At 46.2% G+C, this 281,341-nt stretch overlaps 15 protein-coding genes and 2 long non-coding RNA genes across 35 annotated transcripts in view; 12 read left to right on the top strand and 5 right to left on the bottom strand.

Moving 5' to 3' along the window:
• The window catches only part of LOC310851685 (uncharacterized protein), a 36,342-nt gene extending 23,873 nt beyond the window's left edge, over window positions 1–12,469 (top strand). For 3 of the 4 annotated variants that reach the window (XM_083754320.1, XM_083754317.1, XM_083754318.1), the window contains 7 exons: window positions 2,548–2,667; window positions 3,161–3,433; window positions 6,008–6,112; window positions 7,342–7,457; window positions 9,204–9,245; window positions 11,607–11,650; window positions 12,158–12,469. In XM_083754320.1, the coding sequence (XP_083610446.1) occupies window positions 2,577–2,667; window positions 3,161–3,433; window positions 6,008–6,112; window positions 7,342–7,457; window positions 9,204–9,245; window positions 11,607–11,650; window positions 12,158–12,161 (675 nt within the window). In that variant the 5' untranslated portion in view covers window positions 2,548–2,576 and the 3' untranslated portion in view covers window positions 12,162–12,469. Of the gene's footprint in view, window positions 1–1,671; window positions 2,296–2,547; window positions 2,668–3,160; window positions 3,434–6,007; window positions 6,113–7,341; window positions 7,458–9,203; window positions 9,246–11,606; window positions 11,651–12,157 lie in introns of those variants that run through there. The other variant, XM_083754319.1, reaches the window with a different exon arrangement.
• Window positions 12,470–14,652: 2,183 nt separating this feature from the next.
• On the bottom strand, window positions 14,653–24,128 carry LOC310851327 (cell adhesion molecule CEACAM21-like). 2 transcript variants are annotated; one of them, XR_014567710.1, is made up of 5 exons: window positions 23,882–24,128; window positions 21,760–22,131; window positions 15,874–16,003; window positions 15,161–15,266; window positions 14,653–14,919 (listed from the first exon to the last, which is right to left on the bottom strand). XR_014567710.1 is itself a non-coding variant. In XM_083753549.1 (4 exons), exons 1-4 carry the CDS (start codon window positions 23,952–23,954, stop codon window positions 15,230–15,232), a joined length of 612 nt encoding a protein of 203 aa, XP_083609675.1. In that variant the 5' UTR covers window positions 23,955–24,128; the 3' UTR covers window positions 14,915–15,229. The 2 variants fall into 2 exon arrangements, 1 of the variants encoding a protein (XP_083609675.1); XM_083753549.1 differs by having other exon boundaries at window positions 14,915–15,266.
• A 5,263-nt stretch (window positions 24,129–29,391) lies between these two features.
• LOC310850666 (cell adhesion molecule CEACAM3-like) lies at window positions 29,392–34,944 on the bottom strand. 3 transcript variants are annotated; one of them, XM_083752319.1, is made up of 4 exons: window positions 34,758–34,944; window positions 33,783–34,151; window positions 31,786–31,918; window positions 29,392–29,645 (listed from the first exon to the last, which is right to left on the bottom strand). In XM_083752319.1, exons 1-4 carry the CDS (start codon window positions 34,795–34,797, stop codon window positions 29,642–29,644), a joined length of 546 nt encoding a protein of 181 aa, XP_083608445.1. In that variant the 5' UTR covers window positions 34,798–34,944; the 3' UTR covers window positions 29,392–29,641. The 3 variants fall into 3 exon arrangements, with proteins under 3 accessions (XP_083608445.1, XP_083608444.1, XP_083608443.1); XM_083752318.1 differs by having other exon boundaries at window positions 31,796–31,918; XM_083752317.1 differs by having other exon boundaries at window positions 31,827–31,918.
• Window positions 34,945–44,738: 9,794 nt separating this feature from the next.
• LOC310851679 (uncharacterized protein) lies at window positions 44,739–53,320 on the bottom strand. Its single transcript, XM_083754309.1, has 5 exons — window positions 52,773–53,320; window positions 50,454–50,601; window positions 48,381–48,434; window positions 46,029–46,112; window positions 44,739–44,979 (listed from the first exon to the last, which is right to left on the bottom strand). Exons 1-5 carry the CDS (start codon window positions 53,167–53,169, stop codon window positions 44,976–44,978), a joined length of 687 nt encoding a protein of 228 aa, XP_083610435.1. The 5' UTR covers window positions 53,170–53,320; the 3' UTR covers window positions 44,739–44,975.
• On the top strand, window positions 53,129–55,608 carry LOC310851800. Of its 4 annotated transcripts, none has more exons than XR_014567818.1 (4): window positions 53,129–53,267; window positions 53,688–53,804; window positions 53,853–54,045; window positions 55,481–55,608. It is a non-coding gene; the product is annotated as an uncharacterized lncRNA (long non-coding RNA). The 4 variants fall into 4 exon arrangements; XR_014567819.1 differs by lacking the exon at window positions 53,129–53,267 and adding an exon at window positions 53,564–53,591 and having other exon boundaries at window positions 53,700–53,804; XR_014567820.1 differs by lacking the exon at window positions 53,129–53,267 and adding an exon at window positions 53,632–53,648.
• A 1,457-nt stretch (window positions 55,609–57,065) lies between these two features.
• Window positions 57,066–68,221, bottom strand: LOC310851483 (uncharacterized protein). Of its 2 annotated transcripts, XM_083753967.1 has the most exons (8): window positions 67,941–68,220; window positions 65,680–66,191; window positions 64,953–65,597; window positions 63,860–63,989; window positions 62,171–62,215; window positions 59,467–59,493; window positions 58,119–58,163; window positions 57,066–57,302 (listed from the first exon to the last, which is right to left on the bottom strand). In XM_083753967.1, coding segments are annotated over exons 2-8 (909 nt in total). In that variant the 5' UTR covers window positions 65,681–66,191; window positions 67,941–68,220; the 3' UTR covers window positions 57,066–57,286. The 2 variants fall into 2 exon arrangements, with proteins under 2 accessions (XP_083610093.1, XP_083610092.1); XM_083753966.1 differs by having other exon boundaries at window positions 64,953–66,191; window positions 67,941–68,221.
• Window positions 68,222–74,427: 6,206 nt separating this feature from the next.
• On the bottom strand, window positions 74,428–84,239 carry LOC310851650 (uncharacterized protein; the record flags this gene model as incomplete). Of its 2 annotated transcripts, XM_083754257.1 has the most annotated exons (7): window positions 83,976–84,239; window positions 82,131–82,499; window positions 81,198–81,336; window positions 78,850–78,897; window positions 77,750–77,782; window positions 76,865–76,909; window positions 74,428–74,644 (listed from the first exon to the last, which is right to left on the bottom strand). In XM_083754257.1, the coding sequence occupies exons 1-7, from the start codon at window positions 84,085–84,087 to the stop codon at window positions 74,641–74,643; spliced, it is 750 nt and encodes a 249-aa protein (XP_083610383.1). In that variant the 5' UTR covers window positions 84,088–84,239. The 2 variants fall into 2 exon arrangements, with proteins under 2 accessions (XP_083610383.1, XP_083610384.1); XM_083754258.1 differs by lacking the exon at window positions 74,428–74,644 and having other exon boundaries at window positions 76,861–76,909; window positions 83,976–84,189.
• Window positions 84,240–108,332: 24,093 nt separating this feature from the next.
• On the top strand, window positions 108,333–116,093 carry LOC310851578 (cell adhesion molecule CEACAM16-like). 4 transcript variants are annotated; one of them, XM_083754135.1, is made up of 7 exons: window positions 108,333–108,545; window positions 110,347–110,718; window positions 111,660–111,932; window positions 112,639–112,758; window positions 113,547–113,629; window positions 114,225–114,266; window positions 115,879–116,093. In XM_083754135.1, the coding sequence occupies exons 1-7, from the start codon at window positions 108,485–108,487 to the stop codon at window positions 115,999–116,001; spliced, it is 1,074 nt and encodes a 357-aa protein (XP_083610261.1). In that variant the 5' UTR covers window positions 108,333–108,484; the 3' UTR covers window positions 116,002–116,093. The 4 variants fall into 4 exon arrangements, with proteins under 4 accessions (XP_083610261.1, XP_083610262.1, XP_083610264.1 ...); XM_083754136.1 differs by having other exon boundaries at window positions 115,744–115,998; XM_083754138.1 differs by lacking the exon at window positions 111,660–111,932.
• A 2,544-nt stretch (window positions 116,094–118,637) lies between these two features.
• LOC310851541 (cell adhesion molecule CEACAM16-like) lies at window positions 118,638–146,849 on the top strand. 3 transcript variants are annotated; one of them, XM_083754071.1, is made up of 8 exons: window positions 118,638–118,844; window positions 120,588–120,959; window positions 126,836–127,108; window positions 140,035–140,124; window positions 141,526–141,645; window positions 142,434–142,516; window positions 143,253–143,294; window positions 146,450–146,722. In XM_083754071.1, the coding sequence occupies exons 1-8, from the start codon at window positions 118,784–118,786 to the stop codon at window positions 146,495–146,497; spliced, it is 1,089 nt and encodes a 362-aa protein (XP_083610197.1). In that variant the 5' UTR covers window positions 118,638–118,783; the 3' UTR covers window positions 146,498–146,722. The 3 variants fall into 3 exon arrangements, with proteins under 3 accessions (XP_083610197.1, XP_083610198.1, XP_083610199.1); XM_083754073.1 differs by lacking the exons at window positions 118,638–118,844; window positions 120,588–120,959; window positions 126,836–127,108 and adding an exon at window positions 137,878–138,009 and having other exon boundaries at window positions 139,753–140,124; window positions 146,585–146,849; XM_083754072.1 differs by lacking the exons at window positions 141,526–141,645; window positions 142,434–142,516; window positions 143,253–143,294; window positions 146,450–146,722 and adding an exon at window positions 140,547–141,046.
• Window positions 146,850–148,263: 1,414 nt separating this feature from the next.
• LOC310851659 (uncharacterized protein) lies at window positions 148,264–157,499 on the top strand. 3 transcript variants are annotated; one of them, XM_083754278.1, is made up of 6 exons: window positions 148,264–148,526; window positions 149,644–150,012; window positions 151,766–151,873; window positions 155,336–155,439; window positions 155,743–155,784; window positions 156,920–157,499. In XM_083754278.1, exons 1-6 carry the CDS (start codon window positions 148,490–148,492, stop codon window positions 156,965–156,967), a joined length of 708 nt encoding a protein of 235 aa, XP_083610404.1. In that variant the 5' UTR covers window positions 148,264–148,489; the 3' UTR covers window positions 156,968–157,499. The 3 variants fall into 3 exon arrangements, with proteins under 3 accessions (XP_083610404.1, XP_083610403.1, XP_083610405.1); XM_083754277.1 differs by having other exon boundaries at window positions 151,733–151,873; XM_083754279.1 differs by lacking the exon at window positions 149,644–150,012.
• Window positions 157,500–162,084: 4,585 nt separating this feature from the next.
• Window positions 162,085–169,704, top strand: LOC310851598 (cell adhesion molecule CEACAM7-like). The gene is made up of 7 exons (XM_083754169.1): window positions 162,085–162,211; window positions 163,536–163,898; window positions 165,164–165,436; window positions 166,276–166,377; window positions 167,198–167,292; window positions 168,172–168,213; window positions 169,243–169,704. Exons 1-7 carry the CDS (start codon window positions 162,166–162,168, stop codon window positions 169,288–169,290), a joined length of 969 nt encoding a protein of 322 aa, XP_083610295.1. The 5' UTR covers window positions 162,085–162,165; the 3' UTR covers window positions 169,291–169,704.
• Window positions 169,705–172,049: 2,345 nt separating this feature from the next.
• LOC310851718 (uncharacterized protein) lies at window positions 172,050–182,179 on the top strand. The gene is made up of 7 exons (XM_083754381.1): window positions 172,050–172,199; window positions 174,216–174,329; window positions 176,607–176,726; window positions 176,887–176,985; window positions 178,161–178,243; window positions 179,430–179,471; window positions 179,696–182,179. The coding sequence occupies exons 1-7, from the start codon at window positions 172,139–172,141 to the stop codon at window positions 179,783–179,785; spliced, it is 609 nt and encodes a 202-aa protein (XP_083610507.1). The 5' UTR covers window positions 172,050–172,138; the 3' UTR covers window positions 179,786–182,179.
• A 3,963-nt stretch (window positions 182,180–186,142) lies between these two features.
• Window positions 186,143–194,101, top strand: LOC310850494 (cell adhesion molecule CEACAM8-like; the record flags this gene model as incomplete). Its single annotated transcript, XM_083752015.1, has 5 exons — window positions 186,143–186,515; window positions 188,261–188,673; window positions 192,211–192,242; window positions 192,594–192,640; window positions 193,801–194,101. The coding sequence occupies 5 exons, from the start codon at window positions 186,143–186,145 to the stop codon at window positions 193,803–193,805; spliced, it is 870 nt and encodes a 289-aa protein (XP_083608141.1). The 3' UTR covers window positions 193,806–194,101.
• A 765-nt stretch (window positions 194,102–194,866) lies between these two features.
• Window positions 194,867–204,311, top strand: LOC310851666 (uncharacterized protein). The gene is made up of 6 exons (XM_083754286.1): window positions 194,867–195,213; window positions 197,715–198,086; window positions 200,288–200,383; window positions 201,762–201,844; window positions 202,826–202,867; window positions 204,081–204,311. The coding sequence occupies exons 1-6, from the start codon at window positions 195,135–195,137 to the stop codon at window positions 204,126–204,128; spliced, it is 720 nt and encodes a 239-aa protein (XP_083610412.1). The 5' UTR covers window positions 194,867–195,134; the 3' UTR covers window positions 204,129–204,311.
• A 9,555-nt stretch (window positions 204,312–213,866) lies between these two features.
• Window positions 213,867–256,939, top strand: LOC310850493 (hemicentin-1-like). The gene is made up of 20 exons (XM_083752014.1): window positions 213,867–215,344; window positions 220,540–220,794; window positions 221,557–221,829; window positions 223,271–223,531; window positions 224,428–224,806; window positions 225,733–226,040; window positions 229,451–229,696; window positions 230,825–231,085; window positions 231,960–232,205; window positions 233,118–233,378; window positions 234,501–234,770; window positions 237,074–237,334; window positions 238,191–238,463; window positions 238,641–238,895; window positions 244,329–244,601; window positions 245,470–245,736; window positions 248,824–248,947; window positions 250,473–250,525; window positions 252,531–252,562; window positions 254,470–256,939. Exons 1-20 carry the CDS (start codon window positions 215,212–215,214, stop codon window positions 254,590–254,592), a joined length of 4,554 nt encoding a protein of 1,517 aa, XP_083608140.1. The 5' UTR covers window positions 213,867–215,211; the 3' UTR covers window positions 254,593–256,939.
• On the top strand, window positions 226,454–228,562 carry LOC310851739 (cell adhesion molecule CEACAM6-like; the record flags this gene model as incomplete). Its single annotated transcript, XM_083754407.1, has 2 exons — window positions 226,454–227,210; window positions 228,294–228,562. Exons 1-2 carry the CDS (start codon window positions 226,904–226,906, stop codon window positions 228,560–228,562), a joined length of 576 nt encoding a protein of 191 aa, XP_083610533.1. The 5' UTR covers window positions 226,454–226,903.
• Window positions 239,618–243,757, top strand: LOC310851849. The gene is made up of 2 exons (XR_014567879.1): window positions 239,618–242,648; window positions 243,183–243,757. It is a non-coding gene; the product is annotated as an uncharacterized lncRNA (long non-coding RNA).
• Window positions 256,940–281,341: the final 24,402 nt, after the last annotated feature.

Here is a 281,341-nt window from a genome sequence, read left to right as displayed (position 1 = left end):
TGTTCCTTAATTCTGTAAGCAAATCCACCAGCTCAGTGGATTTCTGTTCCTATATTATGTCATTGTTTGGAAAGGGAACTTTCAGGTTGATTTGCAAACCTTACGCCATCCCAAGAAGCAGGGCTGTGAAAAGACCCTTTGTTGGACCCTGGACAGCACCATCAGGACAGCCCAAGCTGACACCACTACACTAGATGGACCAAATGGTCTGACCAAAAAACAGCTACACATATGTTCTGCCTGATTTTGCTGGAGTCAGGAACACAGGCAGAGCCCAGGTGAAGAAACTTGGAACATTCCGTGACATCACCTCGCCTCACCCAATCATCACCAGAGGCCTCACTGCTGCAGTTGCTATGCAGATGCAGGTTTTCATGGAAAACACACACACGCACGCACACACACACACACACACACAAATATCAGCGTACACTTTCTCTGTGCTTAATTTCTTGAGACACAACGTGTTTGGCAACAAACTTCATCTTGATGTTTGGCTCCTTATTTACAGAAGTGTAGAGCGGTGCCTATTGTTCTTCCACAGTGATGGTAACACACACACCGCACCTGTTCAGAAATTCTGGCTGCTTTGCAGTTAATAGGGTTGCCATATTTCAAAATATATTTTGCAGCAAAGTTGTTGTGCTTCTTCTTCTTTTCCTCATTTGCCAAAGTAGTTGTTGAGCTCTTTTTGCAAAAGAGACATAGGTTGCCATGGGCCTGGGTCTTCCTGGACATTTTAAACGATTCCACCCAGATGCTGTTTCCGACAGACAAATCCCGGACATGTCCAGGAAATTCTGGACTTATAGCAGCCCTAAATTACAACAAAGCCTTTGTGACGTTCCCTTGCATGTTCAAAATGGGCCTCGAGGGCTAGTGGTTGCCAAGCCTGCTCTCGAACGGAAACTTTGTCACCCGAGATACTTGATGCCTCCAGTATGCAAATAAGGCATGGTAAACAAATGCTTCATGGGAGCTCAGTTTTGTTGAGAGATGAAAGAGACCCATCTGACTTTTCTCTGCTGCCCGCATTCCTTGAAACAGTGTCCGATGAGGTGTGTCTTCACCCTTGCACCATGCAAGCCTTCGTTGGACAGAAGTCTTCATTGTTCCCTCTCTTTGCATAACAGGTATCGGCTGGGATTAACTTGTTTGTGACACTGAATGGGTTGAAAGGGAGGGACCACAGCACATCTTATTCTGGCACCTCTGTCCTCCCAGACCCCGGCTGTCACCCCCTCCCTCGTGGATACATCTCTCAGCAAAATAGGCAAAGCATAGGTGGGATTTGGCAAAATAGACAACTGAAACCCCATTGCGTGCTAATGTCCCAAACAGGGATCTGATGCAACAGACATCAGCCACACACTGGAGTCTTCTCTTGCTTGGGAGAAGAAGCAGGGAAAGAGGAAGATTTAGGGAGAGAGGTTTTTTGCAAGGGGTCAAAAAATAGGGTAAGGTTTGCAAATCAGCCTGAAAGTCCTCTTGACGTTGCACAAACTGTGCATTTGCTCCAGCTCTGAGAGTGTGAGGAAAGCCAATGGAACATCTATTTGCCAGCCCAAGGTCAAAGCTTTGGTCAATATTTCTTCTTGCAGGTAAGGAAGATCCAAATGGGCAAAGGAATTGGCCACAGTAATTCGGGTCAGAACCATAGAACAGTGGTCAGAGGAGCTTGCAAAGATGGAATGAATGACTTTCCCTGCCTTTATGCAAATGTTGATGCTGAATTTCCACTTGATGTTGTGGATATTCGCAACGTTCCCGAGATTCGTCAAGTATTTGTTGTTTTTGTGGTTGACCTGGAATGGTATGTCGGCTTTTTGTCTTTGCCAGAATATGGTTGTTGACATGCAGTGGTGTTATCTAATACCAACAGTATATCATAAACGAAGTGAAACAGTAAAAATACCAGGTGTTCTGGAAGTTTATGTATGACACCTGACAAAATCTAATCGAGAGACGACAACAAGTTGTGGTTGAAGTTTCGCATTTAGAATTTTGAGCAGGGGAATGGAATGCAACATTTTGGCATGTTTCAAATGTTGGGAAATGTTTAGTTCCAGTTTCAGCAGATTGCACCCGGAAAGCCTTCAACAGCTGATGAGGAACAGAGTTACACCTTACGGGTGCATAGTTGCCCGGCTATTGGCTATTTCCTGTGTCTGCAGGTGAAATGTCTTAGTGCAAAATTTGAGATCCGGGGTGCTAATGAAATAAGTTGCTGGACAAAGCACTTGTCATCATCTGCCTAACCCTTCAACAGCTATGGGGCAGGTAGAAATTCAACAGGTAGGGGCATTTCCCATTAGTGCATCACCTTCTTGGGAACCATCAGTTTAAATTTCTGCTTGTTATACTGCTGTTAAAAACACAGGAGCTTTGCAAGAAAGAAAAAAGGGCAACTTTATTAGGGATATGTCGTGCATGATTTGGAGTGGAAAGATGAGCTATCTGAGGAAAGAACTGGAAAAACTGCTGGTTCAAGAAGGGAAAGATCCATCAGTATAAGATTTTGCATTTACTTTGATTTTATTCTTGCAGAATCAATCATCCTGAGCTCCTTCGTCCCGATGGCCCTGGGAGAAACAGAGAGGGCGATTTCTGCCACGGACCAGAGTGGGATCTTCACCACAGAGGAAACGTCACCAGTCTCCCAGTTTTGTCAGTGATCACTGAGATCACAACCACCACCCTTGTTTCCTTACCGCTTAATTATTGGGTGGGGGGGGGTAGATCCTCAGGAAAAAGGGTTGGGACCAAACTCTCTTTCCCCAGTGACATTGCTTCAGCCAAAGTTTGAGTCCCACACAGCTTCTTTGAAGTGTGAAAATAAAAACAGCGGGGGATCCCATTGTGGATCCTTCACATCGCATGGAGTTTGGCCCCTCATAACTAGGCCTCAAGCCTGTTTCTGGAATGTTCTGGAATGTGAATAGAATGTTCTAGAACGTTGAGAGAACATGATGTTGGGAACGAGGTTTTGAGTTCTGTGGTGGGGAAAAGGACATAAATGTTCTGTTGAGGGAGAAAAGTGGATTATAAATAAAGACACACACACCCCAAGCGCTGAAGCAGACCTTATTTTAGGGATTGCACCTTTCATCCTGACATCACTGTTGATTTCTGTTCTTTTTTTTTTAAAAAAAAATTGTAGACAGGCCAAAATCTGCCACAATAAGCCCCTCTGGAAACATCAGCCAGCTGTTGGGTTCCAGTCTGACTCTCATCTGTCGTGCTGCGGATTCGAATCCTGATATACGGTATAGATGGTATTTCAACAACACCGATGCAAACGTGACAAGCAGCAATCTGACCATTGAATCAATCTCCTGGAAAAACGAGGGGACCTATGTCTGCTGCATATCCTACCCTCAGACAAATGCCACAGCCTATGCGACTGTATCTCTGAGGATAAAAACAGACAATGGTGATTTTCTTGGCTGTTCTGCCTGCGGGGGAGTTCATTCTGAGTTCAGCCTAACCATGTTTTCTCAGAAGTAAATCCCACTTGGTTGTGTCCAATTAGGTTTTCCTCAGAGTAGTCCCACTGAAGTAGGGCACAAAAGTTGTCTAGCTTTTTTTGGGGGGGGAGGGCAAAGTTGTTGAGCTTTCTATGCAAAATCTCCACGGAAATGAAGTTTTTGAGCTATTTCTAAGGACATTTGCCCCAAAGTCAACACTTCTGGCGTGGGGGGGGGGTTGCCACACACCTGGGTGTTCCCTGACATTTTTTTACAGACTTTTGGAAATTCAGCAATTTCCGATGGATGAATCCTGGATATGTCCAGATGTACGGCAGCCCTACACTGAAGTGACTGAGCCCAACTTGGGGTTCATCTTTGCCGTTCCCCCACAAGGAAAACCCACAGTTTATGGCTGAATTGGAACAAACAGAAACTGGGTCTTTTTTGGCACATATTGTCATTTGTTCTGAATTAGCACTAAACAGTGGGTTTTCCCAGAGAAAGTCAAAAGAATTCTGGGAGTTGTAGATTTTTAAGGGTTCTGAGAGCTGTTAGGAGACCCCCCAAAAAATTTCCCTCCCAGAGCTACAATTCCCAGAGCAGTTTAACAACCAATCCTTCTTAAATCCAACAGTTTTAAGGTAGAGCATATATAGTATTAATATATATTGTTAATATTTGGGCTGTCATTCTCAAGAAATGAACTATTTTAAAAACATGTAAATAATTGGCTGTAGGCCAATATTATTTTGATAGTGCACTATAAAGCTAAAGATTTATTTTTACAAATTTCAGGGTTTCAGATGTTATATATTAAGCCTTTACAGATTAACAGAGCTTATTGCACAGGAATCTAAAAGCTGCTGCTTTAAATTTATCTAGATTCTTGGACCAACTTTAAGTATTAAATCAATTGCATGATTGTGATATTAAGCTAGGCAGTTTGGCTGTTAGTGTACTTTTGTAATTGTGATTTTAAGAAAAGGAAATTCAATTTATAATAGTACATTTGAATTTATTTGATGGTGAACAAGTCACCTCTCAAAGCAATGAAAGGTGTAATTTTGATATTCTAAAACTATACATCTTTTCATTAGGAATTTCATACTGTTTTTTACACAAGGTTTAAAATAAATTGAGCAAATTTAAAAAACAAAACAAAAAACAACCAATCCTTCTTACCAGGGGAATTCTAGGACACCTTTGGAAGGACACTTTGATTGGGTAAAAACGACAACTTTCCGTGCATTTGTATTTTAATCTCTATACTTTTGTGGGACGGGGTGTGGGGAGGAAGGAGAAGGGGGTTCTGAGCTGTTCGACAGTGGAACAGCCCCCCTCAGGAGATGGTGGACCTTCCTTCCTTGGGGTCTTCAAGCAGAGGTTGGGTGGCCATCTGCCATGGATGCCTTAGCTGAGATTCGGGCATTGCTTTAGCTGAGATTCGGGCATCTCAGAGGAACTGAGAGAGAATTGAGAGCCTCGGATGTAAGGTCTCCAGGCTGAGAGCAGATAGACTGATAAATATTGGGGATTGAAACCGGGAAAGGGGGGGGGGAGTTTGGGAATCCAAAGGGTGTATAACTATATTTTGATTACTTCTTCTTTTTATTTTGTTCTGTTATGAGTACAAAAATGGGGAAATCGTGGAAGAGAACAGGGGTCGATCTTAGAAAAAGATTTTAATGTATAAAGACTGAGGATTATAAGGTAGAATTGGTTATATAAAATGAACTAAATATAATAATGAACTAAATATAATAAGGTCAAAAATTGGGGATAAGAACTTGTTGAATCAAATAAATGGAACTGGAATACAAGAAGGGGAGGTGTGGGGAAGTCATGGAAATATGTCATTGAAAATAAGGCTTAAAAGGTGAAATTTTTTTTTCTTCTTTTTTAATTTTTCCTCTCTTTTTTCTTTGTTCGCTCTTTTCTTTTCTTTTTCTGTATTTCTTGAAAATTTCAATAAATATGTTGTTTTTGGTTTCTAAAAAAAAGAGATTCGGGCATTGGAGGGTAATTGGCCTAGATGACCCTTTCAGCTCTACGATTCTGCGATTTATTTTGTTTTTCTTCTGCATTAAAAAATAACTTTTTAGAAAAGAGAAGAAACTGCAACTCCCTCCATCGCTGACCCTGCTTGCTGGGTCCAGCAACTTCTTAAGGGTTTCCTCATGCCAGTCTGGCAGGGTGGTACTGCTGCAGCAGCAAAAAAGGGCGAATGCAGCCCACAGGATATGAAAGCAGCTTCCCCTTTGTGACGACAAACAGTGTGTCCTGTGCTGGGTTGTGATATCTGTTTCTGACACATGCGCCGGGATTGGGCAAAGAATGCACAATGAGACATCTTGCTTAGCCTCTCAAAGCTAGAACATGAGAAAAGTCTGGCCAAAGACCTATCTAGTCCGGCATCCTGTTTTCACAACAGCCACACAGAAATAATAATAATAATAATGCATGAGAGAACAAGAAGTAAAATCCTGGGGGTAAAAAAAGGGGGGAATGTTCACGCCACTTTTGCTTTTCTGTTCCAGAAACTTCTTCAGCTCAACTGCAGCTGCCTCTGACGGTGTCTGTCGGCATCGTGTTTGGGTTGGTGGCTGGGATTACTTTGGTTGGTGCCTTCGTATGCTGTTTCTGTGAGTAAAGCCCTTGAACTGGGAAGGCTTGGACTCCTGGGTTCTGTTTCCAAGGGATGAGTGTTAGGAATGTCAAATGGGCTCTCGGCTTACTCTGTATTTTAACACAAACCTACCTAATCTGCAGTCCGTGAAACTACCCTTCAAAGTTAGCCTATCATCCTTGATACATTATGATACGATACAATAATCTTTATTGTCATTGTCCCATACAGAACAACGAAACTGAAAAAGTCTACATCAGACATTCAAAACCGACAAGCCTGCTATCCCAGCTATCCCAGCCTGGTTAGCCCCCTAAAAACTCTGATACCCCATAATTAAATACAATATACTCCCATAGAGACTGCCATACACTGCATTTAAAACCAAAATCGCATTTGGATAGAAACTGTTTCTCAGGCGGCTAGTCCTAGTCTTTATAACCCTGTAGCTTCTTCCAGAAGGCAGAAGCTGAAAGAGACCGTTTCCGGGGTGCGCACTATCCTGCGCTATCTCTGCAGCTTTCTTATGGCCCCTGGAAGCATAGATTGGTGAATCAACGAAAAATCTTCAAGACCTGGTCTTTGTGAAATATTATTCATTTATAAAAAATAGTTACATGTCACTATTCTTCTTTGTGTCCCTCCTCCACGTGATGTCCAGAGGGTGGCAACACGAGAACAGGCCTTTTCTGCAGCGGCTTCCCACTTGTGGAATGTTCTCTCCAGGGAGGCTTGCCTGACCCCATCATTGCATTCCTTTAGACACCAAGGGAAAACTTTCCTCTTCAATGTTCCTTTGACTGATTGACATCCGATGCCCTTTTAAATCTATTGTGGGAGGAGGGGTTGGTTTTGTCCTGTTCTTAACTTTATCATGTATTTTGTGTTTTTATATTCTGACTTTATGTTGTGAACTACCTCGGATGAAGGGCGGTATATAAATTTAAATTAGAAGAATAAAAAATATTCATTTAAAAATCAGAGTGGTTTACAGCAACTGAACATGAAACTGTACAATAAAAACCATATTAAAAAGTTTTAAAATCTCTATAAGCGGTGTAACCCAGAATACTGAGCCAATGGTTCCTTGTTGTTGTCTATCAGACCTTTGTCAACTTGAGGAGAGATCAGTGACACTCCTGTACATTGTCTCGGTAATCAAGCTGGGCTATAATTATAAAAGGACCTTGAATCTGGCTCACTAGACAGAAGAAGTGCTTTTCTCCATTCTTACCTTGTCCCCAGGTGTCCACATTTGGAGGAAGAACCTGCAGCCGCCGCCACCACCACCCATTTCGACAATCCCGTCCTTACCTAAGGACTTCTCTCGATCCAAAATGCTTGGTAGCAGAGATAAAGAAGTGAGTGATGATTGAGACACATTGCAGCTAGAACGACCACTTTCACCCCGGCACAACAGAGATAGATAGATAGATAGATAGATAGATAGATAGATAGATAGATAGATAGATAGATAGATAGATTCTTTATTGTCATTACACAAGTGCAACATTGCACAAGTGCAACGAAATTGGATGCTGGTGCTGAACTTTGGGGCTCAAACCCAGGGCTGTGGGTTAAACCACAGAGCCTAGGACTTGCCGATCAGAAGGTCAGCGGTTCGAATCCCCGTGACGGGGTGAGCTCCTGTTGCTCGGTCCCTGCTCCTGCCAACCTAGCAGTTCGAAAGCACGTCAAAGTGCAAGTAGATAAATAGGTACTGCTCCGGGGGAAGGTAAACAGCATTTCCGTGTGCTGCTCTGGTTCGCCAGAAGTGGCTTAGTCATGCTGGCCACATGACCCGGAAGCTGTACTTGGCCAGTAAAGCGAGATGAGCACTGCAACCCCAGAGTCGGTCACGACTGGACCTAATGGTCAGGGGTCCCTTTACCTTTAAGCTACTGAAGGTTATGGGGCCCTTTATATAGCAGGCGGGGCCCATGAATTACATCATCACAAAACACTGTTGCTGTATGTAGGTTTTATTTTATTTTATTTTATTAGTTTTTTATCTCATATTTTGGAAATGTACATCCAGTTCTTTTTTCCTTTAATTTTTTTTGGGGGGCCCCAAGAGCAGTGGCGCAGTGTGGGTTGTCAGCACCCGGGGCAAGGCAAATAATTTGCACCCCCTAACCCGTGGATTTGCACCCCCTAACCCTAACCCCCAGATGTTGCGCCCGGTGCAGCCGGCCCCCCTTCACCCCCCACGCTACGCCACTGCCCAAGAAGGTGGGGCCCTAAGCTATAGCTTGTTTAGCTTATACGTAAATCTGGCACTGCTCAAACCCAGAGCTCAGCCACCCACTCCTGCCCCATGACAACCCAGGGAATGGCAGCTGTTAGGGGCAGTGGCAGTCTTGACACTGAGAGACGAGAGAGGTTTTTGTTTCATTTGATTGTAGCACAAACCAAGCTCGTTTGCACTCCCTGAACTAATATCTGCACCCTGAATTATTCTGTGCAGTTCTTCAAGCAAAAACACTGTGCGCCAAAGGGCATTTATTAGATAAAACATACACGCTATGTGTAAAGGTAAAGGGACCCCTGACCATTAGGTCAGTTGTGACCGACTCTGGGGTTGTGGCATTCATCTCGCTTTATTGGCTGAGGGAGCCAGAGTACAGCTTCCGGGTCATGGGGCCAGCATGACTAAGCCACTTCTGGCGAACCAGAGCAGCGCACGGAAACACCGTTTACCTTCTTGCCGGAGCGGTACCTATTTATCTACTTGCGCTTTGACGTGCTTTCGAACTGCTAGGTTGGCAGGAGCAGGGATTGAGCAACGGGAGCTCACCCCGTCGCAGGGATTCAAACCGCCGACTTTCTGATCAGCAAGTCCTAGGCTCTGTGGTTTAACCCACAGTGCCACCTGCATCCCACACACGCTATATGTATGAAGACTTAATTCTGTGGTTTTTGGGGGGAGGGGGAGGGGAATGCATTTATGTGTTAAAGTAAACCACACACAAACCCAGAGTGAAGTTTTTTGTTTCTTCATACAAAAATTCAGACTTAAAAAAAGGACAAAAGAGCAGGGGCACTTCCAGCCCTCCACAGAATTGCTTCAGCAACTTAGAAAGCTTTCCTGTTTGTCTTTGTTCCAGACCAAGCCTGAGAACCCTGCCAAGCCTAGCACCATCTACCAGGTAAGTGTACAGCTTCTGGCACTGCAGGGGGTTGGACTGAATGACAATTGTCCCTTCTGACAATTTATGACTCCATTGATACCTCCAGAGTGAAGATTAGACCCGGGAAGGAAGAGACCAAGGGAAAAAGAATGAAATAGAGCCTTCCGCTCTTTTTGGCAAGCCAGCCGCGAGTCTGTTCTGGACTGTCTAGTCTGCTAGACTTTACGTGAGACAAAACCCACCACCACCCACTGCTGTCTGTGGCTTTTGGGGGCACAAAGGTTGCGCAGCCGCCCTGTTGTGTAGGCAAATAATTACGATAGCGGTGGTTGTGTTGTTGTTGTTTTTATGTTCCTCTAGCAAGGCTGGCTCGTTACTCATACTACTCTGTGACGCAGGGTTTGCTCATTGCATGACTCAGCGGATGGCTCAGAGCCTAACTGGCCGTCATTCTGTGGGTGGGGGAAGAATCCTGCCCATGCCGACTGCCCTGTGCAGGATCCTGCCTCGTTTTGAGTCAGCATTGCCCACTCAAGTCTTGCCGCCATTACCCACAAAACACCTGGTGCCCTGCGAATGTTCTTGGACCACAGTCCTAAACTGGACAGCTCCGGCGCAATATGATTTCGGGCTGCCTTTGGAGACAGTTTGGAAACTGCAGATGGTGCAGAATTTGGCGGACAGATTGATGTCGGCCTTGCAGAAGTCAGCAGAAGGCTGAGGAAAGGCTGGCTTGCAGCTGTTTTCTCATGCTCTGAAGGGTAGGGCCCAATAGCTTCAATTTACAAGGAACTACCAAAATGATTAAGGTTTTAAATGACAATTTTAGGTTATATTTTCGTGATCAAGATTTAATATATATATTTAACTGCCACTATATCTGAATTACGTGAGTGGTACTGTGGGTTAAACCACAGAGCCTAGGACTTGCCAATCAGAAGGTCGGCGGTTCGAATCCCCGCGATGGGGATAAATAGGTACTGCTCCGGGGGAAGGTAAACAGCATTTCCGTGCGCTGCTCTGGTTCGCCAGAAGCGGCTTAGTCATGCTGGCCACATGACCCGGAAGCTGTACGCCGGCTCCCTCAGCCAGTAAAGCGAGATGAGTGCCGCAACCCCAGAGTCGGTCACAACTGGATCTAATGGTCAGGGGTCCCTTTACCTTTACACATAGCGTGTATGTTTTATCTAATTGCAATTAGGTATAACAGAGAATTGTCTCTGTTATACCTAATTGCAATTCAGTGTATTACTGTTGTGTTTTATGATTTTCCTGATATTGTAAGTGAGCCGGAACTGGTCTGTGACCGTAATAATAAAATTCATTCATTCAATTTACAAGGAAGGGGATTCTGAGTGAAAAAAAACTCTCTGACAGTAAGAGCTGTTCGACAGGGGAATGGTCTCCCTCAGGAGCTTGTGAACTCTCTGTTATGTACTGAACTTCTCACCCTTGGCCAGCAGGCGGATACTGTAGATAGTTCAGTTCCACATATGCAAATAAGGGATCGAAAGTGACGTTCAGTGATTGGCTAGTTAATGAAAGTTGTTACAATTACGTTGTTCTGGAGCTCTATATAAGCAGGCTGGCTGAACCCTTCAGTTCAGTTCTGTTCTGGCCTGTGAATAAACAAGAGCTGTTGAAGAATCGCTGTGTCATCTGATATGCTCACCCACAACTTAACACTCTCCTTCACTGGAATTTTTTAAGCTGAGGTTGGATGGTCAATCGTCAGGGATGCTCCAGCTGAGATGAACCTCAGGGTCCCTTCCAACTGTACAATTCTATCATTTCACGATTGTACTCTGACACACAGCAGCTTGCTCAGGCCCCAATTCTATGGCAGAATGGTTGGCTAGGCCTACTGTCTTAAGATCCCTTTACAGTGGTGCCTCGCAAGATGAAAAGAATCCGTTCCGCGAGTCTCTTCGTCTTGCGGTTTTTTCGTCTTGCGAAGCAAGCCCATTAGCGGCTTAGCGGATTAGCGCTATTAGTGGCTTAGCGGGCTTAGCGGATCAGCTGATTAGCGGCTTAGCGGATCAGCTGATAAGCGGCTTAGCAGCTTGGGAAAAAAGGGGGGGGAAAGGAAAAAAACCCCGCAGGAACTCGCAAGACATTTTCGTCTTGCGAAGCAAGCCCATAGGAAATTCGTTTTGCAAAGCACCTCCAAAACGGAAAACCCTTTCGTCTAGCGGGTTTTCCGTCTTGCGAGGCATTCGTCTTGCGGGGCACCACTGTAACAGGAGAGAGATGAACCTAGGCGTCAGGTGTGGAGTGCAACGGTGGTCTATGGACACCCCTCCCCCCAAAAAATTGGTTAAGAGTGCAAGGCAGGCAGATCAGACCCACAGCTGAACTCTTTCCACGTTTTGTCTTCAGGAGGTGCTGTGTGATGACGGGGCTGTGTATCAAGAACTGGAAGGGTAAGTCTTCCCTTCATTTCTGTGACTTCTCCTGGCTTTGGAAAGGAGGCGGGAGGACTCTAGGACTCTGCCAGAGCTCTCACATCTCCTCCCTAAAGCCCGGGGCCTCACTTACCCAGTTCTGAGATGGCACCCCCATGGCCCAGAGCCCCGTGCCCAGCCCTAAACCTGTCCCTGCCACCTTTCCATATACAGAAGGTGACTGGACCAGCAGTTGAAAATTTAACTTCTAGTGAACTTTAGTGAAGGTGCAATGCCTTCCCCTGCCCCTTGGGGGCAGCAGGCTAACTTAGGGGGCACCGGGCACACACAGTTCTGCCCTGCCCCACAGCAGCTCACTGCAGCTCATTGCCTGCCCAGCCCCACATTTCCTGCACGTGCATTTCCTCAAATCCCACCGCTGAGTTTTTGGCATTGGAAATAAATTCTGGGCCAGATCCTGCGCCCTTCACACACATTCTCTCTCTCTCTCTCTCTCTCTCTCTCTCTCTCTCTCTCTCTCTCCAGGTGATTTCTGAGTGCAGCATCTCCTGTGTAGCAATAAGGACTTACGATAGCTTCTGTCTAGATGCCTGTCAGCTGCAGACCCCCAGCCAGGCCCTCTTTGATATACCTGCCTTAAAAACCCAGACTCTTCTCTGAATATAGTGCTTTAAATATATGGCATGAATGTGGCCTTAATGTGCATCCCTGCAGATCATTCTGAGGTAGAACTCTGAAGGGTTTCATCTTCAATGTGTTGTTGTTGTTTTTACTTTAAAAGAAAAACGCATTAGACTCTTTGTGCTTGTTTGCTTAAATATCAAAACGGTTGGAGAAAATGCATTAAACAATTCACATTTCACTGTTTTCCTACTGTCTTATGTCTCTTTTTGACGGCAACCTGAAACAATCCGAACGTTGGGTAGTTGGGTTAAATTACCGAGGATTGTCTGCCATAAACTTGAATTGATCTGTGAACTGAGCGTGAACCGAACTAGGCAGTTTTATACAGGATCGAGCATGAACTGAAGTTAGTTCCTTTCTGGATGTGTCAAGCAGGAGCTAGTTCCTTTTTAAAATGATCTTTCTGAGATGTGGGCCCCACCTAGGACCCCTGGAGCCCCCTGGCTCGGCCACCACTGTTCACACTTCCTGTCTAAGCAAGTAAAGAATGTATTGGATTTGTGTCCCACCGCCTCTCCAAGGAGCTCAAGATGGCAGCATACATGGTCCCTCCCCCTCATTTTATCCTCACAACATCCCTGTGAGGTAGGTTAGGCAGAGGGCTCATCTAGGCTTCCCACCGCTTCCCCCTCTTTTGTGCTGAATCCGAGCAAATGTCAATCAGCTTTCCCAGGGACTGACATTTGTTCCGATTCAGAGCTAAAGAGTGGGTTTTCCTGGGGCAAGTTGTGGGGCAAAAAGAAGAAGAAGAAGAAGAAGAAGAAGAAGAAGAAGAAGAAGAAGAAGAGGAGTTTGGATTTGATATCCCACTTTATCACTACCCTAAGGAGTCTCAAAGCGGCTAACATTCTCCTTTTCCCTTCCTTCCCCGCAACAAGCATTCTGCTAGGTGAGTGAGGCTGAGAGACTTGAGAGAAGTGTGACTAGCCCAAGGTCACCCAGCAGCTGCATGCGGAGGAACAGGGAATCGAACCCAGTTCACCAGATTACGAGTCCACTGCTCTTAACCACTACACCAGAGGACCACTTGGATCCATGCTTCCTAGGCACATGACAGGCAGAAGCATGGATGAGCCCTAAGAACCAGGCAGAGGGCCTTCTTGGTGGAGGTGCCCGCCCTGTGGAACGCCCTCCCATCAGATGTCAAAGAAATAAACAACTATATGACATTTAGAAGGCACCTGAAGGCAGCCCTGTTTAGGGAAGTTTTTAATGACTGATGTTTTAATGTATTTTTAATTTTTGGTTGGAAGCCACCCAGAGTGGCTGGGGAAACCCAGCCAGATGGGCGGGGTAGAAATAATAAATTATGATGACGACGATGATGATAAAAATAAATAAATATTTATTTATACCCCACCTGCCCCAGCCAGAGCCAGGCTCAGGGCGGCCAACACCAATAAAATTACAGTAAAAATATAATGGGGCGGGGGGACCAATTTAAAATACAAGTTAAAATGCAAATTAAATGCAGCCTCATTTTAAAAGTAGCCCATAGATCAAAACCCTAAGGGGAGAGGGAAACATAAGGGTCAGACTGAGTCCTAACCAAAGGCCAGGCGGAACAGCTCTGTCTTGCAGGCCCGGTGGAAAGATGTCAAATCCTGCAGGGCCCTGGTCTCTTGTGACAGAGCGTTCCACCAAGTCGGGGCCAGTACTGAAAAGGCCCTGGCCCTAGTTGAGACCAATCTAACCACCTTGCGACTTGGGACCTCCAAAATGTTGTCATTTGTGGACCTTAAGGTTCTCCACAGGGCATACTGGGAGAGGCGGTCCCATAGGTACGTGGGTCCTAGGCCACATAGGGCTTTAAAGGTCAAACCAGCACCTTAAATCTGACCCTGCACTCCACTGGGAGCCAGTGTAATTGGTAAAGCACTGGATGAATGTGATCCCGCAGCAAGGATGATTAGAGACATTAACTGGTCACCCAATGAGCTTCATGACTGAGTGGGAATTTGAACCCTGGCCTCCCAAGCTCCTAGTCCAATGTTCTAACCATTGCACCACATTGCCAGGAGTTTGGCAAAAGAGCACCAAGCCTGTACTTGCTTAGGAAATAAATAACTATCTGACTTTTAGAAGACATCTGAAGGCAGCCCTGTTTAGGTAAATTTTTAATGTCTGATCTTTTATTGTATTTTTTATATTTTGTTGGGAGCCGCCCCGAGTGGCTGGGGAAACCCAGCTAGATGGGCTGGGTATAAATATTATCATAGCCATCCAAGGAGCCAGCTGAAGGCATCTTGTCCAAGGATCTCCCCTCCCCAAAAATCCCTGGAGCCAACACTGCCCATCGCAACACTTAATGGAACAAGGGAGAATGGGTGCCACTAAAACAGGCACTGGAGGCTTTTATTTCACAGGTGTATATATGATGTTATTTTCTGCCTCTGGGGTTCCGGTTGGCTGTATGGGTTGGTGCTCAAGACGCCGCCAGACGACTGTCCTCGATTATTTCATTCACGATTTCCAGATAGATGGAGCTCCTCCTCTTGCTGTGGGGAAGGCAGTGACTCATACAGTCTTTGGGGTTGGCTGTTGCTGCTCCAAACGCCACCGCTGTACTGGAGAACGATGATCTCTTCTGCTTCCCCCCCCCCCTCTAAAAGAGAGCTTGTTGAGAATCAGAGAAGGGAAACCAGAAGGATCTGTATCCTACTCCCTTTGGGACTAGAAGGGTAATCTCCAACCCACTAGGTGCCACATCCGCCCAAGTTCAAGGCCAGGTCTAGCCCCAGCCCCCTCCTGCTGTGCACACAGCTACCCTAACTGAAGTCGCCATGCTCTCGTTGACATCTGGAGGTGGAAATGGACCCTCAGAAAGAAACCGTGACTACCAACCTCTGTGATTTAAGGCAGGGGTGCAGAATCTTTGGCCCTCCAGATGTTTCTGGACTCCTGGCTTTTGCTTCAGATCAGAATTGAATTGGCTCGTTCAGGATCAATTCTACCCAAGGAAAGAGGGAAAGGAACAACGATTTCTGGGGTGAGAAGCTGGTTCTATTTCATATTATTTGAAACATCCCTATGCCGCCTTTGAGAGTAAAGGCGGCTTACCACAAAACACAGAAATACAATTTATTAAAAAAATTTTTTAAAAAAATCTATACCGCTTTATATTTTAAAGAAAAACCCCAAAGCGGTTTACAGCATATTAAGTCAGTAAAACAATACAATGCAAGTTCAATGCCATGGATGCGAAAAATTACGGGGAAAATGAAATATTAGGAAAGGGCCGCCAATAAGACAGGAGCAAACCCTACACTGCAGGGTCCGGCCTAAGATGGTTGGACAGCACATTGTATACACCTCCTTCACTTTTTGGTCAAAGAATATAAACAACACCCATATTTAATTGGGTACAATAGAGTTAAATATAGTCTCCCGTTGTTCTGGGTTGGGGCAAAGGCTCCATTTTTAGCCTGTCTTGCTGGTTGCTTTCATTCTCCTGTGTGGTTGTGTATTGGCCTGCTCATCCGTAAAGCAGCCTCTCGTTCCAGACCTGCCTTATATTATACTTAACCAAAATGAAATCAAAAACAAGCAAGCGTTACCTTGCATAGTTGTTCAATGTGTAGTAGGAAGCGACGCCTACCAAGAACAGGGACAGCGAAATACACCCGATGACAAGCCCCGCGGTGACTTTGGCAGGTGGAATATGCACCTTCTTTTTTCCTCCCAGGTCTCCACATGCAGGCAGCAAGAAAAAAACGTGCATATAATAGGAATAATAGTACAGCGGTGTGACGTTTGCCCTCCTAGGTGTGTGACATCATACTGGGTCATAAGGAAAGGGTTAACTAAGTGTAAAATAATAACCAATAGGAACCCAAGGGGAGGACTTAGAGTTAGAGTTAGAGTTGTTAAGAAGTCAGTCTGGAGTTAGAGAAGGGAGAGGGAGGATAAATCTGTGGGTTGGGCTAGTCTGATGTGAGGGAGTGAGAGCATCTGTTAAGACGAGTCAGTCAAAGAGTTGAGATAATCAGTCAGAAGGTATTCGGAAGGTATAGGCCGGTAAAGAAACGAAGGTTATGAAACTGACAAGAAAAATTGTCTGAAACCATAAGCTTGTTAATGCTTATAAAATAAACTTGTTTATTTGGTTTAATGTTAACAACTGTCTGGACTCGGTGTGTAGCCGAGAGAAATGGGTTGGTGGCAGCGGGGAAGGGAGCACAGTGGTGGCACAGGGATCAATAGACCGTCAAACGTCCAGGGACCCTGTGTGATCGCCACAAGCGGTACCTCGGAAGTCGAACGGAATCCATTCCGGAAGCCCATTTGATTTCCAAAACGTTCGGAAACCAAGGCGCGGCTTTCGATTGGCTGCAGGAGCTCCTGCAGCCAATTGGAAGCCACAGAAACTGTGTGGGACATTCGGGTTCCAAAGAACGTTTGCAAACCGGAACATTCACTTCCAGGTTTGAAGCATTTGGGAGCCAAAAAATTTGACTCGCAAGGTGTTAGGGATCCGAAGTATGAGTGTAATAGCAGCAGCAGCAGCAGCAGCAGCAGCAGCAGCAGCAATTTATTGCTTATACTCTGTCCATCTGGCTGGGCCTCCTCAGCCACTCTGGGCAGCTCCCAACAGAATATTAAAAACACAATAAAACATCAGACATTAAAAACTTCCCTAAACAGGGCTGCTTTCAGGTGTTTTCTAAAAATCAGATAGTTGTTTATTTTCCTTAGCTCGTCCTCAGGTACGCTGAGCATCCCTGTCCTCTGCATTAGTTACAGGTAAGGGTGAGGGAGAAAATTGATTCAGTTCACAAGGAAAGGTGAACCCACATCTTTCACATTTTCCAAAATAATACAAGTACAGGGGTACCTCAGGTTACAGATGCATCAGATTACAGACGCTTCAGGTTACAGACTCTGCTAACCCAGAAATAGTACCTCAGGTTAAGAACTTTACCTCAAGATGAGAACAGAAATCGCATGGCGGCAGCAGGAGGCCCCATTAGCTAAAGTGGTACCTCAGGTTAAGAACAGTTTCAGGTTAAGAATGGACCTCCAGAATGAATTAAATTCTTAACCTGAGGTACCACTGTATGAGGGCCGGACCATCCATGAAGCAAGGTGAGAAGACTGCCTCAGGTGGCAGGATCCATAGGGGCAGCAGTCCTGATGTAGATCTTTACTCCCACCTTGTTCCTTCATGTTCACCCCTTCTTCCCTAGCAGGGAAAAGGGACATCATTTTGTGGTTCACCCCAGGTGCCAAAATGCCTTGGACTGCCCCTGGCAAGAACTGAAACACAGCTCTGCAAATGCGCTGCTCTGAATTTTGCATGGCAGTTCACTAGCCAAGGGTTTTGTACAGAAATACCTATACAGTGGTAGCTTGGTTTGCTACAGCTTTGGGTTACAACCATTTTGGATTACAACTACATCAAACCCGGAAGTGCGTGTCCCTTTTTTTGGATTACAACCAATTTTGGGGGGGAGGCCCCATTGGCGAAAGCGCGCCTTGGGTTACAACCTGTTTTGGTTTACAAGTGGACCTCTGGAACAGATTATGATTGTTAACCAAGGTACCACTGTACTAGATCAAAGTGTGCATAAAAGTAAAATATTGGTGAAAATATTTTGCGGAAGCGCACTATATTTAGGGAAATTGCCTTGCAAAAAAAGTCACAGTTGCATATATATATGTATATATGTGTCTTCCCGTGTAAAAGTTGGGGTGTCTAGGCGACGTTTCGACGAGGTCTCACTCGTCATCTTCAGGCTGGTGCTTTCGGCTTCTTGTTACTGGAACAGAGCGGGATCTCAATGTTTGAGTTCCTATAAATACTGTAGAGGGGGTGTGGTGTCTAGCCTCCAATGTTCTGGGCAGAGAGGAAGTTCCCAGGCTAGTGTGCCTTTTCTTCTTTTGTTCCTTAATTACTTGAGAGATACCTTGAGTGATTTCTTGAGTGATATCCTGAGTACCACTTAGGTGGGTCATTAGGTGTGGATTAGTTGCTAAAGTCTTTGTGTCTTGACCTCTTGAACTTTGTGAAGAGTTTTCCTGAGAAGATGGCTGTATTGCACTTAGTTGTGCTTTGGCTTGGCTTCGTGTATAGGGGCGAGCTGTGGTTTTGTGGCTTGTGTCAGCCAGATCTGTGTAGGGATTGCAGGGGGGTGCAGCATCCGGAGGTGCCACCATGGATTGGCTACTGGATGGTGTCAGTAATTCATCTGTGGAGAGGGTCTGGGTTTGGGTCTGGTGTGGTTGATTGGTGTTGGCGTTCTGTGTGCCTCTGGATCTGGTGTCAGTTTTTGTGGGGAGGGCTAATTTCCAGATGTCTGGCAAGCGGGATGTGTACCTTACCTCTACGGGGAGGAAACCTTCCAGCTGACAAGAACCTACGAGAAACTAGAAGTCCGAAGAGCCACCATCTTATGTGATCTCTTGTTCCTACGCAACTGCCGAGACAACAAATTAATTCCCACATGCTTCCAACTTAAATTCCATTCTAAAACCCCAGCCACCGAAAGGATCCTGAAACGAACTGAACTATCCCTAATCAGAAACGAACTACACAAGAAAAGATACCTACTAGACCAAACCAACAAAGATCTACTCACTCTTCACCTCAAACTCTGTAACAAAATCCACCCTGCACTCTGGGACAAATGCAAACAACTAGCCGTCTGGAGAGCTGAAACGGAGACCTCACATAAGACAGACACACACACCAACAAACTCCACAAACTAGAGAAACGCCAGAAGCCCGGCCACCCTCCACAGCAACCCATGAAACAAACAGTACATAACATATCAGACAGGATCCTCACCACAACTGAAACCAAAGTACTCTCCAAAGGTTTCAACTTTGCAGTCGCCCCGAGACGCATCCCCACGGAAAACATCATATGCGGAGTCGAAGCTAGCCTAACCAAATTCAACCCAGATGAAGCCAATAAAATCAGACTTGAAGTCACCAACATCCTCTGCTCCAGCAAACCACCCAGAAGCAATTTACACAAAGAAGAACAGAAAGCACTCACCAACCTGAGGAAAGACAACAACATAATCATTCTCCCAGCAGACAAAGGTAATGCCACAGTGGTGATGAACACATCGGACTACCAAGCAAAACTATCAAAGCTACTCCAAGATCCTGCCTACAAACCTATAAAAACAGATCCCACCACCTATCTGGAAAAAACCACCAAATCCAAAATAAAAGCCTCTCCTATCAGTGAAGAAATCCAGCTAAGAATCATCCCCAGAGAAAAATCATCCAGATGCCCCAAACTCTACGGCCTCCCCAAGATACACAAAGAAGGAACACCACTCAGACCAATAGTCAGCTCCATAGGCTCACCTCTACAAAATCTCGCTAAATTTCTCGCCAAGCAACTTCAGCCCTATGCAGAATCCATCTCTTCACACGTACCAAACTCCTTCCAGTTCATAGAAACAATAAAGAAGCAAAACCTACATCCTAATGACCTACTTGTGAGCTTCGATGTTGTATCTCTCTTCACACAAGTGCCCATTAATGAAGCCTTGACAGCTATTCAAAACAAATACAATCCCCCCGAATACATCTTGGACCTGACCAACCACTGCCTAACCAACACGTACTTCATCCACAATGGACAAAGATACAAACAGATAGAAGGAGCACCTATGGGATCACCCCTCTCACCGGTCATCGCAAACCTGTACATGGAACACTTTGAAACCAATGCTTTAGACAAGTCAGAACACAAACCCAAACTTTGGCTCAGATATGTTGACGACACCTTTGTAATTTGGCCACACGGGAAGGAAAAACTGGATAGCTTCCTCACACATCTCAACAACTTACACCCCAAAATACAATTCACTATGGAAATAGAAGCCAACAACCAACTTCCCTTCCTTGACGTCCTAATCTACAAAAAACCTGATGGCTCCCTAGGACACACTATCTACCAGAAAAAAACACACACCAACCGCTACTTACATGCACAATCACACCACCACCCTGCACAAATAAACTCCGTAGCCAAGACTCTCATCTCCAGAACCAAACGCCTGGCTGACAAAGACCACTTGACAACTGAGTTACAGAATCTCTCAAATGTGTTAATTGCCAATGGATACCAGCAAAACAGGATTACGAAGCTAATCCAAAAGGAAACACCCCCCAAAAACCAAGACACAGAAGAAAACAATGGCATGGCCCTCCTTCCTTATATCAAGGGCACTACAGATAAAATTAGCAAAATCCTCCATAAACACAATATCAAAACAGCCTTTTGCACCAACCAAAAAATAGCCAATATCCTCAGAAACCCCAAGGATAAAATCCAGTTGGAAAACCAAGGGATCTATGAAATACCCTGCAAAGTCTGCCCAGCCACGTACATTGGACAAACAAACAGACGAATAAATGCACGTATCGCAGAACACAAGAATGCCGTCAAAAAAGAAGAAAAAACTTCCTCTCTTTTCCAACACATGAAAGAAACAGGACACGAAATTAATTTTGCAGATTCCAAATTGCTCTTTAACACGGAACATCACCACAAGAGAATAATCATGGAAGCCATCGAGATAGAGAAACACCCTCACAACATGAACAAGCGTGACGACACATCCCGCTTGCCAGACATCTGGAAATTAGCCCTCCCCACAAAAACTGACACCAGATCCAGAGGCACACAGAACGCCAACACCAATCAACCACACCAGACCCAAACCCAGACCCTCTCCACAGATGAATTACTGACACCATCCAGTAGCCAATCCATGGTGGCACCTCCGGATGCTGCACCCCCCTGCAATCCCTACACAGATCTGGCTGACACAAGCCACAAAACCACAGCTCGCCCCTATACACGAAGCCAAGCCAAAGCACAACTAAGTGCAATACAGCCATCTTCTCAGGAAAACTCTTCACAAAGTTCAAGAGGTCAAGACACAAAGACTTTAGCAACTAATCCACACCTAATGACCCACCTAAGTGGTACTCAGGATATCACTCAAGAAATCACTCAAGGTATCTCTCAAGTAATTAAGGAACAAAAGAAGAAAAGGCACACTAGCCTGGGAACTTCCTCTCTGCCCAGAACATTGGAGGCTAGACACCACACCCCCTCTACAGTATTTATAGGAACTCAAACATTGAGATCCCGCTCTGTTCCAGTAACAAGAAGCCGAAAGCACCAGCCTGAAGATGACGAGTGAGACCTCGTCGAAACGTCGCCTAGACACCCCAACTTTTACACGGGAAGACACCCGAGGACACCAAAACCTGCATTCCTGTACCCGTGAAAATCTACGAAAGCAAATATATATATATATATATATATATATATATATATAGTTTCCATTCAAATGCTGATGAATTGTCATGATGACCTTTTTTAAAAAAATAAATAAATTGCAAACTGGTGTAAAAATGTGAAGAACTGCACCTAAGACTGGAAAAATGAGAAACCGAGAAATATACTCACCTTTGACCGCCAGGTATATCCTCCCCACTTCAGATGAGTCCGGCAGAACTTTTTTCTTTTGTAGCATGTAGTAGCCGCTGTCCAGGAAGGTTAAATTAGTGATGTGTAGGGAGCAATGTGGATTGATGTCCACCCGCCCAGTGTAGGCCCAGCTGATATTGAATATGGAGACTGGCTGAGGTTGGTAGGTCACAATATTACTTGCCTCTGATATTTTCCCTCGGAACCAGCCGCAGAATGAGACCCTCTCCATGCTACTGACTGGGACCAGTGTTACATCATTTCCCAGTGATGGGCGCCACGGATCCAAGATGATGGGAATTCTAATGTTCTCAGCTTGCACCAGTGCAAAGCACGAATTCAGAATGTGGGCTAGAAGAGCAGGAGTTGGGCGGAAGGGGAAATAAGCAAAAGTTAAGTACAAGGAAGAGGTCGGCAGCAAACCAGAGACATCAGCGCTTGCGATGTATTTATCGAATTCATTTATCAAATTCCTGCCCTGTGCAATTTCGAAACAAAAGCAAGCAGATCGCAACATTCTGGAAATTCGGAATCAGCTACGGTTTGAAATGTTCTGAAACCAATAACAACTAAAAACATGCTTCTGTTATAGACCAAGAATCAAGAGGGTTTTTCAGTGTTATGTCTTGGAGAAAAAGGGAGAAAATTTGGGAGGCATGACTTATATCGAGGCTGCAGCAGAGCTCATTGCAAGTGCCTTAAGAACAGACTCCCTGCCCAAGCCAAAGTTTTAGACCCCAGCCCTGAATCCTGTTACCAACTGGGGAAGGGGTTTTCTGAAAATCCTGTGCTCCATCTGCACTTAAAGCAGCACCATAGCACTGCAAAGAATTCTGGGGACTGTAGTTTGTTGCTAGGAGACTTCTTTAACAGTTTATTATTATTATTATTATTATTATTATTATTATTATTATTATGCCGCCCATCTGATCGGGTTACCCCAACCACTATGGGCAGCTTCCAACAAACCACAGTGTTATTATTATGATGATTTATTACATTTCTTAGTAGCTTTATCTTGTCCAGTGCAGCCCAAAGTAACATACAACCAAAGTAACATACGAACCAAACTCCCCACATAAAGACATTAAAACCAAGGGGGGGGGGGAAAGAAATATATTTAAAACATCCCACCTCCTTCTCAGGTCCATAAATTACCGTATAGCATATATTCAACACACAAAAAACAGCAACAATTTGTTGTTGACAAAGGACAGCTGGACATTTAAAGGGTCCCATTACCTTCAGTTGTTTAGGGCCTCATCAAATCTAAATCTGGCTCTGTTTGTGAGGCACATCAAGGAGGACCTCAAAGAATGGTCAGTTCATATGGGGAGAGGCAGTTCTTGAGGTATTGAGGCCCTGAGCCTTTACATTTGAATTGGGCCTGGAAACTACCGTATTTTTCGCTCCATAGGGCGCACCGGATCATAGGGCGCATCTAGTTTTTAGGGGGGGAAATCAAGGAAAAAAATCTTATTTCCCCCCCAGCCCCAAAGAGCAGTGTACAGGTTAAAGAAGCCATAGCCCCATGCAGCTTCTCCCTGCGGGAGGGGTTGCGGCGGCTATGAAACAAGCCAAGGCTGGCTGTTTTGGCTTCCTCTTTAGCCCCACGCAACCTCTCCCTGCCAGGAGACACTGTGCGGGGCTAAAGAAGCCATAGCCACTTGCAGCCTCTCCCTGCTGGAGGGGCTGCACGGGGCTATCCCTGAAGCCTGGAGAGTGAGAGGGGTCGATGCGCACTGACGCCTCTTGCTCTCCAGGCTCCAGCGAAAGCAACACAAAGCCTCCAGAGCGTGGAGGGAGCGCTCCCTCTGCGCTTCGGAGGCTTCGCGTTGCTATCGCTGAAGCCAAGGAGCCTGCATTCGCTCCATAGGACGCACACACATTTCCCCTCAATTTTGGGAGGGGAAAAAGTGCATCCTATAGAGCGAAAAATACGGTAATTGGCAGCCAGTGCAGTCGGGTCAGGATTGGTGCAATATGCTCAAACCGTCTTGCTCCGGTGAGCAACTTGGCCGCCAAATTTTGCACCGGTCAAAGCTTCTGAACCGTCTTCCGAGGCAGCCCCACGGATGACGCATTTGCCACAGTCTCTCACCTGCTAGAAGCAGCATCGGCCAAGGTCTTCCACGGCCAGAGGGGGCCCCAGCTACTGGGTGGGCTCTCTGCATGGTGTTGGTGACACTCTTGTAGGTGAGAGGGCTTGGGGCATCTTGGGAGGATGATTTTGTGCCCAGCCATAGACATGGGTTCCTCCCCTGTCCGTAACCACAGATGCCCAGGAACACCCAGCCTAGGCCACCTGTTCCCACCCCTGCAAGATCTCCTCAGCTTTAGCCTAGGATACCTCACTACAGCCTCCCTCACCTGTTAGCTCCCAGGTAACCATAGGAGGTCATAAAGCTGGAGTGTGAGCCTTGGTGAGTTGGGTGGGGAAGACCCCATTTGGGGGACCCATCTGAGAAAGTCGCATCAGTCCAGGGTTTAAACCACAGCGAGCTGGCAGGGTTTATAATGAGCATAAATAATGAAAAGACTTTTTAAAAGTCATATTTCTTGGTTTCCAAAGATGTGTAGCAGGCTATAACTATGTGGCTAAATACACCAATCCTGGCCTGACTGCACTGCCTACCAATTAGTTTCCGGGCCCAATTCAAAGTGCTGGTTTTGACCTATAAAGCTTTAAACAACCCAGGACTACAATACCTCAAGGACAGTCTCTTTCCATATGAACCTACCCAGACCCTGAGATCATCTCCCAAGGCCCTCCTTTGTGTGCCTCCTCCTAGAGAGGTCCAAAGGGTGGCAACACGAGAACAGGGCCTTCTCTGCAGTGGCTCCCTGTCTGTGGAATGCTCTCCCCAGGGAAGTTCGCCTGGCGCCTTCATTATATACACCTTTAGGCTCCAGGCAAGAATGTTCCTTTTTAAGCAGGCCTTTGGTTGATCTTACTGACATCCAACACCCTTTTAGAATGTGGCTTGGGGGGGGGGTGTTATTGGGTCACTGCTTTTGGTATGATTTTATATGTTGTGGTCTTCTTTGTGAACTGCCCTGAGACCTCTGGGTATAGGGCAGTGTATAGACTGAATAAATCACCACCACCACCACCTTAATCAAACCCCTTTCGCCCCCACTTCAATCTCAGCAACAACCAGGTACATACCGTACTTTTCTGTGTATAAGATGAGGTTTTATCCTGATAATATTATGTATTAAATTGGGGCTCATCTTATACACGGATAGTGCAGAGTGGGGATGGGGGATTGGTTTTTGTCACAAGCTGATTGGTGGTTGTGGCAAGGGCTGCTGTCAATTGGCTGTTGTGTCAATTGGGCGGGCAATTGGTGGCTTCTGGTGGTGATCAGGCAGACGATTGGTGCCCTCTGTGCCGTGTGCTAATGGCAGCATTGTTGGGGTGGGTGAGCGATTTGTTGCAACCTCTCCCCCAAGAAAGCTGAAAAACTGTAGGAATAACGGAGATGACAGGAAGTTGGATGGAGGTGAGCTGTGCAGGAGCGAGCTGGCAAGCATGTTCCAAACAAGCTGCCGGCTAGCTCTGCTGAGGCTTCTTTTATTAGCAGGTCAACAATTAGAAACAGTAGTGAAATCACCCTGAATTTAACATATTTCATCTAAGTGCATTTCCAGCGTTAGCAAATACACATGTCAGCAGGTGTTTCCCGAATATGTTCCTCCTGATACTTGATTACGTCTGCGTCCCCTGTCATGCTTCAGCCAAGCGAAATGTCTAAGCAAACGAATTGTGAAAGGACGAAAGGTCAGGGGGGAAACCCTGTTTTCTAGCCAAGAAGGCAAAAGGTCAGGGAGAGCAGGCACAACACTCCTTGACACACTGTTGCATGTCTGGTGCGAGGTTTGCCTTCACAAAGAGGAGCGTTACCTCCACAAACATCTCTGGGCAATCTCCCCCCATTTTCTTAATTTTGAGTCCCCCAAAATAGGGTGCGTCTTATACATGGGGGCGTGTTATACATGGAAAAATATGGTATTCATGTCTGTAGAATATTCTTTTTTAAAAAAAGATATTTATTAAGATTTTATAGACAGAAAAAGTTACAGAATAAAAAAGAGAAAAAATAAGAATAAAAAAAATACAAAAATACAGATTAACAAATATAAAATACACAGAAAAAATATATAGATGAAAAATAAAAAAACATTAAAAACAAATCAATCTTTTCATATCTTATGTATCCTTAACTTATTTTCCTGACTTCCTCACGCCTCCCTTTTTTGTATTCCAATTCACATGGTTAATTCAGCAAATCCTTACCCTCTTTGTTTTTATCTTAATTTTGTATCTTAACATATTAAGCTTCATATTGTCATCTAATTATCAATCCATTTTACATATTCTTTTAATTTTGTTGCTAAAGCCATCTCATTTCAATCCTACATCATTTTAACATTCATTAATTTTACAATGTTTCTGCAAATAGTCTTTGAATTTCTTCCAATCTTCTTCTCCCTGGTCTCGGATTCTGCCAGTCATTTCCGCCAGTTCCATATAGTCTATCACTTTCATCTGCCATTCTTCCAAGGTGGGTAGATCTTGTGTCTTCCAATACTTTGCGATAAGTATTCTTGCTGCTGTTGTTGCATACATAAAGAAAGTTCTATCCTTCTTTGGCACCGATTGGCCGACCATGCCCAGGAAAAAGGCCTCTGGTTTCTTCAGGAAGGTATATTTAAATACCTTTTTCATTTCATTATAGATCATCTCCCAGAAAGCCTTAATCCTTGGGCACATCCACCAAAGGTGAAAGAATGTACCCTCATTTTCTTTACATTTCCAACACTTATTATCGGGCAAATGATATATTTTTGCAAGCTTGACTGGTGTCATGTACCACCTGTATATCATTTTCATAATATTCTCTCTTAAGGCACTACATGCCGTGAATTTCATACCTGTGGTCCACAACTGTTCCCAGTCAGCAAACATGTTATGTCCAACATCTTGTGCCCATTTAATCATAGCAGATTTGACCGTTTCATCCTGAGTATTCCATTTCAACAGCAAATTATACATTCTTGATAATGTCTTAGTTTTGGGATCTAACAATTCTGTTTCCAATTTTGATTTTTCCACCTGGAAACCATTTTTTTTTGTCCAAGTTATAAACCTCCCTTATTTGATAATAATGAAGCCAGTCTCGCACTTTATCTTTTAATTTCTCAAAACTCTGCAATTTCTGTTTATCACCCTCCTATTCCAAAATCTCCCAATATTTTGGGCATTTGGCCTCCATATTGAGCTTTTTCTGAGCCTTCGCTTCCATCGGTGATAGCCACCTTGGGGTTTTATTTTCAAGTAAGTCTTTATATCTTATCCAGACATTAAACAGTGCTCTTCTGACAATATGGTTTTTAATGTCTGTATTCTCAAGAAGCAGCCATTCTTTCAGCCAGCAAAATGCTGCTGATTCATAATAGAGTTTAAGGTCTGGCAGGGCAAATCCACCTCTATCCTTTGCATCAGTTAATATTTTAAATTTTATTCTGGGCTTCTTGCCCTGCCAGACAAATCTAGAAATGTCTCTCTGCCACTTCTTGAAACAGTCCATTTTGTCCAAAATTTGCAATGATTGAAATAAAAATAACATTATTGGCAATACATGTTGTGACGTGGGGTTTGTGATTTCAGCTCTCTTGACATAATATGCTGGAGACAGTTCTCTAGTAACACTTCTTTATTAAAGCAAACAAGACTGAGGCCTGAGGAGGGGAGAGCTACATTTATAGGGACAGGGAACAAGCTAGAAAGGATACATTTTGGAGGGAACAATATCCGGCAATCGCAGTCCTGCCTTTTGGAGGAAACCAATAAGACAGAGGATCCAAATACAGCAGCTTAAATGAACCAATAGTAGCTGTACCCTCTGGAACCAAAAGGCAGTTACTTTACCCTAATGCAAATACAGACAATAATAATGCAGATATAAAATCCTTTGACTCAATACACAACAATACATTCATCTTTATTACAGCAATTTGACCAAACAAGGAAAGCTTCAAATTTGACCATATTTCAAGATCCTTTTTCACTTCTGACCAACATTTCTCATAGTTATCTTTGAATAAATTTAGGTTCTTAGCGGTCATATTAACCCCCAGGTATTTTACTTTCTTAACCAGTGCATGTCTGTAGAATATTCATTCCTCTTCCCATCGACAGGATTATCATGTGTTTTTCTGCCAGGGTGGTGCAGGGAGCATCCCAGCCTCACAAAGCAGCTCAGAGCTGGTGTTGATCTGGTGGTGAGGGCTTGGCTAGCACACAGCCCTCTGTACGCGCAGCCGGGGTACCATGAAACCATGCTCCTCCACTGCAACTGCTCTGTCTGCATGCCTGTTTTATAGTTAATTTTTCACCTTTCCATTTCGTCTGTTGCTATAATTGTTCTCTCTGTTTTATATACATTATAAGATGAAATAATAAAGAACTGTCTTCGACCAATTGCCAGAGGGTTGTTTGCAACACAAGGATTGAGCGAGACATCGAGAGCCAGTGTGGTGTAGTGGTTAAGAGCGGTAGACTCGTAATCTGGTGAACCGGGTTTGCGTCTCTGCTCCTCCACATGCAGCTGCTGGGTGACCTTGGGCCAGTCATACTTCTCTGAAGTCTCTCAGCCCCACTCACCTCACAGAGTGTTTGTTGTGGGGGAGGAAGGGAAAGGAGAATGTGAGCTGCTTTGAGACTCCTTAAAGGGAGTGAAAGGCGGGATATCAAATCCAAACTCTTCTTCTCTTCTTCTTACACCAAACATTGTATTGTAGTTATTTGTTGGGTCCAACGTGATGCATGGTTACTTCCGTCTGTTAATGTAAGCACCCTGTTTGGTGCAGCCTTGCCAACAATTTTTAAATAAGAATGAAGAGAGAGGTTTTACACCTCAATTTCATTTTGCAAACTGACACTCTTCTTATGCTGTAGGATACAAAACTGGGGCCACATCCACACCGCAAAACTAAAGCACTACAGTGCCACTTTAAACAACCATGGCTCCCCCCAAAGAATTATGGGAGATGTAGTTTGTTAAAGGTGCTGAGGGACCCTCATTCCCCTCAAAGAGATGCAATTTGTAGTTTGGTTTAACAGTTAGCCTTTCTTTCCAAGGAACTCTGGAGTTTTGTAGCTCTGCGTGGGGGATGGAAATAGAGGTTTCCTAACAACCTGGATCCTTGGGTATCATCTTCCCTTCCAGCTAAGTACCAATAGTCAGATAGAACTGGGAAGGGACAAATTATCATGATAGGCACATGAAAAAGCCAACTCATCAATTCCATTCTTGGATCATGAGGAGTTTCTGGCGTAATTACCCCTCCTGACCAGAAGGGTGAGCAGAGGTACTGGAAGGACCAGTGAGAACAGTGGAGGTTGAGCATTTATAAGCCCAGAATTCATAACCTAGTTTACTTCCTCCTTCAATGGTTCTCATCATTGATGTCCTACAGAACTATTCGTGGTGACTTACAATAATTTTATATATTATAATATAACACAATGCACGGCTCTGGAATATGGTGAGTCCCATCTCCACAATCTCTGGCCCAAAGTACGAATATAGCCAAAACTAAGCATTGGAGGGTTTCCTTGTTTTGTTTTTAATTTCATCAGTGGACATGATGGTGTGCTTTCCCCCTGCCCTGTTGGGTTTGGGCTAGGTACAAAGGCCGATGCTTATCAAGGGGCTCTTGATTCTTCCATCATCATTTTCAAATAAATGGAGTTTCTCTTCTTGGGGAGATGGGCAACATAAAATCCGTGGAACTCATGGAAGCTCTTGTGGACTTGGCTCCAAAGAGTTTTCTGCACTATTGGCTATTTTTTTTACCTGGAAGAGAACCAATCATAGGCTGAAAACCAGAACCAGAACCGCCACACCATTATTATTTCACCCTCACCAGCCCACACTCTCACCCTAAGGTTCCAGAGCAGCTTACAATTAAAATACAATGTACAATAAGAGAAATAAGGTGGGTTGTACATGTGCATCTCAGGCATCAAAAGGCAGGTTTGGGGAGGAAGTTCCACGACTTAGGAGCTGCCACAGAGACTGCCCTTTCTTGGGCCAACCTTCCCGAGTTTCTGAGGGTGATGGAGCAACCAGGAGGGCTCCCTCGGACAATTTTAACACCCAAGGGAATCTGTAAGGCAGGTAGAGGACTAAGCATTGGGGGTCTGTGTCGTTTAAGGCTTCAAACACTAATGTGAGCACTTTGAGCTGGGCCCAGAAATAAACTGGCAGCCAATGTCAACATCCAGTCTTGGTTTTCTCAGAGGGAGAACTTCTGGATATACATGCTGGAACCCTGGACTTCACATGGCCTCCTCCCGGAGGATAGTCTCAGCATCACTTAAAGGTAAAGGGACCCCTGACCGTTAGGTCCAGTTGTGACCGACTCTGGGGTTGCGGCACTCATCTCGCTTTATTGGCCGAGGGAGCCGGCGTACAGCTTCCGGGTCATGTGGCCAGCAGGACTAAGCCGCTTCTGGGGAACCAGAGCAGTGGACAGAAATGCCGTTTACCTTCCCCCTGGAGCGGTACCTATTTATCTACTTGCACTTTGACGTGCTTTCGAACTGCTAGGTTGGCAGGAGCAGGGACCGAGCAATGGGAGCTCACCCCATCGCGGGGATTCGAACCGCTGACCTTCTGATCAGCAAGCCCTAGGCTCTGTGGTTTAACCCACAGCGCTTCAGCAAATGAAGGTCTTCTGAGCACCCCATCCCATACCCTCCAACATTTCTCCTATGAAAATAAGAACGCCCTATTCCATAACAACACAGCAACAAAAGCAGCAACAATTTTACTATTTATACGCCACCCATCTGATTAGATTGCCCCAGCCAACTTCCAACATATTTAAAAATATAATAAAACAGTAACCTTTTTTTTAAAAAAAAAAAAAAATTGCGATGTAGGCCTGCCTTCAGATGTCTTCTAAAGGTTGTATGGTTACTTATCACCTTGGCTCAGGGGTCTCATAACTCTTACCCTCCAACATTTCTCCGATGAAAATAGGGCCATCCTGAGGTAAAACGGGACATTCCAGGATCAAATCAGAAACCAGGATGGCTTCTGTAAATCTGGGACTGTCCCTGGAAAATAGGGACACTTGGAAGGTCTGCCATTCTCATAGCTTTATAGCCAGTGCTTTTTTCCTCAAAAATGTTTAGGGGTATTCTCATTTTGGCTCAAGAACATCACCATTTTATAGTTCGAATCGGGAAAGATGAATACAGTAAATGGCCAAAAGGCCGCCATCGGGGCTAGAAACCGAACTGACAATTCACCGTGCTAGAGAAGAAACTAATTTTTATTTATTTTTTTTGTTTCTTCTCCTATTAGTTTCACAAAATGTTTAGGAATATGCATACTGCTGCATCCCCCCATGGGGGAAAAAGCACTGTTTATAGCTATCACCTTGGAAACAGCAACTTTTTAAAAGTCAGAGCAACCAATGAAGGTTATGTTGGTCACTGTAATAAATACACGGTTTAAGTGATTAACAGCATCCTCCCACTCAGGGCCGGCCCAAGAGATTTCGGCACCTGAGGCATGCCACGAAATGGTGCGCGCACCCTGCCAGGGAAGAAGGGGACAGCGAAAATCTACAGTGGAAATGGGGGGTGGGATAAAGATTGACGTGGGGAACTAGGGCGGGGGAAGACCGGCGGTGCCTCCTATTGGCCAAAAGGCTGTTGTAAAGGCAGCCTGAGGGGGGGCTGTTGCTGAGGCATCAGCAGATCCAGCCTCCAAGGAACGTCCCAGACCATGAATTCCTTTGAGGCTGCATCTGCTGCCCCTTCGGATCTTGCCACCTGAGGCAGTTGCCTCGCCTTGCATCCCGTGTGAGCCGGCCTGGATCCTACCTGCATCCAAGACAAATTTGCCAGAAGTACTGTCTGATATTCTTTCTTTCTCTCTCTCTTTTTCTCCCTCTCCCTTTCTGTTAAATTATCTACATTACCGTACAAAACCTTGTGTGACTGTGTAGGAAATCAGGCCTACAAGAAAGACAGCCCCGATTATGCAAGCCACAAAAATCCCGGCGACGGCTCCTCCAGAGACGGTCGTTGCTTTTTTCGTGTCGGATCGCTTTTCTGGAGAGACAGAGAAAGGCCAGGTGAGAAGTAAGAAGGAGAACCGTAAATCCTTGTTTCTTGTTTATCTCAGGTACCAAGGGCATTTCCCCGCCATCCTCTCCATCGGTCCTGGAGACCAAACAGGGCCACTGAGGAAGAGCAAGATGGTTTCTGAAAAGATTGTTCCCCTCCCATTTCTCCCATGCTTGCTGTGGCAACCCCCCCCCTTTTCTCACTACGTGGTACGGTCTCAAGGCTAAAAGTGTGAGCAGAGAAAGTTCCATGTCTAGGTTGGAGGGGTGAGCAGGTTGCGTCCCTCCAAGCTTCTCTTCTTGGTCCTCAGGCCACACCTCCTCTCTTGGCTGTAACCCTCGCCAACGCACTTCTCCATCCTTGCCCTTTGAACCCTTGCTTCCTTGGAGGAGGATGGAGACATGCTATTTGCCCTGGGCTAGATGAACAAGGACCGCCAGTTTCCTATGGTCCTACACAGATTCAGTTGCTTAAATTATATCTTGCTCCTGCTTACAGTTCTCCATATTCTTTTCGTTCAACTGAACCCAAGCACACCATCCTCTCCAAGAAACAAAAGAGGCTGCCTTCTGTTGAAATGGCTCAGTTGGCTAGAGTGTGGTACTGAGGAGACAAAGGTCGCGGGTTTGATCCCCATACAGGCCACCTACATTACAGGGGGTTGGAGAAAATGAACCTTGGGGTCCCTTCTGACTCTGTCATTCTATGAGTCAGTCCAACTAACTCAACACTGACTCAACAAGATAGCTCAGTTGGTAGACTATGAGGTGCTTAATCTTAGGGTTGTGGATTCAAGCTCCATGTTGGGCAAAAAGATTCCTAGACTAGGTGACCCTCAGGATCTCTCCCACCTCTACAACTATATGAGTCTATGAATTCTTCAGGGTTCCAGCCAGGTCTTCCCCAGCCCTACCTGGAGAAGCCAGGATTGAACCTAGGACCTTCTGCATGCCAAGTGGTAGCTCTACCCATTGAGCTACCACCTGTCCCCTAATAAATAGTAAACCTAATACATGCAGAACCTAATAATAATAATAATAATAATAATAATAATAATAATAATAATAATAATTTATTTATTACTACTCTGGGCAGCTCCCAACAGAATACTAAAAACACAATCAAACATCAAACATTAAAACCTTCCCTAAACCGGGCTACCTTCAGATGTATTCTAAAAGTCAGATAGTTGTTCATTTCCTTGACATTTGATGGAAGGGCGTTCCACAGGGTGGGTGCCACCACCGAGAAGGCCCTCTGCCTGGCTCCCTGTAACCTCACTTCTCACAGTGAGGGAACCGCCAGAAGGCCCTCGGGGCTGGACCTCAGTGTCCGGGCTGAATGATGAGGGTGGAGACGCTCCTTCAGGTATACTGGGCCGAGGCCATTTAGGGCTTTAAAGGTCAGCACCAACACTTTGAACTGTGCTCAGAAACGTACTGGGAGCCAATGTAGGTCTTTCAAGACCGGTGTTATATGGTCTTGGTGGCCACTCCCAGTCACAAGTCTAGCTGCTGCATTCTGGATTAGTTGAAGTTTCCGGGTCACTTTCAAAGGTAGCCCCACATAGTGCGCGTTGCAGTAGTCCAAGTGGGAGATAACCAGAGCATGCACCACTCTGGCGAGATAGTCTGCAGGCAGGTATGGTCTCAGCCTGCGTACCAGATAGATACACTGAGTTGCAGCCCAACTGCTAAATATATGAAACCAAAATATCTATTCAGATTCAAGACACAATAAACATCATTGACACACCAGATGATATCATCCTGCGGTGCGTGTCTGTAGAGAGATATCAAGAGGGGAAGAAAGATTGTGTAGGTTAAGAAGGGGCATGTGAAACATTTACCTATGACCACTAAGAATATCTGCCCCACTTCTGATTCCTTAGTAGTGTTTCTTTGCATTATATAGTAAGTGATATCTGAGACTGATACGTTCTTGATCTGCAAGGAGCAATCCGTGTTCACAGACTCCCGCCCAGTATATGAGGCTTTGTATTGAACATCTTTCACTGGAGGCGGTTGATAAACCAAGATCTGATTCTTCTCAGCCGTATCCCACCGGAACCAGCTGCAGGTGTCCACCTTCTCCTTGATCTCTTCCGGAATCAGCAAGACCTCCCCTCCTACCTGGGGGAACCAGGGCTGGACGGTGATGAGGAGGGTAAAGTTCTGATCCGCTTCCAGAAACACAAAGGAAGAAAACAAAACATGGGCTGAGGGAGGTGAGGGGGAGAGAAGAGGAAAAAGATTCGGGTCAAGGAACGAGCCAATAACACACAGTAACCCTTTTCACCCCAATCAGAGACATTTGCAACTGTGCAATGTGTAGGTCGCAGGTGGCGCTGTGGGTTAAACCACAGAGCCTAGGACTTGCCGATCAGAAGGTCGGCGGTTCGAATCCCCGCGACGGGGTGAGCTCCCATTGCTCGGTCCCTGCTCCTGCCCACCTAGCAGTTCGAAAGCACACCAGTGCAAGTAGATAAATAGGTACCGCTCTGGCGGGAAGGTAAACAGCGTTTCCATGCGCTGCTCTGGTTTGCCAGAAATGGCTTAGTCATGCTGGCCACACGACCCGGAGGCTGTATGCCAGCCCCCTTGGCCAATAAAGTGAGATGAATAAAGTGGCCACAACCCCAGAGTCGGCCACGACTGGACCTAACGGTCAGGGGTCCCTTTACCTCTACCTTAATGTGGAGGTCAAGACAGCCTTCTGCTTCCCAAACCACAATTTTAGAGCACAGCTGATCTGGGTCTCTCTCCTCCCCACACCATCACTATGCTAACCCCCACTGCTCCATAGGGAGCCCCCAATCTTTCACCTGCTAGAAGGAGCACTGGAGGTGTGAAGGTCTTTGGCATCGTGGGAGATACACTTTATGCCCGGCCGGATGCCTGGGTTCCTTTTGTCTTCTTTGCTCCCTGTGCAGGGGGCATCAGCTGAACCCACCTGCTCACAACCCACCCTAGGCTTTCCCCTACTGGAGCTCAGGAGGCCTCACAGTCAGCAGCCCCCTTCCCCATTGCGATCTCCTAGGCAACCAGAGGAGGTCACAAAGCAGCCTGAACTATGTTGAACCAGAAGTGGGGAGCCCTTTATAGGGTCCCACTCAGATAGCTGGACTACAAATTTATATATCAATCTAAGGCTGTGATTGTTAGGCAGTTGAATGTGCATGCGTACTCTGGCTGTTTCCCACTCACTCTTCACAGCCCCGGGCACTGGCAACCCACGGTATGCCACTGGGTGGGGTAGGGACTTTATAGACTTGTCCCTTCAGGTATATTCCAGGCACTTTCAAATTTCACATTCTACCAATTAGGTGATTGTATTTTCACATTTGTAGCCCATGCTTTCTCCAAGGAGTTCAAGGCACGTGGTTCCTTGCTTGGAGGTTTCTAAGCAGAGGTTGGATGGCAGTCTGTCATGGATACTTTAGCTGAGATTACTTCACTCTAGGGGGTTGGACTAGATGGCCCCTGGGGTCCCTTAAAAGTTAAAGGGACCCCTGACCATTAGGTCCAGTCATGACCGACTCTGGGGTTGCGGCGCTCATCTCGCTTTACTGGCCGAGGGAGCCGGCGTACAGCTTCCGGGTCATGTGGCCAGCATGACTAAGCCGCTTCTGGAGAACCAGAGCAGCGCACGGAAACGCCATTTACCTTCCCGCCGGAGCGGTACCTATTTATCTACTTGCACTTTGACGTGCTTTTGAACTGCTAGGTGGGCAGGAGCAGGGACCGAGCAACGGGAGCTCACCCCGTCGCGGGGATTCAAACCGCCGACCTTCTGATTGGCAAGTCCTAGGCTCTGTGGTTTAACCCACAACACCACCCACGTTGGGGTCCCTTACATAACCATAAAAACCCATCAATTTCATTGTTTGATCATGGTGAGTTCCTGGTATCACTACCCCTCCTGACCAGAAGGGGGAGCGGAGGCACTAGAAGGATCAGTGTAAACAAGTGGTTTTGTTTACATTTTTCATTTTCAGGTTTTCTCATTTTACAAAACATATCAGAAAATTGTTTTATCCATCTAAATATACTATGGTCTACCCTCCTCTCCTTTCTGTGGTTACATAAGTTATATCTTCTTTTTTCTGCATTTGCAACATTAAAACCTAAATATAATGAATCACTTGTACTCGAAATTTTAATATCACCATCTGCATGTGTTTATATCAATCCTGCTAATGTTTTAAGTCATTTATAATCATTCTTTAGATATTCAACAAACAATCCCCACTTTTGCTTAAAGATTCAAGCTTCTTAGGTCTTAATCTTCCAGTAAGTTTTGCTGTTTCTGCATACTCCAGTAACTTTAGCTGCCAGTTCTCTTTATTTGGGGCATATTCGTCTTTCCACCTTTGGGCACACGCCATTTGGGCTGCTGAGGTCATATACATAAATCCCCCCCCCCCGTTCTTTAGGTATCTCAGATCCAATTATCCCTGAAAGAAAGGCTTCTGGTTTCTTGACAAATGTCACCTTAAACATTTTTAAAAATTCATTATATATCATTTCCCAGAAGGTTTTTTGAGGATGCCCAGAGCTTACAGAGTTAACAGCTCAAGGGAAATGACATCCTGTCACGGGGTATGTGTCTGTTCACATACGGGTTTCATACTTTGTTATGTGAACGCTTTTACTTTCTGTTTTGGCTACGACAGGAGAAGCATCATGTCTCCCCTGGCTGAAATGTTTGTTTTGCTGCTGTAAAATAAAGCTTCGTAGAAAAGAAGAAGCTGTTGTACGAGTTTTACTTCATGGCTGAGATTCCTTTCACACAGACACACCGCTGCTCAAGATACTCTGCTGTAGCTGGGAGAAGCAGACGGGCGCAGTGGAAGCGGACTGGACGCCACAACAGTGCCGCTGTTCGCAGCCTTGTTGAATGCTCAACGGAACAGGCTTTCTCCTTTTACAGGCCCACCACCAGTGTGAACAATTGAAGCTGAACATCTATAAGCATGGAATGCATAGCCTGGTGTGCTTGCCTGCTTGCCCATTCAGGAATGAGACTTGGGCTGCAGCAGATCCATGCATTATCCCTTGGAATACTAAGCAGGGGCAGACCTTGGCATCTCAAATGTCAGTGGTGCCCTGTCTGATGCCAAAATTTGCTCCCCTGCCTTTTGCCTTCCATTGAAATAATAGTGGTGGGGTGGCCCCTTCTCCAGCGCCCCAGCAGCTCTGCGCCCGGTGCAACTGTACCAGTCACGCTCCCCTCGAGCCGTCTCTGTACCCAGTTACAGTCGGACTTGCGTTCGACCAAGCAACTCCTCCGGTCGAGTCCTCCGATGTGATTAACGACCTGAGCCTTTGATAAGGCTCCAGGCATGCTCCCTCATTACGCAGAGCATCCAGCAGCAGGGAAGGACGAGAAATATGAGCTACATTGCAAAGAGGTTTATTTTCTAACTACGCAGACAGAAAAGAAAAATACATCCTCTCTCTGTGAGAGCAGAGAGGTGACTGGAACAAAGGAACAGGAAACCAGTAATATCAACATCTGTCTCCCGTCTCCCGTGAGACTTCCAACAGTCTGGAATCCCTGGAATGTAAACAGAGTCCTATGACTCTAAGCACTGCACCAGTGGCACAAACAGAAACCTAACAGTTACCTTCAGCACTGCTAAGCAGGACACGAGCATTTGTGGGATGTTCCATCTGCCCATCATGTGACTCTGGGAGCTTAGCCAAGGGCAGTCAAAATTTTCAAGGGGCTGAAGCAATTCCCCCGAGGAAAGGCTGAAGCATTTGGTGTTTTTTAGTCTAGAGAAAAGTTAAAGTGCCACATGTGGTGGCCCTGTGGAAATGGGGGGGGGGGGGTTTCGACCGTCTCCATTGACGAACATTTCAGTTTTTGAATGCTGTAAACCCGGAAGTGAATGCTTCAGTTTTTGAAACCTCGGAAATTGAACATGCCATGTGGCTTCCCCTGAGTACAAGATCCTGAGACCTAGCTATTGGCTATTGAATTTTCGGTTTTCGAATGTTTCGGAACTCGGATGGTCTTGAAAACCAAGGTACCATTGTTTTAACATTTAAACAATGTTTAAATTTAGAATCCCTATAATCACAAAAAAGCCCGAAGCCTTTTTACTAGTGTCAGGGAACTGCCATCGGAAGGACAGGTGGTGGACAGGCTCCAGGAGAATAGGAGAGACTCTGCAGCAGAAGAAGGAACCAGCAGGGGGAGTGCAGGAGTTACAGCAGAGGGGAGGCTCTGGGATACTTCTAGTGAGAATAGTGAAGAGGAAACAAGACCCCCCTTAGGAACTCCCACCCTTCGCCGGAAACTGTCACGCAGAGAGTCACGAAGGCGCATGTCCGTCAAACAGCTTTTATGTTGGCGTAAGTTCCGTAGACGCCCACTGTCAGATTCTACCAGCGACTGACGGAGCCATGCTTTGGGGGCTCCGTTAGTGCCTCGGTTTGGATGACCAGCCAAACCCCAGAGGGATCAAGCTTTTACGCACAAGCAGCTCATTATCCCATCACAGCAATCTGACAGTCTCTGAAAGCAGCTTGTGCAAGCAGAGGGCATCATGAGTGAACCAGCAGGAACCGGAGCAGCTGGAGCGGGAGCAGGTCCAAGCCTGGAAGAAAGGTACAGGGCGTTGGAGGTCCAGCTCGCGCTGCAAACGGCGAGGCTCGAGGAAAGGAGGGCTCAAGATGCGGATAAGGGGAAAACCACCCCACTTGCCAGAAGGGTGCCTGGATTGGTGCAGAAATTTGGGGGGGATCCCAGGAACTATCAAGCCTTTAGGACAGAGATGCAATATGCTCTCAATCTACTGTTTGATGACTTCCCCGATGAGAACTCTAGAGTGGCGTACGTGATTGGCCATCTAGAGGGAGGGACTATCCCATTAAGTAAGCCTTTGCAGGTTACCACAATTGATGGGAGGGAGCTGTTGGGAGGAGAAGTGAGCCAACAGACTGTACCAATGATAATGAGGGTGGCACGACACACAGAACTGATAGCGTTTAACGTAGCCACCTTGGGAGGAGCTCCTATTATCTTGGGAATGAGCTGGCTGGCACTACACGATCCGCTAGTAGGCTGGCATCAGAGAGTGGTTTCCTTTGGATCAGCACATTGCCTAGAACACTGCAAGGAGGGAGAGGGTCAGGCAGGCGCCAGGGCCACTCTAGCAGGGATGGAAGTGATGGACAAGGGGAAGGTGCCACCACAATACGCTGACTTGATTGACGTATTCAGCAAAAAAGAAGCAGATAAACTGCCCCCGCACAGACCCTTTGACTGTCAAATTACCTTACTCCCAGGAGCACAATTGCCAGTGGGCAAGCTGTATGCAATGTCAGACAGTGAGATGCAGGAGTTAAGGGAGTTCATTGACAAGAATCTCAAGCGAGGTTTCATCAGAGAGTCACGAGCGGTGGGGGGCAGCCCAGTGTTCTTTGTGGACAAAAAAAACACGGGTAAACCCAGGCTTGTATGTGATTTCAGGGCCCTAAATGCAGTGTCAGAACCAGTGACTTTCCCTATGCCTAGAATTGATGACATTCTGACACGGGTGAGAAAAGGGAAAATTTTTACCAAGCTGGACCTTAGGGGGGCATATAACTTGATACGTGTGAGAAAGGGGGATGAGTGGAAGACCACTATGTTCACCCCCTTGGGGGCTTTTGAGTACCTGGTTATGCCTTTCGGATTACAAGCGGGCTCCGCCTGTTTTCAATCATTCATGAATCACGTCCTGGGGCCATTGCTCTACAAGAACTGCGTAGCGTTCTTAGATGACGTCCTGGTGTACTCAGAGAATGAGGAGCAGCATGTGCGAGATGTAAGAGAGGTACTGAGCAAACTGCGAAAAAACCGGCTGTGGGTGAAACTGGAGAAGTGTCAGTTTCATACCAGGGAGGTGGAATTCCTGGGGTACCGGTTGTCTGACAAGGGATTGGCCATGGATCCCAGCAAGGTTCAAGCGGTACTGGAATGGAAAACACCAAAGACCAAGAAGGACGTGCAAAGGTTCCTGGGCTTCGGAAACTTCTATAGGAAGTTCATCAAAAACTTTGCCCATTTAACAGCGCCCATCACGGATTGTCTTAGTAGCAAAAAGAAATTTGTTTGGACGGAAGAAGCGCAGCGGGCGTTCGAACGCCTAAAGCAGGCGTTTGCGTCGGAAGAGCAACTTCTGCACGTGGATCTACAACAACCAATGAGAGTGGAGACTGACGCGTCAGACCGAGCGGTGGGGGCCGTGCTTCTCCAGCCGGGAAAAGATACGTCTGAATGGAGACCGTGTGCATTCTTCTCGCGGAAGTTGAACAAATCCGAGAGGAACTACACAGTATACGACCGAGAACTGCTCGCCATTCATGAAGCATTCCGGAAATGGCGGCACTTGCTGATTGGGGCGCAGCACAAGGTTCAAGTCCGAACTGACCACAAAAATCTGGAATACTGGAGAACAGCCCGAGTGCTGAACCAGAGACAAGTGCGATGGGCCCAGGAGTTCTCCAAGTTCCACTTTGAGATTCGTTACGTGCCAGGCTCCGAGAACGTGAGGGTGGATGCTCTTTCCAGGAAACCTGAGTACTTAGAGGGGGAGGGAGCGCCTGAGGCAAGGCATGTAATCCCTGAAGAACGCTGGGTGTGTGGGGCGGCATTGGTGGGGCAGAGGGAACTGATAGAGGGTACTGAGAACGATGAATACGCCCAAGAGAAACTCAGAGAACTCAGGAGGACAGAGGAGAACACAGGGGGGTTTGAAGAAAAGAACGGGGCGTTGTATTACAAAGGGGCACTGTACATACCCGATGGGGAACTGAGGGGCAGAGTACTCAAGCAGTTGCATGACAGCCCCACAGCGGGACATTTTGGACAGCACAAAACCATGTGGTTGGTTACCAGGGAGTTGGTTACCAGGAGAGAGGGTAGCGCCAGCGGGGCTATTACAACCCTTACCCACGCCAGAAAGGCCATGGGAGGCAGTATCCATAGATTTTATGACGGACCTGCCAAAATCCAAAGGCAAAACAGATGTCATGGTGGTGGTAGATCTATTAACCAAAATGTGTCATTTTATAGCTTGTTCACATGCGGTCACAGCGGAGGAAACCGCCAAGTTGTTTGTAGAACATATTTTCAGGTTGCATGGCGCCCCCTTGAGGGTGGTCAGCGACAGAGGGAAACAATTTACTTCCAGGTTCTGGAGGAAACTTATGAGCTTACTGCACGTAGAACTCAATTTCTCTACTGCCCGGCACCCAGAAACAAATGGGCAAGCGGAAAGGGCAAACGGGATTTTACAACAATACCTGAGGTGTTATGTAAAAGACAGAGAAAATGATTGGGTAGATAAGTTACCTCTAGCAGAATTTGCCTACAACAACGCGGAGAACGTGTCCACAGGGATGAGTCCTTTTCTGGCAAATTATGGGTGTCATCCCCGGGCATTCCCCGGAGAGGGAGGGGAGAGGTGGAGCGTGCCGGCGGCGGAACATTTTTTTGAAGAGATGGAAGCGATCCACCGTCAGCTTCAACTTAACTTAGAGAAAGCCAAGGAAGAATATAAGAAGCAAGCAGACAGAAATAGGAGGGAAGGTGAAACTATAAGGGTGGGAGACCGGGTGTGGTTGTCCACCCAAGGACTACCGTTCAAGGGCGGGAGTAAGAAATTGAGACCCAAAAGATTGGGACCCTTTGAGGTCATACAGCAGGTCAACCCAGTAGCATTCAAACTCAGACTGCCCAGTCACATGAAATTACACCCAGTATTTCACAGGTCATTACTGTCGCCGTACCGAGAGGGACGTGAGTGGGGGGAGCGTGAGAGAGAGGCCACCCAAACGCCCGTGATAGAAGAGAGAGAACGCGACATGAACGTGGCAGGAATCATTGATTCCAGGTGGAAGGGGAATCAGGTGGAATATCTGGTAGAATGGGAGGGGGAAGTAGAGTCGGAAAACACTTGGGTACCAGCAGAGGTAGTCAATGACGAGGTTTTAATAGAAACATTTCATCAGCGTTTCCCAAAAAAACCGCAACCCGTGGCACGATTTAGAAGGGAACACTTTGGGACCACCGATGAGGAAGGAGAGTTTGAAGGGTTCCCAGAGTCAGGGGTGGGTGAGGAAGCCGTCTCCGACGAAGAAGAGGAAGACGGGGAGAGAGACGGTACGCCGTGGCTAGAAGTGTTTGAATCCTCGGACGACGAGGAGAGCTCCTTCAGGGGCTTTCCGCCCTCACCGCTAGTGGGAGAGGAGGCGGGGGGGTGAAGGGGGCCCTGGGGGGGAGGTGGATGTCAGGGAACTGCCATCGGAAGGACAGGTGGTGGACAGGCTCCAGGAGAATAGGAGAGACTCTGCAGCAGAAGAAGGAACCAGCAGGGGGAGTGCAGGAGTTACAGCGGAGGGGAGGCTCTGGGATACTTCTAGTGAGAATAGTGAAGAGGGAACAAGACCCCCCTTAGGAACTCCCACCCTTCGCCGGAAACTGTCACGCAGAGAGTCACGAAGGCGCATGTCCGTCAAACAGCTTTTATGTTGGCGTAAGTTCCGTAGACGCCCACTGTCAGATTCTACCAGCGACTGACGGAGCCATGCTTTGGGGGCTCCGTTAGTGCCTCGGTTTGGATGACCAGCCAAACCCCAGAGGGATCAAGCTTTTACGCACAAGCAGCTCATTATCCCATCACAACTAGGAATAATGGGTGTCAGAGAACTGCCATCAGAGCCAGAGGCGGAGGGAAGGCTCCAGAGGGATGCCGGAGAGGGTCCCAGTAGGGAGAGAGGCAGCTCCATCTGCTGGGGAAGGAAATCAGCGTAACACCGGTGGAGAAGGGGGGCAGATGGGGGAATCGGAGAGGAGGCTCCAGGACTCTTCGCCGGAGACCAGCGGGGAGAGCACGGGTACTCCGCTGCCCACACCCTCCCTGCGCAGAAGACTTCCGCACAGGGAGAGTAGGAGGAGACTTGGCGTCAAAGAACTTCTTTGCTGGAAGAAGTTCAAGAAATGGCCACTATTGGATTCTGCCAGCGACTGAGACAGCCACGGTGTGAGGCTGTCCAGACAGAAAGGGTTCAACCAGGTAACCTGGCCAGGAGTGGCAGCAACTTACGCACAAGCAACCCCTAGAACCATTACAATGGGGATAGAGATCTCAAGAAAGCAGACTAGTTTATTTATGTACATGACAACAGCAGTTAGAACTTTATGTGCACCTTTTTTTGGACAAAGAAGTTTTAAAGGTGTGTTGTTGTTTTTAGAAAACACTTCAAATATGGGCTACCATATGCCTGGCTTTTCCCAGACTTTTTTTTTTTTTTTTTAGCAATTTCCAAAAATTCTGCCTGAACACAATTTTCGACAGATGAATCCCGGTTATGTCCAGGATTTTCCGGGTGTATAGCAGCCCTGGTGGAAAGAGAATGGATTACCAACGGAGGAGAAATGGGTTATGAAACTGCTGGACTATGCTGAAATGGCACAATTAACTGCCAAATTAAGACATAATGACGAGGTGCTTAGGGAGGAAAGGAGACCACTGTTGGATGATCTATCAAGTTATCACCCATATATTTATATAGTTATCACAGGCAGGATTTGAGATATAAGCAGCAGATTACTGAAAGATTTAACTGGTAGCGGGGTTTAGATAATAAAAATATGTGTGTTATAAAACAACTAATAAAAAGGAGTAAAAAACAAACAAGCATCAGGAAAGGGTGGGAAGTCTAGAAGAAACTTTGGGTGTTAAAAAACAATTGTACATGTTTTTGGAGGCTTTGTAAAAAAATGATATGGGAAAAAGAGAAAAGGTAAAGTAAGAAATGATGTGTTAGAAGTTTATAAAAGTTTTTCCTCCCTCTCTCATAAAGTTAGAGCTTGTGAACATCTACTGGAGCAGAACGTTGGAGAATTCAGAACAGAAAAAAGAAAGTACAGTGGTACCTCGGGTTAAGAACTTAATTTGTTCCAGAGGTCCGTTCTTAACCTGAAACTGTTCTTAACCTGAGGTACCACTTTAGCTAATGGGGCCTCCTGCTGCCGCCACACGATTTCTGTTCTCATCCTGAAGCAAAGTTCTCAACCCGAGGTACTATTTCTGGGTTAGCGGAGTCTGTAACCTGAAGCGTCTGTAACCTGAAGCATCTATAACTCAAGGTACCACTGTACCTCTATAAGCAGTGCATTGTTAAACTATGGAACTATCTCCCACAGGAGGAAGTGATGACCACCAAGTTGATGGTCTTCTTATTTTACAGTATGGAACCACTTCTGGAATTTCATTCTATTCACTTTTGAGGACGCATTTGCCTACTTCACAGCTCCCAAGACAAAAGACAGGCAGCCTTTGAAATTTGCACTTTCCTGAATTTTGCAACACAGTTCTCCGGCTGAGAGCTGTGTACAAAAATGCACATATTGAGACAAAGTGTGCATAAAAATGAAGATGTTAGTGACAACAATGTGCAAAAAGGGCAGGCCTTGCTTTGCTAAAACGGTGAGTGCTGCACACATAAATGTGCATATGAGGATAAATTTGTGCTAAAACGCTGTTGGGTTTTCAGGATGACTTTTTAGAAACAACTCACAAAATGATGTGGAAATGGGAGAAATGAACATAAGAATGGAAGAAACAGAGGAACACTGAAACTGATATATTGCCCAGTTCCTCACAATCACTGAGTTTCACTTCCCGCCAGGACCCACCGCAGCCCCCTACCAAAACCAATACTGCCATAATATTATGTGTTACAGGGGAATATGGAGAGAGCCATCCCATCAGACCCTGGCAAAGGAATATGGGCACAGCAGAAGCGGGTATTGGAGGCTTTTATTGCCTCAGGGGACATAATGTTCTATCTGCCCCAGGTGCTGTGAGTGAATCACAAGGGCCTTAAATCATTTCATCGTGATTTTTCAAGTAGATTTCAAGTAGATATTTCAAGCGGAGCTTCTCTTCTTGGCAGAGTGGGGGAAATAGTCGATGCTGCTCCAGTCTGGAAGGCTGACAAAATTGTTGACCAGGACGATCTCTCTCTTACTCTTTTTGCTTTTACCTGGAAGAGAATCAGTCTAGAATCAGAGGATGGAGAGCAGAAATAAGGTAAGACAAAAGTAAAGGACCTCTGGACGGTTAAGTCCAATTGGATTCAACTATGGGGTATGGCACTCAACTCCACTTTCAGGCCGAGGGAGCCGGCGTTTGTCTGCAGACAGCTTTCTGGGTCATGTCGCCAGCATGACTAAATCGCTTCTGGTACAACGCAACACCACGACAAGAATTAAATCATTATGCTGGATAGTAGGGTTTAGTGAGGTCAGGGCTGAGGCTGGGTTTGGCAAGAGAGGCTGTTTCACCATTTTGGAGATAATATCAAAGACCCTGCTCCAAAATATATAAACAATTTTGCATGAAAGAAGAGAAGAAGAGTTTGGATTTGATATCCCGCTTTATCACTACCCTAAGGAGTCTCAAAGCGGCTAACATTCTCCTTTCCCTTCCTCCCCCACAACAAACACTCTGTGAGGTGAGTGGGGCTGGGAGACTTCAGAGAAGTGTGACTAGCCCAAGGTCACCCAGCAGCTGCAGGTGGAGGAGCGAAGATGCGAACTTGGTTACCCAGATTATGAGTCTACCGCTCTTAACCACTACACCACACTGGCTCTATGTTCCAAAGTTCCCACAGCCTCTCCAGCAAAGTTGGGGGATAGGGGTTTGTTGATTTTGGCTAGATGAACTGGAGTCCTGAAAAAAACCTCTTAGGCAACCACCCGATCTGAAATCCTTAAGTCCCACGAATGTTGACGCCACTGAGCTGGATAACAACAACAACAACAACAACAACTAATTATTTATACCCTGCCCATCTGGCTGGGTTTCCCCAGTCTCTCTGGGCGGCTTCCAACAAAAGATTAAAAGTAAATTAAAACACCAGTCATTAAAAATTTTCCTAAACAGGGCTGTCTTCAGATGTCTTCTAAACGTCAATGTCTTGACTCTGCATAAGGCTGCTTCCTATGTTTTTGCGGACGAGCGGTGCAAAAGAGCGGGCGCCACACAGATCTACTGCTGTGGTCCTCCCATGTAGGGCTGGCAGGTACTTACTTCTGGGCTTTGGGTGCTCCTTTCTTTGGACCTTTTTTCTTCTCGCCCCCCTTTTTCTCCCGAGCCTTCTGGCCTTCTTTATTCCTAAGGAAACAAAGAAACCCTTGCTGTTGTTCCCTGGCAACCGGCACTCAAGTGGCACATGGCCAGCATTTGCCCTCTCATCCTTCCTGGTTCTTTCCCCAGCACTTTCCCACTGTCTGTCACGGCATCCATCGACTCATGGAGTACTGCAGTGGCATGGCTACTTGTTCATCAGAATAAGAGCCCTGGCGGGACTTCCAGGCAAGGAACGTGGCGGACTGAACATCTACTGTCAACAGCTAAGCCGGCAGAGATAATTGTATGGGGATTAATGATAGCCAAGCCATAGATCTTGGTTATCGAATTCGCTCTGAATAGAGTCAGTGCTTTCCCCCCCTAGAAAAAGTGTTGTCTACAGGTTCTATGGGGGAAGCCATGACTGCATGAAGTGGCATCATAGTGCTTTAAATGCATGGTGGGCATGCATATACGTGGCTTGGGTTTGGTTTAAAGACACAGTAAGGGAGACAGGGGATATTGCATCTGCTCGCCCAGAGTTATGATCTGGACAGTATGCCTGGTCATGAAATTAGTATGGAGACATGTACTGCAATTCAATTAAAATTATGGTAGCTCTCTTTAATGGTGCATCTATACATACAGTGGTATCTTGTTTCTCGAACAGCCTAGTTCACGAACAACTTGGAACCCGAGTGTAGCAAACCCAGAAGTGAGCATTCCGGTTTCTCTTTTTTTTTGGGGGGGGGGGAGTCGAATGTGCTTTGTTTTGAGTTGCACTGCTTATTAGCGTCCTACCATTTTAATCAAAGAGTTCCGCTTCCGTTTTTAGTGTTGTGCTGCTAATTAGTATCCTATCTATGTGCAGACCAGTGCGAGAGATCGCGCTGATTCGGGAGGTGGGGGAGAAGTGTTCTTGCAGTGCTCTGCAGCCCAGCTGCTTTGACATGAGAGAGAGAAAGAGATCTCAAAAGATCACACTGATTAGGGGAGTGCAGAGAAGCGCCATGGCAGCTCTGCAGCCCAGCTGTTTTGACAGGAGAAAGAGGGAGAGATCTCAAAAGACAGAGCTGATGGGGTGGAGGGGAGAAGCGTTTTAGGGGTAGTTTTTCAACAGCCTGGAACGGATTAATCGTTTTTGCATTACTTTCTATGGGAAAGTGCGCCTTGGTTTTGGAATGTTTCGGTTTTGGAACGGACTTCTGGAATGGATTAAGTTTGAGAACCAAGGTACCTCTGTATAGCACAGCACGTGCCCATTCTATGCAAATCCCCTTCATTCCCTTTGGTCCAGGGCCAGCCCAAGGCATTTTTCTGCCTGAGGAGGAGGTTATGCTCCCAACACCATTCCATGCACAGAAACCAACTGGAAAGGGAAGGTGAAACATTGGCCAATCAATAGTGTCCTTCATGACACATGATACCAGCAGGTTAGTTATGGGGGTTCAGGATAGGCTGCGTGACAGACACAGCTCTGTCATCCAACAGAAGGCAAGTAAGAAGTGTGCCATGATAGAAGTTTATAAAAAATTATGCACGACCTGGGAGAAAGTGTATAGAGAAAACCTCCCCCTGCCAAAAAACCCCCTCTAGAATGTTAGAAGATTCAGAACAGATAAAATAAATTCCTTCTTCAGGCAGCGCATCGTTGAACCATGGAACTCACACCTGCAGTAGGCGGGGATGACTATTGACTTAAAGGTAAAGGGACCCCTGACCATTAGGCCAGTCGTGGCTGACTCTGGGGTTGCGGCACTCATTGCGCTTTACTGGCCGAGGGAGCTGGCGTACAGCTTCCAGGTCGTGTGGCCAGCATGACTAAGCCACTTCTGGTGAACCAGAGCAGCGCACAGAAACGGCGTTTACCTTCCCGCCGGAGCGGTACCTATTTATCTACTTGCACTGTGTGCTTTCGAACTGCTAGGTTGGTAGGAGCTGGGACCGAGCAACAGGAGCTCACCCCGTCATGGGGATTCGAACCGCCGACCTTCTGATCGGCAAGTCCTAGGCTCTGTGGTTTAATCCACAGTGCCACCTGCGTCCCATGACTATTGACTATTGACTATTGACTTAGGTGGCTTCAAAAGAGGATTGGACAAATTAATTGGGGGGAAGGCTACTACTAGCTATGTTCTGCCTCCACAGTAGGAGGCAACAACTGGTCTGAAGACCAGTTGCTGGAAAGCACAGGAGTGGAGAAGTGCTCTTCTGCTCAAGTCCTGCCTGTGGTTTCCCCGCTGTGACACGCATGAGCTGAAAATGGGAGGTTCAAGCTCCATTCACACACCATCCTGACGCCCTGACACTTACGGTAGTTGGGACTGGCTGGGTACCGGTGGTGGTGCCTCTGCAACTGGTGGCGCACTAAGGAAACAGGAAAAAAAGGGAGCAAAGAGTTTAGAAGTGAGAAGCAGGCTTTGGCCCCTTGCAACCACGCCAGAGATAGCAGCTTATTTACTTCCTCCCCAACTGTTGCGTGGCGACTTCCTGTCACCCCCCCCAGTGGAAAAAAAGACTCATAACACAATTTTTAAGGTTAATGGGCAAAATAAGCCCACAACATTATTGGTCACAGGTGGTGAGCGGTATTGGCTTAGGCATTGGTCCTAACCAACTATATCCGGCTTCAGCAAGTCTGGAAAGGGTTAACCGCCAGTAGGGGGACTCCTGCTGATGCACATCAACTAGGAACTCCCCCAGGGTCACCGATAGGGGGCCTTAGTGTTGGAAAACAAGCCTTCTTTAGGAGAAGCTGGCAACTCTCCCAAGCTCCCGGCTTGGTCTCTGGTGACCTCCCTGGCTGCAATCCCTGCAGGATCCAGGCTAGGTCTCGATAGGCGATACTTCCCAGCGTGGGAAGTACACACCCACTCCCTCCTGCTTCCCTAGCAGGGAAAGGAGATAGACAGAAACGTCTATTTACATGCTTTTATTTTGACTTTTCAGCACTACAGAAAACATGTCCATTCACTTCAGACTCCTTCCAGCAAGTGGCAAAGACTTCCTGTACATACACAAGAGGAAGGTCTCAAATTACACTCTGAGCAAATTCCGGTGAATTGCCCTGTGAACTGACTGTCCCACTGTTTCCCACAGTCAGTCCCATCATGCCCATCATGTGATGTTTTCAAGCTATCAGTTTGCAGCTGCGTTGCTTTCATATCGTAACACTTAGGCCCTCACCTCCATAGGCTTTGGACAGGGCCACGCCCCCCAGAATCCTTTATCGGACTACCCTTCAATATGTGGGGCAGGTGATGGCACTTCCTCCCCTCTTCCATCTACAGAACAATACCAATTCCTAACTGCCAATACCGAGAAAGTTGTGGCGATTTGCTACGAGGTCAGTGAAAACCAAGTGGCTGGTGCCAATTTTCCGAGTAGAAAAATTCCTACCAGGCCCCTCAACGGCGATCAACCAAGGTCCATAGCAAGGTCATGGAACGAAAACCTTGTAGGGCGCGAGGGTGGGAAACAGGAGTAGCTGGAGGCAGCAAAAGAGGGAGCTCCCCGGCTGCGCCCCCTTTAAATAGGTCATGCCACGCCTCCAGAGCCAGCCAATTGGCTGGCCAGGGGGTGATGCGGCTGGGGATTCCCCCAATCATGCGGGGCTGGGCTCCAGCCACCATGCGCGTGGTGGGAGCGTGCAGCCCGCAACCCCACCTCCTCTGGAGGGCGGAAGTGGCTTTCCCATTTAACAGAGATAGTCCCTGTTTTCTGCCAGTTGTTGGCCTGTTGTGTCCTTACAGATCCAAACCTAGACCAAGGAGTATAAAATGACAGCTAATTAAAATTACAGCTAGTTGCTCTCCTCTGCCCCTCACTCTTGCTGTCTTATAGTTCAGTCCTACACCTGATGGTTCAGAGGTGCTTCCAAGCACTGGTGGAGAAAGGGGGGTGCGGTGGGTGCTGCCCACCCCGGGGGGGGGGGGGAGTCAGCCCTGAGGGGGGGGTGGCACTGCTGTGGGTGGCACCCCACTGGGATGCTCGCCGGCGCATCCCCTGGGCAGCTAGCCCTGCCCCCCCCCCAGTGCACAGCATGGAGCTGTGCTTCCAAGTCTCTTTCTCATAAGTAACTGAAGACAGGTACAAATTGCTTGTACCCAGGAACACCCCTCTAAGTGCACTGCTCAGCTGCTGGGTCACCAACTACATAGACTGTAAACTCATTGAATGCTACCTGTGCATACCCTATTTGTGCCCCAGGTCCACAGACTGTGCACTCCTTGAATGCAATGTGTGAACCCACCTCCCGTTCAGTGTATACAAGGTAGCACTCAAGTCTTTTTGTTACCCCACCCCCATTCAGTTTGATGAAAGATTAAAGCAAAGTGCCTTATAAAGAAGTAAATAAACTAAACAACAAATGATAAATATAATTACACTTTGCTCCTTTTGACTTGGTAAGTTATCAGGCCTCCAGCTAAGATGATCCCAAAAAGACTTCCAATAGCAATCACTGCGATGATCCCCAGAGGAAGGCCTTTGGCTTTTGCCGCTTCGTCGCTGTCCTCCTCTGAAGGTTTAGACTCTAAAAAAACCCGAATAGACATGTGAGATCTAGGAAAATGGCTCCCAATGCCTCCTTGCTCCAGCTTGTCCCATGTAGTGGCCTTCCTTATCCTTGCCACCATTGGAACGTAGGGATGGGAGAGTTGTTGGCTGGCATCCGTCTGTCTCGAGAGACAATGGAGTGTGCTTCCGTGGGTGAAGCCAAACCGCTGCAGTAGCAGCCCCAAAGTGAATCCTGGGCAGCGTGTATGGAGGTTCTGGGCTGCCCAGGCGACAGGACTCCTGATGTGGCCTTGCTGATGTGGTCTAAGGAGATAGATCAGAGGGGCTTGGAAATTACTCATCAACACAGTGAGCTCCTAGATAGCAGACTGAGGAGAAGAAGAAGAGGAGGAGGAGGAGGAGGAGGAGGAGGAGGAGGAGTTTGGATTTGATATCCCACTTTATCACTACCCGAAGGAGTCTCAAAGCAGCTAACATTCTCCTTTCCCTTCCTGCCCCACAACAAACACTCTGCGAGGCGAGTGGGGCTAAGAGACTTCAGAGAAGTGTGACTAGCCCTAGGTCACCCAACAGCTGCATGTGGAGGAGCGGGGAAGCGAACCCGGTTCACCAGATTACAAGTCTACCGCTCTTAACCACTACACCACACTGGCTGTCATGCAGGTCACTATGGTGAGGGGTAGCGTAGAATTGTAGAGTTGGAAGGATCATCTAATCCATCCCCCTGCAATGCAGGAATCTCAAGTGTATTACTATTTATCTGTACCAGTGAAGTACCGTATTTTTCACTCCATAAGATGCACTTCTTTCTTCCTAAAAGGTAAGGGGAAATGTCTGTGCGTCTTATGGAGTGAATGTGTGGTCCCTGGAGCCGAATTGCCCAGGGGCAAAAAGCAGATCATGCTCTCTTTTTTTTGAAAGTGGGAAGGGGGTGTTGAAACAAAGCCGCTAATCGGCAAGTGATTGGGAGGGAGATAAGGGACGCTAGCAGTGAAGGAGGCTGCCTGGGAGCGGGGAGGTAAAGACAGTGAACTTGCAAGGAGAGAAGACAGGAAGACTAAAGCAATAAGGAGAAAAATTAGAAGAAAAGGAGGAGCAAAAAACTGCTCCAGCTAATGAAAAGACACTAAGGCAAACAAGAGGGAAGGGAGTGATGAAAGGAAACAGCTGATCGGTGGGATCGGAAGAGAGATAAAGGACACTAGCTGAGGCTGCTTGGGAGGGGGGAGGTAAAAGCCCATGGATCCTCAGGATTTTTACATTGGGTCACCCCAAATTCACCATCAGATCACATAGTATTTCCATGACTACAGCCTGCACCAAAAAAAACATACACCCACTGTTGCATGGGGCCACAATGGCGCAAAAACGTGGTTACAAAGCATGGATCCACATGGATCCTCAGGATTTTTGCATTGGGGCACCCCAAATTCACCATCAGATCACACATCTGTGGCCACAGCATGAACCACAAAAATCATGCATCCACTGTTTTGTTTCGTTCAGAATATATATATTTTTTTCTTGTTTTCCTCCTCTAAAAACTAGGTGCGTTTTATGGTCAGGTGCATCTTATGGAGCGAAAAATATGATACACACACACACACACACACACACACACACACACACACACAGGTCTCTCTTGTATCCTCCTTTTTCAGGCTGCAATTCCTCTTTATTGGCAAAGCCTCAGTGGCCACGGTCCTACTAAGATCTCTAGTGGATGCTCGACTCTGCATGAAGGCTAGTCTTACCATTTGGCCATGAGGCAGATACCTCAGGCAGCAGGTTCTAGGGGTCACAGAAGGGCATCAAGTCGGTATTTAATTTGCTAACGTATTTCCTTACCACAGTTATTGAGTTTATTATGATCCATGCTTGGGAGAAGGAGAGGCGTTTGTGGGATTTTCTGCCTCAGGTGCTAAAACAATTTGCTGTGCATCTTGATTTGGAGGGGTGATGGTGGAACAGACACTTGTCTTGCTGACTCAAGCAACAATGTGTCTGGGGACACCCCTGTCTCGCATCTCAAAGGTAGGTTGGTGTGCCAGAAAGGGGCTGCAGCTCAGCAGAAGAGCACTGGCAAAACCAAAACTGGTGCCAATTTGAACCAAAATAAACAATTAGTGGTTTGATTCCCTGCCCCCCAGACCTAGGCTAAGGTTCTATAGGATGTAAAATGTTTACCTTTGAACACCACAGCTTTTTCTCCCTCTTTCATCTCTTTACCACCAACTCCTTGTACTTCCACCTGCAGCAGATATAAGATGGCATCTTCAGGAGTTAGCTTCGTTATGTGGAGGGCACATTCTGCATTTACAGATTCCCTGCCAGTATAGGCAAAATGGTACTCCAGTGAGGAATTGGGTGGTGGTATGTAGGTCAAGATTTGCTTGGACTTTGCCTTACTCCCCCGAAACCAAGTGCAGGAGGCGTAGCTGCCTATCCCTTTTGGGATTAGGGTGACGTCCATTCCTATCTCTGGAGTAACTGGTTCCAAATCGATAGTAATTTCACCACCAGGACTCTCGGGTTCATCAGGCCCCCCAGGAAAATCAGGACCCTCAGTTTGCATAGTTTGCATGGTTTCCGAACCAGTAACTGTGGCACCCGTAGTTTCTGACCCAGGAGGAACAGTAGGAACCTTTGTTGTTGCTGCAGGAGGAAGAGGAGGAGGAGGCGGTGGTGGAGGTGGTGGAGGAGGAGGAACAGTAGCCTTAGGTGTCACTACAGGAGGTGGTCGTGGTGGAGGAGGTGGAGGAGGTGGAGGAGGTGGAGGAGGAGGAGGAGGTGCAACAGTAGCCTTAGGTGTCACTACAGGAGGTGGTCGTGGTGGAGGAGGTGGAGGAGGTGGAGGAGGAGGAGGAGGTGCAACAGTAGCCTTAGGTGTCACTGCAGGAGGTGGAGGTGGTGGTGGTGGAGGAGGAGGTGGAGGTGGTGGTGGAACAGTAGCCTTAGATGTCACTGCAGGAGGTGGAGGTGGTGGTGGTGGAGGAGGAGGTGGAGGTGGTGGTGGAACAGTAGCCTTAGGTGTCACTGGAGGAGGAGGTGGAGGAGGTGGAGGTGGTGGAAGAGTAGCCTTAGGTGTCACTGGAGGAGGAGGTGGAGGTGGAGGTGGTGGAAGAGTAGCCTTAGGTGTCACTGGAGGTGGTGGTGGAGGAGGAGGAGGAGGTGGAGGTGGAGGTGGTGGAAGAGTAGCCTTAGGTGTCACTGGAGGTGGTGGTGGTGGTGGAGGAGGAGGTGGAGGTGGTGGAAGAGTAGCCTTAGGTGTCACTGGAGGTGGTGGAAGAGTAGCCTTAGAGGTTACTGCAGGAGGAGCCCCAGTTGTTGCAGGTGGAGCACCAGCTGTTGTTGCAGGAGCCCCAGCTGTGGTGGCAGGAGGAGCGACAGCCACGGTTGTTGCTGCTGCCGTCATCACAGGAGCAAACAGGAAGCAAGAGCTCAAGATGTAGGCTGTGGAGTGAGGAAGAGAGACAGTCATTCAGTTCAGGAGGCCAACAGCAGTCAGGAATAACAGAGATAGCAACCCTCTTGATTTTATTTCTAGATCACCAAGCCAGACTGAAGGCCTGGATGATGCCTTCGTAGAGCAGATTACCAAACATATTTTTTTAAAAAGGAAAGATATAGCAGTCATGGGAGACGCCAACTACCCCAATATCTGTTGGAACACAGACTTCCCAGGAGGTAGAAGAAGCAACAAGGGAATCTTCTATATTGGACCTGGTCCTCACCAACAGGGAATAACTAATTGACAAAGTGGAAGTACTTGGAAAGTTTGGAGGAAGATGAATGTAGTTGGACATGAACTCTGGATTTTAAGGAGGCCAATTTCAAAAAGCTCAAGGAGCTAGTGGATGAGATCCCATGGTCAGAAACATGAAAAGAGAAGGGAGTCCAAGATGGATGGGAGCTTCTTAAAGGTGAAATATTGAAGGCCCCAAAGCAGACATTTTCAACAGGAAAGAAAAAGTAGGAGGCATATAAAGAAACAGATGTGTCTGCTTAAGGAGCTTACAGGTGAGCTGGGATTTAAGAAAGACACATTTTTAAAAAAATGGGAGAAATGGGAAATCACAAAGGAGGAACCAACACACGAGTAGAAAACAGTTGCAGAGTGAAGGTCGGGCTGGCTAAAGCTCAGAATGAGCTCAGACTTGCAAGAGAGGTTAAAAATAGTAATAAATGTATTTCTGGCTTTGTCATGAGTCATTGGTGGTCACTCCTCGCCGCCCTCTGCGAGAAGCAAGGGGGTTGAGGTGAGGGAAAGCCAGGATTCATGAGGCAAAAATAATATGCAGTTGAAAGGGTTGACAATAGGACCCATGAAGGGGAGGATGGGAAGTCCAGAGATTCGGAGGAATCTTTAAATATGGATGAGTATGATTGTACAGTGGTACCTTGGGTTACATATGCTTCAGGTTACAGACACTTCAGGTTACAGACTCCACTAACCCAGAAATAGTACCTCGGGTTAAGTACTTTGCTTCAGGATGAGAACAGAAATCGTGCTCTGGCAGCATGGCAGCAGCAGGAGGCCCCATTAGCTAAAGTTGTGCTTCAGGTTAAGAACAGTTTCAGGTTAAGTACGGACCTCCAAAATGAATTAAGTACTTAACCCGAGGTACCACTGTATTGTCATATTCTTATCCTTGTAAAATCAAATAAAAATTATTTCCAAAAAGGAAGAAGAAGCTAACGCTGTTCTATGCAGCCTTGACCGAAGCATAAGGTCCAAGGGAAGTCATAGCCTTGGTCAGACCACTAACTGGAGTCGTGTGTTCTAGGTGCCACCGTTTAAGAAATATATTGAGAGGTTTGGAATGCTGATTCTTCTCCCCAGGCCAGAACCTCTGTTCCCCAGAGACACCCCCCCATGTCTTACCTGCTAGAAGTAGAACCAGGCAGGACCTTGCAAACCCAGAAGGTCCACAAGCTGTTGGGCGGCGTCTGCATGTTGTTTGAGTTGCTCTTGCAGGTGGGAGGGTTTGGGGCATCCTGGGAGGTTCTCTTTGTGCCCAGGTTGGTGCCTGGGTTCCCCCCGTGTTCTTTGATGCCGGTGACTGGGATCCCCAGCTGAGCCTAGACACCCATCCTAGGTTCTCTTCTCCCACCCTAGGCCCAGGGTGCTTCAGTGCCAAGAGCCTGCTCAGCCCCAGTGTAAACTCCCGGGTAACAAGAGAAAGAGGTCATAAAGCAGAGACATGAGTCATGAGCTGAGGGAGACCCCATGGCTTTCCTTCTGCCCTGCTATGAAATAATAATAGTAATTATTATTATTATTATTATTTATACCCCACCCATCTGGCTGCTTTTCCCCAACCACTCTGGGCAGCTCCCAACAGTATATTAAAAACACGATAAAACATCCAACATTTCAAACTCCCCTAAACAGGGCTGCCTTCAGATGTCTTCTAAAAGTCAAGTAGTTGTTTATTTCCTTGACATCTGATGGGAGGGCGTTCCTCAGGGCGGGCGCCACCACCGAGAAGGTCCTCTGCCTGGTTCCCTGTAACCTGACTTCTCGCAGGGTGGGAACCACCAGAAGGCCCTCAGAGCTGGACCTCAGTGTCCGGGCAGAATGATGGGGGTGGAGACACTCCTTCAGGTCTACTGGGCTGAGGCCGTTTAGGGCTTTAAAGGTCACCACCAACCCTTTGAATTGTGCCCAGAAACGTACTGGGAGTCAATATAGGTCTTTCAGGACCGGTGTTATGTGGTCTCAGTGGCCACTCCCAGTCACCAGTCTAGCTGTCGCATTCTGGATTAGTTGTAGTTTCCAGGTCACCTTCAAAGGTAGCCCAACGAACAGGCAGGCAATCAACTCTTACATCCTCCTAGTGTCACAGTAGCTTCTGCAGTGTGTGGAGACTGGCCCCTTCCTTGGAGACATCTGAGGCACTTTATCTGATTTCTTTAGCATGAAGCTAGGTTTAGGGGGAGAAATTTGACTTGGTGGGCATGTGAACCCTCCTATACCTCACTTTCCAAAGCAATTAGAATCATAGCATCGTCGAGCTGGAAGGGACCACAAGGGTCATCAAGACAAATGCCCCCCGCAATGAAAGGAATCACTTCTTTGTGATTGGCAACCCAGTTCTCTGGCCAAGGAAAGTGTGCAGAAATCCATGCGCTAGGCATTACGTCGGGCAAAATTGCACTGCAAAAAAAAAAAAAAAAGGTGTATATCTCTGCTTGGCAAGAAATGTGCATGTTAAGAGAAAATCCGTGCTTTCACGAGGTCTTAAAAAAACCCAACTTACTGCACACTAATGTGTAGTTGAACTTGCAATTGCAAAATATGAGAAATGGGGAGAAACAGAAATGGACTTATTTGCCTACTGTTACTCACTGATGAGACAACAGCAACACCACCAATAACCCAATAACAATATGCACATTACAGAATACTATGGCAGATACTGGAACATAAACCCATTCCAGCAGTCCTTTGCAAAGCAGTGCCAATACAGTCAGAAGTAACCACTTGAGGCTTTTATTTCATCAGCAGATATGATGTGTGTGGTTTTTCTTTTTCTGCCTGGGGGCCTGGATAGACCTAAGAGATGGTGCTTAAGATGATCCACCACGATCTCCATGCATACGATATTCCTCTTCGGGGGGGTGTGTGTTGGAGGTTCCTTGGAGTTTGCTGGTGCTGCTGCATACTTGAATGATGGCAATATTCTGGACTAGAATGATCACTCTGTCTTTAACCTGGAAGAAAGCCAGTCTAGAATCAGAGGACGGTCACCACAACTGGAAGCAACCCCACCGTCTTTATCTCTGAGACCCTGGAAGGTTATACTTCTAACGCATGAAATTTATTGAATTGTTGCAATTATATCGTCCCCTGTTCCCCTCCAAGGAGCTTGAGGAGGCATACGTGGTTCTCTGTCTTTTCATTTGAGCCTCAAAACAGGCTAGCTAGGGCGTCCGCTGCCAATCGGTGTTGATGATACAGAGATAAATGAACCAATGGCCTGGCTCATTATAGAGTGATTTCCTGTGCTGAACAGGATGTGATTAGATGCTAGAAGAGGATATGATATTTGTCGCATATGATCCTTCCTTCCTTACGTTTGTGAGTTGAGCAGAGGGAACCCCCCTCCCCCAATAACAATACAAATTTTGTGCAACATCTGTCTTCATTTGAGTAACTGGACCCCCACCCCAAACCACTTTCTCCCCAAAGGTGGAAATGGAATTCCAGAAGTCTGCCCTCCCTCTCTGCCTCCTGCCAGATGTTGTTTAATCATCATCATCATCTTCATTTTATTATTTATACCCTGCCAATCTGGCTGGGTTTCCCCAGCCATTCTGGGCAGATTTCAGAATATATAAAACATAATAAGGCATCAAACGTTAAAAACGTCCTGATACAGGGTTGCCTTCAGATGTCTTCTTAAAGTTACATTGTTCTTAACTTTCAGAAGACATCTTAACTTACGCAGTTTGTGGTTTTTGGAGAGAAAATCCAGTTTTCTCGAAAAAGAGTGGTTTCAGGCTCCATCGTCTAGGTTTGTTACTTACCGTGCTGCAGAAGACGTGGTTACCGTGGACGGGTCCAATTCATTGCTAAAGAAACACGGGAAAGGATCAAAGAGTTTAGGAGGGAGAATTTGGTGCCTCACCGTTGTGTCAAATATAGTTGCTTCTTTAGAAAACCTCCATGTCCCTTATTTGACTGGGGCTCTATTTTCTGCTGTTCACTGAGCCTCTCTGGTGCTTAATTTGCCTTCTGGGGACACCTCATTCAATGTTTTGGTGTGAGATGCTACTGTTGTCATTCAACTCCCCTCCCCAGGGTCTATTCATGTCTCAGTGGGCTGATGCAGTGCCAGATTTACGTATAAGCTAAACAAGCTATAGCTTAGGGCCCCACTCTCTTGGGGGCCCCCAAAAAAACAAATTAAAGGGGGGAAAGCCTGGATGTACATTTCCAAAATATAAGATGAAAAACTAATAAAATAAAACCTACCTACAGCAACAGTGTTTTGTGTTGTGTAGGCTCCTGTGATGTGCATATTTTGTTATGTGCAAATGGCTTTAGATACCTATTAGGTCCATAAATTACCATAGAACATGAAAAACAGCGACAATTTGTTGTTGACAAAGGACAGCTATACATATAAAGGGCCTTATCAAACCTAAATCCGGCCCTGGGGCTTCCCCTTTGCAGTTTAAAAGAAACCTGGGTTGCTTAAACTTGTTGTTGTTTAGACGTTTAGTCGTGTCCGACTCTTTGTGACCCCATGGACCAGAGCACGCCAGGCACTCCTGTCTTCCACTGCCTCCCGCAGTTTGGTCAGACTCATGTTTGTAGCTTCGAAGACACTATCCAACCATTTCGTCCTCTGTCGTCCCCTTCTCCTGGTGCCCTCCATCTTTCCCAACATCAGGGTCTTTTCCAGGGAGTCTTCTCTTCTCATGAGGTGGCCAAAGTATTGGAGCCTCAGCTTCAGGATCTGTCCTTCCAGTGAGCACTCAGGGCTGATTTCCTTCAGAATGGATAGATTTGATCTTCTTGCAGTCCATGGGACTCTCAAGAGTCCCATGCTTAAACTAAGAGGCTCAAACTAGCCTATCCAAGGTCCCTCAACACCTGAGCCCAAGCACTGTGTCATTTAACCCTTGGTTCACATTACACCAACAAGAAGAACTTGCAGTAGAGCTGGTGTGCAGAACCTCTGGCCCTCCAGATGCTGCTTTCATCTTCCCTGAGCATTGGTCGCGCTTGCTGGGCCTGAGGAAGGGGGGTTGTGGGGCAGCAACATCTGGAAGTCCACAAATTCCCTTCACCTGCCATGGAGGCAGGCTGAGGAACTTGCACCCCACACACCCAGCACTCACTGCCCCATTCTGTAGGGTTGGTACTTACATAGGTGCCTTGCTCTGACTGCCCACCCTAGGGAAACAAAGGAAATTTCAGAGGTAGGCATTAGACTTGCATTGTTCCCCTCAGTGGTCCAGAGTCTCCCTTTGTGATGGCCTGGGACTCGGGCTCGGACTCATAGCCAGAGGAATCTCAGTCCGCACCGGATCCTTTGCCTCAGGCAGCATCTGAAGCGAGTCTGGGGCCTGATTCTGAAGAGCCCCAATCTGCACAGGTTCCCTTGCAGCAAGCACCAGCTGAGCTGAGTCAGGGGCCTGAGCCTGCCCTGGCTCCAGATGCGGGGATTACCTCGTTGCCTTCAGCTGGGCCATCACTTACAGCTGCCTCACTACCAGTTGGGTCAGGAGAGGCTGAGGCGGCCTCTGGGTCTAGTAACCCACCAACATCTCCTGAGCTGCAGAGACTGAGGTCCGAGAGAAGGAGAGACCTGAGTACTTGCAGGAGGAGTGTTCGCCTTGGGGCGAGACAGGGAGGTGAGTCACTGGGGGATCAGGACTGGCTGTTACCCAGACAGAGATAAAAGGCTGCTGGACCCCGCCCCAGGTTGCGGGAGCAACATTGCTGCTGTTTGCCAGAACCTGCCTGTGATCCTGTGCCTGACCTTGCCTGGTTTCCTGCCTTGGCCCTGTCAGACTGACTCCTCACAGAACCCTTGGATTTGGGACCGGACCTGGACCACGTTACTCGGGTTACCCCTGGGCCAAGCACACCCCTCTTTTGAAGGCATCCACCTCATCCTCTCATCCACCCCTGAGACTGGGTTGGTAGAGCAGCCCTGTGGGAATGCCGCAGCCATAGATCTCTCCCAACCTCACTGCTGTCTTGCCCTGGTGAGTGCAACCCTAGTGGTACCAGGTACCAGGGGAAAGTGCCACTTTTCCCACCAACAAACTACCCAGGGGTGTGTTTTTTTTCCAGCATATAAATGTTAAACAGAAATCTACTCAACAGTTACAATAATATCTAAACTATAATCAATAAAACAACGGCAAGCCACAGTACATAAAACAATGCAATACACGTTGAGAAGCAGAGAGTGGAGCAAGGCAGGTGGAAGGAGGCCTTGCCTGATGGACACACCCAATCCCTGAGCCAAAAACACACCTATACCTGTAATCAATGAAATTGTGACCATTTCTAATCCAGATTGTTGTCTGCTTGAGTTTATTAATCACACCTTACATTTAGCCTGGGGAGGAGCTGTCTGCACTGTGACTGGGTCCGCAACAAACAAACAAACTTTGTGGTGAGTTCCCCCATTCCCTGCTCCAGAAAAAAAAGCACTGGAGGTACCACTGCTCAGGGGAGTAGCTGAATGACTGATCTAGGGATCTACAGGGTCCAAGGCATTGTAGGGCAAAGGTGGAGTCATTTTTTTTTTTTACTAGGACCCCAGGAATTTGTGATCTGTATCCAGAACCAAGCTCACAAGTCCCTCCACACAAAAGCCTGCTTCCTTCTGCATGCTAGACCATTACAAAGTCACAAACCGTTGTTGATCCACTGCAAATCAGCCAAAGATCTATCAGTTCCTCCCGTTCGACCTTCTGCCCTCCTGTTCCAGGGGACCCCAAGAAAGTTCCATTTCCCTGAGGAAGTCTGGCCTGATCCACGACAAACGTCTAAAGCACAGCCAACACACCTTGAAAGCACATGGTTTCCCTCAAAGAATTCCAGGGGCTGTAGTTTTCCAGTCACAAGAGTTGCAGTCCCTGGCACCCTTAGCAAAATACAGTTCCCAGCATCCTCTGGGGGAAGCCACGAGCTTCAAATGTGCATTGGTTGTGCTTTAAATGCCTGGTGTAGCTCTTTCTGTAGTCACAGTGGGTTTCCCCAGCTGTTCCCCAGACTGAAGGTTGTTTAGTTTGTCCCATTGGTTGGAGCCAATGAGAACCAACCAGACCCTATTTGAATAGCTCCACCCCCTTTATCTCTGTAGCCCTGCCTTGAACTAGAAACCCACCGACTTCACTGTTCTTAAGTGCAGAACTTAGTGCTGGTTCTTACTAGTCTCTAAGGACAGGCTTAGACATAATTATTTGGTTTACGTCTTCCTTAACAGAGGGTGGAGTCAGAAGTGGAAACTCTTGGGGCTGAAGCTTCTTCTCAGAATTTAAGCCATAGGTATCTTTCCCCTCCAGAACAGAGTTGTACAAATCCCAGTTCTGCATGTCTGCTGCAGAAATTGACTAAGGATGGATAGCACCAATTGGCTGGTTCCTGTGATGTCAGGAATCTTCAACCTTCCCTGGACACATCATTGGAGAAGTTTTGCAGTTCTTTTAAATTGTTTGGGAGGGGGGGAGATCACATTCAAATGAACAGGAGTAAATGTACATGCTATGCTTAAAAATAAAATATAATTCAGACAAGCAGTCTGAAGAAGCACTGTGAGGATATGAATGTCAGATTGTTGAAGTAGTGTTCAGTTTGCTGACATGCATGCTTGCCATTTCAGGTAGGAAGCCTGGAGAAGCCAGACTCCTGCTATGGCTGAGGGACACTCTATAAGTTCTCTTATTTTCTGTTACCTGAATCCCTGCACTTTTCATAGAACCCCAAATATGGAAATGGAATCTTGGAGCTCAGAGACACTCCTATAACTCCCAAAAGCTGTTTGTTTTTTCCCAAGAAGGAGGAGGAGGAGAAAATGAAGAAGAAGAGCATCCAGGATTTGCCTGCTGCTTACCTTGAAGGTTTGTTGCTTGCTATTGCAGGTTCTGGTTCAGCACTCCTAAAATAAGCAAAAGGACAAAGAGTTCAGGAGCAACCGGGTTGTTCTGGTCCCTCTCAACTGCGTCACAGAAGGTCCTGAGATATTTGAGGCCTAAGTGCTTTAAACACTAGTCTGAACATCTTGAATTTCACCCAGAAATGAACCAGCAGCCCAATGGAGCCATTTGTGTGAGGAATAAGGTGAGGAGGCACCTAACTAACAGCCTGGTTTTCCTGACCAAAATTCTGTGCCACCCGAGGCTATTTGAGTTTCCTCTGCACGAGAATGACCAAGATGGTCTAGATAGGGAAAGCACTGCTGCATGAACTGGGAACAGCCCTCCCCAATGCCACAACTCATCACCAAAAGCAGGGTTGTGTTATGAAATGCCTGCCCAACAAGACCTGACCAGCACCCACCACACACCATCTTCAGACACCAGGCAGCAGAAACCTGGTTGTTCTAGAAGGCTTTTGGGGTCTCGCTGTTCATTGCTTCCCCTGTTGCTATAGAAACGGTTATTGATTTCTGTTTTAAACATTTTGATTTAGCCCTCAGTAGAATTATGTATCTTATAGTAATGGAGCTCCGGAGTTGTGGGCAATGCCTAGCAGGTGTCCACACTAAGTTTGGCATAGTTTCTCTCTTAATGAAAAAGATTGCCACAGAGTGTTAGGCCCAGCCCTCCAACATTTCTATGATTATTTTTTTAAAAAAATCTTTTACCAACAACCAAAACACAAACATTGAAACCCCCTAGGCAGCTGATACATTGGGTATACATACTCAATAACATACATATTCAATAATATACTTATTCAATAATATACATATTCAATAATAACATGTTCACATCAACCATATGTACACTTCTATATACCTTAACACTCCTCCCTCCACAAGGTTTATTTAACTTTTAACATTTTAATTGCCCCAAATTGTTCAAAATTACCCAAATAATTCAATATCTTCTCAAAGCAATCCTCCTCTTTCTCACTGACCTTAAACCCTTTCATTCTATGTATCTTCACAGTTAGGTATTCCAAAATTATAATATCATTCAGTTTTTTCCTCCATTGGTTCACCCCTAGCTCTTCTGCATTTTTCCAATTACTCGCTATAACCTGTCTGGCTGCAATTACCATGAATTTTACCCATTTACATTCCTCTTTTGTTTTTAACTCAGGCTATTCAGAACTGAGTAGCTCCAACATTTCTATGATGAAGATATGGACATCCCTATCTATACCCTCCAACATTTCTCCGATTAATTTAGGGATGCCCAGTGCTATTTTTCTGGAAAAAGAGGTGCCAGAACTCATAAGGAACACCTCTCTCGAATGGCAATGGTACCCACCAGACAGGTGCCAGAACTGAATTCCAGCGAGTTCCGGCTGACAGAGAGCCCTGAGGACTTCCTATTCCATACCCTACAACATTTCTCTGATGAAAATAGGGACATCCTAAGGAAAAGCGGGACATTCTGGGATCAGATCAGAAACCAGGATGGCCTCTGTAAATCTGGGACAGTCCCTGGAAAACAGGGACACTTGGAGGGTCTGGGTTGGACCCTTTCAGGTTCCTGAAAGATTAAATCAGAATCTATCCTTCTAAGATACAAGGAAAAACAACAAAATAATAAGTGACAAAGATATTTGTTACCTTCGAGTTGATTTGGTTTGGTAGCTAATCAGACCCACGGCCAATATGACCCCCAGGAGACACCCAAGAACAATGGCTGTGATGGCTCCTCCTGAGAGGCCTCCGGCCCTTTCTATCTCTGTCTCATCTCCTGGAGGTAAGGGAAAAGTCATGTGAAAACAGCGATGGGAACCCAAATCTGCCTGTGGCATTGGCACCGTGTGGTTTCCAGAAATGCAAAGAACACTTGCCTCTCTATGGACTCTGACCGTTAGCCTTCTATTTCTGTGTCGGAAATTATGCTTTATTATACAGTGGTGCCTCACAAGACGAAAAGAATGCGTTCCGCGAATCTCTTCATCTTGCGGTTTTTTCGTCTTGCGAAGAAAGCCCATTAGCGGCTTAGCGGATTAGCGCTATTAGTGGCTTAGCAGGCTTAGCGGATCAGCTGATAAGTGGCTTAGCGGCTTGGGGAAAAGGGGGGGGAGGGAAAAAACCCCGCAGGAACTCGCAAGACATTGTCGTCTTGCGAAGCAAGCTCATAGGAAATTTGTTTTGTGAAGCACCTCCAAAACGGAAAACCCTTTCGTCTAGCGGGTTTTCCGTCTTGCGAGGCATTCGTCTTGCGGGGCACCACTGTACTAAACCAGGGTTGTGAGACATGAAAGAAAGTTGTTGAACTTCCTTTTGCAAAATCTCGCCACAAAATGAGGGGGTTTGGTGATTTTAAAGGAAATTCTTGGACATTTCTACGGATTTTTGTAAATTCCGTCAGGACACTATTTTCGACGGGCAAATCCCAGATATATTCGGGAAATGATGGACAAATGGCAGCCCTTGCTTTGGCCGTTTGCCACCTGACACCAGAAACAGCTGATAACTCTTCCTATCATCTGTTTCTGGTGTCAGGTGGCAAACGGCCGCAGCGACAGTTCAACAACTCTGTCTACGGCTCAGCCATGTGCAGCTGAGGGCCTTTTTATGCAGGCAGATTTTTATAGATTGGATTGAGGTTTTTGCCTTGATGGAGGTGCTCCTAAACCAAGCATTCCATTTAAGCTTGGTCGTCCTTCGCACCTGTTCTATAGGAAAGAAGGGCCGAAATAGGAGTTACCTGTAACCTCCAAATATTTTCGCCCAACGAGAGAGTATTCTGTCCCATTCCTCCACACTTCTATCTCCACCTCATATACAGCAGTGTCTTCAGAGGTGATTTTGGTGAGGAGGAGAGAGCAATCCTGATTAAGAATTTCCCGACCGGTATGGCCAAACATGTATTGCAGCGTGACATTGGGCTGCGTATAATAGAGCACAATGGTCCTCGATACAGGGCCCACCCCTCGCTTCCAAAGGCAGCCCACAAAGCCTTTGATATCTCCATCCAGGGTGAGTAGGATGTCCTCATCTATGACCGGAATCGATGGGTAAAAACTGATAATGATATCCCCCCTGGGTGGTTCCACGGGTTCCTCGGGCTTAGGACGCTTCGAAGTAGGAACACCAGGACCACCAGGAACGGTTGGTCCTGGACTACTGGGAGCTCCAGGAGAGGCAGGAGAGATTTCAGGAGGAGGAGGACTCAGGGAAGGAGGGTGGGGAGGAAGAGAGGCTGGAGAGAGAGGAGGAGACTTAGTTGTCACTGAAGGAGGAGGGGGAGGGGGAGGAGGGGGAGGGGGAGGTGGAGACTTAGTTGTCACTGAAGGAGGAGGGGGAGGGGGAGGAGGGGGAGGGGGAGGGGGAGGTGGAGACTTAGTTGTCACTGAAGGAGGAGGGGGAGGGGGAGGAGGTGGAGGTGGAGGTGGAGGTGGAGGTGGAGGTGGAGGTGGAGACTTAGTTGTCACTGAAGGAGGAGGGGGAGGGGGACGGGGCGGACCGGGAGGTGGTGGAGGGGCAGGAGGACGGGGAGGAGGACGGGGACGAGGACTCTTAGCTGTCACTGCAGGAGGAATGGAAGAAGCCCTAGTTGTTGTTGCAGGGAGAGTCCCGTTTGTCACTGCAGGGAGAGTCCCATTTGTCATTGCAGGAGAAGTCCCGTTTGTCGTTGCAGGAGAAGTCCCGTTCGTTGTTGCAGGAGAAGTCCCGTTCGTTGTTGTGAGGGGAGTCCCGTTCCTTGTTGTGAGGGGAGTCCCCTTTGTCATTGCAGGGAGACTCCCTGTGGTTGTTTCAGCAGCTGCAGCTGCTGTTGCGGGGGGAGCCCCGGTTGTTGCTGGAGGAAGAACAGAAGCATTCGTCGTGGCAGCCTCCTGAGGCAAACGAGGAGGCTTGGGAGCAGACATTTTCTTCACATGAGGGCGACGAGCTTTAACCCTTCTGGCAGCTTGAGTCAACAGGAAGCAAGAGCTCAAGATGTAGGCTGTGGAATGGGGAGGAGAAAGTCACTCCGTTCAACAGGCCAAGAACAGGCAGGAGTAATGGAGACAGAAACCCTTGTAATTTCATTTATTCTTTCTCCTACATTTAAATCCTGCCTTTCTTCTGTCATGGTACCCAAAGTGCCATACATTCAGCTCTCAGGTGGTCAACAATACAGTCACAGACCAGACTGAGACCTACTAGGCCTCAGCAAGTTAGTGGTGGCCTCACCTGCCTTCAGACCATACCCTGCAATTTTACAACCAGAAGGGGCTTCCCAGCTTACAGCCCTGAGAACAAATAAAGGGGGATTTTCGATCAACTTAATATTAAAAAAATATACGATTGTAATCTCAGAATTTGGGAGGCATGGCTTTTTATACTGAGGTGGCCGTAGAACTTACAAAACAGCTCTCTCAGTATGAGATCTCAGCTGTACTTCACTGTTAGGATATTGGTTGAGATCATTTCTTCTAAATGCACAAATGAAAAATGAAGCTACAAGGAAACTAGCAGAATATGAAAAGAAGCTGACAAGAGATCATATAATGGCTAAGGGATGAAATTCCCTTTTATACGAAACCCTTTTCGTGAACCCATTTTGCTCCCAGCAAAATCTAAAAAGCTGGTGTGAATGAAATTGGGATATGAGCATTGAAGAGGATAAATTGAGCAATTTATGGACAAAAGCACCATATAAATATTTGTCAGCAACTACCAGAGAATGTTTATTAAAAATTGTGCATGGATAGTATTTAACACTGAAGTATCTATGGATGCCAAATTATAGGTACACACCAACTTATGTGGTGGAACTGTTCACAAACGGAACAATTTTGGAATGAAGTTTTAAAAGAGATTGTAGCTCAGACAATCCCAATAACCCCAGTAAAAGCCTTACTTCATTACTACAGATAAGGACCAATTAAGGAGTAATGAATTAATAACACATTTATTGACAGCAACTAGAATGGCAATAGCCAGAAATGGGGAAACTTTGCAGTTAATGAATATTGATTACTGGTATAATATAGTCTGGCAGGCAGCCATAATGGAAAAGCTGTTTGGGGGAAAAGGTGCTATGGTGGAGAGAAAGAAAACAGATATTTCTACACAATGTGTTGTGATTTTATTAAATATACAAACAAAGCAACACACGGACGAGAAATACCTGCAACCTATATTGCAATATCGCATAGATAAGCAGGAACTCCTCATTCGCTCCATCCTATTACTCTGTGTTTTCTAAGTTGAACTGCTGAAGAACTCATTTTACAGGTTTACTGTAATTATCTCATTATTATGTATATACAGTCGGACCTTGATTCTCAAACGCCTTATGACTCGAATGTTTTGGCTCCCAAATGCCACAAATCCGGAAGTGAGTGTTTTGGTTTGGAACATTTTTTGGAAGCTGAACGTCTACAGCCAATCGGAAGCCGTGCCTTGGTTTTCGAACATTTTCAGAAGTTGAATGGACTTCCGGAATGGATTCCGTTCGAAAACCAAGGTACGACTGTACTGTAAAACAAAATATTTGGTATTTTTCGTCCCCATCCAGTAACCCATATTTTGTTAGTCCTGTTATGTTTAGGATGTATGTGTGTACAATTTTGTAAAAGAATATTATATATGTATTTTTTAAAAAATAAATAGATCTCAGTCCTTCTGGATCTCTTCTCCCCAGACCACCATCATGCCAGGATCTCTGTTCCCCAGAAACACCACCCCCCCAAAAAAAATCTCTTACCCGCTAGAAGCAGAACCAGGCAGGATCTTGCAAATCTGGAGGGGCCCCAAGCCATAGAATGGTGTCTGCATGATGTCCGTGTTGTTCTTTCAGGTGGGAGGCTTACAGGCATCCTGGGTGGTTCTCCGTGCCCAGATTGGGGTCTGGGTTCCTCCCAAGTTCTTTGATGGTGGTGACTGGGATCCCCAGCTGAGCCCAGACATCCATCCCTGCTTTTCCTCTCCCCCTCAGCCCAAGATGTTTCACTGCTTGGGAGCCTTCTTAACCCCTAGTTCAAACTCCCAGGTAACAGGAGAAAGAGGTCATAAAGCAGAGATATGAGTCATGAGATGAGGGAGACCCCATGAGTTTTCTCCTGTTTGAAACAGGCAAACTAGAGACTCATATATCACTCCGATAGCTCCTGGAGTCTCTGTGTTGTGGAAGTTGGACCCCATAGATATCCGAAGTGCTGGGTTTGATTTAAAAACAAAAACACGTATGTAGCCTCGTCCTGCAGGCCGCACAAAAAGCCCTGTTCCCAATCCCCGGAGCTCTGCCAGCTTAGAGCTAGCATATCGAGGAAACAATCCATCATTCCGCCATCTGTCCTGACTCCTGTCTAATGTCCTCCTCAGACTCAGATTATGACTTCCAGCAGAAACGTCAATGATCAGATCAGTACAACACGTAGGCCAATCGGAGACCTAAAGACACGGCATGGGCTAGAAATCTGGACACTGTAGTTGTGAGCAGAATAGGAGTCTCCTAAAAACTCTCAGCACCTTTAACAAACTACAGTTCCCAGAATTATTTAAGGGGAGCTATGGCTATTTAAGGGATGCGGGTGGCGCTGTGGGTTAAACCACAGAGCCTAGGGCTTGCCGATCAGAAAGTCGCGGTTCAAATCCTCGCGACAGGGTGAGCTCCCGTCGCTCGGTCCCTGCTCCTGCCCACCTAGCAGTTTGAAAGCACATCAAAGTGCAAGTAGATAAATAGGTACCGCTCCGGCGGGAAGGTAAATGGCATTTCTGTGTGCTGCTCTGGTTCTCCAGAAGCGGCTTAGTCATGCTGTCCCCATGACCCGGAAGCTATACGCCGGCTCCCTCGGCCAATAAAGCAAGATGAGTGCTGCAGCCCCAAAGTCGGCCACGACTGGACCTAATGTTCAGGGGTCCCTTTACCTTTAACTTTTAGGGCTGTTTAAAGTGGTGCAACGTTGCTTTAAATGTATAGCGCAGAGGGGACGGACCACGTTTCACATTGGAGGCCTTGTTTTGAAAATGGATCCCATACCCACTGATGAAAATAAAGACGTCCCATTCCATAATGATAATTTTACCATTTACACTCCACACATCTTACTGGGTTGCCCCAGCCGCTCTGGGGAGCTTCCAACATATATATAAAAACATTAAACTTTTTTTTAAAAAGAAACTTCTCTATACAGGATTGCCTTCAGACGGCTTGAGGGCTGGATAACTCCATACCTTCCAACATTTCTCCAATGATAATAGGGATATCCAGACTTGAATCACTCCGAGAAAATGTACAGTCTCTCCACAAAGGAGAGTTAAAAAACAAAATAAAAAGGAGTTCAATGTCCACCTGAAGTGTCTGACAATCAAGTCTCCTTTCATCCAGTTTAGCAGATGTGGCATTTTTTTTCTTTAATATAATTTTTATTAGTTCTTCCCTTTTTGAAAACACCACATATCCAGCATTATAATAACAAACAATATCCAGGTTCCAGAACCTCTGCTGGTGAGGTAAGTGCCCCCCTGACAATGTGGGTTTGGGGCTGCTGTGCCAGCTCCGCAATATTGTCCTTCTAGCCTTGTATGCATGTGTGTGTCTAACAACTGTTTTCTTTTACAGAGCAGCACACGCCTCTCAGCTAGCTTGGAACTCCTGGGACTGCAGGAAGCATTTTGTTGTTGCGTGTGTGCTACATATCCAACATTATAATAACTGTTATGTACTGAAGTTCTCACCCTGGGTCAGCAGGGGGATACTGTAGATAGTTTTCACTCAGGTCCACATATGCAAATAAGGGAGAAAAGTGACGTTCAGGGATTGGATGGTTACACAAAGTGGTTACTGTTGTGTTGTAGTGGAGCTCTCTATAAGCAGGCTGGCTGAACCGTTCAGTTCAGTTCTGTTCTGGCCTGTGAATAAACAAGAGCTGTTTGAAGAATCGCTGTGTCGTCTGATATGTTCATCCACAACTTAACAATAACAAACAAATATAATCTTTGCTCTGCTGAGCTTATGACTTCGCTCCATCCCTTCAGCTGGTTTTTTTGTTTTCAAGTCTTTGTATCACACTTTAAAACATCAATTTCCGACCTTTATACCTTTAAAAGCAGTTCTATCTCAATTGTTCTAGAAATTTTTAAAGTTTATCATCACCAGATTTATTCCAATCCTGCTAGTGTTTTCACATTTTTACAATAATTAGTCATATACCAAATAAATTTACTCCAGTCTCTCTGAAATTTTTGGTCATCTTGGTTCTGGATTCTACCGGTCAGCTTGGCTAGTTCTGTATTGTCCCTCATCTTTGTCTGCCACTCCTCAATTGTTGGTAACGCCTGCAATTTCCATCTTTGGGCTAATAAAGTTCTTGCTGCCGTCGTGGCATAGATAAATAATCTTTGGTCTACCTTTGAAATTTCTTCTCCCATCAATCCCAGCAAAAATGCTTCTGGTCTTTTGAGGAAAGTATATCTAAACATCTTTTTTAACTCATTGTAGAGCAATTCGCAAAATGCTTTTACTTTATTGCAAGTCCACTACATATGATAAAAATTTCCATTTTTCTCTTTGCATTTCCAGCACAATTTGTTTCTCATCCTGTACATTTTGGCCAATTTCACCAGTGTCAAATACCACCTATGCATCATTTTCATTACGTTCTCTTTTAAGGACATACATGCGGTAAATTTTAAACTTTGATTCCACAATTTTGACCAATCTTCAAACTCAATATTATACCCAAAGTCAATAGCCCATTTTATAATAACTTTTTTGGTCTCTTCATCTTTTGTATACCATTCTAACAACAAATTATAGATCTTTGTAAGCAATTTAATTTTGCCTTCCAACAATTCGGTGGCATCTTAGGCAGTTGTACACATGCCTTAGAGGGAACCAACATGGCACCCTGCAGGTGTTGTAAGACTCCAACTCCCATCAGCCCCTGCTACCGTGGCCAATGGTCAAGGGTGATGGGAACTGTAGTCTAACAACACCTGAAGAGCACCGTGCTGGCTACCCCCACAAGACGTCTCCAACAATCAAAAGGACCCATTTATCCAACCTGTGTGCAACTGGACTTCCTGGTGCAACTGGACTTCTCCGCAACCCTTCCCCTCCACAGGGAGGTGGGACCGATTTGGATGGTCCGCCCCTGCCACTTAATGGATCCAATTGGCTTCCAGAGAGTGGTAGGGGATGCTTTATCCCAAGTTGATGGCCTTTCAGCTGATTCCCTGGTGGCACGCTGGAATGCGGAGTTAACCAGGGCTATTGACTGTCTGGCTCCGAAGCGCCCTCTCCGATTGCATAGAGCCCGGACAGCCCCGTGGTTTTCCCCGGAGCTGAGGGTGATGAAACAATCGTTGAGACGGCTAGAGTGCCGGTGGCGGAAAACTCATTCTGAATCAGACCGGACACGGGTTAGAGCTCAACGTCGAGCCTACCAAGTGGCAATGGCGATGGCAAAGAGGGCCTTCTTCGCCGCCTCCATTGCATCTGCAGAAAACAACAGCAGGAGACTTTTTCAGGTGGTTCGCAGTTTATCGGAACCACCTGTACCACCGGGGCCTGGTAGGGACCCCAAGATCTCCTGCAATGCTTTTGCAAAGTTTTTTGCAGATAAAATCGCTCAGATTCAGAAGGAGGTAGACTCCACAGTGGGAGCAGGGCCAGGGTGGGAGAGTGCTAGAGTTCTGTCTGGTCCTGTTATATGGGATCAATTCTAATCTGTTACCTCTGAGGATGTGGACAGGCTGCTTGGGCGAGTGAAACCGACCACCTGTCTCCTTGATCCTTGCCCATCCTGGCTGATAAAAGCGAGCCGGGAAGGGCTGGGCAATGGGCTTTGCGGGGTGGTGAATGCTTCCCTCTGTGAGGGAGCCTTCCCAGACCCGCTTAAAGAGGCGGTCATTAAACCGCTTCTTAAAAAAACATCTTTAGACCCGGCCAATTTGGCCAACTATCGCCCAGTCTCAAATCTGCCATTCTTGGGCAAGGTGACTGAGCGGGTGGTTGCTGAACAACTCCAAGCACGCCTGGAGGAAACGGACCATTTGGATCCCTTCCAGTCGGGATTCAGGCCTCACCATGGGACTGAAACTGCCTTGGTCGCGCTGGTTGATTATCTCTGGCGGGCTAGGGACAAAGGTGAGAGCTGTTTCCTAGTTCTGCTGGATCTCTCAGCGGCCTTTGACACCATCGACCATAACATCCTTCTGGACCGTCTAGAGGGGCTGGGAGCTGGGGGAAGTGTCATACAGTGGTTCCGCTCCTTCCTCCTGGGCCGTGTCCAGAAAGTGGTGGTGGGGGGGTGAGTGTTCAGACCCCTGGGCTCTCATTTGTGGGGTGCCTCAGGGTTCTGTCCTCTCCCCCATGCTTTTTAATATCTATATGAAGCCGCTGGGAGAGATCATCAGGGGGTTTGGACTGGGTGTTCATCAGTATGCAGATGACACCCAGCTCTACCTCTCCTTTAAATCAGAACCAGTGAAGGCGGTGAAGGTCCTGTGTGAGTGCCTGGAGGCGGTTGGAGGTTGGATGGCGGCTAACAGATTGAGGTTGAATCCTGACAAGACGGAAGTACTGTTTTTGGGGGACAGGAGGCGGGCAGGTGTGGAGGATTCCCTGGTCCTGAATGGGGTAACTGTGCCCCTGAAGGACCAGGTGCGCAGCCTGGGAGTCATTTTGGACTCACAGCTGTCCATGGAGGCGCAGGTTAATTCTGTGTCCAGGGCAGCTGTCTACCAGCTCCACCTGGTACGCAGGCTAAGACCCTACCTCCCCGCGGACTGTCTCGCCAGAGTGGTGCATGCTCTGGTTATCTCACGCTTGGACTACTGCAACGCGCTCTACATGGGGCTACCTTTGAAGGTGACCCGGAAACTGCAATTAATAAAGAATGCGGCAGCTAGACTGGTGACTGGGAGTGGCCGCCGGGACCACATAACACCGGTTCTGAGAGATCTGCACTGGCTCCCAGTACGTTTCTGAGCACGATTCAAAGTGTTGGTGCTGACCTTTAAAGCCCTAAACGGCCTCGGTCCTGTATACCTGAAGGAGCGTCTCCACCCCCATCGTTCAGCCCGGACACTGAGATCCAGCGCCGAGGGCCTTCTGGCGGTTCCCTCATTGCGAGAAGTGAGGCTACAGGGAACCAGACAGAGGGCCTTCTCGGTAGTGGCGCCCGCCCTGTGGAACGCCCTCCCATCAGATGTCAAAGAGATAAAGAATTACCTGACATTCAGAAGACATCTTAAGGCAGCCCTGTTCAGGGAAGTTTCTAATATGTACTGTTTTTAACACTGATTGGGAGCCGCCCAGAGTGGCTGGGGAAACTCAGCCAGATGGGCGGGGTATAAATAAGAAATTATTATTATTATTATTATTATTATTATTATTATTATTATTGGGCAGACAGATTGGATAAATGCCAATTATAGTAGACATGCCGTGTAGCACTCATGCCATGGAAAACAACAAAGTTACAGGCAGCAGATGGGGTGTGTGTCCCCCCCCCCCCTTGAAATCAGTTCAAAAATGGAGGCAAAACTAAAATGATACAAAAGTAAATTGAAAACAAGGTCCATGGAAATAAACAAAACAAAGGCATCTTTCAAAATGAAAATTAAATGGAAGGCTAAATCTATTCCCGTCCAAGTGCCTATCCTTAATTCAAGGCGATTCACCATGATATTATCAATTTTAATATATACATTATGTAATACCATGGAAGTTAATGGAGTATACAGCCATCCCAACCTAGTCCTGGGCAAAGGATTATGTCAGGGGACTGCCATCGGAACAGGGAAGGGAAGCTGAGGGGCAGTTGGGTTACAGGGAACCTCTGAAAATCTTGTGATGCAGTTCCTCTTCCTGTGGTGGGAAAAGCCACACCTCCAGTGGGGAAGAGGGGAAGGGACCGGAGGATGCTGCTGGGAGCCTCAGCACCGCTCCTGGTCAAGCCGGCCAGGAGGGAAGCGCATCTCTTCTGTCGCCCACCCTGCGCAGATGTGTCAAACGCAAAGAAGGAAGGAAAAGCTGGGGGTGACTAAACTACTATGTTGGGGGAGGACCTGGAAACGACCACTCCCGGATTCTGCTAGCGATTGAGGCAGACATGAACTTGTGGTACTGCACTGTAAATAGTTTTGCACCAAAATAAAACCTGTAAAAGACAGGTCGGAGTCCTGACTGGTTACTCACGAGCAACCACCATTCCCATCTGACAGATTACAATGCCGACAGAAGCGGGTTCTGGAGGCTTTTATTTCATCAGGGGCCATGTTGTCTTTCTGCCCCTGAAGGCTTGGGTGGGCGTTGGTGTTTAGGGTGTTGATTATTTCGTCATGATTTCCAAGGATATGGTCTCCTCTTCTGGTGGTGGTTGGGGGTCCATGGGCTTGGCTGATGCCGTCCAAGACTTGAATGCTGACTAAATTCTGGACTAGAACGATCTCTGCTTTCACCTGGAAGAAAACCAGCCTAGAATCAGAGGAAGGAAACCAGAAGTGGAAGCCGCCACATCCCCCAACAGCTTCCTCTTTGAGGACTTTGAAGGCTACAGGTCTAATCCCATTCCACAATGTGAGTCTGAGCCAAGCTGGACATAGAAATGGAATCTAGGAGCTTTGATCTCTGTAATGATCTCAGGCAGGCAGGCAAGCTCTGATAAGAATTAAAACGGCAGTTTTATGGCACGTTTATTTACAATTAACACCCAGCCTGCCGTTCTTCGCTATGAGTTGGTCACTCTGAGTCTCCTCCCCTTTTGCAGCACAAAGGGCGCCAAAGTCCAGTCCTTCCCCTCTTGTACTTCCGTTGCATTTTCACCCTTTCAGTTCTTCTGGTTCAGGAAGAAGGTGGGTGGCCTCCCCTCCCCAAACGAAGAGTCCTCTGAATGCTGCCTTCCTCCTGTTTGCTTAGCAACCCCCTCAATGCCATCTATCTCCTCCCCTCCCTTAGCCTGCGAGCTTTCCGAGTCTGTAGCTCTATCTGAGCCTGGGAACTCTTGATGAAAGGGGCCCAAACTAACCCACTCCTGCTCTGTCTGTGATTGCATCCCCTCATCTCCAGACTCTGGCTCCCTCTGTACTGGCATTCCATCTCCAGAGTCAGGCTCTTCCCAGGCGTTCAATTCAGCCACGTCCCTGACAATCTCCAACTTCTGTGGTCTCAGACAACACGGGGCAGAATGAGGTGGAAAAGTCCTAAGTCCACGTCCCTTCTAAGCTTATACAGTGGTGCCTCGGGTTAAGTACTTAATTTGTTCTGGAGGTCCATTCTTAACCTGAAACTGTTCTTAACCTGAAGCACCACTTTAGCTAATGGGGCCTTCTGCTGCCGCCGCGCTGTCAGAGCACAATTTCTGTTCTCATCCTGAAGCAAAGTTCTTAACCCGAGGTATTATTTCTGGGTTAGCGGAGTCTGTAACGTGAAGCGTATGTAACCTGAAGCGTATGTAACCCGAGGTACCACTGTACAGCCTTCTCTAAGTTTATACAATAATCTTACAGTGATGCAATAATAATAATAGTTAGGGATGAATTGCAATGACCAGTGGAGATCTCCTTGTTTTGTCTTTCTTCTAGATCTACTCATTTCTGCTTCAGTATCTTGTTTCCCAGTTACTTGTGTTTTACGTGAAGTCCCATTCTACACAACTGTCAGGGACTGTAGTGTGGAGGCTCTTTTTCTGAACCTTCCCAAGGGCAGGAGGACAGTATTGATTTAGAACAGTGGTTTGAAGAAGGGCATAGTCCAGAGTGGAAAAGCTGGGAAATACTAGGTAAGGAACAGCTAGAAGAGGAAACGGCAAGAGAGAGACAGCTGGCAGATTCAGGGTCCTTGGACAGCATTCCTGACACACACACACCCTTCGCCTAAGACTAGAAGGGCTTGGAAAGCGTTAGAACAGAAAGCACAATGACAACAAGCTCAGATTACCCAACGTAGGAGTGATGTAAATTAATAGGGATGGAGGGGGTAAACCTTTACTGGGAGCAACGCCGTTTTTTAGAGGGATATGCATTCCTTTGTCTCTCACTGTGATCATTAAAGAACTTATCTAGTAAGAACACTCCTTTTCTTTGATCTACTTATTTACTGCCACCGGGGGAAGGGATCTGATTCCCCGAAATCTGACAGTAACAGAACTTTCATGGCATTCTCTTGAAATGGAAGCACTTTGGGTTTCCAGAGTTCTTAAATGCTTAGCTTCAGAGCACACAGAACAACTCCTCCTTGGGGTTCCTCCCATGCACCTTCTCCAGAATGACCCTAGGAGCCAATCCTCAATGGCCGACTCGCCCCCCTTTCACTCCGATTGGCTCCAATCAGCACAAAGAAGGCTCCTTCTCAGTGGCTTAAAGCACTCCCCTTTCATGCTGATTGGGCAGCTCCTGGATGTTGGAGACAGAGTTCCTGCTGGGACCCTGCTGCAGAAATAGTAGCGGGTCTTTGACCCCACCCTGACCCTGGACCACTACACCACTGCAGATGGGGGTTGAGAGAGAACCAAGGGACAAGCCATAGGTAAGAGCTCAGGAAGAAGGAGGAATCAGAACCATGAGACAGGCCAGGTTGGGGTCTGAAACTGGGGGGGAAAGGATGGCACTATTTTCCGATTCTCTTTTTAATTACCCACATGTGGGCCCCACAAATCTTATTTTCCTCCCACCGGTACTTACCCAGGTCGGACATTGTGGCTGCTTAATATCAGCTGATTCTCCATCCTAAGGAAACAAACAGCATCTCAGAGGTGGGCTTGGGACTCACAGGGTTCCCAACAGAGGGCCAGCATCTCCCCACTTTTCCAGCTCCTCTCCGCAATGCCGCCCCCCAGAATACAGCTAAGAACCTGATTAAAGGACATGCCAGCATCCTACACATCTGGATAGACTTGCCTAAACAAAAATGCTTTTAGCAGGTAAAGAGTACATGCCTTAGGCTTAGGGGACAGCGAAAGGAACCTGCCTGGTGTCAAAAGGCAGAGAGTTGCAAAGTTTTGCAATCTTTACCAGAACCAAGAAAAATACAGATTGACAAATTTGCCAATTTTGGTTCTCTAAGTTCCTTGTTTTCCCAGCATTTGAGTGCGAATTTCTCATCATGAACTCATTTTTGTACATAGTTTTGTCTAATCAACCCCCCCCCCCCTAAAATAAACCAATCATTTTTGGTACGGTTGTTTTCTCGAACATGCATTTATATGCACATTTTAGTATGTGCATTTCTGAACATATATTTTTGCCTGGAGAACTGCATGGCGACGTTTAGGGAAATGTGGATTTTGAAGGATAACTACCGTATGCTTCAGTTCACATTAGGCAAGCTCACTTTTAAACGAGAACAGAATCCTTTCCCATAGGAAAACTGGAGAGTCCAGGTTCGTTCTCTGGCTGAGGGACCCTTCACAAGTCCCCTCAATTTGCATTCACTGAATCATTGGACCCTCATTTAACCCCCAAAGGTGGACATGCAGTCCCGGAGCTCTGAGACCAGCCCAGCTTCCAAAAAGAGTATCTTCTTCCAAAAACAGTATCTGGGCTGTATCCTAAAGGCCTGTGACTTACCTTGCGTGAGAAGGTCTATTGCCTCCCATAGAGCTGAGGAAAGAGGAAAAACAGCAAAGAATTCATGTGTGAGAAGTTTATTTCTGGCAGCTCTCAGCTACCTCCCACAAGACCAGCTTCCATTCTTTGACATCCATGGAAAAGTTTTGCATCAGTTTTAAACTGTTGAAGGGCATTTTGAACATATGGGAGGAATTGTATGTGCAATGGTTTTAAAATAAAATAAAATCTTCAGACAGTGTATATTTTTAGGACCTATCTGATTTCTATAACTGTAAGTTGTTTTAAACCATTTTAAATGTTTTCATGTTCTAACCTGCCCTGGGACCTTAGGGTTAAGGGCAATGAATGAATGAATGATATAAATCACTGTGAGGTAGACCACGCCTGACTGTTGAAGTCATGTTCAGTTTTCTGCTCTGCATACCTGCAATTTCAGGGTCATATTATGGCTGAGGGAACCCCCCTCCCCCAATAACAATACAAATTTTGTGCAACATCTGTTTCCATTTGAATAACTGGACCCCCCCATCCCAAACTACTTTATGCCCAAAGGTGGAAATGGAATTCCAAAAGTCTGCCCTCCCTCCCTCCCTGCCTGCCTGCCTGCCTCCTGGCCAGATGTTGTTTAATCATCAGCACCATCATTTTATTATTTATACCCCGCCGATCTAGCTGGGTTTCCCAGCCATTCTGGGCAGCTATCAGAATATATAAAACATAATACAGTGGTACCTCAGGTTAAGTACTTATTTCGTTCCGGAGGTCCGTACTTAACCTGAAACTGTTCTTAACCTGAAGCACCACTTTAGCTAATGGGACCTCCCACTGCTGCCGCGTGCTGGAGCCCGATTTCTGTTCTTATCCTGAAGCAAAGTTCTTAACCTGAAGCACTATTTCTGGGTTAGCGGAGTCTTTAACCTGAAGCGTATGTAACCTGAGGTACCACTGTAAAGCATCAAACATTTAAAAAAACATCCTCATACAGGGCTGCCTTCAGATGTCTTCTAAAAGTTTTGTCGTTCTTAACTTTTAGAAGACATCTTATGTAGTTTGCAGGTTTGGGAAAGAAAATCTGGTTTTCTCCATCCTGTACTTACCGTGCTGTAGAAGGCATGATGGTTACCACGGTGGGGTCCAAGTCATCGCTAAAGAAACGGGAAAAAGGATCAAAGAGTTTAGGAAGAAGTTTGGCGCCACTCCATTGTGTCAAAGATGGTTGCTTCTTTAGAAAACCTCCATGTCCCTTATTTGACTGGGGCTCTGTTTTCTGCTGTTCACTGAGTCTCTCTGGTGCTTAATTTGCCTTCTGGGGACACCTCATTCAATGTTTTGGTGTGAGATGCTACTGTTGTCATTCAACTCCCCTCTCCAGGGTCTATTCAACATTGGTGGGTTGATAAGATACATCTTCAGGACATGGGAACGTCCAAGGAGGCTGCTGGATGAGGCCAATGGCTCATCTAGTCCACCTTTTCTCACACCCAGATGCCTGTGGGAAACCCACGAGCAGGATCCGAGCACAAGAACAACTCTCCCCTCCTGTGGTTTCTGGAAACTGGTATTCAGAATCATTGCTGCCTCTGACCATGAAGACAGAGAGCCATGATGGCTGGTAGCCATTGATAACCTCCATGAATTTGTCTAAACCTCTTTGAAAGCCAGAAAGCTGGTGGTTTCTCATGTGGAGACAACCCATGAGAATGCAAGTGCATGAGCAATTGGGCTTTCTCCCAGTTTCTCACCCCCCCCCCATATTTCCATATCAGTTTGTGATTTGTTTATTTTTAAATCCTCATGAGAATTCATCAGCATTATTGCGACTTTCTCCTAATACAGACATTTCGTACAGAAATTCACAGAATCACAGATTTGCAGAGCTGGAAGAGACCACGGGGGTCAACTAGTCCAACCCCTTGAAATGCAGGAATCTTTCACCCAACCTGGGACTCGAACCCACAACCCTAAGATTAAGAGACACATGCTCTACTGACTGAGCTATGGGATTTTTCCACATTGTGGAAAAGCAATGCCTCTTGTGTAGGCACCAGCTCTTTAGGATGACCCAGTGCCCACATGGGCCATTCGTATGCTGGTCAAAAACTTGGCTCTTCAGGAAGGCTTTTGGGATCAGCTGATCTATTGGATCTCCTACTACTGCTGCTGCTCAGGCCGTATTCAATATCTGACCCTGCTATCCCTCTGATTCTCCTTCCATTTCAATTTTTTTAGTCATTTTGCATACAACTTTTACATTTTTGGTTAGCCCCCTCAAGACTTATGCAAGATCAAACGAAGAGGAGGAGGAGGAGGAGGAGAAGGAGAAGGAGGAGAGGAGAAGGAGAAAGAGAAGGAGAGGAAAAGGAGAAGGAGAGGAGAAGGAGAAAGAGAAGAGGAGGAGAAGGAGAAGAAGGAGAAGGAGAGAAGGAGAGAAGAGGAGGAGGAGAAGGAGAAGGAGAGGAGAAGGAGGAGAAGGAGGAGAGGAGGAGAAGGAGAAGAGGAAAAGAAGGAGAAAGAGAAGGAGGAGGAGGAGGAGGAGGAGGAGGAGGAGGAGGAGGAGGAGAAGGAGAAGGAGAAGGAGAAGGAGAAGGAGGAGGAGGAGAAGGAGAAGGGGAAGGAGAAGGAGGAGGAGGAGAAGGAGGGGAGAAGGAGAAAGAGAAGAGGAGGAGAAGGAGGTGGAGGAGGAGAAGAGGAGGAGAAAGAGGAGGAGAGGGGAAGGAGAGGAGAAGGAGAAAGAGAAGGAGATGGAGAGGAGAAGGGGAAGGAGGAGGAGGAGGAGGAGGAGGAGGAGGAGTAGAGGAGAAGGAGAGGAGAAGGAGAGGAGATGGAGAGGAGAAGGAGAAGGGGAAGGAGGAGGAGGAGGAGGAGGAGGAGGAGGAGGAGGAGAAAGAGGAGGAGGAGAGGAGAAGGAGAAAGAGAAGGAGAGGAGAAGGAGAAGGAGAGGAGAAGGAGAAAGAGAAGAGGAGGAGAAGGAGGAGAAGGAGAAGAGGAGGAGAAAGAGGAGAAGGAGAGGAGAAGGAGAAAGAGAAGGAGAGGAGATGGAGAGAAGGAGAAGGGGAAGGAAGAGGAGGAGAAGGAGAGGAGGAGGAGGAGGAAGAGGAGAAGGAGAGGAGAAGGAGAGGAGAAGGAGAAAGAGAAGGGAAGGATAGGAGAAGGAGAGGAGAAGGAGAAAGAGAAGAGGAGGAGAAGGAGGAGAAGGAGAAGAGGAGGAGAAAGAGAAGGAGAGGAGATGGAGAGGAGAAGAAGAAGGGAATGAAGAGGAGGAGGAGGAGGAGAAGGAGAGGAGAAGGAGAGGAGAAGGAGATGAGAAGGAGAAAGAGAAGGAGAGGAGATGGAGAGGAGAAGGAGAAAGAGAAGGAGAGGAGGAGAGGAGAAAGAGATGGAGAGGAGAAGGGAAGGGAAGGAAAGGGGGAGGGGGAAGAGGGGAAGGAGGGGGAGGAAGCATCACCTTGTAGAAGTTAACATAGTCAGGAGAGCTATCAGCATAACCCCCAAAAGAATCGCTCCCACAATGCAGCCAAAAGCGAGCCCTGCGATAACTCCAGGAGTTAGACTTCTAGGCTTTCTCAGCTCTGGAGTCTTTTCTTCTGTGGAGACAAGGAAAGGCAAACGTGAGAATGAGGAAAAGGAAGGATCACAAACTCCTTGCTCCAAATAGTCAAAGCTACTTTGCTTTGGCAAGTGAGAATCAGGTTACGTTTGCATGGAATCGTAGAGTTGGGAGGGACCACCAAGGGTTATCCAGTCCAACCCCCTGCAATGCAGAAATATCAGCTGAAGCATCCATGACAGGTGGACACCCAACCTTTGCTTAAAAACCTCCAAGGGAGGAGAGCCAACAACCTCCAGTGGGAGACCATTCCATTGTCAAACAGCTCTTACTGCCAGGAAGTTCTCCCTGATGTTTAGTCGGAATCTTCTTTCTTGTAACTTGAAGCTCTTGGTTTAAGTCCTACCCTCCGGAGCAGGAGAAAACAAGCTCACTCCACCTTCCAGGTTAAACACAGAGCCTAGGACTTGCCGATCAGAAGGTCAGCAGTTCGAATCCCCGCAACGGGGTGAGCTCCCGTTGCTCGGTCCCTGCTCCTGCCAACCTAGCAGTTCGAAAGCACGTCAAAGTGCAAGTAGATAAATAGGTACCACTCCGGCAGGAAGGTAAACAGCATTTCCGTGCGCTGCTCTGGTTTGCCAGAAGCGGCTTAGTCATGCTGGCCACATGACCCGGAAGCTGTACGCCGGCTCCCTTGGCCAATAAAGTGAGATGAGCGCCACAACCCCAGAGTCGGTCACGACTAGACCTAATGGTCAGAGGTCCCTTTACCTTTATTTTATCATAAATGTGAGCTGAGTCAGATTTCCTCCCCCGGTTCCCAGTCCTTACCTGTGACCAGTAAGAAGGCCTCACCCACTTCGTTGGCAATCTTTCTAGTCTTGAATATTTCGTAGAGACCAATGTCATCAAATGTTACATTCCGGATGTGCATGGAGCAATCGAAGCTTGGCGTCTGGCGTCCGTCATAGGCTGCTTTAGGGTAGAATGCAGCTTTTGGGGGTGGGTGATAGAGGAAGATGGGGAAAGATTCATCCTTTTCCCCTTTTGTCCACAGGCAGGAGATGACGTCTATCATAAGCCCTTTGGGGACAAAGGTGACATCCTGTCCTACCAGGGGGAATTCTGGGTCCACGCTGACATCAATGGTAATGTTCTGAACAGCTTGCGTCAACAGGAAACATGAACTCAAGATATGACCTAGAGGTGAAGGGGCAGAGAAGTGACAGGGCACAGCTACACTTGACAATTATATCGTTATAACTGCAAAAAAATACCCTCTGGGCAATCTCCCCCCATTTTCTTAAATTGGAGTCCCAAAAAATAGGGGCTGTGTTATACACGGGGGCGTGTTATATACGGAAAAATACTGTAAGTCCTGCCCCACATAGTCAATCATATGACGCAGCACACACAAAACTTTTGAATGGCAGTACCCATCAGTTTTTTGGGGGGAAGCCCCCTCAAATATTTTATGGCAAAGCCCCCATGTCTGCTATGACTAGCCCACAATGGCAGGTCCATCTGCTCTATGAGGGGTTGTATCATTGAGAACATGCCTCCCATGGGGGGGGGTCTGATGAGACTGTAGCCCCTTCTTTGGTGGGTTTGAGAAGGACGTTCCCCGACTCCCCCACTCCCAGCACCAATATGGTCAGCATTGGCTATGGTACAGTCACTTCCGAGAAAATGGTTGGTTGGGAGCTAACCAATCATTTAACTCAGGATCAGCACCGGAGTTTGTTCTTTTCCTCCACCCTCCCAATGGCCTTTCCTTTCATGCCATGTATTTTGGATTGTAACATTTAAGGGCAGGGACTACAGAGGCTGTACTGGGAGCACTTTTCCACCGAAGTGCAGGGTGTAATGAGGAGGAGGAGGGAAAGGTAAGCACCAAGGGAAGAACAAGAATCAGGTGGGGTTGGACTAGATGATCCTCAGGTCCCGTTCCAACTATGAGTTCCATGAGGAAGGTCTGACAAAGTTGTACCCCTGGGAAAAGGGATTAGTAAGGGGAACATGTCAGAGACATCACCTTGCCAACAAAGGTCCGTATAGTTAAAACTATGGTTTTCCAGTGGTGAGGTGTGGAAGTGAGAGCTGGACCATAAAGAAGGCTGATCGCCAAATAATTGATCCTTTTGAATTATGGTGCTGGAGGAGACTCTTGAGAGTCCCATGGACTGCAAGAAGATCAAACCTCTCCATTCTGAAGGAAATCAGCCCTGAGTGCTCACTGGAAGGACAGATCCTGAAGCTGAGGCTCCAATACTTTGGCCACCTCAAAGAATCCCTGGAGAAGACCCTGATGTTGGGAAGATTGAGGGCACAAGGAGAAGGGGACAACAGAGGACGAGATGGTTGGACAGTGTTCTCGAAGCTACCAGCCTGAGTTTGACCAAACTGCGGGAGGCCGTGGAAGACAGGAGTGCCTGGCGTGCTCTGGTCCATGGGGTCACGAAGAGTCGGACACGACTAAACGACTCAACAACAAAGGGGGACATTATATCCTCTTTACATATTTCAAAGAACAGTTGTATTGTTGCACCGTGATGTCAGGATTTTGAGGTTGGGTGGGGCATGGCTTGTATCAAGACAGCCAAAGAGTTACATCACCTCGAAAGGGCAATTTTTGGATCTAAGTGCCTCCCCACGGAGTCCCAAATAAACTCTCACCTGCTAGAAGCACCAGGGCCCAGGATCTCCCATGGCCACTGGAGGCGCCACCTTTTGGGCACTGTCCACATGATGTTCCCGCCCCTCTTGGAGATGGGAGGGGCTTGGACATCCTGGGAGGACGGCCTTTGTGCCCAGCTGGTTGCCTAGGTTCCTCCCGTGCTCCTTGCCGCCAGTGGCTGGGACCCCCAGCTGAGCCCACCCACCCCAGGCTGTCCTCCTAGGCCCAGGGTGCCTCATCCATAGCTCCCCTCTTCTCCCTCCAGCACACCTCCCCACCCTGCAGCAGTGTGAAGCTCCCTGGTAACCGGAAGAGGTCACAAAGCAGAGGACTGAGCCACAGGGAGCAGTGTGTGACTGGGGTAGAGTGGTCCTGTCTGGGGAGGTTCTTCTGAAAGGCAGGCTATACATTTCTACACCAAGCCAGAACTTTTTGCCGTTTTGGAGGTGGTTTTGGTCAGCGACAAGGAGATTCCTCCCCCCCCCCCAATAATTTTTATTAAATTTTATACAATTATAACACACTCTACAACAAAAAAGAAAAAAAGAAAAGACAAAAAAGAAGAAAACGATAAAAGATACATCTATAATAGATAACAACCAACACATAAACCACAAAAACAATCTTAGTTATTTAAAAATCCAATCTTATAAACATATTAATTGACTTCCTCAAATCCCTCCCTTCTGAATTTCCTTGTGTCCGAATGTAACAGTTTTCCAATATCATTATTAAGACACAATATTCCAGTTATAATCAAATTTCTTCACTTTTCTTAATGTTCTAAATCCCATTTATTTAAATAAATCGTAGGCCTATTTGGTACTTTCACGTAACTTCTAATTTTTAATATTACAATATTAATTCAAATAGTCTTTAAATTTCCTCCAATCTTCTTGGTATTCCTCTTCTTTCTGGTCACGGATTCTTCCAGTAAGGTCCGCTAGCTCCATGAAGTCCATCATCTTCATCTGCCATTCTTCCACAGTTGGTAGTTCTTGTGTTTTCCACTTCTTGCCTAGTAAAATTATTGTGATTCGGGATTGAAATGTCTGTCATTGATCCTACAGACCACAAGGAATGTCTTGGTGGCTTGCATCCAGAGCTTTGGGGGGTAATATCACAAATGATATTTAAAAATTGGATTTAAATGCTGGAGGCGGGGCAAGGCTAGTTGGCATTTTGATGCCGCTGGCATTGGGCAGAAATTGTCAAAGATTTGCATGCATGAGCAGCGCCCAGCCGATGGGAACTTAAAGTTTGCAAGGCACTCCAGGGACATCAGGTCCAAGGCAGGTTTAAAGGAGAGAGAGAGAGAGAGAGAGAGAGAGAGAGAGAGAGAGAGAGAGAGAGAGAGGGACATTATTTACAATGAATAATAATAAAAAAAATATAACTTTAGCAAAAAAAAACCAGAGGCATTCTTATTAGGGCTAATTGATGAAGAAATTAATAAAAAAGATGTAAATTTATTTATGTATGCCACAACGGCAGTGAGAATCCTCTTGGATCAAAGGTGGAAGTAGCAAGAACTCCCTACATTGGAAGACTGGAGAATAAAAATGATAGAATTTGTGGAGTTGGCAAAGCTGACGGGGAGAATCAGGAATCAGCCCGAAGAAAAATATCAAAAGGACTGGAGCAAATTTATTTATTATTTGAAAGAAAACTGTGCTCATTTAAAAACGTTTGTAGCATTAACGTGAAATGTTTTGTAACGTGAAATTATGGTGCCGATTTATAAATCAGAATGTGATTTCTTTAGGTGATTATAGATAAAGAAGTGATTATGGGAATGTGAAAGATATGTTATAGGCTATAGGGGTGTCAGAAACAGAGGTAGAAGGAAGTCAGAGCTCACTTTGAGCAAATAAGATGTTGTGAATATGTGTATTGAATTAAAATGAAATATGGAAAAATCCAATAAAAATTGTGTGTGTGTGTGTGTGTGTGAGAGAGAGAGAGAGAGAGAGAGAGAGAGAGAGAGAGAGAGAGAGAGAGAGATGTGAATTTCAGGACATTGGACAGCTCTGGGAAGGGGAGAAAGCCTAAGACAGCTAAGGCATTTGCAATTTCTCCCCATCTGTACATTATCTCAGTGCATTTTAAATCGACTTTCTTTTTGGTGTGATTCTTTGGCCAATAGCCGTATGCTCACCGGAACAAATTAATATGCAGTCCATCAGGCAAGGCTTTTTCCATCTGCCTTGCCCTTCAGTCTCTGCTTCTCAATTGTATTATTTTATGCACTGTGACTTGCCGTTGTTTTTACTGATGATGGTTTTGTTGTTGTTTAGTCGTTTAGTCATATCCGACTCTTCGTGACCCCCTGGACCAGAGCACGCCAGGCACTCCTGTTTTCCATGGCCTCCCACAGTTTGGTCAAACTCAGGCTGGTAGCTTCGAGAACACTGTCCAACCATCTCATCCTCTGCCGTCCCCTTCTCCTTGTACCCTCCATCTTTCCCAACATCAGGGTCTTTTCCAGGGAGTCTTCTCTTCTCATGAGGTGGCCAAAGTATTGGAGCCTCAGCTTCAGGATCTGTCCTTCCAGTGAGCACTCAGGGCTGATTTTCTCCAGAATGGAGAGGTTTGATCTTCTTGCAGTCCATGGGACTCTCAAGAGTCTCCTCCAGCACCATAATTCAAAAGCATCAATTCTTCGATGATGGTTTAGAAATTATTTATTGTAATTGTCAAGAGTGGGTTTCTGTTTAATTTTTATATGCTGATATTTAATAGTCCACACTGTTCTAATGGATTGTTGAATATGACTTTATTTGATATCGGTTGCCTATTTCAAAGTTATGTTTTATTATCACATTTTTGTATTGGATTACATTTTTACAATATCTTTATTGCCATTGTCCCATACAGAACAATGAAATTGAAAAATCCACATAAGACATTCAAAATCCCCTAAAAACTCTGAAGCCCCGTTTAAAAATGCAATATACTATAGAGACTTCTTATACTGCATTTAGAACCAGAATTGCATTTGGGTAGAAACTGTTTCTCAGATGGCTAGTCCTAGTCTTTATAACCCTATACCTTCTTCCAGAAGGCAGAAGCTGAAAGAGATCATTTCTGGGGTGCACACTATACTGTGCTATCTCTGCAGCTTTCTTATAGCACCTAACAGCATATATTTAATCCAAGGTGGGAAGAGTGCACCCAATTATTCTCTCTGCTGTCTTTACAACCCTGGACAGCATTGTTTTTTCCCTGGCCGTGCAGCTCCCGAACCACACACACAGACCATAAGTCTCCACAGTACAATGGTAAAATGCCATCAACAGGTCCTTTGAGAGATTGTTTTTCCGGAGGATTCTCAGAAAATATAACCTCTGCTGTGCTCTCTTCATCAGGTCTTTGCTGTTTTCTCCCCAGGTTAGGTCATCTCTCAACTCCATTCCCAGAAATCGAAACACCGAGACCTGTTCCACGCACTTCCCCTCAATAATAAGTGGCTGAATATTCAATTTACATTTCCTAAAGTCCACAATAATCTCTTTTGTTTTATTGAAGGAGTAAGTTGTTTTTCCTGCACCACTCCCCCAACTGCTCAACTTCCTTCCTATAGGCCGCCTCCCCCTCTCCAGCCGTAATTAAACCAACCACCGTTGTATCATCTGTGTTATAAGGTTGTTATGTACTGAGTTGAATAGGATCCAAAATGCAGCAGTCTGATTGATCCTAGAACAATAGGATCCAAAATGCAGCAGTCTGATTGGTCCTAGAACAATGCAGCAGTATGATTGGTCCGCAGGAGCCACCCAATCCCGCTCCAGGTGGAAGTAAATCCACAACCTGATTGGCCTACAGGAGAATCCCGGAATTAGCCTATCACGCGCAGCCCATTGTGTAAATAATGTATATAAAGCAGACATTCTGGGGGAACGTCCATTCCTCCTCACCACTATGAGCTGAATAAAGAGCATGAAATCCACTCTAGACTCCGAGTATATTTCAAAGGTGTACATTCCTTGAAAACCGCCTTGGGTATAGTAAAATAGAAAGGTGGTATAAACATTAAATGTGAAATGAAATATTTTTCTTTTGCAAATAAATTTTTATTGATATTATACATATATACAAATAGACGTATACAAAATCCAACATTAAAGTTACACATAATATATCCACTCCATAAGTCGTAAATATAAATATTTTAGGCTCTGCCGAGCCTTGGACTTCCCTCCACTCCTTTGGTAAGTATCAAATAAACTCTATAGGCACGTATTTTATCTCTTTTAGATAGTAACCCCGAAATGAAATATTATTTATTTGGAGCATCTGTACCCCACTCTTCAGGCAAAAAGGCTCCCAGGGGAGTCGTCCAGACCAGCGTCCCGTCTGCAGCATTGAGAAACCCTGCGATGTGGCCTCAGCTGAGATATATTGACTGACTGACTCAACAAGATGCAACCAATAAATGTTCTGGCTAAGTACACCCAGAACTTTCTGGTCAAAGTACATCAGGTTTACAAGTGTGGAGGAAGTCATGAAAGGCAAGAATAAGTCTTCCCCCTGGGTGAGGGGAATGGGGCTCTCTGCTAGCCAAGAGGCATGGTCTTTCCGCATCTGTCTTGCCACATCTTCCAGCCCTCAGAGTCCTAGGAGCTTTCAGAAGGAAGTTGCCTGGCAATGGGGCGCCACTGGGGGCTTTTCCTTGGGTCAAAAAGGAGCTGGGAGGCAGCACTTCTAGCAGGTGAGAGGGATCGGGACCCTGAGGGGGAAGGGGGGGAGTGGGTTGCAGAATGGGTTACCCTTGATAGTCTTTGGTGGTGTGTAAATGTGTCTCCACACTATAACTTGTCTACTTTCGGGGTTCATTCCCCAAATCGATTCATCCTGCTGTTGCTGTAGCTACTGCTGTTATTAATACTAATAAATGATTCCCCACTCCCACCAGGGCCGGATTTAGGTTTGATGAGGCCCTAAGCTACTGAAGGTAATGGGGCCCTTTATATGTCCAGCTGTCCTTTTGTCAACAACAAATTGTCGCTGTTTTTTGTGTTGAATATATGCTATATGGTAATTGATGGACCCAACAGGCATCTAAAGCCATTTGCACATAACAAAATACAGCGGTACCTCGGGTTAAGTACTTAATTCGTTCCGGAGGTCCGTTCTTAATCTGAAACTGTTCTTAACCTGAAGCATCACTTTAGCTAATGGGGCCTCCTGCTGCCGCCGCACCGTCGAAGCCCAATTTCTGTTCTTATCCTCAAGCAAAGTTCTTAACCTGAAGCACTATTTCTGGGTTAGTAGAGTCTGTAACCTGAAGCGTATGTAACCTGAAGCGTATATAACCCAAGGTACCACTGTATGTATTTTATCAAAGTAATTGTTGAACTGGAATACAATTAAGAAGAAGTATATTAATAGTGAAATACAATTAAGAAGAAGTACATGGGGAGGGCAAGAGAGAGGGACCCTAAGCTATAGCTTGTTTAGCTTATGCGTAAATCTGGCGCGCACACACACACCCAACAGCCAGTTCTGTTCCTATTTCTGATTCTCTCCGGGACAGGGGACCCCTGCCCACTTTTGATAAGATTTGCACAAAATCAGAAAACGGCAGTGGTAAACCACATCGTAAAAATTTCTGCGCCCTATATATTGTGCAGCAATTTTGTGTACGCAAAGAGTTTACGGCTCCTTTCCTTACTTTGCCAGTGGGTGTGTCAGGAACTTAGCCTTTTATACGTATAGATGGAGGAGCAGCACCATTGCCAGGAAAGATTTCAGAGTTTGGGCCGGTTTAGCTCAAGGAAAAGGCGAGTCGGAGGCGACACGATAGAAGTTTATAGAATTCAGCCTAGTGGGCAGAGAAATGTTTTCCTCCCTCTCTCACGACACCAGAAATCATGGGCATCTAAAGGAGCTAAGTGTTGGAAGATTCAGCAAAGATAAAGTCCTGCTGTACACATACTTAAACTATGGAACTCACTGCCACAAGAGGGCAAATTCATGGATCGCATCAAGGGCTACTAGCCATGATGGCTATGCTCTGCCTTCAAGATCAGAGGCAGTACAGTGGTACCTCAGATTAAGTACTTAATTCATTCCAGAGGTCCGTTCTTAACCTGAAACTGTTCTTAACCTGAAGCACCACTTTAGCTAATGGGGCCCCCTGCTGCCGCCGTGCCGCTGGAGCACGATTTCTGTTCTCATCCTGAAGCAAAGTTCTTAACCTGAAGCACTATTTCTGGGTTAGCGGAGTCTGTAACCTGAAGAATATGTAACCTGAAGAATATGTAACCTGAAGCGTATGTAACCTGAAGCGTATGTAACCTGAGGTACCACTCTAATACATCTGAAGACCAGTTGCTTGAGATGGCAGGGGTGCCAACTTGAATAAAATATGGGGGGGCCCTAGGCAAGCCCTGTCCGGCATAACCGATCACATGATGCAGTGCACACACAACATGTGAATGACAATGACCGCCAACTTGGGGGGGGAGCAGCCCTCTCGAATATTTTCTTGCGGGGGCCGAAGCCCTCCATGGCCCCCTAGGAGTTCGTTCCTATGGCAGGAGGGGAGAGTCAGTTCCTGCATGCCAGTTTTGCCAAAGACATCTAGTTGGCCACTGTGAGAACAGGTTACTAAACTAGATCAACCTTTGGCCTGATCCTGCAAGGAACTCTTCTTATATTTCCTTTTGATCCCTCACTAGCTATATCTATTTATTTTGATTATCCCAAATTTGCACACACACACACACACACACACACACACACACACACACACTGATTGCAAAATCAAGTTGGCAATTGCCTGTGGACTTTTTGCACATTTCTCGGGTGGGGGTTGTTTTAAAAGGAAGGCGCGCCCACAGCGTTCTGTGCGCGTGCCCTGCCTGTACTTTACTGGCATAACAGATTTGACAAATTAAAAGGTGGGAACAAACAACCCAGGGGACCGCTTCCTGGTATGAACAGGTGAAGCCGAAGTTGCAAATACATGCAGGTGTGGACTGCTTTAGTCTATCGCAATTGGGGATAATGGGGATTAACAGCAAAGTAGTGATATAATGTGGACGAGTCACATGTTTCCTAGAGGAAATGGGGGCAGGTTGCTGAGAAGGTACAGGAACGATTGCTCAAAACAGCTTTCAAAAACAGTTCTTCTCACTACCATCATATATATATGGCCTATATAATAGTGTTGACACAGTGGGTGCGAGGAGGGCAGGGTGTACCCTGGGCAAGAGTGATTATTTCCTTTTTTCTACAGCATCAACAGGAGGAAGGGGTGAGTGCAGCTTAGCACAGTAGAATCAAATAATGGTCAAAGCAACTCTTATAGAATCATAGAATTGTATGGTTGGAAGGGACCTGAGGGTCATCTAGTCCAACCCCCTGCAATGCAGGAATCTCGACTCAAGTAGCCATGACAGAGGGCCATCTAACCTCTGCTTAAAAACCTCCAAGGTGAGCTGGGCCTGGGGGTTAACCAGAGCAACGCGGTCCAGGTCCGGTCCCAAACCCAAGGATTCCACGAGGAGTCAGTCCAAGAGGGCCAAGGCAGGAAACCAGGCAAGGTCAGGCACAGGGTCTCAGGCAGGTTCCAGCTGCAATGCTGCTCCCGCAACCTGTGGCGGGGTCCGACAGCCTTTTATCTCTGTCGGGGTAACGGCCGGTCCTGATCTCCCAGTGACTCACCTCCCTGTCTCACCCCAAGGCGAGCACTCTTCCTGCGAGTACTCAGGTCTCTCCTTCTCTCAGACCTGAGTCTCTGCAGCTCGGGAGATGTTGGTGGGTTACTAGACCCAGAGGCCACCTCAGCCTCTCCTGACCCAACTGGTAGTGAGGCAGCTGTACGTGATTGCCCAGCAGAGGGCAACAAGTTAATCTCTGCATCTGGAGCCAGGGCAGGCTCAGGCCCCTGACTTGCCCCAGCTGGTGCTTGCTGCAAGGGAACCTGTGCAGACTGGGGCTCTTCAGAATCAGGCCCCAGACTCAGTTCAGATGCTGCCTGAGGCAGAGGATCTGGTGCGGACTGAGACTCCTCCGGTTCCAAGTCCGAGCCTGAGGCCCAGGCCATCACACAAGGAAGGAGAGTCCATACTACTGTGGAACAGCTCTTACTGTCAGAAAGTTCTTCCTGATGTTTAGTTGAAATCTCATTTCTTGTAACTTGAATTGGTTTGAGTCCTACCTTCCAGAGCAGGAGTGGGGGAAAGCTTGCTCCATCTTCCCTGTGACAGCCCTTGAGGTATTTGAAGATAGCTATCAAATCTCCTCTCAGTTTCCTCTTTTCCAGGCTAAGCATATCCAACTCCCTCAACCGTTTCTCATAAGGCTTGGTTTCCAGACCCTTTGTTGCAGGAAAACTTGCTCCCTTTCTCATGAGTAAACCAAAAAGTTCATGAGGCGGAGTTTGTAAAAATGGAGTCCAAACGTTTATTTCTGCGCAGAAGTTTTGATCTAGTGGGATTGCTTCGCAAAGACTGGACAACAAACAAAGAATCCAACAGTTTTTCTATTCATTTACAAAAACTACAAATTCAGTCACCCAATCAGATCATTTTGTTTCTCTCTTACAAAACTCATTGGTATGAACATGCTGTTTCCTCCTAATTGGTCTGAATTGCAAACAGTGAGAGCAGGCGTACTAGTTAGCTTTAGACAAAGGAAATTCCTCGTGGTCTGTTAGATTTTTATTTCAGGATTAAGTTTCACCTCAATTGTCAAGCATGCTCAGATCATACCAGAAGCTCAGTTCAGTATGCTTTCCTGTTCTTCATTACCTTACCTTGATCCTCTTGGTCACTGTCCTCTACACACGTTTCAGCTTGTCAGTACAGTGGTAGCTCAGGTTACAGACACTTCAGGTTACAGACGCTTCAGGTTACAGACCCCCCTAACCCAGAAATAGTACCTTGGGTTAAGAACTTTGCTTCAGGATGAGAACAGAAATTGCATGGCAGCACGGCGGCAGCAGGAGGCCCTGTTAGCTAAAGTGGTACCTCAGGTTAAGAACAGTTTCAGGTTAAGAACGGACCTCCAGAACGAATTAAGTTCTTAACCCCAGGTACCACTGTATCCTTCTCATATTGTGGTGCCTGATGAAATTGTGGCACAAATTTGGGGCCTGGGAGTCTGCAGCGAAAGGCCGTTAAGGAGGAGTGTAGGAGGCATTCGACCTCCTGCCTTCTGTTCCTCTGCCAAAGTCAACACCCTTCTTTTTCCTTCTTCCCAATCTTAAGAACGTGAACAGGTCAGAGGTCCAGCATCCTCACATAGGCTAGCCAGATGTCAACAAGAAGGCCACTATCACGACCCAAGTGCAACAGCACCCTCCCTACTTGTGACTTCCAACAACTGGTATTCAGAAGGATAACACCTCAGACAGTGGAGGTGGAACGTTTTGTTGTTTAAAGCCCTACATGGCTCAGGTGCCAAATATCTGAAAGGCCACCTCCTTCCCCACAGACCTTCCTGGGTGTTAAGATCAGCTGAGAGGGTCCTCTTGTTTTTTCCACCATCTGCAGAAGCTCAGCAGGCAGCAGCCCAGAAAAGGGCATTTTAAATTATGGATCTCTCTCTCCACTATAAGTTTTCAGCAAGTGCTGAAGATGCACTGGCCTTTGAGAGCCAGTGTTGTGGAGTGGTTAAGAGCAGTGGACTCGTAATCTGGTGAACCGGGTTCGCTTCCCCGCTCCTCCACATGCTCCTGGGTGACCTTGGACTAGTCACACTTCTCTGAAGTCTCTCAGCCCCACTCACCTCACAGAGTGTTTGTTGTGGGGCAGGAAGGGAAAGGAGATTGTTGGCCGCTTTGAGACTCCTTCGGGTAGTGATAAAGCAGGATACCAAATCAAACACTTCTTTGACACCTGAGACACAGAGTTTTTTAGGACCCACCTTGCCATTGGTTTGAAACAGCTTTTCATGCTGCATTGTACTTTGGGAACCACAATCCCAACAGTTGGAATGGGTCCTGAGAATGCCTCTTGCTCAGCCAGAATCTTACATGTGCAGAAATGGGAAGAGAAAGAGACCCCAACCAAAGAAGGACGGCTTATAACATTAATGGATGGTGCTGAAATTGGCTGCAAAACTCAGAGATCAAAACAGTGGCGTAGTGTAGGGGGTGCAGGGGGGGCAGCCGCACCGGGCGCAACATCTGGGGGTTAGGGTTAGGGGGCGCAAATCCACGGGTTAGGGGGCGCAAATTACTTGCCTTGCCCCGGGTGCTGACAACCCACGCTACGCCACTGGATCAATGATGAACTGTTTATCAAGGAAAACTGGAGAGCTTTTGGGGGGCTATCTGGGAGCCAATGTAGGTCTTTCAGGACTGGTATTATATGGTCTCGGCAGTCTAGCTACTGCATTCTGGATTAGTTGTAGTTTCCGGGTCACCTTTAAAGGTAGCCCCACATAGAGCGTATTGCAGTAGTCCAAGTGAGAGATAACCAGAGCATGCACCACTCTGGCAAGACAGTCTGTGGGCAGGTAGGGTCTCAGCCTGTGTACCAGATGGAGCTGGTAGACAGCTGCCCTGGACACAGAATTGACCTGCGCCTTCATGGACAGCTGTGAGTCCAAAATGACTCCCAGGCTTCACACCTGGTTTTTCAGAGGCACAGTTACCCCATTCAGGACCAGGGAATCCCTCACACCTGCCCGCCCCCATCCCCCCAAAACAGTACTTCTGTCTTGTCGAGATTCAACCTCAGTCTGTTAGCCACTATCCATCCTAATAATAATAATAATAATAATAATAATAATAAGTGTTTTTCTCTCCTCGTCATAGGATAGAGGGTTGTGTAGTAGTTGTGTAGAGACTAGCCCACTGTACAAAGGTATGTGTCCCTCAGGCTGGAAAAGATTTCCACCCCTGGCTTGATGAGAAAAATCTCTCTTATATCCCACACTGCAGCCTCCATCATGAGTTCTTGCTTCCTGCTGACTCAAGGCCAGGACACCATTGCCACCAAAATCTCCATCGCTGTGGAACCACTGAATCCAGTAGCAGGGCAGAGCGTCACCCTTACACCAGGAGTCGTCTTAGAAGATTTTCAAAAGTGCCGCTGGTACCGTGGGGTGACAGCTGAATCGGAGGAACTGATCTTCATCTACGTACCTCCGTTTTATGTGATGGGAGCGGCCTACACTAGGCGAGAGACAGTGGGTCCTGGCTGCTCCCTTCACATCAGGAATTTAGTACCAGAGGACTCTGGGATTTATACAGTAACACTGGATGAAGGTGGGATGCTTTCCACCACAGGTCATGTGGACATGGAGATTTCAGGTATGATGTTCTTCTAATGCCTTTATGTCAGGGATGAGGAAATCTGTGGGTCTCCAGATCAGCCCTCAACCAGCATGTCCAGTTATAAGGAATGAAGGAAGTGGGAGTTGAACAACATCTGGTATCATCCTGATATATCTTTAGGCACGGGGGTGGGTGGGGAGACATTCTTCTATAAACAGGTATTTGGCCTTCAACCATCTGTATGTAGCCTTTTAGATATAGGTGTAATATTTTTAATGTATTTCTTCTCCCTCTTTCCCCGCTTGGTTTTAATGTATCTACCATATTGGCCTGTATATAAGCTGCACCCACATATAAGCCACACCTTTAAAATTTGGCAGCTTGGGGGAGGCTTGGGAGCCACAGACGGGATGGGCACTGTCGCCCCGTGCTCCTGGGCTGCTTCCTGGCATGGGGGAAGCCGCGCCACTTTGCCAGTGGCGTAAGGTTGTGAATATAAGCTGCACTTTCAGATACGATCAGCTACATGATCAGAATTTGGGGGGGGGAGTGCAGCTTATATTTGGGGCAATACGGTATGTGGGGTTGCTTGCTTAGAAGTCACTTTGTTTTACCCAGGGCAAGATAAAGGAACTAACCAAATTTTATAATTAACAATAGCAATAATAGCATCTGGAGAGCCACAGGTTCCTTCATACCTAGTTTAAATGCACCCTCAGTTGTCTATCCTGCTGCGTCATTAAATGTCAGGCTTCAGAGGATGCAACCCCACACAGTAAGTTGCCAGGAGTGGATAAGACAAGGAAAGTTCTTACCAATGTTTTTTTATTCAATATTCACAGAGAGAGGCATAGAAATGCAGCCTCTTGGAGTAATGGTGTTGCTCTGATTGAAACGCTACCCCCTCTGTCTCTCCCACTATGTGTCATCACTACGGTGGGCTGAGCTGTGCCTTTCGCCTCTGAGCTCTCTGCTCTCCTACTTTCAATGTCCGCCGGGTTCTGGGAAAGGAGGAGTCTGGAATGCTTTCTAAAGACACTGAGTCTGCCAGCTGTCTCTCCCCTGGTGCCAGTGTGGTGTAGTGGTTAAGAGCGGTAGACTCGTAATCTGGGGAACCGGGTTCGCGTCTCCGCTCCTCCACATGCAGCTGCTGGGTGACCTTGGGCCAGTCACACTTCTCTGAAGGCTCTCAGCTCCACTCACCTCACAGAGTGTTTGTTGTGGGGGAGGAAGGGAAAAGAGAATGTTAGCCGCTTTGAGACTCCTTCGGGTAGTGATAAAGCGGGATATCAAATTCTTCTTCCTCCTCCTCCTCTTCCACTATTTCCCAGCTTTCCTCCTCATCTGCCTCTGAGTAGTTGTAATTCTGAACTGTCTTCTTCCTCTTCTCTGGAAGGGTCAGGCTGGAGAGGCAGTCTCCACCATTTTTCCTCTGCCAAGTCCCTGGCATTAAGTAAAGCATCCCATGGGTTTCACCTGAGAGCCTAGTCAACCTCACCCCCTCCCCAAGTGAGCCTCTCCTGTCTTGGGGAATGGTCTAAAGGTGGGGTTCCTTAATGGTCATATGGGATGGAAGAGCTGGAAGACACAAGGACTCACCAAGGATAAGCCTCTTTCTATTCTTTGTACAGAAATCCTCTCCAGACCAGTTCTGTTGCCCGTAGAATCGGTGCTGGCAGAGAACAGGAGCGTCACCTTGCGCTGTAGCACCTCGGACAGCTCCAATGTCAAAGTCTTCTGGTTCAAGGATGGGGAGCTCCTCCAAGCTCAACCAGGACTCTCTGAGCAGAACAGAACCCTCACTCTAGCTGGAGCCTCCAAAGATGAATTGGGGACCTATACCTGCGAGGCCAGAAACCCCATTAGCAACGCCATAAGCAATCCCAGCGTAATAAGTGAGTAATCCAAGCCTGACCATGCTGGCAATTCCTATTCTCCTCTCTTGGGGTGGGTGGGTTGTGTGCGTCCAAGAGATGTCAAAAAAAGGGGTAAAGTTAAAGCCCTGACAGTTAAAGTCCAGTCACGAACGACTCTGGGGTTGTGGCGCTCATCTCGCTTTATTGGCCGAGGGAGCTGATGTTTGTCCGCAGACAGTTCTTCCAGGTTATGTGGCCAGCATGACTAAGCCAAAGCCGCTTCTGGCGAACCAGAGCAGCACACGGAAACGCCGTTTACCTTCCCGCCGGAGCAGTACCTATTTATCTACTTATACTTTGATGTGCTTTCGAACATGTTAGGGATTACTAAATGTTGATTAGTGGGTGTTTGAGACTGTTAAATGTAAAGGGTATAAGGGACCCCTGACCATTAGGTCCAGTCGTGACCGACTCTGGGGTTGCGGTGCTCATCTCGCTTTATTGGTCAAGGGAGCCAGCATACAGCTTCCAGGTCATGTGGCCAGCATGACTAAGCTGCTTCTGGCGAACCAGAGCAGTGCACGGAAATGCCGTTTACCTTCCCACCAGAGCGGTACCTATTTATCTACTTGCACTTTGACGTGCTTTCAAACTGCTAGGTTGGCAGGAGCAGGGACCGAGCAACTGGAGCTCACCCTGCCGTGGGGATTCGAACCTCCGACCTTCTGACTGGCAAGTCCTAGGCTCTGTGGTTTAACCCACAGTTAGTGATTACCTACTTTGCAAAATGAGAGGTGCTGAGGGCAAACCTGCCTGGCAGCTGCAATTTCCCACCTTCAGAGATAGGGTGGGTCCTAAAACACATACACGCCATGTAAAAATGTGCGCCTTCAGCATTCACCAAAAGCTGTATAGAGAAGGTGCTAGGAATATATCTGTGGGGAAGATATTCTACAATTTGAGGGCTGCCACAGAGAATGCCAAGTCCTGGGTGACTCCCTCGACAACTGAGGGTAGAGGAACTACAAAGAAGGATCCCTCTGCCAATTGTAACACTAAGGGTGGTCTGTAGGGAAGAAGGCAGCTTTCCAGATATTTGGGACCTACCGTATTTTTTGCTCTATAAGATGCACCAGACCACAAGACGCGCCTAGTTTTTGGAGGAGGAAAACAAGAAAAAAAATATTCTGAATCTCAGAAGCCAGAACAGCAAGAGGGATCGCTACTGTCAGGGGCTCAGGAGCAGAGGCACAGGGAAGAGAGGAAATGGAGAGCGAAGGGGAAGAATCCGAGGGGAGTGTAGGAGAAGAGGACAGTGGCCCGAGGGATTCCATGAGCCTCTCCAGCGAATCGGAAGATTCACAGAAGGGGGCGCCAGTGGCCAGGGGTAGGGGGTTCCCAAGGGGAATGCCCCAGGAGCAAGGGGGCAGCAGGGACTCCCAGAGCAGTAGTTGGAAATCAGGACCAGCTTCCCCACCAGAGCAGAGTGGGGGGGAAGAGTCCCAAGTATCGGGGCCAGTGCATTCCCCACCAGGGAGAGAAGACGAGGCAGGGCTGACCACGCCTCCATTGGAGAGTCAGGGAACGGAGGGGAGGTCAGATCCGGCCAGTATCCCGGAAGAGGGAAGCAGTGACAGAAGTAGTGTAACGGTTAGGAGAAAGGTCACTGGGTTGGCGCGAGAGGCAAGTTCAAATGTACAGGAGCGCGGGACAGCAGAGAATGAGGATTGGGAACCGGGTCCTAAAGCCCGCCGGAGGCAGGGGGAGGAGCTAAGCGACTCAGCGTCGGAAGAGTCCAGAAAGGGCAATGCCCCAGCGGGCAGGAGGACCCAGAGGAGGAGAGAGCAGCGGAAAAGGTGGAGCAGGGCTAGGATCTTAAACTGGTGTCAGAGGGGAGGAGACTCAGACGGGACTTCGCCGATCTAGGGTTTAAGACGTAGGGCTGCACGCTGTGGCTTTGAAATGGAAACTGAACTTCAATAAAGACTTTTGTACATTACGACAGCCTAGCGTTGGTCCTCTGTGAGCTGGGACCTAGAAGCAGCTCTGACAGCTATGCAGTGAAAGCAGCAATCCCTCTTGCTGTTCTGGCTTCTGGGATAGCTGTGCAGCCTGCATTTGCTCCACAAGACGCACACACATTTCCCCTTACTTTTTAGGAGGGAAAAAGTGAGTCTTATAGAGCAAAAAATACGGTATGTTGTTTGGGGCTTTAAACATTAGCATGAGCACCTTGAATTGGCGCTGGATACCAACCGGCAGTCGGCACATCGGTTTTAGAATACTGGTTAATTGAGTTCTAAAGGTAACCACGACCATTAGTTCTAAAGGTAACCAGTGACCATCTGGCCACTGCATCCCTCTAAAGGACCTTTTTTGATTCCAGGTTCTCGTTCAAGTCAAGCTGCTTGGAAGGCAGAGGACATTGCTAAGATCACTGCTGGGATCCTGATTCTGATACTGTCATTGATTGGGCTGGGGGTCTCGCTCTACAGATGCCGTGAGTATGACAATGAAAGCTGCAAGCTAGAACTAATTGCTAAAAAGTTAAACCTAGGACTGTTGCTTACAAATCCGTATTGGGGCAGTGGGGGCAGGGAATAAGCAGTGTGGGAACATAGGAACAGAATAGGGAGTTGGAATATTGCCATACAGCCCAAATAATGGGAGATTGCTTTAGAATCTGCATGGAACATTTTGTTAGACTTAAAATGGAGACTGATTCAGCCAAAATTAATGTTTCAGGTATACTCGACTTCACAAGGTCTCTCTCTTCTCTTTGGCAATCACTCATAGCTGAGTAAGATTGTCTCCCATAAACACGGTTTTAACATTGAGTCTGTAAGTGACTGTGGAGGCCAATTCTGGATCCACACATCCTTCCACAGTGGGGACATTGGTTTTCAGGTGGGAGTTGATCACAGTGTGGATTTGCCAAGCATGCCTTCCTCTTAGTATGTTTCTCCCTTGCGTCCTGAGTTCGAGTGTCAAAGCCCATGACACTTTTGGTAAAGGCTGTTCTCCAATTTGAGCGCTCGCAGGCCAGTGTTTCCCAGTTGTTGGTGTTTATACTACAGTTTTAAAGATTTGCCTTGATATAGTCTTTAAACTCCTTTTGTTGACCACCAGCATTAAGCTTTCCATTTTTAAGTTCGAAACAGAGTAGTTGCTTTGGAAGATGATAATCTGGCATCTGCACAACATGACCAGTCCAACCAAGTTGATGTTGAAGAATCATTGCTTCAAAACTGGTGATACATAGTCTAATGCAGTGAGCCAGTGTGGTGTAGTGGTTAAGGGCGGTAGTCTCGTAATCCTGGGTAACCGGGTTCGCGTCTCCGCTCCTCCACATGCAGCTGCCGGGTGACCTTGGGCCAGTCACACTTCCTTGAAGTCTCTCAGCCCCACTCACCTCACAGAGTGTTTGTTGTGGAGGAGGAAGGGAAAGGAGAATGTTAGCCGCTTTGAGACTCCTTAAAGGGAGTGAAAGGCGGGATATCAAATCCAAACTCTTCTTCTTCTTCTAATGCAGAGGAGTAATCCTGAAAAGGCCTCATTGAGGCATCTGATGTGGCATGTGACCCAAAATTCCTTTTGGTCTGAAGGTATTGTCTGCGTTAATTTTGTACTGGAGAACTCCTTTGCAGATGTCTATTTGTTTATTGCATTTTTGAAGGCAGTCCTGTCCAGGGAATTTTTTAGTGTTCTATGGTGCCTTTCCTATTTTCTGTTGGCAACACACAGAATGGCTGGAGCTACCCAGTCAGATGGGCAGCACATCATCATCATCATCATCATCATCATCATCATCATCATCATCATTATTATTTCTGCCCCACTTTTCCTACAATGAGCTCAAGGTGGCATATGTTGGTTCTCCCCCGTTGCATTTTATCCTCACAACAACTTTTGCGAGGGAGGTTAAGCTCAGAGGTAGCGACTGGCCCAGTGGACTTCAGGTGGCCAAGTGAGGATCTGGACCCTCGTCTCCCAGCTCCTGGTCCAGTACTCTAAGCAACACATATCGTATATTCTTAAAAAGTAACAACTAATGGAGAGCTTGAATGTTAAGATTTGGTTCCCAGTAGCCTCTCTCCCTCAGGTGGCCGATGTCGGACTGAAAATGCTTCCACTGTTGAGGCACCTGAGCCGCCAACATGTGACCCTCCTGCCTATGAAAATGTTGCCATTCCAGACAGGTAAGGCCTTTGATGAGCTTTGTAAGGCACCCCTGCAACGAAGCAGTCTTTCCTTTCAGTGCTGTCATTAAGCTTGGTGTTCTAATTAAAGGGAATATAAAGGAACCTGCCCTGGGTAATTTATAGGCTAGATTAAATGAGTTAAACTGAGGGTCACCAAAAGGCAATGGCAACCCTGGGCTCTTCCTTGGTTGCCTATGAACCCTCTGAGCACCACACTCACACAGCCTCCTTGCACATGAGGTGGTGAGAATGGTTACCCATTTTTCCCTTGAAAAGCAAACAAGGCTGAAGAATGAAAGCTGGAAGAGAGACGCTCTTTCCCACTTCCTCCTTCAGCTCTATGACCTTTCCAAATCATTCTATTTGGATTTTACTGAGATCCCTTGGAAAAGGGAAACTCTTGTGTACACGCTTTCTCTCTTTCAGTTTTTCCGTGGGAGCAGAGGTGGGAGAGAAGTGACCTGAGGGCAGGCACACCGACTCAAGAAAGAGATTGTGGGGGCTTGCGTTGCGTCCAGGCATCACGTGCGACGTCACAACATTGTGCATGACGCCTGGATGTTGGATATGAAAAAAACACCCACTGAAAATATAGGGCATGACTCACTTAGATTAATCCATTCAAATGGGCCTTTCTGTAAGTAGACGTATTTGGTACAGCCCCTAGGATGGCATCCCTGGTACTCATTCCATTAGCAGAAGGATTTACACTTGCACAATGGACTTCTCTTCTCCTTCCCTCGAATCTGCTCTGGAGGGTCAGGGAAAGCCCAGAACAGATTTAGGGGGCACATGGGGGCACAGGAGAAAGTTCCATTGAGCAAGCATAAATCCTTGCACTAACGGAACAAGTTACTCAGTGTTGCACTGGATGCAAGTCCTAAACTCCATGTAAAGGACGCCTGGATTCTCCAGCCAGTATAAACCAACCAACGAGAGAGCACTTATTAGCTCCTCTTTCAAAAGTGCATTCTGTTTCTAAGGGTGGGGGGAGCAGCCCGTGCCATCACTGTTCTCTGGTGCTGCCCAGGAAAGCAAATAAAAGCAACACCAAAGCGGGGTTGACTTTGAAGTTTCCAACCTGATGAATCCCCGTTTTCTCTCCAGACCCTGCAGTGAAGAGACAAAGTCTGCGTAGAGAAGATGTCACATGGTGACAGAGGAGCCCACCGATGTCCCGATGTCCCTCATTCCACTGCTGAGTCTTTTCCTGCACCCTTCTGCCATTTACTTTGTTGTTGTTGTTTAGTTGTTTAGTCGTGCCCGACTCTTCGTGACCCCATGGACTAGAGCACGCCAGGCACTCCTGTCTTCCACTGCCTCCCGCAGTTTGGTCAAACTCATGCTGGTAGCTTTGAGAACACTGTCCAACCATCTCGTCCTCTGTCGTCCCCTTCTCCTTGTGCCCTCCATCTTTCCCAACATCAGGGTCTTTTCCAGGGAGTCTTCTTTTCTCATGAGGTGGCCAAAGTATTGGAGCCTCAGCTTCACGATCTGTCCTTCCAGTGAGCACTCAGGGCTGATTTCCTTCAGAATAGAAAGGTTTGATCTTCTTGCAATCCATGGGACTCTCAAGAGTCTCCTCCAGCAGCATAATTCAAAAGCATCAATTCTTTGGCGATCTGTCCTTCCAGTGAGCACTCAGGGCTGATTTCCTTCAGAATAGAAAGGTTTGATCTTCTTGCAATCCATGGGACTCTCAAGAGTCTCCTCCAGCACCATAATTCAAAAGCATCAATTCTTTGGCGATCAGCCTTCTTTATGGTCCAGCTCTCACTTCCATACATCACTACTGGGAAAACCATAGCTTTAACTATTTTCGAGGAGTCCCATTGCTTAGTGATTGTGAGGACCAGCAGAGCCTCTCTCAGGGATTCAGGAAAGAGAGACACTGCATATTCCAATGAGGTCTTCAGCTGAACTTCCTGTTACACCTGGTCTGGAGCATCCTCCCCTTGCATGTGACCAGGCAGGTGGGCGTGATCCTTGCAGACCCCACAAAAGGTCCGGTCACGCAGCCACCTTTATCTTTTAATGCCATTTCTTCTCTTGGACTGCACTGCTGGCTCTCTGCCAACAGCACATGAGCACATCCTTACAAGGCTGTAAGCCACACTGTAACTGCAACTACAAGCTAAACACTGCCTTCAGGGACCACACTGTGAGCTGAATGTAAGTACAGTGGACGCTCGGCTTGCGAATGTGATCCGTGCGGGATTCATAGCTGTCAACTTTCTGATTTGAAAATAAGGGATCAGCAGCCTCGAAAGTAAGGGATCAGCAGCCTCACCTGTCCTGGGAACAGTTTACAGGATATTTAACAATCCAGGATAGCAGTGGGAAGCAGCGAGAAATGGCGCTGGAATAAGGGAATTTCCCACCAAAAAAAGGGAAGGTTGACAGCTATGGTGGGGTGCATGTTCGCAACCCACAGCGGCACGTCTGTGCAAGCGCGGGTTGCAATTTGGCACTTCTGCGCATGCATGACCGCCGAAACTTGGAAGTAACCCATTCCAGTACTTCTGGGTTTTGGCAGGTCCGTAACCTGAAAATACGCAGCCTGAAGCGTCTGTAACCCGAGGTATGACTGTAAACTTTTCATTACTTATAAGGAAGACTGCTGTGTATTTATTTCTTTTTAAGAGGGAATAAAAAGGGGAGTTACCAGGATCAATCCAGTCTGGGCAAGCCAGATTAGACAGCTTAACTAAAGAGATTCAAATGAATCTGCAAACTCGCTTCTTGCTGTGTAAAGGGGAATGAGCTCTGCTATATGTAACTCACAAGACTGAGTGAGGAAGGATAATATTTAATCAATATATCCTCTCCTACTATCCTCAGCATTCACACACATAATGGCAAGTGTGGTTGGAAGATTCAAGGGAAATCAAAGAAACATTTGAACATTTCAGTGTAGTATAGTATCACAATCAGATGCTTTGTGTTGACGAGGAGATGTGAGTTTGTTTGTCTCAGATTTGACCTAATATAAATGAGATTACCCAACAGAAGCAAGCTCACACCTCTCACTGAATTGGTATACATACTTAAGGTACATATGCAAGAGGCTTGCTTATCCTTAAATTTGGGGAGTGATTCATGGTCTAATGTTGCTGCATTTTTCAATACTTTCTGGGTATCCCATGATCATATCATAAAGTACGATAGCTGTGTTCTACGATATAAATCAAGCTGTGCCGTTTGCCTCCTAGGTGGGTCATAAGGAAAGGGTTAAAATGGGTGTGATGTGATTGGCCAGTGAGAATGCAAGGGGGGAGTAAAAGTTAGAGTGGGAGCTGTTTGAGAGTTGAGGTTTGGGAGTTGGAGAAGGAAGAGGGAGGAATAGGCAGTGGGTTGGTCGAGTTGTATTTTGAGAGAGTGAGAGGAATTGTTAGGTTGAGTCGGATAGATAGTTGGAATAATCAGTTTGGAGTTGTTAGGAACTAAGATTAAGAAACTGACAAGAGAAAAACAAACTGAAACCATATGCTTGCTCCTGCATTTAAAAATAAACTTGTTATTTGTTAATGTTAACAACTGTCTGGACTCCGTGTGTCCCCGTGAGAAGCTGGGTGGTGGCAGCGAAGAAAGCAATCACAGTGGTGGCACAGGGTCAATAGACCGTCAAACGTACGGGGGGCCCTGTGTGATCGCCACACAAGCACTGCTAGGTGTTGCTTCTTTTCTTTTCCCAATGTAGAGTCATACCTCATGTTACGTCCGCTTCATGGTACGTTCTTTCAGGTTACGTCCCGTGGCAACCCGGAAGTACCAGAAAGGTTTCGCCGCTTGCACATGCGCAGACACGAAAAATGATGTCACACACATGCGCAGAAGCGGTGAATTGCAACCCGTGCATGCGCAGACGCACCACTGTGGGTTGCGCTCTTTTCATGTTGTGAACGGATCCTGTTCGCAACCAGAGGTACCACTGTATTTCTTATCCATTAAAAAATTGGTGGGGCACAAGCACATTTTTATTCTGAAAGTGTGGCCCAGAGAAAACTTTTGAGAAACACTTCTGTAGGACAACAAATGCAGACCTGCAGAAACTGAGACAGCTGCATGAGGGGTTATTTCTGCTTTAGGTGCTGAAGAAACCCAGGAAACTGCAACAACCACGAACAACAAACTTGGTCAGCGGCAAAGCCTTAAATTTCCTGGCAGGGAGGGAAGGAGCTGCTGTGTCCAGATCATCTTTGGCCATGTCACCTGTGAGATGCCCATGTCCCCTCTGTGGGACCAACTGAACTTTGATGCATGATGCTAGAACGTAGCATCGTCAGGAGGCTGCCTGTGTCAGCTAGAGACAGACGGTGGAGGCTAAATGGTCTGTGGAGGACCTTAAGGTTTACAAATGACAACATTTTGGAGGCCCCAAGTTGCAAGGTAGTTAGATTGGTCTCAACTAGGGCCAGGGCCTTTTCAGAACTGGCCCTGACTTGGTGGAACGCTCTGTCACAAGAGACCAGGGCCCTGCAGGACTTGACATCTTTCCGCAGGGCCTGCAAGACAGAGCTGTTCCGCCTGGCCTTTGGTTTAGACTCAGCCTGACCCTTATGTTCCCACCCCCCTTATGGTTTTGATCTATGGGCTACTTTTAAAATGAGGATGCATTTTAAATTGCATTTCAACCTGTATTTTAAATTGTTCCCCCCCCCCCCTAATTATGTTTTTACTGTAATTTTACTGGTGTTAGAAGCCCTGAGCCCAGCTCTGGCCGGGGAGGGCAAGGTATAAATTGTTGTTGTTGTTGTTGTTATATCATGGTGGTCCAACACAAGGCCCAAGGGCCTACAAAAGAAGAATGGCAGATAAAGATGATGGACTATGCCAAATTGGCCAAAATGACAGGAAAATCAGAGATCAAGAAGACAATAAATTTAACAAAGAATGGGTGTGTTTTTTTAAAAAAAAAGAAGTTACTTGAAAGAACACTGTAAACAATTGAAAATATTAGCAGGATTTTGAAAACACTTGCAATGAAGAGAAAACTACGATAAAAATTTGAGTTTTAGGTAAATATGGAGAATATGATACGAAGCAGTTTGAAAAAAATATCTGGGAAAACCATGGAAGGAAGTTTGGGGATTCTGAGAATCCTATTTGTAAAATGATTGTGATTTATGTATGTTGATGAATGTTAAAAGTGAAAATAAATAAAAAAAGTGTTAGAGAGAGAGAGAGAGAGAGAGAGAGAGAGAGAGAGAGAGAGAGATGGAAGGATGCCAGGACCCTGCCAGAGCCTCATGCCTCCTTCCCAATGTGGGAATGTTCAGAGTGGCAGGAGAGGATATTTTGTTTATTAATATCCTTCCTTACTTGCGCTAGCAAGTTCCTTTACATAGCAGAGTTACATTCCCCTTTTCATGCACAGCAGATAGCTGGTTGCAGGCTCGTGTGAGCCTCTCACTACTATACAATTCAACCTGTCTCAGACTGAATTGTACGTTTCTGGTAAGTTCCCTTAAATCCCTCTTAAAAGAATAAAGACACAGCAATCTTATTCAAAATCAATAAAAGAAGTTTACTCACATCACTTCACAGTTGGATTCCTGAAGGCAAACTTAGTTACAAATACAGTGGTACCTCTGTTTGCAAACGGGATCCATTCCGGAGCCCCGTCCGCAACCTGAGCAGAACGCAACCCGTGTCTGCGCATGCGCGGGTCACTATTCTCCACTTCTGTGCATGTGTGTGACATCATTTTGAGCCTCTGCGCATGCGCGAGCAGTGAAACCCGGAAGTAACCTGTTCGGTTACTTCCGGGTAGCCGTACATATCCTGAAAGAACATCACCTGAACCTAACATAACAAGAGGTATGCCTGTATGTACATGTGGATCTACCCCATATGGGGGAATCATCCCAGTGCCTCTGCTTGCTGAGAGCTAGCAGAGCAGTCCTAGCCAAAAGCTGGTCAAAAAGAGAGAGGTGTGCTGCGTGACTCGTCCTTTTGTTACCTGGACAGGTTAGGTCACACTCACCGTCTATCACATGCAAAAGGAAGGATGCTCCAGCCAAGAGGAACAGGAAGTTTCGACTGGCTGGACCAAACATTCCCTCGCATGTCTTCTCTAGCATTACAAAGAAAGTTGTGCTTGACTGCCTCTCATGGATCACATCCCACACCCAAAGCCCGGCACCTCGCCTGGGGGGCTTTAGGAAGGCAGTGTGAGGGCTGGGCAGGGCCATCAAATGTTGGCCTCACTTTCCTCCAACCCCCTTCCCCGTGTGACAAGGCAGTGTGCACCCTTGGGTTCCTTGCCAATGTCTTCTTGCGGGCCACTTGCTATGAAAAGTTGGACCGCCCTGGTCTAGAGGATCTCTACATCACACATGTGTGGAAATGGGGAAGAAAGAGTAGCTGGTGCATTTTAGTCATTTGAGAGGATATCGAAATCGTACCCAGGGGGTGTATACATGCAAGAGACACAGGAACTCTATAAAAAGGAGTGACACAGAGAGAAAGGAGGTGGTGAAAAGGGTAGAAAGGCCTTATTTTGGTACCAAAGCACAAGTCTAAATGGTGGTAGTGACCTTCTCTCTTGCTCCACATCAAGCACAAGTCTTGGCCGACGAGGAAAAATGCTGGAAAACAAAGAGAGAATCGTGTCGCTATAAGTGTTCAAAGGTTGCAGCAAGAACATTGGCTCACTTCCACTGGAAAATAATAGTATGCCAGAATCTCAGCATGTGATTTATGGTGAAATCCTAGCACTAGTAATCACAAATATAAACTGAAAAAGCAGAAGCAGGTGGCAAGTTCCTGGCTGGGAGTCTACAGCAGATCACAATTCTGGACTGGTTAGAGACTTCCGCTTCAGAGCTTTTTTGTAATGAACCCTAAATGTCCCAACTCTTGGTTTCCGTCTCCCTCTGTGCACTCTTGCAACCCAGACTGCATCTTTCCTGTCGTTTTTTGAGACGGGTGCTGCTAAGTTGTATTTGAGCAAATAGTTCAGGGACTGGCTTGGCTAGTAAGGGGATAGGAGGAAGTTAATGAAAGAGCTTTGTTTGGATGATTTCCAACCCTTGGGGGGAAACCCAGTGCTGAAAATTCAGCAGCCAAGTTCCTGTTTCTCTGATCGGAGACTCACTCGGAGCCAGCAGTGGTGCTGGAACCAGATACTAGGCAAGGAGCAGAGGAAGACCCCAGAGCACGAGCTGTCAAGGGACAGAGAGCCAGATCGATTCTCCAGGAAGTGCACCCACAAGATGGACAGGCCACGCAGAACCCATGGCTGGAAGGTCTCCTGGAAGATGCTGCCCTTAGCAGGTGAGAGGTCAGCACCCTGCAATGGGGAGGACTTATTTGGGGGGAGTTGAGGATGCTGGAGGAATTTGGTCTTTGAGTACAGATCTGCATCTCTCTCACTAATGCAGATGTCGAAACCTAACTCTGTACCCGATTTTATACTTCTCCAAATGTTGTGGTGCAGTTCTCAAGAATTCAAATTAAAGGAAGGTGTTGTTTTGAATGAAAATCATTTTTTAAACATGTATTTATATGCTAGGGACCACCCTGTTGCACCCTCAGTTTCCTACCTACTAGGATGCAGAATCCGGACCCCATTTCCAAAGGGGTTGCTGGTAAGAGCACTGGAAGGAAGCAGGTGGAGTTACATGCAGCTGAGCTTGGGGGAAGGATGAGGATGCTGGAGGAATTTGGTCTTTTAGTTCTAATATAGATCTGCACCTCTCAGGCTAATGCAGAGATCTAAACCTCACTCATTGCCAGATTTCATGCTCCTCCGAATGTTGTTGTGGTGTCCTTCTCAGGATTTCAAACTGGACCATTGTGTAAATTTGCCAGATAATGCATTTTAAATATGTACTTAAACTTGCATTGAAATGCAAAATTGGCAAGTCCCACTAAGGGCCGCACCGCTTCACCCTCTGTTTCCTACCTACTTGGATGCAGAATCAGGGCCCCATTTCCACAGGGGTTTTTGGTAAGAGTTCTGAAAGACTGCAGATGGAATTACATACAGACCCTCCAGGTGTCCCTGTTTTCAAAATACAGTTCCGGATTTACAGAAGCCAGTTCCTGATTTGACCCTGGAATATCCTGCTTTTCCTTAGGATGTCCCCATATTCATTGGAGAAATGTTGGACACATGGTTACATACAGCTGAGTGGGGGGGGGATGACTTTGACAATGCCTCAGAGCCTTCGAGAAAAGCAGCTCTGGGGGAAGGTAGAGAGGTAGTACTTAAGGGGCAGGCTGGATCCCTGGGGGGAAATTTTAAAAAAATAAATTGGTAGAAGGATTCTTAGTGCCCAGTGAGCACTTTGTGTGAAGAAAGGAATGATTAAAATGGATGTTATTTTTGTTTCAATCAATTGGATAGACAGATTGTTTCAATAAATGGCAAAAAGATATTTTGAAATATATCTGGCAAGAATAAAAACCAAGAATAAAATACAGTATAAAATATTGATAGATGAGAAAGAGAGAAGAGGTTTTTCCCTGTCGGATATGAGATTATATTATGAAGCTTCCTGTCTGCGCTGGTTGAAGGAATGGTTGTCACTGAAGAATCCGCATATTAAAGACTTGGAATGTCATGATAATATATTTGGCTGGCATGTGTATTTGTGGTATGGTGAAAGTACATAAAGGATTTATAAATCAGATTATTATGTTCATTTGTTAAAAATGAAAAATTATAAAGCGAAGAAAGAAAAGAAAGGAATCATCCTGAGTCCCTGAAGGAGGTAAAAACAGACAGATGCCCAGACCTCCTTCACTGGACCCGTTTATGTTAATGTTTGCTTACCTAGAAACATGGGAGGGTCCTGGAAGGGGAAATGCAAGAGCGCTTCCCCTTTCTTCATGCCTGCCCCAGAAGAAGGCTGAGGCTGAGCTGCCGGGAAAGGAACTGCCTTCTTGCTTGCTCAATAAAGTAAGGGCTACACTTAGTGTTTGCAGGAAGCTCTTGGGGGGAATCACTGTTACGAACTGGGATATTTAGAGTGTGCTGTGACATTTCAGCAGAGGTTGGATGGCTCCAGGAAATGCCTTTTTTCTTCTTCTTTAGCAGAACATGTCTTTTGTTTTCTTCTCCAAACTGCAGCCTCCGTCCTGAGTTCCTGCTTCCTGTTGACTCGAGCCCAGGAGACAACTGAAATAAGTATCAGAGTTGTTCCCGAACTGCTGAAAGAAGGAGATAGTGTCACCTTAACACCAGAAGGTCTTGATCTGAATATTACTGCCAGCTGCAAATGGTACAGAGGGGCAGTTGAAGAAAGATACATGATTATTTCATTTTTCAGACCTCCATATAGTGGTCAGACCGAGGGAACTGCCCACACTGGCAGGGAAACTGTGAAGCCAGATTGCTCCCTTGACATCACAAATTTAAAGCCAGCTGACTCTGGAATCTATTCATTTAAACCAGAAGGTCTTGGGGTTACCAGCACAGGGGCTACAAACATCACCGTTTCAGGTATGATTAACTTGCTCTCCAGTCATTCTTACTTCTTATGCACCCAAATCTATCTCCTCTGCTGCACTATGAGGTGGAGAGTTCTGTGCCTTCCTCCTTGGGGAGGGTGGGGTGTGGCTCTTGAATTTGTCCTAAACACAATTCCTCTGCCCCAAGAATGAGGCCCTACAAAATTATTCATTTTATCACAATAAAACTATACCAGAATACGCTAGTCTTGCAACTGCCTTTTTAGCTGTTCAATGGGCAAATGTTTGAGGGGGGTTTTGGGGGGAGGGGGAGTTATATTCATTTAAAAGCATTTTTAAAGCCATTAATATGCACTAACATATGGTTTGGAGGAGACTCTTGAGAGTCCCATGGACGGCAAGAAGATCATTCTTAAGGAAAACAGCCCTGAGTGCTCACTGGAAGGACAGATCCTGAAGCTGAGGCTCCAATACTTTGGCCACCTCATGAGAAGGGAAGACTCCTTGGAAAATACCCTGATGTTGGGAAAGATGGAGGGCACAAGGAGAAGGGGATGACAGAGGACGAGATGGTTGGACAGTGTTCTCGAAGCTACCAGCGTGAGTTTGACCAAATTGCAGGAGGCAGTGGAAGACGGGAGTGCCTGGCGTACTCTGGTCCATGGGGTCACGACAGTGGCGTAGTGTGGGTTGTCAGCACCTGGGGCAAGGCAAGTAATTTGCGCCCCCTAACCCGTGGATTTGCGCCCCCTAACCCTAAACCCCAGATGTTGCGCCCGGTGCGGCCGGCCCCCCCTGCACCTCCCACGCTATGCCACTGGGTCACGAAGAGTCAGACACGACAAAACAACTAAACCACATGTCAGTGGCTCAAAGTGGTTTTCTTTGATGGTTTCTCTTAAAGAGACCATAACCAGATTCAGTGACCATGAGGACCCACAAATGATGACTGTCTTTCTGTTTCATCTGCAGAAGTCCTCTCCAACCCAGTCCTGTGGCCAACAGAATCCCTAGTGGCAGAGAACACAACTGTCACCTTACACTGTAACACCTCTGACCACTTTGACGTCTCCATCCTTTGGTTCAAGGATGGTAATCCTCTCCCACCTAAGACTGGGATTTCTGAGCAGAACCGAACCCTCATGCTAACTGGCATCACCAAAGAGGACGAAGGGATCTATACGTGTCAGGCAGCCAACCCTGTCAGTAATGCTACAAGCAACCCCAGTAAGATAACTATAGCGTGTGAGTAATCCACTAATAAACCAGGAACACCTTTCCTCCTGACTCTGCTCTCCACGCTAGTGGTTTCTAACTCCCTATCGCTTTTTGTGTGGAGGTAGATTATGGTGTTTCATCAGAGAAACGTTGGCGCGAATGGGAGAGCTGTTTTCAATGCTCAAAGGGCCTATAGCTTGTTATGCGGCCCACATAGCTGAGTGTGGGAGAAAAGCTTGGGGGAGCTGGAAGGATCAAGGAATATTGCTAGACTGGGGAAGAAGAAGGTGGGGGAGAGGGGGTTGGGTGCTAATATTTAGGGTGTATGTTGGGTTTTATGCAGCACCAGTGTCTCACATCGTGATAAAAAAGGCTCTACAACTTGAAAAAAGAGACAATGCATGTTCTTTCATAAACCAAGAGAATATTTAATAAAAAACATTCAGAAAGAAAGAGAAAATCTCTAGACTGGGCACTGAGTTTGAGGAAGAACTATTTCTCACCTTTTGGAGGGCAACACCTTGGCTTATTTTCTAGCCAATCTTATGTGAGCCAGGAAGAGCTGCATTCATTTCTGGACATTATATGCTGCTGCCCCTCTGCCCCCAAAGCTGGGTAATTCTAACATATTGACTTTCCTTCCTTTAGTGCTTTTAGAGGGAGAGATGAGAGGCTAGATTATTGTCAACCCTTAATGCAAAATCATGGGGGGGGAAAGTCCTTTGCTCTTCAGATTCTTCAGATGATTCTTCTTCTTCCTCTTCTGGTTCTGCTGGAGCCCTCGCTGGGACTGTTATCGGGTCCCTGGCTGTGATATTGGTGCTAGTGGGAACACTGACTTACGTCTTCCTCCGTGAGTAAAACCAGAGCTGGCCGTCGACTGCAGGATGCTCTCAACATGGAACCCCGAATGGGTGGCATAGTGTACTGACATTTAAATGAGTCACCTCCTTTAGGCTGTAAGCTGTTGGGGGACTAGCATGTGTGCCTGTGCAAGAAGAGTTTGGATTTGATATCCCATTTTATCACTACCCGAAGGAGTCTCAAAGTGGCTAACAATCTCCTTTTCCCTTCCTCCCCCACAACAAACACTCTGTGAGGTGAGTGAGGCTGAGAGGCTTCAGAGAAGTGTGACTGGCCCAAGGTCACCCAGCAGCTGCATGTGGAGGAGCTGGGGAGCGAACCTGGTTCACCAGATTACGAGTCCACCGCTCTTAACCACTACACCACACTGGTGTAAGAAACGGTGTCATGGTTAGAGTGTCATCCTGGGAACCTGGAGACCAGGGTTTGAATCCCCACTTGGCCACAAAGGACCTTGGGCCAGTTGTTGCTTCTCAGCCTATCCTACCTCACAGGGTTGTTGTGAGGATGAAATGCAGAGCAGCAGAACTGTGTAGACCACCCTGAGCTCCTTGGAGAACAGGGTGGGATAGGATGCAATCAATCAATATCAATAAACTGCAGTTCTCCTTCTTGTTAAGGACAAGTTTCAAACAAATGCTTCTTAAAAAGCATAAAGAAATGGTCTTGCTGCAGTTTGCTTCATGTTACTCTGCTCTCCGGGGCAGATCTGTAGGGTCTGTTGTAGGATTTGAGGTCCACATTACGAGTTTATTCCCAGACTTCTCCCTCCTCCAGGTGTCTGTCGTCGAAATGGCAAAACCTCCACCCAGGTTGTATCCACCCCTCAAATATATGAGAACGTTCTTCCACCTGGACAGGTGAGTAACTCAGGGGGGCCTCCAGATGGTCATTTGAGGTGAGATGGGGCCACCTCAAGCATAGCACCCACCAGCCACCAACAGCATCTAAATGCAATGCCATCTCCACCCCCACCCCTTTGATCTGGGTTTCCTATTTTCAGGGGAAATTTAATAAGTTACAAAAAAAAAACCCCTATTGCCCACAATAGCATACTGTTTAACATTTATTTTTTGCGTCAGTGCTAACTTAGCTGACCTTGAGAGCAGATGAGGGGTGCCATTTCCATGATCCAGATGATTTAAGCAGCGGAGCACAGAAAGGAATGACAAATTAAGTCACAAAGATGCGAAAGAAAAGTGGGTTTAAAAAACAAAACAAAAAACAGAACTTTCTGTTTTCAGAAAAACACTCCCTGTTTCAGCATCTGCCAAGGTGCCCCTTAATGTGGGTCTTAAGAAAATGGAACTGGCCAAGTTCAGCTGGCCACACATTTGAAACTGGCCGTAATAATCAAAATTGAATTGTCAGAATTCTGCACTGACACACTGCAAGAACTGGGCATCAGGGCTACAGTGAGGTGCTCCCTTCAACATATTTTTGTCGTTGACCCAGGTTCATCCTGAAAATTCCTCCAGCGCTGCCAACACATATGAGGTGAGTCCTTTGTGCTTCAAAATGATTGGAAATGCCAAATATGACAAAATATCTGTTATAGTGGTCCCTTGGTTCTCAAACACCTTGGTACTCAAGCAGCTTGGAACCCAAACACTGCAAACCCAGAAGTAAGTGTTCTCGTTTGCGAACATTTTGCAGAAGCCGAACGTGCTCCGTTTTGAATATTATGCTTCTGATTTGAGTGCCACACTTCCATTTTGAGTGTTATGCTGAGGTCTGCCAGTTTTTGCTATTTATTTTGTGTTTTTGATTTTGCAGCTCTTTTGTTTTTTTGTGACTGTGGAATGCAGTTCAGCTATTGATTGATTGATTAATTGATTGATTGATTGATTATGTGACTGCAGTACATTGTTCACTGCTTTCATTTTATGGATCAATGGTCTCATTAGATAGTAAAATTCATGTTAAATTGCTGTTTAAGGGAGTTGTTTTTAAAAGTCTGGAACGTCTTAATCCATTTTGCATTACTTACTATGGGAAAGTGTCCCTTTGTTTTGGAACACTTTGGTTTGGGAACAGACTTTGGTTTGAGAACCAAGGTACCACTGTATTAACAAGAGCCCATCAGTGGCTCTCACAATTAACCCAGGGTTACAGACACAACTCAGAAAGCTGGCCTTAAGATGGCCTCATACATTTTAGGGCCTTATGGGAAATTGTCTTCCTCATGTACCTACCCAACAGAACTTAGAAAGTGGCCGAATACCAAGTCACCCCTTTAGTCTATCAAGCCGAGTAAAGCCTACATTGAATGGCAGCTGCTCTCCCAGATTTCAAGCAGGGATCTCTCCCTCCAGAACAGAAATGTATACACCTAGATGGCCAGATGCAAAGGTGTGCAAGTCTCCTGAAGGGTTGTAGAGTCAGGTGGAAATGGGTGTTTCAGCAAATGAAGCTTTTCTCTGCTCACACTGCAAAAGAAGCCCTGCGGGAACTGGACCTGAAATCCTTCCTTCATTGAATTCACAGTGGCAGGCCCTGTACAGTGGTACCTCAGATTACATATGCTTCAGGTTACATACACTTCAGGTTACACACTCCGCTAACCCAGAAATAGTTCTTCAGGTTAAGAACTTTGCTTCAGGATGAGAACAGAAATCATGCTCTGGTTGTGCGGCAGCAGCAGGAGGCCTCATTAGCTAAAGTGGTGCTTCAGGTTAAGAACAGTTTCAGGTTAAGAACAGACCTCCGGAACAAATTAAGTACGTAACCTGAGGTACCACTGTATTCCAAATTATTCAAATTCCAGGCAGAGGATGCCCAAGTTCCCTGAAAGTGTAAACCTTAAGCCTTAAAGACACTTGCGCTGATTTCCGTCTCTTCTTACAAGCCGTGCTGCTTCCAAGAATATAAATACATAAATAAATGTATTCTTACGCTGGCCAGGAAAACAAATGAAAGCAAACGTGGATTTGACTCTGTGGCTTCCACCTGACCATCTCCATTTTCTCTTTAGACCTTGCAGCCCAGAAGCCCTTCTGTCTACAAAGAGATAAAGAGATAAAGACATGGACCCAGCAACTGCCTCTCCGCTGCTGAGGCCTCTCCTGGGCCCTCAAGCCTCTTCACTGATCCGATCTCTTCCTTTCAGATGGTGCTGAGTAAATACAGGGCAGGTCCTTCTGGAAATCCTAGTCCTTGTTCTGAACAAAGGAAGCAGCCTTGGTCCCCAGGGGACTCTCACACTGGGAAAGACTTGCGGATACTGAGATAGAGACACAAAGGAAACTCCTCCTGGAACGGCCAGGCAGATATCCTTGGAATTGCATCTTGTGTGACTGAAGGATTAATGCGGAGGGAGAAGAAAGAAAAGAAAAGGGAAATTCCTCGTGAAAATTCACCTGCATTTTAATATAAATATAATATATTTACATATATATGTAAATATAATAAATTTAATGTGATACACACATTTTTCCAAATAGTTTTCACAAATGTTCACATAAAAAAACCTGAAGGTTTCTTACTAGGAATTTTAGGACCAGAAATACCTAAGGATCAGAAGAGACTGTTTATGTATACTATAGTAGCTGCACGGATGCTGCTTGCCCTAAGATGGAAGGAGGACAATCTACCTACAAAAGAAGAATGGCAGATAAAGATGATGGACTATGCCAAATTGGCTAAAATGACCGGGAAAATCAGAGATCAAGAAGACAATAAATTTAACAAAGAATGGGTTTTTTAAATTTTAAAAAAAGTTACTTGAAAGAACACTGTAAACAATTGAAAATATTAGCAGGATTTTGAAAACACTGAAGAGAAACCTATGATAAAAAATTGAGTTTTAGGTAAATATGGAGAATATGATACGAAGCAGTTTGAAAAGAATATCTGGGAAAACCATGGAGGGAAGTTCGGGGATTTTGAGAATCCTATTTGTAAAATGTTTGTGATTTATGTATGATGATAAATGATAAAGTGAAAATGAATTTTAAAAAATTTAAGAGAGAGAGAGAGAGAGAGAGAGAGAGAGAGAGAGAGAGAGAGAGAGATGGAAGGATGCCAGGACCCTGCCAGAGCCTCATGCCTCCTTCCCAATGTGGGAATGTTCAGAGTGGCAGAATAGTATATATTGTTCATTAAAATCCTTCCTAACTTGCGCTAGCAAGCTTCTTTACGTAGCAGAGTTACATTCCCCTTTTCATGCACAGCAGATAGCTGGTTGCAGGCTCGTGTGAGCCTCTCACTACTATACAATTCAACCTGTCTCAGACTGAATTGTACGTTTCTGGTAAGTTCCCTTAAATCCCTCTTAAAAGAATAAAGACACCACAATCTTATTAAATATCAATAAAAGAAGTTTACTCACATCAGTTCACAGTTGGATTCCTGAAGGCAGACTTAGTTACAAATACAGTCGTACCTCTGATTGAGAACTGGATCCATTCCGGAGCCCCACCTGCAACCTGAGCAGAACGCAACCCGCGTCTGCGTATGTGCGGGTCGCAATTCGCCGCTTCTGCGCATGGGTGTGACATCATTTTGAGCGTCTGCGCATGCACGAGCAGTGAAACCCAGAAGTAACCCATTACTTCCGGGTCGCCGCGGAACGTATCCTGAAACATAAACTGAACTTAACATAACAAGAGGTATGCCTGTATGTACATGTGGATCTACCCCATATGGGGGAATCATCCCAGTGCCTCTGCTTGCTGAGAGCTAGCAGAGCAGTCCTAGCCAAAAGCTGGTCAAAAAGAGAGAGGTGTGCTGCGTGACTCGTCCTTTTGCTACCTGGACAGGTTAGGTCACACCCACCTTCTATCACATGCAAAAGGAAGGATGCTCCAGCCAAGAGGAACAGGAAGTTTCGACTGGCTGGACCAAACATTCCCTCGCATTCTTCTCTAGCATTACAAAGAAAGTTGTGCTTGATTGCCTCTCATGGATCACATCCCACACCCAAAGCCCGGCACCTCGCTTGGGGGGCTTTAGGAAGGCAGTGTGAGGGCTGGGCAAGGCCATCAAATGTTAGCGTCACTTTCCTCCACCCCCTTCCCCGTGTGACAAGGCAGTGTGTACACTGTGGGTTCCTTGACAATGTCTTCTTGCGGGCCACTTGCTATGAAAAGTTGGACCAGCCTGGTCTAGAGGATCTCTACATCACACATGTGTGGAAATGGGGAAGAAAGATTCAAGGAGTAGCTGCTGCATTTTAGTCATTTGAGAGGATATCGAAATCATACCCAGGGGGTGTGCACATGCAAGAAACACAGGAACTCTATAAAAAGGAGTGACACAGAGAGAAAGGAGGTGGTGAAAGGGATAGAAAGGCCTTATTTTGGTACCAAAACACAAGTCTAAATGGTGGTAGTGACCTTCTCTCTTGCTCCACATCACCCACAAGTCTTGGCCGACGAGGAAAAATGCTGGAAAACAAAGAGAGAATCGTGTCGCTATAAGTGTTCAAAGGTTGCAGCAAGAACATTGGCTCACTTCCACTGGAAAATAATAGTATGCCAGAATCTCAGCATGTGATTTATGGTGAAATCCTAGCACTAGTAATCACAAATATAAACTGAAAAAGCAGAAGCAGGTGGCAAGTTCCTGGCTGGGAGTCTACAGCAGATCACAATTCTGGACTGGTTAGAGACTTCCGCTTCAGAGCTTTTTTGTAATGAACCCTAAATGTCCCAACTCTTGGTTTCCGTCTCCCTCTGTGCACTCTTGCAACCCAGACTGCATCTTTCCTGTCGTTTTTTGAGACGGGTGCTGCTAAGTTGTATTTGAGCAAATAGTTCAGGGACTGGCTTGGCTAGTAAGGGGATAGGAGGAAGTTAATGAAAGAGCTTTGTTTGGATGATTTCCAACCCCTGGGGGGAAACCCAGTGCTGAAAATTCAGCAGCCAAGTTCCTGTTTCTCTGATCGGAGACTCACTCGGAGCCAGCAGTGGTGCTGGAACCAGATACTAGGCAAGGAGCAGAGGAAGACCCCAGAGCACGAGCTGTCAAGGGACAGAGAGCCAGATCGATTCTCCAGGAAGTGCACCCACAAGATGGACAGGCCACGCAGAACCCATGGCTGGAAGGTCTCCTGGAAGATGCTGCCCTTAGCAGGTGAGAGGTCAGCACCCTGCAATGGGGAGGACTTATTTGGGGGGAGTTGAGGATGCTGGAGGAATTTGGTCTTTGAGTACAGATCTGCATCTCTCCCACTAATGCAGATGTCGAAACCTAACTCTGTACCCGATTTTATACTTCTCCAAATGTTGTGGTGCAGTTCTCAAGAATTCAAATTAGAGGAAAGGGTTGCTTTGAGTGAAAAATCACTTTTTAAACATGTATTTATATGCTAGGGACCACCCTGTTGCACCCTCAGTTTCCTACCTACTAGGATGCAGAATCCGGACCCCATTTCCAAAGGGGTTGCTGGTAAGAGCGCTGGAAGGAAGCAGGTGGAGTTACATGCAGCTGAGCTTGGGGGAAGGATGAGGATGCTGGAGGAATTTGGTCTTTTAGTTCTAATATAGATCTGTACCTCTCAGGCTAATGCAGAAGTCTAAACCTCACTCACTGCCAGATTTCATGCTCCTCCGAATGTTGTTGTGGTGTCCTCAGGATTTCAAACTGGACCATTGTGTAGATTTGCCAGATAATGCATTTTAAATATGTACTTAAACTTGCAATGAAATTCAAAATTGGCAAGTCCCACTAAGGGTCCGCTTCACTCTCTGTTTCCTACCTACTTGGACGCAGAATCAGGGCCTCATTTCCACAGGGGTTTCTGCTAAGAGTTCTGAAAGACTGCAGATGGAGTTACATACAGACCCTCCAGGTGTCCCTGTTTTCCAGATACAGTCTCCGATTTACAGAAGCCAGTTTCTGATTTGAGCCTGGAATATCCTGCTTTTCCTTAGGATGTCCCCTTATTCACTGGAGAAACGTTGGAGGGTATGGTTACATGATGACTTTGACAATGCCTCAGAGCCGTCTAGACAAGCTGCTCTGGAGGAAGGTAGAGAGGTAGTACTTAAGGGGCAGGCAGGATCCCTGGGGAGATTAAAAAAAAAATATGGTAGAAGGATTTTTAGTGCCCAGCGAGCACTTTGTGTGAAGAAAGGAATCATTTATTAAAATGAATGTTATTTTTGTTTCAATCAATAGCGGTGATCGGCAAGACAGATTGTTTCAATAAATGGCAAAAAGATATTTTGAAATATATCTGGCAAGGGTAAAAACCAAGAATAAAATATAAAATATTGATAGATGAGAAAGAGAGAAGAGGTTTTTTCCTGTCGGATATGAGATTATATTATGAAGCTTCCTGTCTGTGCTGGTTGAAGGAATGGTTGCCACTGAAGAATCCACATATTAAAGACTTGGAATGTCATGATAATATATTTGGCTGGCATGTGTATTTGTGGTATGGCGAAAGTACATAAAGGATTTATAAATCAGATTATTATGTTCATTTGTTAAAAATGAAAAATATAAAGAAAGGAAAGGAATCATCCTGAGTCCCTGAAGGAAGTAATAAACACAGACAGATGCCGAGACCTCATTCAATGGACCCCTTTATGTTAATGTTTGCTTAGCTAGAAACATGGGAAGGTCCTGGAAGGGGAAATGCAAGAGTGCTTCCCCTTTTTTTCATGCCAGGAAAGGAACTGCCTTGCTTGCTCAATAAAGTAAGGGCTACACTTAGTGTTTGTAGGACAGCTCTTGAGGGGAATCACTGTTACGAACTAGGATATTTAGAGTGTGCTGTGACATTTCAGCAGAGATTGGATGGCTCCAGGAAATGCCTTTTTTCTTCTTCTTTAGCAGAACATGTCTTTCGTTTTCTTCTCCACACTGCAGCCTCCGTCCTGAGTTCCTGCTTCCTGTTGACTCGAGCCCAGGAGACAACTGGAATAAGTATCAGAGTTGTTCCAGAAGTGCTGAAAGAAGGAGAGAGTGTCACCTTAAAACCAGAAGGTCTTGATCTGAAGATGATTGTCAGCTGCAAATGGTACCGAGGGGCAGTTGAAGAAAGAAACATTATTGTTACATATTACCTAGCTCCAGTTACTGGTCAGGAAAAAGGACCTGCCCACACTGGCAGGGAGACTGGGAACCCAGATTGCTCCCTTGACATCACAGATTTAAAGCCAGCTGACTCTGGAATCTATTCATTTAAACCAGAAGGTCTTGGGGTTACCAGCACAGGGGCTACAAACATCACCGTTTCAGGTATGATTAACTTGCTCTCCAGTCATTCTTACTTCTTATGCACCCAAATCTATCTCCTCTGCTGCACTATGAGGTGGAGAGTTCTGTGCCTTCCTCCTTGGGGAGGGTGGGGTGTGGCTCTTGAATTTGTCCTAAACACAATTCCTCTGCCCCAAGAATGAGGCCCTACAAAATTATTCATTTTATCACAATAAAACTATACCAGAATACGCTAGTCTTGCAACTGCCTTTTTAGCTGTTCAATGGGCAAATGTTTGAGGGGGGGTTTGGGGGGAGGGGGAGTTATATTCATTTAAAAGCATTTTTAAAGCAATTAATATGCACTAACATATGGTTTGGAGGAGACTCTTGAGAGTCCCATGGACGGCAAGAAGATCATTCTTAAGGAAAACAGCCCTGAGTGCTCACTGGAAGGACAGATCCTGAAGCTGAGGCTCCAATACTTTGGCCACCTCATGAGAAGGGAAGACTCCTTGGAAAATACCCTGATGTTGGGAAAGATGGAGGGCACAAGGAGAAGGGGATGACAGAGGACGAGATGGTTGGACAGTGTTCTCGAAGCTACCAGTGTGAGTTTGACCAAATTGCAGGAGGCAGTGGAAGACAGGAGTGCCTGGCGTACTCTGGTCCATGGGGTCACGACAGTGGCGTAGTGTGGGTTGTCAGCACCTGGGGCAAGGCAAGTAATTTGCGCCCCCTAACCCGTGGATTTGCGCCCCCTAACCCTAAACCCCAGATGTTGCGCCCAGTGCGGCCGGCCCCCCCTGCACCTCCCACGCTATGCCACTGGGTCACGAAGAGTCAGACACGACAAAACAACTAAACCACATGTCAGTGGCTCAAAGTGGTTTTCTTTGATGGTTTCTCTTAAAGAGACCATAACCAGATTCAGTGACCATGAGGACCCACAAATGATGACTGTCTTTCTGTTTCATCTGCAGAAGTCCTCTCCAACCCAGTCCTGTGGCCAACAGAATCCCTAGTGGCAGAGAACACAACTGTCACCTTACACTGTAACACCTCTGACCACTTTGACGTCTCCATCCTTTGGTTCAAGGATGGTAATCCTCTCCCACCTAAGACTGGGATTTCTGAGCAGAACCGAACCCTCATGCTAACTGGCATCACCAAAGAGGACGAAGGGATCTATACGTGTCAGGCAGCCAACCCTGTCAGTAATGCTACAAGCAACCCCAGTAAGATAACTATAGCGTGTGAGTAATCCACTAATAAACCAGGAACACCTTTCCTCCTGACTCTGCTCTCCACGCTAGTGGTTTCTAACTCCCTATCGCTTTTTGTGTGGAGGTAGATTAGGGTGTTTCATCAGAGAAATGTTGGCGCGAATGGGAGAGCTGTTTTCAATGACCTCCATTTAGTGGTCAGACCGAGGGAACTGCCCACACTGGCAGGGAAACTGTGAAGCCAGATTGCTCCCTTTACATCACAAATTTAAAGCCAGCTGACTCTGGAATCTATTCATTGAAAACAGAAGGTCTTGGGGATACCAACACAGGGGCTACAAACATCACCGTTTCAGGTATGATTAACTTGCTCTCCAGTCATTCTTACTTCTTCTTTTTTTTAAATAATATTTTATTAAATTTTACAAAAGAAAAACAATACAAAAAAACAAAAACAATACATATCAAACATACCACAAACATCAAAACACCAACAAATACAAACAGTTAAAACACAACAAAAAAGAAAAAATGTAGCAAAAGTAAAAAGATTTTTGAAAACTACATAAAAAAGAAGAAAAAAAACATCTTTTCAAATTTTTATCCTTCATAAACTTATTTTCCTGACTTCCACCCACCTCCCTTTCTTGTATTCCACTTTAAAATTAGTTAGCAAATTCATTCTTATTAGTTTTATCCTTTAAAAATTCCCCTCACGTATTGTACTATCCAGATTTTTATATATCTATCCCTTCTTTCATACTCTTATTTACCTTATTTACTAGAACCCCTTCATTTCATTTCAATGTCATCAACATTCAAAAATTTTGCAGTGTTTTTGTAAGTAGATTTTAAACTTCTTCCAATCTTCTTCCACCCGCTCTTCTCCTTGATCTCGTATTCTGCCGGTCATTTCTGCCATTTCCATATAGTCCATTACTTGCATCTGCCAGTCTTCCAAGGTGGGTAGATCTTGTGTCTTCCAATGCTTTGCAATAAGTATTCTCGCTGCTGCTGTGGCATACATAAAAAAAGTCCTATCCTTCTTTGGCACCAATTGGCCGACCATGCCCAGGAGAAAGGCCTCTGGTTTCTTCAAGAAGGTATATTTAAATACCTTTTTCATTTCATTATAGATCATCTCCCAGAAAGCCTTAATCCTTGGGCACGTCCACCAAAGGTGAAAAAATGTACCTTCAGTTTCTTTACATTTCCAGCATTTATTATCGGGCCAATGATAAATTTTAGCAAGCTTGACTGGGGTCATGTACCATCTGTACATCATTTTCATAATATTCTCTCTTAAGGCATTGCATGCCGTAAATTAAATTCCAGTGGTCCATAACTGTTCCCAGTCAGCAAACATAATGTTGTGTCCAACATCTTGTGCCCATTTTATCATAGCGGATTTTACCGTTTCATCCTCAGTATTCCATTTCAACAGCAGGTTATACATTCTTGACAGTATCTTAGCATTGGGTTCTAACAATTCAGTTTCTAACTTTGATTTTTCCACCTGGAAGCCAATTTTTTTGTCCATATTATAGGCCTCTCTTACTTGAAAATAGTGTAACCAATCTCGCACCTTATCTTTGAGTTTCTCATAACTCTGTAATTTCAATTTGTCCCCCTCCTATTCCAAAATTTCCCAATATTTTGGCCAATTAGTCTCCATGTTGAGTTTTTTCAGGGCCTTTGCTTCCATAGGCGAAAGCCACCTTGGGGTTTTATTCTCCAATAAGTCTTTGTATTTAATCCAGACATTAAAAAGTGCTTTTCTAACAATATGGTTTTTAAATGCCTTATGTACTTAACCTTACCATACCACAAATATGCATGCCACCCAAATACATTATCATAACCTTCCAAATCCAAAGTGTCTGTATTCTCAAGAAGTAGCCATTCCTTCAACCAACAAAAAGCTGCTGCTTCATAATACAACTTAAGATCCGGCAGGGCAAACCCCCCTCTATCTTTTGCATCCGTAAGTATCTTAAATTTTATTCTGGGCTTTTTGCCCTGCCAGACAAATCTAGAAATGTCTCTTTGCCACCTCTTGAAACAGTCCAACTTATCTATAATTTGCAACGATTGAAACAAAAACAACATTCTCGGCAATACATTCATCTTGATAACAGCAATTCGACCAAGTAAGGAAAGCTTCAGATTTGACCAAATTTCAAGATCTTTTTTCACTTCTGACCAGCACTTCTCATAGTTGTCTTTAAACAAGTTAACATTTTTTGAAGTCATATTCACCCCCAGGTATTTTACTTTCTTTACTAATAATAAATCTGTCTCTTTCTGAAACTTTTCTTTCTCAAATGGCGTTAAGTTTTTCTCCAAAACCTTGGTTTTTAACTTATTCAGTTTAAAGCCTGTCACCTGACCAAATTCTTGAATTAATTCCAAAGCCCTTTTTGTACTGGGAACTGGCTCCTGCAATGTCAAAACTAGGTCATCTGCAAATGCTTTAAGTTTATATTGTTTAACTCCGACCTGAATACCTTGGATCTGTTGGTCCCTTCTGATCATGTTCAGCAAGACCTCCAGGACCGAAATAAAAAGCAGCAAGACCTCCAGGACCGAAATAAAAAGCAATGGGGAAATTGGGCAACCTTGTTGTGTCCCTTTCTCAATTTTAACCTCCTCTGTCACCATATTGTTAACTATTAATTTAGCCTTTTGTTCTGAATAAATCGCACCTATACTGTTTTCATATTTCCCACCCACTCCCATCCCCTGAAGATTCTTCTTCATAAAACTCCAAGAAATGTTGTCAAAGGCTTTCTCCGCGTCTACAAATATCAAAACTGCTTTTGTATTGATATTCACTTGTAACTTTTCCAAAATATTAATTATATTCCTCATGTTATCAGATAGATGTCTACCAGGGAGAAAGCCCGCTTGATCTTTATGTATCACCTCTGCTAATACTTTTTTCAGTCTTTTAGCCAAAATGTCTGCAAAAATTTTGTAATCCACATTAAGCAGGGATATGGGGCGGTAGTTCTTAAGTTGTGTCTTTTCAGACTCAGTTTTTGGTATAAGTGTGATGTAAGCTTCTTTCCACGACTCTGGTGCATTTCCCCCCTCCATAATTTCGTTGCAGACCTCCTTTAGTGGTTGGATTAAATAATCTTTCAAAGTTCTGTAATACTTGGAGGTTAACCCGTCCGGCCCTGGAGATTTGCCCAGTTGCATGTTCTGAATGGCACCTTCCACCTCTTGTTCAGATATTTTATAGTTCAATAGTAATTTATTTTCTTGAGAGATTTTTTGTAATCCATTAGTTTCCAAAAATTGATCAATTCTGGTCTCATTCTGTGGCCCTTGTGCATACAATTGTTTGAAGTATCTCTGGAAGCAACTTTTGATTTCCTGTGGATTTGGTATGTTCTTACCATCCACTTCAAGATTTGTAACAGTATTTAATTTTTGTCTCTTCTTCAACTGCCATGCTAGCAACTTTCCACATTTATTAGCTGATTCGAAGGTTTTTTGTCTCATCTGTTTGATCTTCCATTCTATATCATGATTTATCATTTTCATATATTGTACTTGATATAAGTTAATTTCTCTCAGAATCTCCTGTGACTTTGGTTTAGTCCTGAGCTTCTTCTCTCCTTCTTTGATTTTCTCCAAAATCGTTTCTTTTTTCTCGTCTTGAATTCTCCTTTTTATTGCATTCTTTTGAATCAAAAAACCTCTCATTACAGCTTTACTTGCGTCCCAGATTACTCTTTTTTCCATTGTGGTCTTCAGGTTTGTTTCAAAATAGTCTTTCATAATTTTTTTGGCCTTCTTGGTAATTTCTGGATCTCTAAACAAGGTGTCATTCATCCTCCATCTAAACATCACAGTTTCATGTATGTTAACTTGCTCTCCAGTCATTCTTACTTCTTATGCACCCAAATCTATCTATCTATGCTGCGCTCTGAGGTGGAGAGTTCTGTGCCTTCCCCCTTAGGGAGGGTGGGATGCGGCTCGTGAATTTGTCCTAAACACAATTCCTCTGCCCCAAGAATGAGACCCTACAAAATTATTCATTTTTTCATCAGAAAACTATACCACAATATGCTAGTCTTGCAAACTGCCTTTTTAGCTGTTCAAATGGGGAAATGTTTGAGGGGTTGTTGGGGTTTTTTTTTGGGGGGGGGGTTATATTCATTGAAAAGCATTTTTAAACCAATTAATATGCACTAACATATGGTGTTGGAGGAGACTCTTGAGAGTCCCATGGACTGCAAGAAGATCAAACCTCTCCATTCTGAAGGAAATCAGCCCTGAGTGCTCCCTGAAAGGACAGATCCTGAAGCTGAGGCTCCAAGACTTTGGCCACCTCATGAGAAGAGAAGACTCCCTGGAAAAGACCCTGATGTTGGGAAAGATGGAGGGCACAAGGAGAAAGGGACGACAGAGGACGAGATGGTTGGACAGTGTTCTCGAAGCTACCCGCATGAGTTTGACCAAACTGCGGGAGGCAGTGGAAGACAGGAGTGCCTGGCGTGCTCTGGACCATGGGGTCACGAAGAGTCGGACCAACTAAACAACTAAACAACAAAAACAACAACACCACATGACAGTGGCTCAAAGTGGCTTTCTTTGATGGCTTCTCTTAAAGAGACCATAACCAGATTCAGTGACCATGAGGACCCACAAATGATGACTGTCTTTCTGTTTCATCTGCAGAAATCCTCTCCAACCCAGTCCTGCGGCCGACAGAATCCCTAGTGGCAGAGAACACAACTGTCACCTTACACTGCAATACCTCTGACCACTTTGACGTCTCCATCCTTTGGTTCAAGGATGGTAATCCTGTCCCATCTAAGACTGGGCTTTCTGACCAGAACCAAACCCTCATACTAACTGGCATCACCAAAGAGGATGAAGGGATCTATACGTGTCAGGCAGTCAACCCTGTCAGTACTGCTATAAGCAACCCCAGTAAGATAACTTTGGCATGTGAGTAATCCACTAATAAACCAGGAACACCTTTCCTCCTAACTCTGCTCTCCATGCTTGTGGTTTCTAACTCCCTATCGCTTTGTGTGGAGGTAGATTATGGTGTTTCATCAGAGAAATGTTGGCACATATGGGACAACTGTTTTCAATGCTCAAGGGGCCTCAACTGCTGCTTTCAATGCTCAAAGGGCCTATAGCTCGTTATGCGGCCCACATAGCTGAGTGTGGGAGAAGAGCTTGGGGGAGCTGGAAGGATCAAAGAATATCGCTAGAGTGGGGTAAAAGGAGGTGGGGAGAGGGGGCTGGGTGGTAATACTTAGGGTGTGTGTTGGGTTTTATGCAGCACCAATGTCTCACATCAGGTGATAAAAAATACTCTACAACATGAAAAAAGAGACAATGCATGTTCTTTCATAAACCAAGAGAATATTTAATAAACATTCAGAGAGAGAGAGAAAATCACTAGATTGGGCACTGAGTTTGAGGATGAATTGGAGGGCAACACCTTGGCTTATTTTCTAGCCAATCTTATGTGAGCCAGGAAGAGTTGTATTCATTTCTGGACATTATATGCTGCTGCCTCTCTGCCCCTAAAGCTGGGTAATTCTAAAATATTGACTTTCCTTCCTTTAGTGCTTTTAGAGGGAGAGATGAGAGGCTAGATTATTGTCAACCCTTAATGCAAAATCATGAAAAAAAGTCCTTTGCTCTCCAGATTCTTCAGATGGTTCTTCTTCTTCCTCTTCTGGTTCTGCTGGAGCCCTCGCTGGGACTGTTATCGGGTCCCTGGCTGTGATATTGGTGCTAGTGGGAACACTGACTTACGTCTTCCTCCGTGAGTAAAACCAGAGCTGGCCCTGGACTGCAGGGTGCTCTCAACATGGTGCTATCAACTGTGGGATGAGTTTTACTAGTTAGGAGAGGATATATGAATTGCAATTTATACCTCCAGGCAGGGACGCGGGTGGCGCTGTGAGTTAAACCGCAGAGCCTAGGGCTTGCCAATCAGAAGGATAGCAGTTCGAATCCCCGCAACGGGGTGAGCTCCAGTTGCTCGGTCCCTGCTCCTGCCAACCTAGCAGTTCGAAAGCACATCAAGGTGCAATTAGATAAATAGGTACCGCTCCAGTGGGAAGGTAAACGCCGTTTCCATGTGCTGCTCTGGTTTGCCAGAAGCGGCTTAGTCATGCTGGCCACATGACCCAGAAGCTGTACGCTGGCTCCCTCGGCCAATAAATGAGTGCCACAACCCCAAAGTCATCCACGACTGGACCTAACGGTCAGGGGTCCCTTTACCTTTACCTTACATCCAGGCACCCACTTGCACAAGCTGAACAGAGTTTAAGATCCCATCCTTAGCAGAAAATTAAAGCATAAGAATTGCGAAGCCTTCTTTGGATAAAGCCCAGCTACAACGTTAGCTGTGTCCCCCTTTCTTACCTTTCTTGACAAAGAATCAGGCAACAGACTGGGAAGTAAGTTCAAAATACGATTTCCTTACTTATAGTCATGCATTGGTTCTCTGCAACAGCAGCAGTAAACAAACTATACAGGTAAAATACTTATATTTACAGTAAAAAACAGCCTCAGACATGTGTACGAGCTGGAGCAAGTGGAGCCCTCGTTGCTGGTTGAAGGAAGAGGGGTGGGGAGGTGAGGAAATGAAATCGCACAGAGCCCTCTCTCCCAAGTACATCTCTATGGTCTGCCTATCAGCAATACAGCTCTGTGGTAATAACCACTTCTCATGCTAACTAGCAAGAATATGCATTGTTAAGTTGGGCTGCTAATCTCCTACTACACCAGTGGCCCCAACTCTCACACACTAGTGAAGAACAGAGAGGAGGAATGATTAGCCATATATACTTTTACTTTATTTCCCTTAGACCAATAGTTTTATAAGTTGCAATTTTAATTCTGCAGTAAATAATTTAAGCTGAAGGGAAATGGGTGAGGTGTTTATTCCCACGTGGGAATCCACCAACACATGAGCTGACTTTCTGGGTGGCTCTGCTGACTGGAAAAGCAACCCTGAATAATTGGCATAGAGCACTGACATTTAAATGAGTCACCTTCTTTAGGCTGCAAGCTGTTGGGGGACTAGCATGTGTGCCTGTGTAAGAAGAGTTTGGATTTGAAATCCCGCTTTATCACTACCCAAATGAGTCTCAAAGCGGCTAACAATCTCCTTTTCCCTTCCTCCCCCACAACAAACACTCTGTGAGGTGAGTGGGGCTGAGAGACTTCAGAGAAGTGTGACTGGCCCAAGGTCACCCAGCAGCTGCATGTGGAGGAGCGAAGAATCGAATCCAGTTCACCAGATTACGAGTCCACCGCTCTTAACCACTACACCACACTGGTGTAAGAAACGGTGTCATGGTTAGAGTGTCATCCTGGGAACCTGGAGACCAGGGTTTGAATCCCTACTTGGCCACAAAGGACTTTGGGCCGGTTGTTGCTTCTCAGCCTATACTACCTTACAGGGTTGTTGTGAGGATGAAATGCAGAGCAGCAGAACTGTGTAGACCACCCTGAGCTCCTTGCAGAACAGGGTGGGATAGGATGCAATCAATCAATCAATATCAATAAACTGCATTTCTCCTTCTTGTTAAGGACAAACACTGCAAACTCAGAAGTAAGTGTTCTCGTTTGCAAACATTTTTCGGAAGCCGAACGTGCTCCGTTTTGAATATTATGCTTCTGATTTGAGTGCCACACTTCCATTTTGAGTGTTATGCTGAGGTCTGCCAGTTTTTGCTATTTATTTTGTGTTTTTGATTTTGCAGCTCTTTTGTTCTTTTGTGACTGTGGAATGCAGTTCAGCTATTGATTGATTGATTGATTGATTGATTGATTGATTATGTGACTGCAGTACATTGTTCACTGCTTTCATTTTATGGATCAATGGTCTCATTAGATAGTAAAATTCATGTTAAATTGCTGTTTAAGGGAGTTGTTTTTAAAAGTCTGGAACGTCTTAATCCATTTTGCATTACTTACTATGGGAAAGTGTGCCTTTGTTTTGGAACACTTTGGTTTGGGAACAGACTTTGGTTTGAGAACCAAGGCACCACTGTATTAACAAGAGCCCATCAGTGGCTCTCACAATTAACCCAGGGTTACAGACACAACTCAGAAAGCTGGCCTTAAGATGGCCTCGTACATTTTAGGGCCTTATGGGCAATTGTCTTCCTCATGTACCTACCCAACAGAACATAGAAAGCGGCCGAATACCAAGGCACCCCTTTAGTCTCTCAAGCCGAGTAAAGCCTACACTGAATGGCAGCTGCTCTCCCAGATTTCAAGCAGGGATCTCTCCCTCCAGAAGAGAAATGTATGTGCACCTAGATGGCCAGCTGCAAAGGTGTGCAAGTCTCCTGAAGGGTTGTAGAGTCAGGTGGAAATGGGTGTTTCAGCAAGTGAAGCTTTTCTCTGCTCACACTGCAAAAGAAGCCCTGCGGGAACTGGACCTGAAATCCTTCCTTCATTGAATTCACAGTGGCAGGCCCTGTACAGTGGTACCTCAGGTTACATACGCTTCAGGTTACATACAGTTCAGGTTACACACTCCGCTAACCCAGAAATAGTTCTTCAGGTTAAGAACTTTGCTTCAGGATGAGAACAGAAATCATGCTCTGGTTGTGCGGCAGCAGCAGGAGGCCTCATTAGCTAAAGTGGTGCTTCAGGTTAAGAACAGTTTCAGGTTAAGAACAGACCTCCGGAACAAATTAAGTACGTAACCTGAGGTACCACTGTATTCCAAATTATTCAAATTCCAGGCAGAGGATGCCCAAGTTCCCTGAAAGTGTAAACCTTAAGCCTTAAAGACACTTGCGCTGATTTCCGTCTCTTCTTACAAGCCGTGCTGCTTCCAAGAATATAAATACATAAATAAATGTATTCTTATGCTGGCCAGGAAAACAAATGAAAGCAAACGTGGATTTGACTCTGTGGCTTCCACCTGACCATCCTCATTTTCTCTTTAGACCTTGCAGCCCAGAAGCCCTTCTGTCTACGAAGAGATAAAGAGATAAAGACATGGACCCAGCAACTGCCTCTCCGCTGCTGAGGCCTCTCCTGGGCCCTCAAGCCTCTTCACTGATCCGATCTCTTCCTTTCAGATGGTGCTGAGTAAATACAGGGCAGGTCCTTCTGGAAATCCTAGTCCTTGTTCTGAACAAAGGAAGCAGCCTTGGTCCCCAAGGGACTCTCACACTGGGAAAGACTTGCAGATACTGAGACAGAGACACAAAGGAAACTCCTCCTGGAACGGCCAGGCAGAAATCCTTGGAATTGCATCTTGTGTGACTGAAGGATTAATGCGGAGGGAGAAGAAAGAAAAGAAAAGGGAAATTCCTCGTGAAAATTCACCTGCATTTTAATATAAATATAATATATTTACATATATATGTAAATATAATAAATTTAATGTGATACACACATTTTTCCAAATAGTTTTCACAAATGTTCACATAAAAAAACCTGAAGGTTTCTTACTAGGAATTTTAGGACCAGAAATACCTAAGGATCAGAAGAGACTGTTTATGTATACTATAGTAGCTGCACGGATGCTGCTTGCCCTAAGTGTTGGAATTCTGCCTTGGTCAGAGGGATGTGCCAGTCTTCCAGGCACCGGCAGATATTCCTTGTCGACCTCCCGCTTCTCCACTCTGCTGATAAGCAGGCGAGATCTCGGCGATTCTTCTCAGACTGTGAGAAAAACACACTGTTCTTCCTCTCTCCCCTTTGGTGTCCCCAGGGAGGGGAAAGAAGCAGACAGAAATCTATTTACATCTTTTATTTCTGTCTTTCACTTCAGTACAGAGAAATATGTCTGCACTCAACAGCAGTAAGAATAAACACCACCCATGTACTTCCATTACAGGTCATATGACACACACACACTGAGCTAACATCCGGTGCTCAGTACAGAATGGACTGCCCCTTTGTTCCCATGGCAACAGTCACACACTTCCTGTTTGGCTTTGCAGCCACAAGCAGCAGACCTGGCTGCTATAGCCTTTTGCTTGCTGCTGCATTGCTGCTTTAGAATAACATACTCCCCCTAAAGTATCAATGCGTGCAGCGAGCAAAGCGTCATCCAGAGAAGAAAACAAACAGTTGTTATACTTATAACATTCCCCTGTTGTTTCAGTTCCACCCTTGGAACTACCCGCCACTGGTTTTACCAATGTACCTCTCTGGTTGTGTGACTTCCAAGGAATGAGTGCTTCTGCATTACCTTGGTTAGCAACTCTCTGTTGTGCCCTTGTCTCTGACTCAGACACAGCTTCAATTTGACCTTGGTCATTTACAACAGCAACAGCTAAGTTAGCAAACTCTTGTGAATACCTCTTTGGTGGTACACCCTTCGTTGCTCTCTCAGACCTACGTAAGAGGTGCTGCTCTTCCTTGCTTTCTGGTTCAGCCTCTGAACTCTCTGGAGAACCAGTACTAAGCTTAATCAGTGGTTGATCCTCCTCTTCTGAGGGTCTAGTCATTATGTGAGATTTCCTCTCAATGACTGTGACAACTGAGCTGTCTGAGCTATTGCTGTCATCATCAGTACTACTGAACTCAATAAGATCAAACTCATCATCATCATCAGAATCATGATCATCTCCTGTGGGAAATGTGTGAACAATCACTCTCTCCTGTTCAGGAGCACTCTCTAGGAATTTTGTGAGAATCACCTGACCAGATTCAGACAAAATTACTCTGTAGAGACCTTTTTCATAACCCACAAAAATGCCTCTGGCATTCTTTACCCCACCTGGAGCTTCTGTTCTCACATGAGACCCAAAAACCTTGAAATGGGCAACAGAAGGTTTTCTGTGGAACAGTTTCTCAAAAGGAGAACATCCCAACTCTTTTGAAAACTTTCTCAACCATGTATAACAAAATGACATTAGCGACTCAGCCCAGTACTCATGTGGCAGATGTGAACTTAGCAATTGCGCATGCATTCCCTTTTGCAATTCTTTGTTCACCCTAACACAAACACATCTGTTCCAAGCTTCTTCGGAACTAGCAATTTTGTGTCTTATCCCTTTCTTCTTCAGGAACCTCTGGAAATCCTGTAAGAGAAAAATTGGCTTCTCATCTGTGCAAAGACAAGCAATGTTAGCATCATGCATATTTTTAACTTTGTCACAAAACTCTTTAAACCTTTCTAAGGCTTCTTTCAGTCTCTCCAAAAGATAAATCCAGACAAAACCTGTGAAAGAATCAACACATATTAGGTAATACTTTACATTGCCCTCTAGATGGTGCTAAAGGACCAATCACATCAGCATACACCCGCTGAAATGCCTTGTCGACCCTCGAGGTGACCTGCTTGGCGTTCTTCTTGGCTACACCTGCAAAAGAGATCATGTCAGAATTACAAGAACTACACTCCATGTAATCACTTTGATCAAAAGTCAACAAATACAGTCCATCTTTCTCTTTGGCAGAAAGATACAACTCTCCATCTTTGTAGATTTCGCAGTGTTGATCATCATAGGACAGTTTTAGTCCCTTCTTGGCAATCTGCGAAACGCTGAGCAGATTGTACTTCAACTCTGGAACCAAATAAACATTGTTTATAGTCAAGTCCAGACTTTTAAGATACACAGTCCTAATTCCGGTGGCTTCCAGCTCTTGACCGTTGGCTTGTTGCACCGCGAAGCTTTGCTTCTTAAACGACGAAAATAGTCCTCTGTGTCGACACATATGCTGCGTACACCCAGTGTCTAGGACAAAGAAATTCCCTGCTTCTGGTGTGGCTTTTAGCGACATCAAAGCCTTTGCAGTCTTTGCCTTTGGCTTGGTGTGACCTTTGTCTGACGCCTCAGACTTTGTGGAGCTTCCCTTGGCTCCTTTGTTCTGACGTGGCTTCTTGCAGTTCCGCTGAAGATGCCCAGTCTGTCCACAATTGTAGCATCGGACAACGTTCAAAGCTACAGCATCTCCTCCAGTAGCAACAGCAGTGGGGGTGTCAGAACTCCGTTCTTGTCTCCCCCTGTCCTTCACGTCCAGGACAGCAAGTCTGTCCTGTTCATTCAGAACCACGGCAAAGACCCTTTCCGAAGTTAGATCTTGCGCTGGGAGGGACCCCAGCTGACTGGCAACTGTTTTGTAAGTCCGATTCAGACTGTTGATCACCATGAAGCAAAACACTTCCTCATCCAGATGGAAATTGCGTTCCACCATCTGTTGACGCAGAAATTTCATTTCCGTCAGGTGCGCTTGAACATCTCCATCAGGCGCAAGCCTCAGGTTGGTCAGCTTCTCAAAATACAGCAACGCTGAAGAACCTGCATCTCTCTGATGTGTCCTTCTCAGCGTGTCCCAAACATATTTCGCGTGCTGTAAATCTTGTATATGGATAAGCTGCGAGTCTGACACGCACAGAATTGTAGCAGTTCTGGCCTTCACATCCTGTGACTCCCAAGCACGCGTTGGTGCTGCAGGGATGGGGTTCTCAATCACCCCAAACAGTCTCTGATTCTGCAGCAAGGCCTTCATCTTAATAGACCAAGATGCATAATTGTCACTGGTCAGGAGGGGTGGAGAAGGCAGACCTCCCTTCTTTGCATCCATTTTAAGTCCTTGCATTGACTCTCAAACACAAGCCTCTAAAATCCAATAGCTGGCTTGTTTACACTCTTGTGCACCTGGCAGCTCTAACACTGGCCGCTTGTAAAGTCCCTTCCAACAGTACATTTGGGCCTAAGTCATAACAAAGCTTGTTTTTGCCTCTCTGAGGCATAGCCTGACTGTACAGCCCTTATCTTGAAACTGGCCTGCGTTGCTAAGCAACAACATTCCTTTCCTTGGACAGGAAAAACCACAGGAATGTCTGGAATGCAGAGCTCTTCTCTCTCGGAGCTGTTTTTCGAAAACGCTGCTCCCTTGTAGCAGAGAATGAATCGATCTGCATTCACACTTTTAAGCCCGAAAATCTCATCCCTGGGCTCCGTAGCTTGGCTCAGCTTCGTCTGGTCAGCTTCTGGCTGCAGAGGGATTAGCCTCCATTTCAGGCTTCCATGGAGAGGGATGAAAATAGCAGCTCTGCCACTATTTCTGCAGACTTCCATGGATCGTAGAAACCATCAGCTCTGGTTCCACTGTTGGAATTCTGGCCCGGTCAGAGGTATGTGCCTATCTGTCGAGGCACCGGCTGAATTCCTTTGACCTCCCTCCGGCGACTCCCGGCAGGAAAAACACACGAGGTCCGTTCCGGCGATTTTTCCCAGGCTGTGAGAAAAACACACCAACTGCTTCTCCTCCTCCCTGCTCCCCAGGGAGGGGAATCAGACTCAGACAGAAATGTAACTACATGCTTTTATTCCTGTCTTTAGCAGTAATACAGTAAAAGATGTCTGCTCTCTTCAACAAACAGAGAGAAAAAACACCACCCATGTACTTCCAGTACAGGTCATATGACAGACACACACTGAGCTAACATCCGGTGCTCAGTACAGAATGGACTGCCCCTTTGTTCCCATGGCAACAGTCACACACTTCCTGTTTGGCTTTGCAGCCACAAGCAGCAGACCTGGCTGCTACAGCCTTTGCTTGCTGCTGCATTGCTGCTTTAGAATAACACTAAGATGGAAGGAGGACAATCTACCTACAAAAGAAGAATGGCAGATAAAGATGATGGACTATGCCAAATTGGCTATAATGACCGGGAAAATCAGAGATCAAGAAGACAATAAATTTAACAAAGAATGGGGATTTTTTTAAACAGTTACTTGAAAGAACACTGTAAACAATTGAAAATATTAGCAGGATTTTGAAAACACTTGCAATGAGGAGAAAACTATGATAAAAATTTGAGTTTTAGGTAAATATGGAGAATATGATATGAAGCAGTTTGAAAAGAATACCTGGGAAAACCATGGAGGGAAGTTTGGGGATTCTGAGAATCCTATTTGTAAAATGATTGTGATTTATGTATGGTGATGAATGTTAAAAGTGAAAATGAATTAAAAAATGTTTAAGAGAGAGAGAGAGGTGGAAGGATGCCAGGACCCTGCCAGAGCCTCGTGTCTCCTTCCCAATGTGGGAATGTTCAGAGTGGCAGGAGAGGATATATTGTTTACTAATATCCTTCCTAACATGTGCTAGCAAGTTCCTTTATGTAGCAGAGTTACATTCCCCTTTTCATGCACAGCAGATAGCTGGTTGCAGGCTCGTGTGAGCCTCTCACTACTATACAATTCAAACTGTCTCAGACTGAATTGTACGTTTCTGGTAAGTTCCCTTAAATCCCTCTTAAAAGAATAAAGACACCACAATCTTATTTAAAATCAATAAAAGAAGTTTACTCACATCAGTTCACAGTTGGATTCCTGAAGGCAGACTTAGTTACAAATACAGTGGTACCTCTGGTTGCGAATGGGATCCGTTCTGGAGCCCCGTTTGCAACCTGAGCAGAATGCAACGCGCGTCTGCGCATGCGCGAGTCACGATTCACCGTTTCTGCGCACATGTGTGACATCATTTTGAGCGTCTGCGCATGCGCAAGTGGTGAAACTCGGAAGTAATGGAAAGGGTTACTTCTGGGTCACCGCGGTACGTATCCTGAAAGAACGTAACCTGAACCTAACATGACAAGAGGTATGACTGTATGTACATGTGGATCTACCCCATATGGGGGAATAATCCCAGTGCTTCTGCTAGCTGAGAGCTAGCAGAGCAATCCTAGCTAAAAGCTGGTCAAATGAAGAAAGTGAAAAAGAGGAAGGTGTGCTGCGTGACTCGTCCTTTTATTACCGGTACAGGTTAGGTCACGCCCACCGTCTACCACATGCAAAAGGAAGGATGCTCCAGCCAAGAGGAACAGGAAGTTTCGACTGGCTGGACCAAACATTCCCTCGCATTCTTCTCTAGCACTACAAGGAATGTTGTACTTGACTGCCTCTCATGGATCACATCCCACACCCAAAGCCTGGCACCTCGCTTGGGGGGCTTTAGGAAGGCAGTGTGAGGGCTGGGCAGGGCCATCAAATGTTGGCCTCACTTTCCTCCAACCCCCTTCCCCGTGTGACAAGGCAGTGTGCACACTGTGGGTTCCTTGCCAATGTCTTCTTGTGGGCCACTTGCTATGAAATGTTGGACCACCCTGGTCTACAGGATCTCACATGCGTACATCACACATGCGTAGAAATGGGGAAGAAAGACCCAAGGAGTAGCTGGTCCATTTTAGCCATTTGAGGGGACATCCAAATAGTACCCAAGGGGTGTGAACATGCAAGAGACACAGGAACTCTATAAGGAGGAGCAGAGCAATGGGAGACAGAGAGAGAAAGGAGGTGGTGAAAGGGATAGAAAGGCCTTCTTTTGGTACCAAAACACAAGTCTAAAGGGTAGTAGTGACCTCCTCTCTCTCTCCACATCAACCACAAGTCTTGGCCGATGAGGAAAAATGCTGTGAAACAAAGAGAGAATTGTGTCGCTATAGGTATTCAAAGGTTGCAGCAAGAACTCAATTCTCGGTTTCAGTCTCCCTTTGTGTACTCTTGCAACCCGGACTGCATCTTTGCTGTCGTTTTTTGAGGCGGGTGCTGCTAAGTTGTATTTGAGCAAATAGTTCAGGGATTGGCTTGGCTAGTAAGGGGATAAGAGGAAGTTAATGAAAGAGCTTTGATTGGATGATTTCCAACCCTTGGGGGAAAACCCAGTGCTGAAAGTTCAGCAGCCAAGTTCCTGTTTCTCTGATCGGAGACTCACTCGGAGCCAGCAGTGGTGCTGGAACCAGATACTAGGCAAGGAGCAGAGGAAGACCCCAGAGCACGAGCTGTCAAGGGACAGAGAGCCAGATCGATTCTCCAGGAAGTGCACCCACAAGATGGACAGGCCACGCAGAACCCATGGCTGGAAGGTCTCCTGGAAGATGCTGCCCTTAGCAGGTGAGAGGTCAGCACCCTGCAATGGGGAGGACTTATTTGGGGGGGAGTTGAGGATGCTGGAGGAATTTGGTCTTTTAGCTCAGATCTGTATCTCTCCCACTAATGCAGATGTCGAAACCTAACTCTACACCCGATTTCATAGAGGAAGGTGGTGTTTTGAGTGAAAAATCACTTTTTAAACATGTATTTATATGCAAAAGGCCTGCTAGGGACCACCCTGTTGCACCCTTGGTTCCGTACTTATTGGATGCAGAATCTGGACCCCATTTCCAAAGGGGTTGCTGGTAAGAGCGCTGGAAGGAAGCAGGTGGAATTACATGCAGCTGAGCTTGGGGGTAGGATGAGGATGCTGGAGGAATTTGGTCTTTTAGTTCTAATATAGATCTGCACCTCTCAGACTAATGCAGAGGTCTAAACCTCACTCACTGCCAGATTTCATGCTCCTCCGAATGTTGTGGTGTCCTTCTCAAGAATTCAAACTAGACCATTGTGTTAATTTGCAAGAAAATGCATTTTAAATGTGTACTAAAACTTGTAATGAAATGCAAAATTGGCAAGTCCCACTAAGGGCCACACCGCTTCACCCTCTGTTTCCTACCTACTTGGACGCAGAATCAGGGCCCCATTTCCACAGGGGTTTCTGCTAAGAGTTCTGAAAGACTGCAGATGGAGTTACATACAGACCCTCCAGGTGTCCCTGTTTTCCAGACACAGTCTCTGATTTACAGAAGCCAGTTTCTGATTTGACCCTGGAATATCCTGCTTTTACTTAGGATGTCCCCACATTCATTGGAGAAATGTTGGACACATGGTTACATACAGCTGAGTTGGGTGGGGGATGACTTTGACAACGCCTCAGAGCCTTCTAGAAAAGCAGCTCTGGAGGAAGGTAGTACTAAAGGGGCAGGCTGGAGCCCAGGGGAGATTTAAAAAAATATATGGTAGAAGGATTCTTAGTGCCCAGCGAGCACTTTGTGTGAAGAAAGGAATCATTTATTAAAATGAATGTTATTTTGTTTCAATCAATACCGGAGATCGGCAAGACAGATTGTTTCAATAAATGGCAAAAAGATATTTTGAAATATATCTGGCAAGAGTAAAAACCAAGAATAAAATATAAAATATTGATAGATGAGAAAGAGAGAAGAGGTTTTTCCCTGTCGGATATGAGATTATATTATGAAGCTTCCTGTCTGCGCTGGTTGAAGGAATGGTTGTCACTGAAGAATCCGCATATTAAAGACTTGGAATGTCATGATAATATATTTGGCTGGCATGTGTATTTGTGGTATGGTGAAAGTACATAAAGGATTTATAAATCAGTTTATTATGTTCATTTGTTAAAAATGAAAAATTGTAAAGAAAAGAAAGAAATCATCCTGAGTCCCTGAAGGAAGTAAACACAGACAGATGCCCAGATCTCCTTCACTGGACCCCTTTATGTTAATGTTTGCTTACCTAGAAACATGGGAGGGTCCTGGAAGGGGAAATGCAAGAGCGCTTCCCCTTTCTTCATGCCTGCCCCAGAAGAAGGCTGAGGCTGAGCTGACAGGAAGGGAACTGCCTTCTTGCTTGCTCAATAAAGTAAGGGCTACACTTAGTGTTTGCAGGAAGCTCTTGGGGGGAATCACTGTTACGAACTGGGATATTTAGAGTGTGCGGCAGGTTAGATGGGTCCGGGAAATGCCTTTTTTTCTTCTTCTTTAGCAGAACATGTCTTTTGTTTTCTTCTCCAAACTGCAGCCTCCGTCCTGAGTTCCTGCTTCCTGTTGACTCGAGCCCAGGAGACAACTGGAATAAGTATCAGAGTTGTTCCCAAACTGCTGAAAGAAGGAAATAGTGTCACCTTAACACCAGAAGGTCTTGATCTGAGGAAGCTTAGTAACTGCAAATGGTACCGAGGGGCAGTTGATGAAAAAAACACTATTATTTCATTTTTCCTAGCTCCATTTAGTGGTGAGTCCAAGGAACCTGCCTACACTGGCAGGGAAACTGTGAATCCAGATTGCTCCCTTCACATCACAGATTTAAAGCCAGCTGACTCTGGAATCTATTCATTTAAACCAGAAGGTCCTGGGGTTACCAACATAGGGGCTACAAACATCACCGTTTCAGGTATGATTAACTTGCTCTCCAGTCATTCTTACTTCTTATGCACCCAAATCTATCTCCTCTGCTGTGCTCTGAGGTGGAGAGTTCTGTGCCTTCCTCCTTGGGGGGGGGGGGGATGCAGCTTGTGAATTTGTACTAAACACAATTCTTCTGCGCGAAGAATGAGGCCCTACAAAATTATTCATTTTTTCATCAGAAAGCTATACCAGAATATGCTAGTCTTGCAACTGCCTTTTTAGCTGCTCAAATGGGGAAATGTTTGAGGGGTTGTTGGGGTTTTTTTTTGGGGGGGGGTTATATTCATTGAAAAGCATTTTTAAACCAATTAATATGCACTAACACATGTCAGTGGCTCAAAGTGGCTTTCTTTTATGGCTTCTCTTAAAGAGACCATAAACAGATTCAGCAATCTGTTTCGTCTGCAGAAATCCTCTCCAGCCCGGTCCTGCGGTCGACAGAATCCCTAGTGGCAGAGAACACAACTGTCACCTTACACTGCAACACCTCTGACCACTTTGACGTCTCCATCCTTTGGTTCAAGGATGGTAATCCTGTCCCATCTAATACTGGGCTTTCTGACCAGAACTGAACCCTCATGCTAACTGGCATCACCAAAGAGGACGAAGGGATCTATACGTGTCAGGCAGTCAACTCTGTCAGTACTGCTATAAGCAACCCCAGTAGGATAACTTTGCCATGTGAGTAATCCACTAATAAACAAGGAACACCTTTCCTCCTGACTCTGCTCTCCATGCTAGTGGCTTCTAACTCCCGATCGCTTTTTGTGTGGAGGTAGATTATGGTGTTTCATCAGAGAAATGTTGGTGCGAATGGGAGAGCTGTTTTCAATGCTAAAAGGGCCTATAGCTTGTTATGCGGCCCACATAGCTGAGTGTGGGATAAGAGCTTGGTGGAGCTGGAAGGATCAAGGAATATCGCTAGACTGGGGAAGAAGAAGGTGGGGGAGAGGGGGTTGGGTGCTAATATTTAGGGTGTATGTTGGGTTTTATGCAGCACCAGTGTCTCACATCGTGATAAAAAAGGCTCTACAACTTGAAAAAAGAGACAATGCATGTTCTTTCATAAACCAAGAGAATATTTAATAAAAAACATTCAGAAAGAAAGAGAAAATCTCTAGACTGGGCACTGAGTTTGAGGAAGAACTATTTCTCACCTTTTGGAGGGCAACACCTTGGCTTATTTTCTAGCCAATCTTATGTGAGCCAGGAAGAGCTGCATTCATTTCTGGACATTATATGCTGCTGCCCCTCTGCCCCCAAAGCTGGGTAATTCTAACATATTGACTTTCCTTCCTTTAGTGCTTTTAGAGGGAGAGATGAGAGGCTAGATTATTGTCAACCCTTAATGCAAAATCATGGGGGGGGAAAGTCCTTTGCTCTTCAGATTCTTCAGATGATTCTTCTTCTTCCTCTTCTGGTTCTGCTGGAGCCCTCGCTGGGACTGTTATCGGGTCCCTGGCTGTGATATTGGTGCTAGTGGGAACACTGACTTACGTCTTCCTCCGTGAGTAAAACCAGAGCTGGCCGTCAACTGCAGGATGCTCTCAACATGGAACCCCGAATGGGTGGCATAGTGTACTGACATTTAAATGAGTCACCTCCTTTAGGCTGTAAGCTGTTGGGGGACTAGCATGTGTGCCTGTGCAAGAAGAGTTTGGATTTGATATCCCACTTTATCACTACCCGAAGGAGTCTCAAAGCGGCTAACAATCTCCTTTTCCCTTCCTCCCCCACAACAAACACTCTGTGAGGTGAGTGAGGCTGAGAGGCTTCAGAGAAGTGTGACTGGCCCAAGGTCACCCAGCAGCTGCATGTGGAGGAGCTGGGAAGCGAACCTGGTTCACCAGATTACGAGTGCACCGCTCTTAACCACTACACCACACTGGTGTAAGAAACAGTGTCATAGTTAGAGTGTCATCCTGGGAACCTGGAGACCAGGGTTTGAATCCCCACTTGGCCACAAAGGACCTTGGGCCAGTTGTTGCTTCTCAGCCTATCCTACCTCACAGGGTTGTTGTGAGGATGAAATGCAGAGCAGCAGAACTGTGTAGACCACCCTGAGCTCCTTGGAGAACAGGGTGGGATAGGATGCAATCAATCAATATCAATAAACTGCAGTTTTCCTTCTTGTTAAGGAGAAGTTTCAAACAAATGCTTCTTAAAAAGCATAAAGAAATGGTCTTGCTGCAGTTTGCTTCATGTTACTCTGCTCTCCGGGGCAGATCTGTAGGGTCTGTTGTAGGATTTGAGGTCCACATTACGAGTTTATTCCCAGACTTCTCCTTCCTCCAGGTGTCTGTCGTCGAAATGGCAAAACCTCCACCCAGGTTGTATCCACCCCTCAAATATATGAGAACGTTCTTCCACCTGGACAGGTGAGTGACTCAGGGGGCCTCCAGTTGGTCGTTTGGGGTGAGATGGGAACACCTTAAGCATGGCACCCACCAGCCACCAACAGCATCTAAATGCCATGCCATCTCCACCTCCACCCCTTTGATCTGGGTTTCCTATTTTCAGGGGAAATTTAATAAGTTAAAAAAAACACCCTATTGGCCACAATCAACCTGTTTATGTACCTGTCTAACCTCCAACACATTTGGGGATGGTATGATTGGAAATTTGTATCTGATGTAGAAATATTTCATCTTTCTTTCTCCTCCTGAACTGTGAAGAACTCTGGCGGACTTCAGTTCTCTGCCAGGAGCATTAACGGAGGGTCGATTATAACCAGGCTCTGTTGGAAGAAAGATGATAACCTTGCAAGGAAGGCTGCCATCAAACTACTTTCTTATGCTGTTGTTTATTGCCAATATTATGATGGGTTTAGAATGGAGCCAATCCTCTAAAGCATTTACCTGGTAGACAAGGAGTAGGAAAACTGAGTTCTGGGGGTTGAATATCACTTTGCCTGTCGCTCAGTCTTTCCACAACATACACTCCTTCTCAGGTCATGTCTACCACCAACCTGGCTTCACACCTTGCCGGAGTGTTTTTGCCTGACTGGAATAAAAGAAATTGAATTCTCAGAATTCTGCACTGACACACTGCAAGAACTGGGCATCAGGGCTACAGTGAGGTGCTACCTTCAATATATTTTTGTCGTTGACCCAGGTTCATCCTGAAAATTCCTCCAGTGCTGCCAACACATATGAGGTGAGTCCTTTGTGCTTCAAAGTGTTTGGAAATGCCAAATATGACCAAATATCTGTTACAGTGGTCCCTTGGTTCTCAAACGCCTTGGTACTCAAGCAACTTTGAACCCAAACGCTGCAAACCCAGAAGTAAGTGTTCTGGTTTATGAACATTTTTCAGAAGCCGAATATGCTCCGTTTTGAGTGTTACACTTCTGATTTGAGTGCCACACTTCCGTTTTGAGTGTTATGCTGAGGTCTGTCAGTTTTTGCTATTTATTTTGCGTTTTTGATTTTGCACCTCTTTTGTTTTCTTTTTGTGACTGTGGAACGCAGTTCAGGTATGGATTGATTGATTATGTGACTGCAGTACATTGTTCATTGCTTTCATTTTATGGATCAATGGTCTCATTAGATAGTAAAATTCCTGTTAAAAATTGCTGTTTAAGGGGGTTGTTTCTAAAAGTCTGGAACCAGTGGCGTAGCGTGGGGGGTGCAAGGGGGGCCGGCCGCACCGGGCGCAACTTCTGGGGGGGGCGCGCTTGCTGCCTCCGGAGTCGCCGAGGAGCCGCTGCCTGCATTGCCGCCCTGGCTGCTTCAGCCGCGTCCGACAGCCGGCTCGAGGCTCCTTCCGGCCGGGTCTCCCGACGGGGCGCTGCGGGCGGAGGCTCCGGCACCAAGCGCCACGGCGCCCAGGCTCGGCTCGCTGTCTGGATGCACGCAGCCCACCAAACGCGCCACCGGCGGCGAATGCAGCGCCCAGCCGGAGCCACCTGCGCTCTAGTGCCTGCGCGCCAAGACCGCCCACCCGCCCCGACGGGGCCCACCCACCCGCGCCGGAGGCCGGCCGACGCACTGGCCCCAGAGCCGCCCCTCCCCGCGCCAGAAAGAAGCCGCGTCGGGGCTAGCCGGGCGGGGAGTGAGACCGAGAAGGCTGCGCCGCGACGCCCAAAGACGCGCGTCTTGGCGCAAAGGGGCCCACGGCACCCAGACGCAGAAGGGACCCTCTCCCCCTGAGCCGCCACTGAACTGCAATTCCCAGCTCCCTTGGCAAATCCCAGTCCCCAATCCCCAAGATGCTTTATTTGAGGCAGGGGTCCTTTAATTGCAAAAACAACACCACGGAGGGCAGTAGTCACCACGGAGTTTGCCCCAGAGTAGAGCCGTCAGTATTAATGACCATGGTTAGGGGGTAGGGGGCGCAAGTTACTTGCCTTGCCCCGGGTTAGGGGGGCGCAAATTACTTGCCTTGCCCCGGGTGCTGACAACCCACGCTACGCCGCTGTCTGGAACGTCTTAATCCATTTTGCATTACTTACTATGGGAAAGCGTGCCTTGGTTTTGGAACGTTTGGGAACAGACTTCCAGAACAGATTAAGTTTGAGAACCAAGGTACCACTGTATTAACAAGAGCCAATCAGTGGCTCTCACAATTAACCCGAGATTACAGACACAGCTCAGAAAGCTGGCCTTAAGATGGCCTCGTACATTTTAGGGCCTGATGGGCAATTGTCTTCCTCATGGACCCACACAACAGAACACAGAAAGTGGCCGAATACCAAGTCACCCCTTTAGTCTATCAAGCCCAGTAAAGCCTACATTGAATGGCAGCTGCTCTCCCAGATACAGTTGTGCCCCGCAAGACGAATGCCTCGCAAGACGGAAAACCCGCTAGACGAAAGGGTTTTCCGTTTTGGAGGCGCTTCGCAAAACAAATTTCCCTATGGGCTTGCTTCGTAAGAAGAAAGCCCATAGGGAAATCTCCGGGGACCTCTTTTAAATGCTAGCGGTGGGGAGCAAAGCCTTCCCCCCCCTCCGGCCTTCAGAAGAGGTCCAGGAAGGCCGGCGGGGGCCGAAAGGCTTTGCTCCCCACCGCCAGCATTTTAAAAGCAGTCCGGGATAGCAGGGAAGCGCTTCCCGCTATCCCGGATGGCTTTTGAAGGCACGCGGGGGGGAGCAACGACTTTTGCCCCCCGCCTGCCTTCAGAAGAGGTCCTGGACCTCTTCTGAAGGCTGGCGGGGGGCAAAAGTCTTTGTCCCCCCTGTCTGCCTTCCCGGGGGCTTTTAAATCGCCCCGGGACAGCGGAGAATTCCTCCGCTGTCCCGGGGCGATTTTAAAATGCTGGTGGGCGGCAGCGAAGCCTTCGCTGCCGCCCGCCAGCATTTTAAGATCGCCCCGGGACAGCGGAGAAGTCTCCGCTGTCCCGAGGGCTTTTAAAATGCTGGGGGACGACAGCGAAGGCTTCGCTGCCGCCTGCCAGCATTTTAAGATCGCCCCGGGACAGCGGAGAAGTCTCCGCTGTCCTGGGAAGGCAGGCGGGGGGGAAGCAAAGACTTTCGCCCCCCGCCGGCCTTCAGAAGAGGTCGGGGGACAGACTGTCCCCGGACCTGGTCTGAAGGCGGTTTCCACAGGAATGCATTAGTTGATTTTTAATGCTTTCCTATGGGAAACCGTGCTTCGCAAGACGAAAAACTCGCAAGACGAAAAGACTTGCGGAACGAATTAATTTCGTCTTGCGAGGCACCACTGTATCAAGCAGGGATCTCTTCCTCCAGAACAGAAATGTATGTACACCTAGATGGCCAGCTGCAAAGGTGTGCAAGTCTCCTGAAGGGTTGTAGAGTCAGGTGGAAATGGGTGTTTCAGCAAGTGAAGCTTTTCTCTCCTCACACTGCAAAAGAAGCCCTGCGGGAAGTGGACCTGAAATTCCGTCTTCATTGAATTCACAGTGGCATGCCCTGTATTCCGAATTATCCAAATTCCAGGCAGAGGATGCCCAAGTGCCCTGAAAGTATAAACCTTAAGCCTTAAAGACACTTGCTCTTATTTCCGTCTCTTCTTACAAGCCATGCTGCTTCCAAGAATAAAAAGGGACCCCTGACCATTAGGTCCAGTTGTGACCGACTCTGGGGTTGTGGCGCTTATCTCGCTTTAGTGGCCGAGGGAGCCGGCGTACAGCTTCCAGGTCATGTGGCCAGCATGACTAAGCCGCTTCTGGCAAACCAGAGGAGCACACGGAAACGCCGTTTACCTTCCCGCCAGAGTGGTACCTATTTATCTACTTGCGCTTTAAATATGTAAATAAATGTATTCCTCCGCTGGCCAGGAAAACAAATGAAAGCAAAGGTGGATTTGACTCTGTGGCTTCCACCTGACCATCTCCATTTTCTCCTTAGACCTTGCAGCCCAGAAGCCCTTCTGTCTACGAAGAGATAAAGAGATAAAGACATGGACCCAGCAACTTCCTCTCCGCTGCTGAGGCTTCTCCTGGGCCCTCAAGCCTCTTCCCTGATCCGATCTCTTCCTTTCAGATGGTGCTGAGTAAATTCAGGGCAGGTCCTTCTGGAAATCCTAGTCCTTGTTCTGAACAAAGGAAGCAGCCTTGGTCCCCAGGGGACTCTCACACTGGGAAAGACTTGCAGATACTGAGACAGAAACACAAAGGAAACTCCTCCTGGAACGGCCAGGCAGAAATCCTGGGAATTGCATCTTGTGTGACTGAAGGATTAATGCTGAGGGAGAAGAAAGAAAAGGGAAATTCCTCATGAAAATTCGCCTGCATTTTAATGCAAATATAATATATTTACAGATATATTTAAATATAATAAATTTAATATGATATACACATTTTTCCAAATAGTTTTGACAAATGTTCAAATCCATGTTTCCATGTTATTTTCACCCTATATGCACACACACTACATCCCTGAATGCTACTGCTGGAATGAGAAATCTTTGTCATACACCTGCAGTTGAGTAATAATAATAATTATTATTATTATTATTACCGGTATACCCCACCCATCTGGCTGGGTTTCCCCAGCCACTCTGGGTGGCTCCCAACAGAATATTAAAAACCTGATAAAACATCAAGCATTAAAAACTTCCCTAAACAGGGCTGCCTTCAGATATCTTCTAAAAGTCATATAGTTGTTTATTTCCTTGACACTTGATGAGAGGGCATTCTATGGGGCGGGCGCTGCTACCGAGAAGGTCCTTTGCCTGGTTACCTGTAAAAAGAATGTCTGTCTGCTCTCATGTGGGAGGGAGTTCCACAGGCTTGAACCCAGGTCGCCAAAGTTATGGCTTCTAGTAGTTGTGTTGGACATTTTCCATATCTGCTATTGGGTCCCCGGAGCACAGATTCACAGGAAGTGGCAACCAACCTTGCAGGATTCAACAGGATTTATTTGAAATGCATATGCAGGACAAAGGCACAGCGCAATCTGCACACCCCCAGTCAGGGTGCGCCCACTTTTTATACATTTGCAGAATACAATACCACCTGATTTCTGGTAAAACCACCTGATTTCTGGGAAATCGTAAGTTATAGCAACTTCCTATGTCCTTACACGGGCTTGGCCCCCCCCCTTCCTGCAATGGCCCCACCAGCCCCACCACGCCACGGCAGTGTGCATTCCTGAGTCTGCTTATCTCTTTACAACCTTGAATAATAAACATTTGAGCCTCTTCCATCAATGCCAGCCTTGTTCACCTGACGGACCTCTCCTTTCTCAGAAAGGCCGTTTGGGCGGAGGGGGGGGTCTTATGGCCCTACAGTCGCAAGCTATGCACCCGAGCTTTGGTGGACCACAGACAGAGACTCCCTCGGATATCTCCATGCTTGGGCAGGGATATAAGGGGTTTGGCGGTCCTTGAGATTGTAAGGAAACCTCTGAGCCCTTTAGTACAATCAAGCTGCAAAAGAAAGACAACTACCCTTGTGTTGCTGGAATGTAGCCTCTCACTGCATCCACCCCCCTCACCCCCACTGACGTGTGTGTCCCAGAAGCTTGTCCGTGAGGCAATGCACCCCTCTGCCCGTAAACATTACCCCACACCGGATCTGATTGACATTTTCCCTTCCTCTAATGTGAGAAAGCCTCTCCTCTCCTGACACTGCCTCATTTGCAGTGTGGTTCCTCCCCAGCAGCCTTCCTTCCTTCCTTTCTTCCTTCCTTCCGCATTCGTCTTTGCAGAACCGCAGCTTCTGCACTCCTCTCTGGGCAGAAAGGGAGCCGTCTGCCCCAAAGAAAGCAGAGTTGTCCGTCCCCCCCCCCCCCCGGCCTCCTGTCTGGTTGGGGTGAAGGGTCCAGCCAAGCACAGCGAGCGACCTGGGGGTCACTGGCGGCTGAGTTGGAAGCAGGAGCGGCTGGAGGAACCCAGGCATCCTGGTGGTCCTGCTGGCGGCAGCATCCAGCGTGTGAAGTCCCACAATGGGGAGGAGGCAGGAGCTTCATCGGAGCCTAGCAGGTGAGGCAAACCGGGGTGTCAGAGAAAGCCTAGGCATTTGGCAAGGGGCTGAAAGGGAACCGCAATAGGTTTCCCCCTTTCTTCGTGGCTGCATTCCCTGTGGCTGTGTCCATTTGTATAAGAGAGAGGAGGGAAGAAGGGGTGGGAGCAGACCCCTTTGACAACATACCTGCCATGGATCCACAACAACAACAACAAGTGGTTTCTTTTAAAATTGCAGACCAATGCAGAAAGAAGGAAGTTTGCGAGCATGCAGTTGAACACACACAAAAGCAACACAGAAACAGATGTACGGTGTATTCCCACGCATGTTGACTTAAAAGAAAGCCCTGTTTAGTTTAATGGATCTTACATACTTCCATGTAGGGGTCAGTTTTGATTTTCTCCGTATCCTGTTTTTCCAATCTCAAACTCAGTTCTCCACATTTTGAAGCAATTTGTGATTTTATTTTTAAACACTCCTTGAAATTGTTCCACAAATTAGTGAGCATTTCTCCTAATAAACATGTTTTTGTGTGCAGTTTTGACCAATGCACACTTTTCAGAAGTAATTTCTTCTAATGTAATGCACTTTTGTATATTATGTTCCACTAAGAACATATTTCATATTTATGCGAATTTTCTGCACAATATTTGGGGGGGGGGAGTAAACTTGGTAGGGGAACTACATCATAAATTCAGTAAAGTGAGAATTTTGAAGAATGTCTTTATTTTCATTATTGTACTGTTTTGGGACATGCAAATCTGAGAGACTGATTTTCATGTGAACTGAATCAAATTTCATGACTATTGGCAGCTGCATATATACCGTATTTTTTGCTCTATAAAACTCACTTTTTCCCTCCTAAAAAGTAAGGGGAAATGTGTGTGCATCTTATGGAGCGAATGCAGGCTGCGCATCTATCCCAGAAGCCAGAACAGCACGAGGGATCGCTGCTTTCACTGCGCAGTGATCCCTCTTGCTGTTCTGGCTTCTGGGATTCAGAATATTTTTTTTCTTGTTTTCCTCCTCCAAAAACTAGGTGCGTCTTGTGGTCTGGTGCGTCTTATAGAGCGAAAAATACGGTATATATTTTTGCCTAGTACAGGTGTTTTTGTTTTCTTCTCCACAACACAGCCTCCATCCTGAGTTCTTGTTTCCTGCTGACTCAAGCCCAGGGCAAGACCGAAATACACATCACAGTTGACCCAAATGCGCTGAGAGAAGGACAGAGTGTCACCTTAACACCAGGAAGTGTTGATCTAAAGCAATACCACGGCTGCACCTGGTTTCGAGGGACACTTGAAAACAAAAATCGTATATTTACCTATGCCAGAGCATTTGAGGATCGGCTAAATGGACCTGCCTTCACGGGGAGGGAGACTGTCGACTCGTTTTGCTCCCTTCGCATCACACTTTTAAGGCTAAATGACTCGGGAATGTATACACTGACAGTGGGTTTACCTGTGATACACAAAACTGGGAATGCAAACCTAACTGTCTCAGGTATGAGTCTCCCTTCCTTTCCCATCTTTAAGAGGTGAACTTGATGCCTTTAGAAGTAACCTCCTTTTATCCCTCCATAGTTGTGTCCTTGGTTCAGTTCCTGACTAGATTTAGGATTACAGTGGTAGAAGAAGAAGAAGAAGAAGAAGAAGAAGAAGAGTTTGGATTTGATATCCCGCCTTTCACTCCCCTTCAGGAGTCTCAAAGTGGCTAACATTCTCCTTTCCCTTCCTCCCCCACAACAAACACTCTATGAGGTGAGTGGGGCTGAGAGACTTCAGAGAAGTGTGACTGGCCCAAGGTCACCCAGCAGCTGCATGTGGAGGAGCGGGGAAGCGAACCCGGTTCCCCAGATTACGAGTCTACCGCTCTTAACCACTACACCACCACCTGGTGCCTCGCAAGACGAAATTAATTCGTTCCGCGAGTCTCTTCGTCTTGCGGTTTTTTCGTCTTGCGAAGCACCCGTATTAGCGGCTTAGCGGATTAGTGCTATTAGCGGCTTAGCGGTTTAGAAAAAGGGGGGGAGGGAAAAAACTAGCAAGAACTCACAAGACGTTTTCGTCTTGCGAAGCAATCCCATAGGGAAATTCGTCTTGCGAAGCACCTCAAAAGATGGAAAACTCTTTCGTCTAGCGAGTTTTTCGTCTTGCGAGGCATTCGTCTTGCGGGGCACCACTGTATTATATCCTCCAATGAACTTGCCCCTTGTACATCTATCACCCTAGAGAAGCCCAGGCACAACTGCTGAGTTCAGTAATCACAAGCTAATAATGAAGGTTTGGAAAATAAGTTTTCCTTTAGGTTCCAGTTGTGAGATGGTTCTTTTCAGCTTTGAGTTTCCCAGCACATTGCGGTAGCTAGTCTGAAAGCTCTCTTTTCAACTTCATAGAATGGGCCTTTTGCTCAAAGGGGAGGGTCTCTTTCCCTTCCTTTTTCTCTCCTTTACCATAATTTCAGTTTTCAGGTCAATTATATTTATTTATTCATTCATTCATTCATTCATACCCCGCCCATCCGGCTGGGCTTCCCCAGACACTCTAGGCGGCTTCCCAAAAAATATTAAAATACTGTAATACACCAAACATTAAAAGCTTCCCTAAACAGGTCTACCTTCCTGTTAACTCAATGTTGCAGGAAATGTTATAGCACAGGGGTCAGCAATTTTTTTCAGCAGGGGGCCAGTCCACTGTCCCTCAGACCTTGTGGAGGGCAAGACTATTTGTTTTGGGGGGGGGGGATGAACAAATTCCTATGCCCCACAAATAACCCAGAGATGCATTTTAAATAAAAGGACACATTCTACTCATGTAAAAACACATTGATTCCTGGACTGTCCGCTGGCCGGATTTAGAACACAATTGGGCCGGATCTGGCCCCCGGGCCTTAGTTTGCCTACCCATGTTATAGCTGAACAGAAAAGCCAGCAAGGCTGGAGGGAGGAGCTGCTGGGATTCTCAACTTTCTCTTGTCTGATGTTGATTTCCTGATTTCTCTCCTGCAATACATGAAAGAATTTTGTTGTTTGCCTTGTCTAGCGCTAGGGAAAGCACAATATCTGCCTCAGGCATCAGATTTTGGTTGCTATTCAAGATGGCCAGGGTATAAATATTATTATTATTATTATTATTATTATTATTATTATTATTATTATTATTATTATTATTTGTTAGCAGCAGATTATTGGATTATTAGAAATTACGGTAATTATTTTAAATAGGATTGAGAGCTCTGCTTGTGTTCCCCATCTTAGCCTTAGCTTCTCCTACTTCTGGTTCTACTGGAGCCCTCGCTGTGACCATTATCGGATCTCTGGCTGCAATATTGGTGCTTATGGGAACCCTGACTTACGTCTTCCTCCGTGAGTAACACCAGCACTGGCCCCATGGTTCAGACCCTCCAAGTGGGTCACCCCTGATTTAGAGAAGACATCCCTGTTTCTGATATGATCCCAGAATGCCCTGCTTTTCCTTAGGTAAAGGTAAAGGGACCCCTGACCATTAGGTCCAGTCGTGACCGACTCTGGGGTTGCGGCGCTCATCTTGCTTTATTGGCCGAGGGAGCCGACGTTTGTCCGCAGACAGCTTCGGGGTCATGTGGCCAGCATGACTAAGCCGCTTCTGGTGAACCAGAGCAGCACACGGAAACGTCGTTACCTTCCCGCTGGAGTGGTACCTATTTATCTACTTGCACTTTGTGCTTTCGAACTGCTAGGTTGGCAGGAGCTGGGACCGAGCAACGGGAGCTCACCCCGTCGCAGGGATTCGAACTGCCAACCTTCTGATCGGCAAGACCTAGGCTCTGTGGTTCATCTATTTTCATCGGAGAAATATTGGAGGGTGTGGAGTTATGCTACCCCCGAGCCAAGTAGATAAGTAACTATACAACTTTTAGAAGACACCTCAAGGCAGTCCTGTATAGGGATGGTGTTTTGTTTTTTTAAAAGTTTAATGGGCAGCATATAAATAAATAATAAATAAATTGGATAAATGTTGGAGGATGTGGACTAGTTTGTCCCTATTTTCATCAGAGAAATGTTGGAGGATATAGAATTATCTGACCCCCCAAGCCATCTGAATGCAATCCTGTATAGGAAAGGGTTTTTTATGTTTAATGTTTTATTATTATTTTTATATATGTTGGAAGCTGCCCAGAGTGGCTGGGGCAACCCAGGAAGATGGGTGGGATATAAATAGTAATAATAATAATAATAATAATAATAATAATAATAATAATAATAATTTATTATTTATACCCCGCCCATCTGGCTGGGCCTCCCCAGCCACTCTGGGCGGCTTCCATAAAAACCAAAAATACAATAAAATATCACACGTTAAAAACTTCCCTGAACAGGGCTGCCTTAAGATGTCTTCTGAATGTCAGGTAGTTGTTTATCACTTTGACATCTGCTGGAAGGGCGTTCCACAGGGTGGGCGCCACTACCGAGAAGGCCCTCTGCCTGGTTCCCTGTAGCTTTGCTTCTCGCAATGAGGGAACCACCAGAAGGCCCTCGGCGCTGGACCTCAGTGTCTGGGCAGAATGATGGGGGTGGAGACGCTCCTTCAGGTATACTGGACCGAGGCCGTTTAGGGCTTTAAAGGTCAGCACCAACACTTTGAATTGTGCTCGGAAACATACTGGGAGCCAATGTAGGTCTTTCAAGACCGGTGTTATATGGTCTTGGCGGCCGCTCCCAGTCACCAGTCTAGCTGCCGCATTCTGGATTAATTACAGTTTCTGGGTCACCTTCAAAGGTAGCCCCACGTAGAGTGCATTGCAGTAGTCCAAGCGGGAGATAACCAGAGCATGCACCACTCTGGCAAGACAGTCCGCAGGCAGATAGGGTCTCAGCCTACGTACCAGATGGAGCTGGTAAACAGCTGCCCTGGACACAGATTTGACCTGTGCCTAGTAAATTTACCATTATGGAAATGGACGTTCCTATTTTCAGTGGACAAATGTTGAAGGGTATGCATAGTTCAAGGGACACAGGTGGCGCTGTGGGTTAAACCACAGAGCCTAGGACTTGCCAATTGGAAGGTCAGCGGTTTGAATCCCCACGATGGGGTGAGCTCCCGTTTCTTGGTCCCTGCTCCTGCCAACCTAGCAGTTCGAAAGCACGTCAAAGTGCAAGTAGATAAATAGGTATCGCTCTGGAGGGAAGGTAAATGGCATTTCCGTGTGCTGCTCTGGTTCGCCAGAAGTGCCTTAGTAATGCTGGCCACATGACCCGGAAGCTGTATGCCAGCTCCTTCGGCCAATAAAGCGAGATGAGCGCCGCAACCCCAGAGTCGGCAACGACTGGACCTAAAGGTCAGGGGTTCCGTTACCGTATGCATAGCTCAGGAGTGCCTCTTCACTGAGCTGCTGATGGCCTCCACACACACACACACACACACACACACACACACACCAACCATAGAGGCCACACAGACAAGCTTGGCTCCCATTCAAAAGCCACAGCGCACCCACACACTGCTGAAACAGCTGCCTGAGAGACTAGAGGGGAGTGGCAGCACAGCTGGGTTCAGCCTAAGTAGAGACCCTTCTGAGCTCCTGAGGTCCTCAGCCAGTGCATGATCTGGCAACAGGCCGAACCACTGGAACATTCCAGACTGTTTTGGTGCTTTTCCTGCTATGGGGCAGGAAGCAGATGAGGTACCCAGGTTGCTTCCACTCTGTGGAGTTATTATTATTATCAATTATTAATAATTTTTATTTATTATTTATACACCGCCCATCTGGCTGGGTTTCCCCAGCCACTCTGGGCGGTTCTCAAGAGAACTTCAGATGTCTTCTAAAAGTCAGATAGTTGTTTATTTCCTTGACATCTGATGGGAGGGCGTTCCACAGGGCGGGCACCACTACCGAGAAGGCCCACTGCCTGGTTCCCTGTAACTTCGCTTCTCGCAGTGAGGGAACTGCCAGAAGGCCCTCGGAGCTGGACCTCAGTGTCCAGCTGCATTTCATTCACACACACCTCTTGCATTGCTTATTCAGTTACTGGGGGGTTGTTGTTTTCAGAACTCAGAAAATTCAACTTTTTTTAATTTAGAGGAATAGCTGGACAGTTTCGCCAGGTACAGAGGTCTTAGGTAAAGGTAAAGGTACCCCTGCCGTACGGGCCAGTTGTGTCTGACTCTAGGGTTGTGCGCCCATCTCACTTAAGAGGCCGGGGGCCAGCGCTGTCAGGAGACACTTCCGGGTCACGTGGTCAGCGTGACGAAGCTGCTCTGGCGAGCCGGCACCAGCGCAGCACACAGAAACACCGTTTACCTTCCCGCTATAAAGCGGTACCTATTTATCTACTTGCACTTAAGGGTGCTTTCAAACTGCTAGGTGGGCAGGAGCTGGGACCGAAAGACGGGAGCTCACCCCGCCGCGGGGATTCGAACCGCCGACCATGCGATCAGCAAGCCCTAGGTGCTGAGGTTTTACCCACAGCGCCACCCGCGTCCCTGAGGGCTTATTGTCCTGCTATTCTGGCCAGTCGTGGCCCATAGAGCAACTTCCTAAATTATCCTAGACACTTCCATGTCCTCTCCATTAGTTTGACCCACTTCTTTCAAATAGCATTGCCCTGTTGTTGTTGTTGTTGTTGTTGTTGTTGTTGTTGTTGTTGTTATATATCATCCTTCATCCAAAGATCACAGGGTGGTTTACAATATGCAAGACTCATAAGAATACAAAAAACTGAGTAAGGGAATCAATTTGCTGAAGATTGCTTGAAGTTACACTGCTGTCGCAGGCTGATTGGTAGAGTCTACACCGGAGTAAGGAATTCCGTGTTAAGACTTTATTCCCGGACTTTCCCCACCTCCAGGTTTCCATCATAGGAAGGACAAAACATCTACCACAACCTCTGCGGCCACACCCACCCCTCAAATATATGAGAATGTTCTTCCACCGGGACAGAGAAAGCCTGAGGTAAGTGACTTTGGGTGGGTATTTGTCATGGGATAAATACTCCTCAAGCATGTAGTTATTTCAGAGCGCCCATTGACATAGAAATGCAAACCCCCCTCACCAATTTCATCTGAATTTACCCTTTCAGATGCACGCAATGAAATTCAGACATGTGGTTTATATACTTACGTATGTGTTTGCCTTGTAAATTTATAAACATTTAATTTATATATTTGAGACCTCAAATTCTTATAACAGCCCCTTTCAACTCTACAATTTTGTGACCGATGAATGATCTTTGCCATCTTTTTCTCTTTGTTGCAGATTGAGCCTGAAAGCTCCTCTGAAGCTGCCAATGTATATTTGGTGAGTGGAAATCCCTTGCGCGTCAAATGTCAAATATGCTCCAAATATCTGTTGTTGGCAGGAGCGCCTTGGCAGCTATCACACTTCATCAATGCAGCCGGATCTACATGGGCTTGCAGTTTATTGGCATTCCATGCAGGGCCGTCCTACCCATAGGCGCTAGGGGTGCGGGGCACCTGGGCCCCATCTCTCAGTAGTGCCAGGCTGAGAGTCCAAGGCTGAGATTTGGAGTCTGGAAATTGGGAAGAGCCAACAGCCACTGCCAAGCGGAGCAGAGCCCATTGGAGCATCACAGCTCTTCTGCTGCGGGTGAACGAGACGCTGAGGCGGCTGGCCAGCCCTGCCCTCCTGCTCTCCTGGGATTGGTGGACCGTTGAGAGGCCCACCCAGCGCACGCTGCTCACACGAGGTGCCTGGCTTCGCTCAGCTGCCTCGGGCTCAATTCTTGTTGCGCTGGGCTCTGCTTGCCCACCCCCCCACCCCGGCCCTGGCCTTGCTCTGCTGCTGCTGCCGCCGCTCCTCTGTTGTTGCTGAGGCAGCCAGCCAGGCCAGCTTTGCCACGCGCTCCTTGCTGGCCCACCCTAAAAAAGGTCAACAACTTTGGGGTTCCCCTGTAAAAAAGGTTGACAACTCTGGGCAACCTGGGGGGGCACCGAGTGGATCTTTGTACCCCGGCACCGCATATGCTTTAGACGGCCCTGATTCCATGCAAAGGAGACACAGTAAAAGGGCTTATACCAGGCACCCCCAAACTCGGCCCTCCAGATGTTTTGGAACTACAGCTCCCATCATCCCTGACCATTGGTCCTGTTAGCTAGGGATGATGGGAGTTGTAGTCCCAAAACATCTGGAGGGCCGAGTTTGGGGGTGACTGGCTTATACACATCCACCTTTGGCTCTGTGCATTGCCGTTTGCTCCAATTCGATAGTTAGAAGCAAGTTTTCGCGGGGAAACTGGTGAGGCAAAAATAACAACTTCGTTGTTTGTTGTTACTGGACCTGGTAAGCCCAGCCAGTGTGCCTAGAATTGTGGAGCAAAGGTGAGAATGGATGAGCACTACCTCATGCAGAATGAAGGCAATTTGCAAATGAAAATTTGTGGCTTTCACCTGAGCCATCTCCATTTTCTCTTTAGGACTTGCAGCCCACAACCCAGTCTGTCTATGAAGAGATAAAGAGATAACAGATGGACCCAACAACCTTCTCTCCACTGCTGAGGCCTCTCCCGGGCCCTCAAGCCTCTTTCCCTTTTGAATTTCTTCCTTTCAGCTGCTGCCAAGTGATTGTCGGGACAAGGACAAGGACATTTTCTCTTCAGGGCTTAATCCTTCTGGAAACCCTAGTCCTTGTTCTGAACACAGGAGCCAGCCTTGGTTCCCGAGGGACTTTCATGCTGCATGATGGGAACAACTTGCAGATACTGAAACAGAGACGCGAGGGAACCTCTCCCTGGAAAAGGCCGGACTGAAATCCTTGAAATCACACCTTACATGTCTAAAGGATTGGTGCTGAGGGGGAAGAAAGGAAGTGGGCAAATCCTCATTAAAACCCACCAGCATCTTTCTCCTACTGGACGCATTTTTGTATGCCGTTTTGAAGGATGTTCTAATTCTTGCAAGAAATTTCTCCTAATATGAGGCATGGTTTCCTGAGATTTTCATGGATCGATTCTTTTCAATGCACACTTTCACCTAATATATGCAGTCTGGTAGGCATAGTTTGGTCATTTCAAGGTTTGGATAAGTGAAAATTTAGGATGGCTGCGGTTCAGTTCTCATGATCCAGAAAGAGACCTCATTCCATACTCTCCAACATTTCTCTTATGAAAATAGGGACGTCCCATTCCATAATGATAATTTTACTATTTATACCCCACACATCTTATTGGGTTGCCCCAGCCACTCTGGGCAGTTTCCAACATATATAAAAACATAATAAATCATTAAACACTAAAAAACCAGAAACTTTCCTATACAGGTTTGCTTTATCAGACAGCTCGGGGGTCGGATAACTCCAACATTTCCCCAATGAAAATAGGAATGTCCTAAGGAAAAGCGGGACATTCTGGGATCAAATCAGAAACCGGGACGTCTTCTCTAAATCTGGGACACTCCTGGAAAATAGGGACACTTGAAGGGTCTGTTATTCTTGAGAAGATGTCTCTCTTCTTGTGAGGGTTACTCATCTGCTGCCTGGTCCCCCCCCCCCCGGCAGGTTCTGGACTAGAATGACCTCTTTCTTCCTTCCTCATTCCTCTTTGGCATCCATCAACTACAGAACCATAGCTCTAGCACAGGGGTAGGCAACCTAAGGCCCATGGGCCACAAGCGGCCCACGGGGGTCATTTAAGTGGCCCATGAGCCGCCCCCGAATCGAGCTGCCCACTTGGCAAGTCCCCGTGCGCTGCACTAAACCGGTGCAGCACGGAGCAGGGACTCACTTGCGTGGCACCATTCCACCTTAAGAAGCAGATGTGTGGAATTGTTGCGTGTCACATGTCTGTTTACATTCCAGCACAGCTTGCTGGGAACTTCCATTGTGTATAGCTTTTGCTTTTATCTGTTCTGTCTGAGATGATGAGAGATGACATGTTTCTTTGTCCTACTTTATGATTAATAAATCTGTAGTTGTAGCATGCTTCCACAAGCCTCATGCCTATTCTGTGTGCTCAGTTCAGTCTGCTGATAGTGTGCCCTGGCTGAGTAAGCCTGGGTCACTGATTTACGTCGGAGCAGAGGTGATGGTCTTCACAGCGAGATGGCTGGAAGGAGACGGCCCAGCCGAGGCTAGCCAGCTGGCCTCTTGGCCCTCTGCATGCCGACAGCACAGACACTGGAAATTGTTTCTGCGCATGTGTAGATGCCGGAAATTGCGTCTGCACAGACGAGTGTGCGCACAGTCCGGCCACGGAGGGATCTCCACTGGAGTGAACCAACCCAAGCGAGGTAAACCTTGCCGACCCCTGCTCTAAAACGTCTCTCTGACATCCCATCAAGGGAGATAGCTTCCTACAGAGCAATGGGGCCAGCCTCCTACCTCATTGGACTGGGCTCAGTCCAGCAGGCTCAGAGGGCGGTCGGGAGCCGCAGGTGGGTGGGTGGGTGTTTGGTGTTGGGATGTGTCCAGGGAGACGGGGGCATTTGGCAGGCCCCCAGCTGGCTCCAGCCACCGGCCGGCAGCCAGGCGAACTCTGGTTCCTGGAACAGCATCAATCAGCGACTCAAGCCTCCAATATGTTCAGAAGCTGAGCACGCTCTTATCAGCAGAGTGAATAAATCTTCACAACGGAAGTGGAGGACAGAGACATGTGTAAGCATCATTTACAGGCGCTTATTCAGCATAGTTCAGGAACAAAGGGAAAACATGTCTGCTTCCCTTCGTGTCCAAGCAAACAGCAGCATAGCAAAAGCAATATACAAATGGAAATTCCCAGCAGACTGTGCTGGAAGTAAACAGGCATGTGACACACAACAGTCATGCCTGATCCTATTAAGGTGGAACGGAACTATATCCCAACATCCTCCCCCTTTCCGTGTAACCTGTAGCACCTGTGGTTCAACCCAATTGCAACCTCTGTACATAAACCTTAAGTTGTTCTCTGTTAACAACCTTAGACAACAGATCTGCAGGGTTTTCGTTTCCTGGCATGTAGGACACTTGAATGAGTCCTGTCTGAACACACTCTCTTGCACGATGTAGCTTAATCTGCAAGTATTTGGTTCTTTGCTTGCAACTCTCTGAGTTCAGCAAAGCCAAACAGGATCTGTTATCTTGATACACCTGTATAGGACATTTCACAGAAACTCTGATGTCCTGAAACAGTTGCATCAACCATTCACAATCCATGACTGAAAATGACAGGGCATTGAGTTCTGTTTCACAGGAACTTAGGCTTACTGTCGTCTGCTTTTTGCACAGCCAGTCAAACAGACAGTGGTTGTACATGTAGCACACTCCAGAAGTGCTTGTACCATCCGTGGTGTCACTTCTAAAACTAGCATCTGCAAAGATTTCAAGACCTCCAGTCTTCTGACTTGTAAACCTCAGTCTGTAGTGCATAGTGCCTTTCAAATTGGTAGGGAGAGAGGCCAAAGGAACCCAGTCGTCCTCCAGCTGCTGGCAAACAAATCCAGCTTTCCAGGTGAGGTGAACTGGGGTGACAGTGACGGGTGAGGACAACTTGGTCTCTGCTCCATATCAACCACAAGCATCACTGATGAGAAAACTTCCAGAAATCAAAGAGAGGGTACAACTACTTAATGGGTTCGGAAGATTAAACACCTATGCATGAAATCTTGGTTGACTTGTATTGGGGGGGGGGGGGAATAGTATGGCAATACCTTAGCACAGTAGTTCTCTGAGCCACACTTTCAAAAAAAAAAAATTGCTCATCCCTCAATGAATATTTTTTTATAAGAAATGCACTGGAAAACGAAAAGAAACAACACCTAGCAGTGCTTTATTTATAACACAAGACTTAAATACCTTATAATATGATTGTGGGACATTCAGAAACTGCAAAACAATGCAGCTACATAAGAACATGAATCATTCCCAAAATATAATTATAAACAAGCCTTTTACACATGGATGAGGATGTCTGCAAACCTGAGAGGTGGGAGCTTGTTCTCATCAGGTAATTTCATTTATATTAGGTCTAATTTGAGACAATCAAACTCTCATCTCCTCGTCAACACAAAGAAGCCCTTTTCTTTTCTGATAGTTCATATTTGTCAGTATTAAAATCCCTGTTCACAACAATATGTCACATTGAAGAATAGCCAATGCTCTTGTAAAAGAGATGTGGATACAGTTTCTGGTTGTAGTCCCCCCACAAAAATATTTTGATACTGTACTGTACTGTACTACTACTAATAATAATTTATTATTTATTCCCCACCTATCTGGCTGGGTTTCCCCACCCACTCTGGGTGGCTCCCAACAAAATATTAAAATGCCATAAAACATCAAACATTTAAAACTTCCCTAAACAGGACTGCCTTCTAAAAGTCAGATAGTTGTTTATTTCTTTGACATCTGGTGGATGGGCATTCCACAGGGCGGGTGCCACTACCAAGAAGGCCCTCTGTCTGGTTCCCTGTAACCTCACCTCTCACAGTGAGGGAACCACCAGAAGGCCCTCGGTGCTGGACTTCAGTGTCCGGGCTGAATGATGGGGGTGGAGACACTCCTTCAGGTATACTGGTCCGAAGCTGTTTAGGGCTTTAAAGGTCAGCACCAACACTTTGAATTGTGCTTGGAAAAGTACTGGGAGCCAATGTAGGTTTTTCAGGACCGGTGTTATATGGTCTCAGTGGCCATATAACTACACTGAAATGTAACTACTTGGGGGCCAGTATACTACACTAAAATGTTTAAATGTTTCTTTGGTGGTCCATATAGTTAAAGCTATGGTTTTCCAAGTAGCGATGTATGGAAGTGAGTGCTGGACCATAAAGAAGGCTGATCGCCGAAGAATTGATGCTTTTGAATTATGGTGCTGGAGGAGACTCTTGAGAGTCCCATGGACTGCAAGAAGATCAAGCCTATCCATTCTGAAGGAAATCGGCCCTGAGTGCTCACTGGAAGGACAGATCCTGAAGCTGAGGCTCCAATACTTTGGCCACCTCATGAGAAGAGAAGACTCCCTGGAAAAGACCCTGATGCTGGGAAAGATGGAGGGCACAAGGAGAAGGGGATGACAGAGGACTAGGTGGTTGGATAGTGTTCTCAAAGCTACCAGCATGAATTTGACCAAACTGCGGGAGGCAGTGGAAGACAGGAGTGCCTGGTGTGCTCTGGTCCATGGGGTCACGAAGGTCGGACACGACTGCACTACCACTGGCCCTCCTCTCTTGCCACACCAGGATGGCATGAACCACTGCCTTTGCGTGTGCTGTGTGTCTAGACACTAACACTATTAAGAGTAAAGAATATGTGAAATTGGGTGCCAAGTTCCTGGCTGGGAGTCTAAGGTGGGTTTGGGGTCCTGATTGCTTTGAAGACCACTGCTTTAGACCTTTTCCATAATTAATCCTAAACTTCCCAGCTCTGTATGACAGTCTGCCTGGACCCAGTTCTTCAGCTCAGATCACATCTTTGCTACCAGCTCTGAGAGGCGGGTGACGAGTTAAGCATTTGAGCAAATTGTTCCCGGAGTGGCTTGGCATATGAGGAAGAAGCATAGAATGCTGGTATGGGTGTCTTGCAGTTCTTGGGGAAAACCCAGTCTCGAAATCTCAGCTGCTCTGTGTGGTCAATGACTCAGCCGGAGGCAGCGATGGCACTGCATGCTGGGCAGGGAGCAGAGAAGGACCCCAGAACACCAGCTGTGAGGAGACAGGCAGCCTAAACCAAGCCCCCAAAAAGGGTGCCTGCAAGATGGGCAGGCCATGGATGGCGTCCTGGCAGATGCTGCTCTTAGCAGGTGAGAGACCAGCACCCTACAAGGGGGAGGACTTACTTGGGGGGAGTAGGGGATGTCCAAAGGATTTGCTCCTTCCAATTCTGATGCTGGCTGACTTTATTTGCATTTCTTGGACTAATGTGGGGCTGGGAGCTTAACTCTCCCTCAGATTTCATACTTCTCCAAAAGTTGTCAAGATGGAGCTCTCCAGAATTCCAGCTAGAGGAAACTGTTATTTTGAGAGAAAACGTGTTTTAAAACAGGCAATCAGGTGCATATTTAAAAATGGAGGGTCGCCTTGCTGCTGCCCTAACATTTCCGCAGGTGTTGCTGGCAGGGAATCTGAATGAAGAGAGCTGGAGTCACAAGCAGTGGAGAGGGAGAAAGACTTTGAAGGTGTCCCACACCTTCCAGCGAAGGTGTGAGGAAAGATAGAGGGGAAGTACTAGGGAGGCAGGCTGGGGTTCTTACAGAGACAGAGAGCTCGGATCTCAATGAAGCATCAAAGAAACCATATCAGTGCTTGGATTGTGGAAAGAGCTCCATTAGCAAGGCACATCATCCCACCTCACAGGAAAGAAATGTCACAGGTTTGAAACCATCTGAATGCTTAGAATGTGGAACGGGCTTCAGTCACAAGGCTAGTCCTACTTCACATTTTTAAAAATCCACACAGGAGAGAAACCATAGGAAGGAAGTCTAGAGTGAGAGACTAGGATGGTGTCCACAGTTCCAGAAACTCTACTTGTGGGTGAACTGAGAGTTTGTTTCAGTGCTTTTTTTACTGGGGGGACGCAGGGGGAAGCATGGAGCTCAAAGTGGCTTCTGTAGTTCCCCTGTTGCTCATTCAAGCCCCACCTGTGAGGTAGAGGTTAGGTTGAGAGGTAGTAACTCTCACGAAGTCACCCAGTGAGCTGCATGGCCGAGTGGGGAATCGAACCCTGGTCTCCCAGGTCCTAGGCTGACACTTTAACCACTGCACTACCACTGGCCAATTTCTCTACCTGCCCCCATCCCTAGTTTATAGGCAGCAGTCAGCCTGGTTTCAGATCTTGCTATTCTGAGTCAGAGAAAGTATTGACTCATCATGGTGACCCAACTCATTGGCACTGTAGCATCCCTAATTCACACTCTCCCAGGAACAAGAGGATGGATGAATATGATGCAAAGATGATATCACCACCACTCCAACACTAAAACTCTGTACAGAAGGATGGGGTATGTTACAGTGAAGGAGAATTTAAGCTAACTTGCACAAACTGGTCTGAAACTCTTTGGCAACTCCATCGTCTTGGCCTAGAACCAATTTTCCCCCTTTTCTTTCTTTTTCTTCTCCATCCTGCAGCCTCCATCCCACGTTCTTCCTTCCTGCTGATTCCAGGCCAGGGCAAGACGAAAACACACATTACAGTTGAACCAGAAACCCTGAGGGAAGGACAGAGTGTCACCTTAACACCAGGACGTGTTGATCTGTTTAGCTGCCACTGGTACCGAGGGACAGCTGAAGAGAAAAATAAGATCTTTGTTTATTCCCTAAGTCCATTTGCTGAACAGAAAAATGGACCTGCCTTCAGTGGGAGAGAGTCCGGGGCCACAGACTGCTCCCTTCGCATCACAGATTTAAGGCTGAGCGACTCTGGAACTTACACATTAAGAATGGGAGGATTTCTACGAAATGAAATGGGAGCTACCAGTATAACCATCTCAGGTATTTCCCCCCCTCCTTTCTCACCTTTTAGAGATGCCTTCAGGTGTCCCCTCTCTTTTATCTGCCCAGAGTTGTTACATTCCTGCATTGCAGGGGATTAGACTAGATATCCCTTAGATCCCTTCCAACTCTACTTCTATGATCTACTGAGTTTTGCATCTGCCAAGGACCAAGTAAACGTGCCTCCAGAACAACACCTTCTGTGGAGAAGCCCAATCATCATAATAAGTGATATTATTATTTTATTATTTATATCCCACCCATCTGGCTGAGTTCAGTAATTATAAGTGAATCGGGAAGGCTTAGATTTGTTTATTTATTTATTTTTAAGGTTCTGCTAATGGGACACAGCTCCTTTCCTGGAGCAGCTTAGCAGAACAAAGTTTATGTTTCCCGAATGTGCCCTAACCCCAAGCAAAGTGCACATAAATCTCTCCCAACATGCCAGGAAGAACCCCAAAAGCTCCCTAACCTTTACAACTGCTCGATTCCTGCATTAGCTTATAGTGGGTCAAAATTATATGTCGAAAATAACAGGGTGCTACTTGATCCCTTTAAGATATTCACCAATGGCAATGTGCTGCATACCCCTCAATCGTCCTGGCAAAACTGGGACATCCTAATTTTTCCCCCACCAGAGAACGGCTGCCTTTTTGAATGCTGTGATCTTGCATGATTTCGCATTGCAAACTCGCCCTGAAAAAGCACTTTTTCAGGACTATGATCATGTAACTTGTGCGGAAGTACAGCCCTGGAAGGCAGCTATACAGTGGTACCTCGGGTTAAGAACTTAATTCGTTCTGGAGGTCCGTTCTTAACCTGAAACTGTTCTTAACTTGAAGCACCACTTTAGCAAATGGGGCCCCCGCTGCCGCTGTGCCACCATTGTACGATTTCTGTTCTCATCCTGAAGCAAAGTTCTTAACCTGAGATAATATTTCTGGGTTAGCGGAGTCTGTAACCTGAAGCATATGTAACCTGAAGGGTATGTAACCCAAGGTACCACTGTACTGAGTAGCAGCCTCAAAGTGGCCTTCTCTAGTAGCTACAATTGAAGAGACCTTAACCCAGCAGCTCTCAACCTGTGGGTCTCCAGATGTTGTTGGACTACAACTGCCATCATCCCTGAGCTCTGGCCTTGCTAGCTAGGGGTGATGGGAGTTGTAGTTCAACAACATCTGTGGATGTTGAGAAAGGCTGCCTTAAGCAGGTTCAGTGACCATGAGGACCCACAAATTATGACTGTCTTTCTGTTTCATCTGCAGAAATCCTCTCCCACCCAGTTCTGCAGCCGACAGAATCCCTAGTGGCAGAGAACACAACTGTCACCTTACACTGCAACACCTCTGACCGCCTTGATGTCTCAATACTTTGGTTCAAGGATGGTAATCCTGTCCCGTCTAAGACTGGGCTTTCTGACCGCAACCGAACCTTCATGCTAACTGGCATCACCAAAGAGGACGAAGGGATCTATACGTGTCAGGCAGTCAACCCTGTCAGTACTGCTATAAGCAACCCCAGTAAGATAACTATGGCATGTGAGTAATCCACTAATAAACAAGGAATACCTTTCCTCCTGACTCTGCTCTCCATGCTAGGGTTAAGAACTTTTCTTCAGGATGAGAACAGAAATCGTGTGGCAGCAGCGGGAGGCTCTATTAGCTAAAGTGGTACCTTAGGTTATGAACAGCTTCAGGTTAAGAACAGACCTCCAGAACGAATTAAGTTCTTAACCAGAGGTACCACTGTATCTGACTTTTAGAAGACACCTGAAGGCATCCCGTTTAGGGAAGTTTTTAATGTTTATTGCATTATTATTATTATTATTATTATTATTATTATTATTATTATTATTATTATTATTATTATTGGCTCCTTCTCACCCTGTCCTGTCTGTTCACTATCCCTCAAGCACCCTGTTTCTAGCACTTCCCAGCTCCTCTAAGGTGTGGCCAGAATCCCACCTCCCGTCCCCAGTCTCAAAATCCTCTTCCTCTGCACCTTCCTTGAGCAGCTCTTGGTTGGGCAGATTCTACCCCTCTTCCTCATGCAGCCAGTCCCTGACATGGCGGCACTTAAGTTATGCTGACAGACTCACCATCTGAAGAGGCTCAGAGCTGCACCCCGGTAAAACCCAGTTTACCCAACAGAGTAAGCTCTGCTCCTAACCGTATGGTGGAAAGTTTTGCTGCTGTTTTTTGCTGGTCCAGAAACGCTCACTTGTGGGGAGGTGCATAGCAGCTGTGCATGCAGGATAATGCCCCCCTCCCCATATTTCCAGCCCCTTGCTTTTACCATAGTGTCTATAGAGGCTAGATTACAGGCAGTCCTTAATTATGACATCGCTCAGTCTCTTAAAATATGCCTTGCTCTTCAGATTCTTCTGCTTTCAGTTCTGCTGAAGCCCTCGCTGGGACTGTTATCGGGTCTCTGGCTGCAATACTGGTGCTGATGGGAACCCTGACTTACCTCTTTCTCCGTGAGTAAAACCAGAGCGGATCCCAGACTTCAGGAGACCCCTGTCAGGGCCGGGGCCCCCCATGAGGCAGGCTGAAGTAGCTGCCTTGGGCAGCAGAAGCCCAGTAAGCAAGGGTTTGGGGTGGGGGGCAGGGCCAGGGACAGTAGCTGTTGCAGAGTAGCAATATTGCACAGCTAGGTAGCTAAACATGTGTAAGACTGACTCCTTTTATACCTACAGAGTCCAGGAACAAAGACTCAGCCACCACCCTTCCAAGATGGAGAATTTGCAATTCACTACTTTAATCACCTGATCTAAGGTTAAACACTCAGGTGTTAGCTAGCAGAGAATAACAACAATAATTGGGCCTCAAAGAAGCTCAGAGAGCACTTAGTGGAATTTCCCCATGTTAAACCTTTTCAGCAATAGGCATTCTCCATTTCAGTGTCAATTAAACAAATAGCATTTATCGTGTTTTCCGTGTCCAACTACTGAAAGTGTCCTGCCTAACCCCACGCTGTGAGTTTCATTGATGGGGATTCGAACCAGCATCTCCCCAGTCCATCTGACTCACAAATGTCTCTGAAGGTTTTAAAACATTCACTTGTTTCAGGATGTGAGCTTTTCCAGGATTGGTGCGTGTGCCTGTGCAAAAACTGCTGTTCCCCTTCTTGTTAAGAACAAGATTCAAATGGATAACAAAAAAAGTGTAAAGAAAAGAGTTTTCTGGAGTTTGCCTGATGTTACCCTGTTGTCAGAACAGACGTGTATACTGTAGTCTGTAAAAGGGTAGGAGTTACATGTTAAGAGCTGATTCCCAGAATTCTTCTCCCTCTTGCAGGTGCCCGTCATCGGAATGGCAGAACTTCTTCTCTGGTTGTACCCACCCCTCAGGTATATGAGAATGATCCACCATTTGGAGAAGCAAAACCTCAAGTGAGTGAATCAGGGGGCCTCTAGATGGATGTTTGTCGTGAGATGGATATTGTGGGATGTGATCCATGAGAGGCAGTCAAGTACAACATTCTTTGTAATGCTAGAGAAGACATGTGAGGGAATGTTTGGTCCAGCCAGTCGAAACTTCCTGTTCCTCTTGGCTGGAGCATCCTTCCTTTTGCATGTGATAGACGGTGGGCGTGACCTAACCTGTACAGGTAATAAAAGGACGAGTCACGCAGCACACCTTCCTCTTTTTCACTTTCTTCATTTGACCAGCTTTTAGCTAGGAGTGCTCTGCTAGCTCTCAGCTAGCAGAAGCACTGGGATTATTCCCCCATATGGGGTAGATCCACATGCACATATTTGTAACTAAGTCTGCCTTCAGGAATCCAACTGTGAACTGATGTGAGTAAATTTTTTTATTGACTTTGAATAGGATTGTGACATCTTAATTTTTTAAGGGGGATTCAAGGAAACTTATCAGGAACATACAATTCAATCTGAGACAGATTGAATTGTATAATAGTGAGAGGCTTACACGAGCCTGCAACTACTATCTGCTGTGCATGTAAAAGGGGGGGGGTAACTCTGCTACATAAAGGAACTTGCTAGCGCAGGTTAGGAAGGATATTAGTAAACAATATATCCTCTCTTGCCACCCTGAACATTCCCACAGATATTACTCATGCAGGCAGATTTTTCATTGAGTTCACAGCCTTCCTTTGGCATCAAGATGCCAGCCCATATTTTCCCCCATGTGGTATTGATTTACCCTTTTCCTGGGGAATCTTGGCCACAATCCATTCACAAGAACTCAAAGATTCAGCAGTTGTCTGTGCTAATATAAGCTTCAGCATATTTTTGTGTTCTATCCAGGTTATGTCTGAAAGCTCCTCCAAGGCCAACAACACATATGAGGTGAGTAGAAGGTCCCTTGCCCTTTGATATGTTTGGAAAATTTCAACTAGGCTCAAAATATCCATTATCAACCAAATAATAGCCCATGACTGACAGTGGCGTAGCGTGGGGAGTGCAGGGGGGGCCGGCCGCACCGGGCGCAACATCTGGGGGTTAGGGAAATCCACGGGTTAGGGGGCGCAAATTACTTGCCTTGCCCCGGGTGCTGATAACCCACGCTACGCCACTGATGACTGAAAGATCTGCATTGGCTTCCAGCTTGATTTCAGGCACAAGTCAAAATGCTAGCCTTAAGCTTCTCTCATACAGTTTAGGGCCTTAGAGTTCCCCTTCTCCCACAGGTAGCTGCCCAACCATTTGGACCATCTTCTGAAGCCAATTTCCAGATCCCCCCCCCTCCACCTTCAGTGGTAATGTGGGTGGCAGCCACAAACGGAGCCTTTTCTGAGTGCCACCCCAAGTCTGGAAGTTTGCCTGGCACCAGCACTGCTGTCATTCAGCTACCCAGTGCAAAGGTGGGCAAATCTCCTATTATAGAAATGGGTATCTCAGAACGTATAAACTTTTCACTCCATGCACCAAAAGAAAGAGCAGCAGATATTGCCCTCGAAATTGCTCTTTTACAGTGGCAATCCCTCTATTGTAATTGTAATCCGAATTCCCATGTAAAGGGCACCGAGGTTCCCAACCAATAAAAATTATCCAGACAAAAGGCACTTGCATTGATTTGCTTCTCTTCTTACAAGATGTTCTGCTTCCAAGAATATAAATAATGTCACCAGCCTTGGTCTTATGCTACCCAGGAAAACAATTCAAAACCAAAATAGTTCTGACTTTCTGGTTTCCACCTGACTCCAGTGGCGTAGCGTGGGAGGTGCAGGGGGGGCCGGCCGCACCGGGCGCAACATCTGGGGGTTAGGTTTAGGGGGCACAAATCCACGGGTTAGGGGGCGCAAATTACTTGCCTTGCCCCGGGTGCTGACAACCCACGCTACGCCACTGCCTGACTCATCTCCATTTTCTCTTTAGAAATTGCAGCCCAGAATCCCTTCTGTCTACGAAGAGATAAAGAGATAAGACATGGACCCAGCAACTTCCTCTCCACTGCTGAGGCCTCTTCTGGGCCCTCAAGACTCCCTCTTTCCCATTCAGTTCTCTTCCTTTCAGCTGCAGCTGAGTAACTGTAGGGACCAGGACATTTTCTCTGCAGGGCCAGGTGTCAGGAGTGCAGGCAGGAGCCAGGCCCTGTGACCAGTAGGACTTTGCAGGACTGGGGCCTTCCTAAGTTTGTTCTGAAGGGGCAAGGCACAGCTGCACAGGTGAGGCCAATTGGTAACTCACAGCACCTGGTGGCAAGAGCCGGGAAGGGATATAAGGTCAGCATTTCCCTTTGGCTTTTTGCCATAGCAACATGTTCCCTGCCTTGCTATATTTGGCTCCTTGACTCCTTGCTTCTTGATCCTCGGACCCCTGATTTCGTGACTCCTTGCTTCTTGATCCCCGGACCCTTGGCTTCTTGACTCCGGCTCTCTGACCCTCGGATTCTGGGCTTCCTGACTCCTGGCTTCTGGACTCCCATTCCTGCTCCCACCCCACCATCTTGCCCCCAGTCCTGACGTCCCCAGCTGGGACTTGGATCGCCCATGAACTGGACCATGACGCCAGGTCCTTCTGGAAATCCTAGTCCTTGTTCTGAACAAAGGAACCAGCCTTGGTCCCCAAGGGACTCTCACACTGGGAAAAAGACTTGCAGATGCTGAGACAGAGAGAACAAAGGAAGTTCTCCCTGGAAAGGCCAAACAGAATTGCATCTCGCTAGACTACAGGATTAATGCTGAACAGGCGAGGAATCGCCATGAAAATTCATCAACCTTTTTGTGTACGCCTCTCCTAATAAACACATTTTTGTATGCATTTTTTGACTAGCATTCAATTTTTTGCAAGCACTTTCTCTGAATGTGATGCATCTTTTCCTGTCGTTTTCATGACTATATTCCTTATTGCTCACACTTTCCCTTAAAATATACATGTTTGTATGCATCAGTTGGTTGCAGAACGGCATTGCAAGATTCAGGTGCGTGTGAATTCTGTAGGATGCCTGCATTTTCGTTCCCATATTGTTCAGGAAATTTGCACATTTGATATATTTGCCTTCAGTGCAAACTGAACTTGCCTTAGGAACACACTGTCCATCTGTGCTCTGCAACACCAGTATTCGGCAGACCAAATATTGCTGGGCTCAACCTCCCATGAACCCCCACCATGCTGCTTGTATCTGATTGGCCCTTTTCCTGGCTACAATCAGAGGAAGTTTCTCCACTCCCCAGCCTGATTCATTTGCCGTGTCCCCGGCCCTTCCTTCCCCATTCCCCTCTGCCATCCATCATCTGCAGCACCAAAGCCTTTGCACTCCTCTCTGCCCCCACCCATCAGCAGTCACTGGATGGAGGGAGGGGAGGAAGGAAGGAGGGGAGCTAGCTGTCTCTGGGACAGCAGGGCTGCCCCACCCAGTCTCCTACCGCAGGAGGAGGAGGGGGAGGCACTGAAGGAACCCAGGCATCCTGGTCCTGCTGGCGAGAGCATCCCGCTGAAGTCAAGCCCTGGAGGAGGAGGCAGCATGAGCATCTGAGTTGAGCAGGGGAGGGGAGCTGTGGTAACAGAGAAGGAAAAAAGGCAATGAAAGTGTTAGAAAGCCAAAGAAAGTCTTTTTTGGTTAACACCCGGGCCTAAATGGCAATGCAAGTGTGCCCTCTTGCTCCATCAACCACAAGAAAACCAAAGGAAATCAAGCAGAGGTTACGACAACTGAAAGGAAACTACAACTAATCCAGAATGCGGCCGCTAGTCTGGTGAAGGGGAGTGGCTGCTGAGACCACATAACACCGGTCCCAAAAGACCTACTTTGGCTCCCAGTACGTTTCTGAGCACACTTCAAAGTGTTGGTGCTGACCTTTAAAGCCCTAAACGGCCTTGGCCCAGTATACCTGAAGAAGAGTCTCCACCTCCATCGTTCTGCCCGGACACTGAGGTCCAGCGCCGAGGGCCTTCTGGCAGTTCCCTCACTGCGAGAAGCCAAGTTACAGGGAACCAGGCAGAGGGCCTTCTCGGTAGTGGCACCCGCCCTGTGGAATGCCCTCCCATCAGATGTCAAAGAAATGAACAACTATCCGACTTTTAAAAGACAGCTGAAGGCAGCCCTGTTTAGGGAAGCTTTCAGTGTTTGATGTTTTATGGTGTTTTTAATATTCTGTGGGGAGCCGCCCAGAATGGCTGGGGAAACCCAGCCAGATGGGCGGGGTATAAATGAATTGTTGTTGTTGTTGTTGTTGTTGTTGTTAAGTGTTCAGGAGTTTGACCAACAATGCATGAAATATGGGCTCACTCCTGCTGGAAAAAATTAATACGCCAATGCCTTTGGGCGTGGTGTGGGTTTAAACGCCAGATCTATTAAGCCTAAATAAAAACTAAAATTGTGAAAGTAGGGCCCCAAGTCATGGTTGGAAATCTAAGATGGGTCTCAGGTCTGGACTGGTTTGGCTATCACTGTTTCGAACCTCTTCTGTAATGAACCCTAAAGTTGCCAACTCCTTGTGCACACTCTTCATCTCAGATCACATCTTTGCTCCCAATGCAGAGAGGTGGGTCCTGCCGAGTTACATATTTGCATGAGAAGTTCCTGGAGTGGCTTGCCTGATAAGGGCATAGGAGGAAGTGAACGAAAGAGCTTGGTTTGGATGATTTCCAACTCTAGGAGGGGAAACCCAGTGCTGAAAATTCAGCGGCCAAGTCCCTGTTTCTCTGATTTGCTCAGAGCCAGCAGTGGTGCTGGAACCAGGTGCTAGGCAAGGAGTAGAGAAAGACTCCAGAGCCCGAGCTGTCAAGGGACAGGGAGCCAGATCAATTCTCCAGGAAGTGCACCCACAAGATGGACAGGCCACGCAGAACCCATGGCTGGAAGGTCTCCTGGAAGATGCTGCTCTTAGCAGGTGAGAGGTCAGCACCCTGCAATGGGGAGGACTTACTTGGGGGGAGTTGAGGATGCTGGAGGAATTTGGTCTTTTAGCTCAGATCTGCATCTCTCCCACTAATGCAGCTATCGAAACCTAACTCTGCACCCGATTTCATCCTTCTCCAAATGTTGTGGTGCAGTTCTCAAGAATTCGAATTAGAGGAAGGTGTTGTTTTGAGTGAAAATACCTTTTTTAAACATGTGTTTATATGCAAAAGGCCAGCTAGGGATCACCCTGTTGCACACTCGGTTTCCTACCTTCTAGGATGCAGAATCCGGACCCCATTTCCAAAGGGGTTGCTGGTAAGAGCCCTGGAAGAGGGCACAAAAACTCCTTTTGGAATGAAAGAAGCTTACATGCAGCTGAGCTGGGGGTAGGATCGTGACCTCAGAGACTTCTCAAGAAGGAGCTCTTAGGGTAGCACCAGCGGTATTAGAAACCAAGATATGAAAGCTAGGAGCTAAATGGCATTTTAAGCCTAGGTTATGGGCGCAACAACAGAATGTCTAGGCACGCTTTTTTTAATAACAAAAATATAAAGCTGAATATTCTTAAGAGGGTATCTTCTCCAGTCTTCAGAGAGTAGCTGGAAGTGGGGACACAGAAAAGGACCCTCCTTTCCTTCCCCTCTGCAGTTTTAATCTGAAATCTTTGGCGCAGTACTGCCCCCAGAGCTCAGAAACTATTCACGCTGATGAAATTCCCTGTCTCAAAGTGTGCCTGGAACAATGGGAGTTTTGAACGCTGAACACCAGAGGACCAGGTTGTGGTCCTTTCTGAGCCAGAGATGGAGAGGCAAAACTCTTGGAGGAGGAACCTGGGTACCCAATGAGATGTGGGCCTTCTGAGTAGAAAGGACTCCTCCTGAGTCCCTGAAGGGGGTGAGCACAGACAGGGGTGCAGACCTCCTTCACTGGGCCCCTTTACGCTACTGTTTACTTACCTAGAAGCATGGGAGGGTCTTGGAAGGGGAAGTGCCAGAACGTTTCCCCTTTTTTCATGCCCCAGAAGGTGGCTGAGGCTGAGCTGCCAGGAGAGGAACTGACTCGCTTGCCCAATAAAGTAAGGGCTGCACTTATTGTTTGCAGAATTCTTGAGCACAGGGGAGGTCCAGGACATGTTGCTGGTGTGTACAAAATGCCAACCAAATAATAATAAAATAACAATAATTTATTATTTGTACCCTGCCCATCTGGCTGGGTTTCCCCAGCCACTCTGGGCGGCTTCCAACAAAATATTAAAATACAAAAATCTATCAAACATTAAAAGCTTCCCTAAACAGGGCTGCCTTGGGGGGAAAGTCTGGTAGTTGTTTTTGTCTTTGACATCCGGTGGGAGGGCGTTCCACAGGGCGGGTGCCACTACCGAGAAGGCCCTCTGCCCTTGCCACCATGCCTGTGCTGCCGCCAACTCCACCGTTGCAACCAGGTAGTGGCAGCAGCCAGGGTGCCACATCAGCAGCCGTGAGTGCTAGGGTGAAATGGCAGCAGGTGGCATGGCGGCATGGACAACGCCACAGCAGGGCTAGTAGTGGCACAATGGCGGGGCTGGACCTGCCGCCTGAGGCGCATTATTTTGCCAGCCTGGCTGGGATCACCGAAATGAACTGGGGTATTTAGAATGCATGTGTAATGCTTGGTTCCTAATGAGTGTTAATGAATAAATAATCGGCTATGATGTCATTCAAAATATACGAATAAGCCACTTCAAAATGATGTGAATATCATACAACAAATCTCCTCAACCCATTTTAAAAGGGCACTGGTTAAAGAGGAATATTTTTGCCTAGCGCCTAAAGGTGTATAATGAAGGCGCCAGCCAATGCTCCCTGGGGAGAGCATTGCACAAACGTGGAGCCACTGCAGAAAAGGCCCTGGTGTTGCCACCCGCACACCAAGAGGGGCCTCAGAAGATGATCTCAGGGTCCGGGTCGGTTAATATGGAGAGAGGTGGTCCATATGGAGGTCTTTTTCCTTCTTCTCCACCCGACAGATTTCATCCTGAGTTCTTGCTTCCTGATGACTCAAGCCCAGGACAGTCTTGGAAGGCCCTTCACGACTGAAGGATATTCTCCAGAACCACAGACTACCACCTTCTCAACAGACGGTACTGACCTAAAGCAACTTACTATCTGCTCTGGGACCAAGGGACAATTGATGAGAGAAATTGGATTTGTATCTCTTATCAGGTGCCATAGCTCTTGCTATCCAAACACAATGCATTCTCAGGAAATCCTTTTGTTGGGTGACTGTTTGCAAGCCAACGATTTCCATTAATTCCTATGGGGAAATTTCTATTGTGTTCCCAACCATGAAATTCTTACCACCAAATGGTGAGGGAAAACCTGGGGAAACCCTCTGAAACCTTGCAAGGGGCAAATTAGGAAGGGTGAAATGCTCTCTAATTTGACCGATCTCTTCCCCTTCCTCCCTCCCACCATGGTTTCTGGTGAAACACCTGACATTGACCAGGGAGAAACCCCCAAAAGGTTGTTCAAGGATGCATGCAGGTCCAGCTGTTTGGATATCTGAATCTGCAGTGTATATAGCCAGGTTGGGTACTAATGTCTCACGTTTGGATAAGTGAATTTTCACATAGTGAGCGTTTGGATAGCGGGACCTCTGTGCTGTGGACAGGAAAATGTATTTGCCTTCATTGGATGGGAAACTGGGGTCTCTGATTTAAGGCTAAGTGACTCTGGAACATATACATCATAAATGCAAGAATTTCTGGGCTGTTATGAAAATGATATGTCGATGGTATCTAACACCGTGCAAATTGGCAAAAATGTATAAATCTAAATCAAATAATTGTTGAAAATGTAAATAGAAAGAAGGTTCTTTTTGTCATATGTGGTGGTTTTGTAGGAAGTTTAAAGCTTACTGGGAAATGATATGTAATGGATTGAAAAGGATGTTTAAAATAATGTTTGTAAAAAATAAAAATAAAAAACCCAGAAGCTTTTCTTTTGGGAATTAAACGGACAGAACTACCTGAACTGTATAGAAACTTATTCATGCATACTACTACAGGGGCAAGAATGTTACTTGCCCCAAAATGGAAAGAAGTAGAAATCCCAGCAAAGGAAGAATGGATACAAAAACTTACGGAATATGCAGAAATGGCAAAACTTACCGGAAGAACAAGAAATCAAGATAACAAACTTTTTATAAAAGAATGCAAATAGTTTGTTGAATATTTACAGAGAAATTTGAAACAGATAAGAACATTGGCAGGATTATTGTAATAACCTGCAGTTTCATAAGAGTATTTCATAAGAGTATATTTAAAGTAGATGAATAAATGAACAAATTAAGTTAATTTGGATATGCAGAAGATGTTAAAAATAAATTTAAGGAACCACAGAAAGAGGGGGAAGTGAGACAAGTTTTGAAGTGTTAAAATGACTGTAAATTTATGGAAATGTATAAACTTGAAAAATCATTAAAAAAATAGTTTCTGGGATGTGAAACGGAATATAAACATAACCATCTCAGGTATGTTCCCCCTCTAGTTTCCCATCTTTTAGGGGGACGCCCTCAGTGTGTTCCTTTTATTCACCCAGAGCTGAGTTCTCTTTTCAGTCTACATTTTTAGGGAAAGTTGCTTTGTTACAGTGTATGTCTCAGGCAAAATTACATGTACCGGTATATTGGAAGAAATTCACTCTTAAAACCTTGATGGATTTTCACAAGGAGGTGTATTTTCTGTTCTATAACTTTCAAACGAATGTGGAGAACTGAACCCAACCCAAGATTGGAAAAAATGAGAAACAGAAATGGATGTATTTGCTTATCCCTAGTCTGGAGGGGGCCCGAGTCCTCTTCCTTTTCCTTGAAGTTAATGTTCCTTTTCTCTGTCCATCCCCACTGTCAGGAATGAGCCAGCTCCTAGTGGAACTTTACAGCTAGCTGCAGAAAAGAGAGGATTAGATCTGATGCAGGCTGAACAGTGGCGAGTGCCCAGTGCAACTCCCTTGGACATTGAAATGCCGGTTGCCAAGGGAACAACTGAGAGTGGGCTGGAACACAGCCAAAGCTCTCAGGAAATTCAAACAGATGCAAGCAGACACAGAGATAGTCTGTCAGAATGGGAAGAGGCTGGAGCTAATCCAATAAGTCCGAAGAGTTGGCGAAAGGGAGTGCTGCTAGACAGGAAGCAAAACAAGAGACTAAAGGTGCGAAAGTTCAATATCTTCTGTAGGAACCAGAAGGAGTCTTCAGAAGGGTCATCTTGAGTAATAATGTCAGCGGCTTCGTTAGAGCTGTCCAGAGTTATCTGTTAGTTTTTACAATAAATCCTCCTTATTAATTACCTACGCTTACTCCTTTTTAATTACCTACGCTTACGCCGGAACCTGGACTCCTGGCACCCACCCTGCAGCTATCACCCATTTCGTCTTCTTCTCAATGCATTCACAAACTGCGACCAGGACCATAATATCAACGACAGAGGAACTATCAGATCTACACAAAGAAAATAACTCCACCGATACAGAAACAGGTGGGAACTCAGAGCAATAGTTTGACCTCCAAGTACTGAGGGGAGGGGGACTCTTACAGTTCCAGTTCTGAGCAGCAAGCAGAGGTGCTAACCTTGCTCCTTTCAGATCAAGGGATGGATTTCACCTAGCAACTGAAGTTCCTAAAAATATTCTCCGCAGGCCCAGTCAACCCTTCAAAAAGTGTGGTGGCCACCATCGTCATCATTGTGGTTCTGCTGGTACTCGTCGGAGCTGGGTTTCTGCTTTACTTCTTTCTCTGTGAGTAACAGACTGGAACCTGGGAGCACAAGACTCCCAACCGTGAGAAAGAAATGATGGTTTGTGTCCAGAGCAGGAAGGAGATGGGGAACCTGGAGTCTCCCCCTTATTAAGGAAGGAGATATGTTTGTAGGCTTAAAATCCATCTCTTTCCTTAGACCCTTTGAAGACCCTGTAAAAAGTGCACCTACGAACCTAGGAGCTCATGCTAATGGTCCATCTAGCTCAGGACAGTCAACACTGACAGGCAGCAGATTGCAAGCAGGGGTCATGAATCACACAATCATAGATCAGTAGAGTTGAAAGGGACCCTGAGGATCATCCAGTCCAACCCCCTGCAATGCAGGATTATTATTATTATTATTATTATTATTATTATTATTATTATTATTACTACCCCACCCATCTGGCTGAGTTTCCCCAGCTACTCTGGGTGCCTCCCAACAGAATATTATTATTAGTAATAATAAAGCGATAAAGCATCAAACATTAAAAACTTTCCTAAACAGGGCTGCCTTCAGATGTCTTCTAAAAGTCAGATAGTTGTTTATTTCCTTGACATCTGATGGGAGGGTGTTCCACAGGGCGGGCACCACTTCTGAAAAGGCCCTCCGTCTGGTTCCCTGTAACTTCACTTCCTGCAATGAGGGAACCTCCAGAAGGCCCTTGGAGCTGGACCTCAGTGTCCGGGCTGAACGATGGGGGTGGACGTGCTCCTTCAGGTATATGCAGCTGTCCCATGTGGGGATCAAACTTGTAACCTTGTCATTATCAGCACCATGCTGTAACCAACTGAGCTATCCCGTCTCTCCCAGCCCAACCTGGAGATGCTGCTGGGGGTGGCACCTGGGACCTTCTGCATACAGGACAGGTGTTCTACCACCAAGCTGCCTTATAAGAAGTCTTTCTTTTGTTCCATCTTGATCAGTATTGTCTACACTGAATGGTCCAGAGATTTGGAGAGGGGGTGCTCCCAGCCTCACCTAGAGGTGCCCCCAGGGACGGAACTAGGGGTGTTGTGCTTGCAAAGCAGATCCTCTCCCACTGAGGAATGACGACCCTTCCCCCTTGCCCTTCATGCCCTGTAGAGACCACATTTGACTAGGATGACGCTGCTGATGCCAATGTAGGGTTTGGACGTTAACATTTGACTCTGAACCTCCTCCCTTTCTCAGGCGTCCATCGTAAGAGCCACGGGACACCCACCCAGGTCATCTCCGTAACACCGTTATATGAGAACATCTCCCCTGCTCAAAAGGTGAGGCCTCAAGTGGGCGACACAAAGGCTTTGGGGAATCAGCTTCCTCCCCTGTGGCAGTAAATAAGATCAGACGAAAGGAACGTCTTACCAGTTAGATTCTTTAATAATCACAGTGAGAGAGAAAAGAATATGTCTACCTAGAAATGGCAGTGCTCCCAATTAAGGGTCACTCCCCCCCCCCCCATTAATCTGCATCACTCCTATGTCTTGTAATCTGAGGTTGTACCCTCTGCACTTTCTGTTCTGCCACTTTCTGAGCTCTCTGTATCTTTGGGGAAGGCGGGTGAATGCTATCCAGAGATTGTGAATGTTAACCCTCTCTCTTCCAGTGTTTCTTCTGCTAGCTGTTCCCCATCCAGTATCTCCCAGCTTCTGCCTTCTGAACTATGTCCCTCCACAAACCGCTGTTCCAAATCTATACTGTCCTCCTGCTCCTGGGAACATTCAGGATTAGGAGGAGGGGGAGACTTCCTCAGTGCAGCCCTCCTCAGCACGGTCCCTGACAACTATTCAACATTGGCTTTCAGATTTTGAGGTGCTGTCGAGATCATAACAGTCCTTGTCCAGGGGTATTTACCAACTTTAAACAGGAAGACATGTATTTATTAAAATGCATAATGTTGCTGTTTTTAGTCATTTAGTCGTGTCCGACTCTTCGTGACCCCATGGACCAGAGCATGCCAGGCACTCCTGTCTTCCACTGCCTCCCGCAGTTTGGTCAAACTCATGCTGGTAGCTTTGAGAACACTGTCCAGCCATCTTGTCCTCTGTAGTCCCCTTCTCCTTATGCCCTCCATCTTTCCCAACATCAGGGTCTTTTCCAGGGAGTCTTCTCTCAGCCTTCTCTCAGGGAGTCTTCTCGCATAATAACAAATGTATAACACGACAATCCCCACCCCATAGTGATTTATCAGGTGCTACATTAACACAAAGCTTAGGCTAAGAGACTGTAGCTCAGAAGTGCCCAAACTTTTTTTAGGATTGAAGTTGTTGAACTTTTTTTAGGATTTAACCCCAGGACATATACTGCCACGGGGGCTGAATTAAATCAACCGGTGGGCCGGATTAGGTCGCTGAAATAGACTTTGGACATGGCTGCAGTATCTGGTCACCCAGTAAGCTTCATGGCTGAGCGGGGATTTGAACCAATAAATGCCCTTCAACCATTTTCCATTCATTCCAGGTCGTGCCCAACAGTTCCTCTGAAGCTGACCAGCATTATGAGGTAAGCATTAGCAGGATCTCTTCACAATTTACCCTTCAGAAAAGACCTGGAAAAAGCCCATATTAGGCAATAATTTTGGAGGTGATGCTGGGTGCACTCCAGGAAGGCTAGAAGCAAAGGGCTCTTGTGTCTCTGAGAGCTGGTCAGGATTTCTTACCTTTCCCTCCTCCCAGGCACAAACATCAATCATGTCACCTGATGCACTGCCTCCATTTCTTCCTTAGAGTCTGCAGCATGGAGATCAGAATGTCTACAACGAGTTGATGTTCAGACAAAACCCATCGGAAGTCCCCTCTTTTGGGTCGTCTCCTTGACCCTCGTTGCTCATCCCTTTTCAGAGGAGATGTGCTCATTTCAGCGCATCTGAAGTGGGGATATCATATCTCCATCAAAATGGACCCTCCTTCCTTCAAGGCCTGTCCTTCCGCAAATCCTAGCCCTCGCTTCGAATGAGCAGCCACAACAAATCAGCATCGGAAGAAGAGTCTGCTTCCTCGTGACCCTGCTCCCGTCTTAAGATGGAGAGGCTTTCCTAAACATCTCTGCTTGCAAAGGGATCATGGGTGGTGAATGTTGAGTTTTTTGGGTGGGGATTTTTGTAATTTGGCTGAGATGGATAAATACTGGTCATACAGGGTGAGTCTTTTAAAAGAGGCCCCATGGAACATGTGTACTCTATATCCATGGGGCCTCTTTTAAAGGACTCATCCTGTATAATAAAAAGGAGAATTCACTGGATGCCTAGATCCAGGTTTGGGGCAAGTTGTCTTTGGTGAGAGAGCTCCAGCAGAGATTTAAAATCACCAAACACGCGGCGAAGTAAAGCATGGAAATATAGGCTGCTGGACCTTTAAAATATCCCCTTCTTGGTTGCTTCCAAAGCTCCCCACTGCCCTCAGCATAGAAAGAGACCACAAATTTGGTAAGTTAAAAATGGTTTACTTGCAAACTCTTCGAGACCCACCATCTCCTCCCATCCTGCTTTTTCAGTGGCAGGAGTGGGCACATGTGGGAATATTCAGGGATGCAGGAGAGGATATTTGTTTGATTATAGCCTTTCCAACTTGTGTTAACAAGCTCACAATTTAGCAGAGTAACATTCCCCTTTTTAAACTTGCAGTGGATGCGTTTGCTCAGGCTCGCTAAAGCCTCTATAATAACTGTTCTGGTATTTTCCCCTTATTCCCTCATAAAAGATAAGACACGACACAGTCTTCTATAAAAGTATAAAAAGAGTTTACTCACATTCTGTTCACGATTGGATCCCAGAAGGCAGACTTAGCTTAGAAAAGTAACATACACCTGGAAACTATCTCATAAGGAGACAGCCCCTTTGTCCTTTCTTGGCTGGAAGCCAAGAGAGCATCTTTGGCTAAGCAGATGTTGCTTCTTCGATGCATGTAGTCAAAGAGAGAGAGATGGCTGCCCTGCCCTGTGCTTTTGTCATTACCTGCACAGGTGAGGCCACACCCACCTCTAGTCACATGCAGAGGAAGTCTGTCCCAGCCAAGAAGGAAACAGGAAGTTTACCTGCTGGCTGGACAAACATTCCTCCCCATGTGTAAACATGTTCACTCTAGGAATGTTGTACTTGACTGCTCTTGTGTTTCACATCCCACAGCACAAAGATGACCTTGGGTCCCCTGGTCCCCCAAAGCACCTTGGGGTTTTTCAGGGGATTTTACAATCTCACATAACCTCCCTTCCCTCCGCTTGAGTCTCCCCCATGAATGGGAGAGCTGCCATCATGGCCCCAGACACAAATTAGAAAGAGCAGCCACGTAGTTTAAAGACTAAAAAGCACTAAACTACCAAAAGCCTTCCTGTGAGGTATTTTAGGTCAAGATCTGCCGAAAGAGAAGAGAACATTATTTATGTATGCTACTACGGCGGTGAGAATTCTGATAGCACAAAACTGGAAGACTGGAGACATTCCGACAAAAGAACAATGGCAAGAGAAATTGATGAATTATGCAGAACTGGCAAAACCGATGGACAGACTACGAGGAAAGGAGTTTTGAAAAAGAGTGGGAACCTTTTATAATATGTTTGCAGAATCAAAGAAAGAACATCGACTTGATGGCAGGATTTAAATAAACACATCTTTATTAACAGAGAACATTTAAAATAATGAAGAAATGATATAGTGGATTTTAAGAAACAGCAGTATGTAATAAGGGGGTAACAAACCAGAAATGGAAGCTGAGGGAAGCCCAGGAGGGAAGGAGGGAAGAGGTGTGATAAATATGGTATTGATATGAGATGTATGTATTGACAGAAAAGAAAGTGAATAAAAAAATATATTTTAAAATAAAATAAAGACTAACAAGCAAACCCTATTCCCAGCTCAGTCAAGACTTGAAGTGGGTGCTTATAGCTGGTTTGCTATAGTCTCTGCTTCTGAAGGAATATTGGTTGCCTTGAACCATTTGTTCTCCATTTGATGTGTTCTATGCTGGGTTTAAATTGTGTTAGCTGCTGTGTTTTGTGCAGATTTCCGCTGGGGTTGTTGTTTTGACTGAGCTCCTCTGTTTCGGTTTCTGGATTTTTATTATAAATTGCGTTTTGTGTTTTATTGTAATACGTAAAGCACCTGGAGAACATGGCTGGGTGGCTGGTATACAAATGTAAATAATAATAGTAAATTATTAGTATTAATAATAGACGATGATGAATATTTGCTCAATAAACAGGTTGTCTGGAAGCAACCGCTGTATGCTGCGTTGACTCTGTGTAGCACCCACCCGTCTGTATGGTTATGTAATGTTTGACTCAACGCTGCAAGACTGATAGCTCTGATATGGAGGGACGTTCTCTGAGGGAAGCCCCGTTGAAGTGAATTGTGCAAGCATATTGTTCATTTAGAGAAGATTCCCGCAGGATTCTGCCCCATATTACTTAATTGTGTGTGTGAGGGAGAGAAATTGACATTTGCAGTTTCCTCAGGCGCCTGAAAAACTTGAGTCATGACTCCATCTATTGCTTCCTTCTTCAGTTGTCAAAACAATCTTTCTGTGTTTCTAGAATTGCCTCTCCACACTTTGAGTCATCTGGGCTGTTTCAGGCTGTCACTATTTTGGGGAGACAATTTGCAGGCCGCACTGCTCTGCACATAACTTGATGCATTTCCACCAAGACAGGGACTTTATTTGGACGCTGTGCTTTTACATGTGCTGTAAGTCACCCAGAGTGGCTGGGGAAACCTAGCCAGATGGGCAGGGTATAAATCCTATTATTATTATTATTATTATTATTATTATTATTATTATTATTATGGTACCTCGGGTTACATATGCTTCAGGTTACATACGCTTCAGGTTACAGACTCCGCTAACCCAGAAATATTACCTCAGGTTAAGAACTTTGCTTCAGGATGAGAACAGAAATCGTGCTCCAGAGGCGCGGCGGCAGCAGGAGGCCCCATTAGCTAAAGTGGTGCTTCAGGTTAAGAACAGTTTCAGGTTAAGAACGGACCTCTGGAACGGATTAAGTACTTAACATGAGGTACCACTGTATTATTATTACCACCTGTCAAACACCATATACTGGTCTACAACTGCCCCCCCCCAGCCTGCATGAGATTGAGAGGGCAATGAAAACAACATGCGAATCTTTTTACCGCTCCTCTGCAGTCCCATTGGACAATGGACTTTGGGAGCCATCTATGTTCTCACATGATTCTTTATTGCACCAGGTTGGGGTGGGAGAATGGAGGGTCCTTCATAGAATTGTAGAGTTGGAAGGGACCCCCAGGGGTCATCCAGTCCAACCCCCTGCAATGCAGGAATCTCAACTCAAGCATCCACGGCAGATGGCGATCCAGTCTGTTTACAAACCTCCAATGAAGGAGAGGTTCCCAAGGGAGTCCATTTCGTTGTCGAACAGCTCTTATCGCCAGAAAGTTTTTCCTGATGTTTAGTCGGAATCTCCTTTCTTGTAACTTGAAGCCATTGGTTTGAGTAACTTGAAGCCACTGGAATTTGCTGCCAAGGAGTGTGGTGGAGTCTCCTTCTTTGGAGGTCTTTAAGCAGAGGCTTGACAACCATATGTCAGGAGTGCTCTGATGGTGTTTCCTGCTTGGCGGGGGGTTGGACTCGATGGCCCTTGTGGTCTCTTCCAACTCTATGATTCTATGATGCTATGAGTCCTACCCTCTGGAGCAGGAGGAAACAAGCTTGTTCCTTCTTCCATGTGACAGCCCTGGAGATATGTGTCTAATCTTCTTTTAAGGCTATGCTAGTGGATGGCCATCACTTGCGGGAGCGAACTTCACAGGTTAACTATGGGCCGTGTGGGAAAAGTCTTTTCTCTGGTCTTTCCTGAACCTTCCAACATTCAACTTCACTGAACACCTCCGAGTCCTAGCGTAGGGTTGCCATATTTCTAAAAGTGAAAATCCGGACACAAAAAATGTTGAGCTTTTTTAGCCCAAAATTATTGGGCAAAACAAAAAAGAGGGAGTTTTTGAGCTATTTTTAAGTGTCCAGATTTTCACAGACCCTTCGGCGATTCCCGTCCGGACATTGCTTCTGCCTGCAGTATTCTGGCTATGTCGGGGACATTCCAGACTTACCTCCCCTACCCACCAGCCCCCAAACCATGTCTGCCAGCCACTGGAAGGAGCATGTGCGATTTTGAAGCGAGAAAAACTTGAAATTGAAATACTTTGAAATATTTTATTGTCACTTGTACAATTTGTATGCAGTGAGATTACACGAGCACCCCCCCACTCAGCTCTCTTAGTCTTAATTCCATTCAGCAGATTCACGGGACAGCCCATAATATCTTGTGCCGTATTCACCACCCTCTGTAGGCACTTCCTATCAGTTGATGTCAAACCAGCGTACCACACCGTGATGCAGTATGAAAGGACACTTTCTATTGTTGACCGGTAGAGGAAGCTAATTAAATGTTGATTGACATCGTTCTTTGGCAATATTCTGAAATGTGATAACCTTTCCTCCATCCCCTTCTCCATCCCCTTGATAAATTGGGCTGTCCTTTTCTGAGCCCTTTTTGCAACTGTGCAATATTGTTTTATGTAGAGCGAAAGTCTGGAGGCAGTTAAGACCTGGCAGCCTCTCTTGGGTTGCCCATCTGTGTTTGTCTTGTGGCCTCATCATTAAAAGGTAAAGGGACCCCTGACCATTAGGTCCAGTCATGGCCAACTCTGGGGTCATGGCGCTCATCTCGCTTTATTGGCCGAGGGAGTCAGCGTACAGCTTCCAGGCCATGTGGCCAGCATGACTAAGCCGCTTCTGGCGAACCAGAGCAGCACATGGAAACGCCATTTACCCTCCCACCAGAGTGGTGCCTATTTATCTACTTGCACTTTGATGTGCTTTCGAACTGCTAGGTGGGCAGGAGCTGGGACCGAGCAATGGGAGCTCACCCCGTCGTGGGGAATTGAACCACCAACCTTCTGATCGGCAAGTGCTAGGCTCTGTGGCTTAACCCACAGCGCCACCCGCATCCCTGGCCTCGTCATTAGTTGATGCTGAAGAAGCCACGGGCTCCTTCCTTCCCCTTTTTCTTCTGCCAGATGCCAACCGAAAGCTTTTGCTCCCTTCTCAACTCCACCAGCACATGACCTGGCACCCAACTAGAGGGCTGGGAGTCATGGGAGGAGGAAGCCCAGCTCTGCCTGAGTCACACTGAGGACAGGGTGCCCCTTCCCTCCCAAGCCCCTGTTCCACTCCTGCACCTGGAGTACTGTGTCCAGTTCTGGGCACCACAGTTCAAGAAGGACACTGACAAACTGGAACGTGTCCAGAGGAGGGCAACCAAAATGGTCAAAGGCCTGGAAACAATGCCTTATGAGGAACGGCTAAGGGAGCTGGGCATGTTTAGCCTGGAGAAGAGGAGGTTAAGGGGTGATATGATAGCCATGTTCAAATATATAAAAGGATGTCACATAGAGGAGGGAGAAAGGTTGTTTTCTGCTGCTCCAGAGAAGCGGACACGGAGCAATGGATCCAAACTACAAGAAAGAAGATTCCACCTAAACATTAGGAAGAACTTCCTGACAGTAAGAGCTGTTCGACAGTGGAATTTGCTGCCAAGGAGTGTGGTGGAGTCTCCTTCTTTGGAGGTCTTTAAGCAGAGGCTTGACAACCATATGTCAGGAGTGCTGCGATGGTGTTTCCTGCTTAGCAGGGAGTTGGACTCGATGGCCCTTGTGGTCTCTTCCAACTCTATGATTCTATGATTCTATGACTTGCAAACCACCCCCTGGAGCACTCGTGGGGGTTAACAGGAAGAGCAAAGGAACCCAGGCATAGCTGTTAACGTTTCCCTTTTTTTAAGGGAAATTTCCTTATTCCGAATAGGATTTCTCACAAGAAAAGGGAAAAGTTGAGAGCTATGAACCCAAGCATCCGGCTGACAGCACTGCTGTCCTGTCAAGCAAAGCCCCCAAAATGGAAAGGCAAGCAGGGCATCTGTGGCTCACCTGGACCCTGCGAAGGTGTGTTGCAGGGGGTTGGACTAGATGACCCTTGGGTCCCTTCCTACACTATGATTCTATGAAGAGCCCCTGGCAGGCAGCCCTCCTCCTGGCTGTCTTCGCCTTCATCGACGTCGTCCGCATCCGTGCCGTCCCTTTCGTCGACATAGTCTCCATCCCTCTTTTACCGTCGGGGCCGCCCAGGCGTTCTGTTTATTGCGCATTCATGACGTTCCTGGACTCCTCGATTCCAGGCCAAACGCGGCTGAACTTCGAAAGCGCGGCGTTGACCATCGCGGCTTCGCGCTCTTCCCTTGCCCCCGACGTCCGCGCATCGGCGACAACGCAGCGGTCCCCCCGACCTTGCCAAGGACGCAGGGAAGGAGCCAGCCAGCTGAGTCGGCTCGCGGTGAATGGAAGCCCGGCCCCCGAGGAAGGCAGGGCCGGGCAGGATCAGCTCTGGGCTGCCCGTAAGCGGGCAAACGAAGAGGCCCCCACCACGAAGCGAAGCCCCGCCATAGGCAGGCTGGACGTGCGTCCGGCCCAGCCTTGGAGACCCCCAGGATGGAGGAATTGCTGGCGCGCAGGGCTCCTCGCAGGTGAGCAGGATCGGGACCAAACTGACGGATATGGTTATGGTTTCGTGCTGCGAAGCTCCCAGCACTTTTTAAAACGAAGAGCGGCGGCCAGAGGGAGCAGGGGGGCTGCAGAAGCACTGAGACTTATTTCAATTTATGCGTGCGCGCGTTGCTCCTCTGATCAAAATCGCCCCTTCCAGCAGCTTGCAGACATGGTTTGGTGGAGGTGGGTAGGAGAAGTAAGGACTTGACTCTCCGCCACCCCATGGCTATTGGCAGAAGTGCCAACTTGGTGCCCATGTGTGCCCGGGGCCGCAGATGCCATGCAGCGTACATGGCCCTGGCACCGAAATTTGTGGGTACCCTGCCCCTTCATGGGGAATTTTGAGGGTGCTCGGGCACCCAAGACCCCAGGGAGTTGGCATCCATGGCTATTGGCAACTTTTGGATCGGCGGTTTCCCTTGAGCACGCTGCTATTTCCCTTTGGACTTCATTTCTGCTGTCACTCAGCAGCTGAGTTTTGTATCAGAAGAATGTTATGCAGGGTGACCATAGCATAGAGAATTGAATACTCCCGACAGTTGAAATTCTCCACTCAGAGAGGCTGAATTCTGCGCAGGCTGAGAGCCTTTGCCTGGGGCTCCTTATTTTGCCTAATTGTTTTGGGGGTGGGGGTTTGCATCTGCCAGTCATGGCAAAGAACATTGCAGCGTGCAGCAAAGGCACCACCTTCCTTCCTTCAGCTGAGATGGCATCGCTGGTTCATCAGCTGTGGCTGACACTCACACAGCCCTGTGTTTTCGCAGTGGGTGGTGAGGTGGGGTACCAATTCCTTGGCTACCCAACTTCAGAATGTGGGAGGAGTGGGCAAAGGGGAGAAGACCCTGCATAAGAAAACGTAGGACATTTTTTGTTTCTTCCACTCTTACTTGTACATTCAAGAATGTGTGTATTGCAGTTATGTGGTGGGTGGGTGGGTGGGTGGGTGTTTTTTTGTTTTTTTTAATTAATTTTTATTGCATTTTCAGTTTTATCATAATCACAATTTCCATACATATTTCAAAAAACTCAAACCTCGCTCTATTCGAGCATCGACTTCCTCCCGCCCCTTTTTCTGACTTGCATACTTAAACAGGTTTACATCTTTTGGGGGGATTTCATCTCATCTTTTGGGGGGGATTTCATCTCCAATTAAACCTAGCAAGAACATCTCTTTATTTTTTTATTAAAGTTATATTTCAAAATCTTTTTAAATTCATTATAAATTATATCCCAATAGGCTTTCACCATGGTACGCGTCCACCACATATAATAGAAATTCCCCTCCTTCTCCTTGCATTTCCAACAATTTTTATGCTGATTTCTATACATTTTAGCGAGTTTGGCTGGTGTTATATACCAACGGTACATCACCTTTGTTACATTTTCTTTGAGTGACATACATGCTGTGAATTTAATTGTTTTTGTCCACATTTTTTCCCATTTTTCAAAACCAATGTTATGTCCCAAATCTTGGGCCCACTTAACCATAACACTTTTTACCTCCTCATCCTTTCTGTGCCACTCTAGTAATAATTTATACGTTTTCGACAATGTTTTTCTTTGACTGCTCAACAATTCGGTCTCTATATGTATTGCTGTTGTTGAGGTCTCTTTGATGCAGTGAAAGAGACTTTGGGGCCATCTCTGAAAGAGAGCAGAACTGTGCTGAAACTAGGACTTTTGTTTGAAGTGACGTCTCCTCTTCGCTCTCTCCCCTTTACAGCCTCCATCCTGAGTTCCTGCTTCCTCTTGACTCAAGCCAAGGGCGAGAAGGAGACAGTCATCAAGGTGGACAAGGAACACCCAGAACAAGGAGGCAGTGTCACCTTCACACCTGTAGACCTTGATGTGGGGAACCTTAACACCTTCATCTGGTACCGGGGGGAAACTGAGGAGACTAGTCGAATCTTTACTTATATACTAGTACCATCTAGAATACAGAATAATGGACCTTCCTTCACTGAGCGGGAGAATGGGGGCCTAGACAGCTCCCTTAACATCAGGAATTTATGGCTAAATGACTCTGGACTCTATACATTGACTGCTAAAGTATCTTCGGGAACGGTGATAGGATTTATAGTCTTAAATGTCTTAGGTATGGTGTCTACTTTTAGGATTCGCCTTACTTCTATTACTGTAAGTTATTTTAAACTGTTTCTAATATTGTGTGTTTTAATGTTATAGCTTGCCCTGGGAACTAAGGGTGGGTAAATAGTGGCAACGGAAATAGTAATCACAGAATTGACTTTATAATCTGAAACACACACAGAAAGAGAGACATTGCACGTTCTTTTGTAATTCACGGAAATCTGTAATAAAAATTGTTTTTTTTAAACAAATCATAGAATTGCAGAATTGGAAGGGGCCCCAAGGGACATCTAGCGCAGCTCGTTGCAATGCAGGAATATGCATGGAGAAGAGCGATGAGGGAGCCCAACAAATCCATCTGCATGTCACTACCTGGCAGCCCTGCTGACCTTGAGGCTCATATTCCATAAACTGGGAACGTTAATTAATGCCATTGCGATCTTGCTTGTTAACCTTCGGGTAGAGTTGCTTAGTCGGTTACTGGTCCTGTTAATACGATTTTGTAATTTCTGCTATATTGTCGTTTTACCCATTTTATTTTTATCGCTTTGCTCCCTGCTCTGGGGTTGGAAAAATCCAATGAGGAACGGGATAGAAATACTGCAGATTAATCAGAACAGCATGGAATTCTCTCGTGTGCAGGGAAGCCTGAATGTGCAATGCACACAGGTGTATTTGTCCATGCGGGTCACCCTCCAGCTGCATTCGTGGAGGGATGTGAAGAGAAAGTTTTGAGATGCTTCACTGCAGCAAGGCCACAGACAAGCTTGGGGCAAAGTTGCCACCTTTTTCCCTTTTTCCTACTGCCTTTAACAGTAGTCAGAGCAGGCAAGAAAGATTCTGGTGATACTCTTTTTACCACATACAGTCATACCTCATGTTACGTTTGCTTCATGTTACGTTTTTTCAGGTTGCGTCCCGCAGCGACCTGCAAGTACTAGAAAGGGTTACTTCTGGGTTTCATCCCTCGTGCATGCGCAGTAGGGCTAAATCGCGCTTCGCACATGCGCACAAGTGCCAAATCGCGCCGCGCAGATACGGCGCTTCAGGTTGCAGGCTTTTCACGTTGTGAACGGGCCTCCAGAACGGATCCCATTCACAATCAGAGGTACCGCTGTATCTCCATGTCAGGGAGGCGGGAAAAATCCTTTAGCTATTCATCAAGGCTGCTCTGAATCAAATAACTGGCAACATTAGGTTGATGTCCAGAAGAGCTGGTTTCACTGAAAATTGCCCCATACTCAATGTTACACATGTGGAGAACAAGCAAGAAAATAAAGGAATTTTGGAATGTAATCTATAATGAGCTTAAAAAAATGATTAAGGTATCCTATCCTTTATTTTAAAAACCGGAGGTGTTTCTCATAGGGATATTTGGCCCAGATATACCTAAAAATGTGAGAGAATTACTCTTGTATGCTATTGTAGCTGCAAGAATATGAATTGCATCAAACTAGAAAGGAGAGGAAATTCCAACAAAACTGGAGTGGCAAAGTAAGTTGTTGGAGTACGCCAAATTGGCAAAAATGACAGTAAAACTGAGATGTTCTACAGGGCAAACTTTTATTAAGAGATGGGATATGTACACAAAAAAATACCTTATACATTACTGTAATAATATAATGCCAGTGGGAGGACTCGAATGAATTCTGTGGTATGTTGACTAACAAGAGAATACGATATTGATCATTGACAAAAGCAAATAAAATAAAATGAATGTTAATAGTGTGCTAGAGAGATTAAGCGGTAAATACACGATGGGGTGGCAAGAAGTCATTGGATACTTACGTAAGTGGAATGTGGAGTGATGATGTAACAAATAGCACAATTATCTTTATTATTATTATTATTATTATTATTATTATTATTATTATTATTTACTTGTATGTTTGTTACATCTTTTTAATCTCAATAAAGCAATTTTAAAAAGAGGAAAAAAGCAAATTGCCCCATACTCATGTGATCAACTGGGGAAGGAAAATCATGGACACATACTTTCCAAAGCTCACAGCACCTTTCTCTCCCCTCTTGCAGGTGTAGAGGAGGCTGACTCCCATCCTCAAGCATCAATTTTTGGAATTATCCTAGGCTGTATGATTGGAATCGTGGCCATGGGAGGTCTGGGGTTGTTCCTGTACCCCAGGTTTCACTCAGCGTAAGTCTGCCGTCCTGGTCCCCTTGAATCAGAGTCCCCCTGAATTTACCATCTCCCCCTGGTTCTCCGGGAAGTTCCTGCTCTGCTTAACTGCTTTGAGTGGTCTCTCTGCTCACGCTCAGGGTTTGAGGCTGTCTCACTGAGGTGAGCCAGTGTGGTTAAGAGCAGTGGACTTGTAATCTGGTGAACCGGGTTCGCGCCTCCGCTCCTCCACATGCAGCTGCTGGGTGACCTTGGGCTAGTCACACTTCTCTGAAGTCTCTCAGCCTCACTTACCTCACAGAGTGTTTGTTGTGGGGGAGGAAGGGAAAAGGAGATTGTTAGCCACTTTGAGACTCCTTAGAGTAGTGATAAAGCGGGATATCAAATCCAAACTCTTCTTCTTCTTCTTCTTCTTCTTCTCCTTCTTCACTGGTGTCCCGCCCCACACTTCTCTTAGAGGCATTCAGTGCCCGGCTGTTTGCGCCTCCAAGCCAAATGCACAAAGGCCAACCAGGGTTGCCATATTGAAGAGGGGACAGAGGAAGAAATATCTGCTTCAACTATGACACTCGGGCAGGAGAAGTTGCAGCAGCTGAGGTTCCCTCTTCTCAATAGTCCACCAAAGGCACCATAGGCCTATCCTCTGTTGAACCTGATGATTCTGATACACAAACATTTGCAATGAGCAGATGACCACATCAAGCACCCCTCCAAAATTGGTCAGAAACTGTACACATTGGGTTAACTTTTCAGTTCTAAAAGGTAAAGGTAAAGGACCCCTGACAGTTAAGTCCAGTCATGAACAACTCTGGGGTTGTGACGCTCATCTCACTTTACTGGCCGAGGGAGCCAACGTTTGTCCGCAGACAGTTCTTCTTGGTCACGTGGCCAGCATGACTAAGCTGCTTCTGGCGAAACCAGAGCAGCGCACAGAAACGCCGTTTACCTTCCCGCTGGAGCGGTACCTGTTTATCTACTTGCACTTTGATGTGATTTAGAACAGGTTGGCAGGAGCTGGGATCAAGCAAAGGGAGCTCACCCCATCATGGGGATTCGAACCGCCGACCTTCCAATCGGCAAGCCCTAGGCTCATGAGGGGTAGCTAAGTTGTGACCTTCCAGATGCTGTCAGACTCTGGAGGACACCTGATTGAGGAAACCTTCCTTAAAGGTATTTTTTTGCCATTTGGGGAGTTCCCAATATCTAGAGGAAATCCTAGCCAGGCATTTTCTTTGCACCCCTAGCCCATCTCAGGCCACTCGCCTTGCCTGCTTCCACTAATATAGTAGGAGTTGTTCCTTCCGTGGTCTCAGCCTTTTGAGCAGAGGGTTCAAAAGGAGCAGAGGGTTGTGGGTTTTCAGTGCCTCCTGCTTGGCTCTGGTGGGCTTATTCTCCTGGATCTCTCTCTGTTCCCTAATGCTCTTTCTGTCCTGTTTCTGTCATTTCAGAGCAGGGCGTCGCTGACACAAAACCCACCACGGTAAGAATGATATGCATATGATTCCTAATGTATTCAGACTCCAGAGTTTTGGTCCAGTCTCTAGAATGGAGTAGGAAAGGGAGGGGAGGGGGTTTGAGCCAAAGCAGAGCAAAGTGAAGGTCTTCCTTCATCAGAAGGAAGTAGGACATGGGTGAGGAACTTTTCCAACCCAGCGAGCCAGATCCTTATTTCCATGAGTCCTGTGGGACAACTTTGACATGTAGGCTGGATCACCCATCTACCAGTCACCTGACATCCACCCCTCTCAGTGTGTCCTGCTTGGTTCTGCTGGGCTTGGGTTCTGTCTGTTGTACGTTCCAGGTCCGTGACTTTTTCTCTTTGTAATTTCAGACCAGTGCTTCAGTGCATCGGTAGGAACAAAATACAAACCCACATTGGTAAGGATAGAACAATGGTGGTCGCTTAAGAGCTAAGAGCTCTTAAAACCAACAATTCCCCAGGCTTTGATGGTTTACCTGCATAATTTTATAAAAACATTTTCAGATAGCAGTACTGTTAAAATTAAGCTGTTTAACTATTGTAAGCTAACTAAGGTAATATAAGAATCTTGGAAAGATGAAAAAATAACCTTAATTCATAGGAAACACAAATATCCAACATTACCCTAATCTTATAGACCAATAACATCATTAAACCAAGATTTCAGAATTCTTGCTCCAATATACACAAAAAGGTTAAAGTTATTTTAATGTATAGACATCCAGACCCATGGATGTTATTATAGGTTGTTTACTATCAGTTAATGCAAGAAAATTCTTGTATTTAATAAATGAAAGAAATAGAAATAGCTTTGGTTTTTCTTAGATGCTGAAAAAGCTTTTGATAGGATAGAAAGTAATTATTCATACTCCCTGTTGGATAAATTAAATATGGGTGTTCCTTTCTTGGAATATATCAAAGCTGTTTCTGGAGACCCATGCACAGTTTTATATATAAACAAACAAATATAAATAAATTCCTGAAATCATTTTTGAGGAAGCAGAGGCCCCCCTCTGCTTTTTTGCATTTTTTTGTGTGCTGAACCATTGACAAAATTGATACAATCTGCAAAAGAAGCACCGGAAAAAATGTTAAATCAAATACCAATGCTGGTATTCATAATACTGATGTTGTGTGAAGTATATATGTATTTGATAATACTATGTACCTATGAATTTGTTGCGTTTATGTGTTTGTTGTGTTTTTAAGTGAAATTTAAAAATACCGTATATTTAAAAGGAAGGATCTAGAGCTTGGCTGTTATCCTGACACCTTTACACTCGCTGGCTGGATTACTGTAAGGTGGGATCAAGTTTGATGTTTCCTGGATAACAGATTGATCATTGATTTCATGCTTTCCCTTATAACCCTGCAAGTAGAAAGTTGTGAGCTCTGTTGTGTCATCATATTTGCTTTTGAAAAATTCAACGAAAGCTAGAAATCCAAGGAACAGCCTTGCAATAAACACTCAAAGTGCTGCGCCATTAGAGCCATCCACACAGCAATGTGTTTGAACCTCCCCTTGGTCCCACTGACTCCTTCTTATGGTCTCTTGCAGGGTGAAGACATACAATATTCAACACTAGCCTTCAAGGCCAACCACCCTCCTCAGCCAAAGCCAGCGGCCGTCCGGCCTTTGGAAAGCAACATTATATGCTCCGAAATCAAGAAGAAATGATCAGGGATGATTCTCCCCTGGCGCTCTCCTCAGTGCAAACATCTCCTATGACTCACATCCTTTGCCTGGATTGTTTTGGGGAAGCGTGTTGAAAAAATTGGTTTCCTTGTCTGAAGAAAAGAACGTAGAATTCTCCCACATAGGCACACAGTCGCCTGGTGTAATAAAAAGTTTTAGCAGTAAGACCAAGTGGTTCAAGTGGTTTTTGCCCCCCTCGCCTCTTCTTCCAGCTCCGCCCCCCAGTGCCGCTTCTCCGGCCTGCCACAAGGTCTGAGGGATAGTGGACCGGCCCGCAGCTAAACAAAATTGCCGAATCCTGACCTAGGATCATCGTGCATGAAGAAAGCATTGCACAAAGACAACAGTCTTGATCGGAGACAGTGGGATGTCAAGGGAAGGGACAGAAACCTGCTCATGGCAGTCAATGATACAGGGTGGCCAAAAGCTTATTTGAGGGTGCAGGGCATATAAGTCTGCTATCCTAACCATGCCTACTCAGAAGCAAGTCCTCCTGAATTCAGTGAGGCACACTCCCATGTAAAGTGGGGTTAGGATTGTGGTCCCAGTCATCTCCTTGATGGGGAGAGCCAGTGTGGTGTAGTGGTTAAGAGCGGTAGACTCGTAATCTGGGGAACTGGGTTTGCGTCTCTGCTCCTCCACCTGCAGCTGCTGGGTGACCTTGGGCCAGTCACACTTCTCTGAAGTCTCTCAGCCCCACTCACCTCACAGAGTGTTTGTTGTGGGGGAGGAAGGGAAAGGAGAATGTTAGCCGCTTTGAGACTCCTTCGGGTAGTGATAAAGCGGGATATCAAATTCAAACGCTTCTTCTTCTCCTCCTTGAGCTATTGTGCAAAGAAGGAACTGAGAACAAATCCCTCCCTCCAACTTTTGATCTCCAAGTAGGGCCAAGGGGAGGAAGTTTGCCTCTTCTTCATCCCTTCTGGGTAGTGCCGCCTCCTTCCTTCCTTCCCCTTTCTGCCGCAGCCAGAAGCCGGGCCTCGGCTCTGGTCTCTGCCCCATAGCTTATCCCCTAGTCGGCTAGCTTCGGCACAGAGAGAGATGTGAGGTGTGGGCTTCGGTTACCAAGTTCCCCACCCTACTCTGTGCCCGTCGGGGGCTCTTGCCCTGCACAGAAGCAGGAAACACAGGAGCACCAGAAAGAGGAGGAATCCAGGAGTCAGCTGAGGGGAGTATCCTCTGGATCAAAGTCTGAAATGAGGCAGGAGAAGCCGCTGTGCTGTGCTAGGGCTTTGCTGGGGAAGAAGGGCTCATGGAAGGCTACACTCTTCAAAGGTGAGATGGATAGGGATCCTAAATAGGAGGAAGGAGACACAAGGAGGGAGGGGAAATAGGTGTTGGGTTTTGATTCATCCTATGCCGGAGGGTGGCTAGTCTTTGGTGGCTGACTGTACAGGTCCAGCCACCTATTTCCCAAGATTTTACTGCAATGCGCTCTACGTGGGGCTACCTTTGAAGGTGACCCGGAAACTACAACTAATCCAGAATGCGGCAGCTAGACTGTTGACTGGGAGTGGCTGCCAAGACCACATAACACTGGTCTTGAAAGACCTACATTGGCTCCCAGTACGTTTCCTAGCACAATTCAAAGTGTTGGTGCTGACCTTTAAAGCCCTAAATGGCCTCGGCCCAGTATACATGAAAGAGCGTCTCCACCCCCATCGTTCTGCCCGGACACTGAGGTCCAGCGCCAAGGGCCTTCTGGGGGTTCCCTCACTGATAGAAGCCAGGCAGAGGGCCTTCTCGGTAGTGGCGCCCACCCTGTGGAACGCCCTCCCACCAGATGTCAAAGAGATAAACAACTACCTGACATTTAGAAGACGTCTGAAGGCAGCCCTGTTCAGGGAAGTTTTTAATGTGTGACATTTTGATGTATTTTTAATACTTGTGGGAAACCGCCCAGAGTGGCTGGGGAAACCCAACCAGATGGGCGGGGTACAAATAATAAATTATTATTATTATTATCTGCTATCTGATAGCACGAAAAGAGATTTCAATCTCTCTAAGGGTGATAGGCCACATTCACAGTATGCATTTAAGGCACTGTGATACCACTTTAAACCATCATGGCTTCCCCCCAAAGGATTCTGGGAGGTGTGGTTTGTTAAGGGTGCCGAGAGTTGTCATGTGACTTCTATTTCCCCTCTCAAAACTACAATTCCCAGAGATGCCTGTGAAGAGGGATTGATTGGTTAAGCTACTCTGGGAAGTTCTTTGGGGCTGCAGTCCAGCAGTGAGCAGGACACACACACACACACACACACACACACACACACACACAATCACTTTAATAATAATAAAAAATTATATACCGTTCTTCATCTGAAGAGCACAGGGTTGTTTACATATAACTTTGAAAAACCATAACATAACCTTTAGAGGAGGCCCTTTTCTCATTCCTGTCCCCCTCACAGCCAATCTTGGTTGGGATGTAGGACAGGGCCTTCTCAGTGACTGCTCCCTAACTTTGGAGCTCCTTTCCTAGAGAAGTTAGACTGGTTTCTTCCTTCTTATTCCAGCATGCTTTTGTTTAGCCGTTTAGTCATGTCCGACTCTCCGTGACCCCATGGACCAGAGCACGCCAGGCTTTTAGGAACTGACTATTCTTAAGGAAAGGGCTGGTGCTGTGATGTTTTTACTGTTATTATCTCTATTTTTAATAGATCATAAATGTGTGTTTGTGTGTGTGTTTAATTATCTTTTAATGATTCCCCCCCCCCTATGTTTGTAGCTTTTGAGTTGTCATCTGTGTTATGTACTGAAGTTCTCACCCTGGGCGACCAGGGGGATACTTTAGATAGTTATGCAAATATGGGATCGAAAGTGACGTTCAGTGATTGGATAGTTTTAGAAAATTGTTACAGTTACGTTGTACTGGAGCGCTATATAAGCAGGCTGACTGAACCCTTCAGTTCTGTTCTGTTCTGGCCTGTGAATAAACAAGAGCTGTTTGAAGAATCACTGTGTCGTCTGATATGTTCACCCACAACTTAACAGTCTGGGAAAAAGCTGGGTTATAAATAAATATTATAATAAATATAACAACAACAACCACACACACACATGCACATAGGGAATTGTTTTATTATGTACTTGAATTGTGAATGTTTACATTTCAATATTTGTGCAATTTGTTTTTATAATCTATAATCCACTTAGAAGCCTATTTTAGCTTATAGTGACATATTAGCATATTAGTGACATATAAACTAAGAAATTATAATGGAAAGAGATGGAAAGAAGATAAAGTCCCTGCCAGAGAAGAATGGCAGTTCAAGTTGATGGATTGTGCCGAAATGACTAAAATGACCGGAAGAATCAGAAATCAGGAAGACCAAAATTTTAATAGGGAATGGGGGAAATTTTATAACTTGTCTTAAAGACCATTGTAAACAGTTAAAATCGTTAGTAGGATTGGAATATCACTTGTAGTTTAATGCTGAATCTTGGACACAATGGAGGGATAGAAGATTTGGATTAGGATTTGATATGTTAATTGGATGTCTTTTATTGGAAAATTAATAAACGTTCTAACAAAACAAAAAAAGATTTGGATTATCATAAAAGATACAGGAGGAAATGATGAACAACAGGACCCACAAAGGGGAGGAGAGAATTCCAAGAGATTCTTTGCAATCTTGTTTTTATGCTGCATGTCGGATATGTGACTGTAAAATTTTAATCTGAAAAACCGAATAAATAAATTGTAAAAAAGGAAAAGAAATTATAATACGGGGACGTGTTTTTGCTCTTCTTTCCCCTGCTTCATGCTACAGCCTCCATCCTGAGTTCCTGCTTCCTCTGGACTCAAGCCCAGCCCAAGACTGGAATACCTATCAAAGCTGAACCAGAAATACTGCAAGAAGGACAGAGTGTCACATTAACACCAGGAGATATTGATGTGACCACACTGCGTAGCTGCAAATGGTACCGAGGGTCAAGTGCTGACGAAAATCGAATCTTCACCTATTTCCTAGCTCTGGTGATTTCACAGAAAAACGGATCTGCCTTCACTGACAGGGAGACTGGGAGAAGAGACTGTTCCCTTCGTATCACAGATTTAACACCAAGCGACACTGGAACCTATACACTGGAACCAGAAGGACCTCTGGAACACAGAATAGGGGCTATCAATATAACCGTCCCAGGTATGATGAGCTTGTTCTGCAGTCATTCTGACCTTTTATGCACCCAAATCTGCCTCCTCTGCTGAGCTTTGAGGGCCAAATGACTCTGGAACCTATACGTTGAGAACAGAAGGGCCTCTGGGTTTTGAAACAGGGAGTGCAAACTTAGAGGTCTCAGGCACACACGCATACACATCCCCTAAGCAGCTTCTGGCTAGGTCTATGAGCATTTCTGCTGAGGGCTGAGTGAACTTGCCCCCAGCACAACTGTCTCCAAGGAGAAGCCCTGTCATAACTGCTGGGTTCATTAACTGCAAGCAAATAGTGGAGAGTTAGAAGAAGAAGAATGTTTAGGTTCAGGTATTGAACAGAGCCTAGGACTTGCCAATTGGAAGGTCGGCGGTTCGAATCCCCGCGACGGAGTGAGCTCCCGTTGCTCGGTCCCTGCTCCTGCCAACCTAGCACTTCGAAAGTACATCAAAGTACAAGTAGATAAATAGGTACCCCTCCGGCCAGAAGGTAAACGGTGTTTCCGTGTGCTGCTCTGGTTCGCCAGAAGCGGCTTAGTCATGCTGGTCACATGACCCGGAAGCTGTACGCCAGCTCCATCGGCCAATAAAGTGAGATGAGCGCCGAAATCCCAGAGTGGGTCACCACTGGACCTAATGGCCAGGGGTCCCTTTACCTTTACCTTTACTTTTAATAAGGGTTCCTGCTGCAATTCCATAATTCCTAGCACAACACGGTGGGTCTGGAAGCTCCCCTGGGTGGGGGTAACTCCATAAAATAGGCCTTTTAATTGAGGGTAAGGTCTTTCCCCCCCCCCTTATTAAACCCCTCTCACGTGGCAAGCACAACCCTCAGTTTTTGCTTGACTCAAGCCCAGGGCAAGACCCGAACGGAAATAGTTCAGTTGCTGCCTTCGTTATACACCTTTAGGTGCCAGGCAAAAACTTCCCTCTTCCTGCAGGTCTTTGGCTGATTGGCATCCGATGCCCTTTTAAATGTGGGGGATTATTAGTTTGTTGTTCTTATTTTTATCATGTATTTTGTGGGTTTTTAAAATTGTTGTGAACCGTCCTGAGATCTACGTATAAAGGGTGGTTAACAATTTTAATTAATTGATTAATAATAAAAATGGTGGAACCAGCAAAGCCAAAAGAAAGGAAGAGTTTCTGCTCAGATAGGTTATTCATTACTAGTCTTCAGGGTGTTGCAGGAATTTATGTATAGGTTGGGGTGGGGGTTTGCCCCTCCAGCAGCTATCATGCACATGCAGCCCACTACCAAAATCAGCACAATCACTTTTGTGACTTTTGTGATTTGTCCCCACAAAACACTTCATCTCAGTTTCTTCCCATCTATTCAAAGAGTCTTTGCTTCACAATACCAAATGTAAGAATTCACTGATAAATGCATCTATGTACTGGCTCACTGGGAAAACTTCAGAAATTCATATAGACACGTGAGCTCAGCTACTCAGCAGCCCCTCTGCCTGAGTGATAATTCCTGGCATCCTGAGCGCCAGACAGGTAACCATTCCAGAAATAACAAACCCAGATGAAGACAAAAGGGTGTGATTAACTTGACTGGGAAACAGGGAAATGTAAATATCTCTTTTGTTACACTTGATGGGTGTTTGGTGGAGGGCAAGGGGGACCATGGGGCAGGGTCCAGGATGCTCAGATTACTGCCACCAGACCTCTCTTTTCATGATGTAACCGTGATGTATGAGTGATGTAGTTTGGGGGGGGTGTAACATGGGGATTAGCAGCTAATAAAAGTTTGGGGGCTCTTTTGTTCGGGGCTTCCATTTTGTTTCACCTGGTGGCAGGTGGGAGTCCTGTCGTGACAGTCTTCAATAAAGACCAAGCCTACTGGCTGCTGTTTTGCTCTGGTATTCCTGACTGGTGTCCTTGTTTTTTTGTCCAAGGGAGACCTCAGATTTCTCCATTAACAAGGGTCCGCAGATGGAAGGAAACTCAGCCACTGCCTATTACCACCCTTCACTTAAGGAACAGTTCCATGGTAGCACCTGCTCTGGGTTGGAAATTGTCTGGCTTTTAAAAAGATTCTTTCATTTCTGTGTTTTGCATCATGACTATGTTATTCTTTCCTCCATTCACCTCGAAGACCTTGATGTGTTTGAAAAGAGGCAGTAAGCCAGATGGTCCTTATTGCTGCCATTGCTGAGTTCCTCAAAACCTTCTTTCTGGTTCCAGATTCTGCTCTGCTGGAAGCAGGAGTCGTTTCTCGGATTGTCATCGGGTCTCTGGTAGCACTGACGTTGTTTGGAACACTGATTTGTGTCTTATTCTGTGAGTAAGACGTTGGAAGTGTGGGGCATCAGATTCCTGGGTCTGTTCGCCAACTACTGGAGCCCAGGGGTAATGCTGGACAGGGCAGGGGCAGAGGGTCCGCAGAAACAAGTATGCATAAAATGTGTTTGTGCTAACTTAGACATAAATGCCACATTTGATTGATTGATTGATTGATTGATTGATTGATTGATTGATATCCCGCCCATCTGGCTGGGCTTTCCCAGCCACTCTGGGTGGCTTCCAACAAAATATTAAAATACTGTAATGCATCAAACATTAAAAGCTTCCTTAAACAGGGCTGCCTTCAGATGTCTTCTAAAAGTCTGGTAGTTGTTGTTCACTTTGACATCTGGTGGGAGGGAGTTCCACAGTGCGGGCGCCACTGCCGAGAAGGCCCTCTGCCTGGTTCCCAGTAACTTGACTTCTTGCAGTGAGGGAACCGCCAGAAGGCCCTTGGAGCTGGACCTTAGTGTCTGGGCTGAACGATGTGGGTGGAGACGTTCCTTCAAGTATACTGGGTCGAGGCCGTTTGGGACTTTAAAAGTCAGCACCAACACTTTGAATTGTGCTCGGAAATGTACTTGGAGCCAATGTAGGTCTTTAAGGACCAGTATAATATGGCCTCGGTGGCCACTCCCAGTCACCAGTCTGGCTGCTGCATTCTAGATTAGTTGGTGGTTTCCAAGTCACCTTCAAAGGTAGCCCCACGTAGAGGGCATCATACTTTTCTGTGTATAAGACTAGGTTATTTTATTTTAAAATTATGTTCAAAATTGTAGGTCGTCTTATACACAGATACAATTGCCCCCCCCCCATTTTCTCAATTTGGAGTCCCCAAAATAGGGGAATAAGAATAGGTCTTATTCATGGGGGTATGTTATACACAGAAAAATACAGTTAGAGCATGCAAGCCATCCATGTCACACACACCCCAACAATTCTTCAGTTAAGTCCCTCTTCCATTTATTTATTCCCCTTTTAATTTTCTGACAGATCCTGCTCCAAATCAGTTCTGCTTCTATAATCTCAATTCTTTACCCCAATATCATCCCTTATTATAAAGAAAAAAACTAAAGGAGAACTGTAAAAACTTAACGAAACTAGCAGGACTGGAATAATACCTTCAATGTAAAACAGTAGAGATATAAGAATAATATACGTGATAAGAATGTGATAAATATACCAACTGAAGGGAGGGAGGGAAGTCAAGACTCAGCAGAGTCAAAGGGAATACATCGTAATGGTATGGATAGTTGGGAAAAGAATACTTAAAGAAAACAATAAAAAAATATTTTAAAAAAAGAAAAAACATAAAAGCAAAACTCTCTGTAGGGTAAATGTTCAGGTTTGATTCCCACTTTTCTTCCTCCTTCAGGGGCCTGCCGCCTGACATTTAAGACTTCTGCCCAGGTTGTATCTGCACCTCCTTTACCTGACGATGTTCCCTTTTCTGGACAGGTGAGACCTCAGTATAGCGAGGGAAGCTGTTTGCACTGCCAAATCCTATTTCAAACTTATTTTCAGCATGCAGACTATGTGCAGTCCATTTAAGAACATGAAAGGATTGCAGTGGCCCTGCCCCAAGGAATATACAATCAGTAAGGCAGGAAAAGGATTAGCAGTTGACAACTCAGCAAAGAGGGTGGGATTGGGACACACAAAATTGGCTTTCTAAAAGGGAGGCTGCCCTCCTCTGAGGTGTTAAAAAATGTTTTGCAAGCCTGCGTCTTCCCAGGGTTCACCTAAGCCTGTTGATACCCGCCTTCATTTCTCAATGGATCCATTTTGGTTCAATTTCTGTTGCCACACAGCACTCAACCAGAGCCAGGGCCTTTTCAACACTGGCTCCGGCCTGGTGGAACACTCTGACTCATGAGACCAGGGCCCTGCAGGATCTGATTTCTTTCTGCAGGGCCTGTAGGACAGAGTTGTTCCGCCTGGCCTTTGGCTTGGAATCAACTTGATCCCCTTCCCCTCTTTCCTCTTTCCTTTCTCCTTCTGTGATGGAACTCCTATTTGGGGACATCCTTGGCTTTTTCTAGCCCACATAGGACCAGTCTGGATAGTTGGCCTTGGTGGAGATTTGACGTTTTCATCCCCCAAAAGTTTTTGATTTGAGTTTCTTCTGAAATGAGGCTGCATTTTCATGTTGTATTTTAATCTTGTTTTTAAGCTGTATTTTTAATCAATTGTTTTATACCTGGTGTTAGCCACCTGCCCGGTCTTGGCTGGGGAGGGCAGGGTATAAATTATTATTATTATTATTATTATTATTATTATTATTAAGTTTGCAATTAGAAGTAGCCATATTCAGAGTTCAGCACTAGCGCACTGTCTGGGCTCACCAGTTCACCAGTCCCTGCTACTCGTGCTGTTGCTTAATAACCAATAACTGTTCTTTAGCATCATTACTATTACTGTTGTTTGTATTAAATCCAGGTCAAGTCTGACAGCTCCTCTGATCCCAACCGCATGTACCAGGTAGGTGAAGGTCCTTCACATTTATCCTTCTCTCAGAAAAGACATGTGATCCCATGTGATCTCCTCTCTCAAAGGGACAGAGCCACTGGAAGGAAAGGCCCTACTAAGCTTCTTTAGTCCTCAGATGACTTTGGTCTCTGGCTGAAACAACATCCACTTTAACTCAGCAACATGGTTGACTGGGAGCTGTCCGTGGTGCTGATTTACCTGGCCTGATCAAGCCCCTGAGCCCTAGCAGAATAAGAGAGGCAGAAATTTTCAGGCATGTACGAGAACACCTCCTCCACATATGCTGACCTTGTAAAGTAACATCTTGACATCCAAGATGATGGTGGATGTCATCTGATGCCTTTCCCTTCCTCTTCCTTTCTTGGTTAAAGGTTGTTTGTCTTAAGAACTTAGAAGAGTTCTTAAGACAACTAGCAAAACTGACGGGAAGCGTTAGAGGAGTACTGAACCAGAAAATATTTGGAGAATGGAGAATATTTAAGGATTATATAAGATCATATTGTTTGTACCAATCACACCATATTAGCAGAACTTGAGTGATACTTGTAAACACAACAAATACCGTTTGTGGTGTAGACGGGAACAATATTAAAGAATATAAAACTGTGCGAAAGAAAAGACAGTATAAACAGTACAATGAGAATGATTGGAAGACTCGTTTTGTCAGAAGTCTTTTTTATTTAAGTGTTTAATTAAGTATTAATTAGGAAGATGAAGTTTTTTTATGTACATAAATTTGCTTTTTCTTCTTTCTGTATTTTCTTTTTTCTTAATTGTTTTTTCTTTCTTTTTCTTTTTGTAGTATGAGATTGTAAATTCTTTGTAAATTCTTTGTATAAGTGTGTAATTTAAATTAATAAAGACTATTTTTTTAAAAAATAGAACTTAGAAGAGTCTTAAAATAAATAATTAAAGTACAAATAATTAAATTGTCAAAGACTCAGGACAATTTTATGGTAGATAAGTCTATTAGTGGCTATGAATATGGCTGGCTGTGTGGTACCTCCATGGTTAGAATCATAGGCTCACGGAGCTGTAAAGTTGGAAGGGACCCAAACGGTCATCTAGTCCAAGCCCCCTGCAATACTAGAGTGGGCCATTCAACCTCAGTGGCCAACTTCCCAGGATACCCAGGTTAAAAAAGAAAAAAAAGAAAGTTTTGCCCTCGATGCTTCTGTCTCATGCAACTCCATTTCATCCTCAGGCCCTCCAACAGAGAGACCAGCCCATGTACAACCAGCCGAAGTGGTAATGCATGAACCCACCAATGTCCATTTTACTTCTGAATTGGAGCTTCAATGGAAGGGCACACCCTGGAAGTCCAAAGTACAGCCCCCTGGTTCTCTGGTTAAAGGGATCTTGTGGAAGGGCAAAAGAAGAGCTGCCTGATACCTTGGAGATCCAGTTGGAATAAAAGTTCTGAGCTAGCTCTGAATCTGCATGAAATAGCTTCCGATGCCCTACTCTGAGAAGCTCTCCCCATAACGGCCATTAAATTCATCAAAATGTTACTTGTGTGGCCAGTGACTGAGTCTGCAAATATAGCTCATGGCATCCTTTGCCAACCAGGTGCCCGGCAGATGTTTTTGATTACAACCCCCATCAGATCCTGCCAGCAGCCTCTGGGGAACACCTTTTTCTCGATTAAAGAAACAGAAAACCATATTCCATTTTTTGCTATGGACGGTGCTGGTCCAAAAGAATTGGTTGCCTGAAGCAGCAAGAGTAGTTTCTTTTTGGCAAAGTTGTTGAGCTTGCAAAAGTTCTTCCTTCTTGGCAGCAATAAGTAATTAGCAATTTGTTATACTTTCAAATCATCTGCCCGAGGCTGCTATCTCACTCTGCCCAATGGAAGGGCCAGCCCTGGCTAATGGGCCAACTGCCTCCTTTCTTGGTGGTGTAAGAACATGCCCCAGGGTCAAGGTAAAGGACCCCTGGATGGTTTGTCCAGTCAAAGGCAACTATGGGGTTGTGGCACTCATCTCGCTTCAGGCCAAGGGAACCGGTGTTTGTCCACAGACAGCTTTGCGTGTCGTGTGGCCAGCAGGACTAAACCGCTTCTGGCACAACAGAACACAATGACGGAAACCTGAGCACACGGAAACGCCGTTTACCTTCCCGCCGCAGTGGTGCCTATTTATCTACTTGTGTGTGCTTTTGAACATGGTATATCCAGTTGATGAGGATTGAAAAACCAAGGAAGATGATCTCTTAAGTTCGCAATGCTTTGCCCAGGCCTTCTCCAACCCATAACCCCAGAATCTCTGTTTCATTTGCTTTTATATATTTTTGTACTGTTTTATTTGTTTTGGGTAGTATATCAGAGAGAGAGAGTACATAGTACACCGCTTACAGATTTTAAGCACTTTGGAAATGCTTTTAAATAAATCAATAAAGCTGCTGGTAGATGCAATTTGAAAATAAAGGAAATTTCCTGAATCACCACCAGGAGGTGCATGTATTGAGGGAGTTCCTTGAAATTCAGCGGAATAAATTTCTGAGTAAGGTCATCCTTCTAGGAGGGTTGAACTGCACGTCCCCCCCCCCAAAAAAATCAGTCTTTGTCAAAGTGCTTTGGCAAATGTCCTGGCAACTTGGTTCCCGGGTGAAATGGATTAACCCAAGTCCTTTTTCGTCTGGTTTCCAACCTAGTTTTATTTGTTAGTTTGCTTTTTACCTTTCTTTAAAGAAAAAAAATGACTCTGGGGTTGCGGCGTTCATCTCGCTTTATTGGCTGAGGGAGCCGGCGTACAGCTTCTGGGTCATGTGGCCAGCATGACTAAGCCGCTTCTGGCGAACCAGAGCAGCACACGGAAACGCCGTTTACCTTCCCGCCGGAGTGGTACCTATTTATCTACTTGCACTTTGATGTGCTTTCAAACTGCTAGGTGGGCAGGAGCAGGGAACGAGCAACAGGAGCTCACCCCGTCACGGGGATTCAAACCGCCAACCTTCTGATCGGCAAGTCCTAGGCTCTGTGGTTTAACCCACAGCACCATCTGTGTCCCTTTTACCTTTCTTTACCACCCATCAACTTAACTGTGCTGTTAAAGGTTGTTGTTGTTGTTTAGTCCTTTAGTTGTGTCCTTTAGTTGTGTCCTTTAGTTGAGTCTTCTCTTCTCATGAGGTGGCCAAAGTCTTGTAGCCTCAACTTCAGGATCTGTCCTTCCAGTGAGCACTCAGGGCTGATTTCCTTCAGAATGGATAGGTTTGATCTTCTTGCAGTCCATGGGACTCTCAAGAGTCTCCTCCAGCACCAGAATTCAAAAGCATCAATTCTTCGGCGATCAGCCTTCTTCATGGTCCAGCTCTCACTTCCATACATCACTACTGGGGAAACCATAAAGGAGCTGAGTTTAATTTTCTCTGTGAAAAGTTAAGTCTCCAAGGAGATGAGAGACTGTTGCTGCCCCACTGAGGGGAAAGTCCTCTTGAAGAAGAGACTGCCATTTCCTGAACAGCCGCTAGAGGGACACAGAATCCCATATAAATAAAAAGACAGGGTGTTGGGGAGTTGATAGAAAACATCCAATCTCGGTTTTGAAAGTCAGTGGGTGGTCTCCAGCAAATATTCCTATCTCAGCCTAATTTATCTCACAGGGTTGTCGTAGGGATAAGATGGAGTAATTCCAGACCCACCGTCCGGAGCTCCTTGGAGGAAGTGTGGGATGTGATATATAACACCACCACAGTCAGCAACAGGCTCAGCTTGTGGGCTGTTGATTTGCAAGGCTGTGTCTTAATGAAGTATATTGTGAGAATACTTAATGGGCACTGGTGCTTCTCCATTAATGCAGAACACACATTAAATGCTCAGGAAACCATTTTTACTGCGTTGCCTGAATCAAGAGGCGTTGTCATCGCTAAATACCTCCTCAAATGATGGGGCATTTAAATGCATTTCACGAGATGCAATTAGTGCCTAATCGGTTCAGTTGTTTTCACAATGTGTGCAGAAATTAATTTGGTATCCCAACAGTTCTGTTTTGTTTTTTTGCAATTTGGAGAGGGGTTTTTTTCCTGGTGCGTCTTTGGAGGCCCAAACCCTAATCTTGTCCCATCACCAACTTTGGTTGCCATCCCAGTCGTCTTCAAGGAATGAGGTGGGGAGGAATGTTATCCTTTGTCTCAGGCAGCAAAATGTCTTGGGCCAGCTCTGCAGGCAGCCAACATCCAAAGAGATTTGTGCCTGTGCACGTGTTATAATTAGGATTTTCCATCTCAAGCGCCAAAAATGTCTTCAGCCACCACTCTGTCAGGGTTGCCAATGGCAGGGCACCGCTGGGTGCCCCTGCAGAGCCCTGCCCTGGTGCCCACAGGGTTTCACTGCCCCCATTCCTCCACAGGCACAAATCAGGTTTGAAAGAAGCAAGAATCCTCTCCCCAACAACAATCTCCAGGAGGATCACCACGCAAAAAAGTAAACTTTTTTACAAAAAAATAGCTTGGACAAAAGTTACAATACTCTTTTCAAACCTCGAGGCAGCATGGATCTACTGTGAAACTAATGAAGCTTAAGTTTCAGGGACCCTAATCCTGAAGGATGGAAGTGAGAGCTGGACCAAGGCTGATCGCCGAAGAATTGATGTTTTTGAATTCTGGTGCTGGAGGAGACTCTTGAGAGATGACCCTGATGTTGGGAAAGATGGAGGGCACAAGGAGAAGGGGACGACAGAGGACGAGATGGTTGGATAGTGTTCTCGAAGCTACCAGCATGAGTCTGACCAAACTGCGGGAGGCAGTGGAAGACAGGAGTGCCTAGCGTGCTCTGGTCCAGGGGGTCACGAAGAGTCGGACACGACTAAACGACTAAACAACAACAACAACAATCCTGAAGGGGCCCCAGAAGCAACTTTTGATTAGAATTTGTGTGTTGAGAAGACCCAATTTGAGTCACACAACTCTAATTGGTTAATCTTGCGTTGAATATATTTCAAGAATCCCAAAGTTTGAGAGTCAGTAGCACAGATATTGTAAAGGTGTGTTGATCTGTTGGGGAACAACCCCCTTGAAGAATCATACAACTGTAGCGTTGGAAGAGATCACGAGGGTCAAGCCAGTCCAACGCCTTGCAATGCAGAGATCTTTTGCCCAACATGGGCTCGAACCCACGACCTTGAGATTAAGTGTCTCATGCTCTACAGACTGAGCTACCCAGAGCTCGTTGCTAGCTGCGAAGGGCCTTCCATGACAGTTCAAGCTTCAGGGCCCCAGAAATGTAGGTCCCTCAGTGCTTTGGGTTTGGAAGTGTGGGTTTGTGAGTGTGGTTCTCGTGTGCGTAATTGCGCAACAAGCACCGAGCGGTGCAAGCGCGGTTCCGCCGTGCGGCCGGGAAAGTTTCCCAGGCTTGTAGATGCTCCCAGGGTTCCCCGAAGGTTGGCGACCCCCTTTTCCTCCCGTGCCACGTTTCTGCCCGAAATGCGCCCTGCCTTTCCGGGCGGGCGGGCGCCCTGGGCTCTCTCTATTGCGCTTCCCAGACGTGGCGGGACGGGCGCGCCCTAGCTCTTCCTCCTCCTCCTCCTGCTCCCCTAACGGGAAGTGTCTGCTCGGCAAGGCGGGGCCGATCGAGGCTTCAGTGGCCGCTGGCTGGTTGTGGGCAGAGTCCTCTTTTCCCCGCCTCCGACGGCCGCGCCTTTCCTGCGAATCCCGCTACCTGGCCGAGGACGCGGCGGGCTGGAGCGCGCAGACGGGGTACAAGCCCTGCCCCCGAGGGCGGGACGAGCGAGGCAGGGTAGGGCAGGGCAGGGTCGCCACTAGGTTGCCGGATCTCCAGGCGGGCAGATCAGAACCCAGAGATCTGTGGCCGGGCGCTGGTGAGCAGCTGGAAGCGAAGGGCCCCCCTCCCACCGCGAAGCGAAGCCCCACCATGGGCAGGCACGAGGCGTGGAGACCCCCCGGGTGGAGGTGCTCCTGGCACACGGCGTTCCTAGCAGGTGAGGAGGATCGGGACCCTAAAAGAGAACCACACAGATTTGTTTATGGGGGTCTGAAAGGAACGGGGTGGGGAGGAATGGGGCTTCTCTCTCTGGCCCCTTGCCTGCCCCAACAACTCTGATTCTGTGTTGAGATTCCTGCATTTGCTGAGGGTTGGACTAGACGACCCTTGTGGTCCCAAAGTTGGAAGGGATCCAGATCTAGTCCAAGCCCCTGTGTGCGGCTCAAACCCACAACCCTGAGATTAAGAGTTTTGTGCTCTACCAACTGAGCTACCCAGGGGATGATTGCACGATTCTAGCTCATATGATTACTGTGTTTATTGCATTTATTAGAGCAAGATCCTTGGGGTGATCAGATGTTTTGTGACCATTCAATTCATCGCTCTTGATTTCGGCTTCGGTGCCCCTTAGCGCCATCGGTCCACGCTCATGGCAAATTGCGCCTGAATTGCGCACCTCTTCCTGAGAATCTCCTAGGCGTCCACTTTTTACAAACTTTTGAATACTTTTGCAGGGTTGAGGCAATTTCGTGGAACAGGAAGCTACCAATGGCTGTTAGGCAGGCAGGTTATAGATTACCTCTGGTGTCGAATACAGTCCCTGAATTCCAGTCTCTGGGGATCTGGAGCAGGAGAGGGTGGTTGTACTCATGTCCAGTTTGTGGCCTTCCCAGAGGCATCTAGTTTCCACTGTGGGACCAGGGTGCTGGATTAGAGGAGTCCTGATCCAGAAGCCAGGCTGTCCTTATGTTCTTAGGTTTTACGGGTTCCCTAACCCAAATCAAAGGATCTTTTAGCACCTAGAACCTAGTCAATCCCTCTTCATAGTGTCAAGTTACACGGGAGATCGGTGATTAGGGTTGCAATCTTATGCCTACTTTTCTGGGAGTAAGTCCTACTAAACTCAATGGGACTTACTTCTGCGTAGACATGTAAATGTTTGCATTGTAGATCTCCCAACAGTTTTTAAAAGCTTTCATGGGGAGTGGAGGCAAAATGGACCAGGGTGGCAGAATTTGGTGGAGAAGAGCTTAATTATCTTCACTCAAACATACCATGTGACCAAAATTGCCTGCTACTGCAGGTGTTAATGGACATGATTTTGGGGCAGTGGTGTCTTTTTCCCCTCGAGGACTAATGGCAGTTTTTGGAGTGTAGTGTTCATTTCAGGAAATAGTCCCACGAGGTGGGGAGGAGCAGGGTTTAAAAAAGGACCCTTTTCTCCTGAGCTGCAACCCTTGTCGAGCTCATCCTTCTTTGAGGTTGCTGTTGGGCAGGGGTCAGCAAACTTTTTCAGCAGGGGGCCAGTCCACTGTCCCTCAAACCTTGTGGGGGGCCGGACTATATTTTTTTGGGAGGGGGGAATGAACAAATTCCTATGCCCCACAAACAACCCAGAGATGCATTTTGAATAAAAGGGCACATTCTACTCATGTAAAAACACGCTGATTTGTGGGCCGGATTTAGAAGGTAATTGGGCCAGATCCGGCCCCTGGGCCTTAGTTTGCCTACCCATGCTGTTGGGTGACATCTGATTGGGATTTTCCTGCCCATAGATCCAAACCAATTCCAATGGAAATTCCCATCCCCATGGCAGGGATGAGATGGAAAGTGAGAGAGATAAAAGGAAGGCAAAGGTTATAATTCTATGCACAGTTTGCTGATAATGCTGAGGTTTATGGAATACTTGTATGGCTAAGGAAAAGAGGCAGTGTTAGAAACTCAGATATCTAAGTTAGGCGCCAAGTGACTCCTTAAACCAAGGTGCCAAAGCAGAAGGCCTAGTTGCCATTTTGGGGCCAGACAGCTCAAAAGTCATATTTTTCAATATGACTTTTTAGTTCCTGAAGTTCATTATGATTGTGCAGCTAAAATATAACGGATAGAATTCTACAGGATGTGTTGCTAGTGCGTGAAAGCAGTCCATATCCAAGAATCCCCAGGCAGGCAACTCCAGATGGTGGAGACGTCAGACGGGATACCTGTTTCTTGACTATACCTTTTCAGAATGCAGGTGGGGTGTGACAGTTGACTTAATGATCTCCATTTTTTTAAAAAAAGATCATTATTGTTTATTTTCTTTCACTTGTTTATATGCTCATTAATGTGGGCATTGTAATTATATCAGCACTCCTTTGGGTTGAAGTCTCTTTGAAATAGTGTGAAAGTATTTCTTCAAAACCTGATGGCCTTTTGAAATACAATTACTACACGTGCTGACATCTGTTCTTTTTGCCTAGAACAGGTCTCTTGCTTGCAGTTAAGTTTCCTTCTTTTCTTCTCCACACTGCAGCCTCCGTCCTGAGTTCCTGCTTCCTGTTGACTCAAGCCCAGGAGACAACTGGAATAAGTATCAGAGTTGTTCCAGAAGTGCTGAAAGAAGGAGATAGTGTCACCTTAACACCAGAAGGTCTTGATCTGAAGATTACTGCCACCTGCAAATGGTACAGAGGGGCAGTTGAAGAAAAATACATGATTATTTCATTTTTCAGACCTCCATATAGTGGTCAGACCGAGGGACCTGCCCACACTGGCAGGGAAACTGTGAAGCCAGATTGCTCCCTTTACATCACAGATTTAAAGCCAGATGACTCTGGAATCTATACATTTAAACCAGAAGGTCCTGGGGTTACCAACACAGGGGCTACAAACATCACAGTTTCAGGTATGATTAACTTGCTCTCCAGTCATTCTTACTTCTTATGCACCCAAATCTATCTTGTCTGCTGAGCTCTGAGGTGGAGAATTCTGTGCAAGAATTTGTCCTAAACACAATTCCTCTGCCCCAAGAATGAGGCCCTACAAAATTATTCATTTTTTTCATCAGAAAACTATACCAGAATACACTAGTCTTGCTACTGCCTTTTTAGCTGTTAACTGGGAAACGTTTGAGAGGTTTTTTGGTTGGGGGGAGTTATATTCATTTAAAAGCATTTTAAAACCAATTAATATTTTAAAATCCCTAAACTCTGTTACTTGCATTAGTAGAAATTGGGGGGGGGGATCCAATACAGTTCACATTTAAAGGCAGACCTTCCTAAGTCACAGTTTCCAAAACAATATGAGAAGACAGCCACCCTTTGAAATTCACACTTACCTGAATTTTGCAGTTCTCCAGCCCAGTAATGTGTCCAAAAACACAAGATAACAAAGATAACGTGCATAAGAATGTATACTAGTAGCAATAACATACAAAAATGCATTATAATGTGTGTGAGAGGCAAAATTGCAAAGCAAGTTATGTACATTGGGAGAAATCGCACTAAAATCCTGTTGAATTTTCATGAGGATTTGTTTTGATGGGGAAATGTATAGAACTGAATAGTGGAGAAATGAGAAACTTAAGAGAAACCAAAGTTGACAGATTTGCCCATTCCTCTGCACTGGTCACCCTAATATACTGTTGTATTAGTTCTCCCATAATATGCTCTCAATCTGGATGGCTAAAGAGACGTAGACCTGCACCATTTCCCCCTGTGCTATCAGTACATGCTCACAGGGGAAATCAAGTTCCTGATTGTTGTTAATGATTTATAGTGCAAAAATAGGAATTGGTAGTGACTCCAGATTAACCAAACTGGAGGGGAAAGAAGGGGTCCTCTGAATGTGGGATGTGAGCCAGTCTTCCTGGATCTGTACCAGCTTGTTGGTATTGAAAAGAAGTTGATTCAATTTGGCTAACGTGCTGGAGGAAAAAAAGTAGTTCTCTATTTTGAGTGAATGGCACAGACAGGAGTGCCAAGAAAAACTATGAACAGTGGTGCCTGGGTTATCAATAGAATAAGGTTGGCTGATATATATATTTGTAGGGTGGTACTCTCTGCCATCTTTCTGCATCTGGTCTTGCACAAAAGTGGCTGGAGGGCTACCCCAAAGTGGTAGAGCATCTGCTTTGTAAGCAGAATGTCCCAGGTTCAGTCCCCAACATTTCCAGGTAGGGCTCAGGGAAGAATCCTGTCTGAGATTGTGTAGAGCAACTGCCTGCTGGTGTAGATAATAGTGAGCTAGATAGACTAAGGCAGTGTAAGGCTGTGTTCCTATAAGGGACAGTTCTTCCCCATTCTTTTGGGCTGGAGGCTATCCTGCCATGTTACCTTGATGAAACTTTCCCAGGGGTGTCTTTATACAATGACGTTGGAGCAAATTAATCCACTGTTTTGCATGTGCTGTTCTAGTATGCAACAGGCTGCCGAGCTGCAGAAAGTGAGTGGAGCACCTGCATATTGAGTTAAGGCCACATGGAGGCCGATGTGCATGACCCAAGTGACATGATGAGAAGGGAGTTGGGTGAATATGTGTTGCAGGGCTGGTTACATTGCTGTCATGGCGTGGGTTTGTTCCATGTACACCTCGCTTGAACCAGAGAGTTTTCCAAAGTGCCAAAACTGGTGTGGCAAATGTGGTGCAAGTTACATCCAACTAAGGATGTGTTCACACTTCTTCTGTTTACAGTGCACTTGCACTGCATTTCCAGGGCTGGGTTTTTTAATCCCTGTTCACATGACGTTGGCCAAAATGCCCATGTTATCTTGTATTTTGTTATAAGATGCTACTGTTTGATGTGTTGTTTCTCAAACCAGCTTCACCCCAGTTGGAATCCTTACACCTTTGCATAGAGTAGAGACATCCCCGCTTTGCCAATGCCCCCTGGAGTGTGTGTGAAAACAGAAACAAATTTGACATGAATGAAGATGTGCTTATGTGAACAGCTTGCAGGGGTGAGGAGCAGGGAAATGCTTTAAGACGGCAGTATCTACCCAAAGTTCTACTTGAAAATGACCCTCTGAAATGAAAGGACCAAATTTAGTCATGTCATTTCAGTGGGCCTACTCTGAGAATGACTAACATTGCGTGCAACCCATTGTCTTTAAAATGAGTAGAAGAAGCAAGAGTGACCCATGAGCAGCACTGTAGGAAATGGACAGACCTGACTCATGGGGTACAATATACATGAGCCTTATTGCAATGAGCAAGAGCTATATTCTTAAAACAGAGAGGTGCAGGAAAATCTATTGATGCATTGCACCCCATGTTACATTAGGTTCCACTGGATTTTTCCTTGTTTTGCACCAAAATGTCTTTGCTTGCCCCTGAATGGCAGAGTTGGCGTATCAATACTCCGGGATGATTTAAATATAGTCTGATTTGACTTAGCAGAGGTGATTCCCCAAACCTGGTTGCCTACGTGGACTTTGCGTTTTAATATTCCAGGGGTGCCCTGTGTAACGCTCCCTGCGGCACCCTTTTGGCCCAGCGCCCAGTGCGGGTGAAGCAGTCATGCTTCCCTAAATTCGCCGCTGCCTGCGTGTTCTCACACGCATGGATTCCTAGATTGTAGTCTATATCACTGATGTTTGTGTGTTTGGATCACATTTGTTCATATGCTACAGTATACCAGCTATATTCATCTGAGTGTTGCAACGCGTGCTATCATATTCTGTTAAAAGGGTATTAAACTTGAGTAGGTAGGAATGGAATTCAGAATTCTAAAAAATCTGCATATTTGGCAGGGAGGTTTTCTGAAACACTGAATGAGATCATGGATTTGTGAAATCTAACTATTTTCCAAAGTTGCTGGGCATCTATTTGTTTATTTATTTCCGCTAATATGCCAAAATGGTTGTCTGGTCTAGCTTTCTGACAATAATCGGACTGTTGATACACATTATCCACAGGGTTGCTGGAAATGCACATACGTGAACCAGCACTGAAATATTATCAGATCAAACACTTGTACAGCGCTTGAATACTTGTAGCCGAATGTGGGAACTGAAAAAACACCGAAAGCTCAATTACTTGTCAATTATAGATGTGTTCTGCATCCATCAGACTCTGTGGAAGCATCTCTGTTCTTTTCTGTTTTTGTTAATACATTTCCAAAGTACTTATTTGCTGGGTATTTGTTTCTACCAATCTCCATCAAGCGTCAGTAGGAGAAAGAAACTGTTGTTAATGGTTCTCTGTTGGCAACCCTCTGGTTTCAAACCGGTGATATGATAGTTCCAACCTGCAGTTGATGTGAGCTGATGCTGGACGAAGCAGCTTGCTTTGGGCATCCAATTCCAGGGTGCTATTAAGAATCAGAATGCAATTCATGATCTGGTGGTGTTATATTTTACCAGCATTTGGATTGCCATTTGGATTTTCCTGCCTTGGGTACCACCCGGCTTCTAAAATGGGGACTGTCTTTGGTTCCCTTTCTCATGCTTTCACATAGCTCAGCAATGATAACACTGTGTCTCTTCCATCTGTAGAACATCTCTCCAAGCCCAAGGTGCTTGTTTCCCCATCCCCTTTCCTAACTGAGTTCGAGACTGCCATTTTAACTTGCAACACCACGCCTAGCAATGTCAGTGTCGCCTGGTCCTGGGATGGATTGCCTCTCAGGGAGAGCTCTCAGATGCAGCTTTCCGATGCTAATCAGACTCTCACCATCCACGGCATTAACCGCAGCGATGCTGGGGAATATCGCTGTCAAGTGTCCAACCCAGCCTACACTGAAATGAGTGATGCCGTATACATTTCAGTGTTCTGTGAGTATCTGTCTCCACGCGCCGTCCATTGGACCTGTCCCGGTCTCTGCTTCTTCTCTGTCCTGTGGTATCTTCTCCCGCCTCTACATCTCTTCAGGTGCTTCGGTTTCGAAAAAAAAGTCTTATTTTATTTCTGATTCTTCAGATCTCTCCGGGTTTCTTCTAGGGAACTTCTTCATGATGCTTGGATAGAGAGTCAAGATATGGTGATTAAACTGTGCCAATGCAATGTGCAAATTTTGTTGTGGTATCCATGAAAACCTAGTCCCAATGGTTCAGTTCAGAAGTCCACCTCTGCTGCTGACTGACTCTAGCACCTTGGTCACCTTCCTTGTCTTCTCTGTTCCTCATTAGATTAAATTGTAGCTTACCCTCACCTTCTAACAGGAATGGTCCTGTTCATTATCTTTGCCAGTCTGCCATGCCCTCTTCCAGAATACCCCATTTCATTCCCCACCCTGTTTTCCATTTTTCTTTCTTTTCCAACAAACAGCATTAGGTGGCTCAGTCCACACGGCTGTTTTTGCTGCGTTTGGTTGTTTTTAAATAAAGATTTGGCATAGTTATGCAAACCTCAGAATTCCTCCAAGCACTTCCTCTCATTTTCCCAGTCGCATATATAAAATGTACAATAGGTGTGGTTGGGTTTTGTTTTTTTTTTTACAATGAGCGAAACAACCATAAAATAAATGCAGGCTAAAGTCCGAATTGGATTTCCATAGTAAATCAAAGTTGACTTGTCCTTCTGGGAACAACACGCGGAAGGATAATATTAATAATATGGCCCAACGAGTCTGGGTTACATTTTTGAACAGAGGAAGCAACAGATCGTTCCAAATAAAAGCATGAAACAGGTAGTCCCAAAAAGAAGCATGATGTCGTGGAACATAAGTTTTGTAGTAACTGAAAACAGTTAAGTTTTTTAGTATTTAATTTAAATATATGTGTGTGTTTGCCATGTAGGGCAGGCACCATTTGTTCTGTCTCAAGCACCATATTGAGGGCCTTACACAGGAAGGAGTGAAGCCATTCAGAGCTAGGAAGAGAAATGGCCTGAGGATTTCGCTCAGATTCATCTTGGCTCTGCCTTAGTTTGAACATTTCGTGGGTCAAACTGGCATGTGGCTCTTCCAGGCAATTTATTCATGTTCCTCTTGCCTGAGGGACATTATTTGTGGACATGAGAGGAGGCTGAGAAATCTCTGAAATCTCGCTTTGAGGCCCACTTATAAAATCCCAGACGCCCACCCCCTTTGAGCAGAGAACACTGACAGACCTGTTCTCTCCATGAAGATTAAACGAACCAAGCTGCCAACATCTTTCTCTTTTTTTATCTATTTCCTTCCCTTTTCTTGCCCACTTCAGATAATTCTGAAGCAACAAATAAATCAGGAGAGGGATGTGTGAGGGTTCGCCCCAGAGTCTAGTCAGGTGTGAGGGAGAGCGGGCTTGGCCCCGGTCTCGGCTGCCACAGAAAGGCCTCTGCAGGATTTCCCCCCCTCACACAGTTTTGTTTTTCTCTTCCTCCTCCTCTGTTTCTCATTAACTTGACAACTGTTTTTATTTGCTGGCGTCAGGCGCAAGTTGCTGGCACCGCTCACTGTGACTCCCTTGGGTAAAAGGGCACCCAGGCAAGCGAGGCAGGACAGGGGCGGCCTTTTGCAACCGAAAGGCATAAAGGCCTGCTCTGCTAGGGAGATGAAAAAGGAGGTTTATTAACAAGGCTCTTCTTGCAACAAAGGGAATATAGCCGCAGCTATGCCTTTTATCAAAGGATTTTGAGGTTCCGAGTTAGCCCACAATGGCCACACAACACTCCCTTCTCCACCCCAATAATATAGTTTGTGGTACTGTAGTTCAAAGAGATTAAAAAGTGTTCTTGGGGATAGATTTAAATGCAGAACAAAGCTTGCTACTTTTGGGGGCTGCACTGGCAAAACTGAGGCAGAATGAGCCAGACGTCAAGGAGTTCATTGTTGTGACTATAGTATAGTCCTGGCTATCTGGTCCCATCTTGGTAATTATTTCAGTTATTAGAAAGGCAGAGCTGGGAAAACAGGCCCACAGTGCCTAACGGTCATTAAAGTTCCTTATTCTCCAAACAGTAAATTCAATTTCACCGACTATCACATATAAAATGAGATTGCAAGGCATGATTATTATTGTTTCTGCAGAATGGCTTCCCCTATTAGTCTACTGGAAAGGCAGATTAGCTGCTGTTCTTTGCTGTCTTCAGAAGCCTTTGCCCTAATACACAGACACAACATGCATTTTTTAAAAAACTGAAGGCAAAATTTATTTTAAGTCTCCTCAGGGACGCAACTGGGCCTTCAGAAACGTCAGGATGAACTTTAGCCTTAATTTCTTTAAATAATTTTGTAATTGTAAATTTTCAACAAAAAAACCACTTGGCAAATGCAATAACAACCAAAAACAAAGAAAAATATGCACAAAAACAATATCAAATCCATAAAATGGGATTCTTTGAACCCCATGACTTCCCTTCCACCCACCCCCGGTTCCTTAAGTTTTCTTTTCAGCTGCATATCATTACTACAAATTATTATTTTTTTTCCTCAGATTTCCTGTACTATTTCTAAAATTACAAGTGTTTTTAAAATCCTGCCAATGTATTAACAAACTTTAGCCATAAATTCTAGTGTTTCTGTTTTAGTTATGGACAGAGCACGCAAACTATGAACGATCCACAAAAGTTTTGAATGGCTGGCAGGACAGAAGGCCAGGGGCTCCAGATGCATTGGGGAAATCCTCTATGGAAACAGTGCACAGCCATCTCTGATCTGTAGGATTAAATGATCTGACTGCAGCCACTTTTCCCTCCTTTCCATATAAGTGAATAGAGCTGTGAATAGTCTGTTTCCTCTACTAGAAACTGGGTAAGGAGGATTCAATCAGGGAAACCCTTTGCAAAGGAAACACAATCTTTCTGTGCTGCATTTTTAATGCTTATTGTTTTGATCTTTTCACTTGCCGGCCTCCTTGGGAGGACTCGTTCATAAAAGCAGGACGATAAATATTTACAATGAAGGTATAAATAAGTAAAAAAGATGAAATGCCGCCACCACCCTGGTTGCATACAAGAAGGCTGAGGACCAACCTTTTGCCGGGGCAGCAAAATATTTTGAGCCATCCCTGTCAGGCGGACTTCCTCCTGTGCCACTTCCTGCAGCACATCCCAGAGAACATCTCTCAGAGGCTGCTAGTATGTGCAGCCATCGCTCCTGTGCTGTATTCTGTGTCCCTGCAGAATAGGAATCAGCCAGTTGAGCATTTTTATTGCGTCATCTAAATAAAGGTCATTCCAGTTCTCCCTAGAGACAGGTAGAATAGGAACAGCAGTGTCTGGAAATGGTGCCAGCTAGTACTGGCAGGTTGTCCTCCAAACAGGTGCTGTTTGTACAATTGATTTATTTCCTTCTTCCTAGTGCTGAGCCCTGACAATGAATAGAAAGTTTGATCCTGGTCTCAGCCGTGGCTCAAACTAAACCCTGAGAGCACTTCTCTCAGTCCTGCTAATTTTCTCAGTCCTGCCCTCTCTGTCTACAGTTCAAAAGGAATTTTTATTATTTCCTTCCTGCCCTGTACCTGTTGGTACTGTAAAGCTGCCTCTCATTTTCATTTCATTTCTGATTTGTACACCGCCTTTTTATATTACTCTGCGCAAGTATATTACTATATAACAAAGATGGCACACCTTATGACAATCTGATCCTATACAAAAATGTCAAGATGAAAGCCTAAAATAAGCAACTTATATCAAATAAACTAATATTCAATCATCCATTAGAATATAATAATAGCACACAATGAAGTTAAATATCAGCAAATAATAATTAAACAGAAATTCACTTTTAACAATTACGATAAATAATTTCCAAACAATAATCAACAAAAATAGCAGCAAGTCACAGTGCATAAAATAACACAATACAAATTGTGTTTGCCAGTAAGTTGCATTGTGGGCCATTTCAATGACAGTCTATAGTTCAACAAGATAAAGTTGCATGCTCTGAATACGGAAGTTTCTGGATTCTGTGCCTCGCACCTCAAGTGAAAGGTTATGGAAAATACATTTGCCTGAGATCTTGGAGACCTATTACCAGTCGCATTCAATAGTACTGTGTTAGCTGAACAAATGGTCTCACTTAAATAGCTTCCCCTTGTATGCTACTGAGGCATTGCTCTTCCACAGCTAGCTGGAAATGGAATTAAAATAGATGGTGCTTAATACTGTACCATTTTGTATCCAGCAATAGCTGTCCATATGGCCAGAATCCTCCTATAATGTCTACTCACAAAAGCATCCCATTCAAGAAAGGCCCCCTTGAAAGCCTTGGTAATATTTTATCCACACCAGGCATCATGTTTAGGCTAGAATTACATTTTATAGGCTAGAATTGCATTTTATAGGCTAGAATTACATTTTATACCAAGGGACGTGGGTGGCGCTGTGGGTTAAACCACAGAGCCTAGGGCATACCAATCAGAAGGTCGGCGGTTCAGGGGTCCCTTTACCTTTACTGGACCTAACGGTCAGGGGTCCCTTTACCTTTACCTGCTCATACCTCCATATGTCAGGTTCGAAGACAACACAGAAAACCCTGGGACACAACAATTTCCCATAAAAAGTGAAGGAGCAAAGGATGGCAACTCCTAGGGAAGAGACTAGTGTGGATGCAACCTCAGTGTAATTCCAGAAGCTGCTGAGCAGGGCCCTATAGTAGCTATGCAGAAATTGACTGAAGTGGGGTCTTGGGATCTCATTTTACAACCAGAAAGCAGAGGTGGAACAAAGGGGAAGGATGCGTACCAAGGTGACAATAACGAAAACCAGCAGCCTGCAGCTAAGACTCATCACTGTAGATCTGTATGGAGATACACCAAGCTTGTTGTCATAACATCTAGGGGTGAGATCCACAGGTCTCTAGGATGCCTGTCAAGGAGCAACAAATAGACCCATGTGAAGAGATAAGTCCTAGCAAGGTTCTCTCTTAGCACTGTTCTATTTACTTGTGTCTGTCACCTTTCCCTGGAACATCAGGGAGCTAAAAATTCCCTGTCTTTCTGGCTCCATCTTGTTCTGGTGAAGGAATCTTTCATGTTGCGAAGGGATGGGAGGGAATCTTAGTCACCTTCTGGAATAACAACATGGTAGCTTCATCTGTTTGCCTCAGTTGGACCCGAAACACCTGAGATCCAGCCAAATACAAGCGTTTACAATGAGCATTCTGACATCCAGCTCACCTGCACAGCTGTTGGAGAGCCTGCTATTGTCTATACTTGGTTTATCAATGGGACAGAACATTCTGTCGGATCCCAACTGCTCATCCGAGACATTTCTGTGGAGCAGTCTGGGACGTATCTCTGCAAGGCGGTGAATAAAGTGACTCGTGACCAGAATAACACCACCCTGGAAATTGAGGTGGTGGGTGAGTAGCTCGAGAATGGCTATCTGTTGCCACTATTGAAGGAACATCATCTGCTCCGACCTGTTTAATGATTACACCCTGCTGTCAATTTGGGTTGATGAAGGGTTCTCTTTATATCTGAATTTGGACCTCAAGCTCTTAGCTTGTTGTCTCTCATGCTGTGATTCCACTGTGCTTTCATCCAGTGGCTGACTCTGTTTTATTTTCTCTTGTTTTATTTTCATGTCTTTTCTCCCTTAGGGTGTGTCCAAGCCAGCATTCTTGATGCAATAGATTTTTCATCTCAGCTATGACCATTTGATTTGTTTATTTGGTTTTGGTTTTTTGTATGCTGTCAATCTTTTCCTTTGGGGTGCCAAGGTTTTCCTAGATGTCTTCCCATTGCCTCTGATATCAACAGGAAGCTTGCACATGCCACTAAGCCTCTATATTTCCTTTGTAAATGCAAAGCCAGTTTTTGTTTACAAGCTGGTTTTATTTTTTGTGTGGGGTCAGGATGGAATATGGTGCTGACTGTTAGCCACAAAATCTCAGTTCTTTGTGAGATTTTACCTTCTGTCTTAAATCTTCTCTGGGAAGCAAATTATCAACTGATAGTACAACACTCCCCCTGCAATGATTTTTCCAATGGTCTCTTCCTTTGTCTGTCTGGACCCGGTGCCTGTTTCTCTTAATATTGGTTCTGTTCCAAATTGATCAAAACCCAGGGCAGTTGCACTACAAGAAACATGGAGCCCTTTTGCAACTTTTCTTTCTCAACAGGAGAGGTACGTAATGTGACCATTTCCAGCCCCTTTAATGCCAAAGAAAATGATAGTGTCACTTTGAACTGCAGTGCTGCTGGCACCAATGTTTCATATTACTGGCTGAAGGGAAGCCAGCTGATTGAAGGAGGAGGTCATATCTCTTTAGACATCAACAACCAGAGGCTCATTCTCAACCCAGTCACCAGGAACGATGAGGCCAACTACACCTGCTTTGGGAACAACAGCTTCTCTGAAAGTTCCAGTGAGCCACATTGGCTGCAAATCTTCTGTAAGTCTAGACTGACTATGTGGGCAATGGCAGGCAACTGGGGTCCCATAGTCCAAACCCAGCCACAGTCAATCATAGATTGCCCCATCACATTCTACCTTCTGTAGCAGACAGAAGTGGCTTTTTTAGCTCTTATCACAGCTGGCTTCAGGAGGGAGGAGAAACTGTCAGAGTCTGTCCAGTGCACACGTTTGCTACAGCATCCCTCTTTTTCTGAGAGCAATGTGGCTCTCCATTGCAACTAGCTATGAGTATACTGGCTGCATGAAGTGAAGAAGAGTAAGAGATTTGACCCACACCTGGGACTCAACTATGAATTGGTCCACAGGTCAATCATATTGCTAACCCCTAACCCTATTGTTATTATTAGAGATTTTTTTCTATTCTCCATTTCATCCAAGAACACCCCCCACCACCGCCAACATGCTTCAAGTGCACAAATTTCAAATACAAAATACAACTTTCTTACGGAGTTGAAAGGATTATTTTAGGTAACCTTGTGTGTAGCATTCAGGGCAATTTGCCTGTTTGGGCTATCCCAAAAAAAGACATAGAGAAAACTGAAATAATCATTGGTTTTCAATACATCTGTCTTTTGATCAATAGGCTGATTGAAATATCATCTGCACCCTGATCATGTTTCTGCTCCTTAATAGATCAATACCAAAGGAAAGGCTCAAGAGTGGGTAGTGAGTGATTTCCCCTGTAGTTCATACTCTTTGCATCTAAGAGTCATCTATTACCTAGAGCCAATTTTAATGATATACTATATATCTTCCCAAATACCCTAGAGGTCATATATTCACTGAGCATCCATTCCCAGGGTGGGGCATCCATTTTTCTCCAGGTCAGTAAGATCGCACGGGGACAGCAGGTTGCAAAAACAAAGGTTCCAAGGGCTCTGTGTTTTGGCATCAGTGTAGTAACAACTGAGTAGCACCCTTCCTAGTAACACAACCTGGCCCTTTCCAACATGTGGTTTCCTGTATTTGCTTCAGACGGGCCCGACATCCCCACAATCGATCCTCAGGAGCCAGTTTATAGAGACCAATCCACCCTTAACCTCTCGTGTTCTGCCAACTCCAACCCACCTGCCAGTTATTCTTGGTATCATAATGAGAAACTTCTGGACGCTCAGAACAAGTCCCAACTCCTGATCTCGCATCTTTCTCTAAATGATGCCGGCAATTATACTTGTAATGGCACCAATGATGCCACTGGCCTTTTCAGCCACACTACCCTGAGGTGATATATTCACTGAGCATCCATTCCTAGGAATATTTCTCCAGGTTGGAATTGTTGCATGAGAACAGCAGGTTGCAAAAACAACAGTTCCAGAGACTCTATGTTTTGGCATCAGTGTAGTAACAACTGAGTAGCACCTCTTCTACCAGCACAGCCTGGCCCTTTCCAACATTTGGTTTTCCTATATTTGCTTCAGACGGGCCCGACATCCCCACAATCGACCCTCAGGACCCAGTTTATAGAGACCAATCCACCCTTAACCTCTCGTGTTCTGCCAACTCCAACCCACCTGCCAATTATTCTTGGTATCATAATGAGAAACTTCTGGACGCTCAGAACGGGTCCCAACTCCTGATCTCGCATCTTTCTCTAAATGATGCTGGCAAATATACTTGTAATGCCACCAATGATGTCACTGGCCGTTTCAGCCACACCAGCCTGGAGATCAGCGTCCTGGGTGAGTAGCTTGAATGGCCAGGCTGCATCCTAGGCAAACGTGTGCCTTCCTGTGGCTGATGAGACTGTCCTTGTAATCACTGCTTCATCTGTACGATGGGGACTTGATTGTGCGAACTCTGTCTCGTGGCCATTTTGGCTAAAAGGATGCATTCCTCGTATTCTGTCACCTCACTGTCCCTTTACAGTATTCATGGTGATCACTCCACTTCAGTTCTTGATGGACCATGAAGTTTCTCTTCTTCAGGTCAAATCCAGTTCCTGGTCTTGGAGTCTCTCTGTCTCTTACTATATTTCTGGACTCACACTACTTTTTTCCTGTCAATGAAAACTCCCAGAAAACAAACAAAAAATGTGCCTCTCTCATTTGCCTCTATCCATTGTTGCCTCACTCCTCACTTTTCCTCATGGTGTGTGGCACATTCCAAGTCACAACCTCTCAGTCAATGGACCATTTCTGTTCCTTGTATACAGTCAACAATTTCAGGGTTCCAAAGTTTTTCTAGATGTCTTCCCACTTCCTCTGGTATCAACTGGAAGGTTTCACCTGTCACTAAGTCTTTATATTTCCTTTATAATAACAAAGCTAATTTTCATTTCACTGTCTTTTCAAAGTGGGGTTTTTGGGGGGAGGTAGAATATGGCTGTGATGTTTGGCCACAAAATCTCAGTTCTTTGTGAAGTGCTCTCTTCTGTCTTAAATGTTGTCAAGGAAGCAAACTGTCAACTGGTAGCACAACACACTCCCGTCATTGATTTATCCAATGGTCTCTTCTTTGTCTGTCTGGGCCCAGTGCTTGTTTCTCTACAATCGGTTCTTTTCCAAATTGATCAAAATCCAGGGCTGTTACACTACAAGAAACATGTAGCCCTTTTGCAACTTTTCTTTCTCAACAGGAGAGGTACGTAATGTGACCATTTCCGGCCCCTCTAATGCCAAAGAAAACGATAGTATCACTTTGAACTGCAGTGCTGCTGGCACCAATGTTTCATATTACTGGCTGAAGGGAAGCCAGCTGATTGAAGGAGGAGGTCATATCTCTTTAGACAACAACAACCAGAGGCTCATTCTCAACCCAGCCACCAGGAACGATGAGGCCAACTACACCTGCTTTGGGAACAACAGCTTCTCTGAAAATTCCAGTGAGCCACATTGGCTGCAAATCTTCTGTAAGTCTAGACTGACTATGTGGGCAATGACAGGCAACTGGGGTCCCATAGTCCAAACCCAGCCGCAGTCAGTCATAGGTCACCCCATCATGTTCTACTTTCTGTAGCAGACGAAAGTGGCTCTTTCAGCTCTAACACAACTGGCTTCAGGAGGGAGTCAAAACTGCCAGAGTCTGTCCTGTGCACACGTTTGCTACGGCCTCCCTCTTTTTCTGAGAGCAGTGTGGTTCTCCATTGCAACTAGCTATGAGTATCCTGGCTGCATGAAGTCAAGAATAAGAGATCTGACCCACACCTGGGACTGAACTATGAATTGCTCTGCAGGTCAATTGTATTGCTAACCCCTAATCCTATTCTTATTATTAGAGATTTTTTTCCTATGCTCCATTTCATCCAAGACAGGCCCCTCCCTCACTCCCCCGGACACTCTCCAAGTACACAAATAGAAATTTCAAATAAAAAGTACAACTTCCTTACGGAGTTGAAAGGTTTATTTTAGGTAACGTTGTGTGTAGCATGCAGGGGACTTTGCTCATTTTCCAAAGGCCAGAAAGCTGTAACTGAAACTTGAAAGTCTTAGTGGCCAGTAGGGAGGAATACTATAGAAGGGATCTGGTATTAGTTCCCCTCAGTCACCCAAATCTACGAGCAACTTGGCTCACTGCCACACCCAGTTTTGACAATCCCAGCAAAAGTTGTGGAGAAAACAGAAAGAACTGTTTGGTTTTACTGCATCTGTCCCTTTGATCAATGGGCTGATTGGAGTATTATCTGCATCTTAATCAGCTTTCTGCTATGTGAAATGCTAAATAATGGGGATTTAGCATTCCTACCCCCCAGCTCAAACCCTTAGGGTCCTGATATTCTTTCAAACCACCCTGAGGTGATATATTCACTGAGCATCCATTCCTAGGAATATTTCTCCAGGTTGGAATTGTTGCATGAGAACAGCAGGTTGCAAAAACAACAGTTCCAGAGACTCTATGTTTTGCCATCAGTGTAGTAACAACAGAGTAGCACCTCTTCTACCAGCACAGCCCGGCCCTTTCCAACATGTGGTTTTCCTATATTTGCTTCAGACGGGCCCGACATCCCCACAATCGACCCTCAGGACCCAGTTTACATAGAGGACTTCCCCCTTAACCTCTCGTGTTCTGCCAACTCCAACCCACCTGCCAATTATTCTTGGTATCATAATGAGAAACTTCTGGAATCTCAGAACGAGTCCCAACTCCTGATCTCGCATCTTTCTCTAAATGATGCCGGCAAATATACTTGTAATGCCACCAATGATGTCACTGGCCTTTTCAGCCACACCAGCCTGGAGATCAGCGTCCTGGGTGAGTAGCTTGAATGGCCAGGCTGCATCCTAGGGTAACGTGCGCCTTCCTGCGGCTGATAAGACTGTCCTTGCGGTCACTGCTTCATCTGTACAACGGGGACTTGATTGTGCGAACTCTGTCTCGTGGCCATTTTGGCTTCCAGGATGCATTCCTCGTATTCTGTCACCTCACTGTCCCTTTACAGTATCCATGGCAATCACTCCAGTTCAGTTCCTGAAGTACCATGAAGTTTCTCTTCTTCAGGTCAAATCTAGTTCCTGGTCTTGCAGTCTCTCTGTCTCTTACCATATTTCTGGACTCACACTACTTTTTTCCTGTCAATGAAAACTCCCAGATAACAAACAAAATTGCGCCTCTCTCATCTGTCTCAATTCATTGTTGCCTCACTCCTCAATTTTCCTCATGTTGTGTTGCACATTCCAAGTCACAACCTCTCAGTCAATGGACCATTTCTGTTCCTTGTATACAGTCAACAATTTCAGGGTTCCAAAGTTTTGCTAGATGTCTTCCTACTTCCTCTGGTATCAACTGGAAGGTTTCACCTGACACTAAGTCTTTATATTTCCTTTATAATAGCAAAGCTAATTTTCATTTCACTGTGTTTTCAAGTTGGGGTTTTTTTGGGGAGGTAGAATATGGCTCTGATGTTTGGCCACAAAATCTCAGTTCTTTGTGAAGTGCTATCTTCTGTCTTAAATGTTGTCGAGGAAGCAAACCGTCAACTGGTAGTACAACACTCTACCGGCGTTGATTTTTCCAATGGTCTCTTCTTTTGTCTGTCGGGGCCCGGTGCCAATTTCTCTTAATACTGGTTCTTTTCCAAATTGATCAAAATCAAGGGCTATCGTGCTACAAGAAACATGGAGCCCTTTTGCAACTTTTCTTTCTCAACAGGAGAGGCACGTAATGTGACCATTTCCGGCCCCTCTAATGCCAAAGAAAACGATAGTATCACTTTGAACTGCAGTGCTGCTGGCACCAATGTTTCGTATTACTGGCTGAAGGGAAGCCAGCTGATTGAAGGAGGAGGTCATATCTCTTTAGACAACAACCACCAGAGGCTCATTCTCAACCCAGCCACCAGGAACGATGAGGCCAACTACACCTGCTTTGGGAACAACAGCTTCTCTGAAAGTTCCAGTGAGCCACATTGGCTGCAAATCTTCTGTAAGTCTAGACTGACTATGTGGGCAATGACAGGCAACTGGGGTCCCATAGTCCAAACCCAGCCACAGTCAGTCATAGGTCGCCCCATCATGTTCTACTTTCTGTAGCAGACAAAAGTGGCTCTTTCAGCTCTAACACAGCTGGCTTCAGAAGGGAGGAGAAACTGCCAGAGTCTGCCCTGTGCACACTTATGATACGGCCTCTCTCTCTTTCTGAGAGCAGTGTGGTTCTCCATTGCAACTAGCTATGAGTATACTGGCTGCATGAAGTCAAGAAGAGTAAGAGATCTGACCCACAGCTGGGACTCAACTATGAATTGGTCTGCAGGTCAATCATATTGCTAACCTCTAATCCTATTCTTATTATTAGAGATTTTTTTCCTATGCTCCATTTCATCCAAGACAGGCCCCTCCCTCACTCCCCCGGACACTCTCCAAGTACACAAATAGAAATTTCAAATAAAAAATGCAACTACCTTATGGAGTTGAAAGGGTTATTTTAGGTAACCTTGTGTGTAGCAGGCAGAGGACTTTGCTCATTTTCCATAGGCCAGAAAGCTATAACTGAAGCTTGAAAGTCTAGTGGCCAATACGGAGGAATACTATAGAAGGGATCCGGTATTAGTTCCCTTGAGCCACCCAAATCTAGGAGCAACTTGGCTCACTGCCACACCCAGTTTTGACAATCCCAACAAAAGTTGTGGAGAAAACAGAAAGAACTGTTTGGTTTTACTGCATCTGTCCCTTTGATCAATGGGCTGCTTGGAATATTATCTGCATCCTGATCAGCTTTCTGCTACATGAAAGGCTAAATAATGAGGATTTAGCATTCCTACCCCCCAGCTCAAACCCTTGGGGCCTTATATTCTTCCAAAAAAACCCTGAGGTGATATATTCACTGAGCATCCATTCCCCGGGATATTTCTCCAGGTTGGAATTGCTGCATGGGGAGAGCAGGTTCGGAAAAAACCACTGTTCCAGTGGCTCTATATTTTGGCATCAGTGTAGTAACAACTGAGTAGCACCTCTTCTACCAGCACAGCCTGGCCCTTTCCAACATGTGGTTTTCCTATATTTACTTCAGACGGGCCCGACATCCCCACAATCGACCCTCAGGACCCAGTTTATAGAGACCAATCCACCCTTAACCTCTCGTGTTCTGCCAACTCCAACCCACCTGCCAATTATTCTTGGTATCATAATGAGAAACTTCTGGACGCTCAGAACGGGTCCCAACTTCTGATCTTGCATCTTTCTCTAAATGATGCCGGCAAATATACTTGTAATGCCACCAATGATGCCACTGGCCTTTTCAGCCACACCAGCCTGGAGATCAGCGTCCTGGGTGAGTAGCTTGAAAGCCAGGCTGCATCCTAGGCTAACCTGCGCCTTTCTGTGGCTGATATGACTGTCCTTGTAGTACCTGCTTCATCTGTACAACAGGGACTTGATTGTGCGAACTCTGTCTCGTGGCCATTTTGGCTAAAAGGAGGCATTCCTCGTATTCTGTCACCTCACTGTCCCTTTACAGTATCCATGGCGATCACTCAAGTTCAGTCCCTGAAGTACCATGAAGTTTCTCTTCTTCAGGTCAAATCCAGTTCCTGGTCTTGAAGTCTCTCTGTCTCTTACCATATTTCTGGACTCACACTACTTTTTTCCTGTCAATGAAAACTCCCAGATAACAAACAAAAAATGTTCCTCTCTCATCTGTCTCAATCCATTGTTGCCTCAGTCCTTACTTTTCCTCATGGTGTGTTGCACATTCCAAGTCACAAACTCTCAGTCAATGGACCAATTCTGTTCCTTGTATGCACTCAACCTTTTCAGGGTTCCAAAGTTTAGCTAGAAGTCTTCCCACTTCCTCTGGTATCAACTGGAAGGTTTCACCTGTCACTAAGTCTTTATATTTATTTTATAATAACAAAGCTAATTTTCATTTTACTGTCTTTTCAAGCTGTTTTTTTTTTGGGGGGGGGTAGAATATGGCTCTGATGTTTGGCTACAAAATCTCAGTTCTTTGTGAAGTGCTTTCTTCTGTCTTAGATGTTGTCGAGGAAGCAAACAGTCAACTGGTAGTACAACACTCCCGGCGTTGATTTTTCCAATGGTCTCCTCTTTGTCTGTCTGGGCTCAGTGCCGGTTTCTCTCAATATTGCTCCTTTTCCAAATTGATCAAAATCAAGGGCTATCGTGCTACAAGAAACATGGAGCCCTTTTGCAACTTTTCTTTCTCAACAGGAGAGGCACATAATGTGACCATTTCCGGCCCCTCTAATGCCAAAGAAAACGATAGTATCACTTTGAACTGCAGTGCTGCTGGCACCAATGTTTCGTATTACTGGCTGAAGGGAAACCAGCTGATAGAAGGAGGAGGTCATATCTCTTTAGACAACAACAACCAGAGGCTCATTCTCAACCCAGTCACCAGGAACGATGAGGCCAACTACACCTGCTTTGGGAACAACAGCTTCTCTGAAAATTCCAGTGAGCCACATTGGCTGCAAATCTTCTGTAAGTCTAGACTGACTATGTGGGCAATGGCAGGCAACTGGGGTCCCATAGTCCAAATCCAGCGGCAGTCAATCATAGGTCACCCCATCACATTCTACCTTCTGTAGCAGACAGAAGTGGCTCTTTCAGCTCTAACACAGCTGGCTTCAGAAGGGAGGAGAAACTGCCAGGGTCTGTCCCGTGCACACGTTTGCTACGGCCTCCCTCCTTTTCTGAGAGCAGTGTGGTTCTCCATTGCAACTAGCTATGAGTATCCTGGCTGCATGAAGTCAAGAATAAGAGATCTGACCCACACCTGGGACTGAACTATGAATTGCTCTGCAGGTCAATTGTATTGCTAACCCCTAATCCTATTCTTATTATTAGAATAATCTTATAATTAGAATAATCCTATTCTTATTATGCTCCATTTCATCCAAGACAGGCCCCTCCCTCACTCCCCCAGAAACTCTGCAAGTGCACAAATAGAAATTTCAAATAAAAAATACAACTTCCTTACGGAGTTGAAAGGGTTATTTTAGGTAACATTGTGTGTAGAATGCAGGGGACTTTGCTCATTTTCCAAAGGCCAGAAAGCTGTAACTGAAACTTGAAAGTCTTAGTGGCCAGTAGGGAGGAATACTATAGAAGGGATCCGGTATTAGTTCCCTTCAGTCACCCAAATCTACGAGCAACTTGGCTCACTGCCACACCCAGTTTTGACAATCCCAACAAAAGTTGTGGAGAAAACAGAAAGAACTGTTTGGTTTTACTGCATCTGTCCCTTTGATCAATGGGCTGATTGGAATATTATCTGCATCCTGATCAGCTTTCTGCTATATGAAAGGCTAAATAATGAGAATTTAGCATTCCAACCCCCAAACTCAAACCCTTAGGGTCCTGATATTCTTCCAAACCACCCTGAGGTGATATATTCACTGAGCATCCATTCCCAGGGATATTTCTCCAGGTTGGAATTGTTGCATGAGAGCAGCAGGTTGCAAAAACAACAGTTCCAGAGACTCCATGTTTTGGCATCAGTGTAGTAACAACTGAGTAGCACCTCTTCTACCAGCACAGCCTGGCCCTTTCCAACATTTGGTTTTCTTATATTTGCTTCAGACGGGCCCGACATCCCCACAATCGACCCTCAGGAGCCAGTTTACATAGAGGACTTCCCCCTTAACCTCTCGTGTTCTGCCAACTCCAACCCACCTGCCAGTTATTCTTGGTATCATAATGAGAAACTTCTGGAATCTCAGAACGGGTCCCAACTTCTGATCTTGCATCTTTCTCTAAATGATGCCGGCAAATATACTTGTAATGCCACCAATGATGTCACTGGCCTTTTCAGCCACACCAGCCTGGAGATCAGCATCCTGGGTGAGTAGCTTGAATGGCCAGGCTGCATCCTAGGCAAACGTGTCCCTTCCTGTGGCTGATAAGACTGTCCTTGTGGTCACTGCTTCATCTGTACAACGGGGACTTGATTGTGCGAACTCTGTCTCGTGGCCATTTTGGCTTCCAGGATGCATTCCTCATATTCTGTCACCTCACTGTCCCTTTACAGTATCCATGGCGATCACTCCAGTTCAGTTCCTGAAGTACCATGAAGTTTCTCTTCTTCAGGTCAAATCCAGTTCCTTACCATATTTCTGGACTCACACTATTTTTTCCCTGTCAATGAAAACTCCCAGATAACAAACAAAAAATGCGCCTTCTCATCTGTCTCAATCCATTGTTGCCTCAGTCCTCACTTTTCCTCATGGTGTGTTGCACATTCCAAGTCACAAACTCTCAGTCAATGGACCAATTCTGTTCCTTGTATGCACTCAACCTTTTCAGGGTTCCAAAGTTTAGCTAGAAGTCTTCCCACTTCCTCTGGTATCAACTGGAAGGTTTCACCTGTCACTAAGTCTTTATATTTATTTTATAATAACAAAGCTAATTTTCATTTTACTGTCTTTTCAAGCTGGTTTTTTTTTGGGGGGGTAGAATATGGCTGTGATGTTTGGCCACAAAATCTCTGTCCTTTGTGAAGTGCTTTCTTCTGTCTTAAATGTTGTCGAGGAAGCAAACTGTAGACTGGTAGCACAACACACTCCCAGCGTTGACTTTTCCAGTGGTCTCTTCCTTTGTCTGTCTGGGCCCAGTGCCTGTTTCTCTTAATATTGGTTCTCTTCCAAATTGATCAAAATCCAGGGCTGTTGCACTACAAGAAACATGGAGCCCTTTTGCAACTTTTCTTTCTCAACAGGAGAGGTACGTAATGTGACCATTTCCGGCCCCTCTAATTCCAAAGAAAACGATAGTATCACTTTGAACTGCAGTGCTGCTGGCACCAATGTTTCATATTACTGGCTGAAGGGAAGCCAGGTGATTGAAGGAGGAGGTCATATCTCTTTAGACAACAACAACCAGAGGCTCATTCTCAACCCAGCCACCAGGAACGATGAGGCCAACTACACCTGCTTTGGGAACAACAGCTTCTCTGAAAGTTCCAGTGAGCCACATTGGCTGCAAATCTTCTGTAAGTCTTGACTGAGTATGTGGGCAATGACAGGCAACTGGGGTCCCATAGTCCAAACCCAGCCGCAGTCAGTCATAGGTCGCCCCATCATGTTCTACTTTCTGTAGCAGACAAAAGTGGCTCTTTCAGCTCTAACACAACTGGCTTCAGGAGGGAGTCAAAACTGCCAGAGTCTGCCCTGAGCACACGTTTGCTATAGCCACCCTCTTTTTCTGAGAGCAGTGTGGTTCTCCAATGCAACTATCTATGAGTTACTCTTCTTGACTTCATGCAGCCAGTATAGAGATTTGACCCACCCCTGTGACTCAACTATGAATTGGTCCGCAGGTCAATCATATTGCTAACCCCTAATCCTATTCTTATTATTAGATATTTTTTTCCTATGCTCCATTTCATCCAAGACAGGCCCCTCCCTCACTCCCCCAGACACTCTCCAAGTACACAAATAGAAATTTCAAATAATACAACTTCCTTACGGAGTTGAAAGGGTTTCTTAGCTAACGTTGTGTGTAGCATTCAGGGTACTTTGCTCATTTTCCAAAGGCCAGAAAACTGTAACTGAAGCTTGAAAGTCTTAGTGGCCAGTAGGGAGGAATACTAGAGAAGGGTAAATAATGAGGATTTAGCATTCCTACCCCCCAGCTCAAACCCTTAGGGTCCTGATATTCTTTCAAACCACCCTGAGGTGATATACTCACTGAGCATCCATTCCCAGGGATATTTCTCCAGGTTGGAATTGCTGCATGGGGACAGCAGGTTGGGGGGGGGGGGAACCGTACCAGAGGTTCTGTGTTTTGGCATCAGTGTGGTAACATCTGAGTAGCACCCTTACTACTAGCACAACCTGGCCCTTTCCAACATGTGGTTTTCCTATATTTACTTCAGACGGGCCTGACATCCCCACAATCGATCCTCAGGAGCCAGTTTATAGAGACCAATCCACCCTTAACCTCTCGTGTTCTGCCAACTCTAACCCACCTGCCAATTATTCTTGGTATCATAATGAGAAACTTCTGGAAGCTCAGAACGAGTCCCAACTCCTGATCTCGCATCTTTCTCTAAATGATGCCGGCAAATATACTTGTAATGCCACCAATGATGCCACTGGCCTTTTCAGCCACACCAGCCTGGAGATCAGCGTCCTGGGTGAGTAGGTTGAATGGCCAGGCTGCACGTGTGCCTTTCTGTGGCTGATAAGACTGTCCTTGCAGTCACTGTTCATCTGTACAATGGGGACTTGATTTTGCGAACTCTGTCTCGTGGCCATTTTGGTTTCCAGGATGCATTCCTTATATTCTGTCACCTCACTGTCCACTTCAGCTCCTGAAGTACCATGAAGTTTCTCTTCTTCAGGTGAAATCCAGTTCCTGGTCTTGGAGTCTCTCTGTCTCTTACCATATTTCTGGACTCACACTACTTTTCCCCTGTCAATGAAAACACCGAGATAACGAACACAATTGTGTAGACGTTCCTGCCATTTCTTCTTCTTTGTGTGCCTTGTCTTCAAGAACCTTCTAGAAATTTGATTGATGTGGTGGTTCAAGTTGGCAAGGGTCCCTGGATAGACCCTTTCCTTCTAGTTGCTTGCCTTCCTTAACTTTGTTCTACTTGGGCTTTATCTTGGTCCTCCGTCGATGATCATCTTTATTCCAAAACCTGGATCAGAAGATTTTCCACTGATTTGCGCTGAAATCCCAAATAACTCATTCCCAAAGAAGCAAACTCTGTTTTATTCCCTGTTGCCAAACCTTCAGATTTCATCACACCAGTTCCTTCACTGCTGTGGATTCCGTCTTCCTTGTGAAATGCATCAGAGATGGGATTGTAATTAATGTTTGCTGCAGTTCTTCTGTTTTTAGGTTATTTACTGTATCAACTATTTTCTTGTCCACTTCTTTTGCCTTGTTCCATGTTGACATTCATCCCAGACTGGACATTCATTTCACACTGACAACCTTTTGCAACCCATAATGTTGAAGTGTTTCTATGTGTGCCCTCCTGTTCTTTGCATCTGCCAACTTGTTCCTTTATGCTGCAGAATTTAGTTTATCGAAGCTTCCTAATTGAAAATAAAGAAGAGTTTCACCTCTCTGCGGCAAACGGATCACACTGCAGGACCTCTCCTTAAATGACAGCCGGATATATTCAACTTCCAAGATGCAGAATGAAGAAACGACTCTGAGGAGGCCTGCTTACTTCTCCACTTTTACCTTGGATAACACCATCATTCCCTCTACTTCTCTCTCTCTTCTCTCTCTCCCTCTACAGGATATGTCACTAATATCACCATCAGTGACTCTGGCAAGGCCATCGAGAATAGCATCACAGTTCTGAACTGCACCTCCGCAGGCACTAACGTTTCCTACTCTTGGTTAAGAGGGAACGAGAGCCTGGTGGTTGGAGAGCGCATTTCTCTGAGCAACAACAACCAGGTCCTCACATTCAATCCAACGAGCCGGAATGACTCGGACAGCTACAGCTGCTATGGATATAACAGCTTCTCTAATGACAGCACCTCATACTTGCTGAATGTTTTGTGTAAGTCTGGTTCTACCATTGAGGGAGGGTTGGAGCAGTTCTGGGAGCGGAGCATGTGGAGTTTGACTTAGGCCCTGAGAGAGCAAGACTATAACTTTTAAAGACAAGGATATCTGGCAAGCAGATTCAATAAGACTGAAATACACAAAGGTAGAAAGACCCACCATGTGAGTTAACTCACTTCATGCAAAGTTAGCACTCACAACTTCTGAAAACATTACTTCATGCCCCCAATCACCTTCTTTTGGAACCGGATTGCCAGAACTCTGTTGTTTTTAAAACTCTCCCCCCACTTATTGCAGTGTAATAATAATAATAATAATAATAATAATAATAATAATAATAATATATTTATATCCCATCTATCTGTCTGGGTTTCCCCAGCCACTCCGGGCAGTTCCCAACAGAATATTATTATTATTAATAATAAAAGCGATAAAAGATCAAACATTAAAGACTTCCCTAAACAGGGCTGCCTTCAGATGTTTTCTAAAAGGCTGATAGTTGTTTATTTCCTTGACATCTGATGAGAAGGAATTCCACAGGGCGGGTGCCACTACTGAGAAGGCCCTCTGCTTGGTTCCTTGTAACCTCGCTTCTCGCAGTGAGGGAACCGCCAGAAGGCCCACTGAGCTGGACCTCAGTGTTGAATGATAGGGGTGGGGACGCTCCTTCAGTATATCATAAAATATTTTGAAAGTACCATCAAAATCTCTAGGAGAGATAGAAGATCATTGTAGCGGCCCTTATTTGATCTAACTTGATTTCACACAGCACTGTCAACTCTTAAGAACTGCATCAGCCCCAAAGATAGTAAGTTGAAGTTCAGGGGTCTGCATCATATTGAGCGAGATCTGTGGCCCCTGTGATCCAGAGCCAGTGTAATGTAATGATTAGAGTGTTAGGCTAGGACCTGGGAACCCAAGGTTCAAATTCCCACTCAGCCATGAAGCTCACTGGGTGACTTTGAACCAGCCACTGTCTCATCCTAACCTCCCTCACCAGCTTGGTGTAGAATAAAATACAGAGGGGAGAACCAAGCAGACTCCCTTGAGCTTCCTGGAGGAAAAGGTGAGATATAAACGAGAAATCAGAGTAAATGAATGCATAAATAGAACTGCCTGGCCTAATCGGCGGCAAAGTAGCTGTCCAGCATCGGAGGCAGATGTCATTTCTGGACCGCTGGAATCCTTCGCTGCAGATGGCAAGGACTAGATTTGTGGCCTAGTAGAGGCATACCATGTGCTTTAGCACATAGCTCCTTCCCAGTACGTATTATACAACTTCCTGTATGGTGATTGGCTGGCCATGGTGTGATGTAAATTCTAGCCTTGCTGCTCAGCAGTTAGCTGAGTCAATACTCCTTCCTTGTCTCAGATTTCACACAGAGACACACATTTTACTGGCAAAACCTAAGAAACCAGAAGGAGCTCTTTCCCCTTTCGAATGCTCAAACTGCAACTGCTGCATATCTGGCCACATTGGGCTTCACGATGTTAGTTTGCTCCTCCTTGAGTTTTGATGAGGGAGAGGTAAATAATGTCGCTGCCTCTTGTGTTACCCTGGAGCTATTAAAGCGACAGGCGCCATCTCCCAAGTCAAGACCTGCCACCCGTAAGCTTGCAATTCCTTCTTGTCCTTAAGCAAAGCCAGCCACCCAGCAAACTTCAGAAATCTCCGCTAATTGCATTTTTTAAAAAAAGGCCAGCCTCACTTGATAATGTATTGTTCTTGACACACAGCTTTTCCATTTAATTGAGCTTATACGTTCCTCTTTTCATAAATTGCTCACGAATAAGCTGTAACAAGTTCCCAAAGATACCTTAAAAGCAGGGAACAAAATTATTGCCCAGCTTGCTCAACTTCCCATTTTAGGTTCACTGCTTCCTGCTTTCCTCTCTCTGATCACAGAGTCTGTAATATTGATTCCCAGATCACAAACCAGTAATTGGAAGTCATGGTTTCTACCAAGGATTTTCCCACAGTTTTGGGAAATCCTGAGAATTCTTTTGTCAGGATTCCCAGACAAATGTAAGCATGCTCTAAGTAAGTAAACTTATCCCGGATATGGAAAGGGCAGTCTAAACCTCCCAAGGCAGCTATTCAGCCGTCTCCGTACAAGCGCTTCTATCTGCAATTCAGCTTTCTTCCAACTAAGAAAACAAGATCACACTTCACATGCCGAACACACAGGCATGTGTCGGTCAATCTGACTCACGGTGCATTTTGCCAAAGGTGGGACCTGAGCCCTCCAGGATCTCACTGGCTTCCCCCAACTTCTGACTCTCCTGTATTTACTCCAGATGGGCCTGGTGTCCCTGAAATTGGCCCCAGTGGGCACTATTACGCAGAGGGCTCCAACCTCACTCTCTCCTGCACTGCTGACTCCAACCCAGCCGCGCAATACACCTGGAGTTTCAATGAGACATCAGACATAGGGTCCGCCTCCCAGCTTTCTATCTACAATCTGCAGTTCCACCACAGTGGAAATTACACCTGCAAGGCTTTCAACAATGAAACCAATGCTAGCTCCACCTCCGCAAGCCGGGAGATCTGGGTACTAGGTAAGTATCCACAGGGTTACACGCATCCATGGCTTACAAACATGACTTCTAACTCGCTGGCATAAACGCTGGTCGTTTATACTCCTGTCCCACTTCCTGCTTTCATGGGACTCTTCCTGGAGCCAAACCCAATGCTCTCTTTTTGCCTCCTGTTCCTTTTTTTTCTAATGAATGCTTGGGTATTCTGTCATTTTCTGCCTACCTACCCAGCAGGCTCTGGTGCCCTTCTGTTATTGATTTGTCTCCCACGGGATATTGCATGGCTCACAGTGTCTCTTCAAATCTAATCAGTCACCTGTCAATGAAGACCTTCAAATCAAGATCACCAATGGAATGCACCTTCGGTGGTGTTTTGCTGCCTTGGCAAACTTCTTGTATGTTTTCTGTTCATCTTATTCCCAGGACTCTGTCCTCTCTAGGATGCATCTCCTGAAACTGGATAAGAATCTTGATGCAACAGCTTACTGCTTCCCTTCGAAGCAATGGTGCTCACAGCCACTTGCTTCACTGTCTCTCCCTCTGGTGCCTTTTTGCACTGACTGTAACTTCTATTTAGGACTGTCCACAAATAAAATAAAACAAAAATATCTCTTGTCCGTGGAAATTGTCCATCTGTCCCCAGTCAGGGCCTTGTTCAGCACCTGTCACTCAGCACTTCTTTGGTATCTTTGAGGTCCTTCTTGTTCTTCTGTTGGTGAAAGCAGTCGCATGGCTTTTAAACTATGTTTCTGTCCTCCTTGGAAGATTTCAAGGGAAGAGGGAGTCCTTGCAGGCAAACCTGCAACACCCTTCCCTGCATCTGTTCACCATTTGTTCCTTGATAACCTTCTGCCTCCTCGTTATTCTTTCCTTACAGCGGAGGTTTCTGACGTTACCATTATGGGTCTGTCGGAAGCCATTGAGAACGAGTCGCTGATTCTGACTTGCACCTCCGTTGGCAGCGAGGTCTCTTACTATTGGTTCAGAGGGAATCAGAGCCTGGAGGATGGAGGGCATATATCTCTGAGTCATGATAACCAAAACCTCACAATAAACCCGGTCAGCCGGTCTGATGCAGGTTCCTACACCTGCCTTGGAGTCAACAGAATCAGCAATAACACCAGTACCCCCTTCGAACTGACAGTGTTCTGTAAGTGTGGCGCCAATTCTCAGTTCATCCCTTCTGTCACCTCCTTCCAGCTTCCCTCTCCCCTGTATGTACCTCCTAAAAACTGAATGAGGAATATATCATTCTTCAGTCCCTTGAGCCACCTCTTTAGCCCTTCACCATGATGCCCAACTTGTGATTCTCCTCTGTTTGCTCCAGATGGGCCTGATGATCCTGTAATCAGCCCCAAAAACAATACTTACCGTACGGGATCCAGCCTCAACCTCAGCTGCAGTGCCGACTCCCACCCGCCGCCTCAATACACTTGGATTTTTAAAGAGGGAATAATTGGGAACACCTCTGAGCTGTTGGTCTCGAATCTGTCTCTCAACGACACTGGGGATTATACCTGCAGTGCTTTCAATGTTGAGACTAATCTCAGCAAAAGTGCAAGCCTCCTTGTTGAGGTGTATGGTAAGTATATCTTCAGGGAACCCAGCTTGGTGTTTTCCGCTGTGGCACCAAATGCCACCAGTTTGTCTGCATTCTCTTTGGGGCAGCTCCCTGTGCTGCCCACTGTCTCCTCATCTGTCCTTTCCAATGTCTATATTCATCAAGACTTCCGTGAGTCTCTCAAGGAGAGATCAGGCTGGCCTGTAGCTTGCAACTTCCTATGCTGGATTATACTTCGTTTACAGGAACTTCCTTTATTTTCCACTCATTTTGCCTGATGCCTGCAGCGAATGGTCAGACAGTACCCAAAAATGAAGCGTTAAATAATGACAAGAATCATGACTGGTGGTAGGGTGTCGCCGCCGCCGTTTTAATAACATATACACAGCTAACTTGATAGTTGAAACATGCCACGTGGTCCTAACTTGATAACCCAGAGTACTAACTTGGGTATATTATATTCTGTCTACATCTGGGAATGGGGGTGGGGGGTGGGAATCCCATTTAATGTTCCTTTGTGTACCATGCTTATTTAGATTAGGAGGTGAGGAAACTTTCTTCTGTGGAGCCTGAGTTGCTTTTCCTTAGGAGCAATCTGTTGGGACATGGGTGGGTTAAACCACAGAGCCTAGGGCTTGCTGATCAGAAGGTTGGCGGTTCGAATCCCCGTGACGGGTGAGCTTCTGTTGCTCAGTCCCTGCTTCTGCCAACCTAGCAGTTTAAAAGCACATCAAAGTGCAGGAAGGTAAACAGCGTTTCCGTGCGCTGCTCTGGTTTGCCAGAAGCGGCTTAGTCATGCTGGCCACATGACCTGAAAGCTGTCTGCGGACAAACGCCAGCTCCCTCGGCCAGTAAAGTGAGATGAGCGCCGCAACCCCAGAGTCATCTGCGACTGGACCTAATGGTCAGGGGTCCCTTTACCTTTAATCTGTTTGTAGCTGGGGCTGTTCTTTTCTTCCTCCCCACCCATCGGGCTGTAGGGGGAGGGACAGCTTGAGCTCAGAGGTCTGAACTGAGAGCTTTCAAAGCCCCCCCTTCCCTCCACACTTCTTCCATTAGCACGATCTCTATTGGCTCACCACCCACCCCTGTCCTGCCTCCTGCTCTTCCTCTAGGCACACATCCACAAATTTTGACCGAGGGCCACTTGTCTTCCACCCCATCTTTAGCATGTAAGTTTCTTATGCAACATAGACCGCGCTGGAAGGTTAATGAGATTCTGTTAGCATAGCTTAGTGATGGGACTCTCACTTTGCATTGTGCATTGGAATGATCTGCGTTATCCAAACTTCTAGGCCAGGGGTTCCCCAACTGTGGTCTGTGGACCACCCGTGGTCTGCAAGCTTCATTCAGGTGTTCTGCAGCATGTTTATAGAAAAACACCATTTGAATTCTATGTTAGTAGCCCCCTCCAATGACCACTTTGAAAATTGCTGAGGGTCTTAGTGTGGACTCCAAAGCTTTCTCCACTTCTATGATGAACTGGGAAAGAGTCGCTCTGCAGCATGTGGAGTGGTTGCCATCAGCCTCAGCTTAGCCTGGACTCTGTGCAGATCTTGGACCCCAAATACGAATGAGGTGCTGGGATTCTGGCAGTTTCGGGTTGGGAGGGAAGAAGCACTTTAGAGCATAATAGCATAGAGTACCAGAATAGTAACAGGAAGCAAACAGATCTGAAAAAGATCCAAGCCCTTGAGAAGACCGGCTCAGTGACTAAGCTAGATTTAATTCTTTGTTTGTTTGCTGGCAGATCATATGCAACTGTTGCCTTGCCCTTTGGGCAGTGCCAACTTGACAGTTTTAAACCAGTGTGACTGGGATTCTTTATCCTTCTCTGTGCCTTCCAAGCATGCATTCAGTGCCTAGGAGTTACGAATTCACAAATTTTGCATGGTTTTGCATGAACCCTACACAAATACACAACCATTGTATTTGAGATTTCACCTTCTTGGAAATGGCAACCATGATTATCCCCAGTTGGGGGTTCTCCTATAAAGAGAAACCTTTATCCCTGCAAGTGCCAGATTGCAAAGCTTTTAAAACAGTTTCGATCCCTTACTACTGCAACGATATGTCTGGGAGTTTTTGGTAGATAGTTGCTGAAATTTCAGAAGCCAGGGAGGTCACTAAAAGAATGGTTGCCAATGCCTGGGGTTTGTCCTTACACAGGAAAACATGAACCAAGAGATTATGCAGACCAATACAAATGAAAGGCTAAATTGTGCAAATCTGCGAAATAAGTTGAACCTGCGTAATTTCTTTTATGTTACAGAATTCAGGAGCAGAATTGGGATTCCCTAGGTAGATGTAGATTTGTTTGTTTGTTTGTTTTTAAAACATGGAGTACATACAGCCCTGATTCTCAGATAGCTAATTGATGCAAAGTGATTGTTCGAATGCCTCCTGTTAAGTTTCAGTTGGTTACTAGGTTAATGTGTCACAGCTCTGCTCAGGTTCAGAGAGTCCTGTATCAAGCTCTGCTTCCAACCCACACCAGCCATTGGGCGTTGAAGTTGTTGCTGGCTTTTTCTCTTGGTCACATTGTCACATGCCACCCAGAACTGTGAACTGTCATCAGCTCCATTGCTGCTTCCTGGCAGATGAGCTAGGCAAAAGCCTGCTCTTTCACATCTGTTTGCTCTGTAGAATTTGCAAATCACTTCTTTGTGCTGTCTCAGTCCACTCTTTCACTTGTATGGTAATTTATCCTCATCTATCCAGCATCCATTGTCTATGAAAATGTGACATTCCAGGTGTGTTTGTGTCCTCCAGGGTCTTTCCGCATGATGCATCTCAAACGCCTTTCTTTAATCTTAGTTTCAGCATTTCCTTATTATGCCAATAAAGCTCAACCCTTGAACTGAGATACAGCTTAGTGCTTTGTTTATCACCCTGGGGGATATCCTGGCTGACTGAGTCACCTCTCTCAGTGATAACAACTCTGTGTAGTGCATCTGAGATCTGTTCCTCATCTCTCTTATTCTCCCACCACCACCATCCTTCCACCCCACCTCTGACTTACGCGCTGCCCTCATCAGTATAAAATCAGTATATCAGCCTTTCAAACCAATTTACTACTTGTGGTTCCCAGGGACTGTATCCTTGGAATTCTCTGAAAGGGTTCCTAATGAATTCTTCTCGTTTTCCTCCTAAAATTCAGTTCCCATTGCTCCTCGCTGGCGTCGCTTTGCTTTCTTTTAATTAATTGAATTCATTCCCAAATCCAAGAAAACCAATTAAACAAGAGCACCCACACGTGTGATTTAATACAAAAATCAAAAGCATGTCTCTAAATCTGATAAATCCTGCTGCGCCACCGGAGGCGTCCTGGGGGACCTTGAGCCACGGGGTATTTTACATCTGTTCGTTTCCTCCTCCACTCCGTTTTTTTTTTAAAAAAAACACACTGTTTTAACTATTTATTTTACTTTGCTTATAGGACAGCTGAGTGCATTATGAAGTGCAGTCGTGGTGAGGAAACCCCAGCCTCTCAACATCTTAATTTCCCAGAGGCATCTCTACATATAAATGAACATATGCAGACTGCATGCAAATACGTGTCAGGGACCTGCAACCCTGTCCATTCAGTTCCCTAGCAGTGACCCCCCACACACACACACACACCATCCAATAAACATCTTGCCCTTCCTCCTAGTGGTTAGGAGGACTCCTCAATAGGTGTCTCTGCAGCTTCTTTGCTGACTCGCCTCCTGCTCTCTTCAAGCAAGCGATGAGAGGAGTAGGCTCACCCTGTCACCGTCTTCCCCAATGCAGGTGACCCAGTGGCGTAGCGTGGGTTGTCAGCACCCGGGGCAAGGCAAGTAATTTGCACCCCCTAACCTGTGGATTAGGGGATGCAGGTGGCGCTGTGGGTTAAAGCCTCAGCGCCTAGGACTTGCCGATCGAAAGGTCGGCGGTTCGAATCCCTGCGGCGGGGTGCGCTCCCGCTGCTCGGTCCCAGCGCCTGCCAACCTAGCTGTTCGAAAGCACCTCCGGGTGCAAGTAGATAAATAGGGACCGCTTACCAGCGGGAAGGTAAACGGCGTTTCCGTGTGCGGCTCTGGCTCGCCAGATGCAGCTTTGTCACGCTGGCCACGTGACCCGGAAGTGTCTCCGGACAGCGCTGGCTCCCGGCCTCTTGAGTGAGATGGGCGCACAACCCCAGAGTCTGTCAAGACTGGCCCGTACGGGCAGGGGTACCTTTACCTTTACCTTTAACCTGTGGATTTGCGCCCCCTAACCCTAACCCCCAGATGTTGCGCCCGGTGCGGCCGGGCCCCCCCTGCACCCCCACGCTACGCCACTGAGGTGACCTCCAGATGTTCTGGATTACAGCCCCCATCAACTCCTGCTAACACATCAGTGCTGGCTGGAGCTGACGGTACTTGTAATCCCAAACATCTGGAAGGGCACCAGGTTGGGTTAGACTGCTTTGTCTTCTCTTTCTCTCTCTAAGAGGTGGTGCCGATTTGGCCCAGGAGAAGAGACAAGCTAATGGTCAATGGGCAGCAATGGTGCCTGTTCAGGAAGAGGGCCCAACTAAGAGCATCTTGCCCCAGGGCCCTCGGGAACCTCGAAGCATCACTGCATGCAGTGCAGTTGCCCAGGATGTTCTCCTGCACAGCCTCGTGGAAGAACCCTGGGAAAGCTCTCCTGCTTGGTCCAGCAAACTGCATAAACTTCCCCGACACTTCATTAAAGCACTTAGCAGCACACGCCCCATATTAACATTCCCTTTACAAAAACCCCACAACACCCTATTATGTGATGCCATCAGCAACTGGTGTCCAGCTACTTTTAAATGGGCAAGGGACGGACACCCGAGATTGAGCACTAATAGGGCTTAAAAGTGACCACAACAACATAGAGGTTGTAGAATAAAATATCAAATCACCTTGTTTTTGTAAAAAGTCTCTGGGTTATAGCAGTGGCTGGCGCCACTTAATTGTTAATTTCAAAGCGTGAGGTCAGTCGCTGTCTCAGCTACTCTCATTTCAAAATTTCATTAAATCACAGTTTGCAAATTCCATGTAAATTGCTGCTAAGAAGGGGCCTTTGGAGAGCAGCTGCAGGAACCTTGTAGCTCACTTGCTTCCTCCTCGAGATGTATTGGCTGGAAATGCTGCCAAAATGTATCTCCTCCAACACACACACACACACACACACACACACACACACACACCCTTTCTGTGTGTTCTCTATAATGCAATGGTGCCCCAAACAACCCACAGCCCTGGCAATTCAGTACGTAATCCCTTGAACACTTTCTTATAGCAATCTCGAGCTATGCTTTCAAAAGAAGCAGGATTCTGCTTTAAAAGTGACAGGATTTCTGACACACTCCAGGGACAAAGTGCTTCACTTTCCCTAATAACCACACTTGAAGAGACCCTGCCCAGGTTTAGGACCCATGAGGACCCACAAAGCATGACCCTCTTTCTGTTTTGTGTACAGAAACCCTCTCCAATCCAGTCCTGTGGCCTGCAGAAGCCATAGTGGCAGAGAACGCAAACGTCTCCTTGCAGTGTAACACCTCCAACAGCCTCGACGTCAACGTCACCTGGTTCAAGGGCAGTAACCCTGTCCCAGACAAGGCTGTGCTTTTCAACAGGAACCGAACCCTCACTCTAACTGCCGTCTCCAAAGATGAGGAAGGGATGTATACATGTAAAGCTACCAACCCTGTCAGCAATGCCACAAGCAACCCCAGTAATATTAGCTTGGCATGTAAGTAACCCTGGTTTGAAAATGCTTGGTGGCTCCTTTCTCCTTGCCGTTGCTGCATGCATTTGGCAGGGAGGGCATCTGTGAGTCCTAATGGGGATTTCCTCTCTCCCTTGATCTCCCCACCCCTGGTCTTTCTGAAATAAGGGGTGCTGGCGCTTGAATCATACTTGGAGGCTAAGAGCCCCCTATTCCCTAACCCTGATGTGTGGAGGTAGCTTGTGGGGAGGCGGGAAAAGCACTCTGCAAATGCTAGCAGATGCTGTCTCCTTTATTAATAAAGGCCTGCCTTCTAAAGCTAAGCCATTGAAAATGCCTTCGGAGAGCGGAACCCCAGTGAACACTTTCTCATATTAAGCCCTAAAGCTGGTTGGCCAGCTCTCTTGCTGCGTTTTGGGGTGGTGCACACACACGGAGGCAGGTGTGTGTACGGACGTGGGTGGCACTGTGGGTTAAACCACAGAGCCTAGGACTTGCCGATCAGAAGGTCGGCAGTTCGAATCCCCGCGACAGGGTGAGCTCCTGTTGCTCGGTCCCTGCTCCTGCCAACCTAGCAATTCGAAAGCACCTCAAAGTGCAAGTAGATAAATAGGTACCGCTCCAGCGGGAAGGTAAAAGGGGTTTCTGTGCGCTGCTCTGGTTCGCCAGAAGCGGCTTAGTCATGCTGGCCACATGACCCGGAAGCTGTACACCGGCTCCCTCGGCCAGTAAAGCGAGATGAGCTCCTCAACCCCAGAGTCGGTCATGAGTGGACCTAATGGTCAGGGGTCCCTTTACCTTTACCTTTACACACAGGGGGGCAGGACGACACAAACGCACCTCGCCCCTGTTTCCACCCCTTGGTCCTGATTCTACTTGCTTTCCTTTCTAGATGGGCCAAATAACGTTAAGCTGAACCAAACAGGAACAATAACTCTAAAACTAGGTTCCCGTTTGGCTCTGCTGTGTACTGCAGAGTCCCTACCCGAAGCCCAGTTTCAGTGGTTTTTCAATCATACTAATATGAATGTGACGGCGAACACCTTCAACACAGCCTTAACAGCCTGGGAAGATGGAGGCAATTACACCTGCCAGGCTTACAACAGCGTCGTTAAGAAGCTGGCCTCAGCATCTGTCAATGTGAAATTGACAACGCAGGGTGAGTCCCTTGACAAGCCCACATTTGTCTCTTGTCCCACCAGCATTTTGAATGTCCCACAGTCTCCCCCTGGACCTGATTATTTGGAAATGTGGCCAATCCGAGTGGAATTAACAGAGGAGGACGCAACTCACTTTTTTTGCGGGCAGAAAAGGGTGGTATCTAAAGTCAGCTGCACCAAGATCTCATTGAAACCAGTTGAGTGAGTTCATCCTGACAACTCCCCGTGATCTCAGTGGAACTAGGTGGAACTGGATCCAACCCAAAGGTCTTGTTTAGGCTTTCCCTTGCTCCTGCGCCTTTAAAAAACGTATACCCTGCCTTTCTAGGCGAGATGTCCACGCAGGACTATTAACAGTGTCACAAAATAAAACACGACAAGCAAGATAAGATATAATCAAACAATAAACTGCGTTAAAAAAATTAAACTTTAACTACAGCCTGAAAACGTAATAGCTTCGGTTTTCCCCACCCCACATTGTTGCAGCTTCTTTACTAGCAAAATCTTCACCTGCTGGGTTTCTGGGTGTCCGACTGCAGTTTAAAGGCACAGATTACGCAGGGCCAGGGTTAAAAAACAGAAGAGGCAGACCTTGCTATCTATTCTTGCACCTGAATGCTAGGAAAAAACTTTGTGGCAAATTTCTGTAGTCTTTAGTATTGAGGGTTTTATGCAGCGAGATGTTTTCTTTTGGAGGAGGAATGATGATCCGGAGATGCGTGGGCATTGGTTTAGAAGCTGTTCAGAAGTACAAAAATGATACAGGTTGCTTAGGCATCGTAGAAGGGGTGCAGCAAGTGCAAGCCATGGGTTTTTTTATGCTTCTCATGGGGCTGCCCATGTTGCACCTGGTCTTCCCACATTCTAAATCCCATAGGGAGCCCACATGGGTAGAAAGGGCTGCTGCTCCAGAAGTTGTCCTTCCACACAGGAGGAGCCACAGGTCATCCGGAATGGAGCCTCCACCCTTTGTATCTCTGTTGCCCCTGTACATGTGATGTGTGAAGAGACCTACTGGTTTGCACGGTACAGAGCTACTCTCTGTGCTGCAGCCTGAGAACCCCATTTCTTGTGGTGGTTCTGGTTTGCTGGTTGTTTGCTTAGGCATGGCGTGAATTTGTTAATATTGACTCACTACCAACCCCCTGGTTACAGGAACAAATTTAGACGTTTGTTAATTTTCGTCTTGGTTCTCGGCATTCGAAAAGTCCTGCAGCTTCCTCTTACGTGCATCAGACCTAAATGCGACAAAACCTCTCAGCTTAGAGATGCAAATTTGAAGCAAATAAGAAACGGCCTTTAAGATGCAGAAAGATTGGAAACCTAAGTGTAATATAAGCAGCTGTATATTGCTTTTTATTAGATATTGTTATTTTTATTAAATCGTTTTTTGTGATAGTGTTTTTAGCAATTGTAAGTTTTTAAACTGTATCTAGTGTGTATTTTAAATTGTTGTAACCCGCCCTGGGATTGTAGGGTGAAGGGCAGATTATTATTATTAGTATTAATAATAATAATAGTCATAGAATAATATGAACCAGGAACAGATTCCCTTCTTCTCCTGTGAGTGTGCATCAGAGGGCTCCAAAATCATTTGATTGTGGTGTGTTTCACACGGAATGCTAAGCCAAAGTATGACTAAGTATTAATGAGCAAGCTTGTGGGTTGCTCAACACTAGGGTTGCCATATTTCAAGAGTTGTTGAGCTTTTTTTGGCAATGTCCAGGAAATTCCAGACATATGGCAACCCTACTCAACACTATCTAGAGCTAAGCCTTGGTTTGTCATAGCACATGGTCCATGACTTGTCTTCCTCTAACAAACCACAAGCTGTAAGCCAAAAGCAAACCTTGGCTACAGCCCATGGTTGGTTTGGAGTGAGACAAACCATCAGCCCAGGTACACACAAACCATGACTTAGCTCCTGGTAGGAGAGCAGCAGCCAGGCTAGGGAGGAGGTAGCCATCACCAACTTGAATAACCTCTGAGTAGATATGGTTAGGGACTGCGCTGTTAGTTTCAATTTACAAAGCCCTATAGAGCTTGGGATGAGGATATTGGCAGGACTTCCTCCTCCCGAATAGGCTGCCCATGTCACTATGTCCTAAAGATGGGAACCCCCTAACCATATCAGACCTTTATGAAGGTTACATTCATAAGAGTCGACAGGACCTTTTCTGTTGTGGCTCCTACCGTGTGGACTGCTCACTCTCCCTATTAGGCCAGCCTGGCTGCTTTTGCCAGCCGTTAAAGATCTGCCTCTTTGCCCTGGCCTTGCCTGACCTCTAGTACATGGCTGATTATTCCGGTTTTGTTGAATCCCATTGGGTTTCTGGGTTGTGAACCCTTTTGCTATTATGGCAAATGAAAAGTGCTGTAGAATTTTTAAAAAATTAATCCAAAGGCCATCACTTGTGAGGAAAGGGGATATGAAGTGAAAGATTGAGAAGCCTCTCTGCACCCACACCACATATAAACTTGGGGTAAAGTTGCCTCCTCTTTTTTCACTCCTGCCCCTTTGCTTTGTTAACAGTAGTCAGACCATACAGAAAACAAGCTGGTGAAGTTTTCCCCACCACCACTTACCTCCATGCCATTAAAAAGTTCATTGTCTGAATTTCTGTTTGTCAGAGTGACGTTGAAGGCACAGGAGCTAGGGACGCTAAAATAAACAAACAGATGGCAACCTTGGCTAGAGGTCCCAAAAGACTGATTTAGTAAAGGGAAAGGGGCATTACGGTCATAGAGTTTGTTTTCTTTGCCGGGGGGGGGGGGAGGAAACATCTGCATATCAACCTAAGCATGTTGTGCTTCCTTTTTCTGGTTATTTGGCTATAACTTTTGATAGAATACAGATAATGGAACAAGCTTTGTTGCATTACACTCTTGAACAAGCTTTGTTGCATTACACTCTTCATTAAATTATCTTTCCATTGATATATAATTTTATGGTCTTACTCCCCCCCCCCAAAAAAAAAATATGGTGTTATGAGACATCTCATCTCGGAAATACACTTTTCCCAAAAGGTTTCCATAATTTTGGCCACTTTCCAAAGTTCACGATTCCTCTTGTTCCCCTCTTCCAGAATCAACTCCATCAGGTTCGGGTCTCAGTCCAGGACAAATTGCTGGAATTGTCATAGGTTGTTTGCTTGGAGTAGCACTCATTGGAGGTCTCGGATATTTCCTGTTCACCAAGACTGCCTTGGGGTAAGTTTGCCATCTTGGATTGGGGTTCCCCATTTGCCATCTGAATTTGCCATCACCCCAGCTTCTCCAGGACCTTCCTGCTCTATTTACCTGGTTTGATTGGTCTCTCTGCTCACGCTCGGGGTTTGAGGCTGTCTCAGGGGTGCGGGTTTCTTTCCTGTCTCTCCAGCCTGGGTCGGAGCCCTGTCTTACACATCTCTTGGAAGAAACAAGTGTGTCCTGCTGTTCATGCCTCCCAGCCAAAGCACTGACACTAACCTGGGTTGCCAAATTCAAGACAGGGCAGGGGAAGAAACTTCTGCTTCTTCTGCAAAGAACTTGAATAAGTTGCAGCTGCTGAAATTCCCCGCTTCTTCATAGCCTGTCAAAAGACACAGAAGGCCTGCCCTCTGTTGAATCTGGTGACTCCAAAAGCACACACATTTTATTTATTGATTTATAAAGCAATTTATTTATTATAACAAATATGTGTATACTGCTGCAATATAACAAATATATCAAAGCGGTGTACAGCAATAAAAGCATAAAATCATACAGTGAAACGACTTAAAGCTTTTAAAAAGTTTAAAGCACACATATGGAGCGAATGGATAATTATGATTGGATGGACCCTTTTTAAAAAGTGTTAAGTCTTACGCATTGTTTATGACATGTTTAGGCAACAATACTAAGTATGGACCTGCCAAACTTTCAGCTATCAGGGACCCTGAAAAGTCAAATGCATATGTAAGTGGGGAGATCGTAAGGGGTGGGGTAGGATGATGATAGTGCCAAAATTTCAAAGATTGACAGTGTTCACGGGAGGAGAAAATTCGTCTCCTGAACTCAGAACAGACGTATAAAGGTCGGGGTGTGTGTCTGAAAGACAGAGAGACTGGGTGGGGAGTGGTCTTCAGATCATCTCCAATACTTTCCAATGAAGCCATAAGCAATGGAAGACAAAACAAGGCTAGCCCATGGCTACTGGTTTTTGCTCATAACCACATAGGGGTGTGCCCTAGGCCTATTCTCAGTTCACACAGGGAAACAGCGAGGCCCCCCAAGGCCTTGCCAGTGCCCTTTTATTACCAGTTGAGGACCCTTCAACTCTGTAGATGTTGATGGACTACAACTTGCATCATCCCTGACTAGTTGCCCTGTTAGCTGGGAATCATGGGAGATGTAGTCCAGCAGCATCTGAAGGGCCGGAGGTTGCCCATGAACTGAGTGCGCTCTTTAGAACGTGTCCCAGAATTCCCTGCAATTTACCGGGGTTTCCTTTGCTGCCACACGAGGGCTCCCTTTGCAAACAGGTCAATACGGGGAAGGTTCCGTCAGTGTAGAAAGTTTGGAAACCACCACTGGTGTGGCCAAGGGCAAGATAAAAATTGGATGGATGACAATGTGGCACAAAGAAAGCGAATGAGATTTATTATTTCACGTGACTGGTCACTAGTATAGGACAAGGGGTAATGTGCTGGTTCTGTTGTTGGGGGAGAGACCCCCTGCTTGCTATAGGATCAAACAGTGTCTGCTGTTTACCTAGGAGGACGGAACAACACTCATCTAACGGAAACATACCCTCAGCTCCCGGCCGCAGTAAGTATCAGCCCAACGGGCTGGGCCGGGGTCTGTGTGACGCATGTTGTGTGCTCTATGTTACTCTCCCCGGCCACCATCACCCCGTTTAGGCTGAGCCTTTATAATTCACGAAGAAGGTAGATGGCCTTTCCGTGCACTTCTGTGCCAAAGCATGGGCAAGTAGGACCACTCCATCCCCAACCCAGATGCATCATGGGAAACTCCTGCTTAATCCGTTTCATGGGAGCAGGGAGAAAGGACTTCACAGCTGCTCCAGCTCCCATTTCCAAGAGACTGGCTGGGGGAATCTCTTCCCTGAACCCTCCTGGGGAGGGGAAAGGAAGCTGCTGTTTTCTGTGGAGTGTGGGTATCTTCCTGTCCCCTGTCGCCCTCTCCGCCCACCCCACAAAAACCCTTCATCGTCTTTTTGGGGTTCCTGCTGTGGCTCTGTAGCCAGCCTGGTGGTGGAAAAGCTCACGAGAGGGGACTTGCAGGAGGTGATGGGGCTCGCCAGACTGGTCTCTCCAGAGAACGGCTATCTCTGCCCTCTGCACCGCCACCGAAATTTTCCTGGAATCAAGTCTATCCAAGACCGTTCTTTGCCTGCCTCTTTAATCATGCTTGGGATTCGGTGCGAAGCAAGGAATGGAAGTGAAGAATTGAGGGGTGAGGGTGGAAGCAGGTGGCTCCCTCTACTCCCTACATTGGCCTTGGAGTTCTCAGGTGGACTCAGCACAGGTAGGAAGATGCAGCAGGTGGGGCTGGAGCAAGGGGGAAGGGTGTGAGGTGGGGAAAAGACTGGAGTGAGGAGGGGACGGTCTACATGCACACACACATCCCCTCTCCTGTCCCACCTGTCCAGCTGATGGACCATTACCTTGCTCGCCTTTGGTCCCCACCCTGCATTCAGCTCTCACCTGGGGCTCCTAGAAGCTGTCAGCAGGCGACAGCAACCACACCTTGGAAACGGCTTCAACTGGCCGGCTAAACCAGGTGAGGGTAGCCAATGGGTCTCACACCCTCAGTGAGCTAGGGACTTTCCCCTGCATGTGAAGACAGACTCTGGCAGATGGAGCAGACGAGATCAAAAGTGGGTCCAACGGTCAAGAAGGCAGACGGGGCCCATCCATCTGGGATGGGAGACCATCTAGGAGAAGGAAAACTCTGATCCTAAACCTCTGCTGCCTTGTGGGATATCTTCAGGAGAAGAACAGACTCAGGAATAAACCCTACACAAATTCGGAGTGGAGTCCCTAAAACGGTTGGCGTTGTATGCCTCCTTCTGGCAACTCCTGCAGCCCAGCTGGCACGAAATGTCTTGCTCTGCTTTCCTTTGGACCACATCAGTGAGGCCAAGAGGGCGGTCTTGTCATGTGGACAGCGCACACTTGGATGCTGCTCACGCAGTGCTTTGACGTCACTCCCGGAGGCGCACTGCCTCTCAAGACAGACAGATGTCTAAACACGCGTTGCTCATGTCCGGCATGTTGTAGGATTGCCAGTCTGGGCTAAGTGTAGGCTTCTGGGGAATTAAGAGAGAATGTTTACCTGCTAGGCCTCCTCCCCCCCCCACTAAACTGTGGTTTAGTGAAAGTAGCAGCTGTGCATACCCAGTGGACCTCTCCTTTCTATGCAGCCCTAAATGTGGGAGGTAGCTAAGCTGTGCCCCCCCCCCCCGATCCTGTTGGATTCTCCCGTTGGGAGCCCAGCAATGTCTGAATGGCACATGGTCAAAGAGGTCAGCCCTAAAGGAATACGGCCCTTTAGGAGATTCCTGATACCAAGGGGGAAACCCTGGCCAGGCACCTTCATTGCTTACCACATTACTAATCCAGCTCACGCCATTTGTCCTGTCTGCTTCCGCTAATCCAGTGGGAGTCCCCGCCCCACTGTGGTCCAAGGGCAGAGGGTTGTGGGTTTTCAGTGTCTCCTGCTTGGCTCCCGTGGGCTTGTGTTCAGGCTCTGTCTGTTGTACCTGCCAGTTCCCTGATACTCTCTCTCTGTCCTGTCTCTGTCATTTCAGACCAGGGCGTCACTGACACCAAACCCACACCGGTAAGGACGGAATCATGATACTGAAGTCCGTATCATGATAATTGGTTTCATAATTTTTGACCTGGCAATATCTTGCAAATCATGATTTGTGTGTGTGTGTGTGTGTGTGTGCTATCCAAAAATCACAATGTGGGGAAAACTGTGAAGCCAGCCAATGCCTCAACATAGCTCCATCCTTATTTCAGACATTGTGATATATCGGTACATTGCGATGTTTAGCTGGTGATATATCACAGTGCTGAAAACCAGATATCGCCCAGTCCTAGAGGGGTCTGGGGGCTTCCTGAGCCCATTCCCAATTCTGGAACAAGGAAGCAGCCCCAACTCTTTGACCTGCTAACAGTAGCTTCATCTGCAGAACGTAGCAATGTGACAATGACTCAAGTTCTTGATGGGGACAAGATGTTTGGATTGCCTTGATGGTGGCAAACTGCCCTTCATTAGAAATTTCCAGGCAGAAGCTGCACGGGACCACCTAGCATAGATGCTGTAGTAGTGGATTTCTTGCATCAGCAGGTCGTGGGATGGACGACCCCCGAGGCCCCTTCCAAATTTTCAGCAGCATTATCATGCTTAACAAACAATCTGCCTCTCCCCACCCTTGTGATCTGGCCACTTGGTATCCTAGCCCTAATGATCCAGGATTCTGGCCTGAGAGGTGAGTGGACTTTGGTGCCCGAACAGCCAAACTACCCTGGGGATGTCTTGCTTGCTCCAGGGTAAGTGAGGTAAGTCTGTACAGTCTGCTGGTCAACGTAGAGTTTAATTTTACCACGCTTCTAGCATCTCCGAGGGAATTAGATGTATCTCTCTCAGAGCAGAAGAGGGCTCCCTAAAGGGGAACTAGGAGCTAGTTGCTAGGAGATTCATAAGCTTCTCTTTGGCCTCCACCTCACCTGTTTGGAACGGCCTCCCTCAGGAGGTGGTGTCCTCTCCTTCCTTGGAGGTTTTTAAGCAGAGGTTGGATGGTCATCTGTCATGGATGCTTTAGTTGAGATTCCTGCATTACAGGACTCTTGAGGTCCCTTCTGATTCTACAATTCTGAGATTCCCTCATCCCATACAAGGAGAATCACCACCTTTTAAAATGGACCTGCTCATGTGCAGTGGGTAAGGGGCTTGGGGCTCAGGTGGTGCTGGCTAAAAGCTTAGCCACACTTACCTTTTGCCGTTCTCTTTCCAGGCACAGGTCCACACTTTAAAATTCCGAGTCTGAGAGCTCCTCTTTCTTTTGCCCTGGAGCTTTCCCTGCAAAATCTAACTATTTGAAGCTGAAGCGCAACGAATGGCCATTCAAGTTTTCTGTAGGTTGCCATTTGCTCCAATTCAGCTTTAAAGAGCAGGTTCTTGTGCAGAAAGCTATGGATCCAAAAAAAATGGATGCTTGGACACAGAGCTTTAAAGTGTGGACCATTCCTGGAAAGCATGGAGGAAAAGTTAAGTGTGGATAAGCTGTATGTGTTGGCCGGCAGAGGAGGAAGACCAGAGCAAAACAGCCAGAAGCAAAATACAGACAACCTAGTAAGCTTAAAAGTAATCTTAATTGCACAGATTGTTGAATTCCAAAGAAATGAAATGTGTTTCAAAATTTCAAAATAAGAGTTTAATTCGTGGCTGTTACCCTGGTACTTTTGCACTCGCTGGCTGGATCACTGGAAGTTTGATGCTTCCTGAGTAACAGATTGCTTATCGATTGCATGCTTTTCCTTATAACCTTGCAAGTGAAAAGGCCTGTGCCTTGTGTGCTGCTGTTTGCTTTTCTTAATTCCAGTGAAAGCTGGAGATTCGGGGAAGGGCCTTTCAAGATCCCAGGAGGGGCTGCTTCCCCCACAGGCCCACCTGTGGCAAGGGCCCTGCCTTCAAACCTTCCTTTGCTCCCTCTGACTCCTTCTGATGGTCTCTTGCAGGGTGAAGAGGACATACAATATTCAACACTAGCCTTCAAGGCCAACCACCCTCCTCAGCCACAGCCAGCGGCCGCCCGGCCTTTGGAAAGCAACATAATATACTCAGAAATCAAGAAGAAATGATCAGAGATGAATCTCCCCTAATGGGCTCACCAGTGCAAACATCCTCTATGACTCACCTCTGCTTCATTTGCCTGGATTTTATTTTGGTTGGGGGGGGGGGGTAAAAAAAACTGTTGCCTCTTCTGAAGATAAGACTATCAGTCCCTCCCTTACACACACCACACACACACACACACACACCACTCAAATGGTTCTCCTCTACCAACCTGAGCTGAAAACAAAAAAAAGAGAAGTTTGTCTCCACGCCCTGCCACCTGCTGTAATTGAGGGTAGGGTTTGGAATGGAACCAAACCGTTTGAAAGCAGGCCTTTCTTCCACCCACCCTGCCGTGGCTGGCATGCATGACAAGAGGGAGGTCGTTTCATCCTCGGATCTGTGTGGGGACAAACTAGAAACATTTTAGATACCTCTTTTCCCTTTCACTCTCCCTCTCTTCCCATCCTGCTATCGTTTCGCTTCCTGGCTGTGCCAAACCTCCCCTCTTTCTCCTGTCCCTCGGGTTGTGGTGTCGCTAGGCAGCGGTGTGGCTGCTGCTCCCCCAGGCCTACCCCAGACACCACAAGCCCTCCCTGAGGGAGCTGGATTCCAGGCACCGGCGAAGAAAGTGCTCGATATCCGAGAAAATGTGCACTGGGAAACAGGCTGGTGTGGCAGCTGTGTCCAGGGCCAGCCTGGACTGGAGAGGACCTTTGCTCCTGATGCCTCCATCTGACTCCAGATGCTTCTGAGCTTATTCTTTTTTGAGGAGGCATAAAAACTTGCTTGGGGGTCAGGCCAGACCTGTGGACCCCTCTTACTGTCCAGAATGAACTGGCAACATCTCAACAAGACAGCAACACCCCTAGCCCTGCAGTCTGGCTTTTGGCTTCAGCTATTCTTTTGCTCATGTGAATTTGAAAGTGCCCTGTGTGTGGATATGGAACTCGGGGTGACGTGTGGGTGGGAGGGGGGGGATTTGTGGTGGCAAAGCCATAATTATTTCCCCTCTGCCTGGTAAGGCCACCAGTCATTATGCCTTCTCCACCACCACCGCTCCATTTATCACGATTAACCCGCCAAATCCAGTCTATAATAGAAGGAGGAAGATGTTTTTGCAGAGCAGATTGGTTAAGCATATCAGGCTGCTATAGAACATGGGGTGAGTTGAAGCATCTTGAATAGATTCCCTTCCATGTTTCTCCATCTACGTGGTGTCTAGAAATGGAAGAGAACTGTGCCAAATGTCTGGAGGCTTAGAGCACTGGATAGGGGTTAGGAAGCCACCACTTGTGGAAGAGGAAGAGATCCAATGTCTCCCCGTGTCCCCAGGGCGACCGCAGAGCCAGTGGGCAAAGCACTGGGGTCAGTTGCAAGAACCGTGACACTCGCTGAGCAGCCTTGAGCAAGTTAACCACCCCTCAGACTAACCTCCTTTGCAGAATTGTTGTGGGGCTACAGTGAGATAAGGCTATAACAATAATAATGCCTCAAGCCAGCAGGAGAGGAGGGGGAGATGGGGTCTCAGGAGATTAATTTATTTTAATTGCAGGTGTAGAATCAGGGACAGTGGGGTCTGCATTCTAGATTAGCTCAACTCCCACGCGGCAAAGAAATGTCTCAGAACGGGCAGGCGAACTGCAAAATTCAACGAAGTGTGGCGAGGAAGAATGGAGGAGGGCGCTTAACAGCGAGCAGTTGTCTGTTTTGCTTCAAACATCCGTATCGGTTTCACAACTAGCCAGCTTCTAGCTAATGGGGCAGACATGACGGGCACTGTTGATGTTAGCCTGAGCCAAAGGCAGACCTCGTAAAATCTCTGATAGGAACGAGAGGGGAATCCCATGCCTTCTGCTCCCTCGTCGTGTTGTTTGGGTGTGCGTTCTCCTCCACCACCACAAGTTTGTCATCTTCAACTGAGAGTGCGCCTTTGCTACGATAGCATCTCGTACACTCTGGGCCTCGCTAATCGTTGGGTGTGGCTGGAAGACGGCATGTATTCACGTTAAGCTTCAGGACGGAAGGACAATGGAGCAGTGTTTGGAACAAGCGCAGGGCTCATCATGCCCCAGTTAACCCATGCGTCGTTCTCCCATCTTGAGGAGGCCTGGCACAGTCGTCTGCAATGAAGGAACCCCCACAAAAGAAAGCTTGTCTCCCTCTTGCATCAGGTTGGCACCGGGCCTTTGGAATGATTACTCTGTGTCCTGCGGGACAGGAGTAGCAGAGAAGGCCGCTCAGATCTGAGCGAGAGTGCAGAATTGGAGATGAACGCAAAGCTGATGATTGTGGGAATTTGGGCTGTTATTCTGGTTGTAAAATGATAAATAATTTTGTTTTTAATAATAACGATGATAATAAATTGAGAATGGAAAAGACTTTTGTGTACATTGTGGAGGAGGAGGCAGGACTGGCCTGCCCGTGAGGCAAGAATACCCAGCGGCAACAGATCCAGCCTCCAAGGAATGTATCACCCGCTGTTACTGCTCCAGCTGCAGCACACCCCAAATTCAGTGGCCTCTTAGAGAACAGGAGGTGCTGCCAGTCTCCTTCCCTATGCTTGTTCCTGATGAAGGTCATTATTCCCACCTTGTTCCTGATGTAGATCTTCACTCACCCTTCTTCCCTGGCCGGGGAAGGGGCATCATTTTGTGGTTTGCTTCAGGTGCCAAAATGTACTGGGGTAGCCCTGGGGGGGAGCCGTAGCTGTCCACTTACAGATTTGAAAATAAGGGACCAGCAGCCTCAGAAATAAGGGATCAGCAGCCAAAATGAGGGATTTTAGTCAACCAGGCTCCTTTCCTTTCCCCCGTAACAGTGCATGCCTGCCCTAGATCTTGCGCCGAGCAAGACCCTGCATATCTAGCTGTGCATGCTAAAGTCGTAAGGGATGCCTCGGGCAGCTGAAGCAGCGATAGCTCTCTCCTCGCTGGCCTTTTAAAGAAGGGGGTGAGCCCTGCCGGCCGGCCGCGGTTACCTCCTCCTGCTTAGAGCTCCCAAAGTCTCACTGGAGTCCAGGGAAGGGGGGGGCTAGCTGGCCACTTTTTGTTCGGGGAAGGAAGCCCCCAGATGGTACCACAGTCACGCCCCGTAGGTGGATCGCCGCCACTCCCGAGTGTACATCATCTTTGCAACTCTTGGTGCACCCTGGGAGTTACAGGCTCTTGGGTGTGTTGGGTGGCGGGCACTGCGAGTCTCCAACAAGCTGACATTCTCCCCCGAAGGGGCGCTCCTCCCTTATCTCCCAAGACAGATGCTCACCGAGGGCCTAACGCAATGTAAGCAGACCCTTGTGGGGATGGGTCTTATCCCTGCGAGTGGGGGTGGCTAGGAGGTGGAGGTAGTAGCCCTTTTCTCCCAGGCAGCATTGAAACCCGGGAAATCTACAGGATATCATCAGTCCGGGACAGCAGCGGGAAACGGTGCTGGGATAAGGGAGTTTCCCGCCAAATAAGGGACAGTTGACAGCTACGGGGGAAGCATGAAGATCCCATAACTTGACAGGGGATAAAAATAAGACTTTTCTTGTTCCTGGGCCTTTAGCAACAGTTTGATCAGCTGAAACTGGGCAGTGAGGCTTTTCACTCACATGATGACATGCAAATGAGACTCTGCAAATCAGGCTGCTGCTAAGAGTAACGGGAGCAGCAGCAATGCAGCAGGAAGCTTTGGTGAGAATGTGTCAGGCAGGCTGGCCTGCACAACTCGTGACCCATTAAGAATGGTGGCCCGCCTGAAAGCTAGTTAAGCTGCTTTTACTGCCTGCCTGAGACTGCAGACATGAGGGAGCGGTGAGATAGCATCTCACGGTTTTGCAGGACACAATGCATGGGTGTTAGATTGCATAAGCCTTTGTAGCTCAGACGTTTTATGGGTCGGGTGTGTGGTGGTATTCTGCTTGACCAATCAACCAGGCAAGCGTTTCCCCCCACTTCCTGGCTATCTTGCAGCCCATAGATGCAGCTTGTCCTGCAAGGTCCCTGGTCTCTAGAATGTGATGCCATCGCAACTCACCTTTCCCTGCTCCTCCTCATGCCCTCCCACCCATCAGAGGTGCTCCTCAGCGCCTTCCCTTGACCCTTGCAGTTACATCACAGTTTTCTGTCACTTTGCATCTTTGGGAGTTTGCATGAGCAAACTGAAAGTCAGCAGGGCAGCTTTTCTCGCTACCGCACCTGCATGTCAGTAAAGATTTTGCATGTCAAATATCTTCCTGTGTTAGATCTGTGAAGAGCAATTGCTGGAAATCACAAATGCGGGCCAGTGGGGGGAGAGAATGTGGTTAAATTAATGTCCTGGTGGATTGGTGGGCTTCCCATAGGCATCTTCCTATGTTCTTAAAAAACCCTTGGGTGTTTTTTTAGGGGGGTGCCCCAAGCCTTATAACAAGGGTAGGCAACCTAAGGCCCGGGGGCCAAATCCGGCCCAATCGCCTTCCAAATCCGGCCTCAGACGGTCCAGGAATCAGCGTGTTTTTACATGAGTAGAATGTGTCCTTTTATTTAAAATGCATCTTTGGGTTATTTGTGGGGCATAGGAATTCGTTCATATTTTTTCCTTCAAAATATAGTCCAGCCCACCACATGGCCTGAGGGATGGTGGACTGGTCCATGGCTGAAAAAGGTTGCTGACCCCTGCCTTATAATAAATCCCAGGCCACCCCTAGCATACAGAGCCTCAATTCCCAGTTTTCTAATTTTTTTAGGCACATAATCACCTTGCTGCTTCTGTTTGGTGATGCTGGCTGTGTTGTTTAGTCATTTAGTCGTGTCCAACTCTTCGTGATGCCATGGACCAGAGCACGCCAGGCACTCCTGTCTTCCACTGCCTCCCACAGTTTGGTCAAACTCATGCTGGTAGCTTCGAGAACACTGTCCAACCATCTCGTCCTCTGTCGTCCCCTTCTCCTTGTGCCCTCAATCTTTCCCAACATCAGGGTCTTTTCCAGGGAGTCTTCTCTTCTCATGAGGTGGCCAAAGTATTGGAGCCTCAGCTTCAGGATCTGTCCTTCCAGTGAGCACTCAGGGCTGATTTCCTTCAGAATGGATAGGTTTGATCTTCTTGCAGTCCATGGGACTCTCAAGAGTCTCCTCCAGCACCATAATTCAGAAGCATCAATTCTTCGGCGATCAGCCTTCTTTATGCTGGCTATACTATGCCTTTAAAAAGCAACTGGCTGCTTACCTCTAAAAATGCCTAGAAAAGCTTCCCTTGCATAATTTCTCTGTTTTAAAAAAAAAAAAAATAAATAAAAGGGAGGGGTGGCGATTGCGCTGTGAGGGTTAACCCAGTTTAAAATCACTTGAGGTTTACAGTGTAAACACATGCCCTGAAACATTTCCCAGATGAAAATAGCCATGCCTGGAACAACAGCATTGACGCATGCCAAAGTTCTCTTCTGGAATCCTGTTACCCCCCTGCGTTTTGCAAGCGTTCAAGAAAACCCTTCAAACCCCTCTGGATGCAGCTTTTCTTTATTGCGAAACAGCCTGTTCTGTGCTCATTTCAAAGCCAGGATGATAATTGCTATTTTGGTAAAAGATACACTTTTAAAAAAAAAAGAATTCCGGTGTGTCGCCAAAAGTTCAAAACAGAGCACAGCAGTTCTTAAAATGGCAGACTGTCCACTGAGCTGCCTTATTCTGTATCGGAGCTTTGGTCATTTTGCTCAATATTGTCTACCCTGAAGCAGCAGTTTCTCCAGGGTTTCAGAGAGAGTTCTCCACTAGCCCTAACTAAAGGTGTGGTGCTGGGATTGAACCTGACACCTTCTGTTTGGCATGGCACCATGTAAACCTCTTTCACAAGAAAACCAGAACGAATGAGCCATAAACGGTCACATAGGCTTCCTGAAAATTTGATGCAAAGAGATCAAGATTCATGCTCGGTTTGCATCGACATCTGGAAGCGAAGAATTTACACAGTCCAGAGCCCAAGGGTGCAATTTACAATACAGTGGTACCTCGGGTTACATACGCTTCAGGTTACAGACTCCGCTAACCCAGAAATAGTGCTTCAGGTTAAGAACTTTGCTTCAGGATGAGAACAAAAATCATGCGGTGCGGCGGCAGCAGGAGGCCCCATTAGCTAAAGTGGTGCTTCAGGTTAAGAACAGATTCAGTTTAAGAACAGACCTCCGGAATGAATTAAGTACTTAACCTAAGGTATGCTGTACTTTACTGAGGAATTTCTTATTGAAGGACGGGCGGGCGTCTTCTTCTGACTTCCCTTTCCGTTCCTGTGTGGTGTAGTGGTTAAGAGCGGTAGTCTCGTAATCTGGTGAACCGGGTTCGCTTCCCCTCTCCTCCACATGCAGCTGCTGGGTGACCTTGAGCCAGTCACACTTCTTTGAAGTCTCTCAGTCCCACTCACCTCACAGAGTGTTTGTTGTGGGGGAGGAAGGGAAAGGAGAATGTTAGCCGCTTTGAGACTCCTTAAAGGGAGTGAAGGGCGGGATATCAAATCCAAATTCTTCTTCTTCTTCCTTTGCCACCGCAGTGGCGCTGAGACTCCTCCACGCTGCCTTGGAGCAGCTGCTAGTTTGATGGAGATTTAAGCGCTTGGGAGATTAGATTTAGAAACTCCAAAATGTTCCAACACATCCCCCACGCGACCTGAAACCCAGCAGGGGTAATACAGATGGTCGGAATGCTGCTATTTTAAAAATGCGATTTATTTTTAAACTAGATTTGTTTGAAATGTGAAGGGGAAGCTTGCTGGGTTGGTGTCTTTTGGCCACGGCCTTCAACGTGGGAGCGAAAATAAGGCCAGGGGAACATTGGGTGGAAGATTATTATGAGTCCAGACTGCGGGTCTATCTAGCTAAGGTGGCCTGCACTGGCTGTCAGCAGCTGGTCAGGGTGTCAGGCATGCAGCAGACCCAGCCCGACCAGGGGAGACCTGGAACTGTGCATGGCACTTTCTGCATGCCAAGCAGGTGTTCTAACCCACTGATGGGACAGGCCAAAGATGGATCTCTGGGGCAACATTTTGCCTCCATTAGGAGCGAGGGGCCTGTTCTTGGCCTAAGCATAGACAGACAGTGTGGACACTGGAGTTGCAGTCTGGAAAGCTGGTCCGGTCTGCGAACCCATTTCTGTGACTAAAACATTGAGACCATAGCTGGGAACACACCGTGCATTTAAAGCTCTCTCTCTCTCTCTCTCTCTCTCTCTCTCTCTCTCTCTCTCTCACACACACACACACACACACACACACACAGAAAATAATGGTTTACCGCTCACAGAGCTACAATTCCGTAATAAACTACAGGTCCCAGGTTTCTCTGGGTGAGGTGGGTGCTTTAAATATATGGCATGTACACAGCCTTTATTGCAGATAGTGCTTGAGTATGCATACCCTCCAACATTTCCCCGATGAAAATAAGGGCGCCCTATTCAATACAGTGGTACCTTGGGATGCGAACGGGATCCGTTCTGGAGCCCCGTTCGCATCCAGAAGTGAACACAACCCACGTCTGCGCATTTCGCCGCTTCCGCACATGCACTTGACATCATTTTGACCGTCTGCGCATGCGCATGCGGCGAAACCCGGAAGTAATGTGCTCCAGGTAACGCACTGACTGTATTTATTTATTTATTTGCCACCCATTAAACATTTTAAAAAATCCCTATACAGGACTGCCTTGAGGTGCCTTCTAAAAGTTGCATAGTTACTTATCTCCTTGGCTCGGGGGTCGCATAATTCCATACCCTCCAACACTTCTCCGATGAAAATAAGACGTCCTAAGGAAAAGCGGGACATTCCGGGATCAAATAAGAAACTGGGACAGCTTCTGGAAAATAGGGACACTTGGAGGGTCTGGAGCAGGGGTCAGCAGGGGGCCAGTCCACTGTCCCTCAGACCTTGTAGGGAGCTGGACTATATTGGGGGGGGGGGAATGAACGAATTCCTATGCCCCACAAATAACCCTGAGATGCATTTTAAATAAAAGGACACATTCTACTCAAGTAAAAACACACTGATTCCCAGACCGTCTGCAGGCCGGATTGAGAAGGCAATAGGGCCGGATCTGGCCCCCGGGCCTTAGTTTGCCTACCCATGGTCTGGGGTATGTTGATGCAACTTGTTTCCCTGCATCAGTGGGTTTCTATGGGACGTGTGTTTCCTCAGAGGGCCTGCAAGCAAGGCTCCCCCCCCCCCAGCCGGAACTCAGTTCTGGCACCTCTCAAATGGGCGCATGGCCATTCTAAGAGAACAAGGGAGGTGTTTGTGGTCAGCTCTGGCACCTCTTTTTCTAGAAAAATAGTACTGGCTGCAACTGATCAAATAGCACAGAGGTGGAGAACCTGAAGCCTTCTGGAACGCGGTTCGTTGGCATGGCCAGTGGTCCGAGGCGATGGGCGTTCGAATCCTACAAGCTATGGAGAAGCACAGATTCCTCATCCCTAAAACAGCAGGCATAGTGAACTGGTGGCTGAACTCCGAATGCCCGTTGGTGAGATCCTGCTTTCAGGTTTCCAATGGTCATCTGGTTGGCCACTGTGAGAATAAGATGGTGGACGAGATGGGCCATTGGCCGGATTCAGCTGACGGCTCTTCCAATGTCCTTAGGCATGCACCAGCCCTGCCCCTCCCATTACAGATTGGAGAGTCTCAGCATCTCCCGCTATTCTACCGAGAAAGTGATGGGTCGTCAGATTAAAAATATAGGATTGGAAAACATAAACTACCCTATAATAAGTTTCCAGGGTCTCAAAATAAACCTTAACATTTAGAATGAATTCATTCTAGGTATAGGGCGGAATATATATAAATTCAATAAATAAATACAGAATGTAGTAGGCTGTTAATATCTACATACGTGTTAAGATAATAACATCATATATATTTATCTTCTTCTCTGGCGATCACTCGTAGCCAAGTAAAATTGTCTTCCATAAACATGGTTTTAACAAGGAGTCCATAAGTGACTGTGGAGGCCAATTCTGGATCCACACATCCTTCCACAGTGGGGACATTGGTTTCCGGGCAGGAGTTGATCACGGTTTGGATTTGCCAAGCGTGCCTTCCTCTTAGCACGTTTCTCCCTTGCGTCCTGAGTTCGAGTGTCTTCAAAGCCCATGACACCTTTGGTAAAAGCTGATAATTTATGGGAGTATATTGTATTTGTTTCTTCTACACATTTTTCCCCCTTTCCTATTTTTTTCTATATATTTTTTCAATATCACCTTACAGTGGTACCTCGGGTTAAGTACTTAATTCGTTCTGGAGGTCCATTCTTAACCTGAAACTGTTCTTAACCTGAAGCACCACTTTAGCTAATGGGGCCTCCTGCTGCTGTCGCGCCACTGGAGCACGATTTCTGTTCTCATCCTGAAGCAACGTTCTTAACCCGAGGTACTGTTTTTGGGTTAGCGGAGTCTGTAACCTGAAGCGTCTGTAACCTGAAGCGTATGTAACCCAAGGTACCACTGTATTTCTTAATCATTTAAATTCTTTCCACTACTTAATACTTTCAATAATACAGTGGTACCTTGGTTTAAGAACAGTCCGGTTCACGAACTTTACCTCGGTCTAAGAACGGAAACCGAACGGTGGAAGGGCACCGGCAGCAGGTGGCCTCATTAGGGAAAGCTCGCCTCGGTTTAAGAATGGTTTCGGTTTAAGAACAGACTTCCGGAACGGATTAAGTTCGTAAACCGAGGTACCATTGTATATTAATACCAATATCTTAACAGCTGCAATAAATGAAACGGCAGACCGCTCCCCGCAGGATGCCTTCCCGGTGATGCCCCACAGAGAAGATACCACAGCTACTTTGCACTCTGAGTTTCAACTTCTAGGGAGCCTAGCTGGACCCGTGAGGAACAAGGCCAGCAGCCCCTGCAAACAAAATGTTGGCAAGGCATCCCATTAGGGATAAATAAAGCAAAATTAATGGAGCAATTTACTAGAGACGAGGACCTGACAAACTGGGACAGTTGCAGCATATGTATTTTTACCACCAGTTGGGTCGGATTTGGATTTTTATGCCTGGGCCCTCAAAATAGTTCAAGCTGTCTTTTAGAAGGCGGCCTTCATTATCTTGCGTGATGAGTGAGGAAAAGTTAAACGGAGACATTTTTAGAAACAAGAATGAAAGCGCAATCTGACCTCTGTTCCCAGGCATCTGTTGTGTGTGAGGATTATTTAAAACATATTCAAGAATATATTAAGGCAAAAAAAAAGGAATATATTAAGGCAGAGCGTGCTTGTTTCCATCACTCCTCTGTCAAGCTAGAAAGGTTTGCTGCGTTTTCCTCCTCACTCAAACTCCTCAAATGAAGGACCCTCCATTCTCTACCCCCATCTTGGTGCAATAAGAAATCACGTGGGACCATAAATGGATCCCAAAGTCCATATTCCAGTGGGACTGCACAGGTGGGGTACAAGGGCTCCTGCATCGGTCTTGCTACCCTATCAATCTCATACGGCTGGGTTGGTCAGCGGGCAAGTCCCAGACCCGTCGGTGGTGTTTGACAGAACACCCCTGTCAAAATAAAGTCAGAAATGAAGTCAAGTTACAGAAATGCACTCAGGTTACATGCTGTGTGGTGTGGTTTGCAAACTGTTTTCTAGGGAACTCTGAAGTTCCTCTGAAACTTCACCATAGTTCTTCAATTTCGACAGTCACATCTCCGTCAAAGGCAGTTCGACTGCTATCTGCAAACCACACAAGTTGCAACCGGAGGTCCTCATTGCGGCTGCTGGAGAGCGGGCGAGGCGGAGAAGGGGCTGTCACTGCCAGGGCCCAACCCTGATGACACACCAGCTCTGAGGTGCAGGTGGAAGGCAGGGTCACCCTGGACAGGAAAAAAGTAGAAACTGAGAGGAGCACAATGTGTGTTAATTATTTCTTTTAAAAAATGCTTTGTGCATCTGCGTCTAATCCAGGAGTCTGGCCCATTGGCCAGATGCGGCCCACGAAGACCATTTTACTGGCCCACGAGCTGCTCCTGAACTGAGCCGCCTGTTTGGCGAGTCCCCTGCGTGCTGCACTAAACCAGCGCAGTGCGGCACAGGTTCTCGCTGAGCAGCACTGGAAATCGCATCTGCACACACGCAAATACCGGAAATCGCGTCTATGTGTGTCCAGACGCCAAAAATCACTATGCTGAAACGACTAAAATGACCAGAAGAGTCAGAAATCAGGAAGACCAAAATTTTAACAAGGAATGCGGAAAATTTATTACTTACCTTAAAGACCTTTGTAAACAGTGAAAATCATTAGTAGGATTGGAATATCACTTGCAATTAGAGGTTGAATTCTGGGCATAATGGAAGAGGTAAAGGGTTGCTTATCATAAAAGATGCAGGAGGAATGGATTAACAATAAGACCCACAAAGGGGAGGATGGAAGTCCAGGAGAGTCCTTGGAATCTTGCTTTTATGATTTATGTTTGATATCTCTCTGTAAAATTTTTATTTGAAAAACCAAATAGATAAAATTTTAAAAAGAAAAATGTCCCTATTCTCATCTGAGGAGTGTTGGAGGGCGTGGGATATCATGTGCAATGATGAGCAAGGCTTCAAAAGGTAACTTTGAGATGCATTCACAAGGCAGCCCTGCCCTAGACAAACATTGTATTATTCTCTCTGTAAAGCTACACACCCTGGTTCTTCAGTTTTTGCCCGTTTGGGCCTGGAAGCGGGTTAGTAGCTCAGGGTTTCTTCGCCCTTACCTTTCCTCCAGACTTTCCAGGCACAGGTCCTTAAAGCTCTGTGTCTGTGCCCTTTTTTCTGCACCAGAGCTTTCTCCACTAAAAAACGCATTCCATAAGGCTCAATCGGAGCAAATGGCCATTTGTAGAAAACACAAACTGACAGTCAGCTTTAAATAGCAGAGGAAATTATCGAAGTTTCGTTACTCAGGCCGCTTGACAAAAAGGGGAAGTGGCCTACATATAGAGATTTGTTGAAGGATCAAGAAGGGAAATGGAAATTAAAAGATAATGAGGAAATTACACTACAGACAATTACATGAGATGTACAAGGAAGACAATAAGAAAGGGTTTAGTTATACAACTTCTAGATTTCAAAAGGAAGTTATAGAAGAAGAAGAAGAAGAAGAAGAAGAAGAAGAAGAAGAAGAAGAAGTGAAGCTGCTGAAAAAAAGCATATAGTATTTTGCTAGAATGGGAAACAAAAGATGAGGTCAAATCAGTCATGATCAAATGGGCACAAGATATCGGACATAATATACAATTTGAGGACTGGGGAAAATTGTGGAAAGTAGATTTGAAATTTACAGATTGTTCTCTTTTGAAAGAAAATTATATGAAAATGATGTACATATCACACCAGTACAGATAGCAAAAATGTATAAAACCGGGTCAAGCATATGTTGGAAATGTAAAGAAAAAGAAAGGACTTTTTACCATATGTGGTGGGAATGTAGAGAAGTTTTAAAAAATTGGGAAATGGTATACAATGAATTGAAAAAAAAATGCTCAAAATGACATTTGTAAAAAAACCCAGAAGCATTTTTGTTAGGGATTGTAGGACACGACCTGCCAAGAAAAACAAAGAATTTATGTATGCAACAACAGCGGCAAGACTCTTGATAACACAAGGATGGAAGAATGAGGAAGTCCCAACGAAAGATCAGTGGCAAGAAAAAAAGGAGGGAAAATAACGTACTGTATGTGATTATATGGTTTGACAATTTGTTATGTTGAAATTGCTTAATAAAAAATATTTTTTTAAAAAATAGCAGAGGAAATCTCTAGCAGAAAAACAGGCGCTCAGACGCAGAGTTTTAAGTCACAGACCTGGGCCTGGAAAGAGCGGTGATGAAAAAGGTCAATGTGGATAATCTTTTTAGATATTAAGCTATGACACAGGAACTTGCCTGCCTGGAATTCATTTCTGCCACAAACTTAAAAAGGTAAAGGTAAAGGTACCCCTGCCCGTACGGGCCAGTCGTGTCCGACTCTAGGGATGCGTGCTCATCTCGCTCAAGAGGCCGGGAGCCGGCGCTGTCCAGAGACACTTCCGGGTCACGTGGCCAGCGTGACTAAGCAGCATCTGGCGAGCCAGCACCAGTGCCGCACACGGAAACGCCGTTTACCTTCCCACTATAAAGCAGTACCTATTTATCTACTTGCACTTAGGGGTGCTTTCGAACTGCTAGGTGGGCAGGAGCTGGGACCGAAGACGGAAGCTCACCCCGCTGCGGGGATTCGAACTGCCGACCTTACGATCAGCAAGTCCTAGGCACTGAGGTTTTACCCACAGTGCCACCCGCGTCCCATTGCCACAAGCTTAGTAGGTAGATATTTAGGCTAGTGGTTCTATCTCAGCTGAGGAACCCCAAAGGTCATCCAGCCCAGCCCCCTCCTGCTACAGAAGACTCACATGCTAAGGCATCCCTGATAGATGTGCCCCACACCCTCTACTTTTAAACATCTGACAAAGGCGCACCTACCGCAGGCATAGGCAAACTCGGCCCTCCAGATGTTTTAGGACTACAACTCCCATCATCCCTGACCACTGGTCCTGTTAGCTAGGGATGATGGGAGTTGTAGTCTCAAAAACATCCGGAGGCCCGAGTTTGCCTATGCCTGGCCTGCCATGCTCCTGTTAGCATTTGAAGTTGTAAGATGGCAAAAGCTGAATTGAGACAGAATGCTATCCCTGGATAAAACCACCCAGAGAGTCTGAGTTTTAGAAAACAAGCAGGTTAATAGTTATTAAAGGAAATACAGGCTGACAAGAAAGATCCCTCGTTCTGTTTAGCTAAGGAGCATTTCCTATAATCTGTGCTTGCTCCTGCATCTCAAGAGAAGAGAGGTCCAAAATGCGTCTCTAAAAAGGTATATTGTGGTCAACTCCCCTCAGGAATGTCCCTGCGATGCCACCTTAACAGTCATGGCTTGCCCCAAGGGATTCTGGGAAGTGTAGTTTGTCAAGGGTGCTGCTGAGTGTTGTTAGGAGCCGCCTATTCCCCTCCCGGAGCTAACATTCCCAGAGTTCCCTGTGAAAAGGGATTGATTGTTAAATAACTCAGAGAATTGTAGCTTGGGTAAGCAAACAGGGGATCTCTCCTGGCAACTCTCAGTACCCTTAACAGACTGCACTTCCCAGAATTCTGTGGGGGAAGCCATGACTTTTTAAAGTGGTATCATAGTGCTACCACTTAGTTACCTTAGTTAGCTACCACATAGTTTGAATGAGGCCAAAGTCTGGTTAAGGAGGAGCCGTGAAGCTTCCCGTCTTCAGAGCTATTGGACAGCAGACAGACCAGGCACTCAGCTGACAGGTGCATAATATGGTATTTCTATGTATATCATGTTCCTGAGTGCTCACTGGAAGGACAGATCCTGAAGCTGAGGCTCCAATACTTTGGCCACCTCATGAGAAGAGGCGTCTCCCTGGAAAAGACCCTGATGCTGGGAAAGATGGAGGGCACAAGGAGAAGGGGACGACAGAGGACGAGATGGTTGGACAGTGTTCTCGAAGCTACCAGCATGAGTTTGACTAAATTGCGGGAGGCAGTGGAAGACAGAAGTGCCTGGCATGCTCTGGTCCATGGGGTCACGATGAGTTGGACACGACTAAACGACTAAACAACAACATGTATATCATAGAAATGGTTTCAAAATCAGCAGCTGAACATATAATCTATCATGTGCAAATTTTATGCAGGTCTGCACCCTCTTTTGCATGTTTTCGAGGTGATACTTTTCTCTTCTTTTGGCAATGTGTAAGTGACCGCCTTAATCTCTCCCCCAGCCACTTGTTAGGGCAAAGGTTCCTTGACCAAAAAGTCTCACTTTGCCCAAGTTCCAGATTCAGGTAGGTAGCCGTGTTGGTCTGAAGCAGTCGAAATATATTTTAAAAAATTAAAAAATAGATTGCATTCTAATTGTTGCTGTCGTTTTTGCTAATTCAATCATTTCAAAAAATTAATCAAAATCTCAAACAGGAATGGAAATCTGTAGAAGAATACATGACCAAAACATGCTCCAACAAGAATTTATTGATATGTATAGACTGATTTCACAAAACTAAGCTAAGGAGATATATAAGACTCAATATTTAATAATAAGACTCAATATTTAATAATTAAGATACAAAAATACAATCTCAATAATAAAGTTATAAAATAATAACGAGGAAGTCACGCATGGGTGGAGGGAAGACACAGGGCAAGAAATAAGAAATGGATAAATGTTGGTACATAATGAAATGTGAAAAATGTGAATTTACAAATATAATGTATATGTATCATTATGTAACGATTTCATATATGTATTGCAACAGGAAGGAAGGAAGGAAGGAAGGAAGGAAGGAAGGAAGGGAATTAAAAAAATTGTCCAGTAGCACCTTAGTAAAGGTAAAGGGACCCCTGACCATAAGGTCCAGTCGTGACCAACTCTGGGGTTGCAGCGCTCATCTCGCTTTATTGGCCGAGGAAGCCGGCGTATAGTTCCCATGGGGTCATGGGGCCAGCATGACTAAGCCGCTTCTGGCGAACCAGAGCAGCGCACGGAAACACTGTTTACCTTCCCGCCAGAGCGGTACCTATACTTGCACTTTGAGGTGCTTTCGAACTGCTAGGTTGGCAGGAGCAGGGACCGAGCAACGGCAGCTCACCCCATCTTGGGGATTCAAACCGCCAACCTTCTGATCGGCAAGTCCTAGGCTCTGTGGTTTAACCCACAGCGCCACATGCGTCCCAATAGTACCTTAGAGACCAACTAAGTTTGTTCTGGCTATAAGCGTTCATGTGCATGCACACTTCTTCAGATGCCCTAGTTGTTTGCCCAGGCAAGTGAAGGGCACCATAAATGTGGCTGCTTGAGACCAGAAATCTTGTTTTTCAAGGGCAAGATGCTTTCAGGGAAACCTCATAAACCCTGCAAGGACCCACCCTCTGCTAACCACTGCTGATCAGAGTTATAAACCAGACTTTGCCACCCACTATGATTCAGGGCAATGTACCAGCCTATGGCCTGATAAGGAAAATCCTGGGGTGCGGATTTACTCCACTGGCCAGCTCATCGGGGTGCCACTCCCTGCGTGTCTCTCCAGTCAGAAAAAGAAGGAATCTCTAGCCAATTTAAAGAAGCAAAGAGTGGTCAGCAGAGCTGATCTTTATTTGCGGGCACATGCTCTGCTTATTGCTACAATTTTATAGACTGCTTTTCTGAGCCTCTTTGCTGTTGTGTATGTATGGTGCCTGTGTCAACGGTCATTGTCCTGGCCTTAGTTAGAGGCTGTGGTGGGGACTTGGGACTTGGGGGAAGTTGTCTAATTGCCCCCCCCCCATTTCTGTTTTAACAGCCCCATAGCTACCAAAGTATGGTACCAAAGTTTGGTACCAAAGTACCAAAGCAGAGACATCACCTTGCCAACAAAGGTCCGTATAGTTAAAGCCATGGTTTTCCCAGTAGTGATGTATGGAAGTGAGAGCTGGACCATAAAGAAGGTTGATCGCCAAAGAATTGATGCTTTTGAATTATGGTGCTGGAGGAGACTCTTGAGAGTCCCGTGGACTGCAAAAAGATCAAACCTCTCCATTCTGAAGGAAATCAGCCCTGAGTGCTCACTGGAGGGACAGATCCTGAAGCTGAGGCTCCAAGACTTTGGCCACCTCATGAGAAGAGAAGACGCCCTGGAAAAGGCCCTGATGTTGGGAAAGATGGAGGGCACAAGGAGAAGGGGACGACAGAGGACGAGATGGTTGGACAGTGTTCTCAAAGCTACCAGCATGAGTCTGACCAAACTGCGGGAGGCAGTGGAAGACAGGAGTGCCTGGCGTGCTCTGGTCCATGGGGTCACGAAGAGTCGGACACGACTAAACGACTAAACAACAACAACAAAAGCTACCAAAGTATTACATGCTGTTGCAAGATGAGTGCAGTGGAGATTTGTGAACATGAAGCCCCGTGAACAGCTCCGTACGGCAGATGTCACGCCCTTCTCTCTGGCCACAGGGTTCCCAGGCCCTTAGTAGCTGCACGACAGGCAGAAATTTGACTGGTGCAGCCCCAAACAACTTAGATCCAGGATATCTTAATCACCACCAGAGCCCTTATATCCCACCGTGATCCTTGAGATCATTGTGCTTAATTTCCCACTGGGACTCAACCAGAAGCCAGGCATGGAGTGTCGCCAGCCTCATGCAGCGGAACAGTCTTCCAGCAGAGATGGAACAGGCACCCTCACTTCTCACTTTCAGGAACACCTTGCCAAAAGATCTTTGCAGCTGTTTAATCCGCCAGTTGTTTTGGTGATTATTTTTTCCTGTTTTAATGATGCTTTATTGCTATACACAGGATGCAGGTGGCGCTGTGGGTTAAACCACAGAGCCTAGGACTTGCTGATCAGAAGGTCGGCGGTTCGAATCCCCGCGACGGGGTGAGCTCCCATTGCTCGGTCCCTGCTCCTTCCTACCTAGCAGTTCAAAAGCACCTCAAAGTGCAAGTAGATAAATAGGTACCACTCCAGCGGGAAGTTAAACGGCGTTTCCGTGCGCTGCTCTGGTTCGCCAGAAGCGGCTTAGTCATCCTGGCTACATGACCCGGAAGCTGTACGCCGGCTCCCTCGGCCAATAAAGCAAGATGAGCGCCGCAACCCCAGAGTCAGCCACGACTGGACCTAATGGTTAGGGGTCCCTTTACCTTTATTGTTGTACATGGTCCTGATCTTATGATATGGCAGTGTAGAAACATGTTTATCAATCAACAAAAGGTTGAAATGAGCTAGGGGAAAAACCACCAATGCATGCAGCTTTCTGTACCAACCACGGCTGGGAAGCTCTCCTTGCAGAAGCGCAGAAGTGGGAGAGAGATGATTAACCATTAACTGGCGTTGGATGAATCCAAGGGGAACGTCCCAAGTTTGACAGCAAGTCAGCTGTTCCCTCCTCCTCTTGTTCCTCTCTGTGCTGTTTGAACTGCAGATTCTCAGAGCAATGGAAACTGAACCCCACCTACCCTCCCCCACTTTGTTTAGCCTCTGGATAAGGTTGGGCAGCCAGCGGTGCTTTCCTGCTGAGTTATATTTGGATCTGGCCTAACAAACGCTGCCAGTCATAAACTCCCAACAATGATTTTTCCAGGACTACAAAGCGTTTGCTTTTAAGAACAGCAGGAGATCGGGCCAATCGCTCCAGTATCCTGTTCCCGCAGAGGCCAGCCCGATGCCTGTGCAAAGATCAGAGACGCTACCTGCTCCTACCGTTTCCAGGATTCCTGGCTTTTAATTTAGTATAGTAGGTGAGGAAATGAAATCAGACAAAGTTTGCCAGCTAGGTGTGGCCTGCAGTACAGTGGCATCTCATTCGGGGGAAACAGAGCAGAGCAGCCACACGTAAAAGAAACAGCAACAACCCCAACCCCTGTGCAACAATCCTTAAATCCTGCCAGCGTCAGCACCCAAAAATATTACAGTTCTTGGTGTTTTCTGTTGTTGTTGTTTAGTTGTTTAGTCGTGTCCGACTCTTTGTGACCCCCTGGACCAGAGCCCGCCAGGCACTCCTGTCTTCCACTGCCTCCCGCAGTTTGGTCAAACTCAGGCTGGCAGCTTCGAGAACACTGTCCAACCATCTCGTCCTCTGATGTCCCCTTCACCTTGTGCCCTCCATCTTTCCCAACATCAGGGTCTTTTCCAGGGAGTCTTCTCTTCTCATGAGGTGGCCAAAGTATTGGAGCCTCAGCTTCAGGATCTGTCCTTCCAGTGAGCACTCCTTCAGAATGGAGAGGTTTGATCTTCTTGCAGTCAATGGGACTCTCAAGAGTCTCCTCCAGCACCATAATTCAAAAGCATCAATTCTTCTGAATTATGGTGCTGTGTTTTCTGTTAGGGGGAGGCAAATCTACCCATTTCGGTTTCTCTCAGTTTCTCCTTTTCCCAGTTCAAAGTTCAGTTCTTTTTTCCCCAAAAATTTTTTATTAAATTTTCCTCATTTATAACAAATACAACATAGAAAAAAGAAGAAGAAACCACACAAGAGAAAACGCATTACTAAAAAAAGAAAAACAAAAAAGAAATCTTAAACACATATCCCTTGAAAACCCAATCTCTCTTACATTGTTAACTGACTTCCTCAGATCCCTCCCTTCTGAATTTCATTGTATCTGCATGTAACAGCTCTCCAATATCATTCTTAAACTAAAATTATTTCCAGCAATCTTATTCTCTTTTCTTACTGTTCTTAATCCAACTTACCAAAGTTCAGTTCTTGACATTTCCACATCAGTTTGCAATAAAAGAAAAACAAAAGGTCCTCCAGAAAATTCACCCGCTTGTTAGTGTGAATTTCTCCTGACACAAATATGTTAGTGTTGCATTTTGCCCAATATGAGCATTTTTGCAAAGCAATTCCTCCAAATGTAGTGCAATTATTCTCTCTGATAGATACACTTTGACACATGCTTTTTTTTTTTTTACCCTCGTGCAGGCATAGGCAAACTCGGCCCTCCAGATGTTTTGGGACTACAATTCCCATCATCCCTGACCATTGGTCCTGTTAGCTAGGGAACATGGGAGTTGTAGTCCCAAAACATCTGGAGGGCCGAGTTTGCCTATGCCTACCCTAGTGTTTGCACCTGTGTCTTGGCTGGAGAACTGCATTGCAAAATCTGGATATTTCTCTTTGCATACACACTTGCATGGAATTTCTCTTACTATATAGATTTTTGCAAAGCAATTTCCCCTAATAGAATGCATTTTCAATGCTACTTTCACTAAAATGTGCATGGGGGGGAGAGAATTTACCCTAGTATATAGATGTTGGCATGCATTACAGTGGTACCTCAGGTTAAGTACTTAATTCATTCCGGAGATCCGTACTTAACCTGAAGCTGTTCTTAACCTGAAGCACCACTTTAGCTAATGGGGCCTCCTGCTGCTGCCTCGCTGCCGGAGCACGATTTCTGTTCTCATCCTGAAGCAAAGTTCTTAACCTGAAGCACTATTTCTGGGTTAGCAGACTGTGTAACCTGAAGCGTATGTAACCTGAAGCGTATGTAACCCAAGGTACCACTGTACTCGGATGGAGGACTGCATTGCATCCAGGCTCTGATTTGGTGGGGGTGAGGTGTTGGTACTGCGAAACTGTGCGTACTGCCAGAAGAAGAAAAAGCACTGTGCAGACGTCATGAGTTTTCAGCGCATGGAGAGAAGCAGTGGCAGCTGCCAAAACCTGCAAGTCAGCTTGTTGTTTAAGGCACTGTTACATAGCCTGGCTGAAAAGTTTGCAGTGCTTTCAGCAAACACACACAACACAATTTACCTGCAAGGCTTTGTGTTCCTGTGTCGGAAACATAACTCGATAAAAGAGCGCATGCTCCTCTGTTTATATTTTGTTTCCCAAGTAACCTTGGCTCTTTAGGACCTGAAATAAAATGAAGTCTTGAAAGCTAGAGAACGAACAGTCTGAAGAGTGCGTCAGTAATGGGCTTGGGATTTATTTTTTATTTTTTTATAAAGCCCTTGATAAAAATGAAAGGAAGGAGAGGCAAGATCGTGACTTTCAAAGAGCTTTAAGGTCTGCCAGCATCTCTTCCTCTTTTCCATATATCAGCTGACCTCCACAAAGCGACTAATATAATTCAGGGAGGAAAATTCCAGGCGGAGCTTGGAGACGGCTGAAGCGGCTAGGGTTTTGTTTTCCTGAAAAGCCTCCTGTGCCCTGCAACAGATGCAGATATTCAACAGGTGAAGAAGCTTCTTCATCAATGCCTCTCCATGACCCATAAAATTCCTGCTATAGAGGCAGAAGAGCTCTGGCAAAAAAAGACAGGGGCAACCTCAGTCCTCCTCCCTGTACCATCAAAACAGAGTCTAATATATTTGTGGGAAGGGTGAGCCGTGCCAGGGATGAAGGACAAGTGTAGTAAACAAAGCTTGGCTTCTTTCCAGCAATCCTAGGGCTGTGGAAGTGGTGTGATGGCTCTGTTAGCAGCCTTAGAACCTTGCACTGAACCACAGTATCTGGCCTTTCATAAACACGGTTTTAAAAAGAGTCCGTAAGTGACTGTGGAGGCCAATTCTGGATCCACACATCCTTCCACAGAGGGGACATTGGTTTCCGGGTGGGAGTTCATCACGGTGTGGGTTTGCAAACTGTGCCTTCCTCTTAGCGCATTTCTCCCTTGCGTCCTGAGTTCGAGTGTCTTCAAAGCCCATGACACCTTTGGTAAAGGCTGTTCTCCAACTGGAGCGCTCACAGGCAAGTGTTTCCCAATTATAAATTATATTTTAAAAAATACTACATTTTTTAAGATTTGCCTTGAGACAGTCTTTAAACCTCTTTTGCTGACCACCAGCATTACGCTTTCCATTTTTAAGTTTGGAATAGAGTAGCTGCTTTGGAAGACGATCATCAGGCATCTGCACAACATGAACAGTCCAATGAAGTTGATGTTGAAGAATCATTGCTTCAACACTGGTGATCTTTGCTTCTTCCAGTACACTGGTATTAGTTCGCCTGTCTTCCCAAGTGATGTGTAAAAATTTTCAGAGACACCGTTGATGGAATCTTTCGATGAGTTGGAGATGGCATTTATAAGTGGTCCATGTTTCACAAGCATACAGTAAGATTGGTAGTACAATTTCTTTCTGTAGAGGCTATACAACACACTCCTGTCTACTCTGCATCCAGCAAGCTCCCACAGTTGGTCTGGGAAGCAGAGTTCGCATCCTGTGTCAGCCATAATCCATCTCTATCTTGTATATAACCCATTGCTACTTATGAAATACATAAAACCAGCTTTGATCCAAATTAAGAAAGAAAAACACACACACAACCTAGCTGTGTTTTAAGCCAGTGATGCATATACATTCAACGTTGCATCAAGCAATTGCTCGTTGGTTTGTCTATGTGTTTGTTGCAGTTATACCCCAGCTTTTTCTCCAAGGTGTTCGCACACAACAACCCAATGAGGTAGGTTAGGCTGAGAGGCAGTGTGACTGGCCCAAGGACAGCCAGTGAGCCAAGTGAGGATTTGAACCCTGGTCCCTCCCAGGTCCTGGTCCGACACTCTAACCACTACACCGCACTGGCTCCCACATTTGCCATCCCATGCTTCCATTATTACCCTGTCACTTTCCTTACTGCAAACAGTCCGGGGTTTCATTTGTTTGATTTTACTCTTAGCTGCATAACCCGAATTCACCCCATCAAACTGAATCCCTTCTGCATCACCCAGGAGCACCCCTGGTGTGTGTGTGACCCTGTTCTCTTTTAGCAAGGACCGAAACCAGAAAAAGAGGGAGTCTTCCTGGTGGTGCTGACATGCTACAGTCAGAGCACACACACACCTGCTGTATTCTTTCAAACCAGGTTTTTAAAAAATCAGGTCTGGTTACTTTAGGGCTGAGAGAAAAGTGACTTATGACCCACCAGTGAAACTGACAAGTGATGCATTCTAGAGAATAATCTCCATCATTGTAAGGAGGTACATAGTTCTTAAAGTTCACAAGAAGCATTACCGAAACATGCCATTCTTATTGACTCCACTCAATTTGAGGTGCGGGGTTTTTTCTTCTTCTTAAGTGCTCTCAATTCTTTGTTCCAGGCCTCTCCCTTCCGGGCACTCCTGAAATGCTCAGCTCCAACTCATCTCATTCCTTCCCGATGAATTATTTAGATGCCATTTCCTGGAATCTCCTTTGTTTCGTTTCTCCACTAGCCAAAAGCTAAGAGCTGAAAGAGAAGGCAGTCTTCACTAACACAGTCCTATTCCTCCACTGGCAGGCTTCTTCCTCAGACAACTGAAAATTCAGCTGTTGTTTATAGGCAGAAGTCATCCTATAAAACATGGCCTCAGACTAGAGAAGAACCAGACAGAGGTCTGTCTGTCTGTCTGTCTGTCTGTCTGTCTGTCTGTCTGTCTGACTGACTGACTGACTATCTAAGATATAACTCTACAACAGACCCAGACGGGGTTTAAATTATTATGCTTGGCAGTCTAAGCTGACAAGAGCTATTGATTAAATTGATTAAACTGGCCCTTTCATTTAGCAGGTCAAAAAGGGAGAATTTTGACATGTGTACAGCAGAGATCACCTTGCCAACAAAGGTCTGTATAGTTAAAGCTATGGTTTTCCCAGTAGTGATGTATGGAAGTGAGAGCTGGACCATAAAGAAGGCTGATCGCCGAAGAATTGATGCTTTTGAATTATAGTGCTGGAAGAGACTCTTGAGAGTCCCATGGACTGCAAGAAGATCAAACCTATCCATTCTTAAGGAAATCAGCCCTGAGTGCTCACTGGAAGGACATATCCTGAAGCTGAGGCTCCAATACTTTGGCCACCTCATGAGAAGAGAAGACTCCCTGGAAAAGACCCTGATGTTGGGAAAGATGGAGGGCACAAGGAGAAGGGGACGACAGAGGACGAGATGGTTGAACAGTGTTCTCGAAGCTACCAACATGAGTTTGACCAAACTGCGAGAGGCAGTGGAAGACAGGAGTGCCTGGCGTGCTCTGGTCCATGGGGTCATGAAGAGTCGGACACGACTAAACGACTCAACAACAACAACAGGCAGGATGGGGAACGTGCAGCCTTCCAGATGTTGGCGGACTCCATCTTCCATCATCCCCCACTATTAAGCCCTGCTGGATGGGGCTGATGGGAGCTGGAGTCCAACATCTGTATAAAAAATAATTTTTATTTGATTTTACAAGTACAGAGTTATAACAATAGAAATAAACATATCCATATTTGGAGATTTCTCTGAATCTCTAGTCTTCCCAGCTTCATGGGTCCTATTATAAACCATTTCAACTGCATATTATTTCATCATCCAACTTTTATGTCTTTCCTTTTTATTCATAATATCTTCTACATTACAAGTGTTATTGCAATCCTGCTAAGGTTTCCATCTGCTTACAGTGGTCTCTCAAGTAAATTATAATTTTTTCCCCATTCTTTATTGAAGTTTTGGTCTCCTTGGTTCCTGAGCTTTCTGGTCAGTTTTGCCATTTCAGAATAGTCCAACAGCTTAGTTTGCCATTCTTCTCTGATAGAGACTTTATCTTCTTTCCATCTCTGGGCTAGTAACATCTGTCTGGCTGTCATCGAATACATGAAAAGCCTTTTCTGCTCCTTTGGGATCTCGGTACCTACAATTCCTAATAAAAATGCTTCTGGGTTTTGTTTTTTACAAAAGTTATTTTAAACATTTTTTTCAGTTCATTATATATCATTTCCCAAAAGGCCTTTATTACCTTACATGACCACATTACATGACCACCAAAAGGCACCTACTTTTTCTTTACATTTCTAGCAGATATTTGTGCTTGTCTTATACATTTCTGCTAACTTTCTAGGAGTCAAATACCACCGGTACATCATTTTCATACAATTTTCTTTCAGCGTACAACATGCCAAGTACGATTCTATGGTTCTATCTCTGCCCTGCGACCTTGTCGGTTGCGTAAAGAGGGGAATTTCAGCAAATGCTACTTATTGGGGGGGGGGGGGAGAGGAGAAAAGCTGGACCTGCTGAAATTTCGTCCTCTGCTCAAAGTGTTTGAAGAGCCCCAGGATCCCCCCTGATCTCTGGCTTCCTCAGGCATCCCCAAACTCAGCCCTCCAGATGTTTTGGGACTACAATTCCCATCATCCCTGACTGCTGGTCCTGTTAGCTAGGGATAATGGGAGTTGTAGTCCCAAAACGTCCGGAGGGCCAAGTTTGGGGGTGCCTGGCTTAGACACACGGTCCTGAACTTCCCTCCTCATCTTAGAAACCTGTTTTTTCTTTGCCACAGCTCCCCATCACTGCATGTGAGTGGACCAGTCAAGGCTTAAAACCAGGGTGGGGAACCTCAGGCTCAGGCCGTGGTGTCATGGCCTGGGGTTGAGGGGCAGGGGTCAAAGACCCCTTACTATTTCCGCAGCCGGGTCCCTTTCTCCAGAGTCCTAGGTCAGCAATGTCTAGGCAACACGATGGCCATGTACATACGCAATAGACAATCTTTTATAGAATTCCTTCAAACCATAATAAAGTCCAAAATGAAATCTTTAGTCTCAAAGTCTCTGAAAATCTTTAAATGAAGCGAGGTACCAGACTTTGTACGATGAAAGACAAGCTGTGGAGCTTTGTGTATTCAGCAAATATGATGTCCAACACTGAACAGTGATTCCGGATATTGACTTCTGTTTCGTAGAATTCTTCGTCGGCGTGGTGGGAGGATATAGAATTGTTTCATAAACCCATCTTATTTCGAATGAATGTATGTAAATGAAAATATCAAATGCTGTGGAACAGCGCTCATGTAGTCACGCTGTCTCCAGAGTCCTAGGGCCACCCGATCAGCATGAATGGGGAGCTTTTTAGCCCCTGTGAAGGAGTCTCTTCCCCCATTTTGTCGACTGGAGACAATCTGAGGGGAAGAAGGTGAGACTGCCGCTGAGGACGGGCTCCTAGAGTCACTCTGGAGAAGGAGTGCAAGAGCAACACTCAGGATCCATCCTCCAACCGCCTAGAGACCGATATGGGAGAGACATGTTTTGTTGCAGCTGAGGCACAGGAAGGCGTCCAGTTGTGCAGCTGCAGATGCACCCTAGCGTTTCTTCTCTCTGTGCTCCTCCCAGAGGTCATTCCTCCTCTGGTCACTGCTACAAACATATCCACAGTGAGCTCACCACTAAGTGGCTCACCACTTATTCTTAAAACAGGGCGGTTAGGGGATGCAGATATAGACGCACAGAATCATAAAAATGTCGGGTTGCAATGCAATGCAAGAACATTGGACATGAACATATTTAAATGTTAGAAAACTGGGTTCCGCGTCGGTGGCTTGGTTGGTGTGAAAGTGAAGAGCCTTTGGCTGAAAAAAGCTGATGACAACTGCTGTGGGCTGCAAGCCAGATGAAGGAAACCGATCGCCCAGCACTCCTCTCTCTCCCTAACTGTTACTCATTAGATCTGTCAACCATCCTGTATCTCTGAAACGGTGTGTCTAGACCGGTGGAATCTGAACTTGGTGTGGCAGGTATTCCTTACTAGGCTGGTATTGAATGTTGCTGCTCTGTGGGTCCCCCGTAGAGAAAGCGGGAGACACAGGCCAGGTAAGGCGATCGTTTCCTTGGAAGTTGGCACAGAACAGGGTATTGCCTTACCCAATCCCAACGTTGCTTACTAGCTTTTCATTAACAGCTCGGAGCGTTTTATGACCTTTTGAAGAATAGCTAGAAAGCTGCCGCTCCTTTTTGCCAATATTACAGGAGTGACGCACTCGTGATTCTTCAGAGAGAGAGGTGGCGATTGTCAGTGCAATGGCACCATGAAATCTGACCGCAGAAGCAAGGAGGCAAATTCCAAAGTGTGGCAAGGCGACCCAAGACTTTATAGCCACACCCTTCCTAATGTCACGGACACACCTAGCATTTTAAGGACATTTGTGTCCCTCCAAATAGTTTGTTAAGGGCGTGGGGGAATTGTAGTTTGGTGAGGGGTGAACTACGGTCCTCAAGATTCTTGAGTGTGGGATGTCATGTGGATGGTGTTGCTGTGACCTTTGGCTATAATGCAAAAAAGAACTTTTGACCCATGGCTTTAATACCAAGGCAGTTTTTCCCAGTCTGATGAAGAGTTCTTTTGGTCTCAAAAGCTCTTGGTCTCTTTCAAATTAAGGGTGGCCGTTTAGCCCTTTCCCATGGGTGCCAGTTTAATTTACGACTTAGAAACGTAGAATCGTAACCACAGCAGCTCGTATACTTGTGGCCAAGGGATCGAAAGATCACAAGGCTCCAAAAATAACAGATTGACAAATCAAATTACAGGAATTGGTGGAGACGGCTCAATTGACT

Source organism: Podarcis gaigeae (assembly GCF_964106915.1).
Source record: "Podarcis gaigeae genome assembly, chromosome: 8".
Classification (NCBI taxonomy): Eukaryota; Metazoa; Chordata; class Lepidosauria; order Squamata; family Lacertidae; genus Podarcis; species Podarcis gaigeae.
The sequence above is the reverse complement of the archived record's forward strand: the minus strand, read 5'-3'. Positions and strand labels throughout refer to the sequence as shown.

Excerpts from the sequence above, each read along its gene's own strand:
- LOC310851327 (XM_083753549.1), bottom strand. The coding sequence starts at position 23,954 with ATGCAGAGAGCCCACCCAGTAGCTGGGGCCCCCTCTGGCCGTGGAAGA. Across the intron at positions 22,132-23,881 it reads GCCGATGCTGCTTCTAGCAG|CCCACATTCTGAATTCGTGC; the intron begins GTGAGAGACTGT and ends CTGCTCTTCTAG. Across the intron at positions 16,004-21,759 it reads GATATACCTGGCGGTCAAAG|ACCTGGGAGGAAAAAAGAAG; the intron begins GTGAGTATATTT and ends CTGCATGTGGAG.
- LOC310850666 (XM_083752317.1), bottom strand. The coding sequence starts at position 34,797 with ATGCCAAAGACCTTCACACCTCCAGTGCTCCTTCTAGCAG. Across the intron at positions 34,152-34,757 it reads TCCAGTGCTCCTTCTAGCAG|CCCATGTTTTGTTTTCTTCC; the intron begins GTGAAAGATTGG and ends CACCTCCCTCAG. Across the intron at positions 29,646-31,826 it reads TAATCGGGGCTGTCTTTCTT|GTAAAAAAAATAGCCAATAG; the intron begins GTAGGCCTGATT and ends GTTCTCTTCCAG.
- LOC310851679 (XM_083754309.1), bottom strand. The coding sequence starts at position 53,169 with ATGCAAACTATGCAAACTGAGGGTCCTGATTTTCCTGGGGGGCCTGAT. Across the intron at positions 48,435-50,453 it reads CAAGTCAAAAGGAGCAAAGT|TGCGCCACCAGTTGCAGAGG; the intron begins GTAATTATATTT and ends CTGTTTCCTTAG. Across the intron at positions 46,113-48,380 it reads CCCAGCCAGTCCCAACTACC|GAATAAAGAAGGCCAGAAGG; the intron begins GTAAGTGTCAGG and ends TTGTTTCCTTAG.
- LOC310851483 (XM_083753966.1), bottom strand. The coding sequence starts at position 68,052 with ATGCCTGTAAGCCTCCCACCTGAAAGAACAACACGGACATCATGCAGA. Across the intron at positions 63,990-64,952 it reads AAAATATTTGGAGGTTACAG|GAGATGAGACAGAGATAGAA; the intron begins GTAACTCCTATT and ends CCTTACCTCCAG. Across the intron at positions 62,216-63,859 it reads CAAACCAAATCAACTCGAAG|GAGTGCTGAACCAGAACCTG; the intron begins GTAACAAATATC and ends TGCTTATTTTAG.
- LOC310851578 (XM_083754135.1), top strand. The coding sequence starts at position 108,485 with ATGGACAGGCCACGCAGAACCCATGGCTGGAAGGTCTCCTGGAAGATG. Across the intron at positions 112,759-113,546 it reads ACTGACTTACGTCTTCCTCC|GTGTCTGTCGTCGAAATGGC; the intron begins GTGAGTAAAACC and ends TCCCTCCTCCAG. Across the intron at positions 114,267-115,878 it reads GCGCTGCCAACACATATGAG|ATGGTGCTGAGTAAATACAG; the intron begins GTGAGTCCTTTG and ends TCTTCCTTTCAG.
- LOC310851541 (XM_083754071.1), top strand. The coding sequence starts at position 118,784 with ATGGACAGGCCACGCAGAACCCATGGCTGGAAGGTCTCCTGGAAGATG. Across the intron at positions 140,125-141,525 it reads TACAAACATCACCGTTTCAG|ATTCTTCAGATGATTCTTCT; the intron begins GTATGATTAACT and ends TTTGCTCTTCAG. Across the intron at positions 141,646-142,433 it reads ACTGACTTACGTCTTCCTCC|GTGTCTGTCGTCGAAATGGC; the intron begins GTGAGTAAAACC and ends TCCTTCCTCCAG.
- LOC310851659 (XM_083754277.1), top strand. The coding sequence starts at position 148,490 with ATGGGGAGGAGGCAGGAGCTTCATCGGAGCCTAGCAG. Across the intron at positions 148,527-149,643 it reads GCTTCATCGGAGCCTAGCAG|CCTCCATCCTGAGTTCTTGT; the intron begins GTGAGGCAAACC and ends TCCACAACACAG. Across the intron at positions 150,013-151,732 it reads TGCAAACCTAACTGTCTCAG|GATTGAGAGCTCTGCTTGTG; the intron begins GTATGAGTCTCC and ends TATTTTAAATAG.
- LOC310851598 (XM_083754169.1), top strand. The coding sequence starts at position 162,166 with ATGGGCAGGCCATGGATGGCGTCCTGGCAGATGCTGCTCTTAGCAG. Across the intron at positions 165,437-166,275 it reads CAGTAAGATAACTATGGCAT|ATTCTTCTGCTTTCAGTTCT; the intron begins GTGAGTAATCCA and ends CTTGCTCTTCAG. Across the intron at positions 168,214-169,242 it reads AGGCCAACAACACATATGAG|AAATTGCAGCCCAGAATCCC; the intron begins GTGAGTAGAAGG and ends TTTTCTCTTTAG.
- LOC310851718 (XM_083754381.1), top strand. The coding sequence starts at position 172,139 with ATGGACAGGCCACGCAGAACCCATGGCTGGAAGGTCTCCTGGAAGATG. Across the intron at positions 174,330-176,606 it reads TACCACCTTCTCAACAGACG|CTATCACCCATTTCGTCTTC; the intron begins GTACTGACCTAA and ends CCCACCCTGCAG. Across the intron at positions 176,727-176,886 it reads CTCCACCGATACAGAAACAG|GCCCAGTCAACCCTTCAAAA; the intron begins GTGGGAACTCAG and ends TATTCTCCGCAG.
- LOC310851666 (XM_083754286.1), top strand. The coding sequence starts at position 195,135 with ATGAGGCAGGAGAAGCCGCTGTGCTGTGCTAGGGCTTTGCTGGGGAAG. Across the intron at positions 198,087-200,287 it reads TATCAATATAACCGTCCCAG|ATTCTGCTCTGCTGGAAGCA; the intron begins GTATGATGAGCT and ends TTCTGGTTCCAG. Across the intron at positions 202,868-204,080 it reads ATCCCAACCGCATGTACCAG|GCCCTCCAACAGAGAGACCA; the intron begins GTAGGTGAAGGT and ends TTTCATCCTCAG.
- LOC310850493 (XM_083752014.1), top strand. The coding sequence starts at position 215,212 with ATGCAGCTTTCCGATGCTAATCAGACTCTCACCATCCACGGCATTAAC. Across the intron at positions 221,830-223,270 it reads ACATTGGCTGCAAATCTTCT|ACGGGCCCGACATCCCCACA; the intron begins GTAAGTCTAGAC and ends TATTTGCTTCAG. Across the intron at positions 232,206-233,117 it reads CAGCTTCTCTGAAAGTTCCA|ACGGGCCTGACATCCCCACA; the intron begins GTGAGCCACATT and ends TATTTACTTCAG.